The sequence below is a fragment of the Pelmatolapia mariae genome, linkage group LG1 (genome assembly GCF_036321145.2).
Source record: "Pelmatolapia mariae isolate MD_Pm_ZW linkage group LG1, Pm_UMD_F_2, whole genome shotgun sequence".
NCBI classification, from domain to species: Eukaryota; Metazoa; Chordata; class Actinopteri; order Cichliformes; family Cichlidae; genus Pelmatolapia; species Pelmatolapia mariae.
This window is the reverse complement of record NC_086227.1, coordinates 22,855,414-23,131,145: the sequence shown is the minus strand read 5'-3', so window position 1 is coordinate 23,131,145 and position 275,732 is coordinate 22,855,414. Positions and strand designations below refer to the sequence as shown.

Below are 275,732 nucleotides of genomic sequence, written 5' to 3'. Positions count from 1 at the left end.
ATCTGCAGTTGAATTAGAGCAGGGGTGTCAAACATAAGGCCCATGGGCCAGAATTAGCCACCCAAAGACTCAATTTTGATCCTCTGGATGACTGTGCGAAATGAGAGAGGGTGCATAAATTTGAGACTTTTAAATGTATTTTTGTATGTTTTACAGCTTTTCCTACTGATAAAAACCTCCCCCATAGCCATTCATACTACACCAATGTAAATAAATAGTTGATAAACAATTAAATGAAATAAATAAAAGACACTTCCTGTTTTTTCTCTATCTACTATAGAAATTTAACTGTGTAATTTTAAAACTGTGTATATACTGTATATTCTGTGTATTTATTATCTCACTCTTATTGCCTGTTTATGCCCTGTCCTTATCTTCAACGTCATGCTGCTCTGTTGTATCTTAATTGCCCCTTGGGGATAAATAAAGTCTTTCTGATTCTGATTCTGATTCTGATTTGTGATTTTTGCAGTGAGTTCACAGCAAACTGTCTCAGTCTGTCTCCCAAATCCAAACTGGGAGCTGGTTTCACAGGAGAGGGACTGAAAGCTAAAGGCACTGTCTCCCGTTCTACTTTTAGAAAATCTAGAAGCCCCAGTAAAGCCCGCAAACTGAGACCAATGTGCTCTACTGGGATAATATAATTCTGTGAGGTCAAAGTTCAGTTCTTGAAGGAAAAACAAAAAACATGCTTTTGCATGTGGCAGATTTTCAAAAACAAAGCATGATGACAGGTAAAGTTTTCTGCTGTAATGTCCTTATCGTGATGTGTAAATATGTGTATTCAAACAGATGCCTGTTAGAAACAGAGAAATGTTTTAGTGCAGTGATGATGGTAGATAGAAACTTTGCTGACTTTGTGTCTGAAGCTAGGATTATCTGTTTAACGTTTCTATGGCACCGTAATGTAAATGATAAGGTACAACTACTTAAAAAAAAATAAATAAAAAAAGCATTAAATAACTCTTTATTATCTGACCAGCCTCCTCCGTACACACAACATCAACCATTTGCAGCATTATAGTTTAGAGAGAGATCAGTTGGTGACCATAAATAGTGTTTAATGTGTTTTATAGATTATTTAGTAAAACACAGTAACATGATAACTGAGAAGCCTTCATCTGCTGTGGAAAGCTGTCAGTGGAGGTGCAGAAGCTTCAGGACGAATGAGTACACATAACTAAAATACTGATGTCTTTTTTGATAAGTTTTCAAAGTCAGTGATTAATCTTCAAGCTGAATTTGCACATATTGTTGCTCTGCTCTAATAAAAGTTGAATTGTCTTCTTTGGCCCATTAATACTGCACGATTTGTATCAATAACATCATGGTCAGATGATTCACAGTCATTTTCTGTGTTGTATCAGCTCAGCACCCATGATACTGCCCAGCAGAGCAACACCGACATCACTCGCTCCACCCTTATAAATAAACGCCAGTTGTATTGATGGGAACAGATCCCTCAGTATCAGAGGCCAGACTTTTCAGACTGAAAAAATAATGTTAATGGAAATGAGTTTGTCCTTTAAACCTGAGCTCTGCAACTATGACAAAGCACCGATAGGAGCAGGACAGCTGCTGTGTCAATGTCCATATTGATCCGATGTCCATCACTTATTGTGGGGAGAGATCATATCCCCCACCTCCACATGCTCCTTCCCTTCCTCCCTTTGTGAATCTCTATAAAGCAGCAGGGCCGCAGGCCAGCTGTGATCTGAAAACTGAAAAGGAAGAAGGGGAAAAACGAAAACAGAACTCCTCTGTAACTGGTTGGGTTTATCAGTACATCAGGATTTTTTTATTGAGAAGGAGACACTGACTACAGTAAGAGACCAAGAAAGAACCAATCTGTGGGTCTCTCTGCCTTCAGTCTTGTATTTAATAACTTAAAGCATGCTCTCTTGGGTTGAGATCAGGTGACTAATTTGGCCTTTGAAGAATATCCCATATCTTTGCCTCCTTTCTTTGCTCATTTCCTTCTAGGCAGAGAGTATGGCCCTGCACACCTCACAAGTCCTGGTACTTCTGTCACCAGTCACATAATGTATAAACCCCAGTGACCCAGTTCAACTGTCAGCCATGAACATGAGCTGTCCCTTTGCTTCTCCATACTTTTTTCTTCCCTTTATTCTGGTGTAATGTTTAACCTTTAATCATTTATCCTGCTTTCATTTGTCCAAAGAATTTGGAAAAAGGGGAAAGAACCCTTTTTCTAGCAAAGTCTAACCTGGCCTTCTTGTCCTTGGGTTCATCCAGGGGTTTGCACCTTGCTGCAAACCCTCTGTATTCACATTCATACATTTTTATTATTGATTAAAGACTTTTATACATCAAACTCCTTGTTTTGTTCTTCACTCCTTTAGATGTTGTGAATTTAGCATCTTGTCAGCATCTGTTTGCACCTCATATTTAAAACTACAGTAAAAATCTGCTTATTTTTCTTTGAAATATCGAGGAAACACTGTCTTCCCTGAAGAGTTAATGCAATGCTTAAGTTCATCCCCTTTAAATAAAGCTGAAAGTTTGCAATTCAATCACATATTGATTGGTGGATTGATTTGAAATCCACTGTGGTGCACAGAGGCAAAACTACAAAAAAGAACAACAACCCTACTATCATATTTCTGAACAAGATTTGATCCATATTGATCCATATCAGTTGTTCAGTGATATCCACCCAAAACTGCTTAACAAGAGGACCACAGCATTCTCCACAACCACAGCAGCACAATTTTAACGATGCATGATCAAGTTTCTTCAGCGTACAGGGTTTGGCATAGCTCCTGTGTAATATTTATAATTGCAGTATTGTGTATGTGACACAATTAGATGTTTTTGTTCCATAATTTCATAGAAAGGTTATTACCCAACCATAAAATTGATTATCAGCTCTTCAATTAAAGACGGTCAAAAAAAACCCCAAACAAACATCTGTGTGTTACTCTAAGTTTATATACACATACATGACTGGTGAGGTTTCCCCTTGCTGTACTTGTACCATAATCCAAGAACTGGCCACAACCTCAGTTTAAGTGGTGGGCACGTCTCTTACATAACATGGGAAAGTGAGGGTCTGACCTCATTCATGGTCAGTGAGGATCAATAAAGAATTCAGTTTCAGCACCTGCCAATATGCTGCAGTTTGGTGGGTGGAGTGATGTTTAAGCTCTGCGGCCAGATCAATGAAGTAAAAGTCATTACTGGGTTATGAATGTTGGTAAGGGTGTGGGTGAAGGGGAGCCAGCTTTCCCCAAAACCTACCATCATTGGCTGAGGGCTTTATCCTGCTGCTACCACACATGCCCATCCCCACTGACCCCTGAAGTGTCCAAAAGGCCGGCCTGAATCATGTGTAACCTTTCCACTGACCTCCGTGGAGGGTGAGGCCTTTCTTTTTTTTACTGCCCTGATGGGGGGTTGTGGAGAAATTAGGACTTTGGCTCTTCAGCTGAATCACACAAAAGGCTCCAGAAAGAGAGATGTAGATGAGTCCTCTCCACACGCTACTCTTGTTCACCAGAAACAGTTCACATGAAATAAGCCCTCCCCCCAACAATACTAGGGCTGTTATACAGTGAAATGTAGCTTAAAATGAATCACAGCTGGAAATGAAGAAGCAGAACTCAAAGAGAGAGAGAGAGAAAAAACAACAGCCGGTGTGAGCTGAAACAACACCAATTTGTTCATAAATTTAGTTTTTCATATTTTATAACATAACGTCAGATCAGCCAGAAGAAAACTGATGAATTAAACACTTCATATGCACTTAAAAGCTCACTGAGCTCTCTATGCTTAAAGCAGATTTAAGATGTTAAAAGTATCTCTTACAAAAGTCTGGGTTAAAATGAGTCCAGACTTGCAGGTATACCACTGACTAACTACAAGTATGGATGTTACTGCTCTCTTGTTTCCTATTATAGGACACAAATTTAAACAGTACCATGTGATTTTGTCAACATGCTTTGGTTGTATCCACATGTGCAGACATCTGACTGCTTTTTTCAACTGTCAGTGTTTTTCTGCACTTGTCCCTTACAATTAATCTGTTAAATAAAATAATATTAATAAAAACATAGCAGTTTGGTGATGCCCCAACTGCTATGTTCAGGAAATCTGATTGTGTTTCATCTCCCCCAGCTGGAACAAGTCAGTACTACAACCACAGGCATGTAAGAACATGTCAGGATCACAGGGTTAGATCAGATTTAGACAAGCGATTTTTATTTCCACACAATAGTCAAGTTACTTTTATTTACAGAGCACATTTAACCCAGCATGCTCTCCAGTTAAGGACCCAAGTACTAAACAGTAAAACCCACACAAACAAGTGACATGATAAAAATTAAAAAAAAAAAAAAAAAGCAAAGCAAAGCAAAAATTAATCTAATAGTGAAAAACACAATAAATGCCAAAGCTGCTGAAGTTTAATCTGAGGATCAGAATGCGGAAGAAAGGTAATTTAAGTGACTTTAAATGTAGCACGGTTGTCAGGGGAAGACGTGCAGTATAGGGCCCTGGGTGGTTTCAAGCCCAGGCTGTTCCATTTCAGACATGTTACATATGGCCTTAGTTATCATCATAGTTAGATTTTTTTCTTCAGTTTGCCAACCAATCAGCACTGTAAATATGACACACTAATCCCCTGCTGTAAAGAAATGGCAATAAAGAGGCTGGACTGTCATTCTGTTGTAAGGCCTGTAGTTAACATTAATCAGTAACTTCCAATTTAGACATATTTATACTGCTACAAAGAACCACTTGTATGTAATCTCTTCATCTCTGAAATAAATCAATCATGTTATTGATAACAGTGAATGTGAGACAGGAATTTTCCATGACTTATTGAAAGCATTTAATCACTATGTGTTTATACACCACTCTGCATTTAATCATTAGTTACTATTAAGCTCTGGCTCTCTCCCACAGCATGTCTTTGTCCTGTCTTCCTTCCCTCACACCCCAACCAGTTGGGGCAGATAGCTGCCCCTGTCTGAGCCTGGTTCTTCTGGAGGTTTCTTCCTGTTAAAAGGGATTTTTTCCTTCCCACTGTATGACTTTTGGGGGTCTTCTCTGTTTTCTTAGTATTATTATAGGGTCTTTACCTTACAATATAAAGCACCTGTTGTTGTGATATGGCGCTATATAAATTAAATTGAACTGAATTTAAACTCTAGACTTCTTTTAGGCAGCCTAGAACATGGTGTTAGGGGATAGCACTTAGTAGCTGTCAAATGTGGGGCCCCACAGGGATCAATGTTAGGACCACTTACCTTCCTTCTATATGTTAATGACTCAACTTCACTTCTCTAGCATTTTCTTCCATGTGAAGCATCACTTATTTTGTACCAATCACTGTTTGAGCCTCACTTAAATGATTATAATGCTTTACAAAAGGAAATTCCTTTTGTATGAGCCATGCCGAGGTCCAAGTTAGATGCTCCCTCTGATCCCCTTTTTCATGGTTACAAACTTTTGAAGCTAACTGAACTAAGCTGACTTCTTTCAAAATGCTTGTGTTATGCATAATGTAGCATTAGACTTAACAAAAGACTTTGTGAGCCTATTCTAAATATATCAATCCTCTAACATATATAACATGAGGGGAAAACAACTTTCAAAGGGTAATAAACTTGGATACTTAAGTTTGCATTTAGTGTGACCTGGCCACTTTTGTGGACCTGTAGAGGTGAAGGTCCACAAATTTGGTAATCTAAAAAAAAAAAAAAGAAAAAAAAAATTGCTACTAAAACTTGTCTGGTTTTGAACCCTATATAGCAAGATTCTTTCAAAACTTAACAGCTCCCTATCAGGACAGCAAAATAAGGTAATAATAAAAAGGAAGAAGAAGAAGAGACTGGATAAGTGTTTTTACATGTCTTTAATTTTCCAATACATTTATATTCTGTGTTATAGGCCATCACATTGGGATTTAACAGCTACAGTTTGTTCTGCCCTTTAAAATGTTTTACATACGCCATCGATGATTTAATGCACTTACAGGTGTTACAATAACAAAGTTTGATATATCCGAAATGAAGTATGTATTAATTAGTCTTCATTAGGCAACAGGATGTCTATTCATTTCATAGACCAGTGAATTCGATGACACATGACAAATAAAAGGCATTGGTATTTAAATACCATTGAAAGGAGAGAATGTGCTTTTCTCAGCAAAAAAAATGCTCTCAGCAATGCTCACATGTAAACATCTGAAGAGATGTGCGCTTAAAGCATCGGATCATGATTTTAAAGAGAGATTTATGCAGGCGACAGATTGGCAAAGATTTCAGAAGTAAGACTCAATATTAACAAAGTGCTTCACTTTATAAAAGAATAGGTATATAAAACTGTCGTCAGAGACAAAAACCAGCCCACAATTTTCTTTCCTTTCATCACCGACCTGTAAACACGGCAGTTATGTAAACACGTGTCTTACCGTTCAGAAAACGTTCAAAGTACGGCTTAAGCACAGTTACTTTCTCACAAAGTAACTGCGTACAAAAGGTACTACGAGTAATTAATTTGGAAAAGAACAATCTGTACACATTTTAACAACCAACAATATATATATGTTTTTGTAAATTGCACTCTTAAAAATAGAGCACTTTGCTGCAATTAGACACCTTTGATGAGTAGAAGACAATAAAATGTCATTCACTGACAAAAATCAAAGCATAAAATCTAACACACCGTATTAAAACTGTATAAGTCAGTCTGTCTACTAACGTTTATGCAAAGCTAAGGAGCTCTAACGTGAATGTACATTTATTTATTCTTCTGCTTTATAAACAGTGTTGAACTTGAGCGCGAGGAGATATCGAACGAACAAGAACAGATACCGACTGTAGAGATGCATCGAGACCTGTTCGACAACACCGAGCAACTCCCGAGTGGCAGTTTAAACAAATGCAGTCACATTTGCATGTTCAGTTATGTATAGTACATCAGCACAGTCCAACACTGCAGACAGTCACTTCTCCAAATCTGCACACAGACAAGATCACATCACGACCACAATGATTTACCAAACTGACTGACGGCAGTCGCTCACATTCGTATGCAACCTGCACATTTTCTGCAAGAAATGCTTCTGAGGTCTATACATATATATATTTGGGACACTGCATCAGTGCTTCAAAAAAAAAAAAAAAAAAAAAAAAAAAAAACTGGAATGGAAAACAAGTAAAAAAAATAAATAAATAAAAAGAAACTAAATGAAAAAAAAGTTTAATCTTTTTGTTGTTTAAGGACATTTTAAACTGTTGAACAGAAACACCCAATTAGTGTTTAACAGCAATGGAGACAAATTAAGTGGCGAGCATGGCTTTTTTTTTTTTTTTTTTTTTTTAAAAAGCATTAAATTCTTGGCTTTGCTAGAGTGCAATAGTTTTTACACCGAGCATGAAGGACCTGCATGTAATAAAGTGACAATATAAGACCCAAAATGAGCTGAACACGACTGTATAAACAAGCACGCACAAAAGCCGTGAACTTCGGTTTACTACAAAGAAAGAATGCGCAGTGGTATTTGTGTGCACCTCAGGCGTAATTCAGACTATTCATTCACATGTTTTTATAGAGAAAATGGGGCCTGATGAAGTGGAAATGACTTACTAACATTAAACACCTACTACTATTATTAATAACTAAGGCAGTGTGTAATGTACAAACAGATGAGCTTTCTTGTTTCTAGAACTCGGCCAGGATTTTTTTCCCTCTGAACTTGCCCCTGAACTTTCACCTTTCTTCTGATGCAGATTTTCTTGCAGCTTTTGATTCCACAAATGGGTCCATCACATAAAACATTTCCTTATCCCTGCTCTTCCCCTGCCATCTCTGGTCAGTTCCTCAATTTCACATTTGGTACAACTACCTTTTTTTAATGGCCAAATTAAATAACCTGAGGTGCAAACAGTGGTTTCATTAACAAAACAAAAAACAAAAACCCCCAAAACAAAACAAAAGAAAGAGTGGTTACATCCATTCATGTCTAAAGATGAAGTGGAAAGACTTGTTTATGTATTTACAGTTTCAAACACTGATGTTATTAAGAGAGGACAATCTGACTGAAAGGATGTGTGTACACATCTGTCTTTATGCATCTGGCTGGGCAAAAAGTGACTAAAACTAAATCAAACGTCCATTTTTAAAAAGGTAGGTTTTTATCATAAACTGTACAGCTGTTATTCACATTCAGATACTCTTATCGCTTCACAGAATCAAGTTATTTAAATATATGAGCATTTTCGCAGAACAAATAAGAGTGAATACACCTTTGAGCGACTTGCATCAGAGAATTAAATACTAAGATAACCTGATTTGTAAACTTTACAACACGCAGGGTGATGTAAAAACACCTCCATCACTCCAGATTTCATGTCTTTTCTTCAGCTGGGCCCCGACAGAGGACTCATGTGAGTCTTGTTGCTGTCCATCTTCACAGCCGGCAGGTTAAAACCTGAGTCTGATACACAGCTTTGTTGTTTTTGTATTTTTTTCCCCAGGGGCATCACGCAGCTTTGCTTTACTCCAATGACAGCAATGTCAGTTCAGCTCATTTCCCACGTATGCACTAATCCACCCCGTCGAAGCCTTGTGCATTCTCTATAGCGATGTTAAGCTTCTCCCTCAGTTCCTCAAAGGACTCGTACGGAGGAAGGTCCAGCCGATTAAAGCTTTAAGAAGCAAAAGAACAGACAAGAAGAAATTCACAGTTAAAATTTAAGCAGTGGCAAAAAGGGAACACGCAGGAGCATAAACACCGTGATGTGCCAGCGAAACTAAGAATGACAGTAATGCGCCACTAGTGGGCTTCCACAAGTCTGCACTATGAGATACAGTAGGCAGTTTGAAAGCAGCACAAAACATGGATGAAGTTTCTGGTCTGGGAAGTGAAGCCAGTGCTTAAACCTGCATTCTTTCTAAGACTCGTCTGACTGCATGAAGATTTCTGGTTGTGCAGAAGTTTATGAAAAAACTGCCTTCAGCTCTCCTGCTCTGCAACCTCTAGCACTTTCCTGATGACTTTGCAGCCTTAATCAATAGTTTCTGGTCACGCTGAATAGAACATGAAGTTATAAAATGTGGTCATTATTAGAGTAGGAAAGGACGGTTATCCAGGGTACACCGCTCTTCAGAAACCCGAGTACAATCTCACTGCTCACACATGCGCACACACACACACATCTCCGCAGACAGTCATCTACATGTTGTAGCTCTGTAGTGTCACCAGGAGGCGCTGTTCCAAATGTGTGGACAAACAGGTCTATGGGCTACACCTTAGAGTGTCATGTCTGACTTCAACACAAGCTTGCTTATAACAGCACCTCACTAAACAGCCACATTACGGTGGGTACATAGATGATTGATACCAGTCTCTTTTCAACAAGCTGCTCAATTTCAACACAAAACATGGTCAAAGCAAAGTGACGCTAATGCTTTAAACTGGCACTCTTTCTAAAGGCCAGTAGGGCGATGAGACTCTGGCTGCAAAGAGAAGCCAGAAAATAAATCTATGAGAAAGGATTTATTTATTATTATTATTTATAAATAAATAAAATGCCATTTTCTATAAATGTTCTGTACGGCACAGTGTTTATTTAGTAACACTTTGAAAACACATCAGATCTCAGTGGGGGGGAAAAACCCAAATAATGTTGATATCTATACTTATATGGACTAGGTAATGTGTTAGGAACACCAACTATTAGAATATGTGCTGTTACAACTCCGGGCCTTCGTGCAGGATTTGTGTTGAATGAGTTTCCTGGGTAGAGGCTCATGGGAAAATCTGAGTAAATCCAGTCTTTTTGGGTTTGTGGATCCCTGCTGTTTGTGTGATTTTCCATGTGTCTTGCCAATTTTACCGGGGGGATTGATGGGCCAGTGATTGGTGAAGGTGTTTTTCTGGAGTATGATTAATTGTTTTAGGGATTCCCACCTATCACGTAATTCTTGTAAGGTAACAGTAAAAATATAACAAAGCTGAAATGGCTAAACTCAACTGTGCTAATACTACAAGCTTCACTGCTAGATCCACAGCAAGAAGAGCAGAGGAAGAAACAACTGTGCTTTTATCCTTTTTAAAAGTTGGCAAAAACCTTCAATAAAATCTAAAATGATGCTTTGTTAAAAACAACTGTGTCCAATATAAAGGGAGAAAAAAAACAGAAGAGGAAGAAGAAAAAGAAAAGAAAAAAAAAGCAAAGCACAGTGAAATGCTTACCATGTGTGGGCCCTGGGAAGTTTTTCACGTGTTCCCCAAAGCTCGATGGTGAAGAGCTGCGGTCCATTAGAGCCTGGTAAATAAAACCATTAAGCATCAGATGACAACAACAAACATCATGAGTTCAAGTGGAATTAATTTGCAAGAAACAAAGAAATCAACCCAAGGGCAAATAGTAAAAAAAACAAAAAACAAAAAAAACCCCGTTCATTTAGAGAGGGAATAATTCTAATCTCACCATAGAGTTCAGCAAAGCCATTCATCGGGACCCTGGATGTTCCCGTCACAAACTGTAAGAGCCGGATTCGCTTTTCCGCATCCATCAGCAGCACCGCCTGTAATAAAACAAAACAAAAAGCATGAAAAAAAATACATATCACTGAAGCTTTTCTGCACAGACATCCCTGCCCCAGCTGCAGATTATTAGCCCCAGGTATGGAAACTTGTTTCACCTTCCAAAACCACAGGATAACCACGTGGTTGGAACAGTAGCCGTTCTTATACTTTGTGTTCGCTCTCCAGTCGTTCACGTCCACATCTCCAAGACCACACATGAGCAGCTGTGGAGGAAAACAAAGCAGATACACTGAACATTTTCCATCTCTGAGAGACTGAAACGGTTTTGTTTTTTTTTTTGCTAGTTGGATCAGCTAAAAACTCACCTCGAGCTCATTCTCATCAAAGATCTTGATCAGATCTTGCGGTACCAACTCAAAGAATCCCTAAAACACAAAGTATACCAGACTTTTATTCCTTTGTGTGTCTTTAATACCTGTACCGTGTTTAGCAAGTTTAAAAAACAAAACCACCGTTTACCTCCTTGAAGGCAGTCATCTGCTTCTGTATTCTGTTCACAAACCTCCACTGAATCACCAGGCTGTTAATCACAAAACGGCATGTCAGCATCAAACTGCATTTACACACACACTGAGAAAAAAAACAAAGTAAAAGCATTTTTCTTACTGGATGTATTCATCCTTGTTTTCATTGGTGACGACAATCTCTGAGCCATCGGGTTTCAGGTCATGCTGGTGAGTCTGAACAGGTGGTGGTGTAAGAAATGAAGCATCAGTCAGACAGACACAAAGCCGTGTCACAAATTAAATGTTGGGACAAAAAAAAACAAGGACGTTCAGCAGACCTGTCCAAACAGCTCTTCATCAATAGTGAACCTCATGTCCAGGTCTGTTGGGTCGTTCTCCAAAATCCACTTCAGGGAGTTGAAATATTCACCGTCCTGAAAAGAAAAGAAAAAAAGACATTTAATTAATTGAAAATGATCTACATCACATCCAAGATCCCGAATCACACCAATGCAATAATTACTACAGTCATACTCACAACAGACTCCATGTCCTGGAGGATGATTGGCTTCCCCAGCATCATCTTGTAGAAGGGCCGAATGAAGAAAGCTGTGAAGTAAACAAATATGCAAACACTTACAAAGATATTTACTGGTGACGTTTTTAAAAAGGTGCAACAAGAGCAGCTCCCATCAAACCAAACGTGTCCATCGTAATGCCTCCTCCTTCCATTTACATTTACAAACAAACAAACAAACACACGTGGTAGCTATAGTCAGCTGATTGTAAGTGTGTTTTCCTGCTCCTCTTCCTCTTGTTACTTTCACTCTCTCTGTTATGCATACTGTTAGTGAGAGTTAATGTGGGTGAAACAGAGCACAGGAGAGCAGTGAGGACAGACTCTACCACCGAGCTGAAATTAAAATCAAGTAAATATTTATTTATTTTTATTTTTATTTTTTTTAAAACCCAGCTTTTTGGCAAGTCTGGAGTGCACTCTGTCATCCGTTTCGAGTGTCCTCTCTGTTGGTTTTCTCAAATTATAAAAAACTGGTGGCACCAGTGTGACCCCTCAACGTGAAGATGAACCTAGAAGATACCCCATCAGCCTTTTACAGCTGGAGGTAAAAACAACCTGAGAAAGCCAGCAGTCTCAAATGGAGGGACTCCTATCCAGAACCATGTACAAACACCCAGAAAAGTTACCAAAATGCAAACAATAAAGCGCAGACAACAAGACACAAAGAAAGACAGCGAGGTAATTTTTTCACTTTCTTTAAATAAAAATACTTCCTGCTGCTACATGAAGAACTCTTAAAATATCTGACCATTTTCAGCAGCCATGTGACACTCACCATCGAGGAGTTTGCCGTGAAACACAGCCATGCCTGCCACGCGGCCGATGAACTTGAAGTAGGTCAGGTGGTCCTCGTTGCATAAACCTGAGTTGGGGTTAATCTGCAGTGTGTAGTTGTCCCTAAAACATAAGGCAGATCAGGAAAGTGTCTTTAGTAAATGCAGTAGTACTTGCATAGTGTTTTTCTACTCAATTTGAACACTCAGAGCTTTCTGTCTACAAGTGTCATTCACCCATTCATACAATAGCATTTTCTAACCTGATATTCACACTCTCACAACTTTGGGTTCAGTATCTTGCCAAAGTTCAGGGAAAAGGGCATTGAACCACCAATCTTCCCACAGGTCAACAAGCCACAGCACCAAATGTTAGTATGAACAATTACCACTTTTGTGGATCCTAGCTCAGATAGCCCTATAAGCGGACTGAACATTCTCACGTGGTTTGTAGTGGCACATTTTGGGTCACCTGGATTTTTCTGCGTGAAAAGAAGCCAAATCACGGGGAAAAACTTGTGCAAAATCATGAGCTGATTCAAGCCAGGATAAATGATCTACAGCTGTGAAAATGCCCTTAGAGAGCTGATCCAGGCCTTTGCTGTAACATATACCACAGTTATTTGATGTGCTTCGTATCACCAGGGTTGGAGATTTTGATTGAACCTTTTTTCAGCCCACAATTTCACAGCCAAAGAGAGTTTTGATTGCCTTCTGTGTGTGAATGTCTGCAGCACCTCTCCCTCATTCCTCTGTGTGTATGTCAGCTCTATTTTTTCTCTCCCTTGTGTTTCTGTTGTTCCCTGGTGTGAGGGTGCTCTGTGTCATTTTGTGTATCTGGGAGTGGCTGAAGACTCCCATGCCTGCAGCTGCTTTTTGCATAAACCCCCAGGTTTACGCATTGCTCAAAATTCGTAGTACATCTTCCCGCCGCTTTAAAATTAGCCTCTTCCTCTCCTTTTCCAAGGAATGCATCAGCCCCCCCTTTTACACTTATCCCACTGGCTTCCTGTCAGCCTCTTATCTGTCATACTCCCCCTGACTCACTCATACTCCTACAGGACTCAACCAGTTCCTATTTACAGTGAAAATGAAGGTTAATGAAGAATATGACCTGTAAATATGCCCCCTTAAACAAAAACACATCATCCCAAACATCGTTACCTCACAGAGACACAATGAAATTAGCAGTGATTTAATATATTGATCTCAGGAACTGTACAAAAGTCCTGGATTTGAATTAAATACAAGCACTGACATCTTTTTGTCCACATTTTAGCTGTCAGTGTACAGGATGCACATCACTCGTGCTACATATAATTGCTTAAAAATTTCCAAAAGTGGGAAAACTACAAGTAACAACAACTGAAAACAAAAATAAAGACTCACGTGGCGGAATACTCGAATAGCCCGTAGTACGGGTTGAACATCTCTTTGGACATTAGGAAGAACCACTCCCTGGCCACGCCACCGTAGTCCAGTCCTTTTTCTCCATCAAACTCCACCCACAGTCGTGCCTTCAACAGGTCTGGCCTCTTGACCGAGAGGATGCGTCGGTATGAGTCCTCCAGCACTGCATTTCGTTTCAGCTTCATCTCAAAGCGGTTTGGGATGTCCGCCTACATTTAAAAAAAAGAAAAGAAAAAAAGCAAAAAAAAAAAAAAAAGCACAGTGGTGAGTTTTCGGTTACCTTTAAGAAGTTAGGTTAAAAATTAGTGTGGCGGAGGTGTGGTCCCTGGCTCAGCTGCAGGGGAAGAGTGGTCAAGGGGGCAGTGCCAAGGAGGCTGGAGAGACAGGTGGCCTTTTGTAAACAGTGAAGCTGGAGAGCAGAGGGAAGTGTGTGTGCTGACAACCGACTGGAAAGTCGAGGAGCCGGGTGCCGAAACATACATGTGTGTCACTTCAATAAACACTTCCAAGTATAAAATATCACAGTGTGTCAGGTCGATCTCTACAATCAGTAAGAGCTTTTGAGGATGCTCACCGGTTTCTTCAGCTTCTTCTTGAAGTAGTCATACTTCTGTTTGTAGTCTCTAGAGTAAGGCACTGCCTGTAATCACCAAAGGATAGAGGTCAGTAACAGCAACAGCAAACAACAAACAACAACAACAGTTTTCAATTTCAAATCCATACTCACTGGTCCAGTTATAGCAGCGTTCTGCAATCTGGGATCTTCCCATTGTGTGTTCTTTGTGTCTATGAAATAAAATATATCAAAAAGCATATATTAACAAGAAAACAGATTTATTAATGTACTAATCAAAGATGTTTTCGACTTAAACACATCATACGCACTGTGATCTATGTAGAAGACCCTGCCATCACTGTGGACCCTCTCCTCCCAGCCAGGCTAGAAATGAAGAAAATATCAAATCTATATTAATCAGGCAGGTTAAATATTACATCAGCAAACAATACAGTGTTCAGCCACAACAGTAAAACCACCAGAAGTCTCAAGAAGGAAATGCAGTGATGGATAGTTTGAAGCACATAAACAGATTAATGGGACAATTATCTCTAAATTATATCAAGGAAACGGAAACGCAATAATACCAATTACATTAAAACAAAACAGGGAAACGAACTAAACATAGAAACAGCTGAGGAGACATCAACTAGCTCAAGGAAATGACTAAACATCTGATTTTTGTTACACCTTATGTTAAAAGCAAGCAATCCTGGTCACAGCAGCAATCCTGGAGACAGTGTGGTCATAACCACTCCCACATATTTTGGAAATTAAGTAAAATTCAAGTATTTCAGGAGAATATAGGTGTAGCTCTAAGATGCCAGGTTATGAAATCCCAGTAGATGTCATGGTACTGTACCTTGGAGCAATTAAAGAGGGTGTTGTTGTTGTTAAAAAGTCGTTTTTGCACAAATATTCTTTACCTAAAACTATAACAAAGACCTGGTATAAACTTGACCCACCAGGTCTTAAACAATGGATAGAGTACCATCTTTATAAAGAAGAGGACAATTTTCTCGCTAAAGGCCTTAAGGAGATGCTTTTTTACAAAAGTGGAAGAAAAGGATCGCTTTTATGTCAACTGAGATGGTTAAGGACAGTTGGGACAATATATTCTGAGAATGTAGCGATGTTTGCAGCGTCCCACCGGTCTTGTGCTTTTTGTTAAAACTTGAAGAGAAAAAAAACCTTAAACACTGGCAGGTGGAGTAAATAACACTGATAACCTTGATAAATTTGGGAAATGCCAAGGAGTGGCAGCAAGCAAACGGGCAGCCGATGAGCTGGACACAAAATGTTTTCATAGACGGGTAACTGACGGATGCTGACAACAGTGGTCCAAGAGGATAAATGGTGAAGGGTCAAGTGTGCACTAATTTAACTGCTGTGCATAAGAGGAGGAAGGTGGATCCATGCGGTCTGATCCTACAGAAGAGCGAGTGTAATACAAATTGATGAAAACCTCAATTTGGGCTGCGAGAGAAAGAAAGTGCGTCACCGCTTACTGTGTTGTCCACTGATATAAAAAGCCTACAGTGGGATGAAGATGAGCCACGGAACAATGAAAGAAGATGGGCCGTTTGATGAATCACTTATTTTCTCTTGCACCTTTGTATTAACTGGGAGAGGTATGTGAAGCACGCAACTGATGGATGTAGATTGGTGCTCTGGGTAGTTAAAAAGAAATCTGCTCTTTCATTGTTTCAGAAAACAAAAGATTTATTTTAAAAATGAAATGAGAGTCTGATTTTATGCACTGCATGGCTAATGTAACACATTTTGTCACATGCTTTATGTGATTAACACATGTACATTTCTATGGAAGTATTGTGAAATGGTCATGTGTTTAAATTCTTTTACCTTTGATATTATTCATGTCTTTAGGGATTATTTTTTTAATTCAATTTTACTTGTATTAAACATCCCATTCTGAATTTATAATTTTTTCCACAACATACTTTTCCCTATAAATAGCCATATGTTGAAAAAAAGTCAATAAGAATTTCTTTAGACCACACAGCCCACTGTGTATGTGTCCTGCAGTGGCCTGTTTAAGCAGGAAAACTGGAACTGTCACATGACAAAATTCAAAATATGACCTCTTCCTTCAATATTTCCAGAACCAAGTGTTGACTTGACTTCAAATCTGATAAGGAAACTATGGGATATGCTGAGACACTCAGCAACCTTGAAAAACTCTGGACTTTAAAAGTTTCCTTTGCCAATGTCTCAGTCCCCTATTTTGAAGATGCGTTGGTGGCACAAGTGGACTGGACTTTACTACGCATGGTGGTCTTAATGTTTTGGCTAGCAGGCTTTTTCCCCTGATAGCTAATCCTCAAAAGTTGATGCCTGTGTTGCATCTTGTTACTGAACTTACCGGCAGAGGGCCGAGATCGGAAGGATCAAGCGAGGATCTCCTCCTCATTTGTACAGGAATCCTTAGCCTGGGATCTTCCTGTTCAGAGAAAAACAAGCAGGGTGTGTTTCAGTCAGAGAGGAAATCCTCACACAAGAGATGGTGGTGAGTTACAGCTTGGAAACTCACTTGCTTTGTGACACAGATCAGAAAAAAAGTCAACTAAATAGCTGAAACCCAGTCTAGTTTTTCTGAATTGGACACACAGGTGCATTCAAAGCCTTTGGCTGCTATCTTCTCACCCAGGTAGTTGTCTTGGTATTGTGGTCGATGAAAAACGGCCTTCCATTGGGCGCACTGCGAACTTCCCAACCGACCGGCAGGAAGCCAGATTCTCGCGTGGCCTCGGGGCTTGGAGTGTGCTGAGGAGACTCCTCTGTTGGTGCTGATGGTTGGGATGGTGTAGGGCTTTGTGATAAGCCTGCACTACTCTGTGCCGCTGCTGCTGCTGCTGATGGTGCTGCTGCTGATGACGGTGTTGCTGCTGCTGCTGACGGTGCTGCTGCTGACGACGGTGCTGATGGTGCTGGTGCTGCCTCTGAAGTTCTCTGTACAAATAAAAAGACTCCAGTGAGATTCTAAATCGAGAACAGACACACTGAAGGGGAAAACTGACAGAACAGTGCTATTTTAGAGTTTTAATCTAATAAAAACAAAACAAAACAGGGGTTTAACAAAAGTTGCTATGCAGAATGTGAATAAAAAGATGAATGCTGAAGTACCTGCACGAGAGGTCGTGTCCATGTAGTGGTTCGGTTGTTGTGGTTGATATAGTAGCGTCTTCCTTTACTATCTCGCTTTTCCTCCCAGCCTGGAGGTAACCCAGTTGAGGTTGGAAGCAGCTGTCAAATTAAAAATAAGTAAATACATTCTCAAGACGATAATTCAAGGACAATAATTTGGCATAAGATATAATTTCCACCATAATCATACAGACAGTCATTATAAGGCACTCTATGCAAGTGGATTATTATTAATCTATCCTATCCAGTTTGTTGGCCAGGTTCCGTTGTGGTCTGACTACTTCGTGTGGAGCCTTATTACTTCAAGCTCACAGAGGCTGAAGAGCCTATGACCACCCACTGCAGTCCAAGATGCCACGTTGGTGAGGCCTATCACAGGATGAGAGACTCACTGGCTGAATAACAGGACTGTTGTGAGATTGGTCAGGGACTAGCAGTGCTGGGTCAGAAACCCTCTTGTGATTGATTTGGTTGCTAGCAGATTGCTGGAGTAGTCCAAAATTTGTATGGAAGATGCCAAACATATGCAAACACTCACCAACTGCTCACTAGTAATGAAACTAGAAAGTCTGACACAAACAGGAAAAGATAACTCAATAAACATATTTACTAAATCAATCATGACTGGCAGGGATTGCTGACTGCTCTCTAGGCCTGTGTGACACTAAGGGAAGATGATAAGATGGGCTGATTACAAAGGACTGAACTTTCAAAATAAAATATAGAAACTCGCATTCTAAACTTTCTAATGCACATGAACAAATCAAAAGCATGACTGGTAATAATTTCTATAAAAGACAGCACGGTGGACTAAAAACAACAACACCTGGACCAACAGCAACAGACACAAATCAGCAATCAGAGCTTTCAGCAAAAGAGAATGAGAAGGCATTTCAGATTTGATCTGGAGTGACAAGTTTTTTGTATCCAAAAAAAATAGTATAAGTGGTCAAATGACTCTAACCTAATCTGTGGGAATAATTGTGATACAGATTATTAATTGTGAATCTAGCAAACAGACAAACTCTAGCAAACACAATATTCCACATAGAAATCTATAACGCAGTTAACAATGCTGTATTCCTTAAATGTCCCTCCACAGGAACTGTGACAGTCTAAGATGATTGAAAAGTGAACTCATGAAGACTAAAGCATTCAGATGTAAGAACATTTTGGGGACTTCAACAGAGAGGCAAAACACTCACCACAGGATTAGCAGGATGTTCCTCTCCTGTTGAGGTCTGGGCACTTCCTCTGCGACTGGAATGCCTTGAATTACTGCTGTGATCCTGCAGGAGAGCGGAAGGATGACTCTGATGACCACTTGGCCATTAATGTGCATAAATTTTCCACCACTCTCAGCTCACATTTATATGATTACGAGCCTACTCCCCCCCTCTGCTTTCAGTAAGTCAAACCTCAAGCGACACAGAAAATAACTCACGATCTGGGAGGAGCGCTGCTCGCCAGCTGCGGCAGCGATGTTAACATTCCTCATTTCATCGCACAGTGAGTGGAACTCCACTGGGGTGCGGGGTGAAGGTGATCTGAGCTGGTTACTACTGTGGTACTGGGTGGAATCATCCTCTGTAATGATCTCCCAGCTCTACATGATGACAGAGAGGAGACTCCAATGATCCGAGGCAACAACAGTGCAAGGCTGTCAGAGGTAGTATGACAAAGATCTGAACTTCTTTGTTTAAATATACAGCGGATTGAGAAGACGAGCCCGACGCATGACACCTGCTTTGCTTAGGCTGTGTTAACACTGATGAACCTTAAAGCTGGTTTTAAAAACATCCCTGTGTAGTTAACCTTTTTTTACAAGCCTGTAAGCCTGCACATGATAGAATTAACTTAATATATACATAAAAATCAAATGAATTGGGCTCTATAATCATTTTTAAGAGCTACTTAATCAGTACTTCCTGTCTTTGTCCTTTTCTCCGCCGACTCCCTTTGCTCCACCCCCATCAGTTTCACCTGTGTTTAATCACACCTGTGTATTTACAGTCCTCTTGTTTTTCCTGGTACCCACATCCTGCATCCTTCTCAGGTGTCTCATGGTTCTTTCCGGATGCCCTGTGTTTTACTCTTCTTGGACCTTCTACTGATATTGTTTTGGATTAGCCCTGCTCACGTGAGCAATGCCCTTTGTTGCCATTTTCCTCCATAGGTCAAAGTTGAGCTTAATTGTACCATTGCATGTCTTTGCAACACTGCAACAGTTTGTATCACTATTAAAAAGGATTAATTAAGATCATGTCCTGCACTTATTTTGAAAATGCACAGTGTCCATCTGAGTTCAATCTGAGCATCAGAATGGGGAGGAAAGGTGAATTCACTGACTATGAATGCAGCATGCTTGTTGGGGCTAGACGGGCTGGTCTTAATATTTGAGAAACTGCTGATATACTAGGATTTTAAGAGAAGACCATCTCTGAATGCAAAACAACTGCTTCAAACCTTGAAGCAGATGGGCGACAGCAGCAGTAAACCCCACCGGATGCCACTCCTGTCAACTAAGAACAGGAAACTGAGGCTACAGTTCACACAGGCTCACCAGATTGGACAATAGAAAATTGGGAAAATGTTGCCTGCTCCGAAGACTCTTGATTTCTGCTGCGACATTCACATCACAGGGTCACAATCTGACATCAACATGAAAGCATGAATCCATTCTGCCTTATATAATACTGGAGGTGGTGTGGGTGAGGCTTTCTTGCAAACCTTTGGGCACCTTGGGAACTAAATGAGCACCATTTAAACCCCACAGTTTCCCTAACTATTGCTGCTCACCATGTCCATTCCTTTATGACCACGGTGTATCCATCCTCCAAAAACTCAAATCATCTCAGTAAGGGTTTCTTGAACCTGACAGAAAGTTCACTGTCATAACATGGCCTTCAGCACATTGCATCTCAATCCAATTGAGCATCTTTGGGATGTGGTGGAACAAGAGATTCACATCATAGATGCACAGCAACTGTGTGATGCTATCATGTCGACATGGACTAAAATCTCAGAGGAATCCTTCCAGCACCTTGTTAAATCTTTACAATAAAGAAATTAAGGCAGCTCTGAAGGCAAAAGGAGCCTAAGACTACATTTATGTACTAAATATATTTCCAAGCAGAACATCACTGAGAAGGCAGCATCACCAATATTTCTGATTATTCCTAACAGACTGCTATAGACTATATCCTGAGGCAAGCAGCAGACTCCTTTACTACTGTGTTAACCAGGTAGGTGCTAACCACGTTTATGTTGGCTGTTTGGTGCTAAGCAAGTACTGCAGAGTTGGGCGGGTTTCGAGGTTTCTGCAGCAAAAACAGCATTATGAAAGGGTTGGACTCAAGTGTTAAACCATGAAATTTGTTCTCTAATTTTAGCAACATTATCAGAAATCCTGGGACACAACAAGGAAACAAAAAATTAAAGAGTTACCTCTGGAGACTCTTGCGTGCTATCCTCATGTTCTGAGATCTGTCTGCGTGTTATGAAAACATGCGCCGCATCCGTATTACTGTTCTGTCTTCGTTGAACTTCCAAATTGCCGTCTCTGTTCAGGGGGAGACAGACACTTAGACTCTCACTAATGAAATTCATCAAAAGGGTTTTTTAAATTAATTTTTTTATAGGATATGGGAGCCATCTTACTGCGTGGTGGGCCGTTGCCATTGTGTGGTTCTGGTTTCATGATTAACATAGTAGATCCTTCCCAGATTATCTTGCCTCTCCTCCCAGCCAGGAGGAAGAGGAGGCAGGATCTGGTTTTGTCTGGGACCTGACATATCATGTGTCTCCAGAAGCTCCCAACCAGGCTGTTAAACAAGGAGGACATCATTTTGAAATGCTAAAGAACTAAACTAAGCTGTACAGATGGAAAACTGGAGATAAAAAAAGTCTTGCCTTATTGGAAAATAAAATTAAACGGCCATTTTCACAGAGCTTTTTCACATTTACAAACACAGCTACTGATATTAATATGTACAATTTACTATATAAAAAGTTCAGTGCAAATAACTTTGTGTGTACTAAACTTTATCTGGTACCTTACTATTACTGTTATTGGTAACTGTGAGTGGCATGCAAATAGCTGCGGCTATGCATAATGGTTGCTTTGGCCTTGAAGGCCTCCATTACCCTTTTCTTTGAATAGTTTTTTGTATTCGGGATTCTTATTTCCTACATTTCTCAGATGACTGTCTCAGTTTCACACACATTCATGCTTTGTCATTTCCTTTCTATAAATTCCACGCCCAATTTTTGTGGTGCAAACAGTGAATTTATATGCAAACAAAGTAAGGGAGTGTGTACATCCATTCATGGCTAAAGATGAGGGTGGAAATCACATTGGTGCACACACACAATACAGTTCACAATGACTGAGATTTAGAGAAAGTATCATGGAGTATCGTGTGTGTATGTGTAAGAGATTTATACACCTGACACTCTGACTTGTGCTTTGATCCGTCAGTAAGGAGATGAACCACAAGCTATTTTGAACCCAACGCTGAAAAGCAGGTGACAAGGCCAAGGTTATAGCTGGGATCTCAATGTGACCCAGCTTGTCAAAACGAGCCATAACAGTTTAATAACCTCGCAGTGTTAAGATTTAAGTTAATCTAAATCTAAAAGCTCATGTTAATTTACAATACTGTTCAAAAGTCTTAAATCACCCCTCATTTCTTCATCTTTTGCTCAGAAAAATGGGAAACTGGTGCACTGATTTATTGAAATGTACAAATATAAAAGAAACAGAGTTTGTACAATTTTAATGAGCCTGAAAGTCAATAATTGTATAACACTGCCCCTTTATTCTTCAACACAGCATGATTCAGGAGCAGTTCTTGAAAGTCATTCAAAGCTCTTCTTTGGATGTTGCCTGTCTTTTGTTCTGTTGTCTGTCAGCATGATCCCACACTGCCTCTATAGTGTTGAGGGTCTGAGCCCTGGGGAGGCCAATTCATGACAGAAAGTGTCATTGTGTGTCTTCTTGTGTAGGCATGCTTTTTTTTTCTTTTTTTTTTTGCATTGACAGTGCGTTTGGGATTGTCATCATGCTGAAACATACTGACGGGCTGCAGTGCTACCCCTCAGCCTCCTAGCAGATACACCTATAGCATAAATTTGAAATTACTAGGCGATTTTCAGATTCAAGGTACAAGATTTTCAGGGTCAAGGTCAGAGGTCACATCTTAGTCATATCATATGTACATTAATAGTAAAAAAAAAAAACAAAAACAAAAAAAAAACCCCACAGATTCTGGTTCACTCCTTACAATTAAAGATGCAAATTAATGCAAACATTTTCGTGTGATGCTCTAAAAGCGAGTGCAAGGACTTAAATTCAGCACCAACTACTAACTGACCTGACACTCATGTTGAACAAGTGGAAGCACTGTTAACACAAAAGCATTCAATAACACTAAGCATAAACTTACATCGTTGTCCTCAGTCTGATCTGCAGTTTCCTCCTCTGAACCTGGGTTTTTTGGCAGGTAGGTCATTTTTAGACGCAGATGACCTTTAACTCTGGACTTGTGACTGTGTGGGAATGGCAAAAAAGTAAATAAATACTTGTTTTGTTTTCTTTGTTTTCAGTGGAAGAAATAAATATCCAAAATGCTAAAAAAATAATAAATGAGTGAGCCAATATATGGGAAATGGAATGTAAAACAGAGAAAGACAAAAGATTAAATAACCATGAAATCATGCCAACCTTCGTGGGTGAAGCAGAAAATCCTTGAATGTGTATGGCCTTTCATTGTTAGGATTTTCTGTCTGAGAAAACAAAATAAGAAAAGGAAATCTTTCATTTCTTCACAGTGCATGAATAAATCTGCTGTTCAGCTCGGGATCATAACACTTTTAAGATACCAATGAGTGAAATGACAGTGACCGTGCACAGTGAGGGCTAATTTGTGGGTGCTGTATTTATAACAAAACAAAAGCAGCAGCATAACATAAACACAACCGACTGTATTTCCAAAACTGTGGACACTTATGTGGAACAGGCAGTAGAATAAGGATGTCCATGTTTATATTTAAATGGTGCCATAGGTGGGACTGAAGCTAAGAGCTCACACAGTGAAAACCAAATTACATTCAGCCTACTGTGATCTTAGATTAGAGACATCAGTATTACAATGAATTTTCTACAGCCAAGCACTCACCGGTATTTGATTTAAGGGGATATCCACCTGTCCCAGGAAGTCATCACGTGTCTGAAAGGGAGAGAGAGAGGGAAACACATGGACATCAGAGCCGTAACAACATCATCTACAAACACAGAGGACAAGCTGTTAATCTGATGTCTTCAAGTCCCTGTTCCAGAAAGCAGGTTTAGCTAAACCTGAGAAAACTCATCTCAGCTTTTCTGCTCCAAATTTCTGACCCACTGGACCCAAATCAGTTGCCTGACAATCAGTTTCTTTTTCTTATTTATACAGTTGATATCAAAGCACATACATACTGCTTTTACAATTAGTCTGTCATCAATTTCACAGGGTTATTATCAGCTCTGAATATACTGTATATGCTACACATTTCAAACTGTGACAGTAACATTTAACTGCATGTAGTAGGTAAAGAGACTGACATCCAGCCCAGCAAGTATCATCTACCCACAAAAAAAAGGGACTGATTTTTTTCCATTGCAAATGACCAAAATCAGTCTTAATTTGTCTAATGCAAGTGTGTCAAGCATAAGGCCCGGGGGCCAGAATTGGCCCGCTAAAGACTCCAATCTGGCGAAGCAATTTGGGCAGCTTTGAAAAATGTGAAGAAGGGCATAAATTTCAGACTTAACTGTGTCTTCATAGGTTTTACAACTTTTCCTATTGATAAAGACCTCCTCCATGATCATTCATACTACACCAAAGATATATAACAGATAAGACATTAAATGACATACATTTTTGGGGGGGTTTTTTGTATCTACTATAGAAATCTATGATTTTTACAGTGAGTTCACAGTAAACACACAAAAAACATAAAACAAAACAAGGACATTCTGACAATTTTAGTTTTGTTTTATAATCACAGGGCACTGTGCAAAGAGCTAACAGAACTTTTACTGTAAGTTTACATATTTATTTCTTGCATTCTTATTTCTTTACACCCAACGCAGCATTTTTTTTACAATGTAGAAAACCTATGCTGTATTGTTGGACTTGTATATTAAAATACCTCTGAGATTAGATTAGTGATTAAACTTTTTTACAATATGAGAAAGAGGAGTTTCACTGATATACGTCGCCCGTGATGTAAAATGAGTTCTGTCTAACGTCATAGATAAACAATGTGATATCTGTGTTATCCATAATTTTAACTTCAGGTGCGACCACCCAAAAAAAACCCCCAAAAAACTGCAATAAATAAATAAATAAATAGTAAAATGTTTTTTTACATGATTCATGAAATTAAATTAGCAGGACTAATTTCCCCCTTAAAACGTCTGTCAAAAGAAATTTTAGTTCATTCTCTAGTTTCTGTACGCCTAAGTTAAGGTTATACAAGCATTAAACATCAAAGGCCAGATTAACAGTTTAACAGCAGAGTAACTTCTCTGTGTTAAACAAACCACAACTAACCACAAGTGCAGACAAAGCATCACCGAAATAACACAAAAAGTGATCAGAGCAAAAGCTTCCTGGATGAGGAATGTTAACATGCCTCGTCTGTAGGAAGGGGATGATTAACTAGCTAAAAACAAGTTTTGGGAGGTAAAACTTCCTTTCTGAGAGAAACCAGACAAAACACATGTCATGTGAAATAACCTAAATGTGGGAATATTCAGTCAAGTCAGACACACAGGTTTAAGGTTTCACTCTACCACATCATTACCACAGTCAATGGCATTACATAGCACACAATTCATTTTTTTGGACTAGTTAAATCTATAAATTTGTTTCAATACACTTTATGACACTACGCTGCATTCTAACTGACGGGCACAAATAGACTTATGAGATGCAATAATTACTTTTTCAGTTTTGAGTTACCTTCCTGCTGCTTCAGTTTTTCCTGGTTTGTTAAAAGAGGAAACTATGGGTGGAGCCATTGAAATACACATGGCCAACAAGTGGACCAAACTATCAGCTGTGACAGTATGGGGGGGATGGGAGTTCTTTGCACTGAGTTAATCGATTGTCCTTGGGGTTTCCCCCTCCTTTTTCCTCTTCTGCCCTCCTTGCATTTAAAAATGGTCTAATCCTTTAATATATCGCATAAGTTCTTGATTTACACAGGTTAGTTTGTTGAGTTAGGGTCTTGATTTGTTAAGCAGTTAACTCCTTTATGGGTTCACTTCTTGCTTAAAATAGTTTGTTTTCATTATTTTGTATTTTTGGTATAATTTTATGTATTTTGGGGTACAAAAAAACCCTCATTTGTGAACCTTTGTAAACATTACACTTACTTGTGCATGTACATCATTTCCTCAGTCCCTTATATGGCATGAATGGGAAGCCGCAAGTGCCTTCCTCTAACACAACCCCCCCCCAAAAAAACCTGGGTGTGGCTTAAGAGTTAGGCAGGACCTTTAGTGTGCCTTGGGCAGAAAAAGTATTTAAAAACAACTGATTTAGCGTACAGAGAACCACTTTAATATCTCTAAAGAAGTATGTGTGTGTTTCTGCAGTGACTTCAAGGTTGTACATCTCTCTCTTTTATCTCAATCATCAGTAAGGACTAGAAATATTTCCTTTCACCCGATTTTTTCACAAGACACTCCCTTTAACAAACCGTCTTTAATTGTAGATTTAACAGAAAACGTTTCCCACTGCACTATTTTCCTACTTCAAACAATGAGAGTCATTTAACTGGCTCCATTTCCGTGTATATTTAGCATGTTGTGCAGGCAGGAATGTGTTTATCAGCCTACGATGAATGGCTGCTCTGTGTTATTCCAACAGAGACTGGGATCAAAATAATGTAGCATTTGCCAGATGAACCGTCTTTGCTTTGAACTCTTCACACATTCACTGCATGCCTTTATTGGAGCTGTTAAGGTCTCGAAAGCAGAAGGCTGAGGCCAAGCACAGTGGGAGTCAGCATGTGTGACCAAAATTAACACCCATGGCAGGTCAAACTGTCTAACAGGGGTACAAAGTGTTTATGTGAACAAATATAGATGGAGGCCTCCTTCATCGTGCCCTTGCACTTCTAATAGAGCAACTGAGAAAAGCATAAATCCAGATTAAAATAAACTCTGAGCAAGTTTTTCCAAAATTACAATGAACTGTCCTAAAAACAGCAGTCTCTGTTTTATGCAAGCGGTATTAAGACAAGCACACTTGTTATCGTTGCTGTTATACTGGCAAGCTTTGCATTTCCAGTAAGAAACCGCCTGCTTTGCACAGTATTTCCTTCATGAGGTCTTCTAAGAATACTAAGGTTAAACGCACTGTCAGTCCTCTGTGTTTATTTACCCTCCACCATATTACGGAAGTCAGAAATAATTGTATTTATTTTGGGTTTGTTTACAATACTGAATGACTGGAGATTTAACATACAGTAAACAGAGCAGCTGTGGCTGTATATAGAACACTGTCTTTATTTTTATTGTTTTTATTGTTTACAGTAGTTTATATTATAGTATAGTTTATATATTGTCTATCTGATACTATGACTTACTCATAAAAGTGGCTCCCTCCACATTTCTCTCCTTTTTGTATTAGAAATCTGCTAAAGAATCCTATTTAATTAGTAAATCATAGTATAAGACATACAGGGCTTACATAAATAACTCATAGAGCTCTTTTTGATGAATAAAAGTAAGAATAAAAGTTATATAAAGAAATGTTTCATTTCTTTTTAACGGAGACATTGCGCTTATAAAACATTGAGAGATGCTCTTAACTTAAATAGATTACTTCCAAACAGACTCTTGGATTGCAATGTTAAAAGCAGAAGTACTAAAAATCACAGTTCTTGGAGTGAAAATCCAGAAGCAAGTCAATCCACACAGACTCTCATATTAAAATCCCCAATTTTAGCTATAGAAACTGTTTACAGCATGGTTGAAAACAAAGACATTGGTACTTATGGATAGTTTCTCCCTTTATTAATTATTTTTTAATGGAGTACTGTATTGAGAGAAATATTAAAGCTTCCTTTCCAATTAGTTGTACTAACAGCTCATTTAAGAAATCTGTGCTCCAATTTTGGTGATTGAAATATTTTTTTTTATTAGTGTAATGCACTCAAGAGAGGAGGAAGAGAGAAGGAAGTCAGGACAAAGACACGGTGTGGTGTTTGTCTGACTTCAAAAATTGAACATATAGTTAAAATGTGGGCACCAAAACCAAACAGAGGGTACGTCCATCTTTTTTTAATATAGGCTATGGCTCCATCCTGCTATATATATTACAGCTTTACTCAGTTGGTGTTATATCATTTAATAAACTGAGAACTTACAGTATATATTGCTGAACACCTGAATCCATCTTTTCTTAGCATCCTGTGCAAGCGGTTATTACTAAAATCTAGCTAAGGATAAATTGGTTTTACCCAGAAACACAATCTAAAAGAATGTCCAGATCATTTTGGTGTTGTGTTTACATCAGCTGATCAAATCCACTGATCTCTCTGTCAAATAAATATTTAACTCAGCCACAAACCGTAGTGCATAAACAATTAAAGCTAATGGTTTGAAGTTGAGTAGGTCACGTCTATATCAGTAGCGAACAGATGATGGAGTGAAATCAGAGCTTCCTGGGTAAGGTGAAGCTAAAGATAACAAAGGGGAAATGCATGCTACGGACACGTGAAAAAAAACTGCCCAAGATAAAATGATAACGACAGATAAATGTCCATTCAGAGCATCCCTGCAGGCTCGTGTGACACTGAATGCAGCTCAAGTTTAGCATATGGCATTAAGCAGTGCTGACCACAGACTGCATGAGGTTGCGGCAAACAGCTACAGACACATGTTGGTAGCCTCAGCAATATCCATCTTGGCTCTGCAACGAAAAGCTGCTTCTGACAGGTGGGCAGCAGCTTGTGAAAAATAAGCTTCTGAGGAGCTAATGTGGCGGTGGTAGCGTGGTGATGATGGACACTGAACTGAAAGCTGACACAGGTGTCAAAACAGCACTTCATTGCCATGACAAAGTTAAGGCAAGTTAAGACACATTATGTCTGACAGCCTAGATGTCATTTGTTATGCTCTTGGGGAATATGCAAACAAATTATTTAACTACAGGATGAAGAATGATGTCAAATATTTCCCAACTACTGGCTGTAACCCAGTCTGTAAACTTTTTAAAGCACAGAAGTTGGGCTTTGTATAAATCATATGGGGTTAAAGGGCACTTTGCTGGGCTATCTCTCTAAATACACATTAGTTATTTTGCATGTTAACTCAGCAGCTCCACAAACCCACTTGTTTGTGTAGTGAGATACCCCTAAAATGTTTAATGCTCTATGAAACTGTAAATGCTTGTTATTTCGCTATATAAAATCATTGTTAACATTCATTTGATTCATGTCTTCACCTTGTTGTGCAACACATTCATACCTGGTTATTCATTAACTATGTTGATGACTCATCTGGTGACTTTGGGAGTGCGGCTAACCAGAGCAAAGGAAGTTTTCAAACACTACACCACTGATATAAACCGATAAACCGACATGTTCAGCCACACACAGCTTTTCTTTGTTTCTGGAGCAGTATTTAAAGGTTTTAGGTGATTGTCCACGTGCAGCTGAGAAAAACAAATTCTAAAAATATAAAAAAAAGGTCCAGAAATAGACAGATGCTAATTTGTCATATTGCAGTATTATTAAGTCTGCAACAGTTATATGTTTGTATTTTTGGAGTACATATGTTGGTTAGCAGTGCTGGTCTGTTTGTACTCAGGTGACCTATTTTTTTGAAGTGGCTATAAAAGGAAGTACAAAGTACAAATTTATACACGTTTGGGCAATAAAATCTGTAGCTGTTTTTAAACATTTCCACTACAGATGTGGGAGGATTATCCACGACCTGTATGGGTTTTATTATTGTCGCATCTTTTTCCTATAGTTACCTAAGATTATGATGCACAAGATCTTAGATAACCATTTGCACGACTCACAGTGTAGGTGGACATGACAATAAAAACAAAAGCGTGTAATACAAAAGACTTTCAAGAAGAACTTATAGTTACTGTGGTTTTGCATTTTAATTAGTTCAGTTTTTGTTTTCACTTTATTTACAAGGTCTTGAATAACTAGGCCCCATCTTATCTTTAAGACCTCATAGTACCATATCACCCCAACAGCTTCGCTCTCAGACCACGGGCTTTCTTGTGGTCCCAAGAGTATTTAAAAGTAGAAGCCTTCAGCTTTCAGGTCTCTCTTCTTTGGAGCCAGGTCCTCACTGGGTGCTTCCCATGAGTGTTTCTTTTTCTCTGACCCTTTTTTCACTAACTGTGTTTACACACCTCTCTGCATTTAATTATTATTTATTATTTATCTCTGGTTTTCTTCCACATTGTGTCTTTTGTCCTCTCTCCCTCCCCTCACCCCCAACTGGTCATGCAGATGGCTGAGCCTGGTTCTACCAGAGGTTTCTTCCTGTTAAAAGGGAGTTTTTCCTTACCACTGTCGCCAAGTGCTTTCTCATAGATGATCGTTTGATTGTTGGGGTTTTCTCTGTATTACTGTAGGGTCTTTACTCCACAATATAATAAGCACCTCGAGGCAACTGTTGCTGTGATTTGGCGCTATATAAATATTGAAGAAATTGGCCAGATATCTGGTTATCTGTCTTGCCTTTGCAGCCCAGTGATGGATTAGCAATCTGTCCGGTGTGCTACAGCTGGGATAAGCTCCAGAACCCCCACAACCCTGGTTAAATGACACTCCAGTCGCACAGGCCTAGAAACCAGTCTATGTCTTCCTGGCAACCACAACCCCGACTATTTGGCGAATGGGTGCTGGAGGTTTCTAGCAGGTTTCTCGGTGAAACTGCACCGCCAAAAACTTCCTTGGTACTCCTTTGGCCACCTGTTTTTTGCACTGAAGACGCTGACTCATCTGCAAACACCCGCCAACTACTCACTGAGGGGTGGGTATAAATGCATGATGCAAACTAGAAATAGAGATCATTCACCTTCAAAATAAAAGTGCATTTTGAAACATGCTGGTTATACAATAAAGCAGAACTTTTACTTTTTCAAAGAAATCCGCTAGCGACCAAGGAAATCAAAATGAGGTTTTCAGTGCAGCAACCTCTTCGACACCAGTAACCATTTGCCAACTAGTCTGGGACTACACATTTTTCAATAGAAGACTAAGTTTACTAGTGGATCACTGAGCAGTCTCTAGACCTGTGTGACTGAGGCCTAAGTTCTTAAGAAACTGGATTGGGGACAATATTGTTTTAGTTTGCCTTCTTCTGACGCGTAGTTGTTATTTATATGTCAGTTAACTAAATGTTTTTTACAGCTAGTTTCAGTTTAGTTTTAACCACATTCACCTTGTGAGACTAAATGTGTATGACACAGTTCAGTTTTTATTGTATGAAAATGTGTAGTTTTAGTCTAGTTTTTTTTGTGTCAGTGTTAGTGGGCTTTTTTTTAAATTATTATATGGAAAACATATGTCAGAGGGAAGAAGTAAGAAAATCAGTGCAGGTATTACAATTAAAACACAGAACCTTTTGACTCACAGCAGAAAGCAGTTGACTCACAGTCTTGTCTACAGACTCATTAAACACATCCATCAAAGCCTTATTGGCAAGTTTTTCCAAATTAACAACTTTCTCAATTTTTTTTCTTTTATTAGCAATTTTTTTTAAGAGTCTAATTTTTTTTTTTTTTTTTTAAAGATAATTTACAAGTTTTTCCATGTTTATTATTTACAGTTAGGCATGAAGCATGTTTTGGGCCTTCTAGAGTGAAAGTATAACTGAGATTTACCTAAGCAAACATAACTATTTTAAAAATAAATGGACTGACTAATTAGTGGAGGAAGCCGTCCTACTTGACATTCTGCTAAATGGAGGGGGGTAGGGGTGGAGACTGACACTTGATATTTCACAAACACTGGCTGGCAGTAGCACCAAGGAAAGCAACACACCACCAGTTTACTGGGAAAGGCTCACACTTTCATTCCGCCTACATTACATTAGCACCACGCACATGCACGTCCACAGATGGCTGGTATGACTGCGCAGCGCTCTAGTATCATGCAGTTAAATTTGAATCAGTGCTACACACCAGTAGACTATCTGGAGTCAGGCAGAATATTTCAGAGGCACTTTATTTATATCAGCAAGGGGCACCACTTTTCCCACTGCTATAATTAGCCTGGGTAAATACTTAGGTCGATTACTCATAGTGCTAACAGAATAATAAAAAAGGAAACTATTCAAAAGATGAGTTCACACACCGACAGACACACAAACAGGTTGAAAGGGAACCTTTCCCTCTTATTCACTGATTTCTGGGAAACTAATAAGCAGATGGATTTACTGTAATGCAACCGAATACCTTTGAATGTTTGTCCACATTGGGCTTGTTAATTGCATGACTTAGCTGTAGCGATCTTCTCAGTTACTGAACCTCACTCTTTCTTGACCCGCAGTAAACTGAGTTTTAAGAATGTGAATGGCAGAGCTGTATATCTGTATATCTATATAGACATAAAATACACAGAACTATTTGAATGTTGAACTTTATGCAAGGGAAAATTAAGCACAAAGTCAATATAAAATATAGTTGTTATTTGCATTACTTTACACAGTCCAGCTGTTATTTTAGTCCCGTGTACATGGCAGTTAAAGTCAGTGCATGTGGAATCTCCTGGAACCAGTTTAACAACATTTCAATGAATCCACTTTGTTCTTTACCTTAACTTGCTTTCCTGGGCCTTGCTGTGTCACGTAAACTAAAAAAAAATGCTTATTTGACAGCTGTTATCCTCTCTATACACTATGAGGTATAAGGCCTGGGACCTTCCATTTAAGAAACTTACCTCGGCACATTGACCTGAGTTTATGGGTGTATTATTCCATTTGTTGCCTGTGTTTATATCAGGAAGAGAGGTAGGCAACTTAGCCGGGCAGCAAGGAGACAAATGAATGTGCACATGTGGAGAGCAGGGGCTGCCGAGTTTGGGATTCGAAACGTGACATGAAATTCCAGTGTTGGCGTAAGGCACCTCGAGGGAAAAGCTCCTCTGTATGGCGTGATGACAGTGTTTTTCCTGGTGGCCTTTCCCTGATGAACAAGCTTTCAGGTTTTTCTCAGAAGGTTTAGTTGAGGAGAACAAACAAGCAGAGGTACTACGATAAAGTTTCTTGTGGCAGTCGCGATCACCCTCTGGGTGCTCTGCTGGGTAATGAGCCTCGGGATATTCCACATTGACTGTAGCTGTTGTTGTGGCTCCTTTTCCTGATATCATTGGTTTCTGGTGGGCAAAGCGCAGCAACAGGCTGCTGGAGTGACGATTTGATCTGTCTAGAGACGATGACACTTCCTTTATTTTGCTCATGTCCTCTGTTTTAGATTTTGGTTCGTCCTGTAAGGGAATATTAAACTGCACCATGTGTTTGGTGTCCCTAAACTCAGCCGAACAGCTTTCTTTTGGGAAGCGATGGCCGCTTACTGCCGTGTTGGTGGACCCTTTGGAAGTCACTTCCTCATCTGCCAGTGAGTATCCATTAACAGAAGTCTGAAGAGATGACTGATTAGAGCCCTTCCCTATAGGGAGCGCAGGAAAAGCCACTGGACTTACTGGGGAAGCAGGTGGGGTGCTGCAAGGGCTCTTTGGGAATATAACTAAGGAGGAGCACCGCCTCAGGGGGACCTTGGACTTGCAGCAGTGTAGACTCCTCTCTTGGGTGGTCTTATGCTTTTCTGGTGCCTCTGGCTCGAAGATGCTGTTACTGCTACAGTAGCCGCCATCGCTGGCCATGCTGCTGCTGCACGAACCCCCGTCAGAACCTGCACACGCTCCTCCTCCTTCACCAGCTCCCGGTTCTCCATCTTCTACGCTGCCATCCACCTCTCCGCTGAGCTTTCCACAGGGCTGGAGTGAGATCTGTAGAATTCTCTTCTTATTACATCCTCCGGTGTTAACCCTGGGTATGAACACTGAAGAGTATTGATTATAAGCATAATCTGGTGACAGAGGAGTCACCTTCAAGTGGACAGAATTGTGCGCCAGACTCTCCGAGGGGCTTTGAGCTGACACACTGACTCCGCTTTCCTCACCATGGCTGCTGAGGCTTTCTGACAGAGGGTCCGTGTTGCTTCTCCTTGACGCAAAATGCAAGCGGAGCCGACGTGCCATTCGTTTAACTCTCTAATCCCTGCAGCGCCAGCGGGAGCTGCATGATCAAACTTGCTGGCTGGGAAAAGGAGAGCAAAGCAACTGCTCCAAACTCTGCTCTGTGATCACAATCATTAGGGACTGCGCATTGCCAAAATAGCTCTGGTGACAACCTACATTCCTCTCCAGGCGGACCACGGCTTTTAGTCAGGGGAGGTCAGTGGTTCTGTGTGGAGGCATGACCCAAACAGATGACCTTTGAAAACAGATTAATCTCACTGCTGAGCCCCCTTTAAAGACAGGGCCTCGGAGCAGAAAGCAACACTGAGAGTTGAAGGAAAAAGCTGACCTGCTTCATAGCCTTAGCTCAGGGCTAGTTAACTGCACCCTCTGACAAATGTTTAACACCTCACATCTGCTGCTGCCACCTCACTCCTGTTTACTCCCTTGGGGAAAAAAACAAACAAAAAAAACCCACAACGCGGCAGTCGTCCACGCTGCATCTTCGACTAAAGCTCTGGTCAACTGTTACATCTGCTTCAGGCCACTCACCCAAGACTTCACTTCCTGCTGCAGCTATGCTTCTTATGTTTCTGCTGCTCTGTGCCCCCACAAATATTTTTACCCACTGCTATTGAATTACAGGAAATCAAAGGGACTGACTTTCAACATAATTCTGCTTCAGAGTGAGGACTGGGTGACAAAGCTCAGCTAGCACACAATAAAAATGCCAAAGAAAATATGCAAAAGAGCACCTAAACAAATAAAAACACTAATAAAAATGCTTTTTGATCCTCAGTGACTGAACAACCTGCTGCAAATCATCTGCTTTACTGCAGAAAATTCAACACGATAAGTGGGAGAAAGATTTGTGGGACCGCGGTGACGCGACACCAGTCACTCGACACTTCATGTAACAGTCAGTACTCGTCTGATTTCCTCTCCACGCCTGTTGACAGTCCGATTTATTAACGGTTGCCTATTGTGAGCCCAGGCTGGCCTATTTCAGGATATTACTCTGCCTCCAAATCGGTTTTAGCATAGTCTTTAATAGTAAGAAGCCAGGCCAGGATAAAGCAATGATTCACCGGTGGACACTTCCTGCTGCGGTGGAAGTCATCACCTAAATTTTTAAGGAGCATGACAAACTGCCAGAAAAAACCTGTGATTGGCCATTAATCACTCATCCAGGCAAAAGCAGCTTTAACTGACGTTGACGGTATCTAGGCCATAAGACAAGGGTGGTGACGCACACCGCACATTCATGTTAAGTCACAGAGTATGGTGTAATACGGCAATAATGCAAAGCTGCCTGGAAATAGGCACAAGAATTTGGCATGAAAGCGAACATCATGCTTTGTATTGAAGGATAAGTTATATATTTATTTAATAAAGTCTTCAGCAGACGTGTCTGAGGTGAGGTCATCAATAAATTGGGTCAGTGGGGTGTGGCTAGAGTAGTGGCTGGGCATCTATTAAGGTGCAGCCCTAAAGAGTCACGAGTTGATAAAATCTATTTGTTCATCTTTTGATGTTTTACGACCAAACAAATCAGCGGAAGATATGGCTGAACTGATAACGTCGTCCTAGAGGAACAAGGGGCACTGACTGACATCTGACTGGGGTGTCTAAGAGTTGGTGTGTGTAAATGCATTCTATACAACTCATCACACATGAAGTAATCAAACTTTTAGAGAGCTGAGTAGCATTTCTCAGATCTCTGTCCAAGAAAATATTGACAGGCATTTTTAATCCATCCATGCATGCATTCTCTTCTGCTTATCCTTATCAGGGTCACAGGGGGGCTGGAGCCTATCCCAGCTACCCATTTTTTATGGTTAGAGAACTATTATAAAGGTGATCGAACATCTGCTGCCAGTGTCCAAAAGCCAAACAGCCAAACATGACCTCTTTAAAATCTCTCAGTGAGACATGCTTTTACAGGAGACTCTTTCCGGAGTAGTGTAAAGAGCTTGGAAAGAAAGCAACTGGACTTCTTTAAGTTTATTGAAGACTTATTTGGCACCTTTCTAAATTTTAATTTCAAGGACTCACGCATGGATTCATATAGCACTTTATTATATGCCTTTAAGCACTTTCTAACTATCACACACTGTCTTTCTCTAATGGATTCTTCTGAGGAACTTTGGGGATCAAACCACTGACCTTCAGATGTGCTTAAAGGCAGATGACCCGAATGACTGAGCAACATGTCCTGATTTGTTCACTTATACCATTTCTGATTTACTAGAATTTTTCTACTGATAAACTTACTGCAAACCAAGATATCAACAGCTACATGTTTGAAGCTAGCTTCCTGCTAATGTAATAGTGTAAGTAACTGCTACAGGTTCATTTTCCACACATGGAAGTTCACTGCAGGTTCCATTTAGGATTAGGCTTAATCCATATATGAAAAAGCCACTGATGTAGTTTATCTTCACAGAAGAGATATATTTAGTGTACTACATAACAAATATTAGTGATATATTAATACCTCCAGGTCCAGTCTCAGTCTGAGCATGTTTTTCTACCTGCCTGATTGGTTTGGATAAGTTTGGTTGCCTCTCAGCGTTTAGCTTTTTTTCATAGTCTTTGTAAATGTTGTTTTGCTGTAGGCTACAAAGCAGCTACCATTGTATCACTTTCTTTTACCATTTAAATCGTGTCAATTAATTCAAGTGCAGGTAACCATAGCAACGTCTGCATTCATGCTGTCTCTGGAAGTGGGGAAGGGCCTGCTGCAAAGACACACTCATGTATTTTAAGCGAGAACTGTACAGCAGCATCTGATTTACTTTTTTATGGTTTTTGTGGGTGTGTCTAGCTGCCTGTGAGATAACTTGGAACTAGATATGACCACACTGCTGTTAGATTAGATTATGGTAGATTAGACTGGGGGGTCTGCTGGCATAGCCTGGAGAAGTGATTTACTAAAGAGTTTAACCCTGTGGAGTCTCACCTCTTGCTATCAGAATATGTAATTTTACTTTTTTTAATTGTTCTCAAGAGTCTGGGTAATCAAGGAGCAAAGGAAATATCATTTTAACTAAAATGCATCGAACACTAACTATATATATATATATACTATCTGAAAATCTGGCCCAAAAAAATAAAGTGTCCAAATGTATGCATCCATCAAAGTTTCACATTTTGTTAAAGTAAAAACTACTATTGGTGGTGCTAGAGGACATGTCAGAGTCCAAAGGAACAAAGATTTATGCTGTGGGAATAATAAATGTTTATTTATTAAACTCTCAAGAGGCTATAATTGAAAGTCTTAGCCAGAAGAATCTTATCATGCCAAGATGTGAAAGCTCACACTGTGGAAACACCATGTGGAAACAATAATCATCCAATCAACACATCTCGTAGGAGACGACCAACAAAGCACGTTTCCTGCTGAGCTCTCGGTGCGCCAGAGCTGCAGACACACACACACACACACACACACACACACACACACACACACACACACACACACACACACACTTTCACAGCTCTGACACACCCTCCAAAATACTCCAACGTGTACCTGGAGCATGACAAGGCAGAGCTGAGTGACTCACCCCCATCTTTATTTTATCATGTGACTGGAAACCTGTGACGTAGTGACAGGTTCTAGAAACATTCAGCCATTTAGCTGCAAATGAAAGCTCGTGTGTTGACGGTTTTTTAATGACCTAACGACTGACTGTACCTGAAAAGTCTGAGCAAAACCCGCTGAAACATGTTGAATGTTGTGGTAACAAATTTATGATGTAGAAACTCCACGATTACAAAAAGCATCACAAGACTATTAACAGTGACATGATTCAGATTTCACAAGAGTTAGAAATGTGAATGTAATTATCATAAACTGATGGGACTGCTGGATGGCCGCCCAATGCTTGGCTTTTTATTGACTTGTAATTCCAAGAATCCACTTTGCCGCTTCCTGGTATTGTTGGGGACCAAACTTTACCAGTGATAAAAGTCTATGAAGCTGTATACAGCTCCAGTGGGAAAGGGGCAGGTGATTCACTGATTCTACAAACTGCAAGACATGTATCGCAGTTATAAGAAATGTAGCTTAGGGCACTAAGCTACTTCTTTTGTTTACTTTCCATTATAAAAAAAAGTTAGTTATGAATGAAATATTAAATATGGAGCAGCAAAACAATCAAGAAAACAATCCAAAGCTTCCAATAAAAAAATCTGTATGAGCTTTGGAAAACCTGTTTTCCCCGAAGTGATTGCTGGAAATTGCTGGCAGCCAGTAGATGAAATTGGTCCCAAAGAGGTACATACGGTGCTGCACATAGGAACTCCTTGCAGTTGCTTTGCTTACTAGCAGATTGCCACAATTGCCACATGTAGTTTGCATGGACTTGCAAAAAATTGCCAACTGCTCGCAGAGCGGTAGTAAAACTGTGAAAAGTGAGACGCAAACTAAAAAATGGAGACTGTTTGACTTCAAAGTAAAAGCTGGTCGCTCGTCAACCAGTCTCTAGGACTAAGCACTAGTAGATGTTTTTATCATTATCATTTTCTAGCCTGCTTTGTGGACACAAGTGTAGTTGGTGCTTTTTTTAGTGGAGGATCAATGCAAATTGAACAAGAGCAGCTCAAGACAAATATCTACACCAAGTCTCTGAATCCAGATTAGTCTCTGATACAATCTTGAGAACATCAACAATGTCTTCTGATATTTATTATTTCAACTTATAGACATATGATTGCTGTTTCTTGAAATAATGAAAACTCTTCAATCCAGATCTACAAGGAGAGCGACTCCAAAAGTTAATCAATTCCTGCCTCTGGTAACACTTTTATAAATATGTTCATACTTTTTAAAATAATCGTAAAACCAAACCGTAAAATCAAAGCTTACCGTGGCAGATGCATAAAAGGAAACACAGGAGTTTTATTCAACGTGAAGCTAATTTGTAATACGCATGCACATCTCTCTGGTGCATGAATATAAGAGTGATAAAGAGAGTTTTCAGTTCATTTTCTGCTTCTGTGAGTTGAGGTGATATTTAGTACAGTCACATAAGGACTTCTGAGCATCCATGTTGGTTCACTGCTTGACCGTGTTGACTTTGCATACAGTTACAGACTGTTAGCTGCAAAACTCAGACAAAAGTGGTCGTGTCACTAGAGTCCGCCTGTTCGTGCGTACCTGCTTTGTATCAGCCCAGGATGAAACTGGGTCAGCAGCTTATCATATCTCCTCCTACATTTAGGCTACATCCTAAAACCCTTAACATCACTTTGCGCCAATTGTGTAATCAATAAGGAAACACTAGACACGGGCATCGATATTCTCTTCAGTCTCCTATTCAAACTATTCAGCTGCATCCTCTCCATGCCCTTAAGATTTGCCCCTATTTACAGTCATGAATAATAAGGTATCCCAGTTTCCAACAGTACTTCAAGTGTCATGGCAAAATAAGGGCCTCTGTGTATTTGACAGGCAGACAAAGCACAGTTAACCTTGTAATGACTGGGGCATACCCTCCTCCATACAAATATGAAACATACTGTACCATTTTACGACATGCAATGGCTTCTTTGCACAGCAATAAATTTTCTTAGTCAATAAATGGGCAAAACTGAGTTGTGCAGTGTGAAAGCTGATCATTTTTTATATTCAATTTATTTAAGACGACCTTATAAAAAAACCCTGCAAAAGTATTGCTTACTTTAATCAAGTTTGTTACTCTTGTGTTCTTAGAATAAATTACAAATATTTTCCTTATTATAAGATATAATTTAAAAAAAAAAAGTCTACTGAGCTAGTAGATCTGTCAATAATGAGGGTACCATGGACATTTGACAATCACACAATCCATAACTGTAACTGGCATTTCTTTCATGTAGCAAAAATTAATTTCAGTGGAAAATAAGGCTTTATAAGTTGCAATTTAAGACCATAAACATGATCTAAAAGTGACCTTAGGCTCCAGCAACTAGCAATTTAAGCCTATTTTACTTCTGCTGGTCAGACAGGAAATGTATATGTGCCATCTTGGGATTTGTAAATGTGTTGAACCATTACTCGAAGTTATCATTTTCTGCAGACTGGAGCCTGGTCCAAGTGTGCAGAGCATGAAATAAGTAAAGTAAATGCTCATTATAGGCTCAGATCATGGTTGGACTCAGAGCTAGTGGACAATGCCAAATGACAAAAACGCACTGAAGCAGATAAACTGGGAATATTACTGTTATGTTAGCAATTAATGTGATAAAATGCAGAATATATTTCCAGTTTCATTCATTGTCTGTTGTTACACTTCAAATCTCATATCTGCTGACTCTCATTCACATATAACATAAGAATGTAGTATATAATGCCACCATCTCATCTACAACCTCATTTGACTTGACCAAACACACACATATACAGATTACAGTAGGAGGTCTGTATTTGTTAGGCAAATCTGGGGAATTAAAAAAAAAATTAACTAATTAATAATGTGTTAGAGACCCAGTTTACTCTTAAATGTTACCCTGATCGGTCTGTCCCATTCTAACAGGAATTATTGGGGCGTCTGTTTAGCCTACTCCACAGCTCCACATTACACTTTAGCTCCACAGTATTTGACCAGCTTTACATTTAGGCAATCCAACCACAACTAAAGAGCATAATCCCAGTACCTTTAGTAATTAAACCCCCTCCAGATATCACATTTCACGTGGATTTTACATTGTGTGTGAAAATACTAGTGATAAAGATCTGCTGCTACCCTGCTCACTTATTTTCACTTATTCACATTTGCACAGACACACACACACACACATGGAAACCCATGCCCAAAAGCTCCTGGCAGACAATTTTTGTGCTGATGTTAATGCCAGGTTTTACACAGTCAGCGACCGCACTCTATAACTTTACGTGGTATGACACTTTGGTGGTTGACTTGCTGTAGTACCTAAAGTTTGCAGTAGCATTGCTTATAACGTATAGCTTGGTTGTGAATATCTAGGAGGGAGGACACTTCACCAACTGACTTGTTGCAATGGTGGCATCTAATTACAGTTTCACAAATTCAGCGAGCGCTTCGGAACAACCCATTCCTTCACAAATGTTTGTAAAGGCAGACTGCACGGCTAGGTGCTTGATTTTATACACCTGTGGTAATGTGACTAAAAGCACCTGAATTCAAAGAATAAGATTTATAAGATTTATCGCCCAATGCAGTTTAGTGTAGATCATATACAGAAACAAACATAAATAATTAAAACTAACTCACCAGCCGGTTCTCATCAAACACCTCAAACAGTAGACGATGCTTCTTGGGATCAACCTGAAACACGACAGACACTTTAAAGTCAAAGCTGCTTAATCGACCAGTACAATAACCAAGATGCCAGAGTAATTAAAGTGTCACATGTTATGGGTACATTTGAGTTAAATCTGATTTCTGAATCAGGTTTTTCTAAGTAAGCGTGTATTTGACTGATATTGCATCAGAGTATATTCATTTTATGAAAAAAATAAAACATTACATGCATTTTAAAATGTGCTTAATGTGAATCACGTTTCACTTACTCTGAAAAAAAATTCTTCATTCCACTTGGGGTCCAGTGTCTTCGGGTCAAATGAAAAGAGAAAAGAATAAAATAAATCAACGAGATATGAGCACGACTTCAAAAGTAGGTGTTCACGTATTTACCTTTTTGATGGTTTTGGTCTGAAGGCTTGCGATTTCTCCAGTGACAGGATCGTAGAGGGACAGTCTGGTATAGGGATCACTGCAAAGGAAAAACAGAGACTCACTAAGTCATTGGTCTATACAGATTCAAACAGTTATGATCTGCTTCCTGCCCTCAGCGGTTTATTCAAAACACTTAATATCAGCCTCTACCTTCAGAACGTAAGAAACATTAACGAAATTGTTCCAGCTTGACATGCTCATAATTGCAGTTTCTATTTTATAATGATTCTAGGAACTGTGCATAGAAACCACATCCATCAAAGAAACTGTATTATTCATTGCTCTGTCTTAACGAAGCATTAGTAATGCATTAAATGACGAGCGCTCCACTAGAGTGGTACTAATAGAGCAATTTTGGCCATTACGCGAACAATTAAACACGAAATGGACATAAAGACAGAAGAGTCCCAAAACGACCAATAAAATCCACAGAAACTCTCAATTATGCGTCTTTGCTTTGTATGGCATGCTATGTGGAAGTTAGGGGAATTATTTTCAACTTTAAAAAACAAAAGCTAAAAGTGGGGGAAAGGTATGAGTGAAAAATGTTGTAGACACACTGGTTTGTGCTTCTTTGGAGGGAGTCCCAGAGTTACAACAGTACAACAAATCCCCAGAAAAACCCTGAATGAGGGGTGGAAATAAGAAGGGTAGCCAGCTGTATCTAAATATTTGAGGAATGTTAACCATCAGAAAACAGAGTTTAACTAAAGCTTTTCTGCAAATGACACAGAACAAAGTCCTTCTGTTTTTTGGAACAAATGGAGGATTTAATATGAATCAGTGATTCACAAATTCCAGTAAGCTCTGATTGTAATGTAAAGAGGAAACAGACAGGAACAAGGTGCCCCCTGTGCTCTGGAAGTTGATGACTTAAGATTTTTTTCAAATCTGCTGTGAACATTTTTAATAATCATCAATTTATTTACATAAATGATCACAAAGAAATTTATTGGTTGTCAAGTAGCACATGTGAAGATGTGTTGCTTTTCTCTTTAGATGTCCTGCAATGCTGCACATTAAATATGTTTGTATTTTGAATCTGATAAGCTGAAGCTGATAAAACTAAATGAGAAATGCCAAAGAATCACACTGAGGTTTGGGGAAATTTCTTTAGAAGAAAAAAAACATTAGTCATATATTTCTAAAACACTGGATTAGTCTAATCAATCAAACTGGAGAACAACCTGTAACTCTTCTGATTTTAAAGGTTCAGGCTTCTAATTCTGCTACAAGTGTGTGTGATTTTTTTAAGTTTACGACTGTTGATAATCCTATTTCTAATTTCATAAAGGAAGAGCTCTGAAAATCATGTAGTATGTGGTTAGATTGCAAAACACATTAGTGACAATGCCCTGATCCCTGAGTCTCAGACTTCCAACACTTCCTGTGTTGGCTGGATTAAGAATGCCCACTTAAGGCACAGGTGAAATTATATTTAAAGTTGTTGTTTGAGCAAACTGGCATGAAAAACAGACCATGTTCCTTCAGCTTACCTGGCTCCAAGAATATCCTTTTTGGCCAGTCCAATTCCAGCAATGACTTTCACCTTCAGGATTCTGTTATCCTCCTGAATCAACAAAATAAAATAAAACAAGTCTATTTACAGTACAGTACAGTACAGTAAGATACAAATAGGGACAAAGACTGCATACAGCCTATAGCTTTGACTTTTGCTGCACATATGTACACACACAGGCAATATTACTCAGTAATCATAGTTTTCTGACTTTTTATTTATTTTAAACTTGTGTCTTGTTTGCACACTGTGGTTCGACACTCATGTGCGTGTCATGACATGGCAGAACTGACTTTGACTTCAGTCCAGTCCAGGGTTATCCTAAACTGGATAAGCAGAAGAAAACGGATGGATGGATGGATGGATGGATGGATGGATCCATGAGGCGACTTAGGTATATTTGTTTATTAAGACTGAGCTATCTGTGTCACTGAGTCAAGAGTTTGGATTGTAACACTGGATCTAAACTTCTTAAATCTTCCACCTGTCCAGTTTACAATAACTCTAAAACTAATAGACACTAAACTGACACTCACCTTTTCATACAACACAAGCTAAACAGAAAACCCACAAAAAGCACTCTTATTATAGCTTCATAATATAGTAATAATCTGCGCATGGGCAGTCTAGTGTATACCGATGACTTGTATGACAACAGGTGTCCAATAAGTGATAAAAGACAATAATAAGAGTGTAGCAGCGCTGATGCAGTGTGGCTTCAGCCTAATCGTTACCACATGCATGCATGCACACAGCTCGCCGTGCAAACATGCATGCAGTGGTCTCAGGGTGATGTAACATCCTCACAACACTTGGCTCTTGTGCCGCATTTTTACCGTAAAATCAGTGAATCATCGGGAGATTTCGCAACCTGTCACACTGACCCCAGCTCCTTAGTCTGTATTCCCTGTTTTGCTTTGTTGTCCTTCTCTGAATCTTTTCACAGACATCTGCTGCTTCGGTAGAGCTCAGTTTTGTTTGTTTGTTTGTTTGTTTTGTTTATCTTGAGCAAACACAAAGGGGGTTGACAGCCCAGGAGACGGCGGGTTTCCTGCCCGAGAAAAACAAAAGCTCTATTATTTTCAAGGCTCCTCTAACACTGGCTGGCAGTAGTTGGGAGATTTTCAGACTACATCGATTGTCTATTAATAGGTAACACATTTATCTGGCGGAGACGAAACTCCGAAGCGGACAGACGCGGTAAGTTAGGGAGAGTTAGCTCGCTAACTCGACGCTCCGGTTAGTTTCTAGGTTAGCTGCCGTTGGTTAGCTGGCTAACGACAGCGGCCTCGTTTATAAACCCCCCAAGTTTACCTCATCTGTCTGAAGTCCTGAGATCTGTGAAGAAACTGAAGCCATAGTAGTATCCTCGCCCTTCTTCCTCCCACACAGCGACAAGAAGAGGAAGAAGAAGAAGGAGGTGGCGGTGCGACAGTCGGTGCTCCGCAAAGGTGTGCTTTTCCACTCTGCTGTAAGTGAGGTACTCCCTCCGTGTGTTTACCCTGCTGGATGGCGTGAAACTAACCTACTGATAAAGCTGTGACACCGTCGTCACTCTGTATCCATCCTCCTCCTCCTCCTCCGCCTTCTATTCCTCCTCCTCCTCATGCTTCCTCTTCCTCTCTGGGTCCCCCTGTCACAGCCTGAGGAAACCCAGAGGGAGCTTCCTAGAGATCGATGTAATGTCACAGTGCGTGCGTTATCTAAAAGAAACCATGCATGTTTATTACAATGTAAATGAGACAGGCATTAAACAGGTTGGTCGCATTGATAGAGAGTAAAAAGCACATATTTGAGTGAGAGACGTGTAATGAAACAAAGTTAATATATTAAATTAACCCGATTTTTTAAAATTTTAGTTTCGTTTTGAGTTTAGTTTTTTCCCCAAGGGTTTCCACTTCCCCATTTCAGTTTGAAAAGTTTAACTTTAGTTTCGTTTTAAAGACCTACTTTCTCTGACAGTACTATCTGTACACTCTTAGGCAAGCTTTGTTGTAACTTCTTTAAGTAGTCTTCAGGAAGCACCTTGAGCTACTGTTGTGATTTGGCGCAATTTAAATTAAATTAAACTGAATGGACTAGTTCCCCAGACTTCTTAAAGGACATCTAAAGCCTTTCTTTGGATGTTGGCTGCCTTTATTTTCCACTCTCTATTGATATGATTCCACACTTTGTTTGAGTTTTTATGTCTGTTTCTGCTTCTGTAAAGCACTTTGTGATTTTATCTTGAAAGGTGCTATATAAATAAAATTTTACTTACTTACTTACTTTACACACTGCTTCGGTAATCCTAAGGTTCAGGCTCTGCAGGCCTGATATTATGTCAAATATCTTTTCAAACTGTGAATTGTGTCAAATGTTTCCAGATGCTATTGCGTAGTGAATCAAACTCTGATGGTACTTTTCTGTGTTAATAATCCCATCAATTATGAGCAGATCTCTAATATCACTGGCTGAAATACAGCCCCAAACCATGGTAGAGAGTCTGCAGTGTTTCCGAGCTAAAGAGCTGGGATGCCCAACAAGGCCCAGGGGCCAGAATTGGCCCACCAAAGACTCCCACATGGCCCACTGGATGGCTTTGAAAAACGTGAATGTGGGCATAAATTTTAGACTTTTAACTGTATTTTCAAAGATTTTATGACTTTTCTACCTCACTCATGACCATTCATACTACACCAAAGTAAAATGACAGAGTGATTGTATTTTTTTCACTATCTACTATATATATTTATGATTTTTACAGTGTCTTCACCATTAAAATAAAGAGGACCGTCTGTGTAATGAACTTTTTCTGTAAACTTGCATATTTATTTCTCACAATTTAAACCCAAAGCAGCATTTCTCTATCATACAAAAAGACTGAGATGTATTGGTGTAATTGCACTTCTTTTGATTGTGATTAAACTTCTTTACACTGACAGAAAGATGAGTTTCAATGGTCAGTGCTGTAGATAGTCACTGCTGTACCTCTATCCTGACCTCCTCCATACACATTAACAACAGTTTGAACCAAAAACTTTGCATTTATCACTCTGTAAGAAGTGTTGCCACAAGGACAGGGCTTTTACATAATGTCCACCTGCTGTGAGATAACATTTTAAGCCTGACACTTCTTGTTTTGGCCTACATGTGTCCAGTTTTCTCAATTTTTTAAGGACAAAATGCACACCATGCCAAGATATGAAGTTTTCAGCTAATAGATCTTTGGGAATCACCTTGTTGGTAAAAACAAACAAACAATTTTTTATCTGTCAAAGTGTGTGATCTTTCTTTGATTCAACTACAGAAATGGAAACAAATGATGTGTTTTGTGATAAGGTGCTTGTAACAAAGTGCCTAAAGATAGAATTTTAAATTGATTCTTTGCTAAATTGTCTGTTATGTCTAGACACAACACTTTTTTTTAATGTCAGAATGATTCGTAGGTTACTGTTAAGTGGCTTAACAAACAATAACGGCAACAACAAGCATTCCTCTGCAAATTATCAGGTACAAGGACCGCACCGGAAGTGAGTGAAAAAGCAGCCAATTTCCAAAGAAAAGCTCCAAAAGCCTGAAAAACCATTGCTCATTCCAAGAAAGTTGATTGGAAGCAAAATATAAAGAAATGTGGCGCAAGACCGTTTCACAGTATTGTACTGTAGTTCTAGATTTTAGTTTAGGTGTAGTTACCTATAACACTTATACAACACCAATAAAACTCCAATACAAATACAAATGCACGTGGACGCAATTATAAAAGCATAAACTGTAAGACCAGTGACACTGCTTCAGATTATAACATCACAATAAAGGAAATTTACAGATGAAGAGGTGGAAGGAGTAATCTGTTAGACAACCATGGAAAAATACTACAAGAATGGTGACTCAGTGTCACATGGCATGTTGAGCTGCTCTGCATTTTTATCCGATTCTTCCCAAATTATTTTGACAATGTCTCACATGTTTATAGGGCTGTTAAACTAATTTTAGTGCAGGAGTTATATGCCGTCAAATCTGATCAATTGTAAAATACATAATAAAAAAAACCCCACCTTTTCACTTCTTCATTTTTAGTGAAAGTACATTCTGAAAACATTCACATTTAATGAGTCAAATTTATCCAAAATGATGAAAAACCTGAGATGTTTTAAGAAAAAGCTATTTCTTTTTGGGCTTTTTAGTCTTTATTGAAACAAGAAACTTACAGTAAATGGCTTCAGGGTTGACTCTAACGCAGGTTTCTGCAATATTCTTATCGCATTTGGTCACCCGCTCAACCTAGTGGGCTATACCGACGCCCAGGAAAAGCTTTATAACTACATGTCTCAGTTTTTCCACATTCATGTGAACATTTATAGATCCAGAAAGCCACAAAAAACATCACATGTAGAATTTTTATAACTAAGCAATTAATTACTTGCTGTTGTTGTTGTTTTGTTTTTGTTGTTATTTTTAGAAGTAATTAACGATTTCACTTCATGTTTGAGATGAAGTCTAAACATGCTTAAAAGTCAAAACATCCACTACAGTGATACTAATACACAATTAAATATAAAATAAATATAAATTTAAAAAAGCTTAAAAATGTTGTAGACTTGCCTTTATTTAATTTGAATGAGGAGAGAAAATAAAAATGTAGGCAGATGTAAATGTTTTAGGAATGTAAACCATCTATAACACAAAGTTTAACTAAAGTTCCTTCTTTTTTCAACACAGAAAAAAGTCCTTCTGTGTTTTTTGGAGACTGGAGGATGTGGCACAATCTTCCAGCACTGAATGTCCCCAAGGTCAAACCATGCAAAAAACTCAAGGGCTATATCTCAGGCTCTACAGGCCTCACTTAGCGTGTTAAATAAATGGAACAATGTGACAAAAGTGGAGATGTTTGGGCATAATTCACAGTATCACGTTTGGTGAAAACTAAACACAGCATATCAGCACAAATGCCAACACACTGGTGAAGGGCAATGATTTGGGCTTGTTTCACAGTCACAGAGCCTGGGCAGTTTGGAGTCACTGAACTCCCCTGTATGCCAAAGTATTTTAAAGTTAAATGTGAGGCCGTCTGTCCGACAGCTAAACCTTTGTCCACATTGTGTCATGCAACAGGACAATGATTCCAAGCACAGCAGCAAATCTGCATCAGAATGGCTGAAAAACAAAAGAACTAAGGTCTTGCAATGGCCCAGTTAAAGCTTCAACCTGATTGAAATGCTGTGGCGGGACCTTAAGAAAGCTGCGAATGAACAAATTCCTGCAAAAATCAATGAACTGAAGCTTTGTTATAAAGAAGAGTGAGCCAAAATTCCTTCACAATGATGTCAGAGACCGATAAAGTCATACAGGAAACAGTTACTCCAAGTTACTGCTGCTAAAGGTGGCTCTACATGCTGCAGAATCTGAGGCTGTAGCTAGCTTTTCAAAAGACTGCATATGAGTTCCTGTCAAAACGTGTCAAAACTGGAACTGATCAGTGAATCACAAATTCCCGTAAGCTCTGTTCACCTCTTCACAGAAATAATCAAGATTTTGTTTCTCTCTTTTCAAATGTGAGGATTTGTTGTTTTTCCCTTTTTTGTGTGTGTATCATTGTAATGTAATTTATATATATTTGGGTTGTAACATTGCAACAAGCTCTTTGTTGTGTTGTTGTATTTTTTAAAAGTGCTACACAAATTAAGTTCATTGTGATAAAATGCAGTATATTTGTCGATGCCATGCCTTTAACCTGCATAGTTTTTTTATTTATATCAAAATTTCATGTGTCCTGCATTGTCTCACACAAACATGCCCTTTGCCCCACATTTAGTTTGTTGGGGTCCGGTCAGCCCAGCACAAACACAGTATTTGTAAGCACTCCTTATGCAGACGCTGCTTCAGTTTTTGATATGCATTTGTAATTGTACCCTGTTAGATGCGTTTATAAGCTGTTGTAATCACTTCACACAGAGTCCAGCAGACTGTTTAGCTGCTCTATCTAACTTTTTACACCACACCTGGGCCCAGTGTGCTATACAAAAGAACTTATGGCTCAGTTACCATGTGGCTCTCCTTCCTGAGACACAAGTTTCCTCGCACTAAACAATAAAACATTCACTGCCTCATCACTCTTGCAGTCACACAGCTGCTGTACACATGCCTTTGTTTGTTTAAGTTCTTTCTTTATGTTTCTTTCATTGAAAAGAAACCATTTGCATTCATCAAGCCAGTTCTCGTGGCCGTGCAGCCCGATTTGTGACAAGTGGGGACCCATCCAATAAATCTAATTTCCTGGGTGTGTCACATTTCTTTTTATAACTAAAGAACAGCTTACATTCACCTAAAAATCGCCAAGGTTGGAAAAATGTCTTTGTCCCACAGAAGAGTATGTAGAGTCTTTTAAAAATAGATAAGCCTAAACTTGTTTAGTAGATTGAATTCAGCCGTGGTGGACACTGAGCAGAGGGAATGCACATGCTCAGTCTCAACCCCCTGATGTTGATATTATGCTTTATGGTTAGGGTATGTGTCTTTTTACGTAAGCTTTTATTGTTTTGTTGTATGCATGTGTTTTTTATCTGTCTACATGTATTTTGTGCGTGTTTTAACTGACCTATGTGGAGCCTGTTATAGTCAGTAAAGATAATAACCATAATAAGGGTCAACTTTTTCCTTTGAAGCACAAGTTTGTGCACAAAAAGTGCTGCATGCAGGATTTCACCACAGACAGTGTCAGCTACTGCAGGTGTGGAGTGGAAGCTGTGGCTCCAACCTAATTAAAATGAATTAAGGATTCAGCAGTACTAAAATACTGTATGCACAGGGAAACTGAATAATTATGTCATATCGCTCTTCATATTTTTGTGGGTATTTTTTTGACATTTTGTATTAATGTTGAGAATTTAGCCGTATACAAAACAAAACTGAGTATTAAAAGAAATTGCTAATGTGGAATCTGAGTCCTCTGAAATCCATGGAAATCAGTCCGATTATGACTGTGACTGTTGAAAACTCTGCTGCAGACCTCATGCTGGACATTTGAACCCATTGTTTTTGAATATTCTGGTTAAACCTCAACCTTTTAGAGTCAGTATAGATCAGAGTTTTCTTGGCCTGTTTCTGATACAAGCACAAAACCAATGTTTGTATCTGTGAGTGGATTTCAAGAGTTCAGCCTCTGATTAATGGAGATTTTTCTCTGCTTGAGGCTTGGATGAAAAAATGCTGTTTGGAAAACACGTGTCAAAGCCAGATTGCTGAGTTTGAAGAATGTTATTCAGATAAGAGATAAGGCAGAGGAAGATATACTGCCTTACTGGTTTCAAATAACCACACACACACACACACACCTGAGGGTTTCTGCCTAAGCTCTTTATAAGTGTGTGTTCTTTTTATGTAGGCAGGATTTTCCTGGAAATCCTGCTACTATTTCCACTAAAACTAAAAATACTCCAATGAAAATAAAGCCAGATACTCCATGTTGACCTCGTGTGCAGTAACCGACAGTGATTGTTTGACATTTATGAGGTGAAATGTGCAAAACAGAAAACAATAGGAATCACAGTCTGATTGTAAAAATGAGGTTGTGTCGGCCCGACTGTAACTAAATGTGAACAGTTGAAGAGGTCTGCTCAGACAGAGAGGGGCTCTGATATAATCATGGATGTTAAATTACTGCCTGCAGTAATAGGACTGTTCATTTAAGGGGATTTAACCTTATATTTATGTGTTAGCATATGACGCTAACACCATAATACCTCACAATACTTTATTTTCAAAGGCTCTGTTCATTGCTCCATATCCCTCCCTCACACAGACATGTTATTATTTGATTTAAAGACTTTTAAATAGGCTGACTGATATCATTCACAGGCACAGGCTGGTAAGTGCTCATGGTATAAAATCACGTAATTAAAGTGAAAGACATTGTCCCAATCCTCAAAATGTCTCCTTATACTTTTGTTTAGTTGAGTGTACTCAAGGAAAGTGGTGGCCTGAAGGTTAATGTAGTGTTTGTTGTGAAATCCCCTTGACGTTTAGGACATAAATGAACTGGAGTTTAATGGCACTGGCTTCTGAAAGGTCCCAGAAGTGGAAAATAAAGTACAGGATTTCTGTCTTTTTTTGGACACTTCTGATCCTCTTTAAAACATTACCAATAAAAAAACTTATGTACTCACCATTCTGGTAAAATCTGAAGAGTTTTCTAAGACCTTCAGAATAAGGTTTTGTCACGCAGTGGATTTAAAAAGATCTCCAGGACAGTCAGACTGGTCACCACATTAAGCAAGTTTCCATGGCAAACTTTTCACATGAGACCTGAAGAAACTGTACAGTGAGCACGTATGTAAATCACTTTTTGCATGGTACCAGTCATTTCAGCGTCCCATAATATGCAGATTTTCCAAGGTCACGGATCCCTCTGTGTTTGGTCTTGAGAAAATGCAAGTTCAAGATTTGAACACACAGAGGCTCAGCTGAGTACTCTAGTCAAATCTCTGGTTCGGTCCTGGTTCTATCATTTAAGAAACATTTCTAAACTGAGCCCTATAGTATCTCATACTGAACTGGAGATTGTTATTCATGCATTCATTTCATCATGATTGGACTACTGTAATTCACTGTTTACATGTCTAAACAAAAACTCCCTGGAGCGTCTGCAGATTGTCCAAAATGCTGCAGCAAGGCTTCTGACAAGAACATCTAAGTACTCTCATGTGACTCCGTTGCTTATACAGCTGCACTGGCTCCCAGTTGAATTCAGAGTCCATTTGAAGATACTGGTTCTGACATTTAAAGCTCTTCAAGGACGAGCACCAGGCTACATCATTGAACTTTTACAGCCCTATGTCCCTAATAGGTCCCTGAGGTCTTGTGATCAGGGCCTACTTGTTATTCAGCATACTAGGCTGAAAACCAAGGGTGATAGAGCTTTTGCCACTGTGGCCGCCAGACTGTGGAACTCTCTTCCTCAGAACTTAAGATCTGCAGACTCATTGATTACTTTTAAAAAACAGCTAAAACACATCTTTTTAGAATTGCATTTTGTTAACTTTGGACTGTTTTTGTTTTATACATTGTGAAGCACTTTGTGATCTTTTATCTAGAAATGTACTATATAAATAAAATTTTACTTACTTACTTACTTAGTAGTGTAAAATCAGAGACTTATGCCTGCTCTGTATTTCAGTACTGCTGTTCTTATTCTGTGTAATCAGAAATATCTGAAACCTTCAGACTATTTCTCATTTAATTCACATGAAAGAAAACCACATTTACCAACAGATGATTTGGCATTCAGATGATTTGTATTAAAAATATTGACACTTGTTGCTGTGTTTTTTTTGTCTGTGAGCACTGTAGATATATGAATATTTAAATATTTAAAAGTCCTAGGTATACATAATTATATATATATATATATATATATATATATATATATATATTATTAAAAAATGTCAGAAGGTTAAAGAAAAACAAGCACTTTCTGATAATTATTTCATGCTTCAGGCTTAAATATGAAACGGTAACAAAGTCTTTAACTTTTTCTTTAATGTAAGAAAGGATAAAAAAAAATCCCAACTATTTGTTGTTTATAATCATATTAAGTATTATGAACCCACCTGCTTAGTTTTCTGGTATTAAAGTGATGCCAGCATAATTCACTCATATCTTAAGGTTTAAATTAAATTTAATTAGAGTTTAGAGTTTTAGGAGTTAAACAGTTGTGTCCATGTTGCATTTATTGCATTTCATTTATTTTGTTGTATTGTTGTTTTTTCCTTTTCAGGATATGTATATGGATATGTTTTATTTGTTTTCATAATAAATAAATTTTCCTGCTGCTTATTAAACTTCCAAATTTCATCTGAATGCTTCTGGTTAATACCATAAAACATCAGTATGGGTGAAGGTATGCTACTTTATTGGCTTTGTATGTAAAATATCAGAGGTGAAGATCCAGTTGTGTCCTGGGCAGACAACAGCACAGCATCCTTGAAGTAGATGTACTCAAAAATGTTTATTAGTTTTAAAAAGTTTTCAAAAACCGGTATCAACAAGCACTTCCCCTTATAAAAGCACTTGATAAAATGCAAAACAACAACAACAAAAAGAAAATATTTGTATTAAAAACCACAGCAACTTAACACAGTGGAGGGCGGCTCTACAGCTCCTAGCCACTTACAAGAGGAAGGGTAAACTCTTCATAAAGAAACATCAGTGCTAACAAACACACAGACCCACAATGGAGTTAAACATCGAAACTGAAATCAGAGGTCAAAAAAGTACTCAAAATAATTAGATGTTACAATGATACAATCAAATTTTAAAGAAGTTAAAAATACAGTCTTCTGTATAAAATCACCAGATTAAATCCAGACATTAATTTAGTTCATTCAAAATGTTTGGGTTTTTTTGTCACAGAGGGACAACTTTCAAGCTCATGAAGGGAAGTACAATTGCACAATTACGCACCGTATATTAAGGAACAGTGCCGTTTCCACATTTTAAAACAAGTGCAAACATTTTCTGGAGTGAATTCCTGTCAAAATCCAGTTCTGCAAGGTTTTAGTGATTCTTCAATTTCTCATTATTCACTGCCAAATTTCGGAAAAGTCTTGATAATGCACGTGATACGCGGTAACACACTATGACACTTAAAGCGTATGCTACAAAACATCATAACAGTGCAAGTCAGGTTAATGTCAACACACACGCACGCACACACACAAACAAACAATTATATGGTTTCCAAGAGTACATATCCTGTACAAATAGCACAATGTAAAATAATAAATAGTAATAAAACAAACCAAAGAGCACCGGACACCTGGCCACACCCCCAATCTGTACAACAAATAAAGTGAGTGTGACCAACAATACACGGTCAAGAGATCTACTGCTAACACGGAGACACACACGGTTTAGCAAAACAACTGTGATGCGCCGTGAAAACATCACATACCTGTTGGAAGGGTGCGGGTTACAAAAGCATCAACAACAGTAAACAAAGGAACCCTCAGCATTTACAGATTTTCACCTTTCTTCTGAATACATTTGTTACAGGCGTCATCAAGCACTTTATTGTCAGAGTGTCCACCACGTTGGAGGCTATGTTACACCCGTGGCCACGGTGCAGCTTACATCTTTGGCATAAGGACATAAGGCTCAGAAACCCAAAGCCCTCAGACGCAGCTTAGAGTCAGCGGCTGCATGACTTCTTTACCCGATGCTCGACGTCAGTGTAAAGCTCGACTTCCACATTTGATCGGCAGCTGTTTTTCATTTGAACCTCAGGATTCAGAGTAAAATTGTTCCATACAAATCAAACAGTGTTTTCCCCCCTTTATAAAGCACAAGGATTATAGATTGTCAGTGCATTAGAATAAGTGTAATATACATGCTCGTTAGGCTCCTCTCACTTTCCATGTCTTCCTTTTTAGTAATCTGCACGCGATAAATAATACATTTAAATAGTGATAAAAAGCTCTCGGTTCATTTTTCAAGTGCAAAAGAAGACCCCGTCAGAGGGGTTTGGTTTAATTCTTAGGTAAGTGATTTTATCATAAATGTCCTGTAAGGGTTAAGCAGTCGAGCCCTCGTCTTTCACTGCTCAAAGGGCTGCAACACAGATCCCATAAAATGGTCTGTGTGACACACCTACATGTAACCATACAAAGACTGATAGCATAATTAAAGCTGATCAGCAGATCATCTTTCTTGGTTTAATATAGTGATTCTCAACCTATGGGGCATGGCCCCCTGGTGGGACAGACTCTTTGCCGCAGGGTGGTGTGGATGCTGATTTAAATTTTTTTTAATTCAGACTCATTTTTTTTGTTGTTGCTGTTGATAAAGATTGATAAAATTTGAAGGTGACAATTATTTTGGTGGCGGGGCCATGCCGGTTTGAGAACAGCTGGTTTAATATTTGATGTTTTTGTCTCTTTTCTTTTATTGCACGTAAATTTTGCATACGCTTTAAAGAGATTGATTAGGATTTGAACATCTTTATAATCACAATTACAGTCCTGAGAAAAACTAAGCGCACCCTGCTGTGATTCAGTAGCTTGAAGAACAACTTTTAGCAGCAATGACGTAGAAGTAATAGTTTTCTGTATGACTTTCTCAGCTCTCACATTACCGTGGAGAGATTTTGGCCCACTCTTCTTTACAACATTGCATTCATGCACAGCTCTCTTAAGGTCCCCCCACAGCATTTCAAGCAGGCTGAGGTCTGGACTTTGATATTGCAGCACCTTCATTCTTTTTCACTTTCAGCCATTCTGTTGATACATTTCATTTTGTTATGTTATCTCCTACAGTACATAACCTAATTTAGGCCAAGCTTGACTCTTGACCTGTTTGGTTTTGTCTCCACTTTGGTGTTATCTGTGGTTTGTTCAGATGCTGCTTGGCAAACCTAAAGCAAACACTGCTGTCATGTTTGTTTCAGAGGGAAGAGATATTCTCTTGGGATTCCTTCGTGGCAGGCCATATTTGTCTTGTAATTCTATTTTCATGAAATTTAACCTTTAACATACTAGCTCAAGCCTGTAGAGCTGAGGAATTTCTAAAGTCGGGCCTTGTTGGGACGTTAACACTTGGAAAGATTGTGTCATTGTGTTAGCTCACACCTGAACACACCAGACCACCAAACTACCAAAACTGCTGCTTTTTTTTTTTAAAGGCGCTCACCTATGATAACAAGGGTGTACTTAGTTATTCACATGACTGTATACAAGACCTATTTTAAATGCAACTTAAAAGAGGACTAATAATATTTTTATTATTATTTAATCTACATGAAGGGGTTTGAAGAGAGGTTAACGTCGCTCTTCACACTCATCAGCTGATTAACAGAGACTCAAAGTCTATTTAAAATAAACTTTAGAAACTTTAGACAGTATAGACTTATATTGCTGAATTTTACGGTTCAAAGTTTTAACGCATACCTTTTATATATTTCACCAAAATGAGTCAGTAAAGGCCAGTGCTGTGTTTGGGAAGAGATACATATATTTATATTGGTATATTTATACATTAATATTATGAGTACATTATATGGATTTACATGGATGAATTTGATTCTGTGTATTTGTGAATGCATAATAATTTAGTGTATGTGTGTACACGTAACATATCGTAATGTTAAATTCAAAACCTTTTAAGTGCTTTTCTTAAGTAAAGCTACACAACAAACACATATTGTTAGTTTAGGATTAAATATCATTAGTTTTTTTGCACCTAATTTAGCCTGCAGTTTATACACGGTGACAGAAATAAGTAGCGTTGCATAAGATTTATTCACACTGATCCACGGCTCTGTTATTGATCTGACTATTCAATAAAATAAGCTGTTTGAAGATTAGCTTTTTTCTGTGTGTGTTTTCTTGTTGACAATTCTCTTGATCAAACAAAGTGAGGCAATATTCTCTCATTAAAGGGAAATGACCAGCATTTTCAGTGAGTGTTGCAGCATTAGCTCAGTTTTTAGCCTGGCACTTAATCTGGACAGACCTCATTGTATCCAGTGTTGCATTATAAATGCCTGAAAATAAATAAAACAAACATCAACCGCAGATTAACATGTTCAACATGATTATAAAAAGCTCTGCTCTCAGCCCATCAGCCCAACAGTTGGGTGATCTTTGCTCTCCAACCAGTCGAGACCACCTGAATGAGCCGCTTCGCTGGTGATTTGCTGAAACAGCGAATCGTCCACCAGCTCCTCTGGGGCGGCATGCTGATACTGGCCTTGCTGCTGGCTGGGGTCGAACAGCAGGTTTGTGTCCAATGCGTTAAGGTCACTGATGCTACTGGGAAGCTCCGATGTCATTCTGATTTCACCGGGGAAATCGGCCCCGCCTGCTGTTAGCTCTGACACCTGCTCCATGAGCTGATTGCCAGCAGCGAGGAGGTCTTGAGAGCTGCTGAAGTCTAACTGCTGGTGTTGCTGCTGCTGTGAGTTCAAAGCTAACATGATGGACTGCTGCTGATGCTGCTCTCCACCGGCTGCTTGTATTTGGCCTTGACCTGCCGAGAGAATCATTTGTTCACTGATAGAATTTTCCATGAGGTAATTGGGCCTCTGCAGGTTGCAGGTACTGCTGGAGTCGGAGGTCATCAGGTTGTCGGTGCAGGAGAGGCTGGAGTTGGACTCGAGGATGTGGGTCAGGTTCATACGAGCAGTGTAGGTGGGAGGTAAATTATTGATTCCCACACCCCGCACACTATTCTCGTGATCTCCATCTAGCTTGCTCAGGAGGACGCTGGCGATGCTTTTGGTGCTGCACTGCTGGCCCGGTGTGGGCGGGGCCTCGTTTTGCATCATGATGTTGAGCGGCACAGAGCGGCTCCTCTGGGCCATGCTGTTCACGCCGAGGTTTGTCTGGCTGTTTGCGAAGATGTTCAACACCTCAGCCGTCACAGGAGAATTAAAGGGAGACACTACCGATCGGGAGGCATTGGAAAGGTTGGTTCCTGCTCCTGTGCCGCTGAAGTTCCTCTGATGTACAGCAGGACTCACGCTGCGACACCTAAAATTTGCAGCAGACGTGTTGGCAGTTTTATTATCCAGAGGGGCAGGCACTGCAAAACCCTCCTGCTTGGCCATGCTCGCTACCTGCTGCTGCACGGGCGAGATGGGAGTCAAGCGGCCGAAATGGCTGTCGTGGTGCCGCGCGTGAGGAACGGCGAAGGCGTGAGGTTTTTGAAAATGGTCGTCTATCAGGCTGTGATAGCCGGGCAGGATTTCCATTCCGCTGTTGGACCTGCTGGCGGTCCCGCCGCTGCTATTGTAACTGTTATTCATCCACTCCAGCCTGGTCTTGTCTGGATGGGTGGCCATCGGTCTCTGCATCGGTTTCACGGGGCTGCTGGAGATGGTGCTGCCGTCATGGAAACCAGTGATGCTGGAGCTAATGGGTGTGAACGCAAACGGGTTTCTGCACTCCACTGGACTGGGAGGAACATTGCTGCTGCAGTTGGAGTGTGGCGTCCCAACCGGGGTGTGGCGACTGCTTCCGAGCGCGCTGTCCACCGGGGTCGTGGAGGCGATGTGGGAGCAGGGGCTTTCTCCGGTCAGTCCCTGGGCTCCTCCCATCATTTCCGACATGGGTGTAGGTGTCAGCGTTTGTATTGTTTGGATTGGGTTACTGTTGTTGTTCACAGCATGATAGAAAGCCATGTTCTTATTAGCGGACGTCATGTTGTTTGGCATCGCAGCCTGCTGGCCCTGCAGCGTGACAGAATCTCCAAACTGCTGAAGGTTATTAAGTTTCATCTGCTCCTCCATCTGCACCAACTCCTCCACTATGCTGTCCTGAGTCACATCATCATCAAAGCAAAAGTAATCTGTCATGTCTGTCTGCATGGGCAGCTGACCAGATGATGAAGCGTGATTCAAAAACGCTAAGGTTTCAGTAGCAGGACTGGACTGAGAGCAGGGCTGCTGCTGGACTCCTTCCAGGCTTGAGTTTGAACCCACACCTGAATGCTTTGGAAAACTGGAATTATCGGGCACAGCGTGTGCGTCAACTGGTGCGTGCCCCTGATGTTGCTGTATTAATGCGTGACCGACTGAGGTGCCAGTTTCCATAACGGCAGAAATGTTTTTCCTCTGCAATGAACTATGTGTTTTGGCAACAGAGTAAAAGCCACTTGCTCTGAAAGAAGGAGAAGTGCCAAGTGCGTGGACTTGAGTGGTCATTTTCACTTCTACTTCCCTGGTGGCTGGTGCACTTTCAGGTCTAGCTGGAGCGCCTGGCCTGGATACATTACCCGTCATGTTTCTGATACCATACCCTGGACCAGCAGCACCCTCTACTGGCTGCTGGGGTATAAAAACCCTTTTGATTGGTGAAAGGTCTGGACTGAGCCCTGAACGTTTTCTGAGGCTCTTAGTGGACAAGAAGCCTTGCTTTGTTTGGTTGTTTTCCCCACATGAAGATGTTCTGCTGGTGTTCAGTAAAGACACAGTGCTGGTATTCTGAGTGGAGGGATTTAAGTGCAAAGTGCTTGTATTATTAGCGCTATTATTGCCGCTGTCGCCTGTGGCCACAGTATTAGTGCTCGAGGAGGACTCTCTGCTGCATTTATTGCTGGACGTTTCCTCGAGACCCAAGAAGCCTCTAGTTTGCGGTATGGGCACACTGGCGGCCCTCTGTACAGCAACTTTGACTCTACTGGTCATTGCCCCTTGTGGCAAAACTTGACTGCCCAAATTTTGCATTTGGCTGCTTTCATGTATAGCTTCAACTTCCATTTCAACATCGATGCTTGGAGTGTTAGAAGTCTGCCCTTGCCTGGCCACCGGGGCCAAAATGGGGACCGTTGAGGAACTCCTCGTGCTCTGACTGGAGCTGGCGTCTTCTGTAGCTTTAAAGTTGATGTCTGCAGATGCCGGCCGCAGCACATTTGTGAGGGATGTGGCAGTTTCACTGCTGTTGGGTGCGAGCGATATGGCTGCCATTTTGACCAGACTGACTGGGCTGACATGACATGGCGTTACAACAGTCTTAATGGGGCTGTTAGCGATGATCATGGTGGAGGGCGAGCGCAAAGCGATGGCAGTGGTGGCTGAAGGTTTAGGGAGGATTTGAGCGTAGCGCTGCCGAGCTGTGCGCTCCCCGGCTGGATTGGACAGAATATTTTGGGGGTGTTTGGGGCTCTGCTTCACTCCCTGAACTGGCTGGGTCACCATCTGGATGTTAATGGGCAGTACTTTGCTCTCCACTGTTCCCACTGGACTCGGGGACATCAGCGGCCTACTCCTCTGAACCTGCAGGGGAAAAAAAGAGGAATCATGAAACCAAAGTTTATATCCTGTCTTTTACAGAGAGAGAGATAGAGGGGGCTTTATGGTACCATTTTTTTATGTTTCCTTTTCAGCCTCCCTGCACGTCTGTGTGAATATATCCTTCGTCTCTTTTTACTTCATGCTTTATTATTTTTTTTTTTTAATTTGTTCATTTCAGGCACAACAAATACATATATTGAACATAAAGTGCACAAAAACAAAAAAACAAACAAACAAAATGTACCTGAAAAGGGATATTTTCTTTTAGAGGTTTTACTGTGTTTTTACCTCGCATGTTTGTTGTCTTCTAACCTGTCACTGCCTGACGAGTTCACCTTGTGTCTTATTACTTTTCTCCTTGGTGTTACTGTTTTTGACAGTTCATGAACCTTCACCCATTCAGTCTGGGTTTTTGCTGTCTTTTTGATTTTAACTATGTTTTTTTTTTTTTTTTTTTTACATTGCCACTTCAGTCCACTTAAGAAATTCCTATGAACCTAAAACAGCTGGAATTACAGCTATTCATGCAGTTATGTTGTAGATATGCTGTTTATTGGTAAAAACAACTATTTGATTTCTATAATGCATTAAATATATAAAGCAGCCTTGGTGACATTAAAAGGGATAAAAAAATGTGTTGGAATATCTACTCCAACTCCAATGATGAATTCTGTGGACTCTCATTTCTGGCTTATCTCTTCTTCAGACTACACAAAATGATAAGATCAGAAATGTGATGTGACCTCAGATAAATGAAAGTTTGACTATTATATTGATGAAAAGAAAATTCAGTGACCTATAAGAATGTAAATCAACAGTAACTGCAGCAACGTGTTGTAGCTAATTAATAGATTAGAAAAGGATTTATTTTTTATCTAATGTGGGTTCATTGTGATCTAAACATTCATGAAATTACATGCAGTTAATTTTTCCTTCAATGGGGAAAGAAATGACACATGATGGTGTGATCCAGTTATCTCTCTCACCGTAATCGGGCTTGGCACGGCAGCGACCACGATGCCTATAGTTGGTTGAGGCGACGGAGAGGTGGGACTACCACAAGACACACCGTCGTCTGCCTTCCTAATCTGTCCCTCTCCGGGTAGAGGAGATGTCAGCTTTTGTTCCTGTTGCTTCCTCTGGATCTTCCTCTGGAGCTGCTGCTTTGCGTCGACAGACGGAGAGGACAGCATGGTCACATGAGGCTGGAAGGAGTGAGCGTCTGCAGCCGGGGCGAAGGCTGAGACAGTCTGTGAACCTTTCATCTCTGAAGAAAATCAAAAGTAATTTGTACTCAGTATACATCAAATGCTCCTACAAAAAGAATATATAACACTATGCAGGGGAACTTAGTACTGTACATCTTCAGTTATTGCAAAACAAATTACATTTGACGTAGCAGAGTGTTTTGCAGCATGTTCCCTGATATATTCAGATGTAATTCTACTGGTTTCAAAAGTGAATTTCTTATTATTAAAACCTGGTAGCCACCAGTGCTACCCCAGCCTCCTAGTGGATGTACCTATGGTATAATTTTGAAAATCCAAGGTGATTTTCAGAAAAGTTGACCCCTGACCTTGACTTTGAGTTCAAGATCACTGAGATTCAAACTCATCTGAGACTTTTAGTAGATGCACCCATTTCTCTTACTCCTTAGTATTTGTGAGTTTCTGTATTGTGTATCAGGTTGTTAGTCACTCTGTGTTGAGCATTTGGATTCACAGCTTTTAGTTGTTGTATTTTGTATTTAAGTTTCTGTCAGTGCAAGAGAAATTTTCGTATTTTCTTGTTTCCGTTTTTTTCTTATTTTCAAGAAATATAACATCCAATTTCACTGCTGTGCAGATTACACTCAGCTCTACTACAGCTCTCCAAATCCACAGCTACTCTCCCACCCACATCTATTTCTGATTGTTTAAGTGAAATCAAGGTCTGGTTTGCTCACAACTTTCTTAAACTTAATGGCAATAAAACTGAATTTATTTTAATAGGCACCAAATCAAAACTTTAAACCAGATGTCTTTCATTATCCATTGATAACTCTGTTGTCACACCTTCCCCTCAGGTTAAGAGTCTTGATGTCATACTCGACAGCACTCTTTCCTTCACAGCACATATAAATAATATCACTCGGTCTTCCTGTTTTCATCTTTCAATATTAACCGCCTTTGTCCTTCACTCACTCCAAACTATTCAAAACTCTATTCAAAATTGCATACCCTTCATCATGATTTTTACCTTGTTTAGCTTTTATACTTTCATGCTTGTTTTTTCCCCATTTACCTTGTCTTTTTATTTATTTACTTATTTTTGTACTATTGTAAGGTGACCTTGAGGGTCTTTAAAGGCGCCTATAAATAAAATGCAACATTATTATCATTATTATTATCATTATTCCATTCATCCATTCGCTTACGCTTATCCTTTTCAGGGTGCTGGAGCCTATCCCAGCTATCATAGGGCGAGAGGTGGGGTACACCCTGGACAGGTCGCCAGTCTGTCGCAGGGCTAACACACAGGGACAGACAACCATTCGCGCTCACATTCACTCCCGCATTCTATTATTATTATTATCATTATAATCCATCTGACTAACTCTGTTTCTAGTCTTTTGTTCTTTAGTTTCGTATTCTGGTTTTCTTTAGGCTTTAGGTTATTATAAATCGGATTCCTCGGATTTTTACTTTAGTTTGGTCTTTGTAGTGTGTTCTTGCATCTTGTTAAGGCTTTGTCTTTGTTTTGTGATTCCCCTTTTAGTAGCTTCCTGTTTTATTTGTGCTTTCCCGTCACTTTTACTTCCTTTGTCTTAATTAGCTTCAGCTATGTCTTGTTACCCTGGCGTTTCCCAGCCCCCTGATTACTTCACGTGTCTATTTAAAAGCTGAAAAGGTTGCTTTAATTCTTTGTTGAGTCATACTTGCTTATGTGTTTACTGTATTTCTGTTTGGATTTATTCACTTATTTAACTTTTCCGTATGTGTACTTTGTGTTTTGCCTTAATAAAAGGTTGTTTTACGTTTCTCAGGTTTGACTTAGCAGTGTGCACTTGGGTCCCTTTCCTGTGTAACCCTGATATCATTACACAAAAAAGTCAATAGCTCATTAAAATGAAAAACAAGGACTAACAAAAGAAAAGTCACCCTTGAGCTCCCACCTGACATCCAGATTGCTCTGCATCTAGGAATGATTGCCAAGAAACCTATTCTTAAAACCTGGCAGTCTGCCTCTCCACTTGCCTTTGTACATGGGATTAAATCACAGAATCAAAGAACTGTGCAATCTCAGGGTAGATTAACAGGAGATGAAGCGCCTTTATTTCAACAAAAGCATGTTTTCTTTGCATCCCCACTGTACATTTCAGTGTCTGGGAGCCTCTTGTTGGTTCTTTGTTAAACAATTATTTTTACTTAAATCTGAACACTGAACCTTCCAGTTTATGAGGTATAAAAATATATACCACCATTGTGTAGTGGTTTACACATCGGCCTAACAAGTGAAAAGCTGATCTGCCAAAATAAAAATGCAGAACTACCTGCTGAAGAGAGCCCTTGTGAATAAAGGAGCAGCCGAAGGTAGCTGTTCAGTTTTTGTTAAAATGATGTGACAATTCAGTGACATTATTATTTTGTTGTTGAAGTCTTTTTCTTTGCATTGATTCAATCACAAAATACTCTTCATCAAAATTACATGTTTAAGTAATATATTATATATTGAACAGCTTAGATCTTTGCACACATCTGTGGAAAATGCATATTGTGCTACGCTCCATTTGAAGTGGGAAGCCTGAAATCCCGAGTCACCTCTGAATCTGTCTTCTTGAGCTCGTCATTGGTATGCAAACTTCAGGGCAAAAATGATCGACCATGGGTTGACTGCCTGCTTCTGGTTTATAAAGAAAACCTATTTTAAGTAGTTTTACTGTAGATGGAGTATTTAATCAAACACAAACATGTTTTTCTAAAATGATCACACAGTTGAATAAAAAGTACTCTAATTTAATTTGAAGCAAAACTGAAGATTATAATCGCTGTAAAGATTTATTGCAAGGTTGGCAAGTTAGACTGCTTGATGTTCCTGAGCATAAGAGCCCAAGAACAACATTAATCTGGTGTAGAGACAGAACTTCAATAGACGGATAAAGCCATAGGTGCGTTAACAGGGAGCTGCCACCAGAAGTCACTCTTGACCTTTATTTTCTGCACTCTGGGAACATGAAGATGTCAAGCGTCCTACCTGCTGCTGTGCCGGTCATTATGGTGAGAGCTGCCAAAGACTTGTTGCTGATGTAATGGCTGTCGATTAGGAAGCGAGCCAGGTCCTCCACAGCATCAAACTGGCGTTTGAGCACCTTTTGAGCCCACTCACACACAAGATCACAGGCTGCAAACCGCACCTCTTCCTTAATACTGCTCAGCTGGCCCGGGGAGTCGAGTACATCACACTGGGGCTGCAAACAATTGATATTTGGTTTTATATATAGATACATATATATGGAAAAAAGCTATATTCCAAAGACATAATATTAATATTAATATGTAAATAAGTGTAAATAAATGTGCTTACTCCATCTCCTGTTTTATGGAGGTCCAGAGTTGGTAAAGACGGCATGTGAACAAACGGTCTCTTCCTTAGGCCACTATAGCAGTATGTGAGTCAGTGTTAAGATAAAAAATCTCAAAGGATCTCTGAAGAATACATATGACAACTATATAGAGGAAACCCTGAATAAAACACAGCCTGTGTAGTATTAGCAGCTCAATACGCCATGTGATAACAGAAAACTGGCAGCGCCAATTCTCATTCGTAAACTGCATCCAAATTTCCATATTTATCTTTTGTGTTACCTGAGCCTTACATTAGTATTACTGAGTTATCTTATTGGAGTTACCTTTTATCTGTTCTTGTTGAGTCTTGTTGTTATTTTTTTTTTTATTTTGTTCCAAAGTCCCATGCTACAAAGCAGGATTTTGGCTTCTCCAGGTAAATCCAAGGTGGATCTTTTTAATGGGACATATCACCATAGTAACACTTGGCGCAGCACTAACCGGCACTTAATGAGGTTATGTACCCGATTAGAGATCAAAAGGTGTGGAATCACCACGACTGCAGTGTTATGACTCATTATAAGATCATCTGGACCTCTGTGCACGGGGAGTAGGAGGGCCTGAAGTTTTTGTTTTATTAAAAATATAAAACCTTAGCCGCTTCTTTACTCCCAAATTTTTTCCCTGTCAGCTGCAAAATAATTCACTCCACTTTTTTATTGTTCTATAAGAGTTAATACATGATCCTAAAACAGGTACATGATTATAATTTTTCAGATTCTCCTGTGTCTTAATGAAAGAGCTGTGATAATGATAAGCCTTTTACTTTCTACAGTCAGCATTTCTGCCAACTTTCCTTCCAGCCTTTAAACAGGTTCAATGTTATTAATATGGCAGCTCCCCCCCCCCACCACACACACACACACACACACACACACACACACACACACACACACACACACACACACACACACACACATGTCTGGTTTGCTATCCTCGTGGGGACATCCCATTGACATAATGCTTTCCCTAGCCCCTTACCCTAACCCTAACCATTAAAAATGAATGCCTAACCCTAACCCTTACCCTAAACCTAACCATAACCTAATTGTAACCCTGACAGTAAAACCGCATTTTGAGTGTGAAAATTGCTTTCAACCCCAAGGGGACCTGGATTTTGGTCCCCACGGTGCAGAAAGTCCCCACCAGGATAGTAAAAGTCAGATTTTGGTCCCCACCAGGATAGTACGAACCCGTACACACACACACACACACACACACACACACACACACACACAAAAGCACCTGTGTTGCTCTGATTCTGTATCATGTTTTTAACCTTTTCACATTCCTGTGTAAGATTGGTCACTTTGTTCCCAGTTCACTTCATATTTGTTATTGGTTCAATGCTGCCAGTGACACACTTTTATCTTTACAAGCTTTTCTACTCTTACCGAGCACTCTATATAACTTGCCTCGTTCACACAAGCACTTTTTTTGGAGATGCGAACTACCAGCCTTCTGATTAGTGTATGTCCCACTCTACCTCCTTCCAATCTACCTTTATCAAGGTAGACTGACAAAGCCTGGGTTGATCACCAGCTTTGCCCGACCACTCATCCTCATTTTCGATGTTGGGTAAAGCGAATCCAGATAACGGATACTTTGGGGGGGGTGTTGAGCTGGCTTTGCAGTACAGGGACCTGGTGTTTTGGTTTGTCCACAGTTGTTCTGTATCCTGTCTGTGTTTTCAGTTATTTCCTGTTTTACTTTGTTAATTAATCCTAATTACTTTCAGCCTTTTCTTGTCACCTTCCTGTTTTCACTTCCCCTAATTACCCTCTGAGTGTCTTTCTTTTGTTCCTTGTTGCTTTGCAAGTTCTCTTGTTTCTTGATCCCTATGTTTTCTGGATTTTCTCCTTGGATTATGCTTCTTTTGGAACTAAAGAGCTTACTTTTTGTTTGAATCCTTTGCCTGCAGCAACCTGCATTTTGGCTCTGCTACTCTAAACGATGATAATATATGATGAGTAGACCAGTGCAAAACAGCAGAAAAAAGTATTTATAGTATTCACTGGCTGGGACAGAGTGTGTACACACTTCAAAGATGGTTTTTGTTAAAGATTCAGTTCTGATGAAGCTTGATTTATACTTTTAAGTAACACTCTTTGATGACTTTAATCTCTCATGCTACACTCAGGCTTTGTTTAATTGTAGATGAAAGCTTTGCCGACTGTTACTAGAACAAATAACTAGAATTATTGGTACGCCATCGTACGCCTCCAACAGTCAGCGAAGTTACACGTTACATTCATGTTTGTCCAGTCAGGGTAATAATTGTAGTCAAGAAATTAAATACTGTATGTGGGAACCAAACATCAGTGTCACCAATTCAAACAAATATGAACAATAGTTGCAATCTCCCATTCTGTACCTGACTGACAATGCATTTATTTTTTTTAGACATTTGTGTGTAAAAATGCTGTAATAAAAGGAGCCAAGTCCACAAATTATGGTCAAAAATGTACTTAACAGGTCACAGTGACCTTTAATCCCCAAATCATAACCAGTTCATAGTCTGAGGTCAAGTGAAAGTTTGAGCCACATTTAAACAAATCCACTCATGGCGTATTAATAGTGATTGTGCTTACAAGAATAAGGCAGACAACCAGATAACCTTAAAATTTAAAGCCTCTCCTGTGGCTGTCGCTGGAGTGGAGGCATAAAAATAAATAAATAAATAACAGGATGGGCTTTGTAGTGAAAAGTGACACTGACAGCTGGTTCTGTGAATAGCAGCAGCAAATACTTTGCTTCTGAAGCTTACAAAGTCCAACAAATCCAAGTAATTATTTATTTTTTTAAATTCAATTTATTTTTTTTAAATTTGTCAGGTTTAATAAACATTTCAGTTTCAAAAAAATAGAATTTCTGGAAATTATTCAACAGTTCAGGCTTTATGGGGTTAAGACTCATTTATATCATAAAGCTTTTTAAAATCTTTAGTATAGATTTTGTGATTCTGACATTCCTGGTTTAACTTCATCTTATTCTTTTAACTTCTAAATTTTTATGATAATTCCATTGGAATCATATTGTATATTATTCTTGTTCTCAGTCTTTTTTGACCTATTTTAATATGTAAACAGATTTTATAATTTCCTCATATTTTGTTCTTTTATTCTGTTTCTGGAAAGCATGTTGTGACGCTGGTTTTAGATAAGTGTTATTCAAATAAAATGTTTTTGTTTGTTTTTTTATTAATTTTTCTCAGACAATTTGTCTAATATCAAATTAAAATTTTCAAGCCATTAATCAATACCCTTAATTGAAACAATTCTCTACAAGATGTATGAAAAAATACTTTCAAATATTTTATATCATTAAATATCCTGTATTTGGTTCTTAGTTTGTTAATTATTTACATTTTTATCTTAGATTTTTAGCATTTAGTACTTACTTGAATTTGGTGCTGGTATCAGTTTATTAGTTTCCTTTTTGCCTCACTTATGTGTCTTTCCCCCATGTCAAGTTTAAGATTGTCAACTTCCTGTTTTGGTGGTTAACTTTTGATAGTTAATGGTCTTTTGTGTATTGTATTTAGTTTTACTTCATTGTACATTACCTTGATTGTTCTCAGCTGTGTTTAGCTTCCCTCCTGCTCCCACTTCTGTTACCTTCTGCTTATTTAAAGTCTCAGTCACACCTTAGTTTTTGTTTTTTTTTTAACTTCTGGACTTGGAGTCTGCATTTGGATCCTGTCTTTCAACACATTATGACAAAGCTGCTCATTTCACAGGATTCAGTGACAACAGAGTGAGCCACTGCATTTAAAATTAGTCTGTAGGATGATTTTAACGGTTTCAATTTCTAATTTAAAGCAATTTCACATTTTTCAAACATTGGCACAGAATTAGTTTTTGTAGATTATGTAGATAAGGACTGACATGAGGACATGAGTTCTAAGCAGACCATTCTACCTGAAAGTTAATAAGTCTATAACACAGATAAAGGTCATGACAATAAATCAAGATGTTCCATTAGACGTCATGAGCTAAACAGAAAAAAAAAATCACAATGTTACATGAAGGTCAAGATCACAGTGACTCCCCTGAGGGTCTCTGCATTATTATGCTTCTGCTTCGAAGGCAGAGGGGGGCTTTATTTCATTTCACGTCTATATTTAGCGAGCTTATGAACTGCAGCAGCAGATGGTCTGTGACCAGAGACAGAGGCCAGACTGCTACACTCCATTCCAGTAAAGGATATTTTGATTTTCCCCTCATGCCGAGCCGACGCGCCTTCATGTTCGGGAATACATTTTTCATCATCTTCCCAAAGTCTGCAGCACTTAGCGGGTGGTAGTTAAGATTGTCACAGAAGCTCCTGAAACACAGAAACAGAATTAATCAAATTAATTTTATTTAATTAGGAACACAGTGCAGGTCAGCATCATAGCTAAGCTGTTTCTGGCGCAGATGTGAACACACTAACCAGGGTGGGGACCTAAACAACTGTACCGAGACCCTTTGGAGGGGGTGGTCTCGATGTGGTTCCAAAATGAACTCCAGAGCAGTTTGTTTATGGTGTGAACGTGATCGACCTTGACCCGAGCCAACCAACAAGCAGACTTTCAAGTTCTGTTGCCTCCTTCGTTTCTAGACTGTTAGACTTTTCTGGACTTCTGAAAACAGCTTTAATAAAATGTTCACCTTTTGTTTACTTGTAGCTGTGATTCTTGCGGGATTAATTTAAGAGATTTTAATTTATTTTTTTTAGCAAAGAGGAGGTTTAGCACAGTTACACAGATGTTGACATATCAGGACTAAATGCTGCCCAAGGAAGTGTCTGACTATGCTCCTGATCGTGAAAGGCATGTGCTACTTTACTGTGGAGGATGCTGTTTTTCAGGTATAGCAAAGGATTTAAAACACTAATTAAACACAACTTATTTCATGACATAAAGCTGCCTTTCTTTTGTTGACAAGTATAGTAGTGATATATGTAGCATATAGGTAACTGAGCTAGCAACGTCTTCAAAAATCCCTGAAAGCAGCAAGCCTGTCTGAATCTCTGAATCATGTTTAAGGTCTGTTAGACGTGGTTTACTACAGAACAATGTGATGAGTAGAAGTGGAAAATGACAAAAAAAATCATAACCTATGATCCCAAAAAAAACCCATACATATATTTTCAGGATCATAAATGACACAACTTTTGATTACCTTTGCTAGACCGACGTGCCTGTTGTAAAAGCAGACAGATTCATGGTAGTGAGAATTTTGATTATGAAAAATATAACACGTAAATGGCACATATGACCCCACTCGACCCCTTAAAGTTTAACATCATACCGATAAGCAGGTACAGCTGACCTTTATTTCATATAATTTATTCTGAGTAGAAACATCTGCATCTGCTGAAACAGCTAGCCAATAAAGACCCCAGCAGCGGTGGAGCACTAAAGTTACACAGTGCCTGTGTCCAATGTGGCTGTTTGACTGTGAAAAACATGAAGCACGTTAGGTCTGTTTAAAGCCTTTTCACCTGTCTGCACTGAAGGCGCCAATATTTCTGGAGGACGCTGTATTTTTGTTCTAGCTGAGTTAAAAAGACAGTTGCATAACAGCGTCAGAACATTTCAATGGCTGTCTCAGACTTTCCATTCTAATATTACCGACACATGCGGCTCTGTGATTCTCATGCCTGCAGCATCTATTTATACTGATGCTTCTGCCTGCAGTAAACTGGAGGAGAAAGAGGCTCAAACACTGGAAGCAGCTATCTATGCAAAAGGTGAACGTCAACAATGACTTTATTTCTCCAAGAAAATTGGGTTTATGCAGTGAAACTAAACTCCGCCTGTCTGTTTTACACCTACTTGTATTCGTCGTAGACTTCCTGCTTGGGGAGCGAGGTCTCGGGGTACTCCTCTAAATGATTTCGGATCCAGGTGAATGCGTGCATCTGCTGCGTGCGGCTCGATGACAGGGCGCTCTGGTCACTGCATAAAGATGTGGGTCAGTGATGTTTGTGAAGACAAACAATGCAGTGCTTACTGTCACCTCAGGCCTGATAAATGACACCAACGCTAATCGAGGCTCTGTGTGTGGAAATGGGCTCATTTTTGTTGTGATAAGCTTGTAAGCATTATCTTTTTGTCCAGTTTTCTATAAAAACATTTAGAAACAAGTATATCCTCACCTTTTATCGACACTGCTGCTCGGACCAGAAGGCAACTTGAGGTAGAGGTAGAGTTTTTCGATGTCTGAGAACTTCTCGACATCTTGCTGTAGAAACAAAAAGTCAAAGATGGTTAAACAAGCAGGTCGGTCACACCTGCAGCACATGCATAATGAAAGCAGGACTAGGATAGTTCATAAAGGACATTATTTACAAGTTCAACATTTCATCTGTTATTTTTCATTACTAACTACTCTGTCATTATTTTAATTTTAAAATATCTAATAACGTAGTTCTTATTTTGCCGGACTCATCAACAAAACATATAAAATCATTACAACATAAGAAAAAGAAAAATGTGAAATATTAATGTTTGAGATGGCGAGACTAGAAAATATTTATTTGTTCAAAATATTATCATAATATTATTTTATATTTATTTTGAACAAATAAATATTTGTATTATTATTAAAACAATATTATGTCTAATTATTAGTCCATTACCCTTTGCGTGTCACCCCTCTCCTATAACCATACTTGATTTCCTCTTACTTACACTTTTATACAGATAGAAGATAGAAATGTTTGCTTTAAGCATGAATTGAAATACGATTTAGACAACAAACAGAACAAGCAAAGTATCCTTACAACAAGAAAAATCTTCAGTCTTTCCAGTAAACACTGAAACCACGACAGAGCCATGGCTAAGCTGGCTGGCCACCAACTGCATGCATCCAGATGGCACTGATAGCACTCTCTTTTCTGTCTGTTACATATCAGTCTGAGCCAGCAGCTGGTTTCAGGGGAACAGTTAAAGTTTCAGTCTGAAGGCAGCAAAATCAACCTCTCATCTCTGCTGAAGCTCTCTAACCTCCTGAGACTGATACTTACACGCGGACATTGCATGTGGGTTTTTTTCTGCACATTACACTTCAGTCACTCATACTTAGACCTGTTGCATCCCATGAATCCCAAACAAGAGCTTAGGTTAAAGGCTGAAAAGCATAATAAATACATTTTTTGAATTGTTACAGATCATTTGAGGTATTAACTGAATGCAGTGCTATTCTTTAAGCCAGGGAGCAGGTCAAAGGAGAAAAGAGGCTCTTTGACAATTCAGGACTTACAAGTTCAAGAAGACTACATAGTGGAAATAACAAACTAACCCAGGATGCAATCTTAATATAAAGATTTGTATTGTTTATCTTAAAAAAGCACAAGCCTCAGCTGCACAGTTAAAGTTTTAAAGCTGAAACATCACAGCGGGGTCTTCTGTTAAGTTAAAACATCACTCGCTAATAAAGTGTTATGTCATCTCTCAGTAACTGAATATGTTAGCTACAGCTCTATAAGCAGCATTTTAGCCTAAGCAGGACTGATTTTAGCATCACTCTCAGGACGTGCTGTAAATTTTACATCAGTAACTGAAGAACAGCAACAGCGTGCTTTCACTGGGATTGATTTTCACCAAAACCAATGCTTCAAATTAATCATTCTCTCTTCTATTCCAAGTAAACCAAGATATTTATTATAAATAAATTATTTCAGCCCTCATCACTTTATCCTTAAACAGACCATAACAAAACATCAAGCAGTCATGAAAAGCATCTACTTGTTCATGTTCACAGACACAAACTGATGTCTTTTTTCAGTCAACAGGAAACTATGTATTTCAATAGGAAGCACATGTGTCGGCAACACGTGCTGTGTGTCATTAAGACAAAGTGAAGCTACATCACCATGGCAACTGACAAAGCTTTCATAACCAACCCAGTAGTAGAAATCCCGTCTTCCTCCCCTCACCTCCAAGCAGTCATAGGAGACGGCTGTCCCACCCCCAGCCTGCTCTGCCAGAGGTTTTCCTGTTAAAAGGGAGTTTTTCCTTCCCACTGTCCCCAAGTGCTTGCTTATAGGCAGTCACTTGACCGTACCAAATATAAATACATATATTCTATTTATATAATATATATTAGATATATAGATATTTATTTATAAATTAAATTGAATTAAATTGAATAGTAATGCCTGACCCTTACCAAGTATTGAACTTGTTTCCCTCTGCACAGCAGAAGTGTGAGCTTCACCACCAACCCCTCCAACCTCCAAATGTGGATTCCCCGCCCCAACAAAAATAATGGGTGTCGTGGGTTTTGAACTCAGCGTTTTCAGTTTCGGACTCTCAGTTTCTGTTTGATATTTTCTGTTTAAGAGCTTAAGGATTGTGAATGTTTAACAAACTGCTGTCAGACTGCACTGAAAAATAAAAGACTGGCCATCAATCAACAAAGCAAATATTGTGGCATAAATTATATAGTGCCTGTTTTGATGTACGCTAAAGGGGCTCTAGAATAAAAATCGTATTCAGACATTAATCTGACACTTTACTGATTCGCACTGTTTCATACTCCATCCACTGAGCTGATGCTGACTTGTTAAGAGTGCATTTATAGAGTCAGATCACTGTGTCAGTGTAAACAAAGGATTACTAAATTGCTGCATAAAACATATATAAACATGTAGGCCCAGGAGTAGTTGTGCAACTCTTAAACCCTTTTATAGTATAATAGTTTACACATTCACCTAACAAGCACGAGATCCCTAGTTTGATTCCTGGAGGAGACACAAATCCCTTTGTGGTTGTAACAAGAAGGGCATCCAGTGTTTTAAAAAAAATCTGCAAACTAAAACATGTGATGCTACCTGCTCTTGTACCCTCTTGCAAGGGTGCAAGAGCTGAAAGGGAGTAAGGTTTGGAGAATAGGGGTGGAGTAGACTGATGACATAAGTGGGGGCCTCACCTCGTAAGACCATAAAAGCAAGAACGAAGATTTTAAACTCATCTCTAAACCTCACAAAAGGCCAGTGCAGACACTTTAACAACGGGGTAATATAAGAAAACGTGAGTAGGAGTTAGAAGCCTTGCAAAAGCATTTTGGACAAACTGACACAATTAATACAACAGACAAGAAAACAGAGCATTATAATAATCTAAGCAGGACAAGATTAATCCGACTTTTGAGACAACAGTCTTGAGTTTAGCGATATTTCTTAAATAGAAAAAGCAAGAGCAGGTCCAAGACTTGATGTGAGCATCAAAAGTCAAAGACTGAAAGCTAATGAATAGATTATTGGGCTCAATTTTGGTCACAGTGGATCAGAAAGGAACCAGATGTGTCTAATACGGGGGGAAAGTACTCCCCAGAGCAATAATTAGAGACTGTCTTGTCTGTGTTAAGCTGCAAAAACATTATTTGCAGAATATAATATAATGAAAATAAAAAGGGACTTCAACAAGATCCTTGTGGAACACCACATAGCAGCCACATTAGAATAGAAATTTCCCACTTAAGCCAAAAGTGTTCTATCAGCAAGAAATGAAGTGAACCACTCCAAGACATCAAAATGAGCACTTGAGGCTAGCTACAAAGAAATGTGGAAAGATTTAAAGTTTATAGAACGAACAGCTCTGGTTCATTTGTCTTTAACGACTTAAAAAGGTTATGTTATTGGACTGAATTATAAACTGTGTTAATCCATTATGCCTACCCTTCTCACCCTGATGAACAGTGGCGTATGGCGTATGTGAGATGCAGCAACAGTTTGAAAGACTACATTTTGTGGAGGGGGAAAAAAACTCACCAGTTTCTTTCCTTCCAGTTTTGAATTCCTCTCCTCCTATACCCACACTGGTGTGGGGATTTTGTGTGAGTGGAGACACCTATTGTTCAGGAGAATACTGCAGCGGGTACCTGCGCCCTAAACACTGGTGTACATGGAACAAAGCTGTGGTGACGTCACCGCTAGCGTGCAAAGCGACTAATGCGGTGGATGTACTGGGATTCTTAGAGGTGTGGCTGCTAGCTGTCAGCTAGGCCTCACCTCTGCTAATTTTAGACACTGAACTGTATATTCTAACTGTGTTATAAACAGAATATAAAGTCTGTCCAAGATGTCTGTGTTCCGGTTTTTGGTAGTGAAATTATTTTCTTTGTTCGTTAATTCACACTAACTAGCAGGTAGCTGCACATCCCATAGATGCAATGCAGACTATATTATAAGACTGACAAAAAACCCATCTTTGTTATACAGTCTATGTTTCAGCCTTCAGATACACCCTTAATGTTTAACACTGCTACCAACGGATCTTCTATTTTTATTTTTAAACTATACATGGATGGTAGGAATGTTTTTTCTGCTCAACCTATTGGGAACACTAATAATCTTCTGACAATATCTGAACAGAGAGTATGAAAAATGTCCTTAAAGTTGTTATCTGCAGATCACAAATATGTCAGGAATACTCACCAGAATGTTTTCCACTTTTGATTGAACAGATTTGCTGCAAAACAGAGACATAGTACAAATTAGCATGAAGCCGGTGTAACATGAGCACTTGTGTCTGAAGTGTATTTATTTATAAAGCAGAGGAATGTTTGGTATGAGACGACCCTCCCCTCAGGATCTCTCAGGTCATGTATCCCACCACCACAAACACATGTGGTCATATGTAAAAAGAAACAGGAACTGTGCTGACATTGTTTAGGACAGAAGATCTTTTTTATCAACAGTTTTCCCAAATATTTTTCTGTGCTTACAGGTTTTATTCTCATACTCCTATTTTATATTCAACAGAAAAGAGACCAGTACAATACAAAGTTCTGGCAAAATTTAGTGAAAGCCTAACTTAAATTAAAAACTTAATCAAAAATAACATATTAACACATGTAACTGCTTCCCTGTGTCCCACCATGTTCATGTGTCACTTCTATTTTTTGCCTTAGCATCTCACACAGCCTCGGAAGCATGAAATTCTCTTCCTGATTGACTTTTAATGATGTAGGTTTTAACCTGAGGTCAATCCGGAAGAAGTGTAAGATTTGATTGAGGCTCATAAACAGCCACTGCTAAGCTGCAGCTAAAAACTATCGAAGATCACTACAAAAATCAAAGAGTGACTTGAATGATGTTCAGGCTACAGCTAAAATTAACATACAATCAAACAGACTTTGATAGCAGGAAAGATCACAATTAGTCGCTCCTATTTAGGTCCACTCCTGCAGACAGAAAAACCAAACTGAGGACTAAAGTCTCCAGGTTTCATGTGTAATCCACAGACAGGGCAGCATGCTTCCAATGACTGTGGGACAGAAGGTAGGTCACATTTAAAGACTATTACTTGGGCTGGGCAGGTCAGAATCAGGAGACGCTCTAAGCCATGACAAGAACAGTTCACTTTAATTGACTGTTACCAGGGGGCTGAGGATTTCCCGGTGCTGAAAGACCGTCAGTAAGCTGTTTGTGAGGCAGACTTAGCAGATAAACTGAACGACACGTGACGCAACTTTCTGCAAGACCTAAGCCTGGAAAATAAAGAACTGAAACAAGACACAAACAAATGTTCACAGGTGTAAATTCAGTCTCTGATAAACCAGCAAGATGTACACCTAACCCCAGACCAGTGATTCCTAATTAGGGCTAAAAGTACCCCAGTAGGTACTTATACAGAAGTTAGGGGGCTTCATGGAAAAATTAGCTCAACTTATAAAAATTAAAAAACCTCAAACAAACAAGTTGGAGCAGAAGCAGTAACAGTAAACTAAACATAGTGGCTATGGTGCAGAGTGGCTCCATAGTTTGAGGTTGTGCCAGTAAGGGCATCTGTCAACTCAAACATGCAGAGCTACCTGCTGTGATAACCCCATGTGACAAGGGAACAGTGAAAGTGGATCAATTTTAGTGGCTAAGGTGCAGGAAAAAACAAATTACAAAAGTCTTTAAAATAAATAAATAGATAAAGCAGCTAATTAAAGTAGTCCTAACCAAAGAAAAGAAAAGAATATCTGATTATCATTAACAAAAGGTTGTCAGTTGTTTAGCTTATATGCCTTTAGCAGCTACTGTAACTGCTAAAACTATCACTTTAATAAGTAATGAATGCCTAAAACAGGACAAAAGAAACAGCAAAAACATAAGCGATAAATACATAAAATTGGTCATTGAGTTTAATTAAATCAAAAATTAGTGACTCTAATAGTAACTTCTAATTTAGTGGATGAATATTTAAATTAGTAAACCACTATTTGTGGACAGCCAATAATTCTAGCTAATCATTTAGCTACTAGAAGTTACAGGATAAATATTTGAAATTGTCGATTAACAGAAGAAATATAACAATTGGCAAAATATTAGGGATAAATTAATGAAATCTGATTAAATGAATAGCTGTTATATAGAGTAGTAGCTACTACTAACTGAATGGACGAAGGGTTACATAGTGGGCTAACAACTTATGGACAGATGAAACGGCTAACAATTCAGCTGCTACAATTAGCATTTTAAAAGGCAAGATTACAGTGAACAAAAAAGAAATGATGAAATTAGAGATGAAAGATGAAATTTGTTGTTGGATGAAGGGTTAAATAGTATAGTTTTAGAGTAGATTAGAGATGTACCAATTGACCGACTATGGACCAAAACTGGATGATTTCCAGTGTTCTCGGCCTGGACCGGTGAGCGGCTGGTCAGCCTTCGATGTGATTTATTACGAGCCCACTCATTTTTATGAATACACAACATGTGCACAATGACATGTGGCTTCACAGCCACATGCTACGCCGTTACCATGGAAGTGAGTAAGGTAAAAAGTTTGCTAAAGTAAACCACAATGGGGAAACAAAAATGTTCGTAACAACCAACCCAATGACCCATGTAAACATGCACATTTTAAACAAATGAAAAGCAACTAAAGCTAAAGCCGTCCACAATACAAAGCCAGCATCCTCTGTAAGAGCCTCAGTATTAGCAAACGATCAAAGCAGTTAGGAGTGAAAAAGATAAAAGGGTCAATGTCCTGTTGTCTGGTGAAGCTATAAACATGCTATAAAATTAAGAAAGTACATGACATTTGTTTTGTTATATAAAAAGATTTGTGTCTGCTTTTATTTAGTAAGGTAAAATATGTCAGGTAAAGGTGAGTGTAAAGCAACTCATTTCAGCACTTTATTTTCAGTTATTTCAGTAAGAGAAGATCCTGTAACATACTGCAGTTTAGGGGAATTTTTTTATGTTTAATAATTTCTTTATTTAATTAGCAAGTTATCCAGATTAAAATGAGTTCAATTAGGCTAATGTGAACATCAACGGTGGGGTTTTGAAAATCAATGCTTTGATTGACCAGACTTCCTGTGCAGACAGAGTGACGGTATGTTGCAGGTGAACTTGTTGACCCAGACTACGACTGTATCACTTCACCAAGAGCCACCCAGAAGCAGGTCACTGAGGTGAATGCCAATATTTATGCTCTACTCCTCTCAAAGGTTAAACCTGTATGGAGCTGGGCAAATGTTCAGGATCCTAACATGTTATTGATAAATTGTTAGCAGCACAGTGACAAGTTTCTATTGAGGTATTTCCTGCAGACATTTGAACTCTGAACTGCTGCGTTTCCGGTTGTTCAGCTCCTTGACATTTTCTTGCTGTTTGATATTTAAATGATAGAACTTAAGTTCATTCAGAAAAAAAGGTCAGAACAGGACCTTAAGTAGCAGACACAAAAGAACACGTGCCTTACAAGAAATCAAGTCTTTTCCTTTACTCTGTTCACATTAAGCCTCTTATCGAGCCATAACCAATTAAGAATCAACAGTTCTAAAGGAGCAAGCTGGAACCCAAACAGGCACAAGGACAACATGGAAACTCCACACAGAAAGACGCTGGTATTTTCTCAGGATTCACTAGCAGAACCTAGTGGTTAGCAGTGTTGCCTCACTGCAAGAAGGTCCTGGATTCAAATCTATTGGCTGCAGGTGTGAGTGTGACTGGTTGTCTGTGTCTCTGTGTTAGAGCTGTGACAAACTGGCTACCAGTACGACAGCTGAGAGAGGCTCCAGTCTGCCAGAGACCCTCAAACGGAGAACTGGTTAAAAACATACATTTGATTTGCCTCTTGTTGATTTGTTATTATTTTTTCTTTGTTTTTTATTGTTTTGTTTTTTTTGAGCTATTCAGAAGTGAACTTGCTAGTGTGTTTTGGATCGTTGTCCTGATCGTTGTACCATTGAGCTTTAGGGCTCAAACTGATTCTCCTATCTGATTTTCTGGTAGAGAGCAGAATTAATGGTTCCTTCAATTACAGAAAGTCATCCAGGACCAGAAGCAGCAAAGCAGCCAGACCATCACACTACCACCACCACTTGACTCCTGGTATGATGTTCTTTTTATGAAATGCTGTGTTTATGCTGCTTTATGGCAGATGTAACAGGACTTGAACTTTCCAATAAAGTTTAGCTTTTGTCTTGTCAGTCCACAGAATATTTTCCCAAAAGTCTTGGGGATCATCAAGGTTTTTGGGGTTTTTTTTTGCAAATGTGAGCCTTTGTCTTTTTGTTCAGCAGTGTTTTTTCCTTGAACTCTTTTATGGATGCCATTGAATCATGAACTCTGACTTAACTGAGGCAAGTAAGGCCTGCAGTTCTTTATATGTCATTCTGGGTTCTAATATGACCTCTTGGATGAGTCGTTGATATGCTCTTGGAGTAATTTTTTAGACAGGTTCTATTGTACTGATTTCTTGATTCAACAGGTATCAGTGTTGCTGGTGAAATTGAAATCAGCTTCATCATTTTTACAGCACTGTATATTACAGAAAGAGAGAAAGATATTGGGGAAATATGACTCCTTCCTCTCTTGCATTAGGAATCAGTCTTCAAATCCCTGATTAAGTGTATGCTGTTTTCTGTCCCATTTTACATATAAAACTTAAGAACTAAAATATAAGACAGCGCTTCAGATAAATGAACAGCATAAAACAAATGAATAAATACAAAATAAAAATGATAATAAAGTTGCCATACATGTAAGAGTAATAAGAACTCAATAATCACTAGAATACAATGTGCTGCTCTGACAGAGACCATTATGTCAGCCATACAGAGTAATTTTACTTTTGCTATTTCCAGAGCATTTTCCTCGTGATACCTGTGTTAAATATAGCTACTTTTACTGGAGTAAACATGGTGATGGGATGTGAAAAAATACCTTTATTCAAGGAGTCGAGTAATTAGTTACTCAAGCATAAAACAAGTTCCTTAAGCTTTTTTTGAGTTATTTAATTTTTATATTTGCAGTCTCCACTCTACCAGGTTTATCCGGCTGTTTTGTCACAAGCACACGCTGCAGCTCGTGCATGTGTCTAACATTTAACATGCTGGACTTCTACGGTTGTTATTATTTACTTATTATTATATTTAAGCAGTGAAGATGCGACTGCGTCCAAGCATGATAAAAGTAGTTTAAAAATTTTGTGATGAGTTTCCCTTTAAGCATCAAATCGTGCGTATGCACAGCACAACAGTGTGTGAAGTAAACATCTCCTCACCAGATGGAGTTCTTGATCCTGAGCTGCAGAGCGCTGGCCTCAGCGCCCTGCAGCCCGGGGAGTAGGCCGGGCAGGCTCCCCGCCCCGCTCTCCGGCGGCGGCTGCTGCTGCTGGGGGTCCTCATCAGCCATCACTGGAGGTCACTGTGGGACGGGACTGGACCGGTAGGGAGGCGAGGACGGGTGTAGTCGCCCGGCAGGGTTAAACGACATGGACCGGAGGACGTTGCGATGCTAGGGGGACAGCAGCGCGCCCTGTTGTTGTTGTGGCTGCCACCCTGCGCTCCTCCGACATCGCTCGCTTCGAGCCCGGACTGCCGGTCAGTACTGGCGCCTGTGGAGCGGGACTACGAGCCGCTGTCAAACACGGGCCAACATATGAATATAAATAAAGGCAAGAGTAAACAGGCAACCTGACAGCTGCAAAACAACTAGCTAGTCCCTCCGGTGTGCTCCGCCTGCCCCGCACGTTATGATTGCTCTACATGTGCATGGTGAGTAGTAGCTGTCGGGCAGGCGCATGCGCATTGAGAGACTCAGCATTAAAAACAAAATGTAAGCAGAAGACATCACTGACCGTGCCAGACTGCATTTATATAAACACAATCCTGTTTAATATGTGTGCTAGTTTCATTGTTTTTATAGCATTATTGTCTTCATTAACAGTAGCAGTTGTAATAGGGTATATGTAATAGGGTAGTATTATTATTAAAAACAAGAATTATAACAAATCCTCTACAGATTTTATTTTGCTCCAGGAGGGGTAAATGACTTTGAACCTTGATATAAAGAAAGGTAACAAAAAACATAGTTACTTTTCAGCTAAAAGACAGATAAAATACAAAGCCATATTTAATATTCCTTTTTGTTTAATATAACAGTAAAACATGGAAAACTAGAAATAAAATGGACAATAAATAAGAGATTAAAAAGTGAACAAAACAGCTGGCTAAAACTGACTTGAAGCTAACTCTGGTACTTCTCCTAAAGTGCCCTGGAGAAAAGGTGTTGAAAGGTGTTAAAAACCTGAAGTTGTGACAACTAATTTCCGTGTCCCAGTTTTGATGTGGGGACAGCAAGGAGTGACTGTTCAGCTCATCTGAGAGACCTTTGTGGGGTGTGTATTTGTACAAAGTATGCCAAGTCAGTGGGAGCCAGGCCACTTAAAACTTTAAAGCAAACAATAAAATTTTAAAATGGACAGACAACCAGTGTGAAGAAGCACAAACAGGGGTAATGTGCTCATGTTTGCTTGTCCCTGTCAGCAGACGAAGAGCAGCATTCTGGACCATTCGTAAGTGTGATGTTGAGACCTGATTAATACCGACATAAAGTGCATTACAATAATCAAGGCGAGTGCTCACAAACTCATATAAAACTCTGAGTCACAAAAGGTGATAAAAGGTTTAACTGTAGAGAGCTGCTGCTGCAAAAAGCTTGTCAGGTTAATTTGTCATCCCCACACTGTATCCCTGATCTAAAATAAGTCTATGTGATTTACATTTCTATGTTATTATTATAATGAATAGAGATGGCACGATATTACTTTTTTTATGTCCGATACTGATACCGATATCATAAATTTGGATATCTGCCGATGCCGATATAAATCCGATATAGCATATTTTATAATCAATAAAACATTTTTTTTAAATATCTTGCTGCATTTTGTATAAGTTTGTACTCAAGTTTATAAAAAAACAAAACAAAACTAAAGCGATTCAGTTATACCTGTATGCAAAAAATACACTGCACCCAAAATATTTCATAGTTCAGCAATACTGATCAATCTAATCAACTTAAACCTACACCATTCTCCCTATTCTGGTATTTTAAAGCGTACTTAGTGGAAATATTAAGCAACCTAACTACACTGAACAAAAATATAAACGCAACACTTTTGTTTCTGCTCCCATTTTTCATGAGCTGAACTCAAACATCTGAAAAATTTTCTACATACACAAAAGACCCATGACTCTCAAATATTGTTCTCAAATCTGTCTACATCTGTGTTAGTGAGCATTTCTCCTTTGCCGAGATAATCCATCCCACCTCACAGGTGTGGCATATCAAGGGGCTGATTAGACAGCATGAATATTGCACAGGTGTGCCTTAGACTGCCCACAATAAAAGGCCACTCTGAAATGTGCAGTTTGATCAAACAGCACAATGCCACAGATGTCACAACCTTTGAGGGAGCGTGCAATTGGCATGCTGACTGCAGGAATGTCTACCAGAGCTGTTGCCCGTGAAATGAATGTTCATTTCTCTACCATAAGCCGTCTCCAAAGGTGTTTCAGAGGATTTGGCAGTACATCCAACCGGCCTCACAACCGCAGACCACATGAAACCACACCAGCCCAGGACCTTCACATCCAGCATGTTCACCTCCAGGATTGCCTGAGACCAGCCACCCGGACAGCTGCAGCAACAATCGGTTGGCATAACCAAAGAATTTCTGCACAAACTGTCAGAAACCGTCTCAGGGAAGCTCATCTGCATGCTCGTTGCCCTCATCGGGGTCTGGACCTGACTGCAGTTCGTCGTTGTAACCGACTTGAGTGGGCAAACGCTCACATTCAATGGCGTTTGGCGCATTGGAGAGGTGTTCTGTTCACAGTCCCAGTTTTCACTGTTTAGGGCAGATGGCAGACAGTGTGTGTGGCGTCGTGTGGGTGAGCGGTTTGCTGATGCCAACGTTGTGGATTGAGTGGCCCATGGTGGCGGTGGGGTTCTGGTATGGGCAGGCGTATGTTATGGACAACGAACACAGGTGCATGTTATTGATGGCATTTTGAATGCACAGAGGTACCGTGACGAGATCCTGAGGCCCATTGTTGTGCCATTCATTTGTGCTCCTGGGGGGAAAACCAGAGTCAGTTAACCCCGTGGAAGGAGGGCGGCCACGGCGGGGGGGCTGAGCCGGCACTACATGACTGTCCGCAAGAATATGTGCAGGTTTAAGTCTGTCAACACACACAGTTTCCGTACAACCCTCAAAGTCCAAAACAAAATGTTTCTGGCCCGGTTTGATAACCCTAAACGGGCCGTCGTACAGCAGATCCAGTGGCGTCCTATGGGCATCGTGCCTGACAAAAACAAACTTAGCAGCCTCTAAAGTCTTTGGAACAAAAGCGTCAGGCAGGCAATGGTGCAACAGACCAGGAATACGAAGCGAGCACAAAAGCGGGTTAAGGGATAGCACAGATGGATTGAAGCGGGGGGAGGAGGGGCAGGTTCTCGGGCAAGAATTCCCCAGGCACGCGAAGGGGCTGACCAAAAACCAGTTCAGCTGGGGACGCACCAAGATCCTCCTTAACCGCAGAGCGCATCCCAAGCAAAACCCACGGGAGGCGGTCAACCCAATTGCCATCCTTTAAGGAAGCGCGAAAAGCAGCCTTAAGCGACCTGTTGAACCGTTCACGCATCCCATTAGCTTGCAGGTTGTACGCGGTTGTGCGGTGGACCTTGACCCCCAGTCCGTCAGCCATAGCTGACCAAAGCTCTGACACGAACTAGGGGCCTCTGTCTGAGGTAATGTCCGCGGGGGGGCCGAAACGCAAAACCCAAGTTGACAAAAATGCCTTGGCCACCACTGCCACGGTAGTGGACGCCAGGGGGACTGCCTCCAGCCACCAGGTGGTGCGGTCGACAATAGTCAAAAGGTGCATAAAACCTTGTGACTGCGGCAGGGGACCCACCAGATCAACATGCACATGATCGAAACGTTTGCCGGGGATGAGGAACTGCTCCAGTGGTCCCTTGGTGTGTTATGAACCTTCGCACGCTGTCATGGAATGCACGCCGCTGTCCATTCCCACGCCGCTGTCCACTCCCTCACCGATTTGCCAAGGCCTGGCCAAACAAACTTAGAGCTGACCAGTTTAACAGAGGCCCGGACCCCCGGATGAGATAAAGCATGTACCGAGCCGACAACCAGCGCACGGGACAAACAGTCAGCCACATGATCGGACTTAACCAGCCACATGCTGAATGTTTGTGGTAAACTCAGAAATGGCTGCCAACTGGCGCTGCTGGCACTCCATGGGTCAGAAACTTTGGACATTGCAAGTGTCAAGGGTTTGTGGTCCACGTACGCGGTAAAGTGAGGACCCTAGAGGAAAAAACAGAAATGACGGGTCGCCAGGTGGAGAGCTAGTAGCTCCCTGTCAAAAACGCTGTAATTGCACTTGCTGTCTCGTAGCGTACAGCTGAAAAAGGTGAACAGTTGCCAGACACCTGAGATTTGCTTTTCCAGCACAGCACCCACCGCTATGTCCGACGCATCAGTGGTCAACGTAATCTGCGCCGACGGGGATGGGTGGGTCAGCAGGGCAGCATTAGCTAACGCTGACTTAGCATCAGAAAACGCTTGGATGCGTTCCGGAAACCAGTCAACAGAGTCATTAGCCTTCTTACCTTTCAACGCCCAGTAAAGGGGCTGCAGCAGATGCGCTGCTCTGAGGAGAAAATGGTTGTAAAGATTCACCATCCCCAAAAATTCCTGCAGTGCCTTAACAGATGTGGGTACGTTAAGTCTGAAACAGCTCGGACTTTGTCAGGCAACGGAACCGCGCCCTCGGCGGAAATACGGTACCCCAGGAAGTCAAGAATCGGCAACCCAAACTGGCATTTAGACGGATTAATGATCAGTCCATGCTCCGCCAAACGCTGAAAAACCTGACGCAAATGGGACATGTGCTGCTCCTCCGAGCTGCTGGCCACTAGTATATCATCGAGATATACAAAAACAAAGGGCAGCCCGCGCAAGACCGAGTCCATTAACCGCTGGAAGGTTTGGGCAGCACCTTTCAGGCCGAAAGGCATGCACAGAAACTCGAAAAGGCTGAAAGGTGTAATGACGGCAGTTTTAGGGATATCCGCAGCATGCATGGGAACCTGGTGATATCCCCATACCAAATCAATCTTCGAAAAAAAGTCGAGGTCCCCGCAAGATGGGCGGAAAAATCTTGGATGTGGGGAATGGGATAACGATCGTTCTCTGTGACATTACTGAAACGGCGGAAATCCCCACAAGGTTGCCACCGACCATCAGATTTGGGCACCATGTGTAACGGGGAAGCCCAGGCACTATTCGAACGCTGCACGATGCCCAGGCGCTCCATGGTGGCAAACTCCTCCCGAGCGACAGCCAGTTTGGCAGGGTCGAGTCAGCGTGCGCATGCGTGATCACCGGGGGCCCTACTGTAGTTATATAGTGCTCGAGAAAGTGGGGACAGTCAGTGAGGGAAACTCAGAAAGCAAACACTCATTGCTAGTGGTTGCGGCCGCTACAGAGCGCCCGTTTCCCTGGGTCTTAAAACTGCAAGGCGGCAGACAGCACCGTGCCTTTGCTCCAAAACGCTGATGATAAAAACACAGCCCTTTTCCGCTGTGCCGCCGTGCAGCGATCCCAGCCACCATCGATGAGTCGGAGGGCCTCTGGAGTATCGGTGGTGTGGCAAGAGAAGCCACTAGTGAGTCCGGAACAATTGCCTGGACACCGAAGCTCCTGGTAGCCAGGAGGATGCGATCCGCCTCTTCCGGGAGGGAACGGTAATCCTTCGTGGCCAATAACGGGGAGTTGGCAAGGCCAGCGCGCACCGGAGCTGGCAGCTGTCGGAGGAAGAGGTGGATGAAGAGGAATCCTCTGTCATCCATGCCCATTAAGGACAGCGTGCTCTCCATCAGCTTGAGAGCGGTACCATCACCCAGGCACGTGAGAGAGAGAAGTTCGCCACAGGGGTCACCAATGTGGGGGTATGTAAAGACGACAGGAGAGGTCTCAATATGTCTCACTCCAACTTCTTTATTAACGGCTTCACAACAACTCCACATACAAAAAGCGCCAAACCTCCACCCCAACACTTCCCTTAACCCTGGGTGTGAGTGGAGCCACCTGGTGGTTCGCCACAATATATATAATTACATGCAGTGTCTGCATGTTAAAAATGTCTTTGTCCTAAAATGATGTGTTTTTTTTCCATGTACATATTTGCTGTTGAGGAGTTGTTTCTCTTCTATAATGTCTCTGGTTTCATCAGCTGGTCTAAGATCATGTGCATATAATTTATTTTGTACATAGGCTACAGCTGGAGTTAAGTAGCAACAAAAGACACTCTCCCAAGAGCACCTGGCTGCAGACACTGGGGAGCGCCATATTGCGACCTCCACAGTAACCGGAAACACGTGACCTCCACAGTAGCCGGAAACAGATGACTTCAGTTACGTTGCACGAGAAATTTTGTTTTTGTGATATGTCCCGTATTTTCTTAATACTTTTAGCTAAATTTTTTATCCATAAATGTAAGTTTACTATTAAAACACTATATTTCTGTTATTTTCTTAAGGATGTGGAATTGTTTTTATGTGTATTTATATAATTTTTTTTTTTACTCCTGTTTATTTGTATTCATGTTCTATTCTCTTGTATACTTCATCTGTTTGTATGTTTTATACCCATTGTTTGTTCAATAAAGTTCTTGTTTAAAAAAATGTATCCCGTATTGCAATATTTTGGAATAAAAGGTTTTAAAAATATAGGATCTACTTAAAATAGATAAGAACAATCGACTTTGACAGCAAAAACTAAATTGTGTTTTTGTTACTATTGATGCTGCTGAGAAATAAAGTGTTTTCAATCCCGTTTAAAAAAACAATCACTATCCCTTCAGCTTTTTTGTGGCAAAAAGTGTCAGTTTCTGCATAACGGGGGTGCTGGAGCCTATCTCAGCTATCATAGGGCGAGAAGCGGGGTACACCCTGGACAGGTCGCCAGTCTGTCGCAGGGCTAACACACAGAGACGTTTTTTCAATAAATCAACTTTTTACATTTTTAACCCTTAAAACACATTTTTTTGGGTACAATCCACTTGTTGGAAGACAACCTCAAAACTCACTATTTCATATATTAGCAGTGCTACTGGAAATTCTTGTGTTATTAATAGTAGAGTCTGGGACATGTAATTGATTAACATCACATTGATTATTATGCATTGTTATTTTTGTGCAAGGACAGCAAAATAGATAAAACTCCCTCTCAGCTTGTTTGTTGCCAAAAATGGCCACCTTTTGTTTATGTTCACAAAATGCTATAAAATTTATATATATTAAAACATTTTTCTACTTTGACCAACTTGACTCTTTAAATTAGCACCAGTCCTTGTCACCAAAACCAAACGTTTATCTAAATTCATTTTTTATCCTTCAAATGCCAGTGAGATTATATATTACTAGTAACCTTTCAGAAAAAAAGGGGATAAAGGTCTAATTTTTTTCACCGTATAATTGATGAAAGTTTCTATTTTTTTCAGTTGAGCATCAGGGAGAAGGCTGTCTTGCAATTGTTGAGGTCACTAGTGTGCGCCCCATTTCTTCCAGGATCACTCTTCATTTGTAGGTTTTAGAGGACTCCTACTACTGTGAAGTGGTTTTCATGGGACAAAGGCATTGTATTCCAAGACATCTGGGAGATTGTAGAAATGAGCAGTAATGCCCTTCTTGCCATCTTTCCAGAAAAATAAGTGATCTGGAAGCTGTTAGGCTTACTTACAGCAGTAGCACTTTCTGCACCTGCATAAACTCCAGGACACATTTACTAGCAGTGTTAGTTGCTGTATGTGCTGCAGCTGCAGCTTAGAATTTTTTTTTTTTTTTGAGAGTTAATATTTTGGCTATGGTATCTTGTTATGAAATGTACAAGAGTAAAAGTGTTTTTAGCATGTGCTTCAAAGCTAAGTTTGACTGGGAAACTCAAAGCTCAATAACCTGCATCAACAGAAATTCACTGCAGCCTGTGTAATATTTGATGCATCATAATATATTCCAGTCTATCTTGCAAATACATATTTGCGTTGCAATGTCATGCACAAACACAAACTATTAGATCGTTAAGATCAAACCTGTGTCATTCTATTGGTCCATTGCAGTGTAGTAAGCCATCAAACGCCCCTATTTGAAACTAAGAATATTACATGAAATTGGTTGTTTGGCCAAAAATGTCGCGTATTTGTATTAAACTGAATATTAAGTGTCAGTAAATGTTTTTGACATAACAAATAACTCAACAACTACCCGAGTACCCTTTTTTAAACATTATTTTTTAGTATTTTAGCACAACGTCGATAAACAATGACTTGCTGTAATCGTTTAAAAATCTCCGTAATTGTCTTTCATGGGTTGCCGTACTGTGCCCGCGGTGAACCAGCTGTTGCTATGCAACCATTAACGCGTCGTCTCGGTCTGCGACACGATGGCGGCAAGAAGTGTTGATAAAAAGGTCCAGCCCTTCATTTCGCAGGTTTGTAACATTACTTTTTCATGTTAATGTCTCTCAGACCATTAAGCTGAGCTTTTTAGTTGTGCCTAACCAAAATGTGTTACTAACTGACGTAACTATAGCAACCGTTTCTGCTTCCGCCAACAGGAGCACTGACAAAGCTCAAATAATCTCATGGCTTCTGTAGTAGCGACCAGAATTTGATTTCAGGGCTACTCATGCGCAGATATTTTTAATAACAAAATCCACACGCACAAAAAAACAAAACAAAAAACACCAAAACATAACATCACAGCCTCATTCTTACTGTTGCACATCAAAGTTACAAAAAAGAGCCTTATAATATGGAATAGCCATGTTCTAGTGAACTGGATAACCTCTGATAGTGATAATATAAAATAATGCAGCACTAATAAAAAGAAATTAGAACAGCTAGGTACAGAACAAAGCAGGTAAACTAGCAAAAACACGTACAAAAGGAGGAAAATAGTTAAATAGAAAAAAGTAGAATAAAAGAGCTTAACGTGTATAAATCTAACAAATAAATGCTGGTATTGTGGTATCAGGTAGAATGTGAAATTTGTCCTTCAAAGGGTTTTGTATGGATGCTTGTTTGTGCCATTGAAAAAAACAAAACATTATTTCAACTCACTAACTGAAACTTCTGAGAAAATAAGTCAAAACTGAGAAAATAGCGTGAAATTTGACTTATTATGTTAAAATAATAAGTCAAAGGAAAACTTTTTTTCATAGCTGTTGATAACTCTCCTGTTATGTCATTTTTTGTTGATGTTTAGGTCAAGAAACGTCCATCCTCTACCAGTAAGGCTGAAAGGTCCAAAAGAGTTGAAATAAGGGCACAGTCAAAATCTGCTTCTGGTCAGGCAAAGAAGCACACAGATGAACTTTTAGCCAAAGAAGAAGAGTATAAGTAGGAGTTGTTCTCACACCTGCTTGCTTTATTTATGTATATAGTAATTGCACTAACCCTTCTGATAATTTTAACATTGCATTTTAGTCTAAGTTGCTCATTTCTGTCAGAATAAGTTATATTTGGACTATTTCTTGCACTTGTTTAATCAGTAGTTCTTCAGGGCACTGACCAGTACTGGTTATCTATAATAATAAAAAGTAACTTTGTCCAGATAGAGTGACCCACTTTTATCACCAACAATCCTGCAGCACTAAATTTCAGCTTGTTGAAAGTTGTTTATATAAATCTGCTTATTCATTATTTTATTTCCAACAGACTCCTTAATGCAGAGCTGGAAGCCAAAACAGCAGATTTAGTTAGACAGGCTGAGCAACTTATGGTAAGTTATTAGCAGGTTTACATTCAATAATTGGAAAAAAAAACTGTGAGTGCAGTAGCACTAAAAAAGTCAGATGAAAGAAATTAAGAAGGGAGCATGCTTACTTTAAAGTCAAAACCCTGTGTTTATTTTAGAGAGAACAAAGTGAAGTTCTTTCAAAGCCTTTATCCAATGTCCTGCTCACAGACACTGAAGAAGAAGAGACATCCAGGTAAAAGGTTTGATTTCCTTATCTCCGATCATTCGGATATATCATTTTAGCAAAACCACCTTGAAAAGAAAGATTTTTTTTTTTACTTTCATGTGCATTTGCATCTCTCTGTTTAACTTTTCACTTGCAGGATAACAAAGACACAGACATGTGCTTTGCAGCAGCCTGGTGTGAAGGTCTGTATCTCATGTATTTTGCTCAGCAGTTTGTATTATCGTTGTGGACATTTTCAGCTCTGTTCAGTTTTATTTTTCTTAGCAGAAGTTGAAAACAAGGTGTTTTATGTTGGTATTTAAAGGAGAAAAAAGACCCAGTACTATTAAAGAGAAACCCCATCAATCAGATGATCTCATATGAGCAGCACTTGTCTACTGTGGTAAGGAAAAACTCTCTTTTAACAGGAATAGACCTCACGGAGGAGCAGCCAGTGTGGAGTGAAGAAAACTGCTCGGGCATCTTAGAAAACGCCCCTCAACCGAAGCTGTTAACAGCTTAGGATAGGGAGGCTTCAGGGTCACATGAGCCAGCCGAATTAGCTTTATTCAAAAGTAAAGTTTTAAGGCTCATCTCAAAAGTAGAGAGACTGTCAGCTGGACTCAAACTGGGAGCTGGTTCCACAAGAGGGGGGCCTGATAACTAAAAGCTCTGCCTCCCATTCCACTTTTTTTTTCTCTTTTCTTTTTTTTTATACCTTAGAAACAACAAGTAAGCAATCTGTGAGCGAAGTGTACGGTGGCCCTGAGAGGTCAAACACACAGTAACTTCATGGATAAACAAGTAAAGAACAGCAGCAGAAGTGATAAGATAACAGTAAAAAGCTAACAGCAAACATCGATGGACAGCATTATATGAATCTTGTTTAAACCCCACGACACCAAACGTAATCCTCCATTTCTTTGAAGTATGTCTCAGGGTAATCCTCCAGATGTTTTGGTTTCCAGCACTTCTGCAGCTGTTCCATCACTTTATCGTCTCTCCAAAAACACTTCTGTTGTGAATTTGTTTTGTTTTTTTAGCTTTTGTGGCACTTTTTTCTATTTCCGCTGTGTTTTTTTTTTCTATTTCCATTCTGTTTTGTGTGTTTTCCAGCATTTTTCTATTTGCTGGTGTTTTCTTAAGTTGCAGTGTTTTTGACCTCTCAGGGTCACCTTAGAAGTGTCCTGTTGGGGTAACAAGGTGCTGTAAGTTCTTTAAGGTCACTTCACTATTTTTGTGTCATTTTTGTAGGAGGCGACCAAAAAAATTGTTGTACTAAGATCACAAAATATGCTGAGTGGAAAACAAGTGAAAGATCCCCAATTTAAAACTGGGTGAGTTTTATTTGTATATAATTTCTAAATCCATTTCAAGCCTTTCTGCTCATAAATCTTTTGTGAGATTTATTCTCCAGGAGGAATCACAGTTTACAGGTTTTCACGAAATTGTGCTTGATTGTTTCAGGAGCTCAGAGGATGATTTTGAAGCTGTAGAAGATTCTGCTAATTCATTCTTGGCAAAGACAATTCACAGCATGGAGGAGAAAATGAACAATGCTGTCGTTCATGAAAATGCAGTGGATGAAATACCTAACTTTGGAGACAATGTAGGATCAGGTAATGCTTATTTCACTTAAAAAATAATAAACCACATTTTTATTCAGTGGGAACAATGACTAAATAACATGTATAGTTTTCCACGAATAGGCTTTTTTCTGTCAGATGATTTTTGCCCCTTGAGAATCCCAAATGAAGGCCAAACTGGAGCTTTGAGATTAATTAATTCATGTGATAAGTTTCATATGCTTATATAGATTTTTTCACAAGCGTATAAATCTGATTGTTGTCTCTTAAGGAGTTTCAGAAGCTCAAATACGAGTCCTGAAGGCAAAACTCCGGATTACGCAAGAGGAACTGGACCAGATCTCATGTGAATATTACAAGAAGGTAATGTAAATATTTATATATATAACTATAAACAGAAATGTTGCTGCTGATGCCTTACATTAGAGAAAAAAAAGTTACTTTGGTAAAATATATAGGGTTATTTGTCCTGATCCTTAGATCGTTTAACACAGCATGGATGTATTATTGTATCTGGATTGCTTTTTCTACTGCTCAGACTCAGATATCAAAGACATTAAGTGTCTGAAGTGTCTGAATTTATGTCTCTGCAGGACGATGAAAACACAAAGCTTAGCGCAAAGATTAAGGAGCTGGAGGAGGATCAAGCCCGGCTGCAGAAGACCATGAGCATTCAGCAGACACAGATCGAGAAGCACCGAGCTTTAGCCGCAGAGTCCAACAAAAAATGTGATGGACTTCAACTGGAAGTGTCTGGTTTGAGCAAGGTGTGTGTCGCCAACAGCTCAGAGCAAACTACTACTGCAACAATTTCTTTAAAACAAGCAGTAAAACTGGACAGCGTAATTCATCTGAGCTGCTGTTGTGTGTCACCTGTTTTTGTGCTCTGTGTAGGAGATAGAAAATCTTAATAGATCCCACAAACAAGCAGCAGCTGTCCACAGCACGGTGGATGTCCGCCTGAACCGAGCTCTAGAGGAGGTGGAGAGGCTGAAGACTCAATTGAACAAAATGAAACAGGAGAAAAAGGTAACAGCATTAAAACAAAGATTCCTGTATAAACATGTCTGTGTTTTCTATGTTTGTCTTTATATCAGTAATATACACTAGTCAAAGAAATTAAAGGAATACTTTTTAATCAGAGTACAGCATCAAGTCAGTTAAACTTGTGGGATATTGATATGGTCAGTTAAGTAGCAGAGGGGGTTGTTAATCAGTTTCAGCTGCTTTGGTGTTAATAAAATTAACAGCAGATGCACTAGAAAGGGAACAATGAGACAACCGCCCAAGACAGCAATAGTTTTACAGGTGGAGGCTGCTGACATTTTTTACCTCTACATCTTATCTGAGGGCTCTGCGCTGAGTCTACATAATAAAGGGAGGGTTTGTATGAATTCAATTCAATATAAAACAACTCTCTTACCAATTTGCTTTGTGTACAGGTCTATGGAGTGACAGTGGTGATTTTCCAGTGTCTGTACTGAATAACGCTAATTTAACCTTCATCTTGTGATAGCTTCTGTAACTATCTCTTAAGTTAACAGGTCAGTTTTGACCCGTGTCTTAAATCAGCCAAAGAAAATAGCCTCAAAACAGTGTTTAATCATCCAGTTTGTTTGTTGCCTATCGGTTACCTTGTTAGGCTACCTTATGTCTGAAAATATTGGTTTTAATTTTTTTGGCATGGCCTTTCAGGTACTTTCTCTCCTCAGCATACCTTTTGTTTCTATCTAAAAAAAAATTGTAAATTGAACCTCAAGAGAATTTAGAAAAAAAAAAGAGGTTATGTTACCTACTATTACTGAGAAGTGTTATTACCTATAGTAACACTTTTATATGGAAAGGAACAAAACATTCTTTAGCTGTCACCTGTGGCCCTGAGTTGAACCTCAGTGGAAGGAGCTGCACCCATCTCTCCTATTCATCCTTGATGGGAGCAAGTGTATCAGATGTTGCTCTAGTATGTCTGCTGTAAAATCTAAGGACTAAAAAGGTCTGAAGCAACATTGTTGCCTGAAAAATAGTTCTGCCTGTCGATGCTTGGTCTCGCTGCTTCATCTGTACACTGCAGCAAGAAGGACACTATTATAAGCATTCAGGTATTCCTCATCACTGTCATTCCAAATGTCACCGTGGACTTTTTTTCCTTCAAGGGCTGTGATAGCCATGATGACTTTTTTTAGTGACAATGGCATGAACAAATCAAAACACGAGCAGGTTCGCACCTGTGACCTCCTCATCAGATCTATCTTTGTCCTCTGGTTGATAATCTATATTATCCTCCTCCTCAGAAAGAGGGTCATCCATATTGTTGTGCTGTTTTATGTCCTCAAAGAAATTATCCAGAGCTTTGCTTTTTATAACTCTTCTTAATTTTGCATGCCATTTGCATGTTGCAAACTGGTGATGTGTACTCTGCAAGTCACCAACTACACTGAGTTGGTCTTATATGACTGTACATTTCTATCTGGATGACCATTTCACTGAAGCAGTGGGTATAAAAAGGGCTGTTTGTTCAGGGTAAGAGACAAACAGGACAAGAGAGAAGCCCCTAACGTCTCTCTGACAGTGATTGAGATCACAGTGTTTATGATTTTAGTTTTGGGTCTAATTATTGTTTTATAGTCGTATATTATAACTGGGTCAAAACCACACAAAAGTCATAATTTCCACCAGTCCTTTTTATAATTTAGTGAAATTGATTTTTTTTTTTGTTTTGCTTTGTTTAAATAAATTCCCAAACAAGGTCAAACAGCCTTGTTGTGATAAACACATTTAAAAGGCACTTTTATGCATTTAAAATCTAAAAATTGGTCTGTGCTGACCACAACAAAAGAATAAGGTTAAGTGCTTAATGATTCGGTGGACTGCTTCTATGTGGTCAAGAGACTGAAATAATGTTGTGCATGTTTCTCATCTGATCTGCTTTTCGACAAATGGTTCTTTAACTTCTTTAATAACTGAGCCTTTTTCTCGAGTTTGATAAGCAAAGGCTCCACCCTAAAATGGTTGAATTAGATTGAAAACTCTGATTATGCACTCTGTATTATTCTTAGAAAGGTTGCTTTCTTAGGTTGCTTTTGAAGGTAACACTGTAATGTTTATCCAGTTGAATTGAGGTTTGCAAATGTGAAAAGGGTTGATTACATTTGGAAATAGATATTTCATTAATATTAATTACAAGGCACTGCATGCGTGACATTATGATCGGGAGCTGAGCCCCCCTAAAAGTTCAAACCTCTGCTTCAATATCTATAATCAAATAAAATGGAATATATACATAATGTGTATGCAGGATATATAATGATTTTTGGTTTTTTGAGTGGTCATGTTGGGCCGCCTGGATCAAAAATGCCAGGACCGATTTTTTTTTCCCCAATCCAGTCCTATTAAAAAGCAGACTTCCATTGCAGGTATAAACACTACCATCAAAATAAAACATTTGTTTAAAATATGGAGTTTTAAAACCGATAACAAAAACAAAATTCCAATATGTAATCATTAAATCTTGTTATAGAGACACAACAGTCACAAAGTGTCTTATATTTATTTGTATATCAGCTATTCTAATTAAAGAGGCATAGCAGAAAAACTTTTAAAGACATGAACTCATACGTGTAGTTAAAGATGCAGAGAAAAAATATGAGTTAAGGTAATGCTATTATGTCCTTCACACCAACATCTTATTTTGAAGATCTTTCACATGTATATAGAACTGAATTTTAAGCTGCACACTAAAATATCTGCTCTGACGACTTCAGATTGCACAGACAAGGTGAGGTCCTGCTGAGCCTGCACTAATTTCTGCTTTTTGCCTTCTTTTATAAATAAGGACAAAATAACTGAGGAACATCAGAGTAAAGAAAATCTGCTGGCTGAAAACAAAATGCTCAAAAAGCAGAAAGCCGAACTCATCATGGCCTTCAAGAAACAACTGAAGCTAATCGACATTCTTAAAAGGCAAAAGGTACGAGTCTTCATGTTACTCTGTTAGTGGATACTGTGCTTAGTTTTAATCTTAAGGGTCTTTTTGTGTGTGTGCAGATGCATTTTGAAGCTGCTAAGCTGCTGAGCTTCACAGAAGAAGAATTCATGAAGGCTCTAGACTGGGGGAAGTAATAACCACTGAATGTCTCCACTTCTATTTTTTAAAAGCTAAAAAGCTTAACAGTGCCTCACTGTTATTTTAGGATACTTCTTTGTGTTGTAGGCCCCAGTTGTCTCTCAGAACATTGTCAGAAAAAATGTTAAATAGATTTGGTTTGTCTCTTCAGTTAAACATTGGCAGACTGAGTTGCCACGTCTGTTTGGAATGATGTTAACTCAGTGCCTGTCAGCACCTCTTAATAAAAATATGTCCCTGAATCGGTCCCTTGTATCTATACTTCTGTAACTCTACACTGCCCTCTAGTGGCAGATTGGAGGAGAAGCATCTAATCGTTGGCCTCCCAGCCATCATCAGAGAACGCATCAGCCTGACGTGTTTTAAAGTGTTTTCTGAAGTCTTCGTCAAAGTGTTCCAGGTCATCCTCCCGCAGCAAGCCCTGGAAACAAAAACACAAGCGGTCATACATGTGTTTGATCTGAAGCTGCATAAAATTATTTGTGACTCGTGTACCGCCTGACACCTTAGGCAAGTATCCAAGGAGTTGTGTCGCGTGACGCTTCAGAAGCCTCTGCCTCTCTTCTTCAACGATCTGTCTCCGCAACGCCTCTTTCTGCGCCTCAATCGCTCTTTCTTTAGCCTCCAGCTCCTGGAAGAGTTAAGAGAGTTATCAAAATATCACAAAGCACATCATTAAAAGCATACATTAAGATAAAAAATGATCAAAGAGAGTAATTTGTACCATGTCGGCCTCCTGCTGTCGTCTTCTGTCCTCTATTAGTTTCTCCACCTCACGTTTGTGTTCAAGCTGCTTCATGCGTCGTTTCTGGGCGTTCATCTGCTCTATACGGTCGTCCTCTGCGAACTTGGCCATCATCATCTTCCTGAAGGCCTCCTCTTCCTCTTTCTCAGCCTGCCTCCGCATCTCTTTGAAAGCCAGCTGCTCCTGGAAGGTCTGCTGCATCATCAGCCTCTGTCTGATTTTCTTCTCCATCTCTTCCTGTTACACAAAAAAGTAAAAGCGAGTGTCACACAGAGAGTCAGACAAGCATTCACACCATACGGTCAATTCAAAATCGCAACATAACACACTCATTTTCCTGTGGAAGGAAGCTGGGGAGAGTAAAGCTCCTTACGATTTCTCTCTGCCTGTTAGCCTCTTCTTGCTCTTCCAAATAAAGCTCCTGACGGACACGCTCCATCTCTTCACGCTGCTGCTGCTCCTCCTCAATCTTCACACAGAGCTGCAGAGGACAGTGACATTAGTTACAGATGCACACTGGCGTTGTTCACCAAAGAGTTAAGAAGCCGAGAGTCTTCACCAATTTATGAAGATGCTCCTTCGCCTCTTCTCTCTGTTTGAGCTTGGCTATCCTGTCCTTCTCCATGTGCTGCTGCTGCATGGCAAACTCCATGATGCGCCGGTTCTCGGCCTCCATCCTTTCTCGCTCCATGTGCCTCCACTCGGCCTGCTGTCTCTTGAACTCTTCGATATGCTGCTGGGTGGCTCGGACTTTCTCCAGTTTCAGCTGCCGCTCCCTTTCAGAAAAACATTTCAAAAAGTCACTCATCCTGTGCTACCTCAGCATCCCGTTTAGAAGGAAGCTGTTGTCTGAGACACTCGCTATTGTTTTTTGCAGGTATTTTTTTTATCTAATCATGAAGAGATTATGAATTAGTAGCGACTCACATCTGATCCTCCTCGTAAATCTTCCTGACGATCTCGTCCACCATGAGCTTCTCTTTGAGGAACTCCTCATACGCCTCCTGTCTCCTGCGCTCCCTCTCCATGAGCTGCTGCTCCAGCTCTTTTTGATACTGCACCATCTCCTCATGGCGCTTCTGCTGCAGCTTCTGCTGCTCAATGGCTGCCCGCTCCCGCTCGCTCCTCATCTTGCGAGTGTAGTCTGCCTCTTCACGCTAAAAGACACATCATATTTATACAACCTACAGACTTCAGAGCAGCCTTTGTATTCTTTGTACTTACCCAAAAGTAGTAGTTTTGGGTGGGGAGAGTTTTGGGTGTTTTCTGTTAAGATTTCCACACTTCAAGAGTATTTGTTATATTCAAAGAAAGTCTGCCTTCAGGACTCACCATTGTCTCAAACCTCATGGCCTCCTGCTCAGCAATCTGTGCGGCTCTGTCCTTGTTCAGGTACGCAGACTTCAGCTTCAACTCCAGCTCTCGAAGCTCCATGCTGAAAAATACACAAAGAAAACATTTAACAGGCAGAAAGTGACAAATGTCGAATGTAAGTGTTTGTTTACTGACCCAGAGCCTCAGTAAGTCAGGGTAACGTGGTCAGTGTGTGTGTGTGTACCTGTTCTCTTTGATATACTGCCTCATTTTCTCCTCTTTCTGCTTCTCGTGGTTGATGCGGGCCAGCTCCCTGGCCATTCTCTCCTCCTGTTCAAGCTGCCTTTCCCGGTTAACTCGATCCTCCTCTGCCTGCGAATCACATTTATTTATCACATTTAAAGCTCAGATAAGAGAAAAGTGTCAGAGGGATATTTTTCAAAGTTTGGATCTAAAACCTGTAATCAGTTATTGATTATGAAACAAAAGCACTCCTGGCCACAAACATGTAAAACGTCCGAAAGACACACTAAATAACCACAATACATGCAGGTAAGACTTATGGTGGTTCTGAGACTCCAGCTGTCTATCTCACAGATATTCATCACTTTGTGGTCATTTATTTTTATCACTACAGCTTCTTAAAGGTTCTTTTGCATCTCATTTCGATTGTTCTACACCTCAGCGCTGCTGTCTCTCTGTGATCTTTTGTTCTGTATTTCTTTCTAGGGGTAAATATCATATAATTATAACTCAAGGATAAAACAAAGTGGCCCCTGACTCCTTAGGGGCTTGAGTCTGTGCCCAGTAGGCACTGTTCCTGTCAGGACTGCCAGTATTGGCTTTTTAAGGATTAACTATACTAAAAACACCCTCAAAGAACATTTTCTTCCAGCAATCAAACAGAAATCTGGGAACAACCTTTGAATTTTCCAGTATGGTGAAGTATAAAGTCACAAGGCATTAAAATTAACATTTTTTTAGTTGAATTAACATTTTGGATCCATGGACAGTAAAACTCCTCACATCTTAATCCGATCAAAACTTGGTCAATACTTTAAAAGGCATGTCTTATTTTGGACTGTAAAGAGTTTAGCTAACCCAAAATCTCTTATTCTATGCCTTTATACTAGATGTATGCCATTACTTTATTTATGCTGCAAGGAAAAACATCTATTGCTTTATTTAGTTTCATTAGGATACTTTACATGCATTTTAATTAATCCTAGAAGAATTTTATTTAGTTTTTCATTTGAAGTATTTGCTATTATGCTGAAGGGATTTTTCTGATTAAAAAGGTTTGTGCATTTCTTTTTATTTCACCAGATTTCAGAATGGATCTATCTCTCACCTGTTAAAGTGAAAACCAATATATTCAGAAAAAATAAAACCGAATAGAGCGTGCTTAAATGTCAAACGTCACCCCCGAAACAGACACACAAACCTTGAGCAGGGCGCTCTCTATCTGCTTCTCCCTGAGCTCCTGCTGCACCTGTCGCAGATACCTCCTCCTCTCGAAGCCCTCCTCCTCCCTCAGGCTGGCCTGGACCTGCCGCTCTCTGTCCACCCGCTGGGCCTCCTGCTGCCGGTGCTGCTCCTGGACCCGCCGCTGAGCCATTAACCTCTGCTGGTGGCTGTGCATCCTGTACCACTCTGTGTCCACAACAATGACACGGGAGGAGAAAACACGTGACCAGAAACCGGCGTTATGTTAACTTTGAGGTAGAGAACTAGCAGCCAAGCTAACGTTAAATTCGCTTCTAGGATTTACCGTGTTTGAGGTTCTTCTCCTGGATTCCCGCTTTCTCAACTCAAGCCTTTAACTTTCTTTAACGCAGAAAACCTCGAATGGACTGAAGCGAATGTTAATCCTCGGTGTTTCTGAGCGGGTCAGTAGCTGCCGCGAGTTACCTCAGTCAGTTGTTTGGCGTTTCGTTGTCCTGGGAACGCTTGGTCTTCCTAAGCTGGGCCAATAATAATTAGCGTTGGCAGTGACGTCAGGCCCGGGAAACTCAAGCCGGTTTCAGGATGGAGGATTGTTTCCAGGATACACGCCATGAATAACTGATGCACTTCTGAAGGCAAATGAATGTTTATCACAGTACTAGCAAGATGTGTCTAATAAATTGTCAGAAGAAAAGCACAATAGATTCCACGTTAATATTTAATGTTGCTATTAGTTTAGAGTTTTAGTTGTTTTCAGCTGAGGTTAGCTTTAGGAGATGCATTGCTTTTTCCATTTTAGCTTCTAATATTTTTATTTAGTTTCATTAATTTTTGATCAGGTCTCGGAACATTGTAAACAGTAGTACCAACAACTAGTAGCGAGGCCTTATTGCCACAGGAGGCTGCTGCTGCGAGCACTAGCTGTAGAGAAGTAAGAGACGAGAACCAAAAATGCCAGGGCCAATTTTTTGTCTCAGTCCAGCCCTGCTCATCGTAACAAGTCTGACCAAAGTGACTACAAATGTTTTTCCAAGTATGTCTTCTTAGTTTCCCTCCTAAAGAAATCTCACGACTAGCTTCCTTCTTTGCTCAAGAGCAAAGAAAAAAGATCAAAATACACCTATTTTAATTAAGGAAATACGTGGCCAACAAACAAATCACACTCAAACTGGCTTGTATTAAAGATTTATTTACATAACAAAGAAGAGGAACACTTGGATCTAAGCCCAGAATGTTGATCAGAGGAAAATGTGTTCTAAGGGGAACCACAGTTTTATAGGAATGTATTAAAAACAGGTTGGATGGGGGTACATATATATAGCGCCTTAATAGACATAGATGCATTTACAAACTTGCTGTACTGTACAAGTGAAAGATCTTTTTTTTGTTTTTTGTTTTTTAAACAAACCTTCTGACATTTCAAGCCAAGTAAAACAAACACACAGTATTGTAAAAAATCTTTCCAGATTTTTCTCCCCCCCCCCCCAGTAATTGTAAATCAAAATCCATCTAGTACCTGATCCAAAGGTATTTATTTTATAAGCTGGAACTGTCAACTCAGTTAACATAATAAAATCTACCTAATCTTTCACTCAATGCTAAAATATTCAGGTTATGTTCACCTTTAAAACGCAAACCTTTCACAGAGCTGAGATCACTTTCCATGTGGGGAGGGAAAAAAACCAAAAAAAAAAAAAACATTCCACGTATTTTCCTAATGGTTTAAATCAGATGTCTTAGTGTTGATAAACTTACTTAAAACCAGCAGGTGATCAAGGTAAATACGTGCTACATCACTTTAACATTTTTACACTTGCTGCACAGCAACCTGACTCTATATAAAGGGAGCAGCTTTGAGGTTCATTACAAATAAAAATGAAAGGAAATAAAAAGCACATACACAATAGTAGCAACCACACATTAAACCCAAAACACTTTGACTGCTTCTCACTTCCTTGATCCTCTTCCTCCTATCCTAATTAATAAAAACACCAGGAAAAACTATGGATGGGCCCAAGCTGCTTAAACATTCAGTAATTACAATATTTCTGCAGGCAAACTTTTAGGAAGACTACATGCAGAATTTAGGTATAAGTAATTTGAGCATTCTGTGCCGTGAAGTGGGATTTCTTTTTAAGGAAATCTGGTGGTCTTGACAAATTTATGTGTCAAGATTTTTTGACAATCACTGCCCTCTTTAGGCCGGCAGGGCGTCAGACACTTTGTGTGTTGGGAGGATCTTACAAAAGAATCAAAACTATTTAGTGGGAATCTTCTTGATCAATTTTGCAGGGTAAATAAAACTTTACTGGATCTACTTTTTTTTTTTTTTGTAATTCACAAATATAAAGAAGTTTTACATCTAGTTTCCATTTAACCGTCAGGAATCTGCAAAACAGCCAAAGCAACATCATAAATTTGATGTCTGTAAGAGAAACACTGGTGAGGTGTTTTCTGAATAACGGGAAGTCATTGTTTAGTTAGTTTGTACAGGTTTAATCTGACTGAGGCTGCTGGTCCACAGTCGCACTCTCTGCCGCAGACACAGAGTCGGGACGCTGATCTTCCTCATCTCTGCTCTCTGAGATCTCGTCACAGAGGTCAGATGTGCAGGAAGACGGTAAAGCGGGCAGCACCGACGTCTTTGAGTCACCTTCAGATGAAGCCTGGATAACACTTGTTCCTGTGGAAATCTCCTTCTGATCTCCTGCTGGTAACGGCGACTCTAATTCTGGTTTGTCAACAGTGCCGATGGCTGCACCTCCAGATGAGACGCATTCAGCTTGTTTCGGGTCCGTTTCCTTTGGTTTTTGAGCAGGTGAGGATGTCAAGACGTACACTTGGACTTTGGCTGGCTGCCCCACGATGAGCTGCCTGTGTGAAGGGAAGAGGGCGGCATTATAACGACGTACTTCAGATTAACGTTCAGCCAGCATGCATTGTCTACCAACAATTTTAAAAAATAGGAACCTACTCATGAACCATTATCTATAGATATGACACACTTATTAATAATAAATTTGCCTCTTAATGTTTTACTAAGTCATCTTAAAGGGGCACTCCTACGTCCACATGTTTATTAGTCACAAATCACAAGACAGAGCATGTTGGTTTGGTTTTAGGCCTTAATTTCCTACATTGTCCTCATCAGTGACCTCGACCTACTGTAAGACCTCAGTAACGCCTGTAAATAAAGCTGCAATGTTTGCAGCTTTGTGCATTAGTGGAAGAAGTGTAAATTGCAGGATTTTTTTTTTTTTTTAAATTGCTGCATCCACCAAGTTTTTTCAGGTTTGGGAAAAAAAAAGACTAATGCTGTGAAAAGAGTCAGAGTCATGTATACAGTCCTCACAAACAGTAGTTTTTGGTTTTAACGAGTATCAAGTGTCAAGTTTTGATTATTTGAAAATCACTTACACACTCTTCCAAATAAGTAATTTATTAATTTTAAACTTCACATAGTCAAAGGAGTTAGCAAAGAAAAGCGTCTGGACTTCTTAAAGTTGCTTGAAGACGTTTCACCTCTCATCCGAGAAGCTTCTTCAGTTCTAAGGTCAAATGGCCGAGAGTCCCAGATTTAAACCCAGTGGGAGTATCCCCCCAAAGAGGGACAAAGGACCCCCTGGTGATCCTCTAATCACATGAGCCAAGGTGTGAAAGTGGGTGTGGGACCTAATCAGCCAGGGTTTCGGGTGTGCTCATTGTGAAACCTGGCCCCACCTTGTCGTGTGAATTCCTGAGGTCAGATGGCCCAGGATGTGAGTGGGCGTTAAGGCGTCTGGGGAGGGAACTCAAAACTGGATTATAGATGGCAGACAGTTGGTGTCGTAAACCACCGCCTCTGTTCAAAGATGGTCGCTCACAGTGGACATAGATGGCCTCTTTCACTCCTATTTCAAACCATCTGTCCTCTCTGTCCAAAATGTGAACATTGGCATCCTCGAAAGAGTGACCTTTATCCTTAAGATGCAGATGGACTGCTGAGTCTTGTCCTGTGGAGGTGGCTCTTCTATGTTGTGCCATGCGCTTGTGAAGTGGCTGTTTGGTCTCTCCAATGTAGAGGTCTGGGCATTTCTCGCTGCACTGTACAGCATACACCACGTTGTTAAGTCTGTGTTTTGGAGTTTTGTCTTTCGGGTGAACCAGTTTCTGTCTGAGTGTGTTGCTGGGTCTGAAGTACACTGGGATGTCGTGCTTGGAGAAAACTCTCCTGAGTTTCTCTGATACACCGGCTACATAGGGGATGACAACGTTGTTGCGTCTGTCTTTCTTATCCTCCCTCGCTGGTGTCTGATCTTCTTTTCTGTGCATCTTTGCTGACTTTATGAACGCCCAGTTAGGATAACCGCATGTTTTGAGTGCTTCCTTTACGTGTGTGTGTTACTTCTTTTTTCCCCTCAGGCTTAAAGGGAACATGTTCTGCCCGGTGGTGTAGGGTCCTGATTACTCCAAGTTTGTGTTCCAGAGGGTGATGGGAGTCAAAGAGGAGGTACTGGTCCGTGTGTGTGGGCTTCCGGTAAACTTCGATGTTGAGGTTGCCATTTTCTTCAATGTGCACGGCGCAGTCCAGGAAAGGCAAACAGTTATCCTTTGTGTCTTCCCTGGTGAACTTGATGTTTTTATCCACAGCGTTAATGTGCGCAGTGAAGGATTCCACTTCTTGTGTCTTGATTTTGACCCAGGTGTCGTCTACATATCTGTACCAGTGGCTGGGTACTCTTCCTTTGAAAGAGCCAAGAGCCTTCCTTTCCACTTCCTTCATGTAAAGGTTGGCTACAATAGGTGACACGGGGGAGCCCATGGCACAGCCATGTTTTTGTCTGTAGAAACCCTCGTTGTATTTGAAGTATGTTGTGGTAAGGCAGAGGTCTAACAGTGTGCAGATCTGATCGGGTGTGAAGTTGGTCCTGTCTTCCAAGGAGCTGTCTTCTTGTAGTCGTTTTCTGACAGTCTCCACTGCCTCCGTGACTACATCAAAGGACACCATGGTTTCATGGTGAAGTCCAGACGCTTTTCTTTGCTAACTCTTTTGACTACGATGACCTGGATGACTGAGAACCTTCACAGACATAAACTTCACATATTTTTTCTCATTTTTTCTATCTCACAAAAATCAGAAAAAAAAAAGAAAATCCAACACATTTGTATCGTTTATCTTTCTTCTAATTCCATCCTCAAAGATGCACCTGCAAACATTCACTATAGAGAGCGTGGATTGTGTGTGTAGACTCCATTTCACACGCAATGTAACTTCGACACAAAACAGAAGCAAAAGACCGTAAATACAAAATGTATCAAATTAAGGTAGAGTGTAAATATTAAAATGTTAACTATAAAATCTAGCAGTCAAAAGACCTATTTTGAGGAAGTACTTGGTGACAGTGGGAAAGAAGAACTTTTTTAACAGGAAGAAACCTCTGAAAGAACCAAGCTCAACCATCTGCTGCAACTAGTTGAGAGTGATATTACATAAGCTGCAATGTAACCAGTTATAACACTGTAAGGTTACTGAAGACCTCATTGTCTCAAAGAAAATGACCACATTCAGGCCAAATACTGCAGACACAATAAAACATGCTGATGGTGGCCAGTGGTACCCCTCTGCCTCCTAGCAGATTATAACATCGTATCGCATTTGCAAGATTTTCAGAAAACTTGACCTCTGACCCTAACATTGAGTTTAAAGAGACTCAAACTTGTCTGAGAGTTTTAGTAACTACACCTATGGTATCAATTTGAAGGTCCTACATCACTTTGTTCTGAAGTTATCACATTCACAAATCTGGATGAATTGATGTCGTTTATGACGGTAAAAAGTTCTAACGAACCTCTTTTTCACTAACCTCTTTGATAACATCTACACAGACAGATATTCAGCCCTGAATTATTCTCCACAGCATGTCAGTTACTATTGTCCATGATTCATGTAATTGTGAGGTTATTTCAGTTTCGTATAAAGTATAACAGGAGTGAATAACAGAATATGAGAGAAAAAATGTAGATTCTACCTTTGCAGACGCTGGAGTTAATCGAGGTGTATGATATACAGGTATCTCAGTCTCTATTTTGACTATATTTCAATCTGTTAAAGTCTGTTGCAAGTTGTTCAACTTCATGGAAGCAAACTATAAATTGAAAAGAGTGCCCCTTTAAGAATTTAGTGCATTTTCTTTAGGTCTTCAGTGTGTTTCAGAGATTCACTACAAATCACAACATTTAAATGTTGGGAGCGGTTTCTACTCACACGCGATCTTTGGCTTTCATATCTGCTGGGTTAAAAACAAGAAACAACCTTTTCAAGCAACGTGTGACACTAAACACTGGCCATGACTCCAGCGGTAGTGAAAGACAAACACAAACCTTTCTCCGCTATGACTTTGCATACGTGATTCGGTCGATCGTTTAAATGTTTGGTCATCAGGTCGCCACGTGATGCATCGACGAGAAGGTCACAGTTGAGACAAACCAACGTGAACCTGGAAACAGAAGAAGAAATTTTATTACTATTTTAACTCAGATTTACTGCCAAGTGAAAGTATAACTTGAGAAGTACTCTTACTTTGAGGCCAATGAATTTTTCTTGTGATCCATTTTCAAAAATCTGTTCTTGGTGATGGTGCTGTGAAATCTGATTTTAAAAAAAAGAAAGAAAGCTTTGTCATAAAAAAGTCAGCAGATGCTAAAAGTCACTCAAATATCGATGGAAATCAGGGTCTTACTGACCTTATCATATGATTCCCGATGGAAACTTTGCAACTTGTGCGATATTTGCATGCGCCGCAACTGGAAACCATTGGGAAATGAGAGAAAAAGTCGTCCACGTGTGCGTTGCATTCGATGCATGTGTAAATCCCTCCGCTAGCACTGAAAACACAAAATGTAACACTTTAAGATACTGTTAATGATGATTTGAATTTCTCATTAGTATGATGCGTTAATTGTCTGCTGAGAGGTCTGTAGGTTTCTAATTGTACAGTCCGCCTTGTTGTACCACTAAATCATCTTATGTCTGATCTGCTTAAAAGCCCAAATAATGTGACTGAAGCCAGCGAATCGCTGTTGATTACTGAGCCCAATTAGCCAAATATCACACACACATTAATTTTTTAAAGACAGAAATCCTGCTATACTCCATGTTATTTTTACTCAGCCTAATGAAGAGTGTCCAGAAAATTAATTAGAAATACAGTCATTTATTTTGTGTACTGCGGGGCTTTAATAACCTCCATTAATTTCCTCCCACCCTGCTGTGGATACCCAAGAGGTGGGGCTCCATGTTAGTGGTTGTGGTGCAATTTTAACCACATGCAAAAGACCCATTGTGTCATTAAGATAAATGATCTGCACTTTAGTGAAGATTGCATTGTAAACATTTAATTTATTTAAAGAGTACAGTCATTTTAAAGGGTCTTGATATTTAACTTCTTAATAAACTTGCATCAGCTCAAATTGTATTAAGGGTTCAACGTTTGCGACTTCACAATAGTTTAAAAGAGTCCAAATTTATTTATTTACACCACCTACAGTGGAACGCAGGAACAAGTAATCCAACAAGAGACAACTACAACTAGAGCGACTGATGCAATGATGCCATGAAAATGTCAAAAACTGATTGGTTGGAAAAAGCTGTCTTTAACAAGAAAACGAATAGCAGTCCACAAGCAGAGGAGGAACAACAGCCAACATTAGCAGATGTTTTTTTTACACATCTGACACCGCCCCCTGGTGACAACACACAGCTACAACAGGTAGACATGGGTCACATTATATCCTGAAATGAGAAAGACCGTGATGGCTTTGTCTGTGAAAAGTTTGATAATCAGGACTCCTGAGATATTGATCAGGCTGTTGGCTGTGCGAAGCAGCGTAGCTGAAGCTGAAATGAGCCAAGAGTCCAGAGTGTGAACTAATCCAAGCAAATAAAGAGCGAAATCCAGAGGAGAGCACCTGAATGGCTCGAGTTTCAGATCTGAAGAAATGGCTGAACCCTCGTGGCAGTTCTAATGTTATCATACCAAGTGAGGTTTAAAAAAACGAACACTCACTGATGTTTACATGCTGCACATCTTTAGAGTCTGCTCCTGAGTGCTGTGTGAAAAAGTTGCCAACCTGAGATTCCTGAGTGCCAGGTTGTGCTTGGACTGAGGGTTTTGCTTCTTGCTCTGAGGCATCTTTGCCTTTCCTGTTTCTGAGGTGGTTGGTTTAGACTTAGATACAGTAACATGAGGTTTTATTGGATGATTCACACTCAGACTTTCTGTACTGACGACAAAGCCAGGTTGCTTAGGGGACACCGGCAGTGCAGGTGACTTTCCTGTGAGGGAAGCTCTAATGGTCACCTGCAGTGAGAACACAACACTGGATCAAATTTATATTACTTTAATATTTAACATAATAGCACAGATCTTATTATGACTGCCTCAGACCTTTGTACCAGGAGGAAGGCCCTCCAGGGCTTTAGGCTTCCTAAAAGTCTTGTGGACATGAGTCCTGTGCTCCACTTTCTCCTTGTAGGTGAGAAAATTCAGTCTACATTTTCCACAGCGATGGATCTTTTTTTTCTGAAATGGGGGGGCAGAAACACAAAAGAATGTGATTAATAAGTGGTGCTATGGGAAGCTAATAGCTGAGATGTTTCATTTGGATTCGCTGAAAGAGTGTAACAAGTACGAAATAGACTAATTTCACTTCTATTAATAGAGTGGCAATTAATTTTTTTTGGTTCTAATTCGACCAAATCTATTGCTTTGTAGGGCAAGAGAAGCAGGTTTTATTGTGGAAGCTTTTATGTATTACACTTGTGTGCTCGGCAGACACCTAAACTTGGAGGTAATGGCAGGAACCAAAAACAAGTTCTAGCCTGTAAATGTTTAAAATTTCCAAGAGAAAATCTGAATTCACTAAACTGTATTTTGCATTGCGGCAGTTAAAACTGACATCTGTTTCTGAAAGGCTTTCAAACAGAGCGTGAACTTAGCTTCATACCTGATGTTTCATGTAGTGCTGCATGTATATATGACTAGTTCTAAGAACTTTGAGACAGAAGGGACACAGCAGGTCTTTTGTGTTTTCGTGGACGCTCCTGAAATGTGTCTCCACATCAGAGAAGAAGGAAGACCTGTAATTGCAAACCTGTGGAAGCAGTAAAACCACAAATTCAGTACTAGCCACCGATTCTCTGCACACATTAAAAGAAACTGTAACCCTAAGACGAGTGCAGACCTGGCACACATAAGGCATTTCCCCAGGTTTGTGGTTTCCCTTCATGTGCTCCAGAAGCACCTGCTCTGATTCAAACGCCAGCTCACATATCTTGCAATTGGCTAAAAGGGAAAAAAATAGAATAAAATCAGATATGGAAAATAAATTTTTAACCAAAAAGCCAGAATGAGCTTCATGAATCATCGTGTTATACTTGAGGATTCAATCGGGCTGTGAGCACTCTCGATGTGGCACTGCAGCTGGAACGGGGTCATGTACTGTCGGTAGCAGTGGTGGCAGGTTGTGTGGCTTTCCCAGCTCTCGCTGTTCTGCTTTTCCAGCTCCAAGTGGTGTTTCATATGGTTCATGAACCTGCAGCGAAGAGTGGAAACACACAGAGCACGGAAATGTCAACCAACTCATTAGCATGTGGCAGCCTTTGAACAATTAGCCAGCTTTTAACTGTTATCAAGAAAAGACTGCTGTCGTTTATTTGAACTGACGACTCAGGCCTCAGTAAAGACCTAAAGACCACTCAAAGTTTTGAAACCTTTTGGTTTTAGCGTCGAGGCACAACTCTGAAGGCAAACGGACGTTTCTGATTTTCATCACGTTTTCATCTTTGTTACAGATCAGTGAGTAGTTGCTGAGTGTTTGCAGACATGACTTTTGTGCAAAGCACAGGTGACTGTGTCAATCTGCTCATTACCAAAGAAATCACAATGAGGCTTTCGGTGTAGCATCATATCGTTACAACTGATATCCCCTAGCAACAGCCAGCAACCTCAAGCAACCACTCATCATCCAGTTGTTACCAAGTTACTGGAGGTTGCCAACTGGTCTCTAGCCCTGTGTGATTGAAACCTTAGAAAGATTGAAATGGATGCATTTACCCATATTTATTCATTCTAGCCCAGACCACCTGCTGCTGGAACGCAAAATGAATCTTAATAATTGCTTTTCATACTTTGACTAATGTTTTCATATAATTTAAACTTTTTTTCCCCATTCATGTCTTATTATATTTGTTGCACCTGTAATATTGAATCCTGAATCCTAAGAAACAAAAAGTGGAGTGAGTAAACTAATAGTTACACTTTGTTTTTAATTAATTAAAAAAAAAAGTTCATTTCAGGTTATAAACGAAAGGAAGTGTTTCTATAATTGTTCACAAATATACTTTATATGACGAACAGGTGTTCTGACTTTACAGTTCAGTTTTTGCTCATTATTTACCCTGTTTTAAATGTATTTAAATTGGTTAAATTTAACCCATAAGAAAATATATTTTCAAGATATTAGTGTTGGTAATCAGTACTGCTGAATGTAAAATTTTGGCAGGCCACTTATATATTTGTTGAATAGTTAAAGATCAGCTTAAACCTGTTGAGATCAGCTACCGTGCATGATAACTGAACTTACTGCACATCTGTATACTGTTGGTTGTCTACGCCCTACATTTTCAAAGCTGCTACATTAAAGAATTAATTTATAAGCCAGAAACTATTAGGTGAGCTATTACTTATATTTACATTTAAGTGTATTTTCCACACAGCCCTTCCATTCATTCATCATAACAATGTTTGCATTTGGTCAGCACAAACAGCTCAAGGTTGAATAAATAAATACACAAGTGCGGACTTGGACAAATTTGATCACGATTTATCTTTAAAGAGAAAATAGGTGCACTAAAACAACATCAACTTTAGCTTTGTGGGGGGAAAAAATTAAATATTCATGGCCTGTGTACATGCAGCGGATCCAGGTCCCAAAGGTTTTTAAGATAAATGAAGCGCTCTGCTCGCGCTTCACTTTCTAAGCATGTATAATGGCTGCTATAATATCAGCAATTACACAAAGATTTTTGTTTTGCTTAATGATACAGTGCCCCACGGCTGCACTGAGCACCTCCTCAGCTACCTGCCACTGCTGCCCTGACGAGGCATGGCCCATTTTTCAGCCTGCACATTCTGCTACCTCAGCTCCCCTAATAGAAATTTTTATGTGGCTGAACTCTGACCTCCGCTGTGAGAGTGTGGTTGCAGTACAAATGTGTTCTCCCATTAAAAGCAGCTTACAGAAGCTTTTTTTGCCCCACTGTTCTGAAGCAAAGTTATTTAATCAAAGGAGCACTTCTTACGCCACCTAAACTAGCAGTCATTTTTCATCTCTACGCCCATGAGGGAAAATGGTCAGATACTGTCATCCATCTGAGACAAAAGCTGCAGTTAGGGCAGAGGGAGATAACCTCCCTCCCCATCCTCTCTTTCGTTTTATTGGCACTGGACACAAAGTCCTTGAAAACTCAGTTTGGTTTTTGAACATTATATGTGTAGACAAAACAAACCAAACACTACAGCACTGTCTATAAACACCATAAATATTCACTAATACTTTATTCAAATCCATGTTAGAGTTGCAAAAGGCAGATGGTTTTGCCTTTACTCCCCTTCATGAAGGGAATGTTGATTTCAAAATATAATTCCCACAAATTAACAATACCATTGGAGTTTAGATCAGTATCCGTACGCCTTCCTATTACTGAGCAAAACAGAATACTAAAGTTGAATAATTACTACTAGACCAACCTGCCTATTTATTACTGTAATACAATCAGATGTTCCCCAGCAGAAAGTGATTAGCCTGGTTATGAGGTGAGCAGCCACCTGTAAGCCGAGCTGCTCAGACTTCCTTAAAGCAGGAAGCCCAATTACTACTATAAAACAACGATCTAATGGATATTTGGAGCAAATATATGTTGGTTAATTTCTATTTAGTGACAAGGAAACATACACAAAAACAAACTAATATTTGTAAATATATTGTACATTATATCCTCCTGAGACCCAGCCTATTCATTTTTTCCTCTATTTTGGACATTTGTTTTCTTTCTATATCTTTTGACTTGTTTGAGCTACCCTTACTAAGTGCCGACGTGCTCACAGAGGACATGCTGGCCTTTCCAAAGATATCTCATGTGTTTGGGTGGCTTCTTTTAGCTTCTTTTAGGCAGGAAATCATAAAATCAATTTCCTCAGTTCTCAGGAGGATATTATGCATATTAATATAGTGGCATATGTACCAATCAAGGAGTAAGGTCTGATTTAGACTTTTGGGGAATCTTTGTAGAGCTTTTGATGTAACTTGCGCAAGTGGCCGAAGTCGTTGCTGACATTTATGGATGTGCACCGTTTATTATGCTTTAATTACTGTGTATTTGCATCCTGTTGTTTTACATGTGGTGCCAGCCAATAGAAACCAATAAAATAATTTAAATAATTCAAACTTACAATGGCAAAATGCTGAAATCAGCAAGAAGTCTGCACTCTTTGTGAGAATAAATGACAATTCATAAAGAAAAATTATGGCTATCTACTTAAGAATGAAAGCAAATTTTCCTACCTGATATTATTCTTGAGAACTTTTAAGCAGCTCTGGCACTTAAAGGTGGTGTTGGTCTTCTGTGCCTCCTTCTTTTGCACGTCTCCCTCAAAGTTACCGTAATAGAAATCTGCGACCAGCATGATGCGCTTGTTTGTGTTCGTGTTCAGGGCCGCTGGAGCTGTGCTTCCTCCGTTGGCACGGCAGTTCTGACATAAACGGATTAAACATATTAATGTTTCATGGAAACCAACACATGAATGATCGTTTGCTAAAACTGACGGGCTTTTAAAAACATTATTTTATATAATTATTTAATATAATCCCATTTGACAATAACATATTCTTAACCAGAGGTTTACTCACCATCATGTGATATTTTAGAGCTTCCTCTGTGAGAATTTCTTCTTGACAATTGGGACACTTTCTCTTTACCATGCCATTTTCCACTCTGATGACTACTTTTTGTGGTGCTACAGAAAAGGAACTGAAGGTTAAACTTAATAAAATACAGCAGGAACTTGAATTAGAATCTTTTTGAAATTAAAAAAAATTTTGGTCAATAAAACTTACACAAGTCAGGCTTTGATTTTTTTGCTACGTTGTCCATTTCCTGTGGTGTCAGTCCTCGTTTCAGTAAGCTCTGATCTGTACCAAATTGTAAAACAATTGATAACTGAGTCACTGCCAGCTGCCTGAGGCTAAAAACACAGAGTTTTTTTGTCACAGTTCCACATTTTTATCCCTAGACTCTACAATAAACATACACAAGAGGTATACACAGCAAGAGGTTGTGAAGAGGTATATTGTTTTCTTTACTTTTGCATCTTTGTGGTCTTGCTACTTAATTTCACTGTGCAAGCAACTGTATACTGACAATAAAAGTTATATGTTCTAAGTTCTACAAGAGTAGCTTCACGTGATTCATAGATCAAAATAATCCAACAATTCCTGCGCTTTCTGAAACAATACATTTTAACCCCCTTCCCCACTTAAAGTTGACTTTTTTCTATTTCACTGCTCTTCATTAAGGTGTGTGGGGCTTCAAAGCTAGAGCTTTTGACTAATAAAGACTATCTGCACAAATACAGACCTCATTATCTGAAACTTCGGCTGCGTTTAACCCTGGAGAACCCATGGGGTCAGAGCCGACCCCATTGGTTTTCTAGGGAACCCATGGGGTCAAATTTAACCCCATGGGTTCTCCAGGATTAATATGAGGAACCACCACTACAAAACATGTACATGTGGCAGAAAAATCAGGAAAAGCAAAATAGCTAACTTTTAGAGCATTACCTCTGCTATTGGTGTCCTTTGCAGACATAGAAAAGGTCTGAAGAGGTTGTGAGGTGGATCTGTTTGGTTGAAGCTGACTAGGCTGTGTTGAGTATACAGCAGGACTCTGGACATTTGACAGTGTCACAACATTGTTGCTAATTTGCTGCACCTGTGGCCTGTGGACAGCGCCAGGTATGACTGTGGCTGGAGAGACCTGCTGAAAAATCTGCTGCTGACCAGCTGTAAGCAACAGGATACGCACTTGGCATTGCAAGACTCAAACTAAAGAAAATAAACAAATAAAATATAGTGCAATGAAGATTTACTCACAAAAGGATTACTATATTAAACTGAGATTTACCTGGAATGATTGTAATTGATGGTCTTGGGGGATACGGGGCCCCAAAAGAGGCAATAAAGTCACTGTTATTTGTTAACTGTGGAGAAGTGACAATAAAGCCCTGAAAAAACAAACAAAAATCACCCTTATCAGCTTCTGTTCCTTCTGCCTGCTCTTATCATTTAGTTTTTGGTATTTAGAAACACTTAAATGCAAAAATACCTGATTATTGACAATAACAGGCTGTGGAGTTACTGTTGTCAGACTGGTTGGTACAGTACTCTTTGTTTTCCCAGGTATATTCAATGGCAGCACTATTGGTGAGGGGACCACAGCAGGCTGAGGAGGGGGGCACTTTACTTCTTGTTTCGCTGCACTTTTCCTTTGAGGAGGTGGAGGGTTAGAAGGCTTTCCATCCTTCTGGTTATTCGCTGTGAGAACATTAAGGGGGGCAAAAATAGGTAATTCAACAACAACAACCAGAAACAAAGTCAAAGCATGTGAAAACTTAAAATTTTAGCAGGCAATATGTGCAACTTGATGGACAACAAGTAAAAACCCTAGAAAAAAAAAGTGCCGAAAATTAAATGTACACTATTTCTCCTCTGGATGCTGGGACAATATAGGGACATTTATCCATCCAAACTGTGTTTGGTACAACTTGCAGTTTGTGGGTTTCATTGCCTACATTTTATAATGCACGATCCAGTCGGTTCTGCAGTATGTGGGTGAATCTGAGCAGAGTATAACCCTGTACACAGTTCAACAATTTATTCTGCTACTTCAATCTGCAGTAACATCATCAACAAATTCCATCGACTCAGTTCCACTGGCAGTCATACGTGGCAGCCATAACATTACCACCATCATGTTTGACAGATGATGTGATATGCTTCAGATCACAAGTCAAAGAACTGCATCTATTCGTGACAGCTTTTTTTTCATTGTAGACTTTGTCAATGACACATTTACTTCCTCATAACTTCACTAGATGGTGTACAAGGTGGCGTACTGAGGCAAAAATTACAGACATTGTCACCGTCTCCTTCCAGAAAACATGACCCAATTATTTAAAAAACTATGAATCTTGTATACCTGATGGCATAAATGAGTACTATAGAGTAAACTAAAACAATCTAGCAGGACAAACAGCTCTACATGCCAGAGAAGATATTTGATCTGGTGCCAGGAATTTCTTTGAAAGGACTTTTAACCATTTGGAGACAGGGTAAAAGTGGACATTTAGTTATCCTATATTTACAAGTGCATATTAAGAACTGAGCGATACTGTCTGGATGTTCCCGAATATTTAACAAACTAATCTGGATCTGGGCACAGGGAAGCTCTCCAGGGAAATTTCAGCTTTGGTGGAGGAATCCATTCTGTATTTGTATTATTATACATTCATTTGTGCCATTAAAGTTTTAACAATAAAATAAGACGTTTTTATATTTCTAAAAATATGGTGTAACATACAGAGCACTCCAACAAAGATGGGCTCATCGTCATCATCTTCTATCAAGTGAACTTCAGGAACTTGTTTCTGCCACGGCTCCAGCTCCTCCTCTACACACTCCATAAAAAGTTCAGACATTGTGGACCTACAACAGAAAAACATTAAAGTTACTGCTTCAGCAAACAACACACGTATCTCCCATCAGCCACTTTGAGATGAAATAAGAAACACAGATATCACTGATGGTGGCCCACTTAGGTACAGATCCTTGGATGATCTAATTATTGAAAAAACAAAATAAAAACAGTGTTCCCAAAGTATTTCACGATAAACTGTCGAAACAGGCATTTGATCTTTACCCGTGATTACTTTTTCTGATTATGCCTATTAAAAAAGTAATGATAAGAACCGCTGCAGCAAATGCATGGAAAACGGGTTACTGGGAGAAATTCGATTCAGGTGTGCAATCTGAGCATCCGCTGCCTGAGTCTGCACCAAAATAACTGCAAAATCTGCATTTGGCATACAGCCGGTCAGCACTCGGTTCTACAAGATTAAACAAGCTGAGCATGAAATAAATGACCCCTGATGAGGGCTTTACTAGCTGGAGTGGGGCTGCTTTTAGTAGAACTCATAATCGATTACTCAACATGTTAAGTAGCTAAATTTCTTAAACTTAATAAGAAGAGACTTTGTGTATTCAAGCTGATTTCCTTGAATTTAGATTATAAATTGATTATAAACTGGTTGCATACTCAGATGCTACCATTTGACATGGCATTTTGGGGTTATGCCACAGCGTTTTAAGGGTGATGCCACGACCTATCCCGGCTTTTTGAGACGTGCCATGACATACCTCGTCCAAACAGCTGAGCTGCCACAGCTGTGTGTGTGTGGTTTTTTTTAATAATGTCGTTACTGTGGCTTTTTTGAAATATTGGAGTTTCACAATGTATAGTGGTTGTCTGGAAGTGTTTTTAGGTTGGCCATGGTTTTGAATGAGAGGCAGTGTCAGAACTAAATATACAAGGTAAGCTTTAATGTTTAAATGACTATTATTATCATCAATTTTATTTATATAGCACCAAATCACAACAACAGTTACCTCAAGGCTTTTTATATTGTTTGGTTAAGACTCTACAATAGCCCTAACTATAAGCTTTACTCTAAGACACTGAATGTGACAGACTGTGCTTCAGAGATTTTCCTGGTTCAAACTTGGATGTTTGGGAGGTGTCTATGCATGTAAGCATAAATGGTCTGCCATCAATGTAATGAGGTGATGTTGACGTCTCTTAATATAACACACAAAATCCCTGTCTGACAATCTCTGACTCCTTAATGATCAGAAGTTGACCAACCAAACTTGGCACATAGGTCTCGTAAAGGTTTTTATCTATATCAGCTAATGTGACTCATTGTGTTGCCTAGCAACCATCTAGCAACTGGCTCAAATCACAGTTTTTAAGTCTTTCCTGACTTATAAAACCTTACAATAGCATGGCATCTAGGGCTGCAACAATTCATGGAGTAAGTCAATTATAAAAATTTCTGGACACAAATTCTTCGCTTCGAGCAAAAAGGCAGAGCCATTGCTGAGACACTGAGCTCAGGTACAGTGTTTCCAGAGTCCATAACAGCAGCCCTGTTCCTGTGTTCACCATTAAAACCTCTACTGGGTAAAAAACTACCAGGAGTCCTTCATCAAGGACCTGATCAACAAACTAGCTCAATAGTTACTTCAATTTAACAGCAATCAAACAAAAAGCTAAGAAAACACCCAAATCACAAATCAAAGAAAATAACATACTTCAGATAAATGACTTCATCTGGTTTGGTTTGAAACAATGCTGACTTATCATCTCCAAATGCCTTGGCAGTGTGCGGCACCACCCCAAAATGCCACGGCATCATCTCCATATGCTACAGCATCACCCCAAACGCCGCGACAGATTGAGGTATTAGTCTAAGCAGCCATGGCATCACCCCTAAATGACATGGTAAGCCTCCACCATGGGTGCCACAGTTAGAGGCTGATGCCACAATTTGATCCAGGCCTCAAACTGCATGGCATTTCATTGCATCTGAGGATGCCACAATAAGGTGCCGATGCCGTAATTTGAACCAGCCACTGGCGCATAAACACAGGTACCTAAATATTATACAGTATTTAATTAGTCATTTGACACCGGACGTGAAGAAAAGCAAACTTTGTAGCTTATCCATCCACTGCCGTTTATTTCTACAATAAATCTCCAGAAGTATTAAAATATGCAGATAAACTGTTAACTTAGTGAGTTAGTTAGTCTGATACAAGACTGGTTAAATTATACAGCTTTTTTTTTTTTTTTTTTTTTTTTTTTTTACATGGAAGCAATACCTGCAGCAAACAGGGGTGAGTCTAAAGGGGGGCATGGGGTGTACGAGACCATACTTATTCCAAGGCTTTTATAACATTTTTCAGACTAAAAGTGAAATAATAGAAAATATTTTATTAATTAAATTGCATTAATGTTTAAAAATAAAAGCTTTTTTCACAAGCCAATTAAAATGTAAAAGGGCCATTAAACTCTGAGCCACTGACCTGAGGGTTGAGAGTTAAAACTTGCCCCCTATTAATGTCAGAAAGCCTTCTAAGAAGACAGAGTAAAGGTAAGACGTGTATTTTTTCTCTTTTTGATATTTATTATTTCTCATTAAAAATACAAAAGTATTTCTTATTCGATTACTTGATTAATTGATGGAATAATCGATATACTACTCCATTATGAAAACAATCAACACCTGAAGCCCTAATGGCATCACTTTCACTTCATGGCGCACAATTTTTGGCCAGTTTGTTTAGATTTTTATTTATTTATTTTTGCTTTGAATACATTACTTTAAAAAAACAACAAAATTTTTTTTTTTTTTTTTAAACATGCTTCAGGTTATTTAGGTTATTTTCTATCTGGCAAAATCTCATTAGTGGGTACCATTATTGTTTTTTTACCCTACAGGACAAACTCCTGATTATTTACAGTGATTATTGGTGAACAGGATTTAAACTGGGTCTCAATGCTTTGGTTTTTTGTGTTGTGGAAAAACTAAAAGGAGCTTTTATAAACTGAAGGTTTTACAAAGCTGTGTAATTGTCGTTAAGGCGGTGACAACACTGCCTGGCTGGTGTAGCTGTGCTCAGTTTCTATTGTATAATAGTCATACTAATGCCTCGCGTTTTAATGCATTACTTATTTGGGCCTGAACGCTTTTATAGCGACAAACAACTAACTGAAATTGCATGCACAAATGCACAAAGGTCTTTCATTTTAAGCTAGCTCACCTCAGTGCACATTTCATAAACACATGAAAACAGGTGGAGTAAATGAAGACATTATTGTGTGCTACATTCAACAACAGAACAGCTAACGTTATGTTAGCCTAGCTCCCTCATAGCAAGCAGCGCTGTTTGACGTTAATGTCTCTTTTCACTAGCGGCAAAGCTAATGCTAAGGTCCAGTTTTCCAGTGCTGCTCTTGCTCTTCGGCCGCTGCAGTCTGCCACAATATTAGAGCATTAAATGCGAAATCAGATTTTAGAGCTGCGGCACAGTGTACTGTCAGATCATTGTATCATTACTTTGCAAGAGTGACCGGTCATCGAGCAAAGCCTCATAACATTAGCCAGAATCGGTTAGCATGCACACATTTTCTGGGACAAAGCCTGCACCGGTAAGACGTGTGCTTAAACACAACTCTTTCACTGCCAGCTCGCAGTTTTAGGGGAAAAGCTGTGTCTACATACCAGTTTCGGCACAGTCCTTGAGCTGAGGACGGCAGATTTCAGACAGAGCGGGTGCACATCACACACATCAGGGGATGTATCGCTGCCCAAAGGCGGCGGAAAAGCTCGGCGTGTGCGGACCAATACCTGGTGCTTCTCGCTGGGAACTTCCTTTGAATGTTGTACTGCTTCCTGGTCTCGCCATCAGTTCTCTGCACCTGCAAAGAACTAACCAGCTCAGCAAGACACATTTGCACACATTAAATAAACATTTGTTTAGGTCTGCATTTTTATTCAGTCATTACTTTTAGATATATTTCTAAGTAATCAAGGGATGTGTAGATAATTAAAATAAAACAACATATACTTTGTCTCAAAGTTAGGAAATTCCTATGCAACATGACAAGACAAATATCTTAATGAGGTATAAACTAAAGTAAAAAATATACACAGTAAATGATATCAGATAACATTAAAAGACCCTTAATTCTTCGTGCCATGAGGTCAACAAGGTGCAGGAAACATTCCTCAGTGACTGTGGTCCATATTGGCGTGTTATCCACCTGGAAGCAGCCGTCAAAAGATGGGTACATGTACATGGTCAGCAACTACTCAGGTAGGCTGTGGGGTTAAGCAATGCTCAGCTGTAGCTAAGTTTCCCAAAGTGTCGCAAGAAAATATCCCTCACATGATTACACCACCATCAACAGCCTGAACCACTGATCAAGGCAATATGGATTCATACCATTTACACTATCTGAATATCACAGTGGAAATGGAGTCTCATTGGACCAGGCACCATTTTTCTAATCTTCTAATGTGCAGTTTTGGTGAGCCCATGTGAACTCTCAGTTAACTGTTCTTACCTGGCAGGAGTGGCACTCGGTGTGGTCTTCTGCTGCCGTGGCCCATCTGCTTCAAGGTTTGACATGCTGTGCATTTAAAAATGCTCTTCTACGTACTTTAGTTGTCAGTTTATCGACTTTGCAGCTCATGGTGCAGCTGCTGTGATGGGTCGATAGAGAGGAACAGTCACACTCGTATTTTCTCTAATTCATATGTTCAAAAGTTTACATACAAGCTTAAATATATACACAAACTCCATTAAATCTGTTAATAAGTGGTGCTGAAGGTTCTACAATGTCTTTTATCTTGGCAAGGCTGAGACCTATTCACTTCTTGTTAGTGGCATTAGAAATAAGTGCATACAAACTTCTGATGACATCTGTAAGTGTATTTAACTGCAGGTTAATAACAAGCTGTCTTTAAAGCTGTTTTGTAATGGAAAAGTAGTTATTCATCAAAAGAATTCAGAGAAACAAACAAGATTACCCGTTATTACCTGAAGAAACATTTTTTGACAAACTCTGAATTACCTCTGAGTAATTAATGGTACATAGACTGCACCACACCTGCCATCTGCTCCTGCAGCTCTCACTGCAGTTGTTTCAGATCTGTTAGATTAAAAATAGATCTGCTGACAGAATCAAGTGATGCATGATGCACACAGCATAATAAAGCATAAAATAACGCTCTGTTTATCAAGTCAAGTCAAGAAAGCTGTTTAATATATTCTTATCCACTGTGATCTCCATCTGCTCAAAATGATAAAATACAGTGATGACACAAAATGACACATGTCAGGTCTTGAATGCACCAACTCTTTGAGATATTACAGATCTTGTAGGTGCAGCAGGGAAAGCAAATGATCAATAAAGCACCGCATTTTCCAATTTATAGCCAGTTACATCATTCTGAAACAGCTGCGCCGATCAGAGCTTAGCCAACAGGCAGAGGCTGTCCAGACAGTTAGGTACTGAATACGGATACTTTGCATGACTCGCAGTTTATAATGTTACTTATTTATCTCACGCTGGGTCTAGATGCAGACCTTCTGTTCATGTACCGTCGGAAATAAGGCCTTTTAATGCTTTTCCCTTAAAGAAACTTTCTTCTGATTGGCTATCTCTTTCATCAGCAACTGGGAGGGGCTTCCATGATCCTGACCATATTATGGTTATGCCTTCTGTGACGTTTTACAGAGCCAAGATTTTGGGAAACAACAACAAGAACAAAAAACCATCAGGATCTGAGTGTTTGGAACAGACTGAAGTGTTTGGCTCATAAGGATTACTCATATATGTACTGACCTCGTTATCTGAAACTACAGCCGTGTTTAATATTCATATCCACCTTTGTGAGAATCCATAAATGAGAGAAATGACAGAAAACACAACTGTTCCCATTTACATTTCTATTCCTCTTATTTTTTAGCATTTTGTTTTTTAATTTAATGTAGATAATATCCACTGGGGATCATCAGTGCTAATCTCTTGTGTGTCACTTTTCAAATCAGAGGATGCAGATTTATCATCATGCGCATCAATTAAAATGGCAGCAGATTCTACTCTCAGATCAAGGTCCTCATTTCAGTCTTTGCTCTCCCCTCACCACAGTCAGCTCAAGGGACTTCTTCAGTTTCTCTCTGTAGCACTGTAAGCTGTCCTCTGATGACTTATATTGTAATTTGGCAGAGTATAAATAAAACTGAATTCAGCTGAAGACTATCTACGTACAATTAAATTTGCTCTTGCTCAGTTAAATCCATCTCCCACCTGTCCAGAAGTACAGAGCCCAGAGAATGAAAGTGTCTCTGATAATAATGAATAGAGTACTAAGTAAAACTACTGCAGCAGGGAAAATGTCTGTGTTCATCTGTGATTAGTATATTAGTAGGGGCAAGGAAAAGGTTAATGATATCTATAACTGATCCATGTTGGTCTTCATTACAAACTTTATAAAAATTTTAAAGGTACGCTGTGGAAAATCTTACTGCCAAATGTAAGGAGATTGCAAACAACTGAATTCTATTTTCTTACCCCTCCCGCAGAATCCTAGCGTCACGGGATGAAAGATGTTTAAAAAACTGTTACGTGTCTGCAGACTGCCTGTTTTCTCCCTCTCCTTTTGCTAGCCATTTCCCAAGGTAGACTGCAGGCTGGTGTCATTTTGGGAATCTCCACCTAATTAGAGGGAGGAGGCTTTGAATGGACCAACCAGGAGTGAGGACACCCTTATAAAAGGAAACTCACCTGTGGCTAGAGGGGGCTCTTTTCTCCTTGGTTAGGGTTGCTTGGCACATGTGTTGAGCTGCTCTGGTGCATCTCATTTGTTTGTCTAAAGTCTGTGGTGGGAGTAAGGACTAGGTAAGTCTGGGGGACCCTGTACATTTCCTCATGTAGGCTGTTTTCTATTAAACACACCAGGTAAGAAGGTTGTTGCCAACCATGTAATGTTTGAGCTTATTTTGTAAGCTGAGGACTAAGACTTTTTTTCTTCTTTGTTTTCTTGATGTTTTTCTTTGGCATAACCTGATGGTCCCTTTCTCCCCCACATTGTTGTATGGCTTTGAGACTTTTTTTTTGGAGAAATTACCCATTAAACCTCGTATCTGCTACAACACTTGCGCTGACTTGTTAACTTAGCTTTCAAGCAGAAAGCAGGCAACTTCAGCATCACTCTTAAAACTCTTTTCTCTGCAACCCTTCTATCTGGGAAGAGCTACTGTGCCGGTGTTTACTCTTATTTTATCCCAACATTGGTGGCGTTGTTGTTCCTTCTCATTTTTACTCTTTTGGTGAAGGGAAACCCTCTCTGATTATTAAACGTACATATCAGTCTTCATATCTTGCCTCTGAAAACGCAGACACAAAATAAAATTTGCTTCTACATCACACAGAATCCTCCAGCTTTGGTGTACTCCATGTATTTTTCTAGCCACATAGGCTATGGGGAAGAGGCAACAAGAGAGAAAGAAGGAAAGACAGGTATACGGAGGTGAGAATAGGGTGTTTAAAATTAGCTAGCTGATATGATGGAGAGGAGGAAGGCAGATATATTGTTTCTGCAGCCGACCAGGTGGAAGGGAAGCAAGGTGAAGAGCGTTGGGATGTGGACTTGACTGTTCTACCGTGCTGTAAGGAAAAGTCAGTCCTTGGGTTTTCTGTTATAAACTTTGAATTCTTGCTATTATTTCATGTTCTGTTTGCTCGTTATTGTTTTTCTTGTTCGCCACATTTTAAAAGTTTAGCTGAAACTAAAGCTTATTTTCATGATTATTCTGCCTTAATGTTGTATTTTTTTTAGTCTATCGTTGCTTTCTTAACCTTCCCCCTCCTGCATTCTCCATTTGGATCTGCAAACAACTAATCATTCTCTGGTGTAGAGGCTGGGTGGATGAGTATGTCGAAGGTGTTCTGGAGGTGAAGAGTGTCAGACAGGATTGTACAGAGTTAAAGATTTTAAGAGTTTCATTGTGAGTAACCAAGATAGACAGCATTAGAAATGAGTGTAGCAGAGGGACAGAGGTTTGAACATGTGCAGAGGAGGGATAGTGAAAATGTTGGACGTTGAAGATGGAGCTGCCAGGCAGGAGGAAAAGAGGAAGACCACAGAACCTTCATGGATGAAGGAGGACATGTAGAGGGTTGGTGTTGCAGAGGAGAAGGCAAAGGATCGGGTTAGATGGAGGCAGATAATTTACACTGGTGATGACCCGGCAGAAAAGACAAACAAGAACTAGAACTACTAACCCTCCAGAAGCAAATTACTAGAAAAGGAAAAAGTAGCCAAACTTCTCCATCGTTGCTGGATATTAGGGCAGCTGACTTTAAACTGTTAGACTGAGCCTAATACCATTATCAGAGGATTTCTATTGCATCTGTATGTATTATCAATTTAGAGTGGAGGCAGTCAGAGTTTAAAGTACAGTTGGTTTTTTTTGTTTTTGTATAAAACAATTAAAAACAGTTATTTTCTTTGTTTCAGATTAAGATGTTTATTTGAAAATAGCCAAACAAAACAGGTTTCTGAGCCTCGGTGCGCATGTTTCATGTCTGGGTTAAGGCATGCGTCTTGAACTTCAAGACAAGTTTTATCTTCCATGAAATGCAGGTCCAGATGTTCAGCCTATTTTAAGAAGTGTGTAAAGGTGCCTCCAAAAACGGGAACAGAAAGAGTTGTAAGATAGATGATTCCAGGAAATGTCTCCCAGAGGTGGCATTCATGGGCCTGTGGGTCACTCTATCCTAAATCAATGTGGGTCCCCAGTTTGCCTCAAAATTGAATGGTACGTAGTGCTTTCTGAGGTTTTAGCTTCACTTTTCAAGATATATTCCTTTGAAAAAGGTTTTGTTGACCTACCTTCTTTCAATATTTTTCATTTTTGAGACCTACTGCCCAGGAGAACTCTGGTCTAAGAAGTCTAATTTAGGTTAAGTTTAAATGTAGCAGTTACAAACACACAAATATATATACAGCAGCATTCATTGCAACTCAGCATGCCAATCACGTGATCCCTGCTTGCATGTGGCATTAAGGTTAGGATTAGCATAGCACCATATAGAACCGACAACTTGGTCTTGCAAGACTACTCACGTGAAAAAAGCTTTTAAACCCTTTTTCATTACTTAATTGTTTTGTTATATTTATTTTTGTGTATGAAAAATGTTACCTGAGTACTTAAGCTTTTAATGACTCTTGGTATATTTAAAGCTTAACCTGAATTATCAGGCTCATTCAGGGCAGTAGGTTAGAAAATAGGTAGAAGAGGCCTTAAAATGACAAACAAGTATGTTTAATACAATTATTTTCTGAATGATAAATAGTGTAGCAACTGAAAAAACTGCTGGGGTTCTTGCTCTAATGTCATAGGGCTTACCTTACAGTGTGATGTGCCTTAAGGACTGATTCAATAAAAACTATTAAAACAAATATTCTTTTATCCCCTCCAATACCCGTCTGGCTCTTTGGCTATAATGTCAGCTATGATGTCATCATGTTAAACATCTTCCACAGCAGTTCACAAAGCCTACAAGATCGTTTAACAGGACTAGTCACTGGAGGTATGTGGAGAATGCTTGCTGGTATTGAACTCTCTCTGAACTTTTACACTATTAAACTTGACAAGGTAGAAATTCAAAAGTTGCTTAAATTAATATAAACTAGATCTTTTCTGAAAGTGAATGAGTAGAATACGGGTGACAATCCTTAACTTCTTGATATATAGTCATAAAAATTTTCTTTGAAAACTGACTTTTTCAGGGTCTGAAGTATTGATAACTGGTTTGCACCAGTCATAGCACACAACAACACTTCTATTTTTATTTATTTTACAATTTCTGAAGCCTCCAAATGCATTTATTTACCTTAGCATCCCACATGCACGTGCCACCTTCTGACTCAGATGTGTTCGGGTGTTCTTGCTCTCCCAAATAAGGAAGATGATATCAAAACAGACTTCAGAATTTTTAAAGGGAATAGTTCAAGTGGGGAAATTATGAAATACGACCTTTCATCAAATTTGAAGTCGTGAATGAGCTTTAACCACTTTCTGCATCTCTTCAGGTCTGTTGTACAGAGTAGAAGAAGACTTGCGTAGACCTCACTGCGCTGACCACTCTCTGTAGACCACAGACTGGGACAAGGAATAGAAATGCTGTGCAGGTTCAAATAAAGACGGAAAGATTCAACCTCATTAAACATGAAGCAATCAATGTGATCAAAATGCAACCAAAAAATGTTTGGTATTAAGTGATTGTTTATTAATCAAGCAAATTTAATTGAATTTTACAGGATTCTATGAAATGTAACATTTTACGTTGTACTTGTAACAGGATTAAATAGAAAATCTGCACATAACTAAAATTTGTTCAAGTCGGAATTTTGGGCAGATGTTTTGTTTATTTACACTTTCCCACACGTTTACATTTCCTTTAGCTCACTTCCTGTCATATTTTCCTTATTTTCCCAGTCTCTTCCTGTGTTCCTGTCACACATTAGTGGCACAGGGGCACAAGAGGTGAACTTAAAACTCAGCTTTTATTGGTGGAAACTAACAGAGCAAAGCAAAAACTAAGAGGGGAACACAAGGAGAGAGAGCACAAGGCATGAGGGAAGAAGCAACAAAGGACAGAGGGACACTCAGACAGTACATACACACCAACCAGGTTATTGGAGAGATGGGAACACAGCTGAAACTAATTGGGGTAAAACAAGACAAAGGAAGAAAGACTAAACACAGTGCACAAGAGAAGAGGGACAATCAAAATAAAACAGGAACTAATCAAAACATGAGAACACCAAACATCAAGATGGAGACTCTTGGATGAAACCATGGAGACTGTACAGAGAGACTAGACAGAAACAGTGACATGAATGGGGAAACAGAAAGGGATCGCAAAAGATGATAAATAAATATTACATAACCAAGGCACATGGACTCGACTACAATATAACCTAGGAACATGAACTAGTGGATATGCAGAGGATGTAATAAATGCTAAAGGAAAAGAACAATCCTGAAAAACAAAAAATAAACTAAAACACAGAAATCCATAACCCCTCATACTCAACACTCAAGTCAAAGACAATAATACTGTTAAACACACATCCTTTTCCATTATTTAAGGACTCGGCTCTCTTCGACTCTTTTCACTTCTGCAGATTAAGTTGGTTTAACTAATAACTTTATTTATCCTTACCTAAGTTGGAAGTTAAAGACTTGAAGCCTAATAGTGTTTTTGTTTGCCTTTTAGTGTTGATAGCTGTATTCTCTTTCATTCTGATCAGATACCCACGATGATAACAAATAGCAAAAACAGTGACATCAGCCTCTAACATGCTTCTACGATGTGTTCAGATAAACAGGCATGCATTTGCCTCAGCTAGGATAAATCATGTAGGAAGGAATTGGAGGGATTTCTCCTTCCTTTGAGTTTTATTGTTACACTGACCTAACACTAGCAAGAGCCCTGTGATGTATCGTACCCTCATGTACATGCACTATGTGTTTAAGATGGTACAAAAATGCCATATGAGCACGTTTGCTCACAATGCCTGAAATATCTCTATAATGATAATGGTAAATTCTTTTAACTTATTTGATGTTTGCTTTAAATGGATGCAACATATTTGAAATTAAAAACAAAACAATATTTTATCACCTTATCTTGTGAGCCTTTCTCCTGTTGAGTGAGGTACTTGGGTTATAGGTGGCGACATCATAGCCTGGATGCCCTTAAATTATTTTAAGCTTTAACGAAGAGCAGGACTGACCTAGTAGTGCTCAAAAATAACCTCGGTGTGAAAATAAACTTAATTAATTCTATATTAAGGTTTTTAGCAACTGAGGCATCTTTCTAAGGTCAAGTCCTTCTAATCTTATAGTAATTTCGAGAATGTTATACATGGTTTTATTGCAATTCCCCTTGACTACTGTAATGCCCTTTATGTTTGTGTGAGTCATGCTAACTTTCACTCCTCGAATTGGGTCAAAATGCTGCTGCTTGCCTGCTTACTAGAACCTGATATTTGGAGCGTATCGCCCCTTTCCTGGCCTGCCTTCACTCTTGCCTTCAGGATTTTATTGCATGTTTTTAAAGCCTTTAATGGGTTGGCACCACCATACCTTGCTGACCTCTCAACACCTTACGTTCATTAGAGGTCACTGACATCTGCTAACCAGTAACTCCCCTCTGTCCTGAAGACTAGACTGAAGAATAGAAGGGACTGAACTTTCTCAGGACGAGCCCCGTAAACTGTGGATTGAGTTCCACTTCCCCCTTCTTGCAGATTTGTAAAGTACGCCTCAGTTTCATTGCTTGGCTTGAACCCTGAGCGAGAGTTGTAGATATTTAGGCTTTTAGCTATGTTTATTATTGTGTGGCTGCTCTCAAAACTGTGATTCTTTGCCTTCAATAAACAAAGAATAGTAATTTGTTTATTTATGTAAATAATTCATCATTAAGAAAAATATCCTTGGTATAAACTGAATGTGCACCAATCAAGTACATTTTACTTGACCAGATAAAATGTAACACTTTACATTTTAACAAAATGACAGCATTTCAGACATTTTACTTTTTGATTGTTATTGTATCTGTGCATGCGTCTGTGGTGTCTGTGTTAAAGTACAGCACTTTGTTAAATGTTGTTTTAAATGTGCTTTATAAATAAAATTGCATCTGAAGTTCAGGGTGATCTGTGTTTGTCCAACAGGTGGCAGCCTGCAATTAATAATGTAAGGTAGGAGCTTTCTGTGGATCCTCAATGAGAAAACATGTTTTTAACTCATGTTAAAAACATGTTTTACATGCTGTAAAACCTTGGTTTTACTTCAATATACATTTATGTCCAAATTTTTTCAGAGTATTTTTTTCAACAAGTTGATAATTTAGCCCTGCAGTTTCCATCATCAAGTAGGTTCAGCGGTGTTTCAGGTGGTAATAAATCATATGAGGCACTATGTTCAGTTACACAATGTGGAAATCATCTCTCATCTACAATCTTCTGAGTTCATTGTGCTCTGTTTGCTTGGATCCTTTATGTCCAATTGCTTATCCATAAATCTACTTAGTTTAATGGGGTAACTGAGTAGAAAATGAATGGCAGTGAAGCAGGTGACTGATACAGTGTGGATGTTCTCAAATTAATTCAGGGGGGCTTCATTAAAAAAAACTCAGCCCTGTACCCGTGTAATGATCAGCAGCCTGTGCCAGATGTAACAAATGGTTCACTTGGTCTAAACATGTAATGACTTGACATATTTTTGTTAATTAGCGTGTAATACGTGTGTTTAATAAGAATAATAACTGCCCTGCTGTCACATCAGTGACTGTGTTTTATCATTTTAAGATCGTTGTGTCGCAGGCTTTACATTCATATTGCGGTTTGTCAAAATCTGTCTCAGAGTGAGAGACGAGGGAATCCACGGTACAGGTTTAGTGCTGATTAGAAATGAGCAAAAATAAGGGTCTTTCTCTTTATCAAAGCGATCCAGTGATCACGGGGGTCAGCTTGTTGTCGGCCACTTGTCAGCGAGTGATGAAGAATGTGAAGCCTCTAATATTTATCATTACACTGCACCCCATAAGTCACCCTGTCTAAGCTGGTGCCAGATGTGACTTCAGAATAAATGTGCTGCAGCCTACACCAGTGTTCACATGCAGCAGTATTGAGATGTTTTTGTTTGCTGGGATGCACACTTAAACAGTTTGGTGCAAATGTTTTAGGCACCATGACTAAAATTAGGCTGATTTGACAGAAAAACATGAAGACCTCAAGCATGCACCTGCAAACACTCTTTCCAAAGAACTTCATTGACATTTTCTTTGAGTTTAGGACTAGGCTTAATCTATATCTGGGAAACTGGCTGTCAGCATCTTAATCTTAGCTTAACTTTATGATGTTGGGATCAGGGCTCTACAGGAGCCATGACATCTGTTCCATTGCTCTTCTTTTCCCTGATGGTAGCTCTCTACGCTCTACAATCTAAAAACTTGTGCATGCTATTGCAGCTGCAATATTATGACCTAATCTAAAGCAGTACTGCTCAGATGATGCACTAAAACGTACATATTTACATTGTATGCGCTACGGTGCATCACATGTGCTATATAGAAAAAACACAATATGCCCAGCTATGTGTGTGGCTTTTAAATGAGCTTGCTTTGGGGATCGACTGCTTCTCTCCTTCCCACACATTTAAAACCTCTTATAAGAATGAGTAGAAATTAGAAACCCACAGCACCAACACTGAGCTTTTATGTGTCACAGCAAGTCATGCCGCACACGACCACTCACATCTCTCAAAGAAAAGAAGCAGCCAGATTACTGTCTAAAGAGAAGTTTGTATCTCTGTTTTTATTTCCCTAGAACAAATAAACAGTCTTAAAACTTAAATTATAAACACTGATATAAAGACTAGATATTAATTTTAATTTGCAACACAAGATATCAGTACGAAACGTAGCCAAAGGGAGTCTGCGCAATCACAGCAACAAAGGAATAAACATTTGTCCTCCCATATCCTGGTGGGCCTCCTTTCCCAGCCTCTCATGTCTATTTAGTTTTTTACATGAATCAGTGAGAACAGTGCCAGAAGTGTGTGGGTGGTTCTGGGACAAAGTTTACTGAAGCTGAAGTTTAGGTGGAACAGGCCCCATTCAATAAAACATCTGGATAAGATGGGAGGGGAAAGCCCTGGTGATGCACACCCCTCTTTGCTCCTCATGAGGTTCACACATGGCTTTTATGACACCTCGTTCCATTGGTGATTTGTAGCTGTTTACATACTGCTTTTAAGTTTACGGTTTGCGAAATGAAGTGCTTAAATTTTAAAAACTAATGTTGAGTTGGGAGATTTTGTTCTCGTTTAGGCAACTAGGAGCATGTCTCTTGTAGAGCTTTGATTCTGGCTGAATGAGACAGATTTAGGTACACCACACGCAGGGGCGAGTGTGGGATCTCACCCTTGCACGGCCTTGCACTCTATGAAAATTCTGTTGCAAACTTGTTCCCTTTTCAGTCATAACAGTTTCAATCAACCGTGAACACCCACACCTAACTGCCTTCTCACTCAAACTCAACCTGTCAAACAGAAACAATGCTAACTCTTGATTTAAACATCTGCTCTTTGACGTCAGGTTAAAAGAAGTGCTAATTTTGTATTAAAGGACCAGTGTGTAGGATTCAGTGGCCTCAGTCAATCAGCTAAGGACCCACCGTTTTCCCAAGTGTGACGGAGAATCGGTGCCCATCAGGTCCCACTTACAAAATTCTCTCAGAGTTTAAGCTCAATTGCCCATCCAACTGGAAACGTCTAGAAGACCAGACCTGTGTTTTGTACTTGTTTTCTCTTGTAGCCTGCCCCAGTTTTGTTTCACTCCTTTATTTTATTTTGAGGGTTGCTGCTCTTTCTTGTTCTAAATAATATGTATGATCATTTGTTTGTCAAGATTTGCTGCAAATTCAACATGAAAACACAAACAGCCCTGATTGGAGTGTGCTACCATCAAGTGATTGGAGAAGTAATCAGCAAGCCCAAGCATGAAGATGAACAATGCCCCCACCTCATATGTGGACATAGCCACCAAGATGGTTGGTAAAGTCCAACCACGAAGCCTTGTGTTGAGTATACCCTACATACCCTGGATAATTCTCCTTTCTAATTGTTAGAATGACCACCATTTACAAAACTGACTTCATGTTTTGTTCACTGTGATCTGAAACTGTGACTAAGCCCGTAAACTCATTAGGAAAAGGCTTTCAGAGGTCATAGAGCAAGAAACCCTGGGGCCGTTTAAGCCCTGACTTCTACACAAACTGAAGTCTTGTTGCAATGACAGGAGTCGCCCCCTGCTGTCCATTAAAAGGAAAGGTCTAAGGAACTGTCACAAAGTCCCAGACTGTTGTTCAGAACAGGGCTGCTAGATTTTTACATCATGATGATCATTGGAAAAGAATTCACAGGAACACGGCTAATATTACTGTTATTGGTCATGTGTCATTAGTCTGGAATTATTTCCTTTAATGTAGCAGCCACATTTGTTTTAAAAGTAGTGTATGTTTTCCAAACTTCTACTAAAAGTTATTCCAGTGAAATATTTTTTTTAATCATTTCAGACATATAGAATATATACAGATTTTAAGGAGTAATACTTTTATGAAAATGTTCTGCTTTGGCATAATTAGGTTACATAAAGAACATTTTACACAACAATTGTAACAGTTTTCAGAAATCAAACAAAAGTCAACATCTACTCTCTCTCTTGGAAAGAACCGTATCAGACACACACACACACACACACACACACACACACACACACACACACACACCCCTTTTGATCTGCTTATCAAATCTGTGAAAGAAAAGCAGACCCAAGAGTAACCCGCGAAATGCAAATACCTTTATCTAATTGCATTAACAAAACATAAATCTGCAGCGTAACTGAGAAATAATGGAGTGAAGTCCCCTAAAACATCTATAAATGAGAACTTGATTAAAGCTAAATTTTGAGGTGAAACCTCTGCAGTGCTGCTCTTTGAATACAGTGACTTTAAAACAGGGGCATACTTCACTTAGAAACTAAAAATTGGGGTAAACAGATTTTAAATAAAGGTATCATTTACCACACAATGCAGATAATACAGGATCCACTCTGCTGCTGATTTACTTTAATCACTGGTTTAGACTGTCTTACAAATTTATTACAAATAAAATGACCATATCTTACATGCAGTGAACATGAAGGGCTTTTTTAGAATCTGGAAGTGTGGGATGCTGTAGTTTGTATTACGTTTATGCAGGAAAGATAAAGATAAAAGGTTCAGGTTCAGGTTATTTGTACCCAGTAGGTACAGTTGATTTGCAGTAGGTAAGCCATCCATCCTTAAATGTAAATTTTCAAACAAGCAGAGACAACAGACAGTGATTAAACTGGATACAACATAACGAGGGAGTATATTGCAATTATGGCGAATCTTTAATAAAAACCTATTTAAACTGGGAAACAGACTCCCATCATTTCATTGCCCTTATTTCTGAATTTTGAGGAACAGTGTTACTCCACAGTCTGCTAAAACTCGCATTAGCAGTCAGTGATAATAACGCACAGATAAACCTGTCGTGCATCAGCGTGACCCAGGACAGCAGCTCGCGCTGACTCCCGCAGCATCTCCCCCTGTGTGGGACCATCATGTCACTGAGCTCGGCGGAGGGATACAGTAACCAATGTCATCGTGGTGCTGAGGCTTTTGCAAAGCAAAAATGTCTGCCTAAGGGAAACTCGTAACTGATATATATAGAGGATATTCCCCCAGTTATTGCTGTTTAAACCCACATTTCGCTGTTTTGGGGCGTCTTTTCAGAAAACGACTCTTCACCAGATCACCCTAGTCGGGATTTTAATCGGAAAACAGGTAAAATATCAGAAGGAGTTTGCCAAAAAGCTTTCGGACCCGTGAAAGAAGTTGGGAGTTGAGAAAGACCATCACTGCGTTTTGTATTCCGGAGCTGGAAATTGAGATTATCATTTACAATATTTGTTTATCTGTGTTGCCTGTCTTGAAGCGGTCTGTAATTTACGTTTCGGTCTATCGGAGGGCATTGTCTTCTCCGTACTGCTGTCTACACGGACTAAAAACGCTGCAGCTGCCTGCAGCTCGCTAGCTATTTCCAACCCATATGAACTAGGGACTGCAGCTAGCGTTAGCCGCTTAGCTAAGCGACGTTAGGTGCCTCCGCTAACAGCAGGCGATAACCATCGTTATACGTGGAAAATAAGCCGCACAGACCACTGACATTAACACGGTTAGTGACAGCCCGGGCAGAGGGTCGTTTAAACGTCTCGGAGCGATAACAGAGGCACGTTGTCGGCGCTCTAACGCGATGCTGCAGGTCCTGGCTTTAACAAGCAGAGACATCCATTCAGAGCGCTCCTACTAACGGTCTCATCTCTCTTAATCAGCGCAGTGAGAGAAAACAAGTAAAGAGAAACATTTCTGCACACTTTCATCAGTGATTATACACCCGTTCTGTCCGTGTTTGCCACATGAAGGTTAAAGCCGTAGTCAACTTTACTTCACAGTGATGGTCTTTATTCTTCATCCATAACAAATACCTCCCGCGGCAGTCATTTCATGTGGTACTAGTCCCCTCTGCTCAATAAACCAGCAAAGATGTAATCTGATGGACTTTGTCTTCTCCAGCTTTCTAGATCGCCAGGATGAACCCCCAGCAGCGGATTGCCGCTCTCGGAACTGACAAGGAACTAAGTGACCTGCTGGATTTTAGTGCGGTAGGTTGGTTTTTTTTTTTTTTTTTAATGCTTTGCCATGCAGTTCCAAGAGGTGTGATGATTAAATAGGCTTAATAATGACTAATTGATCAATTCCTGTTAGTATGTTGAGTAGTATGATTTCACAGGCTAACCTTGATTTAGTATCATGGCACTGGATTATGTGAATGGTTGCTTTTGCACATCTGACTTGCTCTAATTGTAAGTATGCATTTCTGTGTTTCTCCTTTCAGATGTTCTCTCCACCTGTAAGCGGAGGGAAAAATAGGCCTACCACACTTGGAAGCAGTCAGTTCAGTGCATCAGGTAGGACCTGGTCCCTCAGACCTGTCTCTGTAAACCCTCTGATACGTAGTCTCTCTTTATCCCTGCTCGCATGACTCATAATTCTGCACTTGAAGATCGGTTGTTTACCCGATTCTGATTTGTTTGAGTTCTGTTTGGACTTATTTATATAAATGGAGACTGGAGGAAAACTGTCTTAGTTTTCAGCATTGCATGTGATTCTTCTCTCTCCTCTGTGTGTGTGTGTGCTTTTCACATCTGGTGCTTGAAACATGAGCCCTCGACCTGGAATTGTAGTGCAGTGCTGTAGTAAAGATGTAGAACAAAGCTTGGTTTAGGACACAGACGGGTGTAAATGTTTTATTGATCTAATGTGAGTGTTATTCATTTTTTCATCGCATTGTCAGATGCAGAAATTAGGCAGTTCTTTTGTCAGCTTGTGGTTAAGGATTTGCTGCAAGGTTTCCTTCAGGAAAATGCTGTTAATATCCCTAATGGGATTGTGTGACATTTTCTTATTGAGCAAGATTACAGGAGCATATTGATGATTGCCCCTCAAATATACGCATACATTTAAGTGTGTTTTCCATGAATTTCTGGTCTCTTTGGGTTAGGGTTAGTAGGTGGTTTGGTCGTAATAACTAGAGTTAAGCTTTTCTGCTTCTGGATCGCTTCCTATATCTATAAACGCTACAGGACACGAATCCGAAGCACATCTATTGTCTGATGTGCCACTAGAGAAAGTCAACAATCGAGCTTTATGTGTTGTGAAAGCATGTCTTGTGTGCATCCACAAAGCCTCGTTGTCGTCGGTTATCTGCGAAACGAAAGACACACACTGAGGAGAAATGACAAAGAAACAAGAACAGAGCTGTCACACATGAACTGCGGGGCTGACTTTTATAATACCTAATCATTCAAGTAACGATGATGCTGTGTGTGTGTGTGTGTGTGTGTGTGTGTGTATGTGTGGTCTCTTCAGTAAAACAAATGGCAAGAAATTCTAGTGAAATTGCTCTGAGGATTTTCAAATAGTCGCACCTTTCTGGTAAGCTTCCCACGCATATGTTCATTTAATGTAATAATAACACAAAGTTTCACATTGACAACAGCGTTGTCGATATTTTTGAAGGTTTTCATGTGACAGTGTTTTAGGTATACCTTTATAAAAATAGTAAATCTGAGCATGCCGCCACCACTACTATCTGCGCCCTGAAAAGTCAGAGCCGATTTGAAACAAGTTACAGGAGTGCCAGACAGGAAATGTATTGCAGAGCTTTTTCACTTGATTGTGTCAGATTACACAGGTGGAAACCTCAGTGAACGTTTCTCTAATTGTGGATGTTTTCAGCAGCCGAGTTGTTTTGTCATTGCTGCAGCAAGCTGATGACAAAAAATGAAACAGGTTTCTTTAATGTTGATTTATCTGCAAAACAGGCATTTTTACTAGGATGACTAAACATTGGTGTTGTCCATGCAGTGCACTGTAAGGCATAACTATGTGCTGTTGTGGTTTATTGTAGGAAGGTGCTCTTAAATACACTGTGGTCAGCCTGGTGCTTTTTCTGTGGAGAATTGTAAGTTACAGCTCAAAGCTCATTGGCACCGATGTGTGTCTTCTGGTAACCAAGTTTTTCCTTCAAAACTGAACTAAGTATACACCTGGGCTGTTGGTTAAAAACAAAAATGATAAAATTTATGTGGGCGTGACTGTGTAATTACAAGATTTTGTGTAGATTTTATTTGCAATCTGCAAATGTAATATTTTGTGAGAAACATACTATCTGCAGATTTTTTTTATTATTATGACATGAACTATGTTTAGAGCAGATTTAAAGAGCTCAGATGAGGTATTACATTTTGACATCATCCTAAACATGCATTAATGGCTCCTTTTGCTTATTTCTATCTAGGTACAGATTTATAAATAGGCAGCTTTGTTTCAGTTCTTTTTTTCAGTCTACAGTCTAGGTTTTACTTTTTGTGTTAGATAATTAAATAGTTTTTCCACACATAGTTTTAAATTGGAACTATAATAACTCTAATTATTGTTTTATGGTAACACTTCAGATGTTTTTGTTCTTTAATTTGCAATACATCTTTGTTTGCTGTCAAATAACCGTGTTTGTTTCTAAAAATAAAATATCAGTTTGTAATGGGGGTAATTCCATGTCAGTTCTTCACCTCCGTTACACCTGACCGCATCTCAGATTCGCCTGAAAAAGAAATAAAAATCCAGGGGACAGATAAACTTCTTAAAAGGAATTATGCAAAACAAATCAGGTCCCTACTATCATTAGGTTTCTCAATATAAAGGTAGGGCTGGTGCTGTGGCTCTGTGAATGTGGACCCGCTGGAGTGTGGCTCAGGTTATCTTAGATCAGTGGATGCTTGAAGTCCTTAATATATTTGTTTGTCTGATCTCTGATAGCAGAATTGGAGAAACCATAACTTTGCAGGTAGGAGACTAATATTTCTCATATACAAGCCATATAAAGTTCTTTAAAACAGTCCAAATGAGATGAATGGTTTCACAGAAATTAAAGCTAGAATATGCAGAAAAAAAAACACATTTTCATCAACACCATATACTAAATCTAAATTAATTATTTTAGAAAGAGCATCTTTCTGTTAATATTATACTTAAAATATGTCATGGTGGTTTTTTTTAAATGGATGAATTGAGATGGAATGATCCACTGTGTTTTTAAAAAATTATATATCTATATAGATATATAACTTGATTGATAAATAATTAATGTGGGACGGAGAGATTACACTCAAGTGTTTTTGAGTTACATGATATTTCTACATGCATTTATGGGTTGGTGTCACAGGATATATTTTGCTATAAGAGACACACTCTGGAAAGATTTTCATAGCTTTTTAGCTTTTCTGTTTTTTAGTTTCAAATTTTTGAATGTTTGGTATTTTGTTTAGTCACATCTTAAATATTTCCTGTGGAACTTCAGCAGAATTCACTACTGAAACTATATCACGGTGCAGTATCATGGAGAAGATGAGCCACTAAAAGTGTCTTACATCTAAATAGCGAGAGGGAATTTATTGTCTGCTTTAGTATTTTGTGTTTTTGTAGCAAAAACTGCTCGTATGAGCTATACCACTTTTTTCCAACAAACAAGCATCTGCACAACTTTGACTCTGCAGTGGATTGTAATTTCAGGAGGCTAAATTTAGTTTGCATATGTATGCATGTATACGTTCTAATTTAAATATTCCAGCACTGACACCTATAGCGGGTAAATCCCTCCTTCCTTTAGCCTACAGCCAGAGCTCATGTCTCTCTGATCCTCAAGGTAGGGGAAGAAGCACCTACATAAGTGATTGTGAACTTAAGGCAAGTGAGTGTGCAGTCATGAGTGTGGAAATTGCAGGGAATGAGGGTTTGGATTATTGCATCTCAGCTGGGCATAGCCAGATAATTGAGGCAGAGTGGGACATGCAGGACCCTTCAAAAGTGTGTCAGAGAAAGATGGATTGGAAAAAATAGCCAAAGTGGCTCTAACGGAGATTCATCATTTCTCTCCTCCAGCTGTGTTGATGATGCAAATCTGATGAGGCCATTGACTCTTCAGTGGAGTGGGGCTGCTGTGAAATGGGTAATTTTCATTTAGTGGGTATGTAGTGGTACATTTGTTGACTGTGACCAGCAGCTGTTGTAGGTTGGTTTGTCAGTCAGACGGATCCCAAAATTAAATGTCTTATTGCCGGTCGTAGCTACAAAGAGAGCGTCACTGCTGCTGCCTCACTTTGAGGTCAGTTTTGTGTGCAAAGCATCAGATTTGGTTATTAATTATCAGATTGATGTCACCTAACAAAAATAAATACTCTTGCCTGTAAAGTCAAGATGGTTTTCAACAATTTAGAAATGCATTACAGAGAAGATACATGCAGGATGTAAGCATATGCCAGTTAAAATTGTTCAACCGTGTATGAAGGAACAATACCCTGCAGGGTAGTGTCACCTCGCAGGAAGGCTCCTAGGTTTGAATACACTGGCCGGCTCAAGTCTCCCTGTCCTCTCTGTGCCCGTGTGAGTTCATTTCATGTACCCTGGCTTTCTCCCGCAGCCCAAAGACATGTGTGTTGGGTGAAGTGGTGATTCTGAATTGGCTGTTTGTGTGAATATGAGTGTGAAAGCTTGTCTGTCTTTTTGTGTTGGCCCTGTGATAGACAGACTTGCACCTTATGAATAGGCTCCAGCTCCTCTCATATCTAATATAGATGCCAAATAAGACATTTGCAGTGGTTAATATTTTTCTGGCCAAATGAATCAGGACAGTGTGATGTAGAGCAGAAGTTCTAGAGAAAAGTAATCTTTCCCTGCAAGAAAGGGAGGAGTAAAGGCAGAATGTTATGAGGTGTAATCAAAATGTTCTGGAAGCCAGATCATGAAAATCAAAAACCGTATCTGATTTGAGTTTACCCAATCTCTCCCTTTAAGATTATCTTCACGTGCATCTCTTGACCATATTCAGCCCCACTTTTATTTTTCCTTCCTGCATGTCCCGCTATGACCACTTGCACTGTGTGCTCTGTGATTTCTGCACACACCCTTGAACTTGTGCAGAGAACAATCCTAAACTTCTCTTTCAAACTGTGGAGGATCGTCACTGGTGATGAAACCTGTGTGTCCATCTACAAATGAGCATGTTTCAGTTAAAGAATTGTCAGTGTCAATGAACAAAAGTGGCAAGTGAGGTCAGGAGCACATCCAAGAGTGTGCCGTTTGTTTTTCTTGATAGTCACACGGTCGTGCATAAGAATTTCTTTTCCTCTGGGTTCAGTCTGAAGTTTCTGAGGGAGAACATTCAGAGCAAACAGCCAGAACTGTGCTTCATGCCTTTGTGCTGTCTTGCGCCGGCACACAGGTGACACTTTGTGATCACACCTCATATTATCAACATTTCTGTCCCAATTAGATGCATCCCTAAAATTTTGGGCTAACAGGTCTTAATTTAAATTTGTTGAAATATAGTGTTTGAGATTGTCGATTATGTCAGGAAACAGCGTGTTTGTAGGGTGTTTAAACTGCTTGACTCAATATTAATAAACCCATTTTTTTTAAACATGTCTGGCCTTCATTTGTGTTAAAGCCGTTTAAAGCTATAGAAAACAGTGGCTGTGGATGTAGTGGTGATTGTGGATTTTTTTTTTTTTAGTGAATGGGTTTTTTTTTCTTTGTACTTTGTTATTATGCAACAAAGGTTCTCTGTGAAATTCACTGTTTCTAGCTGTAATCATGGATATGTTTGTTTTGTAGCCAGTGTTTGTAGCTAGTGCAAAATATTGTGGTAAATAAAAAGGTGTGGTGTAAGTGTAGCTAGGGCTGTGCGATATGACCAAAATCTCATATCCAGCGTCATATCCAGTGTTTCCAGCTGCGCGTCATGTAGCTGGAGTCGAGTGTTTTAACCGATGCATGAAACTATACATTTTTAGACATAAGTTGTAACGGCCGCCGTTTTCTTTGTGAGTATTTATTACACGGCGTGCTGCGGGGAAAAGCCTGTTCTAACGTTTGAGTCTAAGGTTTATTTTTTAGCACCTGGCGGCTCTTTTTCACTTCTCATCCGTAAATAATCTGCTCTTTCACGTGATTCAGTTTATTTTGAAAAGTCATAACAGGATCTTGAGCTGTATTGTGAAAGATTTATGTGGAACATAAACAAGCGAACACGCGATGCTGTTACCGTCGTTGTTGCTAACCACAACGCATAAAAACAGGCGCTTGTCCGTCCGTAGTGTGGTTATATAAAATATAAGAGAAAGAGAGAACTTTAAGAAATTAATATAGCCACTACAGTGACCATCAAAACGATGAAAAAACTTTGCCGTAAACAGTTTATTTTGCGACACCACGAAACAAACGATAGCGTAAAATGAAACGATAGACGTTTTTATATCGTCATCCGATATATATCGTTATATCGAACAGCCCTAAGTGTAGCTTATATGGAGTAATGGAGGGTTGATGTTAACCCTGTGTGTCCCTGTTGGAATCAGTTGGATTTGTCTGATTCCAGTTGCTATTTCACATTATTGTCATTTGCGTGAAAACATTTGGCACAGCCATAGTTTTGACTGTGCTGCTCTAAGATCATTTATACAAGAAACCTTTACTTGGACACCAAGCCCAAAAACCTTGTCCCTGAGGGGCCCATGTGTACTTGTGTATTGTGAACCTGTGTGAACCCTAGCATTACTCTAACAGACATGGAAACTATATTATGCTGCACCATTTGCCAGAAGTGAATACATCCGTTTGGAAAATAGATCTGATTATCAAATGATCCACAGCCCTCATTTACTGCATTAAAGGCTCCATGGTAGAAGCGTAATGAGTGTTTGTCGACCTTTTTATTACTGGGATAGTGGGATAATAGTGTTGCACCAATATCTGAAGATATGCTCGAGATATGTTTGCGTTGCTCTGCTTTTTTGATTGTACCTGGCCAGATCTTCATCAGAATCCTGTCTGTCTCCTTTCGGCAGTTATGGGAGAGTCCTCTAGTCTCTAGTACCCGGTGTCTGGAGACAGGAAGTACTGTTTCTAGCTAGTGCTTTGTTATATAGAAGATTTTATTACACACAAGTTCAATGTCCTTAACCCCCCCCCCCCCCCCCCCCCACGCACACACAAACACACACACTATAAAAAAAAGCAAAACTGTACAAAAAAATAAAATGTAACTCAACAAATACACAAGCCACAAGTCATCACAGCCCTTTTTGTGTGTTACTGTACACACAACTGTATAGTAGCTGCAACTCATTATTAGTTGGCCATCAGTTTTACTGCAGCGTTTTTCCATCTTTATTTACATTTTTTTCTGTTCCTCTGCCAACGCTTTTCATGTAGCGCCATGATGCACACATGGAGATAGATATAGCCCAAAGGTCCAAAACTGAGAACCCGATATGAGAATGTATGAGAAAGTACATACATAACTGTTTCAAACTTACTCTACAGCTCTTGAGGTTTCTCAAATGACTGGTAACACACACACACACACACACACACATATATATATATATATATATATATATATATATATATATATATATACATACATACATACATACATACAAATACATATACATATACATATACATATATATATATATATATATATATATATATATATAAACCTGCGATATGTGAAACCCACAAAGTAGCCAACTTTATTTTTTGACAGTTATTATAGATTTTAAGGCTTAAGGCTATTATAGATTTTTTTAAGGCTGTAAACCCCTCACTACACACTTTATACACTTTTCTCAGACAGGCAGGAACATTTTCACACGTTTCTCTCTTATTTAAACACTCTCAAAGTTCAAACCTTTGTAGAAAAAGAAGTCCAGTATTATAGAATGAAACCAAAGGCACCCACAGGCGAAACAGCGAGGCCACGAAAGGTGAACCGCGTTATAGCGAGGGACCACTGTATACAAAACGTGTCCCTGTCTTTGCCGATAGGAGCAATTTATGTATTCTGGGCCTCATGTGTTATGTTATCAAGTCAGATAGTGTATTTCAGATACTGCCAGGACCAAATGCTCTTTTTTGTAAAATAAATGCATAACATTTGGCGTGTGGTTGTGCTGCCAACTGTTTTCGAGTGATGGAAAGTATTCATTCTCCAAGTGAGTAAGATGATATAGATTCCTATCTCAGCAAGTGTCACTAGTAGTGAAATTCTAAATACAAACTGTAATGCTTGGCTATTTTTTTCCTGCAGTTTGCTGAGCAGACACTTTCACAGCCTTGTTGGATTTTCTTGCATCAGTAATATTGAACTTAATGCTCAAATCTTTTCATTTGTACAAAAAGTGCACAAGTAATTTTGTTGGATGGCTTTTAACTGAATCTAGGTTTGGTGCAAGCTGTTCATGAATGATGCCGTAGAGATGGTAAGAAAGGAGGAGTCAGCATGTTATTACAACCACAACCACTACAACCACACTGCTTGCTTTTTCACCCAGAGCCTTCTACTGAAAACATGTTGTTGATAATGGTTTGATGCACTACATACTGAATATTAGGGATGTTCCTACAAATTTGCTGGTCAGTTAAGCTGGAGAACAAAAATCGGATGAGGTGGACAGGTCTTAAAGTCATAGAACAGCAAAAAATTGAGCTCAGTCTAATGCAGGGATGTCAAAGTCATTGGACACTGCGGGCCACATAAAGCCCACTTTGATCTCAAGTCGGGTGGACCAGTTAAACTCCCCTTTCTATCAGTGTAAAGAACTTCTAGTCTAACATAGTGGAAAACATCCTGAGACGCACTCAGAGACCAAACATTTCTTAAAAAAATGATGAATGTGAACCTGAGGCAGGAAGGTAAATCGCCAGACTGTGTGGAAGTGTCCGGTGAGCTTAAGGGGCTAAAAAGGCCCAGAGGTGGCTGATAGTTTTTGGTGGTTCTTTAGTACACTGCACTTGGTTTTATGAATTTGGAGTATTTTATAATGATCCTTGGCACTGAGTACTACTGGTGGGATAGCACCGATTCTCCATGTTCCATTATGCTTACATTGCAGCCAGCCAGTGTATTTGTGTGTTTTCTTTATCCTCTTGTATCAGTGAGTAATCTCATTGTGGTGGCTGTCTGTGCACCGAGAAGAGAGGGAACCCTAGAGCCCTTTTGGAGATGGTAATCAGACAAGATGACAACCAGTGGCCCAGACTGCAAACACTGACCATTGTTACATTCACAGTGTAAAAGGCCTCAGCTGGGCGACAGCATGTCACCATCGTGCCATCACACTACCAACACTAGTAGTTCAATTAGTAACACGAGTGTCACGGCCTCAAATGTGGATGACAAAACCGACAAATCACAAAAGCGAGACAAATTAACTTTATAGTTTGCCCACTGAAGAAGAGGAAATGAATCTACTGCGTGCAAGCAGCAAAGCACCATATCTGTCAGGATGAAACTTATCTGTTGCGCTGCTCACTGGTGCGTGATTTCTGGTTACAGAAATGTCACTGACTTTCTGGTAAAATGTATAATTAGACAAACAGGTTTCTGACTAAGAAGTTCTTGGCAGAATGGAGGCTGAAATTGGAGTAATGACACTAAAAATTAAAAAAAAAAAATCTAACTGCAGTATCATTTCAGATTGGGTATTTTTTTCCGTATCTTGTAATCATCGTTCCACATCCTCATCAATTTTCAGTAACACCAAAGAGCTTTGTTTGTGATTATTAGCTTTAGTGACGCATAAAAAGTTCCTGGTAAGCTGCACTGAACCTCATTAGGTGAAACTGAACATTATATGTAGGGCTGCAGAGCTGTATTTAGATGTTGGTGAATCAGAGGACCACCACCAAACACGTTTTGATCAGTGATTATAGGTTTGTTTTTAGCTGTGCATAATTAACTTTTGCTTTTTACTTTTGATTGAAGTTGTTAGTTTCACTTGGAAAAATTCTGCTTTTTTGATTATTAGACCAACTTTGCTGCATATCATCTGTTAAATTTGTTAAACCTATTAAAGTGTAAAAAAAAAAAAGTTTTTTTTGTTTGTTGTATTATTATTTTTTCTGAGCATACCCAATATTTATAAAATCTGATATTCTTTATTTGAAGTTGGAAATGAACAAATGGGATTGCATTTTACTGGGACAGATATTATTACAACAGGGACAATCAATAACTTCGAGAATATTGATGCTTTACCCGCGTTGCAGTTATGTTTTCTTTGTGGTGACTTTGGCTATTATAGGAGCACAATAATGTTCAATCGAGGCATCAAATATTTGTTACTGACTATATCACATAAATTAGATTGTAAAAATCAGATATTGTGTTTTTCAAGCTGTGCCAGATGCTCTAGCTTTGCAGATTGGTTGGCATTATTGATTTTATTTGTTTATCAGCTTGAGTTTTGAAACATTCAGGTTTTCTTTAATTTAGAAAACGAGTTTTATCACGTTTCAGTGCTCAGCTGTTTAGCCTGCCATACATCGGATTACCAAGTTTCTGGTTGCTTTGTGGTACATGAGGAGAATTTGAAGGAAAAATATATTTATGTGTCACATTTAAAGATATCAGTTAGTCACTTTTCTTTTGGTTTGGTTGTAAAAATCACACTGCTGTCATGGCAGTCTGGGTGTTAATCAGACCAAAGGCTTGCACCTGTAATTAAATAGCATTTCCAACTTGTAAGCAAGACAAGAGTCTGTTTATGTGACCCACCCAGGTTATTAAGTTTTTCTTTTTCTTTTTCTTTTTTTCTTTTTTGCTCATTTGTGGTCATTGTTATATGCAAAGCTGCTGGCTGAAGATGTTTTTTGGCGGCCATTAAGTGTTGCAGCTCAGAACTAATTTCAGTAATTACTGTCATCAGTAAATATGTGAATTATTTTCCTCCAGATTTTTTTCCTGAATAAAATATTAGAAAATGAACAGCATATGCAAATATCTTGTTTTGTTCAGCCAACCACCCGAAACTCAGATATATTTCTTAATAATGAAAATTGAAAAAGGAAAAAAGGAAAAAAAAACCCCACAGAAAACATTTCAAGCTGGAAAAGCCAGAATAAAAGAGAAGTGCAATTTTTTTCATCATTATTATTATTATTATTATTATTATTATTATTATTATTATTATTATTATTATTTTTACCTTTAGGGGGCACAAGCTAATTTATCAATTAAAATCAATCACATACTGGGGACATTTATATGTCCATGCTACAGTATTGTTGTTCTGCTTGTGCTGTTGTCAAACTGGTAAACTTAATCACGTTGAGAAAATAAAAAAAAATATGGGTGGTAGATTTGCTTAGACAAAGAAATAGGTAGATATAGGAGTCATACTATATTATATATTTTATATATAGCATAATGTATTTAATTGTCAGATGTTATACTGTAATGTTAATGATTTAAACATTGCAATTCAAAAATGTGAAAAACAGTTATATTCAATATTTGCTGAACAGGATATTATTGTTGTGAAATGAAAATTATACAATGCTTTTATAAGGTGTTGTAAGTACATGAACGCTGCACATGGGTCATTTTAGTCCTGGTAGGTGGTTGCCAGGCAACATGATAGCATCATGTCACATGGATAAAAGTTATATCTGTGTGATGTACCTATGTGCCAAATTTGGTTCATTAGGTGTCAATCTTGTAGAAGGAATTCACAGGCAAACAGAGACACAGAAATTTAATTTGTTATAGTACGATTAGTTGGATATATTATTAGTTCACACGTGAACTCTTTCCTTTATCTGTAAAAATTCCAATTCATTATGGATTCTAATAACTTTTATACCAAAAAAAAGTTAAAAACACAAATTGGACAAACACAGATTTATATAGATTGTTCTCGTGCTTGTCTTTTACTACTTACAAAATAAATTTTGTTAAAACTAAAACATTTATAAAATTTAAGTTATGCTTGAGTAAATTATGTGTTTTGCCAATTTAATATCAAACTGGCGTAACAAATTAATAACAACTTTAAATGAAGTTATCATAGTCTGACTCCTTTTTTAAATCTTTGTGTTGTCCATGCTGTTGTTTAAAAGTATATCCAAACAAACATCTGGTTTATAGATGTGTAATATTTGAATTAAAATACTGAAATATTCCGTGCGGAAACACACAAACTCTTTAAATAATTGAAATGTCTGGATATTCTCAAAAACAGATTCGCAATTATGAAAAAAAAAATTGCCAGCAAATCTAAAAGAAATCAAAGCCTTTAATGTTAAAAAAAGGTTAATATATTTTCCACATGTTTCCACTGTTCTAGCCATGCCAGAACAGATGTGTAGGAAACATTTTTTATGGTTAAAAATATTACAAAAGCAAATATAAATGTACGGGTCATTATATACAGGGAGTTATAAACAGAAGATGTCGTGTTAAACACAACCACAGGGACACTAAATAAACCGGTGTTGTTTGAGTGAAGACACAGGTACATGTGGTATGGGGACACTGAACTGTGAGGGTAATCGTGACTTTCTGACTGAGTTGTGCTCTCTGTTTCTGACAGGTATGGATGAGCGGACCACCCAAGCATCTTGGACCCCAGGTGGCGAGTCCAGTCCTGCCTATGAGTCCAGTCCTTCTTATGAGTCCTCACGGGTAAGATGACCCACACGATAATGCTCCTGAGTGACCTTTCTGCTCCGCAGCACATCGTTTAACACTTACTATAACAAAGACCTTATCCCAGCACCATTGTTGCTGTTGGACCTATGATAGACATGTATTTGTGTGACAGACGGGACCAGCAAAGGTTAGAAAACACTGGAATCTGGTGTTATTCTTGAGCTTCTGTTTAGTTTTAAAAATATTTCAGTTCAGGCTATATTTAAATGGTGCTCGTTATTCATTTCCACAATGAGGCAAGGTCTTTTTCAATAACATAATAAGACCTTGATAAAGGGATTGATAAAATAATTCAATCCCTGTCAGATAATAGATGACTAAATTAAAGATATAAATGAAAGATTAAAAAAAATACCACATCACTGTTTTGCAAAACTAAATCGGCAGTTTGAGTGTCTAATACTGAGAGTAGTGAAAATATCCGCATGTTAAATTAAATATGGGTTTGTTTCTCCATTTGTTGGTTAATTGAGCAAAATATATTTACTTTTAAATCATATAAAACAGAGAAATGCAGGCAAAATAATCTAATTTGAGAATGTAAAACGCCAAGGATTAATCTGTTACCAAATTAGTTGCAAGGTTTTTATCTGTTGATCCACTGATTCAGTCAGAAAACTGAGCTTCAGAATAAGCAGGTGCTTTTTGCCGCACATTTAAAAACTTTATTCTCCATGAAAACAAGACAATATTATGTTTATTATGTTATAAGCTGCATTGCAGGGAAATATGGTTTGTGGTCATCTCCGCAGGCCAATCAGCCTGTCTGTAAATGTTTAATGTTAGTCCTTTTTTAAACCATGGCAAATGGTGGACTTTAAACTTAAAGGATCAACTTATTCATGGCTGCATATCCGAAGATATTTACAGAAAACAATATTTTTGGTTATTTTCTTCATTCTGTCCATAACTAATATCTGCTGATATCCAGCACTCTGCTACCCTGCACTATGCACAGTTAGTTCAGTACTTATATTATTTTATCATACAATTTAGCCTATGATCTCAGGCCTGTGTGAAGTAGAAATGAGAAATTTGTTTAAATTTGTCACTTTAAGGAGTGTAAATTAACATGATATGTCATGGAATTAAAAATTTGATAGTCATGTAGCTTTATTTGTGCTTACCTAATCCACTGTAAAGCGTATCTTCAAAATATTCTCAAGTGCAGTTCATTTGTAAAATAATGAACAAGATGTGTGCATGTTCATTTCCATGTGAAACTGTATCTCTTTGTTTAAGTGAGAACATCTCACTGTTTGTGTGAGCAAGTGTGAACAGCTCTCCCCGTTTGTTTGTCCCTCACACATTGGTTGTTCTAGATGCCCTGTATGAATTTCATTTAATGTCAATCTCCTGTCACTTTCTATTAGAATTCAGTTAAATGTCAGAGCCACTCGAGCTGCGTTACCTTGTTTATTTCTCTGTGCCCTTCCCGAATGAACATCTACAGGCTATGGTAACATAGGCAGCTTGATTTGAATTATAAGACTGAGACGCTTGAGATATCTTTGCTCCAGGTGCATATAAATGAGTGATTCTGACATTACAAGGCACACCATCAGCCAGCAGACAGCTGTTTGCACCTCCATAAGGCGTGCATGTCAACACTCACACACAGCTGCGTACGTACCTTACAGATTTGATTTATATACCCTATAGAATATTATATCCCGCATATGCTGGTTTAGGAAAGAAGCGGCATTTCTTGTAAAGCTCAATAGACTATAGTAATCTGTCCAGACGGTTTCAGGTTTTTCAATGAATAATGTATTTTGAGATTTTTTTTTTTTGTACAGTTCACATAGTTTTGATGTCTGCTCGCAAACATTGTTGACCATCTGAAAGGTGACCTAATTAGATTCAAAGAAAAGCTGCATATTTAAAAAAAAATGTTTTTTTTATTATTATTATTTACCGCCAGAAAAATACTCATGAAATAACTAAATAAAAGGAAAGAACTGAATTGAACACAAAGAACAAAAAATTTCACAAAACCAAAGACTAAAGAAAATAATAAATACATCATCAGTGCAGAGAAATTGTAAGGCTTGTAAATATTCCATTGGTTTCCTGGTAGCTTTCTTCTGTGTTATATAAATCATATGTCATAGGTTTGGAGAAAAAGTTAGAGAGTCAAGGTTGAGCTGTTTCAGGCATGTGCAGAGGAGGGATAGTGGATATATTGGACAAAGGGTCCTGAGTATGGAGCTGCCAGGGAGGAAGAAAAGATGAAGACCGCAAAGGATGTTCATGAATTTAGTGAAGGAGGACATGCAGAGGGTTGGTGTGACAGATGAGGATGCTAGGAATAGGATGATGTGGAGGATCTGCTGTGGCGACCCCTAAAGGCATCAGCTGAGAGAATAAGTATCTCATATTAAACATAGCTGAAGTTCCATATAGTGAAGTCAGCATACAGTATGTACAGTTAATCTCTCACGGATGATACTGCTTACATTGCATACATTGATCAAAATTATTTTGAACATGTGCAATGGACTTCAATCTCGTTACTTTTGAAATGATTGCATTGAGACGAGGACCTGGTCTGTGACCGTTTCAATTAAGTTTTATATAGCACTAAATTACAACAGCATTTGCCTCAAAGTACGTTAAATTGTAAGTTAATGGCCCTACAGTGATACAGAGAAAACCCCAAACATCAGACGACCCCCTCAGACCAAGCACTTGGCGACAGTAGGAAGGAAAAACTCCCTTTTAACAGGAAGAAACCTTCGGAAGAACCAGGCTCAGGGAGGGGCAGTCATCTGCTCCAACCGTTTGGGGGTGAGGGCAGGGAAATAGAACAAAAGACACACTGTGGAAGAGAGCCAGAGTTTAAGAATAACTAATGATTAAATGCAGAGTGGTGTATAAACAAATGGTGAGTAAAGAGAGGTGTCTGTTGCTGTCTTTCATTGATTTTGGTACATCAAGACACGACAAGACTGATGCCTGCTGTTGCAAATCTTTGCCGTCTATATTCCCAGAAATTCACATTAAAAAGAGATTCAATTATTAACCACTTCTGGTCCTGTTAGAACCTCATATAGAATAGAGAATATAACCTTTCAACCAGTTGCCAACCAGTTGAGTTGGGTCCCCATTGCAAAGAGATTCATTGCAGATGACTTAAGCTCACTGGCACAGACTGACTAAGATTGATTACAGTGTGCTGGCAGTCCATCTATGTTTATAAATTAGACAGTGGTTACTTATAAAGCTTCACTCATTTGTGAGTGATTGCGGGCAGTCCACGTCAGACCATGACTTTTTGGAGACACTTTGCTACGAATTGTGCAATCACTTTGTGATCAAAAGTGGTCACCCTGAGGTTAAGGGTGTTGCATGTGCAATAAGCATTCAGTGCGGTCACAGGGCAACCAACTGATTTGTCCTGTCACAAGGAGGTTGCTGTAGGTTTTTACTGTTGAGAGACTGAACCATATCATTGTCATCTCAGGCACCAAAGGCTGCTATTGAAACTTAATGTTAACAAGTTGCAGCACAACATTGGCTTAAAGAGTGTTGAACTACAAAAGCTTGTTTCAGACATTGGATGAACTAAACAGGTGCAGCAAAGAAAAATTATAAGGTAAAATGGGGAATATTTTAAATTTGAAATCATGCAAAGCTACTGTAGTAGAATGAAAGAATAAAAATATAGGGGCAGACGTGAGCATAACGGTCCACTTTAAGGCATAACTGCACAAAATATTAATATCACAGCAAAATCTCCTCATGTCATGATATATGTGCTTGTTGCACGGCATAGCTACGAGAACACTGCTTTAATTTACATTTTAAACAGCAACCCCGACCACAAGCGCTGACCAGAAGTCACTACAGGAGTCTCAGTAATGGTGGGCTGTTAGTAGGTAAACCTTAACACTGTTCTTGGCCAGGCAGGCAAAGGAAACCACAGCAACCAAAGTCTAAACACAGCACGGCTGAAGTAATAACCCCAGCACTACTAAATAAATGAATGTGTTTGGCAGTACTGAACTGACTGAAGAAGCCATAGTGTTCATGTGCTTTGTAATCGATAACAGCTAAATAATGATTGATTAGCATAGTGTTTTGCTTAAATTTACCTAAATGAAAGCTTTAAAATAATGAGGCACCTGCAGTGGAAATGGATATGATGTATGATGCAAATTTGTAGACAGGCTAAATATTAACATTGTTATTTTCATAAATGGAACATTTAATTTGTTTGTTTCAGATCCATTTTTCCATTTAGAACTAATCTGTCTTATGTTTCCTGTAACCAATTTTCTAGCCTTGTTTTTTAACTTAATATAAATTTGCACACAAGAGAGAGACAAAGTGAATAATCTTGGCTAATTTAACCTAATTGTAATCATTAATTATAAGCATTAGTAAGGGAGTATTGTTGTGATGATGTGAATTACTAACTTGTCAATGTCTTTTCTTGAACCTGAGCACTCAGGACAGACCATAACCAAAATAGGCCAATATTAAAATCAGGTGGTGCCAGTAAAAGTTAGAGTAACTCGGATTTTTGTGATTGCCAACTTTGCATTTACAAACCATCTAGTGAAAGATATTGTGTAAAGACTGAGATTTCTGGATAATATAATTCAAATACATCTGTTTACTGAGTTCCATTTACTGAATCACCTATCCCAGCAAGAGCCTGACATTTGCATAGGCAATTTATAGAAGCTGTTCCACTAAGATAAACTTTTAAAAACCTATTTGCAATTAAACCATCATTTATTTGTTTCTGCATCTTTACAGAAGACGAGATTTTTAAATTGAGCTGCAGAAATCTTGCTGTTTTCCCCTTTTTCCTGATTTTTTTTTAGGTAGAGACAGAACAGTAGAACAGACTCTTGGATTGTTCTTATCTCAGGTGAAACTTTGGAGATTTGATTCAGTGTAATTTATAGAACTTATTAAATTAGTATCAAATAACTAAATTAAAAACAAGACTTACTTTCTAAGATTTCCCAGTTTTTCTCTATTCATTGTATCTGTCCAAGGCTCGTGGAAAAAATTCTGAGTGCTTCATCTTTCAGTGTGTTACAAAGGGAATTCAGTGTTGTCCCTGAGCTTGTTTGAGCTGCTGCTACGAGTGTGTGACCAGTCAACTGTGAACAGTCCCGAGCCCTGGCGTGCTGACCTTGGCTCCCAGCCATTCGATGTATCCTGGGCAGCTGTGGCTGTAGGCTGGCGGTCTGACAGGCAGGGCTGTGCCCACCGCCACTACACAACAACCCCCACTTCCCTAGTGCCCTGCCCCAACTTGATACTCGACCCCACACGCATCCATCATGACCATATCATTACTTCCCAAGCTGCCACATGCAGCCACATGTTCACCTGGGATGCAACACAGAGTGTGGAAGAGATGACTCTTTAAACGCTGTGGCGAGCGACTGGGGAATGAGGCATGGGCTCCGGCCTGTACGCTGCCACAGTGATCTGACAGTTATTTAGCCACCAGTGCTAACGTGGCCCTGTGGCACAATGACAGCGTGTGTTAGTGTCTTGGATGGATGTAGGCCACCAGTGTTTGGGAATGATGAGGGACCTTTGATTGATGATCTAACAGTCCCAGTGTGAACACGCAGACGAATGTAGAAACATGCACTAAGCTTGGATTGACCGTTACCCTCCTACTTCTTTTTCCTGCACTGCTGACTGACCCTGATGGTCTCTTCCTGCTTTGCAGTTATAAAAGTGAAAGGAAGTGCTTTTCAGTTTGATATTTTGCTTAACTTTCCTGTGTAGAGTCAAATATATATAAATATATATACATATATAAATGTATATACATATATACACTGTATGGAGTTGAATGCAAAGGTTTGTACAACACTGTATGTTAAAGATATCTTTTCACCTTTAAGGGTGAAAACAGGGGGACATTGCTCTAAAGTTTAGTAAAATGTGTATTTTAACAACAAAAAAATTGCAATTTTACATTAAATTTCGTGTCAGGTTTGGCTTGGCTGCAGACCTTTAAATCCATCCGCTCCATGAGATGACTCATTCCTTAGGTGGTTGGACATAAAACTGCAAGTTTTCAGTGGAAGAGTAAGCAACAAATTCCCAGTCAGCATCATGGGCAGGATTAACACTGCTGTCAGTCATAGAATGTATATAAAAGATGGATGTAGTCCTGTCATCATCCACTGGCCCCTCCTGGAGTTGTTTATGGGTGCACCTTGCATTCATGTAATTTGCAAACAAAAACAAACTAGAATTTCATTCAGCAAAACTCGAGCATAAACTTCTTGGTTATGCTGTACCTCACAGCTGGCCTTATTGTTTGCCTTTTTAATTCGATTAAAAAGGCGCCAACAAGGCAGGCGTTAGTGAGAGGTCCAGCTCAGTGATTCCAAATATTGGACATCATAATGTCTTCATTAACTTCACTTCTTCATAAAATCCAAATGGATTTGTTGCAGTTGTTAGGAAGGGGGGAAACTATCCTTAAAACCTTAAAACTTATTTGTTTGTATCAGGCTCTAAACGTGTTTGTTTCATAGCTGAAGTTTGGCATTTTAGCCAGAGAGTCTGTGGGGATTGGCTCGCTTTTGAAGCCAGCCTCAAATGGCCATTAGTGGAAGTACAATTTGCTACTTGTTGCCAAGCTAAGTGCTCGTAAAGTGAAATTTTAAATTGCCAGTGCTCACTTATTATCTTCACCCATGAGGCATGGCTACTGAACTGTTTTTTTCTTTGCCACACTTTTAAAGTCCTGGCTAAACTAGTATGTTGGCATAGTGACTTAACCTCATGTTAGATTCAGGCAGATATATTGGTCTCTAGTGATCGACGAGGGAAAACCAAATCCCCTCTCCCCTGGAAACTGTTTGGAGTAGATGCAGTAAGACTGAGGATGAAAACAGTTTTAACGAGCTGACAATTTGGTCTGATATCAGCTTTTGTCAGATTGTTTTCTGGCCATGAGCAGTTTTTGCCAGGCAACAAGCAGAGACTGTTGAAAGTTGGTGTGTTCCCAGCCAAGAAATAGTTCAACCTATAAGTGTCTGTGAAACCACACATTTTTTCTTCTCCTTGATATTTGCACAAATTTTAAAAAGGAAGAAAAAACTAGAGCTTTTCATATGCTTTTATGTTTATGTTTATGATTAGAATCTACTTTTATTGTTTAACCATTGTTTTCACTTTCTGCTGATCATAGCTCAGTATTTCACAGTTTGGTCAGCAAGCTTGGAGAGAGTGGTCAGGTTGATGCTTTTTACTTGTATATGAGAAGAAATGCTTTCCGTATGTGTAAGTCTGTGTATGTGTGCTAGAGCTTCTCATGGGGCTGTTGTTGTTATTGAGTCGGTTCATGGTGTGATTAACAGTGAGCGCGGCCTGGCAGGAGCACAATAGGGAATCTCTGAGGATTCCCTCGACACAGCACAACACTCCCCTGCCTTTGAAATTACTCCATCACCATCCACTCACAAGAAAAGATGGATAATAAGATTTACTTTTTTTTTTAAAACTGTATGTTGAATGCAATGGGTATGAGTTGGTGAAAATAGCTCCATACAAATGCAAGCCCACTGCTGCTCGGTCCCTCTGGTGGGAGTTAATGTAGTTTGGGAAGATGTATTTTACTGGAGCACAGGAGGATTTTCACAGGACTTGGGATTAGCACTGTAACGAAGCATCTTTTATTACATGGGACCCCAAGTTTTCAAAAACCATACTGTGACCGATATTTAGACCTGAGCTCCTGAAGCTGATAACTGTCATGAAAAGGCACTGTTAAGCTGCAGGAGAAAAAAAGGCAATTTTTTTAAGCTGCAGGTACCTGGAAATGGTGGAGGATTGCATCTGTGTTTCTTCCTCTTCTGTTAAACAACACCATCTGCAAGCATGAAATGGTATACAGACCCTTTATGACTTGCACAAAATGACTGAATAAGACAGAATACTTTAAGAAACTGGATTTATACGTTTTGATTTTATAGAACTATAGATAAATTTAAGGTAAAGAGTTGTTGGGTTTAAGATGGCAGCACAGAGTCTTATACTGAGAAAGTCGGTGGCCTGTTTGTGGAATTTGGAGACCTGTTTTAACCATGTAAAGCCTGAACTAAGAAATAATTGCCAAAAAAAAAAATCCAACAACAACACTGGAGCATTTATTGAAACTTGAATCAAATAAAAAGACAAGAAAAGAAATATGAAGTTCCATGTTTTAATTTTCATTTGTATCATTTTTGCTACATCTGACATTTATGTGCAATTTATTGCTTAAAAAATGAATTGTGCAAATTCTTATGTTTTCTTATTTTTTGGCGAGGAAAAAAAAGTATGCATCATATATGACACACTTGGTGTTAGAGGGTTAAAGAGTTTGGTTTTGAATTACGTTTGCATGATATACTTTATTGTACATAAAATAATGGTAATACATGATAAAATCTCTTGGGTTAATATAACAGCCTGATGGCCCAGGACCAGTAAGGCCTCAGTCTTACAGGGGCCTTTTGGTAGTCACTGGTCGCTAGTGGAAAAATGTGTGCCAGACTTGTCGTTAAGTGAGACTGATCGTAAAGAAGTACGCGATGCTGGACCAAAGGCCTTGTTGTGATTGCTTTGGTCAGTAGCATTTGAATGGTGCATGTAGTTTACATGGAGGATGCCAACTGCTTGTTGAGAGGTAATACAATTTTTACTTCAGAAGTTCTACTTTTCCAATTTACTTGATACTTTTTACAGTTTCACTACCACTTAGCTAGTAGTTTTATGCTAGCTACTAAAACATCCTCTTCTTGACTGATTTCGTGTAGCCTTCCTTACGATGGTAATTTCCAGTGGATCACAAAAGCAATGGACATAGCGGCTTGTTATGAGAGGTTACTAAAACATCTATAGAGTTCTTGTATTTTTTATGGCAGATACTGGGGGTTTAAATGTGAACCATCTTTCTCTTCAAATTTTTGGGCTTCTCTTGCAGATTTTATTGGCATCAATTGTGTTCTCGCCTTGCTAATTAGGAGTACGCTATAGCACACAATTATCAAAGTTGCCTACTAATGTGCTTAATATTCTGATCTCTTCCCCCAGGGCTTCGCAGACAGCCCTCATTACAGCGATCATTTGAGTGACAGTCGATTAGTGTCCCATGAAGGATTGTCCCCAACACCTTTTATGAACTCAAACATAATGGGTAAGTAAGTGACTCCTTTCAACTCACCCTCATATGCCCTTTGGTTGTGGAAAGACATCCTAAAAAACTGATTGAGATTAAGGCACATCATTTACTGGAGGCAGCAGGACTGAAAGGCTTGCAGGCTACAGGACATTTTTCTTCTCTCCCCTCATGTCTTTATTTCCTCTCTTTAATCCCCCTCCCCTTTCCACATCTCCCTCTTCCTCCTCCTGAGATGACCCTCCCCCAGGCTAGGAGTCACACCATCAGTATAGGTTTCCGTCATAAGAAGCTGTGTCCTAGACATCAAAACTGCCCTCAGCAGCTTCCAGCAGCAGCACAGTTATGTATTGTTTGGGTGTAGGGTTAAACAGACTGTTGTATCAAAGACCCCACCGTGAAACAGAAACAAACTTTTAAACTGAAAGTAGATCATACAGTTGTGTTCATTTGGGATTGTTGCTGTGTTTGCCTTTGGATTTTTCAGGTGCTGCGTTTCCTTTGGCTCAATCTGGTTTGCTCATACAAAAGATATATATTTATTTATTTGCATTTGTTTGGCTTTCATTTTACTAGTTTGTTAGATTTCTGAACCTTTACTGTAGTGTTTCTTGGCTTTTATTCTCCAAGTTTTTTTTGTTGTGATTTACTCTGCATTCCTATTATTAGCATCAAGCAAGCAGGTGGACGCACTTTCCCCAAACACATTGTACTTTGAGTTTTAATACTCTGTCATCACTTTTTAAAAGACATAGTGTTACTGGCTTACAATATGCTCTGCTATTGTAGCGGTTAAAAGCTGTGTGCAGCTCTTTGGCCTGGCATCGTTGTGATGTGTAACCACTCGACAGTTTTATGGCTAACTACAGCTTAGCCCATTATGTAATGGCCCTGGAGACTGGTTTCCAAGCACAGCGGTTAGTTCACAAATGGGCGCTACTGAATGAAACAAATTGTTATCTTTCCTGCAATTGATCACATGACTGCTTCTCCACCCATTGCCACTGTGTGTGTGTAATTGCGCTCACCAGCTTCAGAATATGGATGTGATCTGTCGCAGTGATATGTCAGAGTTGGGCAACATGATTGTAAACTTGGAATTGCCTGCGCTTATCTCAGGATGGGAATTCAGGATGACTGTGGTCTTATTAAATTGTTTTTCCAGAAGTAATATCTGCACGGATTTATAGTTTTCAGCACCCTCATTAAGCCATGTCTGAAAGGTTATTCCTCATAAATGCACAGGATAGAACAACTATGTAGTAGTGAAATATATGGTTGGGACTGTAAATATTTGTGCAGTGACATCATTTTCATGAAGTTTGGCTTTTTACGCCACTATAATAGATTGGAGATTAAATGGTTGAGATGCAGTTAAAATGGAGACTTGAGGGGGATTGAAGAAAAGTAAAAGTACCACAACACCAGTGAACAGACAAAATTACTGCTGAGGCTTATGTGCGGGTTTATATTTAATGTATTTTTGGCTATTAGGAGTGCTATGGAGTCTATTTGGATGAAATCTCTATTATAATGTGTGCCCTTCTTACTCATGTTCTAATCATATGATGCAAAAAAATAACATAGTTAAAAACCCACAACTAACCATCTTAAAAATGGCAAACATCATAGCACAATAATAAACATAATTTGAGAAACTATTTTTAACTGTATGCCACAGAACAGAATGTTGGGTAATGCTAGCTAACCAAGTTTCATAAATGTCTGTTAACTGCTGGGAGTCTTTTGCTACATGCAGCAACACTACAGACAGTTGGAGAAAAAGATAACCTGTCACTTAAAGCTAAAATAACAGGTGTCATTCCTCACAGCAGACTCATTTGTGCACCAAATATTTTATTCTTTTATTAACAGAGCTTAGAAGTTGAATATTAATTGTTTTTTTATTGTTTGTTTTATTTTATTTGTATTTATGTTTTGTAATGATATGTGCGTTTTGTGTGTGTGTAAAATGTTTATATTCATATATATTATATTTATACACTGTATTCTGTATATCAAATAAATAAAACAGTAAAGCTGAGGACAAGATTAATTGTACTGTTCTACTGATATTCATGACATTCCCTTACTTTTCTTTTTTATTCCTCCTGTATAACTCCTGGGTTGTTTTTGCATGAGGGCTTCAGACAGGGCCTCCAGTGTTGCTGGAGTTTCATGTGTGGTTAGACTATAGGCATATACTCAGATCCTCAAGATATGCTGTTGGGTTAAGATCACATTGTCTGTAATCTGGATACCAATCATTGCCAATAGTGGTAAAATTATAGTTTGTTGGTCAAAGAGAGAAAAAGACAGAATGTGAAACGTGGAGAATAAACTTGGAAACTAATTTGCTAGAGGATCTGAAGAGGTAATCAGAGGGCTTTGTCTCAAGTCCTCTACCATTAATTTGTCATTTTGAGTTTGAGTCGGCGAAACTGTTGCTGTACCGTCAGACAAACTGTGCCCAGTGAATGGCTGCAGACATCTGAAAACGACCCAGAGGTGGTCAGCAGTCACTATGGTGTGTTAGGGCCCTGAGGACCACTTCATATTTCCTGCCTCTCAGTCAGTGTATTGTTCCTAATCGGAAGCTCCCAGTCCATAACTCTTAATGACATTTCCATGTTTACATGGATTTGTTTAGTCTAGTTTATCAACACAGTAGATCTAAACCAGGCTTGTATGAGAAAAGCTGCTTGGAAATTTCCCTTGGCAAAAATACCAACTAAAATATCTTTCATGTCCTATGCCCCCATCTGCTTTCCTGTTGCCCATTAATTGGGAAGTCATACTGCTACTTGGATAAAAGCTAAAGATTTAATTTGTATTTATTTAAAGATCACTACAATTTACCTTATGCACTCATATAGTGCTTTTTAGCTCTAATAGAGCACTTTCTTTTTTACTGTAAGCAAGAGTACACACTGCTCACATTTCTGTAAAATCCACAGCCTGTGTGAAATAAGCTGCTACTGCCAACCAAACTCGAGAATAAAAGTAATTGTGTGCATCAGAAGATAAGCGAGACAGACAATGACTATACAGTGTTTGAAATTTTTATATTAGAAGTTGCATGTGGTTAAGATTAAATCTAGAGAAAGTGCTTGAATGTGTAGTTTATCTAGAGCATGATAATATTGGGATTCAGAAACTAAAAGTATTTTATTAACCAAATTCTCTTTTCAGTTTTGCAACATTTATACTTCCTGCATTAGGAAGAAAAAATCTGCACAAGAAAACTGCACACTGCATATGCACAGTAGACCTCTGCACTTGTAAACTACTCCTACAAGCCACAACACATACATAACTGTTCCTGTTATTACTGTTCATTATTACTGCAGGGTTGTAAAACATAATCTATCAGTGTTTTCAGTGTTTCAGAATCATGTAACTCTCAGTAATCTATATATTTTTTTCCGTTAAGTTTCATTTCGAGAAGGCATAGGTTCCAAGTTATTATGGGTAACATATAGATGCAGGAAGTGGTTTGTTCTGTTATTTTTATCATTCATTTTAAAACAGAAATTTAGCAAACTTTTTTTCCAAATCACAGGGGTTTTTTCCCGCCTAATCAGGAATGATTGAAGTTGAAGAACAGGTGTTTTGGTTTAGTGCTGGGGAGCCTTTGAGTGCCTAATGATCATGTGATGCTGCTGTCCTAAAGGGGGGGCTGGGTTCGAGTTAGGGCAGGCTACGGGCTTCACTCGTGCTAAAATCCTCTTACTCGCCGTCACGCCATCCACGTCGTACTGCCCGACAGGTGGCAGCCACATTGTTCATGTGTAGAGAACATAACAGACAAACTTTCAGCCTCAGCCATGTGAGTCTGTGTGACTCAGCCACTCATAACATGTATTAAGTACACAGGCTACACTTGGACAGACTTGTTAGTCAGGGCATTCATAGCACATTGTGTGATCTGGTAGGAATTATTGGCAGTCACGTAGATGCATGGACTATTTACTTAATGATTAATTGCTGTGATTGGAAAACTGATTCCGTGAAAGCTCTGTAAGCATGGGTTAGATTTTCGTACTTTGTTGCATAAGTAATAGTATCAGAGCTAGCAACATTTGGCAATCCTAGGATTTAAATCGATTTCTTAGTGCCACGATTAATTTCAGAATCGTCTCTGGATTGAAAACAATTCTCAGTTTGTAAACAGTAAAGAGACGCTGCATTTTAGCTTTTTGTCAGAGGAAAAGCAGCTTAGAAGAGTGTGTGTGAGTGAGTCTTCACCTTTATTCATTTATGTTTCTTTCATCGTGGCGCTTCACTTCAGGTCTTCTGCTCGCCCTGCAGTGGATGGCCGGTTCTCATTTGCTCTTTCTAAATGTTTAGCCACATGGATTGCCAACAGTTCACAGCCCTGACAAGGAATGGTTTCGTTTAATTACCAGCAGAGTTTTTTTTTTTTCCTTGTGATGTAAGCTCGATATGGGAAAGTCTGTAGGGGAGGCTGATTTCAAGCAATTACCAGAGGCGATGAGCTAAAACTGAAAGAGCTGCACTCTGCCCCTTTATTTTTCTTTGTGTTTCGAGTCTGCACTGCTTAGCGTTTGCCTTTTTGCTGTTATTTACTCAATGGACTGATGCTGTTTTTCATTAAGTGTGGCAACTTTAGATAAAGCTTTAAAGTCACAAAATTAGTAGGACAGAACTGAAGCTATTCACAGCTGCCATTTGTCAGTTTAAAAATAACGTAGGGGAAATTTATTATAGGGACTTCAAAGGAATAATAAAAATACTCCAGGCCTCCCTATTGTTCTTTTATTTATTTAATGCTTTTCAGGCTAAAATTACAAGCTATGTTAATTCACAACAGTCTTTCTCTTTCTTGTGCTTTAAGGTCTTTTTTCCATTCAGGGTGGCCTTGGCTTGGATTTAAAGGCACGGCCTGTGATTGGAGAGTGGGAAACATAAAAGAATCACAGTTGTAGTTGCAAGTTTGTCAATACGAACAAGGTCAAATAAAAATCGTCTGGATTTCTATGTGTTTATTTTGATTTTACTCTCCACACAACAACACCCACATATACTGAAGCATTCATTTCAAAACGAAGAGCCAAAGGCATGCCCGTGTTTATTGTGAGCTGGGCTTTATGTGGGATCTCGCTGTGAATCTGTGGACCGCTTTAGCATCAGTTCTCTCCGGCCATGTGTCCGAGGCGTGATATCACAACTGCTGAGTTGTAGTTTCTCCACTCACGTTTCTCTGGTGTGCTTCATGTATATTACTCATACGGCTTTAGCCCTGCATGACAATTAATCAGCTTAATACTGTCATCGACGCATGCATAAAGCCGCATGCATAAAGCCGCATGCATAAGGCCGCGTGCTCCGTCCTCCCAGTCTGTCAGCACACACGTGACTTTCACTTGATGACCTGGCAGTTATTGCTCTCCTCTTTTGTTTCATCCTGCTGTAAACTTATAGGACTTCACATATTTGTATTTAATATTTGTAAAGATGGATAGTTGTTTGTTGTGCTTTCTATCTAACATTCACACGCTGATGGATGCAACAAAGATACTTTAGCATGCAGACTGAAGCAGCCAGGAATCGAACCATCTTCCACCTTCCAATCAGTAGATGACCTCTGCCACTTCAAAGAGAAGGGAGCTACCTGCTGTGGTAACAGTTGTGAACAAGGCAGCAGCCGAAAGTAGCTTTCTTTTAGTGTGATGGATTTAAGTGCTAGCTAACATTTTTTTTTTGAAGACTATAACTTCTAAAATGATTGTTTAACAGTTTCTTGTTGCTTTCATGGTAGCTCTTTATTTTTGTTCTATTCAGTGGAAGCTCATTGTTAGATGCAGTTCAGTACAGGATCATCCCATGAAAAGTGAGTGCTGATACAAGCTCTACATGGTAACAATGAAGATTTCTGCCCAGGCTTCGTAAAGTTGGTAGGTCCTTCATGATAGAAATATACACTGATCCAGGATAAATTATGACCACGTGCATAATATTGTGTTGGTCCCCCCTTCTGCTGCCAAAACAGCCCCAACCTGTCGAGGCACGGAGTCCACTAGACCCCTACAGGCTGGCTGTGGTATCTGCACCAAGATGTTAGCCACAGATCCTTTAAGTCCTGTAAGGTTTGTGGTGGGTCCTCCATGGATTGGACTTTCTTGTCCAGCACATCCCACAGATGCTCGATTGCTGGTTCAGCACCGTTTCTTCCTTGGATCACTTTTAGATAGTGACCACTGCAGACTGGGAACACCACACAAGAGCTGCAGTTTTGTAGAGGACCCAGTCGTCTAGTCATCATAATTTGGCCCTTGCCAAAGTCACTTAAATCCTTATGCTTGGACATATTTCATCCTTCTAGCTCATCAACTCTGAGGAGAAAATGTTGAAAATGTCCCACCTACTAACAGGTGCCATGATGAAGAGATAGTCTGTGTTATTCTCATCACCTGTCAGTGGTCATAATGTTATGCCTGATCGGTGTAAATGGAAAAGACAAGCATTCGATTCCAAGATTACACATCGCCTCCAATAGAAGCAGGATGACAGTATAAACCCACAGAGCAAGAGCTCGTAACACTATCAGAAAAAAACTTCAATTTTCAGTCAAGCACTGAAGGCTTCTATCAAAATATGAGGATATTAGAAAACTGTTTTAACACAGAGAAAATCAGAGCTGAAGGATGAGCCTGATGATAAATATAGATAAAAAAGGAGATTTTATATGATATGACTTGATTTCAGCAGCCACTTTTCCCACGTGATATTATAAACCTTTAAAGTTTTCCACTTTTCAATGTGACACAGCAGATTCAGTTCAGTTCAGTTTTATTTATATAGCGCCAAATCTTGATAGCAGTCACCTCAAGGCGCTTTATATTGAAAGGTAAGGACCCTACAATAATGAATAAATAATAATAGATCAAATATCCAGTTTACCGGTGCTCGGTTCTGTTACCCCAGATCTTAGATATTAAATTGGTGCAGTTTTGCTGTCGAAACTGTGATCTGCCTCATGATAGATGCTTGAAGTCGGTTGGGAAAAAAAAGGAAGAAAAAAAGATGCTGGATGAAAATGAAATTTTGGCTCTAGATTGTGACACTTCGAGTGGGTGGAATTGGTTTGCTTGCAGTTTGTAATGGAGCTTAAATGTGTTTTTCAGCCCTGGAAATTTCATGTGGATATATCCTGTGTATAAGAAGTTAAAGATTGAAAAAATGGGTTCAAAAAAGGTTCAAACATGTTGGAAGAAAAAAATGGAAAAGCTCAAAATTTTAAAACTAACACAACATATTATTGTAGATTGATAACTTGAAAAATTTTACAAAATTAGCATGTCTGTGATAATTTAAAAAAAAAAGGTGATTCTGCAGGTGTCAGCTTATTATATTTTTCATGATTGTATATGAAATGACCCTTTAGAGATTTTACATGGGAACAGCATGCTGCTGGTAAAACAGAAGTAATGTTAGCTAGTACCAAAATTTGTGATATTGTTTCTTTGTAACCAGTCGAACTTAACATTTTGATTGTATTTTTAAAGTACAAAGAAGACACAACAGTTTTTTCTTTTTTGCACTGATTAGTGTTTCGCACTGAGAAAGAATTCATCCCTTCCAGACTTTTGCCTTTTCATGTCTAATTGTTCCTCAAGGCTTTCCCTGAAGTGTCAAATCCCACTTCACACTGGCATCCCCAGTGTGTTTTTACTGGGGCAGGTGTCATGTGCTAATGCGCCGTCCCACAGGAGACCCTCCTCATACCCAGGCTGTGATTGTGGCCAGGTGCTGTTCAGGTGTGCAGTGCAGTTTGGGTCACAGGTGCTGCCAATGCTGCTCCCTTTTCCCTCTTCATACCCAGACTCTCTCACATACACACAGACACTGTTTACTACAAGCTTTCACAATAAGAGCAGAAAATATGGACTCAAATATTTTTTTACACTTATTGCTTTATCAAAAGTGATGTGGCATAGATAGACTGTGTGTGTGTGTGTGTGTGTGTGTGTGTGTGTGTGTGTGTGTGTGTGTGTGTGTGTGTGTCTGTGTGTGTTTGATGAAGCAGAGACGAGAGAAGGGAAAACGAGGGGATGTGTGTAGTATAGTTTAGTGGCTGTAGCCGGTCATTATGCAGAGCTGCAGGGTGTGCTTATCTATTACTGCGGTCAGTGGAGCATGAAAGCTGAAGACGAGCTGAAAGGGTCCAAATCCTGTTCCTCCTTACCCGTGCCGCCCACATCTCCCCACGCATCCCAGCCCACCCCGCCTCCTCGCTTCTCTCGGCCCTACCCCGCGCCGTCCTGCCTTGCTTCCTTAGGCCCCGGCCCCCAGCATGTGACTGGTGAGGCTGACCAGCTGCAGAGGATCAGCTGTAGTCTGAGTAGGCCTCGAGGGCCGTCTCTCCATAGAGGATAGAAGAGTTGTGGTATAGCTAAGGTATGATGACATAATAAGTCTCTGAGAGACAGCTGCAGGGGTTAGAGTGCCAAAGTTATATTTATCAGCAGTGCAAAGGTGTCTTAATGTTGCTGCTTTCAGTCACTTTAGTTCATTTTCGTAATACTTAATCTTGTTGAAATTGCAAGGTCGAGGCTATAAGATACTTAATTGCATACATGTGTTTGCAGATGTTTGCACAACAAAAGAGTCAAATTCTGTGTTAAAACTTTCCCATAAAAGAAGTTTTTATTAATCCAAATCCTTCCTCATTGTACTTGTTTCCACGTATATCCCACATCGCTCTCCCCTCCCCCCGTTCTCTCGTTGCTTTCGTCTCTTTCTGCCTGCAGCTGATGCCAAGAGGAATGTTGGGGGATTATTTAATACAAGCACAACACTAAAAGGGAAATGATTCATTCAGAAGAAATGATGTTAGAGGAACACTTTAAGTCTGCTGACTTTATTGCTTCACATTGCGTTGTTGATAGCACTGTTATATGTCTGTAGCTTTGATGTACAACGAGTTAAATGAGATTGTTAGGCAAACTTTTCACATGATCCTTATATGTGTTATTTAGTTTTGAAATGTTATACAGCGTCACCTTTGACTTTAGTACCGGTGATATTTACAGATGTTGTCTTTCGATCATTCGGGCTAAGCTCCTGTTGTTGTCAGTGGAGGCCATTTGAAATTAATATCCCCATGCTCATAATCTAACCTGTCAGCATTTTCTGCTGTACACACCTGTCGCACACTGTAGCCATCACAAATAAAGAACACATGAAAAAAACAAAAACAAAAAAACGTTGTCTTGAGAGCTTTGGTAGGTAACTCTGGACTAACGTTTTCTCAAGCTCTAAAGATTAGAGCTTGAAAACATTAGAGCTGTGCTTGCATTCATCACGTAAACGTCTGGACCAGTTTTGATAAAATCCCCTTTGGTAGCAGTATTTGAACTCAGGTTGGGCACAGATGGGTGACAAATTCATCCTTAGATCTTCTTTTTTGCTAACTCTACCAGCTAAACTGGAGAATGCATGAAATTGACCCCTGGTTCCCGCACATCAATTTCTTCAACACGGACAGGTCAGGTTTTGAGTGAACTTTGTAGTTTCCCTCCAATAACTGATTGGAGGGAAACCGATTGGCCACCACCTCAGAAGTTGGGTCCTTGTTGAGACGAGGCACAGAAAGCCTGGCCGGCAGTGCTCGTTAATTCTCTTGCCCACCCCTCCTCTAACTCCCGCCTCCATTTTTTTCCACGGTCACAACTGCTTGCCCAGGCGTCCTGCGTCCATGCTGGGAGTGCTGGCAAACAAAACACTAGATAATGTTACACTCCCGTCTTGTTGGACTGCAGTGGACTGTAATTGGATAATAAAATGCAAACATTTGTTTCGCCTTTACTCCCACTTGACAATGCCTGACATTTTCTCCTGCGCTGGCACAGCCCCGAGAGTGTGAAGTGTGGGAAGTGTAGAGCGAAGCATGGCTCTGTGAGACTTTTTTTTTCTTTACTGCCATGAAAACGGGGGTGGGAAGGTAAAAAAAAAACAACAAACCAACAAAATTCCAACTTGAAAATCAACAAACCTCTCTTAAATGGTGACTACAATTTATGCCCTCATGCAGTGCCATCCACACAGAGAGTACTCATCAAAAGATTTATCCCCTTCAGGCTTTTTTTTTTGTGTGTTTTATTTAGTGCAGGCTTTTGTTCTCAAGACTTTTCGGGGGGTTTAGGGGTTTATCTGCGTAAGGAAATATGCCCACAGTGCTTGGAGCTGGATCAGCATTCCTAACCCATGTGTGTATCCTTCCTTGTCCTTCACCTCTCTCCGGCTCTCTCTGTTGTTTCGCTGTTCAACAGTTGTTTGGCTTGTACTTTGATGCAACACACTGACTTGATTCTAATAGCCGGCTGGGGGACATTTCTTCAGCTTGTTAAATGTGCTCTTGTTTCCCCAGACAGCGCTCTGTCTCATCCTCGCAGAGATGATGGCGCTGAGCTCACACGTGAATGCGAGATGCAGGGGAGCATGTTAGTGTCCCCGCTACAGCAGCATCCATTACAGTGTTGGTGTTCACATGGTGGGAGACGTTATTAGGGAGCTCATCGCCTTTCTCCACTGAGAGAATGGATGTGTGATTATGAAGTCATCAGCTATGAACCAGTGAGGCTGCGGAGAAGCACCCCTCCTCATGGGTCCTCAGGGTGCCATTGATTGGTGACCATGTGTTTGTGCCTGATAGACTGTGAAATGGTGTGTTGCTGCACGGCTGTGTCACACCTGCGTCCCACCAAGGTGATTGATTGGTTTGGTCATGTGGAATGTTCCCATCTGGTCCGCAGTAATGCATTTTTTTCCTCATTTGTGAATAACAAGCACTGGCAGGAGAATAGTTGGGCTTGGAAAAAGGCAAAGGCCAAGCGAAAACATTTTCCCCTGTCCACCTCCACACCCCCCTTTTTTTCCCTTTTACCGAGTTAGAAGAAATTCAAATAGACCGAGCCACGGCACCTGATTATCCTGGGAGAGGGGATAAATACAATCAGGAAATCCCCATCTCTCCTCTCATACAGAGAGATGGATTTTAGGGGGAAAATAAACTGGTTAGCTGGAGCGAAGGGCAGCAGCTAGCTGCTCCTGATTTTCAAAGTCATACTTCAGGGGTAAAAAAAATGCGCAATAAAACGAGGAATATGTTTGATCTCGCTGATTTAGACACCTTCTCTTGATTAGTAACCCCTTCTGGTTTTTTTGACTCATCTAAAAGCAGTATAGTTTTCTCCCCCCCCCTGAGCCAAGTGTGTTATTTTGTTCCTCCTTCTTGCATTCTTCCCAGTTTGATTTCCCTTAATCCTGGTCCCTTGCCTTTAATTGATCTATTCATTCCACCTAATGGCTAATTACACATCAGGCTGCGTGAGCAGATGCATTTATCATCATAGTACATAATAATCAGTGACATTTCAACAAAGAAAAAAATAAATATGCAAATAAGAACTCATTAACATTTGCTCTTGCTGTTTTGAATAATGTTGGCGCTGACAAGGCTGTGCGCAGAATTGATGTTGAGCTCAGGGCGAGGGAGTCATGTTTCCTCGGTGCTTTGTGGCTCTATTATTTTCCTCTATCCTACTGTTGTTTCTAATGCTGGGCTGTAGAAATCTTCCACCAGTGTACACACACACACACACACACACACACACACACACACACACACACACACACACACACACACACACACACACACACACACACACACACACACATTCACTGCCCTAACCTCTAACCCAGTCAGCTTTTATTTACAGTCTAAAAAAATCTGCTGGGAAGCATCAAACAGACTTGGATGGATGGATGTACACAAACTCATAAGTGAAGGAAACAAAAGGAGGCGTGTTAAAAGGTATGGGGGAAAAGCGAGTGAGTGTACGCCTGGCATGTCCTTGTACCATCTCTGGTTGCCAGAGGAATGTATTAGTAACCATGGAGCCTGTCTAATTTTACTTCCAAGGCACCTAGACAGCCTAAAACATTAGCGTCGCATAGCTGAGAGTACCTTACTGACAGTTTATCATTTAGTCACGTCGGAGTCTGACTCCTGTAGTGCACATCTTTCTTTAGGGATTCAGCATTAAGCTGTATTAAAATATTTACATTTAAATGCTAAAGTAACATAAAAATGTTGAATCTTGGCTGCAACTAAACCTTTTTTAAAAACCGTTTTGAGTTTAGGAGTTAAGGATTCAGTTTTATTCATTATGTTTTGATGTATTCGACCGTAATACACATCGGGTTTACTCAAATAGTCAAAAATGCACAGATTCCAGCGAAATAATGTTACTTTTGCTGTATGTTGACCAGTTGTTCTTACATCTGTAGTAACCCCCCAAAGGCCCATTGGGAGCCAGAAAAATCATGGGGAGTCATCACATAATGACGCGTATAAGCAAAGATCCACAGACACAGCAAAAACAAACTAACTGAGTCGGCGTGTGATAAGTTCACTTGCTTTAAGCATAATTCCTCATACTGTATAATGTGTTTGTTTTCATGGTCTTGACTTTCCTTGGAGCGAAGGAAACTGACTCATTTTCTGGATGGAAAAAAGAGACCCTTGGAATGCATCTGAGAGGCAGTGAAGCACGCTCGCTAATTGGCTGTTTTTGTGGCAAGGGTTTTGAATTGATCCCTGGGGATGCTTAGGTCACTACCTCTCACAGTATCAAAATAAGGGGCTCAGCACAGTGCAGTGCTATACTGTGGTGCAGTCTTGTGATCAATAAGGAGGCATGCTGTGAATGACTGGCCAGCTTGCCTTTTTTTTTCTGCAAAATTCCTGCACCTACTGTTGTTTACACTCTGCTCCACTAGCTCTAGGCAGATGACGCTGAACTGGTTTAAAACTGGCAGGTAAAATTTAAAGTCTTTTAAGCATGAGTTACATTTTTATTGGTTTAATGTGCAGATTGTATTTAGCATTTACCTACAAATTGTTTGCTTTTATTTAAATTAATTTTGTTTATTAACACCCTATGAGGGGTGCTTTGTAGACGCCCGTTAGACAGTCTGGGCTTCTCTGCTCAGACTGATGCCCCCATGACCTGAACCCAGATAAATAGTAAAAAATGGATGGTTGGATGGATGAAAGTCTTATGTTAAATGTGTTTATTCTTTTGAGTTTATTCAATTGTATGACTTGATAATCACTATTTTTAACACCACAGTGGTTGTATAAGGCCTCAGTCACGCAGGCCTTAGGGTTGATTGGCAACCACTGCTTGCTGGGAAAAATTTGTATTCCATAATCGATTGGCAAGTTATTGCTGGAGGTTGCTGACTGTCGCTGGGTAAATCACTTGCAAAGAGGGTGCTTGTTGCGATCACCTGTTGTTTGCATAGAAAACACTGACTTTTCTGCAAACACGCACTAACTGCTTGCTGAGCAGTAGTGAAGCTTGGACAGTGTGACACGAACTGGAAATGGAGAACATTCGCCTTTAGAGTAAAAGTTGTGCCTTTTGAAACATGATTGAAAGGATAATGAAGCCCTAATGATGTTGAGAAGACAATCATGGTTCTCAGTCACATGATCTGTCATCTTTTGTGTTTTATACTCTGGCTGTTGCAGGAAACACCATGTGGAATTCATTTTTAAGCAGTTTAAGAAGTATGTGCCCTCTGAGGTTGGTGGGTTAAAGTTATGAAATGATAGAAAACATCTACAGAAGTCTTATTGAGCAAAAATACCAAATTCCCACCTTTTGTAGTGTAGCTGTGTAACAGCTAGTAGTGGAAACAGGTGTCTTGGACAGTTGTGAATATCTTGCTTGGTGAGTACCAGCAGTCCAGGTTGGGAAATTAAAAACAGAGATGTGCTCAGCCCCAAAACAAGAAGGGAAATAAGCAGACAAGGAGACCAAGACCCTAAAGAGAAAACTGACAGAAATATGTTCCCTCTTGAGATGCAGTGAGAGAACGTGCCAGAAGTTAATGTACCAGGGTAACACTTGCGAAATGTAGTCTGTGTGGAAGAAACAGTAGAAAGCAGCCACTCTTGATAAAAGGCACATGGCAGTAGCCCGGAGAATGGAAAAACAGCAAAAGACTGAAAAGCATGAGGAAAGCAACTGTTGGATCTGGCTCAACAATAGGTGAACTAAAAAAAAGTCATAAAAGTGCTATATTTAGCAGAAACTGGGCACAGAGGAAATCATATGTGTCATCTGAAGCACGGTGGTAGTACAATAGGACCATGAAGAGCCAAATTATTTGTTAGATATGAAAGTTTTTCTGCTTCACTGTGCCAAAAACTTTGGAGTGGCATGATGATTCAAAAAACTCTTAAACTCTGAGTAGAGTAGCTTCACTACAAGTGTGTGAAAAGCCTTGCGTGGCACTACTCGAGCGATGCTTTAAAATCTGTGGAATGACTTCATGATGGCTGTTCACAGCCTGTGCAAAGGTGCCAGTGACAAACTGCAGTGCTGTATTTGAAAGTGAGATATCCACACAGAGAAGAAGACCCGAAGCTGTTAAAGCTTCCAAAAGTGTCTCTGCAGTGTGTTAACACCGAGAGCTGGATGTTTTCAGTTTGGTATTTGATTCATCCGTCCATCCATCCATTTCCTGTCACTAACGGGGGTTTAAGGAGACTTTGGCATTTCCTAGGCCGTCTCACAGGTCTAATCTCTCCAGTCCTGGATGTGCACAGGCCTCCTCTGAGATGGGACATGCCCAAAAATTAGGAGGACCCTGGGTCCCCTCAGTTGGCTCAGTCGAAAAATATTTATGTCTAAAATGCTGGCTTTAATTTTATTTCAAGTAACTTTTCCATTTAATTTTGTTACATAAAAACAGCATAAAATGTTACATTTACTGGAATGACTGGTATACATTCAGTTTATAACAGACACATTTTCCTTAATAATGAATTATTTGAATTAGCAAACCTTTGTTTTCATATATTTCAGTTGCAGTCTTTAATCAAAATTATCATTATATTATTATCATGTCTATTGAGGGTGAAGAATCATTTCTTTGAGTGCTCCTTCTGATGTGGAGGAGTAGCGGCTGAGCTCCTCTGAATGACCAAGCTCCTCTAAGGCTGATCCCAGACACACCAGAGTGTTTGCCATTTGTTCTCCTTTATTAATATAATACTATTTGTTTGGGGAAGTCCTTTTTCTAGTTTGTTGCATGGCTGCAGGATTTTAGGTTTTTAGGTTTTAACCGAACTGCCGATGAGGTGTGTGGCCTGGGAGATAAAGAGACTTACCTCAGTGAATCAGCTGCGTTGTGCTGAAGATGGATCCTCCTCTGCAGTGAAATTGTAGTTACACCTTCTCATCTCTGAGTGATATGCTAATGAGCAGCTTTGCCGAATATTTAAATCAGAATTGATGGGATTTTTTTTTCCCACTCTTGAGATTGATTTTTCATTGCATTGGGGATATACTGAGTGATGTCTGCATATATACATTCGTATTATTGATGGTGATTGCGGTAATTAAGCCACTTTACTCGCGTTGCTTTCTTACATTTTCTATCTCTCACTGATGTTTTAAGGCACATAATGAATTGTGCTGTCTATCAATCACTGCACTTCGGTGACTCATTAGTGGGCCTGTGACGGCACAAAAAGAAAACACATGCTTTAGTCCCATGTAGAGCCGCACAGAAAAAATGGGCGTACTCAGGAAGTAATAATAACAATATTTGTGTTGCTCTTGTTGTGAGGCTGTGATCACACAGGCTTCCACAGAGGAGGCAAAACAAAATGCGGCCGATAACAAGCCTCAAGTACATGAAACGGTTAAATCCTGCTTTTATTTTAATTCTCTTTCCTCACAGTAGGGATGTGCTTTAATGTATAAGCTTCAAACGTAACTAATTCAATCATGAATGTGCAGTTTAAAAAGTTACTTTGAGTCGTGTTCATTAATGGGAAATTCACTTTTGTACTGTGACCTATTTTCCTCCCGGTAAGTTGCAGTATTTGTGCGTCAGACAGAAGACAGTGTCACTACATGATATTTTATTCAGCTAATTTAGGCTCCTGGCTTTAGAACCGGCCAGCCCAGCAATATGTTCCATTTGATGTATCACTTTGTTCTACTTTACCTCAGCGTCATAAATATGAATTCTCCTGAAATTTGTGAGCAAATTCCTGTAAATCTACATCACACCACAGAGAGATTTAAGCTGTGTTTTTGCACCACACATCGCAGAAGGCACTGAAGTGTTTGCTGAGGCCAGCAGGGAGAAACATGATCAGATAAAGAGGTTAGAGCTGCTGCATTTGCTGAAGAATAGTTTAAATAAGCTAAGAGACCTGCTCATCCATGATCCCTGTGCATACTCCTGAAGTTAAACCAGCGCTGCCATTGGATTGGTCCTTCGAGTGCTGCTGCATCCATCTCTTCTTGCTGACAGATTCATGAGAGATAGAGTGCGGTCTGAATGGGGGTTGACATGTCTTGTGGTCTCACAGGTGCTTAGTCTAGCTTCAGTTTCTCCAAATTTGTGGCTCTGACACCTTATTTCTCACTGATAGTTGTAAACCTATATTTTGTACATTACACTTGCTGTTCCATGATGTTTTATTCTTAAAGTCAATTCAATTTGCTAAATAATGATGTTTTTACTCTCAAGAACAGGGTAATCAAAGCAAAAAAACAAGACAGCTATGCCCTATATTTGCAAATTGGCACCATTTAAGGAAAAATGCAACCTGTCTATTATGATTAAGTAACATTACATACAAAGCAGCAGTTTTCTGACTTCTGTAGCTGTTCATGCGAACCGTGTAATTTTGCAGGACATATTTGTGGCATTCATTTTTTCAGATTAAGCTAAATTTTTCGGATTATTTTTTTTTGTTGAATAAACATGTTTTGACTAATCAGACCACTGCATTTGGCAACAAGTGCACTTGTAGAACAAAACGCAACCCGGTACTGAATTTTACAAAGATATGGAAATAGTAAAGCCATGCTGTTTTACCTCAGACACACACTTAGACGCTGCTGTGGGTCAATCGGCTCTCTGAAATGATTTATCTGCCTCCTCTGATGTGGTCCCAACTCTGCCGACGACAGCTGAAACTGCCCCCGCTCACATCCTGAAATATGTACGAAAGCAGTCGTGAATCAACTTCTACTGCTGGATCAAACCTTCTTGTGAGAATTGGATGAATTCAGAATCTCAGTTTCTTCTTTCTTCTTTAGAAAAATCCAGAGCAGCTCATCATCGCTTCTTGTGGATGAATTTGTTGACCCCCCCCCCTGCAGATCTTTCGGTGTGTACAAGTTTCCATTTGAGAAATTGGGAATTTTATGTAGTTTTTTAGCAACACGCTCGATGTAAAGGGCTAAACACAGTAGGCAGCACTTGTTAGACTTCGTTCTGTTAGGCTTTGTTCTCATGGCCCTGAGGGACTGCTTCTCTGTGTCATAGTGTAAAGTGCGACTGTTTTTGCAAACACATCTGCTGTTTGAGTCTGGGCCTACGACACTAACGATTTATTATTCACGTCAGACGCGGTGTGTGTGTGTGACAGAACACGTGCTTGCAGTGAATATTCAACTCTTGCACTTGACCAGACCTTTCTCTCTGATTACATCTGATGAGTGAAAATGAATTTCACTAAACCGTCTTCGAACATGAAAATTGAAGAAAATAAAGAAAATAAAGAAATTAATATTCTGATTCAGAGGAGACATTTCATCATCCTGCCATGATGGAAAACGTTGGTGGTAACTGACAACTTAATCCTATTTCTTTTTTGCAAGCGCAATGGCTCAGAACTGTTTCACATCATTGTTAGAAAAGAAGCAGCTTTGCCAGTTAAACGATCCTCTCTGAGTCCCTCAGCTTCCCTCATCTCTAAAGGCAGTATGCACAGATGCAGAACAACTGTCTCCTGCAGGACTGCTCAGATAAGCACAAGTGAATTCTCTTAGATGTGCCTCGGTTCACCTGCGCATGTGAAAGTGCTGTTCAGATCAGTCATTGTGTAACAAAAGATCTGAACTATGCAGGTTTTTAACGCACAAAAAATATTTACCTTGTCCCCAGAGTAAACAGAATTTAGTTCCAACACTTTTGTCTGTGCTTGTAATATTTGGAAGTCTGACAAAAATAATGTACGATGCCGTTAAAGTTATTCATCATTCTCCCAGAGGAGCTCTCATTTGTTTGTTTGTTTTTTCCAGGGGACTAAAAGTGCTGAGTGTGGATATTGTGATGTGTGTGATTCATGGGTGTTGTGTGCTTTAAGGTCTATTTCCCCCCCTGACGGATCCTTGGGAGCCTTCCTCTGAGGATTTGACACTGAGAGACGGACTCTGACAGTTGGATCAGTAATTATTCACCAAAACATACTTTGCATACTGAAAACTTTGAGAGTCATAACGCAGTTTTACAGAAGTATTGCAGGTGTTGCTATTGGTCTGCTGAATAGTGCTTGTAACAGAACCTGCTTTTACTGGATTCCAGATAAGGAAACTTTTCGTGACTGAACCATTTACTGCAGGACAGTTGAGTACATTTGATCTCTTGAATGTAAATGATTTTCTGTACATAAAATATTGGTTTCAGAACTTCCCATTTTGCCACTGCTGTGTTGATGTTTTTGGAGCCATACTTAGATGTCAGTCGACTGCAATAGTTTTGCTTTTGTGGACTTTGTGTGTGTGTCAAGCAGACACACATACCTACTAGTTGGTGCTAAGTAACAGACTAGTGCCTCATTTATGCTTGCTGTTGTTTCGCTAACAAACAGAGTGTTGGCCTGCTGCACACGTTTTTTGTAACTTGGCATTTCGTGGCTGGACTGAAGACAGGCGTGTATGAGCAAGAGGTCAGAGATTACAGAGAGGGATCATCTTGCAACATCTTGAAACCGATGTGAGACTTTCTTGAGTAAACTCTGAGAAAGACTCAGCAATTGCTTTCCTTGAGTGCAGCGAGTCCGTTCTGCCTCAAGCACCAGTATGAAAGTTGAGAGGGCACATGACGTCATAGTGGGCTTATTAAAGTTCTAAAATTCTTGGTCCTCAGCGCAATTAATGCAAAGTAAGCCATATTTTTTCTACATAGCTCCATTAAAAGTGCTCTACAGTTCACCAACAGGGTTAGGGTTATGTCCAGTTCAGCTTCTCAGATTCAGATTTGAGACCCTGAAGGCTTCTGCCTGTCAAAAGGGATATACCCCTACCTTCAAACTGGAAAAAAAAAATCTAAATAGCTGACTTGCTGGAGATGGGCTACACCCTGTACAGGTCATCAGTATATTGCAGTGCCAATCATTTACACACACATTCACACCAATTTAGAATCACCAATTAAGCTAACATGTTTGGTTTTAGACTGTGGGGAGACCATGACTAGGGGATTCAAACCTGTGGCCTTCTTGCTCACAACAGAGAAGCAACAATGCTAGTTACTGCACCACCACACCGCCCAATTATCCAACTATCAATAGAGACCAAAACCATTTTCTGTACTGGGCTGTAAACATGTTTATTACTGCTGTAAAATTGTTGAGTTTAACATGCAAGTCTATAGTGATTGCCTCACTTTTGGAGACAGCTTCAAGTGGCCATTAGAGGAACTGCCAGGACTTGGCTTCAGTTTTCAGCCCCGGAGATTTCCACTTGATGTACATCCATGAGTCCGTCAGCTAATCCGTCTACTGATTCAATCCCTCGTTCTTTGTGTCCTTCCTTTTCCTGCCAGCATCAGATGATATTACAGTAGACAGCAGATGAAAGTGGGACAAACTGGGCTGTTCGCTTCAGTGAAAGGAACAGCAGTTCCAAGATTGCCCAAAGATATTTTATTATTGCTCTAAACAGAAAAAGAATCCTCCTCGAATAAAAGCTCCCAAATTTGTTAAATGATATGTCAGTATACTACAGTAGACTCTTTGTGGGCTTCTGTGTTGTTTACATGTTGTTACCCAGAAAGAAAAATATGAATATTTCCTTTACAATAACATTTTTACCACATTTAAGCATGCTTGTGAGTTTTTTCTTTTTCATTTAAAGCCCTCAGTTTTTCTTAGTAGACAACATCTGACAGCAGCAGAATAGGTGTTCATCAGGTATAGCGATAATGTTTTAAATCATTACAAGGGCAACGCACAGGGAAACCAAACTCCTCATTTGTGTGACTGCTCGGCACAGGAGCTGCATCACAGCCTTCACCGCTCCAGTGTGGCTGCTTTTAACTAGCACTGTTTGATTGACTGTGTACTAGACAGCCTCCAGAAGCAAATGTGTGACCTTAAATTGAATAATGTGAAAATCCTGTTTTAAGCAAACAGGTGCAACAATGTACAAATCACTGTGAGTAAAGTTAAGAACACATTACAGCAAATTAAGTGTTCATCTTGCGCTAAATGCTTGACTGCAGGCTAAATACCGCAGCCTGTTATTACTTATAAAACCATCTGCATTCCATAAAAGTTCCATAAAATACTGAAATAGTAATTATTCTTTTTTTGTGTGTTTTACAGGTAAATCAGAGAGGGCTTCATTTCATGGATATGGCAGGGATCCTGCGGCATCTGGCTGCCAGGTGAGTCTCTCATTGTTGCTTCTATATAGACCTTTACATCATTTCCATCCCGCTTTTAAAATGTTTTACATCAGGACAAATAGCTGAACAAGATGACTGATCTCATGAGCTACTTGGCACATGACGTGTAGCCATGTGGTCATTTTACAGTAAATCAAGACTTACACAGTTCCCAACTTGGCTCAGAAGACAGCATGGTAACAGTTTGCATATGAATGATCATGAAACTGACCTCACGGCCAATTGTTCGTCAGTGGTGCTAGTTTCAGTCCTTATGCAAATATAACCTGCAGTCAGCTGAGACTGAAGAAGTCACTTAGATGAGTGAGGAAACGTTTCTCCCACTGAAAACGCTACATCCAGATGAACAGAATCAGCTTTTTGGGAGAGCATGGTACCATTTGTACCTTTGTGCATATTGGTGCTGAGGTGTGCCTCACATGAGCTGCAGCTTCTTAACATTTAATATCAGAATTTCAGGATTTTTTCACCACAAAATCTGACATGGAATAGGGAAGCTTGTACAATCTTGAGATCTATTCAAGCTGGAAGAGCTGAGCTGATGATTGTTGAGTGATGTTTGCATGTTGTTCCTCCCAGACTGACTACAGTAGCACAAAGGAGGTCAGACCCAGTGCTGCTGCAGGTATTCAATGTCACTGAACAAAGGCAACAGCAGAAGTGGGTCTGTTGTGCCATGTGAAAGCTCCGGCATCAGTGACAGATTGTTTTTTTTGTTTTTTTGCAAACTATTTTCCTGACCTACATTTCATATCAGCGAAATTATCTTCATTTCTTTTGTGCTGCTTCTCATGTACACATTAGGTTTTTTTAGTCCCAACTAAATTTGGAACTTTAAAGCATCAGATAGAAACATCTCAGTGGTAAACTGTGTCAATCCTCAGCTTGCAAAGAGGAATCCAAGAGGGCACGTGAGGCAGGTTTTCAAGCCAACTACTACTACTCTTCATCGGGCTGAGTTGACCTCACTCACACACTCTACGCTCTCCTGATCTCCAGCCGATTACTCTAATTAGACCAAGCTCTTAATTGGGCGTCTTAACCCAGTTTGTCAGGGTTGTAGAGGTCAAACAGATATTGGTGACAGGGTAACATGGTAAGCTTTCAAGGCTGGCGGAGTCTGTCCTCTCATGTTAAAAAAAAAAAAGATATGTGAAATCTTTTTTTAAAACAAAATAGAATTTTTTGTTTTCTGCTTTTTTTCTTATTATTCATTTCTTTTAAAATCAACCAGATCTGACAGAAAGTTCCCAGTCAGCTGATTTTTATTTAATAAGACATGCAGAATTTCACCAAAATGTCCACGCACATTGAGCAAGGCTCAATTTTACACTTTTTAATTCTTTTAAATATTTTTTTTCCAAATTCTGAGCCCTCGCAACTTATAGACACATTCAATTTTCAGAGCTTAAGAACGTATTCCATCTCAGTTACATTTTATAGCCTTTAAATTTTAAAGGCATTAGAAGTTAATGCTCAAAGCTGGTCATAGAAAGTGCTGAAAATACTGAGCAAAAAGAAGATTTTGGTTTTTGATTGTGGCATTTGCTGTGGGTGTAAAACTGATTTGGTTTTAGATTTTAACAGAGCCTAAATATGCTTTTCAGCACTGAAGGCTTCATGTGGATACTTAAGTTATATGGGCTCATAAAAGCTGGAATAATTATGTGAATTAAAAGTGCAAAATTTAAATCAACTGCTTTCTACTTTGAAACCACATAACTCAGAATATTCATAGCATGAAGTAAACTTTTTGCATGTTTTTTTTAAATATACTGAAGTTAGTGTATTAAAGAAGGATCTTATTCACAAGCGGTCAAGTGAGAGACACTGAGTGCTTCTCTGTATTAAAATATGTGTTATTTTGAACAAAGCTCTGTTTAAATGCAGAGAGCTTAAAAAAATGACTGGTTGAAGGTCAGTTTGGACAATAAAAGTTGATCTTTTCCTTTAGTTTTTAAACATTTCTGCGTTTTCTCTTTCAGCCTTCTTTAAGGACAGACATTGGGTTGGCGAGTCCGAGTTCAGTGACTACGTCAGGGAAGTCTGCTACTCCTTTCTTCTCCTTCACTGCAGCCAATCCAAGAAGACGTTCTCTGCCAGACCCTCCAGCCATCGGTCAGTGCCGTCTTCATGACTGAAAGAAAAGTGCTCTTAAATGACCAGCAAAGCAGGTTTTACAATATTTGAATTTCACACTGTGCTCCAAAAGTAGATCAAGTTTCGATAAAGACAGCCTTAATTATGCGATGCAGGATTCGAGCCTTTCTGATAAAATTGTTTTTTGGACCACTTTAGCTCATGCTTGAGAAATCCCAATTACATACGAACTATTGCTCAGTCAGTTCTTCATATGCCTCTCATCTCAGATTTGCCTGTATAAATTCCAGGGGAAAGAAGGAAAATATTGTATTTTAATCAGAAATGTGCAACATTTTAGGTCCCTACTGTCATTACTTTGATTAAAAAAAACCAAAAAAAAAAACAGGATGAGGATCTGGGCATTTTTTTCAAGCTCCTGTTTTGAGGTGCAATATTTAAATTCAATTATGTAGAAAACTACTTGAGCTAGGTCCTGCAAAGGAGTAGAGTAATTATTAGGCGCTGGGGCTCTATGATCACACACTATCAGGAGTGTAGCTCAAGTTAAGGTAAAGTTAACTGAAGTACTGTATTTTCCGCACTATAAGGCGCACTTAAAATCCTTTAATTTTCTCAAAAATCGTCAGTGCGCCTTAAAATCCTGTGCGCCTTATGTATGAATTCTGGTTGTGCTTACTGTCCTCGATACGATTTTGTGTGGTGTTTGGCGCTGAATAATCTGTCAAAAAATGTTTTAGTACGACTTTGGTAAGCTACGAAGCCGCACCGCTTGATGGATTGTCTTAGCATTAGGGCTACCGTAGTCAGGACAGAAGCCTCGTGGACTCCAGTAATCTGGGTCCAAAACTCCATCCCTTCAGGTCCCAAAGTCAAACGAACACTCCGGCATTACTGAGAGTTAAAAACTGTCTAAATTCTTTCATCTTTAATAAAATGATCAGCGTTGCTGCTTTACCAGGTGTAACAATTACGTTTAACACCCAGGCATTCATGAAAACAGAATTTATTAACTTTAACGGAGTTGGAAGTTAGCAGGACGTTAGCTCGCTAGCTTCGCTAGTTACCTAAACGTGATATAGCATGTTCTGACTGAGAGATTTCTGGAAAAAATAAAACGTACAGCTCTGCTATCACTTCCAACATAAATGAAGACAGAAAACTAAACAGCAGTTTGGTTTTAAGTTAAGTTAAGTTAAGTTAACGTGAGGGTTCCCGATGGTTTTTGACAAATGCAATCGCATGGCAGTATGCTGTAAATGGACCAAACTTCAGTCAGGAGAACAACTGAGATAATCCATCCACAATTCGAGGTTAGTTATTAATATACTGCAACAACATGGGAATGGAGCAGCTGCGAGAGAATTCAACATTAATGAATCACTGGTACAGAAGTGGAGGAAGCAAGAAGAGTGAGTTGAGTAAAGTTTGACTTATCTGTTTTGTTTCACTTAATGCGCCTTATAATCCAGTGCGCCTTATGTATGAAAACAGACCCCTTCATCGACAGTGCGTCTCATAATCCAGTGCGCCTTATGATCCGAAAAATATGGTATTTTGTATGTTTGATCTCTGATGAGTAGAAATCACAGTAGGTTGTTTTATTTACAGCTTCACATTTTCAGGGCACATGTTCTTTAAAATTGCCCAAATCATGTGTGTGGTTTCACAGATATTATAGCTTCAATATGGAAAAAAACCAAACATTTTCATCCAACTTTAGTGTGATGTTCCTCAGGTGTGAAACCATTTCCAAGATCTAAATGAGCTCTTTTAGAAAAAGAAACTTTCTGTTAATATTATATCAAAAAAATTGTGATTCTCTCATTTTCGCTATGTAAATATTTTTTTTAAATACTTATTTATATTTATGTACAGCCATGGTGAGGCTTTGTTTCTAATGTTTATCGAGCCTTGGGGCGTCTGCGTGACAGTGTTAATTGTTTGACAGTCTTAACATCCACTGCACAATAAAGGAAAACTAAAAGTAACGGCAAAACTAATAAAAGCTAAACTGAAACAAGCAGGTAAATAATGGTAAATAATTCAGTTAGTTTTCCTTTTTTTCAAAAGTCTAGTTTTTATATTTATTTTAGTTACTGATTTTTACATCTCTTTTTAGCTTTTAGGTTAGTTTTATATAATCACTTGATAAGATTAAATAAAAAATTACAGCTGTAATAACTCCACATTTGATATAAAACTTGGCCAGCCCTAATATGAACACACCCTGCTTTGGTGTCTGGCTTCAGTCGTCATCAGGCTGCGTTGAAAGAGCGATGACAAAAACACACAAAAAAACAAGTATCGACATATTTCTCTGATATGTCATGTAGGATTGTGTGTAGTTTTCTTTTATTCTTTATGTGAAAATCACAAACAATGCTTCTTAGGATTTTGTTGGTGAGTTATGGCTTCTGTACAGTTGCCTCTTTATTATTTTGTTTTCTGCCTTTGAATGAATACACCCTGCTTTCATCTTTCCACAGATCCTCTCCAAACAAAAAAGGTTCGCAAGGTCCCTCCTGGCCTGCCTTCATCTGTGAGTGGAAGATCATCTACCTCTCATATAAATAGATTTCACAGTGAGCTCACCTAAACAAACACACTCACTCAAACACACACACACATACACACACACACACACACACATCTTTACCACTTACACACCCTCCCTTTTCACAGTTGTACACACAGAGCGCTCTTGACAACCCCGGCACACTTCTCGGATTGAAATTGTGTTGTCTCTGTGCGGCTTGTTCAACAGCGACTGCGGTGGTGCCTGTTTGATTTTGACTTTTAGTGTTTGTTGTTTACATGCTTGTTGTTTTAATCCGAGCACGTAAAGGTCTCGGCGGGCGACAACTTCCTGCAGATTTTTTGGTGTGTCGTGCAAAAGCGCATGCATGCGTGCGTGCGAGTGTGTGAATACACATGTGGACCTTGAGGTGATTGATTTTCAGTGCTGCCCTGTCACAGTCTAGCCTCCTCACAGCCTCTCCTGGGAGAAAGAGAGGCTGTCAGAGCGGATCCACAGCTCTGCTCTTTTGATGTTTAATTAGTCATTACGTAGCCGAACAGGAGGACAGACAGAGATTAATAGCACAGAATATCTGAAATTTCTATTGGTAATGATCCCGGTGGAGCAGAAACCATTAGGATGCAGAGAAGTGTGGAGCTCAGCTTGTATTCGCTTAGACAGGGGGTGTTGGAGTTCATTAATATGCATAAATCACTAAGTCAGATGTTCATTGTTAAAAACCCCGGTGGATCGGCAGAGGTTTTTATTAGGCTTTGCCTTGAATTCTCAGAACTAGTAGAAGACAAGGATTTTTAAAAAATGTTTTTTCCTTTTTAATCAGAAGCCACTGGTTTACCAAAAATCCTACATTTTCTTTCCTTAAACAATGACGGGGTTTCTTTTCTTCTTTTGGCGAGGGAGTCTGAGACTGGATTTGCCTTGCAGAGCTTTGATAATCATCACCTCTACTGCTGTTACTCTGAAATTAAATATGGAACAGGCCACCGAACATAAAAGGGTGGCATGTGTTTTGTTTCTGGATTTGTATTTGAAAAGAAGTTTGTCAGAGCATGAGGGAGAGAGAGCAGTCCCTGGCAGGAGCAGGAACGTGCGCTGCCTTCCTCTTAAGTAAGTGATATATTTGAGGTCTTGTCAGACGGAGGGAGGGAGGCAAAGAATGGTTGCCTCGCGGGTTACATCTCTTTGTTGTGTAAATGGACGCTGGGCTTTTATTTGTCAGTACTTAACACATGGGCGCAGGTGCGGTTCTGTGACTCATAAGAGTACAATCAAGCAGTACAATGCTAGATGGGGAAAAACAGTGACAGAGCATGGGATAAAATACAGCTTCTTCTTGTCACTCAGTACCGCTCAGAAGATAAAGCCTGGAGCTTGGAGGAATTATCCCAGTTAGTCTTTGATCCCATTTGAAAGAATAAAGATGGCAGTGTTGAATAAAGGGCTATAGGTCTCTTCTTACCTGCTGACAGAGAAAGGAAAACATAAAGAGTTTTTCTCCTCTTTATTCTTTTAGTTGGCATATGTGGAAAATGTTAGAGTGGGAGGTTGTGTGGCAGCTTTTAGGAGCTGTTACTTTATTGCTTAGTGAGCTAATAGGAAGCAAAGGTGAGGCATGGGTGTAGCAGCTATCGGATGGGGAAAAGTGCTACCTGCGGCCTTCAAAGGTGTGTCTGGTGACTGTTGGAGGGAGTGTAAGCTGCATTTCTGAGGATGGTTATCAGCTGAGAGCCGTGTTTGTATTGCTGGCTGTGGAAGTAGCGAGGTTTGCCGTTGAAGAAGTGTCGAGGGGAAGGCGCACCTGGAGTCAGATTTACTTTGCCACAGGCAGCTGTGTGAAGAGCCTGCAGCGTACCTGTAAAGCATGAATGCAGCTGCATATGCCACCGAAAGCTTTTGCTTGTGTAAGCAAACGCGGGAGCCTCACCAGAGACCTGAATAGCTGCTTGATTTAAAAAAAAAAAAAAAAAAAAATCAACACAGTGCTTCCCATCATTATGTCTACTGCTGGGAATTTTCTTATTTATTTATTTCATTCTCAAATCCCCTCTTTATTCCCCAGCTTGTATTCTTTGCTCCCTCAGTCTAAAAATAAATTTCAGAGTTTTAAATCAGATGGGCAATGGAAGATGCAAGTCCAGGCGTGATGTGTGTGTACACTACATGATGGAGCTGAATCAAAATATTTACGGGAGCACATCCTCTGTGCAGTTAGGTTTTGACACTGCAGTGCACCGGGATGTGAACACTATCTAGACGGGCCAGCTGGTGATTGCAAATATTTAAATGTTTATAGGGCTTTTTCATCTTATATACAGACAAACCCCCCACCCCCACATCAACCACACTCATACTTTCCTCTGTGGTCTGCTGGCTGTGTGCTTGCAGACGTGGGATTCTGCAGTGGCTGCAATCGTATAATCGTGTGATGTATATGCCTAGCAATATGTTGTTTAAAGGATTCTTCAAAGCTGTTTGTTTATCTATAAATTTATAGCTTAGCACTTTGTGCGGGAGATACTGATAGAAGCATTAGTTCTGTTACAGTAGACACCTCGGATCTCATTGGCCGCCTGCTTTTATTTGACTGTATAATCTGAACAGTGGATATGAAGGACAGAGCTTGTTGTCATTGGACAGACAGGCTGCTGCGCCGAGGGATGCTGATGGGCAGCTGCGTGGGCACCTGTCTGACAAGAAGGACTGAAGAAGGAGGGAGAGAAAGCTGGTAGCTCGTGGGGGAAAGTTGCCTCTTGTAGGATATTTCTGGGAATCTGCAAGGGCATGGTGTGTATCTCTGTGTGCGTGTCGAGTTTGTTTGTGTAAATAGCGTTTGTGCCATCCTCCCCCACCGCCTCATCCCCCCATCCCCGCCTTGTCAGAGGCACAGCGGCTCGATGTGACACTTCCTCCCTGGCTTTGGTGACGGTATGGCTGCAGGATGAGAGAAAGAAAGTGGTGGGCTGAGATTCGGCTCCCCTCGGGGCCTTTTGCAAGCGAGAACCCTGAGTGTGGATGACAAAAAAGATTGACATTTGCTTTTGACAGATCACTCAGACACCCTTGTTTCTGAGAGATTTGTACTGTGCGAGCTGTAAGAAAGGAAGTCTGCTCTAGGCTGTGAATCTTAAGACCTAGAAATGTTCCTCGCAGTGTTGTCTGGTGCATGACTTTCAAATGGTATATTTTCTCTCTCTCTCTCTCTCTCTCTCTCTCTCTCGCTCTCTCTCTCTCTCTCTCTCTCTCCCTCCCTCTCCATCTGCCATTAACGGCTCAAAGACAAGAATAATACTGTACTGCAGCAGTAAGCTAGGGTTCCTGTTGTAGAGAGAGCAGCTTCTTTTTGTTTCTTCCTTTGAACCGTGGCAGGATGGGACAGTAACGGGGCTCAGGGAAGAGATCTTAGATGAAATGCATCAGTAAAGCCCTTTGTAAACCTCCGGGCCTTTTTAAGTCTCAGGCAAAATTAGATACTGGGGCCACCCAGCAGAAAAGCATAAAGTTGCATGTTTTGTGTTTTTGCCTTTTGATATTCTGATGTAAATCCACAAAAACATGAATTAAACAATGACACCCGCAGGGATGAACATTATAAACAAACGTGCATGCATACACTTTCAATTACATCCTGAAGTAGCCTGCTGATTTTTATTTATTTATTTGTAGGAAGTCACTAAACAGAGATCTGTTTCCCAGTCTCGTTGTACAATTTAATGGTTTCTAATGTGAAACAAGGAAAATATTGGATTTATAACAATAATAATGACGCTGATACAGTTTTTAGGCCTTTGAAATTTATCTATCTAGAAAACATAAGTGCGCCGTTGTCAGAGAAAAGCTAATTACACTTTCTTTTTTCTCACTTTTTTCCCTGTGGTATTGAAAGTGGTATCGCGTATGGAGTATTTTCCTGATTTTTGGTATCAAGTTTTTAAATTCTAGTATCATGACAAGCCCACTAGCTAATATTAAATACTTGCATAGCTCAAAAAGACTTGATTGCTGACAGTTGGTTGCTGTTATCGGGCAGCAGGCCCTACTTCAGTGGGTTTCATATTAACAACAGGGGCAGATAAAAGACCGAGCTGCAAATGTTAAGTCGTCTTTTAATTTTATTTCTTAAAGAGTAACGCCTGTAAAGCTGGAAATTATTCATGATTGTTCCAAAGTTCACTGTAAAAATTTGAATTTGGTGTATGTTCTGTATGTCATTGTTTTGAATGTGTTATTATAGGTGATTAAACTGACAGGGGCCAATATTGTAGGCTTTGACTTGACCCCAGTTAGTGAGCTCCCCAGAGATGACCTCATCAGATGGCTGATTAGATAGACATCCTTGGTTTGACGGGATGATGCTGAACAGTCGCAGCCACCTCTGGGACCCTGGGCTTTGTGTTTATCTTTGTTTGGGTGGCTGAAATTTACCACTGACATTAGAGGCTGCAGATAATGGAACAGGCAAACAATCCAGAGGCCTGACCTCTTTCATCTGTGAGGAGAACAAGGAGTTAAAAGGACTAAGAGCACAAAAATAATGCACAGATTAAAGTCATTACTCACATTCTGGCCTGTTGTAAATTATTCATGTAAGCCTTGCGTGAGTGTACGGCATTAATGCAAACCTTGATTTGAGATCGCTGGCAGACTCAAGAACACAGCCTGTCAACAATCACTAAGTTTGTTATTTAGAGACCATCTAAGGGTGGCTGCTGTGACCTGGAAAAGACATCACTGAACCACAGGATTCTGCTGTAGGTCGGAGGTAATGTGTGATGTGTGTGTTACTGAGGGATAAATGAGACCAGTGTAATGACCATAGATGGCGACTATTCAGGTTTCTGAAGGTGTGTCGGTCAGCTTGCTTCTAAGGCAAAGGAAGTTTATTCAGCTCGGAAGTACTGGAGCATTAGAATTTTACTATTGTTTATTCTTGAAGCGTTTAAGGACCCAGAGAAATAAATCATCTTCATAATGTTGGTGTTGGTGTTTAAAATTGAACATGTGCAGACACAATATGTGCAGGTGTAAATGTTTGCTCACATCTGCCCATCAGCTGCAGCAGACTGCCAAAGAATGAACACTAGGTTTGCATTTTTGTACGTCTGGTTCTCTTGTGTCAAAGCTTCTTGTTCAATGCCCTAAAAATAAGGTCTGCTGTAATAACAAGCTTTAGTCATTCTCACATTTTGTTTTACAACAAATATGCAAGCAAATACCCACGTTTTACTATTCAGGTTATAACTGTGCTGCTAATTTGTGGAGATTATCATGCAGAATTAAATGTTTAAGAATCAAACACTTATATGTCACACTAAAAGCCTATAGAAAAAAAAATCCCATTGCTTTTTTGGCGAGGGAACCAGGGTGATGCTAACATTCAGGTTGGCCTACAACAAAAGTCATCCCTGCAGCACTCCAGAGGGATGAATGAGCTTTTCGTCATGCAGTCTAAAATACAGAAGAGCCATTTAAGGGATGGTTTTGCAGCGTAGAAAGACACCCTGTAAGTCTTCTTTTCCTGCAAAATTCTGGCTGGCCGGAGGATCATATAAAGATCTTTTGGGGTAGCTCTGTGATCCTCCATCTGAATCACAAATTTTCTCACTGATTGTGTTGAAGCCATGTCATTACATAATTAGTTAGTGAATAGAAAGTCAGTCTCCAACTCTCTGGACCACTGCGTCATTCTGTTTATTCCTTTTTTTGATAGTCTTTATTAGATAGGAGCAGTAGAGGAAGGCAGGAAATGAGGGGAAATGGAGCAAGGAAATTACATGCAGTAAAGGTGCAGCTTCATCTGTTCGAATTTCACCAAATCTCAGTCGATATTCTCCTGTGGGAGACGATAATCTTATCTTATTTTAAACTGAAAGATCTGACCAGAAGTGGTGATTTCTGTCTCTGCTGCGTTGATGCTTCCAGCATGTTAATTGATTAGCTTTCTTGTGGTCTTCACCGGCTCTGCTGTCTGCCGTCGACGAGATAAGTTACACCTTTAAGATGCCCAGCACTTCCAGTGAACACTGTCCTACTTGTGTCAAAGCCAATCAGGGTTTGGTTTGTTCATGTTAGGCAGAAAAGTTTGAACAGTGCTGTTATTTATTTGTTTGTTGACATCATCTGTAACTAGAATCAAAATCATGTGAAAATTTAAGTTGGTAGATTCAAAATAGTGATTCTGGGCTGCCACTGGGTCATATCTGTACCCCGGATGGAGTGACCTTCTAGATCCTTCCAGAACAAAAGAATGAGTCCCCGTGAAGGTAATGAAACTAATCCTTTGAAGGATTACATCCTCACCATTTAACCACAGAAGCCTTCATTCTCTATGCCCCAATCTCACTGTCTTATTCAGTTCTTTCAATCTCTTCTATTCTCTCCCGGTTTACACATTTTTCACATTTATTCTACAGTGTGAAGTAAAAGTGTAAGCAGCAGGAGAAAAAGTAAAAAAAGAAGGAAGCTTCTTTTCAGGAGAATAATGTTATTAGGTTGTTTTTAGTTTCCCTGCCATATGGTTTTGGACAGATGTCCAAACACAGCACAAATGTGTTATGTAAATTTTTAAAATTCCTTTTATTTCTGTTAGCTCGGAGAATAAAATAAATATGGTTAGAAGCTTTGTGTTATCATTTCCTGCCATCAGGTTTTTAGTCCAAGTGCCTAATTATTGAAATGTGTGTACTCTTCTTGTAAGTATGATTGAAAACATAAGGGTGCTTTTTTTTTCTGTTACACAAACGCTGAATCATTCTTGCTGATGAGTCCATGAGTCGTGTCACTTGCATTAAATTGCAGTCTCTAATGTGGACATTTAGTATTTGTAAAACAGCTTTTGAGACCAGCAGTCACATGCAACAAGCACAAAATCCACAAAAAATAAAATAAATAAAACCTTCTGTTTTATTTTTGTTCTTCTTTTGAAGTCTATTATTAGACTTAACTTGAAATTTCAAACATGTGCCATCCGTCCCAGAACATACTTTTCCCCCTCCTTAATGTCTGTTATGAAGAGTTCAAATAGATTTGCAGCAAAAGAGCAAACAGGTGTCCCATCCCAGCACTTTTTTACATTTCATGCAAAAAGGAGGTGTCTGCTTTCACTTCCCTGAACTCTTCAAGCGGAAAACACAAAGAAGTCAGGATTAACGATGTGGCATCTCATGGGAAAAAGAAATTTAACCCTTCTTAAAAATTAGTTTGTAGTTTAAGATCGGATGTATTTACTATATTATAAATGGATCCAAAGAAACTTGGCAGTCTCTCTTACTTATAACTGTAGGTGAGGGTTTTTTTCCTCAAATGTTTTTATAGGCTTTTGTTTATCATAATCTTACAAAAAACATCTTACGTGAACAATTGGGACACGTGAACATATAGCTCCTAAATCAACCAAAAATTGCCGCTGTGCTGTGTTCTTGTATAGCATCTGTCTTGTCCTCTTCTTTTTGTCAGAACATCTAAATTTCCATCAAAAGCATCTCTGCTTCTGCTCTCATACCGAAGAATTCAGGATCAGGCCTCACATGACAAAACTGTGATTGAATGGATCTGCATGAGTAGTGTTCACAGTCTTAACAGCTTTTCCTCGTGTGTGTTTCTTCTCCGGGTATGGAGATAAATAATGCAGACAGGCCTCAGTGCTGTCAACCCCAAGTTTCATTTTTGTCCCTCCTCTTCATGCACCCCTACAAAAATCAGTGCCACTCATCTTATTGACATACACGTTCGTGTTTAATCTGTCCCCTTCATCCACTTACACTCTGATGCCTTTAACAGTATCAAATAAAGCCTGCAGCTGGCTTTGAAGCATCAATTTCCTAAACAGGTTCAGTAACTCACTTCTTTGCTCTGACTTTTTATATTTTCCTTATATGCAATTCATTGATGCAGCATAATGTATATTGTTAGTTTTATCTTCATATTTTAATGAGATTTCTGCTGCAGTGCAGTGTGCTTGTATTGCAGGGAAATTTAATTTTTATAACTGGACTCAATTATACAAGCTCACTGCTCTGTAGCGTACGCAGAGATTATAGTTAAATATAAACATGCAAGCTGTCATACAGTAACTGAGACTTTACAGAAATCATTATTTAATCCTTTTTTAGACATCAAGTGTGCAGTGAACAGGTTTTTGCATTTTCTTTTATAGTTTGTGGTAAAATGAACACAGAAACTTGGATGATTTTGTTGATGATCAGTTAGTAGCTGATTCGTTGCATACTTTAATAGACTTTAATATGTAAAGAAAACAAAGCTCTCAAGAGCACTATGTAAGCAAAAAAATTTTAGTAAGTAAGTTTAAATTAATTTATTTTAAAAAAACATAAAATACATAAAAAATAGGGCTAATGAGCCTGTTTTGGGTAATCCCCCATCTGCTGTTTGTTTGGGTCCAGGTCAGCTAACTTTAGAAATTGGCATCACGCTGCCAGAGTCTATAAAAATATTAACCATCACTATCATTGCCAGTGTTACTACTGTCTGGGTAATGCGGGTTTCATGGTGCATGGTAATAAAAATGGTCTTTTTGATTTAATGCACAGAAACACTGAATTTTGAGTCTCCATTCATGATAAAGCCAGGAGTTTGGGAGGGAGAGGGTTTGAATCCCCCCATGCGCCCCGCACTCAGCCCTCCCTAATTAGAACCAGAGCTTCTTACAGGAAGCAATCTTCCTGCCCGATGACATCACCGCTAAATCCATGCGTGAGTTGGGGGGTGACCTCAGCCTGTGGATTTGCTCGGGGTTTTTCAACACCCAAACAAATCCCAAGAAAAGCACCTTGTGATGACTTGAGTGTCTTTAGAGAGGATCGCGTGAACAGGTGGGCGGAGCTGAACCTTCACCTCCCAGCTCAACAGTGACGATTTCCAGCAATATCAAGGCTGTGAACTGTGAGTCACGGTCATTCATAAGTTATAAATTAATGAACTCATTAGGCATTTTCTCTCCTTCAGAGTCAGTAGTGAGAGAAATTAGTTTGATGTATCCTGAATCAGCCAGAACTGGTGTGTGTGTCTGTGCCTATTTGTCCCTGCTTTCATGTGTTTTCCTCGCAACACTGCGATGTGTGTCTGGACTTGTTTTAAGATCTCTTCAAACACTTCTATCATGACCATTTTCCTTAAAGCATCAACTTGAAACAGTGCCAGATTTAAAGGGGTAACAACATGCAAAGCCAGTGTTTTGGATGAGTTTAAAAGGACCTCTGAGAAGAAAGGGGGATAAATAATAACAGTACTAAAAGCAAAAGCATAATAAAGGCCTAGTTTTCTTAAGGAAGTGGAAGCTTTCATCTTTCTATAACAGTAATGTTCTCAATGAGTCTACAGGCCTGTGTTTAGTCGAGCAAGCTTCGAGTGGCACACATGAAAGGCTCCAGTCAGGCTGTCCAGACCGGTCTCTTGCTAGAATATGGTATCTATTCTCGCCTCCTCCCCTCCTTTCTTCTTCTTCTTTCCTTTACCCCCCAACCCCACCCCCACCCCTCCTTCTCCTCCCCCGTGATAAAGGTAATGGGGAGCTGTGTGGCTTGCAGTGACAGTAAACCACGGTAAAATGGCTGTCAATGTTTTGCTCCCACCCACCCCCTTAGTTCTCCCCCGTCTGAGGCCCCCAGGGTTTAGGAAATGGAGCATTATTTTCCTGTTTCGACGTCACAAGCCAACCCCTCTGCAGCTGTTGCATGCTTTGCAACTCTGTGTTTACAGGGGCTCCAGCTAAAGGTCCCCCTGCGCTAACACCCAAACTCTCACATTTCACATTTCATAAATCAGCCGTTGTATTGCTGGCTGGATTTTGGATTCATGGATTTAAAAAAAATTTCTTGCAATGTTGAGCCGTCACTCTCTCCACTCTAATGACTCCTTGTTGGGGTGCAAACCATGTGTGGGAACAGGTAAAATGAGCTTCCAGATGGCTTTGCTCTTCCAAAAGCCACCTCACTGCCTGTAGACTCATTTAATCATCACAAAAACAAAAAGATTAGACGCCCGGGATTAAAACGTGTGGAAGAGAACAGGCTCGCCGCACTTATTTAAAGCCCTCATTTGATCGCTTTTGAATTACACACAATAAAACCCTGCTTAGAACAAAATTATTTTAGTTCCAGTTTGTCGGGGTTCCCCTGCAGAAAATCTGCATTTTTCTATGCCTGGAATTAAAACATTTTTTTTCTCCTCTCTTTCTAAATCCGCTCACACATTTGTTTTCCGTCCCACCCACTTCCCTTTATCTTTTCTATACCCACCTCCCCGTCGACTCCCTTCCCCCCTCCTCGTCCTCTTCGCCTCAGCACTTAGAGGCTTAAGGGAGGGATGTACCACACGAGCCACTCCCTTCTTACAGCCACCCCTTCCCACAGTGTGGAATGGTACAATCCTGCTTTGCATAAGTTTCCTCTGAGTGGGTCTGTGTGTGTGTGAAGGCCAGTACTGAAAGAATTATTAGTCCCTTTTGAACGGTTTGGATGTATGTCTAGAGAGAAAGCTAGCGTGCCGCTGTACTATACCTTTATCACTTAAATTGTTAAAGCTATAATGTATTGCGCCTACCCTGTCCCTGGAATGGGCAGTAACTCTTTAATGTATTACTACAACGGGAAATCGGTGAGTAGTCTCTCTGGGAATGTGTGTGTGTCTGAGACAGAGGGGAGCTGTATAAAGTGTGGTTGCCTGTGTGTGTATGTATACGAGTGTATCCCTTTGACTGTCAGTCTGATTTTATGTGAAGTTTTTGCACTTAGTTGGTTTGAACTTTTAAAGCACTTTGTTCGTCTCCTTGCATGCAAGTGCAAGCGTCCGATGCTCCTCTGCCTCATTTTCCACTGCATCAGTTAAAGCTGTCACACAGTGCAATTAAAACAAGTGACTCAAACCTGCTTTGTACCACGTACAAGTAAATATTCCAGGTTAGACATATTTTAAAAAAGCAGGTTTTGCCCTTTTTTTTCCAAAGCATTTTCCTCTCATGCAGAGAATGAAGCAGAGAAGCAGAAAGTTTTTTGCAGTCTTGAATTATTTTTACTGGCTGCTTGCTTCAACTCCGAGACTGGGTTGAAATAATAACAAGTGGGAGTCTGGGAATGATTAAGGGAAAGAGGCTGCCTGTTGAGGTTAGACTTTCCTGTTTGCAGATTGAGCTCCAAGCACCAGTGTTGCTGTTATTCCATCTGTTTTTAATCACTTTGGCATTCTTGACGCCACAGGGAGCCTAATGTGATTTCTGAACTTTTCTGTAATGACCTCTTTGATTTTTGTTACTCTGAAAAGCTTTACTCTGTGACTGCTTTTGTGTCAATACATGCGTTAATTAAAGTGTGCTGCCCTCGGAACTTTTGAGTTTCCATAGTTTTTGTGTTTGTGTGTGTGTGTGTGTGTGTGTGTGTGTGTGTTTGTGAGTGTGTGTGTGTGTGGACTTGTAGGTGTAAAGACGAGCTATGCTTGAGGTGTTTTACTGTAAAAATCTAGTGGACTGATGAGTCTGATCAAGGGCAGTCTAACAACGGGTGAAGTAGCTCTGCAGTGCATTTCAGTAATCCTTAAGTAATGATCCTGTCATAAGCAAATTACGCAGACAGATTTCCACCTGTCACTGCACGTGTTGTTTTTGCTGTTAGATAAAAAGGGCATTTGAAAGAGAAATGAAGAGGTTAGCTTTTTTATGGCATTGTATTGAAAAGGTCATGTTACTCATGCTTGTGTTTCAGCTTTCCTCATAACCCATTACGGCATTTCCCTTTTTGTTCTCGCTGCACAAAAGATGACTTTGATCTTTTTCATATTAAGTATTAACAGGCTTGTGTTACATTTGGTGATGGGGAGAAAATTGATAGCATGTGGACGGAACGGGCAAACTTTTATGATCAAAAGCACTTGTTAAATAACCACCAACAACTTTTTTTCTTTCTTTTTTTCCTGTTTTGCTTGCAAGGAAAAAGAAGGATGGTGCTCATTCTTTGCACCAACTTCATCCACATTAATTTGTTATAATGCAGAGTTGCATAGCAGGCTCACCATCTGGAGCACTGGGAGAATTCACAGTGGGCCATTGGCTTGTGAGTTGGTGGCACGGTACCAATACAGATGGAGCAGCTCACTGAGCTTTCTTCCGTTGCCTATTAGTGAAAAAGAAAAAATTGAAGTGAAAGCCCTGCAGCGATTTTTTTAGACCCCTTTTTGTTGTTGTTGTTGTTGTTGTTGCTGTTCTGGTGGTGGTTGTTGTTTTGCTTCACAGAAAGCTGTCCTTCACAAGTGGAAGGACATAAAATTAGACCAGAAAATAGCAAAAACGTTAATGTCACAACATGTTTTCTTTAAAGTGCCACATGCCTGTTGTTGTTGTTGTTGTTGTTTTTGTGGTGCAACAGGTTGGATCCTGCTTTCTAGAAGCCTACATGGCACATGTGTTTGCTGCACTGCAGTATGCATGCTTGACTAAATATCCAGGACAAAGTCAGAGTATAGGCATAAATGGTACGGCATACTGTGATTAGTCAGCAAAGTTGTGTTGATGCCAAAACCAAATTTTTGTGACATTACTGACTGGAAGGTATTTTTGTGCTTCTTGACGGTACATTTGGATGTAAGATTTAGCTGTTTTAGCAGTTTATATGTTTTTATTAGATATGATATAATAGAATAAACATTATTATTCTCTTCAGATCTATTCATCTCCTTCAGTTGCTTTCTTTGCTTTCTTCTAGTCAAGAATTCAATTCTTTGTGGGCATTTAATGTTTATATTTTCACTTAAATGTGAATTCACTGAACATTGAAATTTTTATTTCTTCACATGCTCATGTAAGCGTTTGGCTTCCACTGCCAACTCTTACAACATCAAAACATCGTGCCACTAAAAGTTGGTCTTTGTGTTGGCTCAGTGTCACGGTTTTATGCATAAAAATACTGAAGCTTTTATTTTCCAAAAAACATTGGCAGATATCGCACACAAATGTCGAACAACGCCCCTCTAAGAGAGCAGACTGAGCTCAGCTTTAGTTTGAAGAGGCATCGATTCTTTCTAAGCCCTGTAAGTGTTTAAGATTTGGACTTGAAACAAAATGCCCCAGAGAGTTGGTTCGATTCCAAGTAAAGACATACCATATAAAACAGGACAAGCCATTAAGAGTGCGTTTGAACTCTTCTCTTTGAGGTTTTTGGCAATTAGACGGACTGATTTTTTCCTTACTTTTATTTATTTTTACATTTCCCTTCCCTTCCTGTTATTCTGTGATGTCCTTTGTGGTCGTCGACAGATTTTCTTTCAGCCTTTGATATTTTGATCGGTAAGGCGTGAACTTCAAACGCAGGTACCGCAAGGCTGGGAGGCACATGGGAAGGTGTGGAGGATATATTCACCAAAATCAAGCTTCATAGATTATCATTAACTAAAAGTCATTGTTTGCTTTCATTATTTATGATTCATATTATTATAATTAGTTGTAAATAAAAAAGGTGCCACTGTAAGATTTATCTTTTGTGTTGATTTTATTTAAGAAATAACGGCTGGTGCTCAAATAGCCAGTATAGGTGTGTGCTGGTGTGCTGATCCGTGTGAGTGACGGCTTTTAATTAATGGCCTTGTAAAAGGAAACCCAGGCGGGCCCTCTTCTCCATAGGCCTGGCGGAATGAGGCACCCGGTGTTTGGGATGGTTTATTAATGCTTTGACTGGTTAGCCCAGGGTAAAAAGGACAATTAGCATTATCCGCTGCCATATGCTGCCCATTGAGCGTCTGACAGAGGCGAAAGACAAAGCCCGGGTTCCCGTGTGAGGCTAACCTGAGATCTCTCTGGAACTTACTATCAACCCTGGTCACATGTGTAAGCCAGAAGACCCATGAGGGTTGCACCCCTCCCAGAGCACTTTAATTACACACCCAGACAACAGCGTGCGGGAGACCTGCTCACTCAGCAGAGTCTCGCTTAAGCTGCATTTTGATGTGATGTTCACGTGTATGTGCGAGCGTTTCAGCGCGAACACTTTGTTTGCTGTGCATATTTTCCATCAGCACCCCGTCATAAAAGAACTTAAGTAAGTAAACAACCTTTGTGGTCGTCATCACGTCCACGTGCATTAGGAACCAATTTGGAGGAGTGAGCTGTCAACATCTGAGTGTGAAATGAGGCCATTAAACGGCAGGTTTATCTTGCTGAGTGGGGACACAAGCTGGAAATGTGCAGGTGGAATCGAGCTGGCAGGTCTGGCTCTGATTAGTGTTACACGACAGTGGGGTCATCCAGTCCTGTCTGTGGGAGGGAGAATTTGTCCAAAACTTTTTCTCCCTGTTTCCCTCCTTTATGCTCTGCCTCGCTCCCTCGACCTCCATCTGGAGTGGATGAAGTCAGAGACCACATCACTGGTGTTTGGACTCCAGTCTTTTTGATCTTACCGCCCAGATTGGCACACACTCACAGCTGTACAACAGCGTGCTCATTGTGTCTTTCCCCCGCTAGCTTGCAGGTAGAAGTATAAAGAAAGCAAAGCAGGCTCTTTTTGTAGCGCTTATTTGATTTCTGCCTCTCTGGGAATGCTGCAATTTGCCAGGCATTTAGTCTATGCATGTAAGCGGGTGTCATTATACTTCCATTAGAGGTTGAGTTGATCTGAAATGCAAATACTTCTGATAATCCACTCCCCCCGTCATGAGCTTGATTGCTTGCTAGTCATTAGAATGTGTGTATTTATAGTTGTAGGACTGTTTCTGCAGTGGATGTGTGCGTGTGAGATCACATACTTGTATATACCCTAATACGATTGTGCTTTGCATTTTTAGGGAGCGTGTTTACTTCAGAGAAACTGATATAAGAGAGCTGAATGAGTTTGAACACCCTCATACCGTGTGTGACAGTCGAGCCTTGGTGTTTCGGTTGCTTCTAATGACAATCATGTTCTCCTGGCAGGTGTACGCACCATCTCCAAACTCAGAAGACTTCAACAGAGATTCACCTTCGTACTCTTCTCCAAAACCCTCCAGCAGTATGTTTGCAAGCACTTTCTTCGGTAGGTTCAAAGCAAAGTCTCCATGTTTTGGATAGAATGACCATCCACTGCTTATTTTTTTTAATGCCCTTTTATTACACTGGCGTGTGTTGAGTTTGTGCATGATTAACCAGCAAGTATGAGAAGGATTAAACGCACTACTGTATATTCCATTCATGCTCATTTCTCATTATTTAGAAGGGCAGGATAAGACCAAGTGAGCATTTCTGGGTTTTGGGGGTTTTTTGCGATCCCAGCCATTGACCTCTGAGAAACACAGCTAATGTCAAGAAATCTAGCAGCCACCTCAGCTCACCAACTTATAAACAAGGACAAACATCATATTTAACAGCATAAACCAGATGAGTGCATTCTTTCTGCATGGGTCTCAAGCTTTTGCTGACTGTTTAAACTCCCATTAAGTCACAAAAACTTTGAGAACCTCTGGCCTAAATTAAAGTCAGTGTGGTATGTTTTCATCAAGTTCGAATCTCGATTTGTTCCATTAGTTTGCATTTTTATTTTATTTTTTGTTTTCAGTTCATTTTAGTTTCCTAAGTGGGTTTGCTTGTTTCAGTTTTGTTTTTATTTGTTTCAGTAGTATTTTGAATTTATTGTTATTATAATGTGGGTGGCTTGTGTCAGAGATCAGATGTTCAATAGAAATTTAGCACTTTATGTCATGCGTCACGAAAAAACATGTGCATCAAAGCCTCCTGGTGTTTGTTAGGTTAACGCATTTGGCCAGACTGACAAAAAATAAAGTGAAAGAAAATTGCCTGATTTTGTTTATTTCAGTCAATTTTCTAAGCTCACAATGTATTTCAGATGACTGAAGTATTTTGTTTACACCTAGTTTTAGTTTTTAGTTTAGTTTTGTTAACAGTTATAACCTTGGCGGTTATCGCGAGCTCCAAATCCACTGAACCAAACATCTGTTTATATTTAATTTTGTAGTTTATATGTTGCCAGACAGATTGAGTTGTTAGATGTGTGCTCAGTTTTTTTTCAGTGGGACTGACTCCCGCACACACACACACACACACACACACACACACACACACACACACACACACACACACACACACACACACACACACACACAAAAACGTCTTCTTGTTGCTCTTTAGCGTTTGTGTTATCTCAGCTGTCAAGACAAGGATCGTGTTTCAGTCCCGAGAGGGAAAAAAACCTAAAAAGTGCTCTTTGGATGACCCCCAAGTTTTAAGGGTAAAGTTAGGGGGTTAGCCGTCTGTCTAACATGTTGTTTCCTTCAGTTCTAATCCATTGTGTGCTAAAGTGATATGTTTATTGGTTTTAGATGGTACCCACAGTTCGTCTGACCCGTGGAATTCGTCCAATGGCATCAGTCAGCCCGGCTACGGGGGAATACTCGCAGGATCTTCATCTCACATGCCACAGTCAGGAAACTACAGCAGCCTGCACTCACACGACCGTTTGGTAAGCTTCACAGCTCGGCCGGCGGTACTTAGGCTTTATGAATAAGTGATAGATGATTGCTAGTAAGTTTCTGTTTTGCCCTCACGTTTACATGAACGATCCAGTGTATATTGTTGAACACGCAGGGCAAATAAATTCTGTTGAAGCCCTGGTTTTTGCTCTGCTCTCCCATAGCGCATCTCCCTCAGTCGGAGGGATCTGTGTGTGTCTTAAGTTGTTGTCTGGTTATTATCAGTGAAGACACCGCTGACCCTCTTTGTGTCAGCGTTTGATCTTTTTTCGTCCGCCTGCCTGCTTCATTTGGCAGGGCATCACAGGGAGGCTGCAGATGCTGCCTGCCCTCTCTTTATCTCTGTCCCTCCCCCGCTACACTAACTTTTACTGCGTGACAGCCTGGAAGACGTCAAAGGGCATTTTTAATTTCGAGAATAAATAAATAAGCTCTTTCTTTCTTTCTGTCTCACACAAACACATTTATGATTGAAAATAACGCCTTTCTTTTTTCCCAATTTTCCAGAATTACCCCGCACACTCAGTCTCTCCAGACATCAATGCCAGTCTTCCTCCCATGTCCAGCTTCCACAGAAGCAACACCAGCACTTCACCATTCGTCACTGCAGCACACACCCCGTCCGTCACCTCGGCCGATGGGGTCATGGGTACGTTCTTGTGTTAACAGTTCAGCTACCTGCTCAGATTGGCTAATTACTGACACCGCAATGTAATCATAGCTGAATGTTCATTCTGTGAAGGCACTGAGTCATGCAGGGGGACAGCTGCTTTGTGCACTCTAACCGCTCCACATTTGTCTGAGTTTACGATTACAAAGCTTCGCTCTGTGTTTTCGTAGCTGCTGCAAATCGGGGGACTGCCACTGGAAGCTCACAGACTGGAGACGCACTGGGCAAGGCTTTAGCCTCGGTGAGTTACGCTGTTATGTCTACGATGGAAAACATTGCCTATCAATACTGAGTATTTTCCGGGTAGCGTCAGTGTTGCTTAAGGCATTTTGGTCAAGTTCAAAGAAGTTTTTGCAATTCTAGTCAAGTGTGAAACTCATGTCTGACTTCTTTAAGCCCTCGAGCTCAAATGGTTGTCATTTTTCTGCAAATCAAAGTAAAAATAAAGTCAAAATAGTAAAAATCCCCCCCCCCCCCCCTTAGTTTTTGTCTCCAAAGAAGGTGACCTCAGTAATCATGCAGGGAATTAAATGCTATACTGACCGCTGATTAAAACAGCCCCGAGGACAAGTTTATAGTTGTTTTTTTGTTTTTTGTTTTTTTGGCCTAAGCCTGGATAATTGTGGGCTTAAACTAAGAGTATTCAAGAAAGGCAACTGTACATTAAAAAAATACTCCTAAAGCCAATGGATTACACTTCAGGGACATCCTGTAATGGTTCAGTCCTTTAGGTTGTTTATAGTGTTGTGTGTCCGAAGTGGACTCACAGATAAACGTCACCATTTGAATTGCATGACGAAAATGATGACGTACATGTGCATTTCTGTAGAAGTTTTTGTGACATAACAGACACTTTTTATCCGAAACTCTTCCCTTGTTTTCTCAGCAACAATATTTGCTGTTTCCATTTACACACTGGATGTAGTTTTGCTTTGGATTTCAAACCTATGATCCTCAATATTTCAACTAAATCTTCAAATGGTGTTTAACATGTTGCATAAACATGAAAGCAGCGTTTTAATTTTACACACAGCACGAGCTGTTCATTTAAGAGGAATATTTCTTAGGAGTGTGAATCCAAAATATGAGAATTTGGGCATGGTAATAACAAATTAAGTCCTTTATATTTGCAGACTCAATTCTATTAGCATGACAAAGCTGGAGTGAAATGGACACGGTTGGACTAGGGTGGGGGTGGGCGCATGGATCAGGGGTGCACAGGGGAGTTTATAACTGCTGTGGCTCAACTCCATGGGCCCCCCTTTGTAGAGCTTTTGTTCTCGGCCCTTTTAAATTGGCCGTGCTTATTGGCCCAATGCCGCCTGCGGGAGCGTAACTGATGATGAGGCGGAGCTTCATTTATTCCAGTAAAATGAGCCATGTTTCACTTTGAATGCAGCGTTATTAGCCGGTGAGTGAAAAGAATAGAAAGTCATATATCGTCGGGTCAGAAGTCACGGTTATAAACAGCTGTCGAGAAACTAAGAAAAATTTGGAGATTTGTCTTGAGTTTTATTGGTTTCCAACGCAGAGATAACCGCGCTATTAATCCTCCTTAGTTTTTCACTGAATTGCATGTCTGGGAGTGAAAATGCTGAGCAGAGAGAAGCTCTCTGCTCTCTGAGTGTCGCGGGGCATAAATACTCATTCTTCCCTTCAGACAACGGCCGATCCTCCTCCACATTCAGCGCCACACACTTCAGTGAAACCTCTATCCTGATACTCCAAGCTGATTGAAAAACTAAAGCCCCGAGATCAAGATTGAATAAGGAGATTATTAATAATGAGTGCATTCTATCATCCCCACAGAAGTTGAACGCTTTCCTTCAAGCTCAATTTGATCTTAACTTGGAGGAGAAATCTCTGTGGATCTGTTGTTTTTTCTCTGCTAATTAGTCAGGATCCACCGTAATACCCTGACTTCTCCGAGGCATGTTCCATTATGGCACAAATATCCTCTTATTAAAGAGGAAAAGGGAAAAAAAAATCAGGGACGTGTTTGTGTTTTAATCCAGCATTTGTTTAAACAAATGAAATCCCTGTGAAAGTTCTGAAGACATAATCTCCTCGTTCCCTTGTGATTGACATGTCATACTAAAACTCAGTGACCTCAGCGTGACCTATCAGAGGATGGCACGACGAAAACTGCCAGTATTGCAGCAATGAAACCAAAGTAACTCAAATGTAACTATTTGTCCTCTTTAAATAGACTATGAGGTTTAAAAAGAAGCAAGAATAAACAACATTTGAATATGATGGGGTTTTGATATATGGCTCAGAGTATAATCTCTGGCTACAGGCTGAATTGTGCCCCTTGAGATTTTCTGTTGTTGGCTTAACGGGGTTTCCAGGTTGGGCGTCTGCACACTGGAAAAACTGGACACCTACAAGCAGAGAGTCTGTATACGAGTGAAAATAAAGTGTGCTCCTTTAAAACAGCCTCGTTTCCTAAAAAAGTTAAAAAACAAATGAAATTTGAGAGTGCATTTAAAGGATTAATTTAATTGAAAATAATGCAAAGACCTCATTGAAACATTTGAAACGGACTTTGGCTAATTTTCCATTTGATGTTAGGAACTTGATTCGGAAAGCTGGAAAAGCATGTTTACTTTACTGTTTTTATAGAAGGGTGGTGTACATTGGTAAACACGCCCCTGCTTCAAATTCATCTTATTATTCTTTTTTATTTTTTTAATCTGTCCTGTCTCTCCTGATGTCTTCCTCTCTGCCTCCGCAGATTTACTCACCTGACCACACTAGCAGTAGTTTTCCATCCAATCCGTCGACACCTGTGGGTTCTCCTTCACCTCTAACAGCCACAGCAGGTGCAGCCTCAGCAGGTACCGTGGTGACTGCTGCTGGCACCCCGTCTGGAAGGCCAGGTAGGTCACCAGTCTGTGGATTTTAATCTCATAAACACTGTCTGCACACATATACTAGATACCAGCAGAAACTGCTTCATAAAGGCTTTTTTTCCAGGTAAAGTGCCGGTGACACACTCAGTGGCTATTTCTTTTCCTAGAATAGCCAAGCTAATTATCAGGCTTTCATGAATATGTGCCCTATTTTAACTGTGCAAATGCAATAACCCACACAAAAAGGCAGGTCTTTAGGCTGTCTCCAGCTGTGCTTTCTGATTCATGTAGTATAAAAAGGCTGACTGAAACTGAAGTGGGAGGCAAATGAAAGAGTTTGATTAATAAACTGAGTCTTGTTCACTCAGTGTTGTCATCCCTCCTGAACAGCTGTGCTAACGACAGGTAGGCTTCTCCAGGAAAGTGTGTTATTGTGTGGACGCTGGAGTTATTGTCACAGCTAATTTTTTCTGCTTTATCTCACATCATTAGCCAAAACATCATACAGTAACTGTGAGCGTGTCTGCACCGTCATGCATCTCAGGAATAAAAGAGGAAATAATGAATTTGAAGGTCTGTATTTTATGTAATAGTCACAGCTCTGCTTGTACTGGTCATTGAATATAGGGCCCTGTGACTTCAATTAATTCAATTAATTACTTTTACTCTGTGCTGCATTAGTCGGATTAATTAAAGCCTAAGTAGAGTGAATTGTGAAGAGTTTCCCTAAAACTTAATTTAATACCCCCTTTTAGCTTTAGAGCATCTCTAATCATTTGGTCGTCATTCTCCGTGCTTTATCTGAGTCGGGGCGGTTAATGCCATTTCTACATGAATCCATCCTAAAAGAAAGCTTAGTTTAGTCTGGGATAAGGCTGAACATCCACTGAATTGACAGCCACGATGAGTATTTAAAACTGAAGAAACGCGAAAATTAATTTTCAAGCGAAAATGTTCCAAGGAAGTTTAATCTCAAGCAAATAGAAGAGATGCCTCATGCCAGATTTATCTGCTGGCTGTGCTCTTTCTGCGGTCCACGAGCACAAAAGTGACACCATTTATACTGAAAGCATGAAATCTGTGTTGCAAGTTTATTCTTCACCTGCATCTTAAAACAGACCCTCGCCTGCTCGCCCGGCATCTGCGTCAGGAGCTTTATTTTTGTGGCTGAGGCAGCCGCTCCGCATTGACTCCCGGTGACATCACAGAGAAGTTTTGGCTCTCAGCTTTTTAGGAGGCACTTTGCTCGAGCTCGGGAGTTTAAATGCAGCCAAGAAGTACCTTCAGAATTACGTGTAGTTTATTTTTTCTGCTGTCATTTCCTGTAAGTGATAGAAATTTATGGAAAAACTGTGGAATGACTGCGGCTCTTGGGGCGGCAAAGGGTTTAAAAATCTTGTAATGAAAGTATTTGAAGTGGGTTTTAAGTTATTGAAAAGCTTTTCATGTTTGCAGAACTGCGTTTATGGCTTATAATAGCAGCTCATACTATTCATTCTACTTTGTAGTAAAACAGTTTCAGGAGTAGATTTATTGTTATATAATCCTGATTTCCCAGACAAGTGTTTTTGTAGTTAGATTTTTTTTGGGGGGGGGATGGGACGACCAGTTTCCCTCTGATTTGTAATTATTTTCTGCAACAAATTCAGAGAACAAAAGCAGGAAAGTAGTAAGGAAATCAGGGCGGCCCCATCAAAGGGGATCCTGTTTGTAGTACACAGTACTTTTAAGTACCGAAAAAGAGATGTAGACGAAGAAAATGGTCTGTCAGATATGTTGACAGAGGCGGGAGACCAATGGAAAGAGAATGAGAGGGGGGGACAGTAAGGGAAAGCCCAGTGTGTTGTTTTAACGGGCAGTTGTGTCATGTGTGGTAATGGAGTGGCGACAGCTGTCTCTACGTATGCCCCCCTCTTCCTCAGCTGTTGCCCTGCCCCATGGACAGCTGTTCCCCCAGCACACACACACGCATACACACACAGACCAGGCGGCAAAATGCCCCATTTATTCACCAGTGAGTGAAGGAAGGTGGCTGTGACTCAGCTGATCAGAGTGACGGTGATGTGTCTGTTGACCTATTTCCAGTACAGCACGCTGCACCTGAAAACTGCAACAATATGACAAAAACAGTTCAGTGTTTTATTGAATGAAGAAAATCCATATTATATAGATATATATCTATATAATATATAAAGCACTGCTGCCAAATATGTCATGTGGAATTATGGGGAAAGGATATAGTTTTACTAATTATTCGTCCTTAATGTGCCTCCAGGCTGAGAAAAAGAACGATACTCTGAAATTGGCCCAAAATTTGGCTAGTTGTTGATGTAAGTTTCCAAATCCATTCATCATTGGGACTGCACCAATATACAGCACATTACTCAAGGCTGGTTTGTTCAATTAGCCTTCTCTGGTGCACTTGGGGACCAGAGCTTCAGGCTAATTTTTCATAGCCGCCAGCCAGCAGAGGCTTATGTGAAGTTCCTGTCTCACTCACCTGGGAGAAAGCTGAGGCAGAACAGAGACTTATTCATTTCCTCCTCCAAAGTCACTTTTAATAGTCTGTTAATTAAAGTCGGCTTTTCCAAGGCTGTGTGTGAGTGTGTGTGCAGAAACATGAAAACTCATAAGACCACAGAAGTGTAGTTAGACATTTCATTGGGATGATTTAATGGAAGTTCCCTGAGCGTGAAAGGTGTGATTTTTCTAGTGTTTGTCAAAAATATACATCAGCTGCTTGTTGCCACTACATTTTTACCACTTTTAACCCCTTAAAGCCAAGTGTGTCATATCTACTGCAAGAGGTTTTGAGGCTTCTGCATCATCAGTGTGATTGTTTTTTTTTCCCCTGAAAAATCAGAAAAAATACATTTTTAAGAAATAATTGCAAAAAAATGTCAAATGTAGCAAATATGATACAAATTAAAACTCACACATGCAAATTAATATACATAAACACAATGTTCTAGAAGTTATTTCATGGTTTAGGCTTTAAAGGATTTAAAAGTTATTTGTGTACTTGCTCTGACAACATTGGTCTGATTTTGTAAAACTGAGAACTAAAAACGGTGCTTCAGTCTGCTCACAGTTGGGACAACTGCACCCCGCTCAGCACGCTATAGCTTTGAAATGATGTAAATTAAGCTTTAAATTAAGAATAAAAAATCATCAGCGTTCCTCAGGCTCCTCTGCCTTTAGCATGGGTTTTTCATTGCTGGTTATTTTAGCAAAATGAATTTCTAGAATCATGCGAAATGACTGATAGCAGAAACAAAGTCTCCTTGTGTGGATCACGCAGCAGTGCACACCATTTACAAGGATGTGGGCTGGGTTTGGCATCCTAACACTATAATAGACACCAGAAGAGCTTGGAAAGACTACGGACACCCTATCCTACTCTGTAAATAACCTGGAAAGGTTCATTACTGTCAAAGTCCATTAAGGTTATTTGATTGCAGTATAATGCATTGCCTCTTGTAGCACATGGCTGGCACTACTTGGATAATTGCGACTCAGAAAAGGAAAGAAAGAAATGTTGTACTGTAGCTGGAAATGTGATGAGCAGATGTGGATTCCTCTTCTTTAATTTACACCAGATCAAATCAGCTTGATTTGCTTTCCTGTACTGGCCGGTAGATTAAATTTTTGGCTCAGATAAACATTCAAAAACTCGCTGTGCCAAAGGTAAATTATAATCTCTCTCCCAGTGCAGAGTGTCTTAGATATATCTGTATTTAGATCATATGATTAAAATGCACTGGTCTTTATTTAGAGCAGAATTAGATTTGACTTTATGGGACACATTAGTGGAATATTCAGGCTCATATATTTACAGATGTAAATTATATAAAGAGGACTGACTTTAGTGCTACCACATCACCAGTCAAAGATGCTTTAAACTGACTAAAAGTTAAGAAAAAGAAAGCCCATGTAATTATTTCTTTCACCAAAAGCCTGCATGAAGATCAGGTGCTAAAACAGTCAGCAGCGGTGCACTTTTGATTACTCGTTCCTGATGTTTTTGCACATTTCTGGAATAAAATTAAAACATGCATGAAAACTAGTCCTGAGCGTGATATTTTTCACTGCTCACATTGTTCTCATAGCCATGGTTATTAATGTGCAGATGCAGCGTTCATTTCAGGGTGGAAGTGGGTGTTAGTCAAACCCTGCGCTGGCTCATGTGTCAGGATGCAGTCCAGCCATCAGGAAGTGATGCAGTTGAGCTCTGAAAGATAAAAATACCTCTCATAGAACAACAAGAGACCAGAAAATCAGGATGTCAGTGTGTTATGACTGCATGTTATTGTGTTTGTCAGTGAGCGGTTTTTTTGTGTCAGCGTACCAGGATGCGGCTTTTGGCCAAAACTGAATCAGAAAAGTGTTAACACTGACCTTCACTTTGTCTCTCTTCAGGTACCAACCAGTGGCCCCGCGCTGGTGGGCAGACCCCCTCCTCCCCAAATTATGAGAACTCCCTTCACTCACTGGTAAGCTCTCTGTCCGCCTCCATCATTCAGTGAGAGGAGGATATGATGGATGCTCGCTTTAGATAAGCTGCCCATGAAGGACTGAGCTAGCATTACAGTGAGATTCCTGTCTGACAAATGTTTTGCTGAGGAAGGTGGGGGTAGAGGGATAACCAAACTGAACAATACCTGTCCCTTGGGGCATGCCATCTGTCCTCCACTCTGTGGGCCGGGTCTGGGATGACAGTTGGGGGATGGGTTTAGTTATGGGGGCTGGTGTGGGGGTGGCAGCTGTTTGCTGAACCTCTTCTCCAGAATTCCTTCGCTGCCGTACGACCAGAGCTGAAGATCGGATTTCATTCAGCCCTGCTACCTGATGCACATGTCATGTGTTTACATACTCTACTGGGAGTTTATTCCAGGGATAAACGGACTTAAATAAACTTACTATACAGATCCACAGACATATTTATATGATAAATAAAGATAGTATAATATTAGGTAATAACCCATCCAAGCAATGGGTGAACTAGTGAATTCATAAAAAATATGGATTATAAGTGTTAACAAAATGCATTTATGTTTCATGTGTATGAAAGAAAGAAAATATTGACCGATATTGGATTTTTAAATCACCAGTTTCGGTTTTAAAACTCCTATATCGGTCAGGCTCTACAAACAATTCATATTGTATTGGTGTCGAAGTTTAACATGATTATATGTTTCTATGACCTCAAACAGAAGACCTGCAGAAGTAAAGGATGGAGCTTTTAACCATGCTGTGATCTTAGAGGGACATAGATTCATCCTGATATAGTCTGCAAAGCTCCTTCATAATCCGTATTCACACGTAACAATGAAAAGACATCCAGGTTTAATATAAAGGATCCAATATCTACCTGGTAGAGATGTTCCTTAAGAATGTCTTGAATCCATACCCGGTTGTTTCTGAGTCATGTAGGCTTCTAAGAGGTTTAAAAAAAATCAATTGCAGTTTTTTATTGAATGAAAAATCCAGCTGGCAGCCAGTGAAGGAAATTCTCATTTATTCTCAGCAACGTTCAAGAGTGTGTTGAAATGAAATCGTAGATCACGGTCCTCTGGTAGTTACGACAAAACTACTTGGAACATTGGAAAGTCCCAGAGAGCTCTCGGAAATGGTGATGAAGCTCTTTGAGGATTAGATTACAGTCAAAATGACTAATTTTGTTACTGGACTGGGCTGTGAACAGTAGTTATATTCATTTAAGACGAATTTTTTAAAAAACTGCAGACTTTGGTAATCAACAAAACACGCACAGCTGGATGAAATGAACATAAGAAGGCAAACAACAACATTATTTATCCCAGCACATAAAGTCAGTGTAAAGTTTTAAACTTGTGGCGATGCAGAAAACGTGACAAGTGCTGTAGTAGGGGTCTGTAAATATGCAAACAGCGAACCATTTTTATCTTTACAAAGTGAGTCGTCAGCAGCTGTGTGCTTCTTTCTAAATCCTGCCTCTTTCTCTCTATGTGCTTTCACAAAATAAAAAACCAGTCTCTACCCACAGCGTGTTTGTAGTATTTATAGATTCTGATCTTTTTTTCTTAATTCTCTCTTATTCTTATTTGACTTTGCCAGAAAAACAGAGTTCATCAGCAGTTACATGAGCATCTCCAGGATGCCATGTCTTTCTTAAAGGATGTCTGCGAGGTACTCTTCAGATAGACTCTTTTTTTTTACCCATTGCGTGTTCCATACATCGTTTTGTTTTCTTGCACAAGTTCAACTACATTCTTCACAGTGAAATGCACTTTCATTTATTACTACTTCTGTCACCTTATTGTCATGTTATGTTGTCGTTTTTTTTGTTTTTGTTTTTTTCTGCAGCCATGCCAGCTTGTAGTAATCAGCTTAGGTTCAGATGACAATGAAATTAAGTGGCTGCAGTGCCTCTGTTCATTTGAAAAACAAATGAGAACATATCCTGACTTCTACAACTCAAGCTGAAATGGCTCATTTGATCTTGCATTTGAATTGCCTTCTTTATCTTGTGTTTTTTTTTTTCCTCACCATACAATCAGCATTTTCAATTTTTGCCCTAATGTGCTTATACTAAGCTGCTCTGTCCTTCTTTTCCTCCCTTCTTTCTCTCCCTAACCCTTCATTTCTCAATCCCTTTGGTCCTCCCAGTCTCGAATGGAGGATCGCCTGGACAGATTGGATGATGCAATCCTTGTTCTGAGGAACCACGCAGTGGGCTCCACCGCCAGTCTGCCCAGCGACATACACAGTCTGCTGGGACAGGCACAAAATGGGCCAATAACAGCCATTGGACCAAATTTTCCTGCCTCTGCATTGGTTCCAAGTCGGACTGCAGCGATGGTACGATAACTTCATATAAGTATTTATTTATTACTGTACAGTATTTTTCAAACTACACCACATAAAACACCTTGGCCACCTGGTCAAAAAAAGGAGAGCTTTGAGACATTTTCCGCAGACGAACAGTTGAATTTATACCGGCATATTTTCCATAAGTGTAATGGCTGGCCGTAGGCTCACCCTCCTCTTGAGAGCGGCTGTATACACAAGTTTGAGAGAGAAATGAGGAAAACAGGCACAAAGAAGTAAAGTTGCGCTATGGTGTAGGACGTGTTTGTACGTTGCAATCCTTCTAGAGTTAAACTCGAAGCCCCTTGAGAACTGGGGGAATGCCGGTCTCGGTGTAAATCATGACGTGTTCGCCCATCCTCCTTCCGAGGTATTTGATTGTACAGAGCCAGGAGATTTGAACACATCTGCAGTGGAAATTAAAATGGGATGACTCGTCCAACTGTTATCTGGAGGTGTTTGGAAAAAGTTTGACACACACACAAACTTAAAAAGAAAAAGATCGAATTAATTTGAATGTGGGAAGAAGTTTAGATTACTTTTTTCTCTGAGATAAATGATGGAAGGAAAAGTTAGACAGTGATGACATTTTGTATCTAATAAGCCAGTGATTAGCTGTAAATGTGGTGTTGCCTTTAAATTCAGACCTAAAATTAATATTCTTGTTTAGATTACTGTTATACAGAAAGGCCAAAAGGCTCCTTTTGTGTGTAAATTGATTATTAATTAATTAGTTTAACTTTTTCTATAAAACAAGCACGTATTGTGAGTAAAGTGTTTTGGTAAGGTTGTACTTTGATGCAGCATGAAGAAAGAATGAAAAGATGCATTTCTGAGTGCAGACTGACATTTTAGTGCTCAGTCTGCACTTTTTGTTTTCTTGTCTTGATCATTGCAGTGGAGCTGTCGTGCAGAAATTCATTTATTTTCAAAGCAGTTTAGTTTTTTCTTTGTTTTAAGGCGGTATTTTTCCTGTCGATGGTTGTTTTCACTCGTACGCGGAGGCTGCTGGGTAGCTCGCTTTGTCCCTTAACAAGAATTTTACTGTGGTTGTCAGAAGAGCTCAGTTTGATGTATTTGTTACAGAGAGCTGGGTTGTGGCAGTGATGTTGACCGACTGCGACTGTGAGATAGAACATACTGTGTCTGCACTAACACAGCACTTCCTGTGTGGGAAGAGGTCCCTTCAGACAGGGCTCAACAGCCTCGACACGGCACAGCCACAGGCTTTTTACTCTGGCTGTCACCCCACCCTCTACCCCCTTCCACCCCTTTTCATCACTTCTTTTTAACAACCCAGGAAATCTGAATCGTTGGAAACGTGTGTCTGAACCCACAGCCTCCACCCAAATAGAGGTCCTCAGCTGTATGGTAATCAGGCCCAGCCATGAAAATGGCAGCGTTCTTTTCTTGCCAGAGCCCCAGCCTCACTCCTCCTCCTCCAGACAAAGAGTTGTTTGGACACCTGTTGAGAGCACAGCAAAGATTAGCGTAGCGCTGGGGAAGGGGAGGATCTCGGAGCGGTGGGGTTAACAGAGGCCAACAGTGACTGGGGATCACATTCCAGAGGAAAAGAGGGAGATGCTCTCCACCCTTAGTGATGATTTCTCCGCCTTTCCTTAGTCCTTGAAAAAGGAAATCAAATGGCTCTAGAGCATGTGGTAAAGGAGGGGCTTTGTGGCACGACGTGGTGGGAGTTGACCATTTCTATGTTATGAATGTGAACAAAATAACAAGGAGATAGTCAGACATTGGAGTGGGTTTAGCTTGAATTCTTTTGAAACTGAACACAGAAGGATTATTCTTCTCGTAGACATGAGGAACAGACGGGTCCTCAGTTGTGGTTACAGAGCGGGCAGTCTGAGAATGTCGCAGCAGCGAGCAGTAACACAAAATGTAACAGTGACAGATACAAATGAGGAGGCTATATATGGACCTTTAAGTATGGCTAAATATTGTGGCACAGGTGTTTTTTAAATTTGTGTTTATTTTCTATTTTCTACCCTTGATTATGCATTATAACGCTGCTGTGGAGCAAATCTCCAAAGTACCCACAGGTGTTGGTAATGACTGACTTGAATGGTGATTAAACCCAGAACTTGTCCCATGCTGTGACTACAGGTTTTAATAAACACTGCTACAGACAGCATCTAATCTAATGTATATATACATATATAAAAGCATCTTTTTTATGATCAACCAGTGTAGAGTGCTCAGCAAAATGTGCAAATCAGTATAACTAAGGTTGCTCTTTTTTCTTTAAAACTGTGGGATTTTCCATTTTAGGCTTTTCTCCTGCTCAAAAGTGCTGTTTTATTTTTATGAACAGTCTCCAGTGAGTATGTGGCTGTTTCCTTTCTTCACGTGTCCTTCCTGTCTGTGTTGCAGCAGGGTGGTGACGATGCTGCCAGCCTGAACAACAGCCACGGAGGCCTGCCCAGCGCCGGCTCGACATCCAGCACAGAACTAAATCACCAAGTGGAAACGTTCAGAGGTCAGCTCCACCACGGCGCCCCGCTCTACGATATCCACACGATTCGGTTTACGTATGATGTCTTACCTCCACATTTCTGTTACTAATAACAGGTCTTACTTCAGGCCTGCCTGGGCAGGTTCCAGCAACCCTGGAGCTGAAGGTGGAGAAACAGGACAAGGATGAGATGCTCGACAGCATCTCCACCGATAACAAGTCAGATGACGAGAGTGACAGAAGAGATATGAAGACACCCAGAGCAGGCCCACGCACAAGGTAAGAGGACCTTTCGATACGAAAACGTGTGAAACATTCTTCAGAAGTGAAAATAAGCTCTATGGCGTGCTTTGAGATGGTAGAAACATGGGATAAGGCTGGAAAGGTTGTCTTTCATATGTGACAGGTAGTGGAAAATCTGCTACATATCGTATTAACCTTTACTGTCATTATTTGATTTAAAATAGGCATGTCAACAAATGGGAACAAGAGCTGGGTAAAGAAATTCCAGAGGAGATGTGGAGAATACTGGATTCGGTGCTTTTTAACACCCCAAATTACAAGCAAACAGATAAATGTGAAACAGCCCTGCTGGAGATTATGGAACCAAACCATACTCACATGTTTTGGACATTCGGGAAAATAAAACCCCTTTTGGATAGTATTCATTCAGCGCTTGCTGAAATGTTTGGCTATATAATCCCATGATCATTTCAGATCCTATACTAAGTATAGGATCTGAAATGATCTGAAGTATAGTATAGGATCTGAAGTATAGTATACTTGATCACCTTAAAGGAAACATGCATCCAAAGACCAATACCTGTTTAACATTGACCTAGCACTGGCTAACGATCAAAACACTAAGCTACAGACAATGGGTGATTGTTGTTGTTGTGATGGTAAACTCAAATACAGACTGAAAATGAAAGAATATTTCTAAAAATCTGGGACAAACGGTTGTTATACAAAGTGAAGAAAAGTCAAAAGTAACAGAAATTATTAAAAGAGGCAGATTTGCATCGACACACTAACACTGGCACTGTTCAGATGTTCATGTGCTTGTTTTATGTTTCCATGTGGCTATTTTTCAGATTTATTTTGCGTTAGCTTAGCCACCATGTGTAGTCATTTTATATGTATAAACGAAGCAAATAAAATTCCGTTTTTTATCAGTTTGGTTCTTATGAATGGCACATTCACTTTCACATTAGACAAGTGAATACACTTCATTCATTTCCTCAGAAAACCTGCAACCAAGTTAAAGCCGGGTGTCTGATAACGGCCGGGACACAAACAAACAGAGACCTCCCCCAAGTCGAGGGTGGGAGGGATAACCAGTCCTGTCAGGCAAATCTTTTGTGTCATTAACACATGCTTAAGAAACAACAGATTTCACTTGACGCTGAGAAGGCGGAGCTTCTCAGCGTCAAGTGAAATCGTTGTGGTAAAAACTCATGGATGGTAAATGAATTAAAATTTCCTCCTTTATGTTTACAGTTCATGGTTTAATCACTGTCATGTCAGATTAATGGTTTGAAGACCATCCTATCATTGGTGCAGATGACTGAATGTTGGCTGCGGGTTGATTTCTTCTCTCTGCTGCAGCATCACCGAAGACGAGGATCTGAATCCCGAGCAGAAGGCTGAACGGGAGCGCGAGAGGAGGATGGCTAACAACGCTCGCGAACGCCTGAGGGTGCGAGACATCAACGAGGCTTTCAAAGAGCTGGGTCGCATGTGCCAGCTGCACCTGAAAAGCGAGAAGCCCCAGACTAAACTGCTCATCCTCCATCAGGCTGTGGCTGTCATACTTAGCTTGGAGCAGCAAGTCAGAGGTCAGTGTTGCAGCGCTGCTGCGGCAATTAACTGAAATGCTACATCACATCAAATCACTGCTGACTCTTAAAAACAACGTGTGTTTTCATGCAGCGTTTCTGCAGGTGGTAATTTAATTTCACTGTCACATCCAGAGCAGATACATGTGGAGTTAGAAAGGAAAAAATAGGGAATGTTTCTCCTCATGGAGCTGCCAGAGTATCACAGACAGTAAAGAAAATGCAGGGCGTTTATTCAGCTCAGATGTTTCCCTGCAGTGCTGCATTTAGAGGTACTAAAATGAATAATGATGAAAGATTTGAGGCGAAAAACAAACAAAGTAACACCCTTTTATAACACCCTTAAAACTTCGGTCTCTCTCTAAAATTTTATCTTCATTTTATTTAAAAAAAAAGCTTTGACATGTGTTTAATTAAAGTGTAATCTTTGTTTCTGTGAACTCACAGAGAGAAATCTGAACCCCAAAGCAGCCTGCCTTAAGAGAAGGGAGGAAGAAAAAGTGTCTGGAGGCTCCAGTGACGCCCAACCAGCCCACACAGGAGTCCATCCAGGCCTGACCGACACATCCAACCCCATGGGCCACCTCTGAGTACGAGACAGGTACTCTCACCTCTAATTGAGCGACACACACGGCTATGATGGTTTTCTCTAATAACTGAATCTCATGACAGCATATTTTCTTTTTCTTTCTGCACTTTGATAACATGATAATTGCGGTCATCCTGTGTGCTTTCCTGGTTTAACTGATGTTTAATTGATTACACAGGTCAGCATGATTGAATCATATTGTGACGCAGCATGTTTAAACCCAGCGAAAGTCCACAATCTTCATTTTTTACTTATGTTTCCTAAAATCAAATTTTTAACTTGAAGATGTCAAACTGTGAAATTCTTTCAATCGTTGTTATTTAAAAAGATGCAGATAGATGGAATATTCACTAAATGATTAAAATTTTAATAAAATCTCTGCTAAGGTTACCAGAAACCATCAATCAGTCACATTTCATGAGAGTTAAAGTTGCCAGCCATCACTAAGAGGACAAATTTTGCTGGCTGACTGGTTGCACTTCCAGCCACGTGCGTGGCTGTGCTGAGCGGGGTTTCCCCCTCATGGCTGAGAGCTTTGTTAAACAAGGATTTGGGGTGAAATAGTGCACGGCTTATTTGCCGTTTATGCATCAGAATCTGTTCAATAAACTGCATTTTCCAGACATACTTTTAGAGACAGTGAAGATAACAAACACTGGAAATATTGGAAAGTCTGGTTGTTCTTGGCCGGCAATCTGCATCTTTGGCTGGTTTTTCCTGTGCTGCGTCACTTTTTAGTAAGGCTCTAAATCTATGTTACCTCATTTAAAGTAAGCCAGTGCATTTTCTTCTCATTTTTGGCTATTCGATCAACAAAACTGTATTTTGTATTTGAATAAATTAAACCCCTTTTTTATCCCTTATTTTTATTTGGAGGAAAAATCCTTTAATTTAAATGTTTTAATTGTCCTTTATTGATGTATGTCTGATTTATGTCAGACTTTTTAAAAAATAAATATGTAAAACAGCAGGACTTTAATCACCAGCTCTAGTGCTGAAGCTAAAATTCGGACGGCCTACGCTCAGCTCCTTTGATGCGCACCTCTGATCAGTGCTCCTTCTTTGCTTCCTCTCCTCCAGATCAGAGCGATGCAGATCATTTCTGTCCCGTCTGAGTCGGTGACCTTGCTTTCCAGTGACAGACAGGACTCACAGTTTGTGACACCAATTGGAGGAGACAGACCACTTGAAGCAAAACGACGAGTCTAACACAGTCCACTCCTAAGATTGAAGTAGAGCCAAGCGTCCAGCTCCCTGCGACCAGATTCCATTTGCAAATTTCTCCCCCACAAGAAAAAAATCTTCAACACATATCACTGTCTGCAAGAAGTGTGTTGCTTCTGAACAATCAGAGACTTCGCAATCTCCTCCAACCCTATGTGGAAATTGCCTTGTGCCTAAACTAAATTGACGAATGCATTGTAACAGCAATTGTTTTTATTTGTCTGTTTCTTTGTTTTTTTCCTATTTATTATGTTATTGAGCTATAAAGTGTATGTCTAAAGGGAAAGTTAGGTCAATACAAAGAGAAGCATGCGGCTTTTCAGTCGATCTATAGTTTGCCAGTGTCGCCATCAACCCTGAGCACTCCACTCCGGGAAAATCTTTGAGTGTGAGATTGGGGGAAAAATGTTAGAGATTAATTTATTGGCCAGTTTAGACTGATATTTATACCCAACTGAAAATCATCACGAGCTGAAAAACAAAAGCACCCGTTTTTTAAATATAAATTTAAAAAAAAATTATATATTATTTATATTTTTGTTTTCCTCGTTCTGCCACTGGCCACACGTGAAACCAAAACTACCTATGTTTGTTTCTGAGCAGTTTAGATCCGTCTCTGTGCTACTGACCGGCAGGTAACAGGTCCAGCTACGATAGCGTCAACAGCACGGGAGGTGACGCACAAACGGCAAACTGTAGCTTCACTGAAGGCTCAGATTTAATTGTTTTTTTTGTTTGTTTTTTTCCCAGTAGTGAGCAGTGAAAATACAGAGGGCAAACTTTTTGCAAACCTTAGCATTCCCTGCGTATTTTAGTGTCTTAACTAAAGGAAGAGGCGACTCCAGCGCCCTCTCTTCCCTTTGCCATATAGTGTTAAACGTAAGCAGTGGCGTATGTTTGCAGATTCTTCCTCCGGGCGTCAGCACAGAAGTGGCTTTTTTTTTCTTTTGAAAATGTGTTATTATTTTCTTGTTTCTGCCACCAGATAATCAGAGATCTCCTAATGAAGACGTTCAAAAAAAACAAAAGTAGAAAAGCACGCAAAACAAAAAAAAACAACACAAAACGACGACCACAGTTTCTCCTGGCCTGATCAAACATATCGATTTTCTTTCTGTTAATATCTCAAGACATTAAATTCTAATAAGCGCAGTTACTCCTGAGTAAAATTTAGTTATGCTTATTTGTTGTAACAATTCCTTTCTGTCCAGCATTATAATTTCCGGTTTTTAGCCAGCAGAGAAAATCTGTAAGTTATTTTCAGTGATGTTTTGATGGAAGCCGTGCTATTCTCAGTATGGCAAAGCAGACTGAACATTTCATGGATTATTCTGAGTATCATTGAACTGTAGCATGATCATGATAATGAGGATGATGATGATGATGAACAAAAGCAGGATTTTTCTTTTTTATGTTCCAAGACATCGGTCATGGCTTTATTTCTTTTTCCCTATCCGTGTGCATGAGTTACGTTTCTCCTTTTTTTGAGTCTTTTCGGTCTTAAGACTTGCTTTATATTCCATTTATTTCTTTGTATATTGCGTTCTATCATTATTTACACCTTAAACAAGGCTGCCGCATTCAGAACGAGTATTCTGTACAATAAAGGGACTTTGATTAGAATAAAGGATGATGAGTTTACAATTTAACAACCTCATTTTAGTGAAGAAGAATCCAAAAAAAGAGAGACCTGGTCGGTTGTGGTGTGTTCTCTGACTGAATGAGGCCTTGTTCATCATTTCAGTATTCATGATCTTGTATTCATGTCGGCAGACTTTGAGGGTATAATGTGTGTCACTTCCGGCTCGCTTCCCTTCATTTGTTTTCTTTCCTTTTTTTTAAACTTCCCGTTCTTCCTGTATTTCTTTGCTCCTCTGTTTGCCAAGTTAGACTTTGCTGTATCCCCAGATGCTTTCCCTTGTATAATATATGAAAAAAAAAGAAAATCAAAAGAAAAAAAAACATTTGGCTTATTTTTCACTGTAGTTAGTCTTTTATACAATAATACTGTAAGAATATTTCTTGAATTCTAAATATTACTCTTTCTAGATTTTTGAAAGCAAAAGTTTTGAGTAAAAAGTTTCTTACTTTATTTTACTATATTAGATAGTAAAATGTACGGTTATTTACCATAACCTGTCCATTATCACAAAAAAGTTACAAATGGCATCTCAAGAACACGGCTGAACTGCTGTTCGTAGTTTAGTACTTCAAAAAGGCTCCGTATGAGCTCCAGATTCCTAAAAGCGCGACCTCCATCGTACTCCTCAGTCTTCGTTGTTGATTGATTGAAAAAAAGAAAAGGAAAAAAAAAAGATTTGTTCTTGTGTCAAATAAAAGGTGTTGTTGATGCACATTGAAAAACTGCGGCAACGAGAATTTGAATTTTCTGTCATTTTCAAACAGAAAAACACGATGTATATAACATTTATGTTGCAATAAATGTGCCATCTTTTTTTAAACTCGATCGTATGTGCATTTATTTCGCTCATCTTCCTCTCCATATTTACATTTTTCCACCTTTCCATAACCTTTGTTGTGTTTTAACGCACAGGAAGGAAGAGCTCTGAAACAATGGGATTAATTTAGACTTCCTTATTGTTTTTGTTATTTTGTTTTTGAGACATTTCTACAGTGGATTTAGGCCAAATGAGTGTTTTATAGTATGTAACTCTTTTTTGAAAGTAATACCAGTGGACCATTGTAGTCTGTATGAAAAGTACTATGAATATATGTTTCTATTTTTAATAAAGTGTGATAGCAGCGTACTGTATATGTGCTGTGCTCCTACTTTTTCTTTTTTGCAAGTTCATTTATGCAGTATAGAGACAGATCCTCGTGCCTTAACCTCCTAAGACCCGAACTCTTCCATGGCATGCATTTTTAATTTCTCTTTGATATTTGGGCTTATTGGGACCTCATGAATGTAAAAACAAAGAATTGCCAGATTTTTGTTTTTACCTGATTTTTGTTTCTGACAAAAATGAGATCCACATATGAGGACATTTGTTTTAAATTTTGATAGAACAGTGGCAGGATAATGTCCTCGTAAGTGGATATCAGGCTCTTGTAGAGAAAAATTTGTGTTTTTAGGTCTAGACAACCCGAAATGTGATGTCCACATATGTGGACGCCAGGTCCTAGGAGGTTAAATAATGTTTGAATAAATTGTCTTATATTTTGACACAAAACAAAATGACCCACCCAGCACTGAAATTGAACTTCCACAGTCATATTGAAAAGCACAAACCTAAACAGTTTTTTAATAAATGGCTTTGGTGGAAGTGTCTCTCTCTGTAACCTGCCGTACTCAATCTGCTACTTGTGCTGTGACTGAAGTTAATGAATCCCAAAAGCGTTGTGAAAATGCTGCTCTGAACCTGGAAGATTGTTGCTGTGCTGTAAATCTCAGAGCCTGTACATCTGCGCAGAATTATCTCCGTGCAGATGTAAGCATGGAGAGCGCTCATTGCGTCCTGAGAGGTCTGATCTCGAGTCATTCGTCAGACTGAGGTGACAAAAGTGCTGACTGCCGTTCTGTCTGCGGTGAGCTCAGTGATGCGCGGTGGCCTTCCAGCGTTCCTCGCAGGGATAAACGGAGCGTGTGACTGTGCTGAGCTCTGGTGGTGGTGGTCGTGGGTGTGCATGTTTTCTGTAGGAGTGGGACCACCATGTCTGAAGGCTGACTTCCTGTCATGGCTGCTGGCTGAGCCAGCTGACAGAAAGTCCTTGGCTCACATCCTTGAATCTCAACCAAAGAGCCTGCTGCTCCTCCTGCTCTAACAGTAAGATCATCCGCCTCTCTGCTACTTTCAGGATGCACGCTGCACTGAACAGGCCTCTTGTCTTCTGTTTCACTTTCTAATCTCAGCTCTTTAAGATTCAAGGCTTTTTGACCATTTCAACATAGTGAGGAGAACAGGATATGATATTCAGACATTTCACAGAGACACAAAGTAAGTGCTTATCTGTCAGTAATGGAAGTTTTAGGCATGAAGTGTGGAAAAAATACGACAGCACAATAGTAATTTCAAAGATTACTTTTACATGTACTCAAAACAACAATGGACTGCTCCTCCTGCCCACACCAGCTGCACAGAGATCCATTTTTGAAGCAGTTTCGAGTGATGGATAAAATACCTAGTCCTTGTTTTATATTAAGAAGGCCACAAAAAAGCGCCAGGGTTCTGAATTAGACACAAGAAGTCTGGTAACTTCCACAGTTTGTCTTTTTAGTATCAGATTCCCTCAGTAAGGAATCCAGGGACAACATCTTTATGAGGAGCAGTAAGACAAGGTGAAGCTTGATGAGGTTCACCTGTGTGTCTGTGTGTTAATGACCTACCTGACATTTGTGCACCAACTGTAACCTGCCAGATGTGCACTGATGGTGTAGTTAGTCTACACACCAAAGCTGGGAAGCAAGAGTGTCAGTAATACAGTGAAATCAGATCCAGAAAGTAGCATGGGCAAGGCACTTTATTAGGTACACCTTGCCAGTACCCAGTTGGTTGCCTTCTGTCTTAATTTTTCATGGCATAGATTCAACAAGCTGCTGGAAACCTCAGAGTTTTTGGTCCATGTTGACTTGACAGCATCACACAGTTTCTGCTTATCATGATGAGAATCTCCTGTTGCACAACATACCAAAGGTGCTCTGTTGGATTGAGATCTGGTGATCATGGAGGCCATTTGAGTACAGTAAACTCCTTGTCATATTTAAAAAAAAACTGTTTCTGATGATCATAGCTTTGTGACATGGTGTCTTATCCTGCTGGGAACAACCATCAGAAGATGGCTACAGTGCGGTCACAAAGGGATGGAGATGGTCAGCAACAATACTCAGGTAGGCTATGGCATTTAAAGATGCTCAGCTGGGACTGAGGTACCCAAAAGAAAACATCACCCACACCATTACACTGCCAGTGATTGGCTCATTAGATATTTGTGTGTACATTTTTAAACGGAGATCCAAGTCCAGATAGCAGCAAGGAAAAGATTAGCTGATGAATATAAATATGTGGGAACGCTAATGGATCCAAAACTGGCATTTGAAACAGAAGTTTTTTTAAAAAACTGTGAATAGAGTTGTATTTAATGTGGATATTTTAGGAATAATTTAACAATTAAATATTTAAAATAAAATTCCCACAATGGCTCGGTGACTGTGAAAAGATGAAATCAAAAAAATAAAATGCATCTCCACAATTGCTGCTACAGGTCAGTTGGGCTGACCTGCCCCTGGAAAGCCTGCAGACCCCCTTATTGTATAATTGGGATAAGACTGAGGTGTGCACTGAGCATGCCCAGAGGTCCCAGCTGTGGCACCTCAGCAGAGAACAGAGCTCCCATTGTGTGTGGCTGTAACCCAACACAGTGATTCAGATTAAAGGCTGCGGTGCCGCGTGGTCTCTGCGGACAAAAATATAAACAGTGGGCCACTACAAAGGCGAAGGGGAAGCTAGGCCCCCGGTTTAATGAAGTTTACACTGCAGTGGCAAGATCTATAAAAAGACAAGTGAACGCACCGTTTCTTTCTCCTGCCATTCAGGAGCAGCATGGATGCACTGAAAAGAGAGGCTGGGGGTGCTTTAAGCAGCACTCACTTTAATGCCACTCTGATTTGTATGACAGCTGTTATTTGAAGTTCATGGCATTGATTAGGCCCAAAGAAAATATTACCAGGGTACTGGTCACATCTAACTGATCGACAGACGTTATTAATATTTAAACTAAACATAGTTCCTGTGTATTTATTTTATATTAAATTTACATAATATGGTTTCAAGTACCTTTCAAAGTTGCAATGTTTATTTCTTTCATAAATATATTAAACATGTGTTTTTCTAAAATTAGACTGCTCTCAATCTAATCTTCATTATCTTAAGTGACAATGAAGATTATATCCATAAAACATTTCATTACAATGACATTTAAGCCTCAAATACACCGGAGATCTTCAGCTTTACATTATCTCTTGACTGTTTTAAAGGTCATTTGGTCCATAAATTTTAAAACAGCCTGAGAAATAAGAAGCAAACTTGATGATTATTATTCGCAGCTTCTTCTGTGGCTTGTTTAATAATATTTGTCTAGCATGGGGCTACACTTGCTTGCTACAGGTGACTGTTTATGATGGAAACTGAACATCAAGCACAGCACCTCAGGATCACTGACACTGACTGTAATCCTGCTGTCGTTTATAGTTGCACAGTGCCATTGGCTCCCCCCACTAAGAGCATGCTCACCATCACAGAGGCTGCACACAAACAGTATACACTCCCCACAATCATCAGCATTTTTCTAGCATATCTGCTCAGCATAATAACCAGCTCATGCCTTTTAAATCACTCTCTGAGATACTCATTGTTGATTTTCTGGTGATGCGTTTAGGTGCAGTCAGGTGAGCTTACTATCCACTAGATGACGCTCTCGGTTTTTAAAGACATTTACTTACAAATTGGATTTATGCGTAAATTATGTAACGTGGAAAATTTTCCCAGGAGTCTATGTCACAAAACTTTTAGTTTGTTTTAGAAATTAATAGAAATGTACGAACTTTTATTGTGTTCAACTACATGTCAAACACATTTTTGAACTACAAGGAGTTAATAAGAAGGAAAAATTAATGAATTAATTATTTGTCAGGTGTCACCTCTGGCTACAATACTCCCCGCTAGTGCAGGAGCTTCTAAAAACCGAGCTGAACCGAGCCGAGTCGGGGCCTGGGAGTTCGGGGGGTAGTCTGTGTGAGATCTGCTCCAGGACCAGCGGACTGCTTTTGAGTGGGTGGGCGGGTAAAGTGCGCTTGTTTGAGGAGGCGGAGCGGCCCGGAGGGTCGGAACGTCCTTCTGAAACGGTTCTCACTCACTCTCAGAAAACAACTCAGGACCAAATAAGTTAGCAAAGTGCGGCGCGGGCACTTTGCAAAAGAGTTTAGCTTTTAAAACCGCTCGAAGAAAACTTTTTTTCCAAACCTGGGATAAGTGAGCAAGCGAGAGCAACGACGCCGGTGAGTAACTAACTAGCTATCAGTAACTGTTCTGTGCGCGAGACTCTTTAACAGCCGTTAAACTCAGCCGGAGGAGAAAAAAATTAAAGGGATAGAAGGGCCGCTTATTTTCCTACACAGCTCGCTTACTTCAGGTGAGTGGTGCAGGTGAGAAAGAGGTGAAGTAAAATTTGAAGATGGTGGTGTGTTTCTGCCACCTGTTGCACTCAGCAGCCAAATAACGAGAAACTGCGTCAAATCAAAGCGCTACCTCTTCACTTTGGCTGACGAGCTACTGTATGATTTCAGTTCTCAGATCTGCATCCAATTAACTGTTTTTTAAAATCTTATCTAACTTATGTTTACAATTGCTCCTGTAAGGTCACGTTGCTTGTACTGTACCTGCCGCTAGAGATTAGTGAACTCCCATTCATGTTACGTAACCTAACAATAGTTTCCCACCGTTTAAACCCTCACTGGCAGGTTTGTTTCCAACTTTTTCCAAAGTTTGGTCCCATCTGGATTTAGGTGTTTTGATATGTGAGTGGCTACAGGTGTTGACACAGAAAAAGACAATTTTTTGCACTTCACCCTCGCTTGCATCCTAACTTGCACTCTGGATGGGCATCACAGGCAGCACAGGGGTCATTGAAGGAAGCACCGACCCTGTGTAGGACAGTGAGGCAGCTCACTGAGAGTTTCCTCCTTTTTGCAGTGAAAAACACAATGGGAGGAAAAAGTAACACACTTGTTGGAGCCCTTGTGTGCCAGATACATACACTGAGCATAAAAGGGTCTATTGTGTCGTCTCAGGCTTTAATCTGTCTCATCCTCCCTGACAGGACACCTTACCTCAGCCTTTCACACGCAAACGGGAGGAGAGAAACTGACTAATTCTGGCTAATTGGAACATCATGTCAGTAGTCTAGTGGAAACAAAGTGGAGTTGAATCATCTTCGTGGTTTGCTAGGAGTGGCCCACAAAAGTTTCTTGCAGTATTTCATGGTAGAAACTTGGGCTGTTTATAAGGCAAGATTTTATATAGTTTCATTAAGTTAAATGCTTCCCAGGTAGCTGTTGTTTCATGCCTTATATGGCAGGTGTGTGTGTGTGTGTGTGGGGGGGGGGGGGGGGGGGGGGGGGCATGTACACATTTGATCAGTGAAGAGATACGTGGGGATCAGGGTGGTTTTTCAAGCTCAGCTAAATGCCTTAGTTTAAAATCTCCTGCCAGATCAAATAACCAGAGATGAATGTCTCTTTTGGCTTATCTATCTATCCATCCATCCATCCATCACCTTCTGCTTATCTGAAGGTGGTTGCAGTGGCAGTGGGCTGAGCAGGGTATTACTGACTTCCTCTTCCTTAGCAGTGTTATCCATTTCCTCCTGGGGGATCCCGAGATGCTCCTAGGCTGCGTGACATATACTAGGAATGTCAAACATACCAGTACTGGCCCATTGGAGGCTCCAGTTGGGCCCACTGGCTTCAGTGGATGTGTAAACTGTAAAGACAGAGGGCATACATTTAGGACTTAACTTTCTTTTAATTAAGTTTTAAATTATTCTTAATGAAAGACATTGACAAAATTAGTAAGAGGCAGATTAACCAGCAAATGTTTTTTTTAATTAGTATTCCATCAAATAAAGGTTCCTGTTTTTCACTTTTTTTTTAAATTACAGGACAAAGTCGGTTACTGGTTTCTTTGAGTTACTGCAGTAGAATAGTACAATATTGGAAGATCTCAAAGGAAGTGTGTTATTTCATATATTATTAAAGAGTAGTTACACTGATCCGACCCACTTAAGAGCAATTTAAAAGGACATGTAAAATCTCCCCAAGGAGTTCTTCGTTTTACCCAGGGTCTCCCCCTAGCTAGGCATGCCTGGAAAACCTCCAAAGTACGGCATCCAGGAGGCAGATGGTTGAACTACCTCAGCTAGCTCTGTTCATCTGACGTTAAGGTAAACCAGGGAGGAATCCACCATTTTGCTGCAATATCCACTTTCTAGCAAATTAGAAAAACCTGAAAAATAGACATGTAAAACAGCCAAATTTGCAGGTGCATTGCCATGAAACCCCTCATAGTACTATGTTTTCTAAATGATTATCTGTGTCCATAAGTCTGTCTTGACCCATTTCACACTTATGTGATACATCCTGCTTTTGCCCTTTCTTGTCAGTCTTATCAGTGTCCTCCTTCCAGGCCCACCTCTGTCCATCTTTGTATTGTAACATCAGAAAAGGATGCTATCAGCAAGACAAACAGGAACACGTTGAAAGGCCATTGTCCAGTGAAAAGCACATGGTGGCTGCTGATGGCTTTGTCTCCACTGGCTTCCCTGAAAAACACCGGGTGGCTCACTTTTAATATTTGTACACAGTTTGATATTTATTGCCAGCTGCGCTCTCACGGTCTAGCTGCAAATCTGTCAGCTTTGACAGACCTGCAGTTATTATGCATGTGACAGAAAAGGGCTCGATAACATTTTGTTGCCCTCTTTTCATGACTTTTCCCAGGGCTGCAATTAACAGTGTCATTTACAAGGCTCACCTGTGCCGTCTGTGCACACAGACGGAGAACTGAACCCAACACCTGCTGAAGTTATTTAGACATGACAGCTTTGAGATGTTTCCCTGGTTTAACTCATTCTTATTCATGATGATACCTTTTAGCAGGTGAAGAGAAAGGCATAGTCTTTGTCAAGCACGGTAAACAGTCATTTCGTTATATCATACCTGTTAGTCACACACTTGTGAGGCCTTGCTAAACAGTACCTGGCCGTTTCTGTTGTTAAAGAATGTGGCAGGAGTTGACTCATCTCTTGAGGGATATTATGGTTTCTGAGATGTTACAGGCAACACAAGGGGAGGGTAGTGTCTTCATTTGGTTAGAGCACATTACTTGAGTAGTTTGACACAAAGGTCTCTCCTGGGAAACAAGTAGAATAGAAGGAATGCAAGACAAGAAAGGAAAATGAAAGCTAGAACAATAAAGTTTCATTATTGGCTGAATGTACATCTAAGGAATGTTTGTTGATGTCGTTGAATTATGTAGCATCTCATCTCTGACTAATCCAGTGCTTCTAAATCTTCTCCTTGCAGAGGTGGGCCAGTTGATCCAGGGAGAGGGATTTATTTTCCTTCTGCATTCCTGATGGAGTCGTACAGAGTATCTGGCATTCCTAGCAGTGGACCACAGCGGGGCTACGCTCAGCCATCCCGCCCTTCCAAGCCACAAAGTAATGGAGCTGGAACATATGGTCTCAGCATCCGAGTCCAAGGTATAGATGGACACCCCTTTGTGGTTCTCAACAACCAGGATGGGGGTCCCCAGACTTATATGGACCCCAGAGGTAATGGCTACATCGACACAGAAGACTCTTTTATCAACAGCTACGATGAGTATGACTTTAGACGTGGCAAAGAGGCTGAATCTAACAGCCCCTTTGTGGAGTACAGGACTCAGAAGATGTTGCATTATACTGGTCCCCAAAATGGTGTCACAGAATCCCAAGGAAAGAAACCATCCTCCCTTCTGAACTTCCAGAAGCACCCTGAGATACTACAGCCGTATGATCCAGAGACCAACTCCCTGAACCTGGAGGGTTTCAACAGCCTTCCTTCAAGGCCTGACACTGGGAGCCAGCCCCAGAGTTGGTCCCCAAGATCTGCAGCATCTCACCGTAGGGCATCAAGCCTTGACCGGAAAAAAGATGCCACGCCGCTTGAGAACAGACAACCTACATCCCAGAGTGTGAATGAGGCAGGCTTTCCTAAGCTGAAGCCACAGCTCACACAGCCTCAGAGCAGGCCACAGTCACAACTGTCTCAGCCACAGATCAAAGCTCCTCTTACCACCCTGAATCCAGCTCATTCCAAGCTGACCTCTAAAACTCCACATCAACCAGTTCCTCCAGCCCAGCCTCAGCCCTCCACTGTGTCAAGCCCTAGGAGCAGCGCCACCTCCAGCCTTGAGCGCACCCCTCGTGAGCCTGATGTCCTTCCCCTGCGCAGGACTGATTCCAGCGAGCCAATTCTTCAGCCTTCTTCCCGCTCCCGCCACTCCTCCTCATCTTCCACCTCTAAGACGCCAATGGATGAACAAATGGAGGCCCTTTATGCAGACACCATAAACCGTCACGAGAATCGTCGCTACATCCCTTTTATGCCTGGTTCAGGCAGAGATATCGACACAGGCTCTATACCCGGTGTTGATGAGCTCATTGAGAAGTTTGACGGCAAAGATGGCACTCAACGCAGAGGCAGGGCGGGGCGCAGAAACAGGATCAATCCAGAGGACAGGAAGCGCTCACGGAGTGTTGATAGCGCCCTCGGCCTGCGAAATAGCTCTAGCTACACGGAGCTACATCGAGGCACATCCAAGGAGCATGTCCTGCTTCCCTCACAGCTGAGGATGCAGAAATCAGCTGGCAATCAGGACTCCTGGCTCTTAGATCACGTTGACTCCAGATCTCATGCCACCAGTGCACCTGGCTCCCCACAGAACACCATTTCTAAAGGTGTTGGTTCTATACAGGGTTACAAAAACCCTCAGACTCGGTCCTCTTCTCTACCATTTAAGAGTAAAGCGAGTGAGGAAAGTGAAAAGGTTTTGACATCTTCACTGTCATCGTCATTATCCAGGCCATCTTCTTTAGCAAACAAAAAGCCCGGGACAGAAGCGGATGTACAGGTAAAATGTTAGACCATTATCACTGCATCCTACATTTGTTTGTTTTAAGTTGCGTTTCGTTTTAATTTAAAGTAAAGTAGCATTGTTCAAAATATGATCTATGAGAGAAGTGTTCCTCTCTTTTATTTTGTTAAGATCTCACTCTCTCTTCCTGACATATCCAGGCGACACCTGATCTCCTGAAAGGTCAGCAGGAGCTGTCACAACAAACAAATGAAGAGACAGCAAAACAGATTTTGTTCAATTACCTTAAAGATGGGTAAGTCTGAACTTTTTCCCATACAAAATGTGACCAGATATTGTGAAAACATCTTGACTCAAGAACTGAGTGTTGTTCACACAAAGGAAGAAACCGTTCTGTGGAAGTAAATTAATGTGCCTTTTTTATCTGAGCTGGAAGGAATGTGCTCTTCGTACCCTCCCATCCAGGCTGTGAGCGATCCAGTTGTCTGGAATTTGTTTTCTTGCAAAATCCCACTTTTAGTCAGCTTTGTTCTTGGTGTAGTGTGAAATGATGATTAAAATCCTGTTTTTCTGTAGAGGAGATGATCTGTCTCGAAAAAAATTACATCGAGTTTGCATTTAGGCTATGGATACCAGCGAGTCTTTCAGTAGTTAAACAGTTAATACTGTCATCAGTAACAATTTCATGGAGAGAGTTTTCTAATACAATCACTACAGTTTCTGGATGTGTTATTGAATCGGGGTATTGTAGAAGTCGAACAGGAAGCTGTTTGGGTGTGTCGGGCCACAGGTCAGGAGCCACAGGACAAATGAAAGGAAGCACAGATGGAAGTGCAGGGGCTGAAACTGAACTACATTCCCAAGGCCCAGAAGAAAAACATGCAGCAACAGGGGTTATAACGGTTTAATGAAAATCATGTGTATGAGGAGAGGGGAGGTTTAAGGGGTTTGGCTTTCAGTGTCAGTCTCACCATTTATTGAAATAATCTATCGCTGCTGTCAAGTCAAAATGGCGCAACTTCAGTTTTGTTGATTTTATGTTTTCACCCGAACGAAAGGATTAAATGTTCTTCTGTGACTTTAGAAAATCCCCTGATCTTCGGGCTTTCAGACATCTGTTGATGATCTCAGAAATGGGCATTGTTCAATGCCGAGGACCAAGCTGCTTTTTAAACTTAGGAAAAGTTGAAGTTGGAGGAAATTGATGGGGTTTTTTTTACTGTTTAGAACAATGGGTTAGTCTGTTAGTTTTTAAAGACATTTGAAAAGGATAGGGCTGGTGTAGAAACGTTGTGGGTGTGGTTGTCCTTTTACCCAATACTGTAAATCCTAGCTTCTTCCTCATCACCATCTTTTGTTTCAGTAATTATTATATTATTTGGGCGGGTGGCTGTAGCTCAGGAGGCAGAGCCAGGCCATCTACTAATCCTTGGGCAAGATGCTAACCCCAAGTTTCTCTGTGATGGATCCATCGGAGTGTGAATGTGTGTGAATGTTAGAAAAAAAAGCAATTAAGCATAGAAAAAAAGTGCTTGTGTGAATGGGTGACTGAGGCATGTTATATAAAGCGCTTTGAGTTCTCAGGTAGGGTAGAAAAGTGCTGTGTAAGCGCCGGTCCATTTACTATCTAAAATAAACGAAACTTAGACCTGACTACAGAAATTTACTCGCGTTTTTTATTGGAATAGGAATGGTGAGATCTCTTAGCCCTTGTAGCCATTTTTAAATATATAATAGAAAAACCTGAACTGTATATATTTATATAGCTGCATTTTATATACCAATGTAGTTCCAAAAATAAAATACACTGCCTATATGGATTGTGTTTATGTGTCTGACAGTATATTGGATGGCTATAATGGCGCTGTTTGTGATGTGAGGTGTTACTTCCAGGCAGCATGATCCTTTCTCTCCCCTTCTAAGGAGGGGAATAAGCTACTGTTTTCCCAGAACAATCTGGGATTAACTCCTGGCCGCCACAACATTGAAATAAAGTTTTTGAAACCTTTGATAAGCAGAGTGTTTTAACGTAGCTGTCTGTGTGCACGTCTGCAGGAGCAATGATAATGATGAGATGACGAAGAAAAAGGTCAACCTTGTGTTTGAGAAGATACAGACATTGAAGTCTCGGGCCACAGCAAGTGCGCAAGGCGACAACAAAGTAAGGCCATTTTATGTCATTCTGCTTGTGCACAGTGGTAGTCTACAGTTACAGTGTTAAATGCCAACGAGATGTCAAACAAGATGTCATCTTTATACATCTTTATATCAAAATTGGTGGTGATTGGGGTGGAGTAACAGAGCAGCACCAGATTAATTCTTTAGTCTGCCTACCATTAAATGGGTGGGAGATTAGCCATACTGGTTTCATTATTAAAATTCATTTTTATTTAAGGCGATTGATAATTAAATATTGTGTGCTTTCATGAGATGTTAACACCAAAGCTGTTTACTGTTACCCGAAGATTATTTAATTTATCAGGGTACTACTGTCCAAAGACCTAGTCTCCATTTGTATTTGTAATGGATTAATAAGAAATAAGCACCTCTAAATTGTTTGTTTTCTCCAGGCCCAGGATCTTGCTGCTCAGACCAAAGCTCTGCAGGAGCAAAATGCTGAACTGGAGAAAGAAATGTCTGAACTGAAAAGACAACTAGAGGAACTAAGCATGGTAAGAACGGTGCAACTGTCTCTATGACCAGCTTGTTTATGTTGGTTTTATTGCTTAACTTGTTGTTCTTTGAGAATATCCTTTAATCAAGGGTTTGGCTGAAAAGGAGCTTTACAGGATTACTGTTCAACTAGCTGAATTTAAAGACTAGTGTTTGGGTGTAGCATTGACTAAGCGTAGTACAAAGGCTAACAGAATAATGCAACAAATAGGCTACTCCCTTGAAAACTCATTATTCTGTTGATCTGTTAGGTAAGGAATTAAATAAGAAGTGAAATAATCAAATATGGATAGTGTTGGCAAGGCGTTGACTTTGGGGTAAAATATGTGCAATTGATATGCTGATGGCATATCATGGCACTGCTTGCTATACTTAAAACACGTCCGGTAATCAAAAAATGCTGAATCCTTAAACTTACTTTCAGCAAACAATAAATAAAAATTTTCAGTTCAAATGCTAAAGCTTAGTTTAAGAAATGTAAAAGACTACATGCGTGTCTCTACTTAAACACACAAGCTGTAATAACCTTGTCATTTTTACTTACAGAAAAATCAGGCTGACAAAAGGATGGCTGCAGATTTGAAGGAGCTGCAGGAGAAGCTACAGCAGAGCATGGAAGAGTGCAAGCACCTGAAGGAAAAACATGCCAAAACAGAAGCTGACCTACAGACCACAGTGGAAGAGTAAGTGTAAAGGAGTTGCAAATTGCCTCCTTAAGATGCGTATTAAATAAAATATTTTATAAGCAGTTAATTTCAAATAGATAAATGGGTATTTTTTTGTCAGCTGCCTCTCCAGTGAGTCTCTCATCCTGCAGCTTGTGATGGTAGTCTATTGATTCTCCACCTGCTGCTGGTTCTGGTAAGAGTGATCCCACAGCTTTCAGTGGATCACCAAATCAAAGTCTACCATCATCAGCTGCAGTCCAACACGGTGATGAAAAAAATGACAAAATGTTTCACCTTAAGAAATTAAAAAAAGGTAATTTTTAATAAATGGCAGCAACACATCTTTAAAAAGTTGGGACAGGGCCATGTTTACAGCTGTGTAGCTTCTTTTAACATCAGTCTGTAAAAACATCTGTGAACTGAGGAGACAAGTTTCAGAACTTTAGCTCAGCAGTCCATTTTCCATTTCATGATACACCAAATGTTTCAGTTGATGATCTGGACTTTCGACCTGCAGGGCAGCGGGTTCAGCACCTGGACTCTTCTACTATGAAGCCATGCCGTTGTAATAGATGCAATATGTGGTTTAGTATTGTCTTGCTGAAATATGCAAGGACTTGACTAAAAAAATAAACAAACCCAAAAGTGATCTGGATTTGAGCATATATTGCTCAAACACCTCTATATACCTTTCAGTATTGATGGTGTCTTTCCCAAAGTGTAAGCTGCCAATGCCATAGGGACGAATGCACCCCTGTAACCCACACATACTGGATTTTTGTTGTTTTTTGTCCTTAAGGGATTAAAACTGGAAGTGCATGTTTTGGCAAGCATTTTTGTTTGTATTGCTGCAGTACTGGTTTCTAATGACTAGCTATGAAGCCCCCACATGGGTAGTTGGGAACATACTCAAAGCCAGTGGGTGAAGCACCTCCTTTTTTCGGGTGTATCAAAAGTGTGATTTAAGTAACAGTAATGGAGATCTGTTGTTGAAACGGCCCAGACTGTTGATAGTTACTGTGGTTACCATATCAGTACCTCTGTGTTATAGTACAACTCTGTGTCCCCATGAGTTTGGTAGGTTTATCTTTTACCTTCTATATTCCTGTGTGCTTGGTGACTCATTTACCATTCAATCACAGCACTAACTGTCCCGTTCCAAACTGCTTTACGTGTAATTGTTTTCACAGTCATTCAAGTACAGAGTGTCGCCACTATTCATAGCTTCCTTGTTTTGTTTTGAGCTCTGCACGGTTGAAAAGGAAATTGTAGCAAAGTTGCCAATCTTTGAGCCAATGGTTTTGTGTTTTTAATTTGTGTAACACTTCATGAGAATTTCATGCTGTTGAAAACTGAGCTTTTTTCTTTAATTTCTCCCTGTGTCTGTGTTGGTCCTTTTATCATAATGTTTTGTTCTGTGAATCCAGGATCTTTAATTATCATTTCCTTGTTCTTCAGTTTATTATCTGAAGCTTCAGCTTAGCTGTGCTTTTCAGCTTGAAGAGTACCAAAGAAGTCTTTACTCCTCTGACTCTTTTCTTTAAAATTAATTTAGCCTTATTTCCAGCTGCAAATCAATCAGGGACATTTCTGTTTATGCCGTCTACTCTTGAATCAGTATGTTACCTTTAAAAAATAAATAAATAAATGAATAAATAATTTGTAAAAATTATAGCATGTTACATTTGAGGCCAGTCTTTATCAATTTATTACTGTGTGGTTTTTGTTTAAGGTGTCTCACATCACTTATCATCCTCTGCCTCAGAGATGAAGAAGCAGATTAGAAATTATTGGTTTTCAATCATACAGTTATTCATTTTAACGAGTGTGCTCTAGAGGCGTTACATTCAGCTCAACCACATTTGATGCCATTTGTACATGAATTAAGGCGCAGGTGCATGGGTATGTTTGTACATGTGTGCAGTGTATGAAAAGGACCTGTACCATGCTGTGACATGTTGAATGGTTTGTTAGGCTTTTCCAGGTGAAAATGGAAAGGGAGCAACACCAGACAGAGATCAGAGACCTGCAGGACCAGCTGTCAGAGATGCATGATGAACTCGACTCAGCCAAGAAGTCTGCTGCTGATGGAGAGAAAGACATGCTTATGGTGGTGAGCCACAGTGCCCTTTGTTATAGAAAGCAAAATAAATGTTTATTGTTCTTGCGTTTTTTTGGGGGTGTTTTGCATTAGGGTTAATTAACTTTATTCATAAAACAATATAGAAGATTTAAGCCTTTAAGTTCCTGTTTCACGTAATATTCAAAAGACCTAAACGCAGCCTGTATAGCAATTAACCTATCACTGATTTCCTAAATTCTTTACATTGTAGCTAAAATGATCACATTGACATTATAGTTGCTGAAAGCTTTGATGTTTTTTTTTTCTGCAAATTCTGGACTAAAGTTGTCAAAATGTCTGCATTTTCCATAGGAGATGATGCAGCTCAAGGTAGAAATGCAGGAAGCTATCCTAGCCAAAGAGGAACAGGAGGAGGTGCTGAGGAGGCGAGAAAGGGAGCTAACGGCTCTGAAAGGAGCTCTGAAGGAAGAGGTGGCTGCTCATGATCAGGAGCTGGATAAAATGAAGGAGCAGTACGAGAAGGAAATAAGCAAGCTGCAGACATCTTTGGAGGAGGCCAAGCAGGTAGTCAGCTTCCCATGTAGTTTCCCTCAGTTCCCTTCCTCCACTCTCCTCTACTTTGATTCCCTCTCTGTTTTCGCATATTTGCCATCTCACCCACAGCACAGTGTTACAGAGTGTTACAGAGAGGTGTGGGTATAAGCACAGTCAGGGGTACTGTAACCCTGTTTGCTGTGGATTTTAAGTTCATCTTAGGCAACGTCCTCACTTAATGCGTTTTCGTTTGAAAACGCATAGTTTTCTCTCCGTTTTGGTCTCCCGTCCACACTGAGACGGCGTTTTCCCCGAAGGAAAACGCAGCATTTTGAAAACGCTCTGGAAAATGAATACATTTGAAGACAGTGCTTTCGCGTCACAGTGTGGACAGCGAAAACGGAGACTTTCAAAAACGATGACGCATTTTTGTCATGTGATGCAGTCATGTGACCAATTAAACAAAGAATAGTGGAGGGCATTATACAGCAGTTGTTTTGTTTGCTCTCAATTTTGACAGCCCTATTAAAGATTAATATCAGTTTGTACATGCTTCAGATAGTTTTTCTTCAAATTCTTTAATCCTCACTCACTAGTGTGGACGCGGAATGTTTTCAGACGAAAATGCTGTTTTCAGATCTATCCAGGCTAGGGTGGACATAGCCTTAGAGTTTGGTCCTCTGCTTTGAAGTGCCATTATTTACACTTTCAGTAGTTACACAGCTGTGACACTGAGTATGCAGATTCCGAGGCAGTTGGTTTTAAAATAGGCAGAAAGATAAGCTTGGTCGTTTTAATCAGAGTAACTACATTTCTATAAAAAAGAAATGCACGATAAGCATGAAAGGGAAGCAAAAAGGCCTTGTTGTTTTTTCTAATCCGCTGACCCTCAAAACTAATGCTCTTTAATTTATGTTGGTGAATAGTGGTTTCTCAAAACTACTTTACGCCTTAATAGAAATGTAGAAAACTGCTGCTAACTCGTCTTTTAGCATGTGTTGTACTAAACCTTGAAATATTCATCAATTCATTCTAGAGTTGTGCGATGTGAGTTGTTTGTTCTTTTCAGTGAAGTGGAAATTGACCTCCACTTGATTTCACTGTGGATGAGCTGAGTCAACAAAGCTAACTGATAAAATGAAAATGAAACACTATGTAACATTTAAATGTTGCTCATCATCATTTTTCATGCAAAGTCTTTCTTAATGGCTTAGTCTTCTTACAAGGAGAACTTTTTAAAATTACAATTTAGAAACATTTGTCTGTATTTGTAAGTATTGCCTTATAGTCAAGGTCATTATTGTAGCGCAGAGGCAAGTTTTATCATCATTATGACAATTTCTGGCAAGCTTCACAACTGTCTTAAGAAATCTGAACCATTCCGTATTATTGTGCGCCACTAGTATATATAATTTTTACCAGAAGTTGGAGTGCATCAGTAGTTTTCTGTGTTACACTTGCACCACATAATATTTCCAGATTAGTGTTAGTGATGGGCCATTCATTACTAGTAAATGAAAAAAGTGCATTTTCTAGTTAGAGGGGTCGTCATCTGTTGTTTCAGAAATAGGAGAAGATGAGAAGAATAGCTTTGAATGGCACTGAAGATGCATTGTTGTCAGTAGGTTGCTTTTTGTGACCCACGTGTGTCCTGTTTATCTTCACGAGTGGAACTTGTCCTTGTTCTCAACTTCCTGGAGGCCTGGTGGGGGTCCACAGCATTGCTGTGTAACAAGGCTCTATGAGAACATTTCCTTTTGTCAAACAGAGGTACTGCTCCCCTGAGGTCATCAGGGATTTACCCTCAGTGCATTGTAAACATTTGGCACGATAAGGTCATTGTTTTTTCTCTTGTGAGGTATAAAAGCTGCCTCTTGTTGAATTGTTTCCTTTATTTTCCTTGAATTAATGTTTTCTCCAGTCTGGTGTATCGATTACTATGCAGAATATGAAATTGTATCCATCTAAAGGAGTGGCGTCCCTTTACCAGTTTAATATATGTTGTTTATGCTGGGCAACATGCAAGTAGGGAGAAAAAAAATCTAAACAAATCAGCATGCAAGGCTGCCCGATTAAAGAAAAAAATCATACTCATGATTGCTCAGTATTATGTTTAACACAGTAGCTCTTGTTTCAAGGAGCCTCACAATGGACAAAAGTTTTTCTGAATTGGTTTTACCTTTCTTGTTTATCAAAAGTCAACAAAGCAACAATGTAATTCTTTTATCTCAGTAATCTTGTTTTTTTTTTTGGTTTTTTTTGTAATTCAATTGTAATGGCATAGAAATTTTGATTAAATAGACAGTCCTGCCAGCATGTAAATGACACATTAAGTAAATCATTTTGCAGTCATAGCTAAAATACATATTGTGAAATCATCTGAATATTTCACCCTGCCCTCTAACTGAAGTGCTACCTTTGTTTAGGTGCCTTCCTCTTTGTTGGCCCTGATATTTGCGGTGACCAGACCTGCTCTTGTGGACAGGAATGGTGGAAAGTGGAACGCGAAATCCCTCTGTATACTAGTTAATTGCAGTGACGAGCCATCACTAATCTAATGAGCTGCCGTTCCTGATCGGGTCACGTCCCCTCTTCTCTCTGCACTCTGAAAGAGTGGGGGTAATTGTGGACCTCAGTTGCTGATGAATGATGAGTTTGTTTCACACAATAAAAGCAGCGGGGGTTGGGACATGCAGAATAAGTGGGTCAGTATGCTGCAAGAGAGGGGATGCAAGGCTGACCCCCGTGAAAGAAGGGTGGGGGGCTGCTTTGTGTCTCAACTTAAAAGCTACATTGTGTTTTTGATGAGATGAAATGTATGGAATTTTATCTAGGCTGAAAAATGTTGGTCTTATTGTTTTAGCAAAATTAGCCACCGCTTATTTAACCAGCATTAGCACCATTCTTAATGTTCTGTAACTAAAGATATGTACTCATTGGGAACTAGACATGTGCTAGTATGTGAAAAATGTGGAAAGATGAGGTGCGGTGAGTAGAGATTAGGGTTTGTTTCCAGGAATGTCAGGGTTAGAGTGGGGAATGTGCACCCTGTAGACCTCCTCCTTTACTCAGCTCCAGCTTTGTTATAGTGTACCCGCTCCGATCTGCGGGAGAGGCTCAGATATTTTCATTTATTCCTCTTCAGGGTGCTGCAGTTGCTTCTCCGTCGCTACAGTGCTCCATATTCTCAGTGTTAGAGGCTTTAAAAGGTCTCAGCCCTTCCTAACTGTAAAGACAGAGCCTTGTGCTTATCGCATCATTTCCAGCTCTTGTTATGTTTCACCTACAGATCCAAACCACAGTGTGTAACACAGCCACATTGTTATCACGCTCTCATCTCTAACCTCAATCCCAAATGCTGTATTCTTCATTTCCTAACTCCACAGTTTCCACACAACACTCCACAGTGATCTCATGTGGACCTAAATGCAGTTCATTTTCTGGCCTGCATTCTATCTCAGCCTGCCTCTTCAGTAATCTCTGCCAGGGTGTGAACTGAAGTCTCTCTGTCTGATCATCAAACTTGTGTAGCTCAGAGAAGAGTTCCCCCTCAGGCTTGTTTTGAAAGTAAAGACTTCAGCATGAGTCTGTGTGTTTGATGATAGCTCTGTATTTCCCAGCGTAGCTTTGGGAGCTGATTTACCAGGCGACTGGGAAGAAGAGGCATGAGATGCAGGACAGCAAGCAAGGAAGAAAATGATTATCTTGACAGAGATGGCAAGGAATTAGCAGTTTATCCTTGTTGAAATATTAGGCGATTTACTTCTTGGTCTTCAAAGAACTGTGGTGATAACTTTATAGATTGATGACTTTAAACGCTATGAAAACCAGGAACTAAATACCCTGCAGCTCAGTCAGTAGGTGTTCAGTTCAGAAAATGTTGCAGCACAGCTATACATGGGTCAGGTTTGTGTGAAACTAGGCAGTGGCCTGGATTTTTGTATTTATTGTTTTTGCAGGAGCCCAATCTGCCAAAACATCTCACAGAAGTCAAGTAAAACACTCATCTCCTGTTGAGATGTGCAGAGATGTTTGTTGTTCTGCTTTCTGTTTGGTTTGGCCACAAAGAGAGGAATCTGAACCTGTTTCATACTTTTGCATCTTGTATTTGGATTAATGCCAGCAGGCTGCTTCGCCACATGAAATTAAATGTGATGGTAAATTGATGTGTGGGCTGAGGTCTCTGCGTTTGTTGTAAATTCTCTGGATTGACTTGTTGTGTGGGATGTGTATTATGGGTGTTTCTTTTCTCACTCATAGCTCTATTTCATTTCTGTCACCTTTGGCCTGAAAAAACTGGAATATGCAGTTTTCTGGTCTCTTTCTGTTTCTGCTCAGCATTTGATTGAACTTTATTCTGGACTGTGATACCTGATTTTACTGACACTCTGTGGTCTGTGAGTGAACAAACAGTGTTACCACTGTTTGTTAAAGGCTTTGTAATTTATTTATTTATTAAAAAGTGGTTCAGAATGCTTTACTTCGGCTGTACTTTGTCTTGCTTTGAATTTTCCTTAAATAAGAAACATCGGTGCCTCTTATAGAACTTATTTGGTGCCATTTCTTCTGGTTGTTACGTCCCTGCAAAGGGGCTTTGCACAGAGACTGTTTTAAAAGCTGGTTTCCACTCACATTTCTCTGAGGACAAGACTATATTTGATTACGCTTTTACCCAAGGAGATTTCAGTACTTCTCAGGTTTCACATTTTAATTTGTACTTCAATCCTTTCTTTCATTAGTACATGACAGGTCTCCTGTTGGAGTTAACCTTAGTTTCGGGTGTCTGTCAGGTATCTGTTTTTTAAATTAAAGATAGCTGTTGTGTTTGTAATACATACTTTGAGTAGTTGAACCAAATCACAGCTTCTGCACTCCCCGAATAAGTTTTTCAAGTTTAATTTCCTGATATCAGGGTTAAGTTCAGATAATTTGATATCATGCAGAAAAGGCTGTGAGCTCTACGTGACCTTGGGCAGTTTTTATTTTCTTAAGTCATGTGTGTGTAGTAGTTCCTTTCCAACAAGGACAGCAAAGAACTCCATCTATCTAGCTGTCAAAAACTTAAAATCCACAGTGACAAGTACAGGATTAGTTAGAATAAGCAAGTGACATGCCGATAAATGCAAATAACACATCAAACACTCCCTCTGGTGTTTTGTGCACTGACAATGTATAAAAGACTGCCTGTAGCCTTTAGTGCTTATTTTAGCAGATTTGCATACCTTTAACCTCTGTTTTGACTAAAGTTGGGAAGGTAGGAAATGTTAATATATTCTATTGCAAATTCATCTAAAGGGAAAGCCAAAAATGTTTTGGTGACTGCTCCATCTGACTTAGCTTCCTGTCTTGAATCAGTTGTTGTACCTGCACAGATGGCGATGGAGGAGGTGATAAATTTTGAATGGTGAATTCTTAGCTGAGTCTCAAGCTGTTTTTACATATTATATATGTAATGCATTTCTTTTAAAACATGTTAATATTATTTTAAATAGCACTATGTGGCTCAAATGGCTGCTCTAACAGGTGCTTTTCACTAGGGCTGGTGGTTATGCAAAGAGTAAAACCAAGAAAAGCATGCTAAATATCATGCAGTACAAGTGTATCTGTAGAACACTACTGAGACGGTCTGTCTTCTTGTAAAATTATTTTTAGGGTGTTCTTTGGAAGAAAAAAAAAAAAGTCTTTATCAAAGTCTCACCTTGATGAAAACAGAGTCTTTCAGTAGTGTTCTTTGTATATACTTGTACTACCTGAATAGGTTTTCTTGGATTTTGTTCTTTGTACATCTATTAATTATTATAATTATAATCTTGAAGTTGCAGAAAAGAAACCCCCGAATGAAAACAAAACACACAAAGAACAACACCAGGAATCAGGAGGGGGGGAGAAAGGATGACATTTTAGCAGCTCCCTGTGTGGAAAATGTCTTAATTTGGAGAAGCTTCCTTTCTATCTGTTTACTGTAAATCTAATATTTAAAAATAACATGTACCTTGAATGTATTAGAGTTGCATTTTGGATTTGTTTACTTGTTGCTCAAGCATTTTAGGTGAAAGTTAATGTACTTAATAATCCGTTATATCCAATGAAATAATCTTAAATTCATCTGTGATGTATAGAAGTTACTCTGACATGATCAGCACTTTAGCTGTTTGAGGATTTCACTCTTTACTCTTTTCTGAAGTTTGTTGCAAGGTCGGTAGGAAAAGCTAAGAAAGGTCATTTGCTACAGTGAAATCTTGGCTAAGTATTCGCTTCACTTGAGCATTCGAGTCGCTTCAAAGACTGCACAAAGTTAGTTAATGTGCAACTCTAGGTAAACAGTTAGAGTACACATGAGGTCCCAAGTCAATCTTTGAGTTTAGGGTAGAAGGACAAGTGTAACAGCAGTATAATCTTACTACATATTCTTCTTTGATATTTCACTAATACACTGAAGTCAGCTTGTGTTGTTGGTCACAAGTTGAAGTGGTGATAAATGAATATAATAAATAGACAAAATAAACAAATAATAGCTGATAAAGTGAGGTTTCTTTAGTACTAATCATTCAGTGATTGCTGGGTAAACTTTAATACTGCTTTAACAAATGATTAACTTTTTGTACTAGTGAAAAGCAAGAGAATTAAGGCAGTAAAACCCTGAAGAAATTTAAAATTCAGTATTTCTCTAAGAGCCAAATAAAAAAAGATTTTTCTATTAGCAGTATCAACGCTTAAGTTCACAGGTGTTCCTGAAAAGACTGGCACAGAGGCGCTGATATTGTGAGATAAATGTGTTATAGTGCAGGTCTATTAAAGTCACTCAAAATAAATTAACGATGCAGATGGGAAACTTTTCATTAAAAACTGACTAATCATGTCACTGCATCCCCTCCCACTTCTTCCCACAGACAGCAGAAGGGTCTCTCTCCTTCTGGCTGGGTGGCTTTGCTCATGTTTTTAACACATGTGACCCAACGTGGGAAATGGGACATGCAGAAATGGAGCACAGACACTATCATGCCACACGTTATTCCTTTATTACTGTAGTTACAGCTTTGTTTATTGCCCTCAACACAATCACACTTTAATCAGTAATTTAATCGGTAAATCCACATTTATTATAGAGTTTAATCTTCCTAGAAAGTGGTCATAAAGATGGTTACCAGCATTTGTTGTCTATAAAACTGATTTGTCAGCTTTTTAATTAGTTTTCAGCATTTGGAGGGCTGCTGTAACACAATTTGACACAGAACATCTGATCATCTCAAACATTTTAGCCTAAACTTACACAAAAAACTGAGTATTTATTTATTCAACCAGATGCCAGTTTATGGGAGCACATCAAGCTAAAAATGTAATGGAATTTGATAAAGATACATCCATCCTGCAAAGAATGGGAACTATTATCATTTACATTATGTGGATAGGTGGGTAGGGAGGCAGGTAGATGAAAGGATGAATGTATAAAGAATCCTTGCGAGCCAAAAGCTCAGTTGCTCTTAAATGTTCAGTTTCAGATAGTTTATTTTTTCTAATATTAGTTCTATGTGATTTCATAGAGTTGGTACATGCAACCAAAAATTTAACTAAAACCAGTAGACGAAGTCTCAGTACAATATAAATAACAAAGCCATGACAGTAGAGTCCAAGCCAGAAGCTGGAAATAGCACTATATGTCATATTTCCTGAGATAGGTGTTGATTCAACTTGGCCACTTTTGAGGCTGCAGTTTGTGCTGGTGAGAAATTATATTATGTTATAAAAAGGAAATTCCTTTCTTTTTTATAAAATCTGCAGATGTTTTTTGTGGTTCATCCATCTATCCAGGCATCCATTCATGTTCTTGTTGTTTATCCAGTTGAGGATCATAGGGTTGCTGGAGCTTATCCCGACTGTCACACGGTGAAAGGCGGGATACACCCTGGACAGGCTTGCAAAGCCAATGCATAGTCATAGTGGCCAATTTAAACTTGCCAGTTAATCTAACAGACATGTCTGGACTGTGGGAGGCAGCTAGGGTACCTGCCAGGAACCTTTGCAGGTATGTGGAGAACATACAAACTCCCCACCCAAAGGCTCAGGCAGCTGGTTGATTCAAATCCAGAACCTTCTTGCTCTGAGCCCGCCTCTTGCTCGTCTGACCAAACTAAATGATCCAGTGAGTGGGTGATGAGGGCGGTTATGTTGTGACAGCGGAAAACAGGTCTGACTGGCCTGAAACTGGGAGGCACCCATCGCGTATTTAATACAGGACGTGCCTCTTTGTACACACGGTGACGACAGATGTGCTAACCAACAAGCACCTTTTATATCAGTCATGAAAGGGCATTCAGGGGGTGACGAGACATTTAAAACCATTTTTTTTAAAAAATTGTAAATAAATTGTCTGACAATTTACAAAAGGAAACTTTTCCGTGTTGCAGTTAAAATCTACTAACAGTTTGTTTCTTTATCTTTTTCAAAGATTAGATTTTTACATGACACTCTTTCTGTGATTATGCTGTTTCTGTGAAAGGTGTTTGTAGCTCTTCAGTAAGAAAGTGCCAGAGAATGAATAACCAGTTTTTGGTTTCATTGTTTGCTTTCTTACATTTTTACCTTTCATCTATGTCTCACCGGCTAGATCACATTTTCAATCAGTTGGTTCTTAAACACAGGAGGCCTTGTGTGCTTTTGTGCATTAGTACACTCACACATACAAACACACCTGAAGTGTCATACTTGGATATCAGCAGAGTGTGTGATGCATAACAAAGACCCGCACAGAAAGACCCGTATGATTGTACTATCGCAGTCCTTTCACATATTTTCCCACCTTGAGCATTTCTTTTATGTATTTAATGTTTCACCACTTTCACCTCTGTCATATATTAAAATGGTGACAAATAGAGTTTACAGATTTTGTTCTGTAATTTTGTGTTCACGGACATACATGCGTGCATGTAGTGTAGTACAGCCTCGCTGTACTGAGGCTGTAAACTATCAAACCAGTTTCCTTACATTCCACCTCCATGCCAAAAAACATTTTTGTTTCCAAACAAACCTTTACAAGCCTGTTGCCTGCTGACGTTATTCAGTAGAAGGGTGTAAGCGCAACTGAAACCTGTTGTTATCTGTTGTGTGGTTCTACTGTAGTCAGTTTTCTTTGTTTCTGTCTCCTCGCGCACTGACATATATATCTGGGTGTCTCCCATTTCTTCTCTTCTGCGCAGCACTCCACCCTGTGGATGGATATTAATAACAATTTCTTTACTACTACATTATTGATTTTGCTTTCATCCTCTTGGACAAAACACTGGCATACATGTGTTTTCCCATCTGTACAACAGTTTTATCTTTGAGTCTGAACACAGTTTACCAACACAATACAAAAAGACTTGCACATGAGTTGATGTGCGAGATGTGCTCTAGCTCCACTTCCAGGAGTTTGACATCTTTGTTTTTCAGCTGTCAGAAAAACATGCTGGCATTGATTAAAGAAATTTACAATCTTGAAGGCATATGATTCCAGGGAATTGAAAAATTTGGAATACATTTTCAGCTAGAGCTTGTTTTTGACTAGTGTCATTACTCCACCCTGAAATGTAGGAGTTAAAGGATTTGCATTAGTAGATTTGGGCATAAGGCAAATTCAAAGGACTGGTGCACCTGAAACTTCATCTGTGTTACAACTGCAGACATATACCACACAACAGTCTGTATTAATCCCTGGTAGTAGTGTAGTGCTAATCCAGCAGGCTAGCATAACAGGTCTGCAATGCTAGCCTGCTGACCCTCAATCAGCAGAAGCTAATAAAAGCTCAGATTTAGTTACCTCCAATTGTGGTTTATTATAAGGTGTAAGAGAATTACAGGAAGGGCATTGGGGGACTGAGTATTACAAATGGCTTCTGTTATGAGGTATTTGAGTTGGTCTCAAATGTTCCATCATGCCTCATTATTCCACTTTCTGTTGAGTGTCACAGACTGCTGCTTCCTTTGTACTGAAGCCTTGTGTCTTGTTCTGATCTGCAGAGCAGTGCCACAGTGGTGCAAGAGAAGGCAGAAGTGGAGGCAGCCAAGGGTGTAGCAGAGGGCCAAGCAGGACGTCTGACTCAAGAAGTCGAGAGACTCCGCAGACGGGCGCAGGAGCTGGAAAATGAGGTGGCCAAACTAAACCGAATTATTGACGAAGCCAAGCTGCAGGAGAGCAGGCTGGGGGATAAAGTTGGTCGACTGGAGGTAAGGGGTGGAGTTCCAGAGTTGCAACTATTATTAGTTTTGTTCTACACAGTTCTTGTAGCATCATTATATTTATACTAAATGACAGTCTCATATGCAACATTGTCCATTTAACAGAGAGAGAAAAAGCAACTTGAAGAATCTCTATCTGAAATTAAGGAGCAAGAAGAGGAGATGTCACGTGCAAACAGAGCTTTGACCATCCGACTTGAGGATGTGCAAGTAAGATTAGTAACACTTCACTGTGTTAGATAATACAGTTGCAAATACACAACTTGACACATTTGTTATTGTGTCATTCTGCAGAGAAACTTCACCAAACTCAGCAATGAACACAAGGATTTGGAGGAGAGGTTTCAAGAAGAGAGAAATCAGAAGGAGCAGTTAAAGAGCATGAAGAATGACATAGAGGATGAAAGGAGGCTGCTGGATCGTACAGTGGAAAAACTTCAGAAGGAGGTGAGTCTCTGAGTGTTTGTTTATTCACTAATTCACTTATTCACACTGATCTGAATGAATTTCACACCGAATGTCTGCTTTTGTTATGCAGAGAATAGAATTTTAGATTATGCAAACAAGATGGAGGCCGTGTGCTTACTCAGTTTGACCTTTGTTACAAAAATTATTTTCCAGACTCATTCCTAAAGCAGAGTAACCAAGAAAACTTTGATAAAAAAACCCTTTTATTTAGAAGAGCGATGTTGACTCATTTTTAACATGCAGTCCTCATCAAATTACTTAATCTTAGCGATGGATATCCCTAGTATAGTCATCTCAGGCACATGATTCATAGCTAAAAACCATAGTTTTGAAGAGTGAATGAAGTGATGGGCTGCATCAGGGCCCAGTATTAGATTAAGATGGATTATTATGAACTGTGAGTCATCTAAAGCTACCTTGAGGGTTCAATAATAAAAGGTGTATAAAGGGTCCTGTTTAAAGGAGGCTTTCCAGAAGAATGTATTATTTTTTTGAGATGGTTCATGTTATATAATAACTCTATAAAAGGAGTCCAGTCCAGTGTGCGAACAAATGATAAAATACTATCAAACTTGCATCTGAACCACATCATTATCTTTAAAATTCCCTACTTTTTCATAACATCTTGCTTTCTTTTGCCTCTTCCGTCCCTGTCACCGCGCCTTCAGATGAATGACATCGTGGAGGCATCCCAGTCGTCCACTCGCGAGCTTCAGGAGCAGATTGATATTTATAAGGAGAAGAACCGCCGGGAGCTGGCAGAGCTGCAGAAGCTTCTCAAAGAGCGAGGACAGGAGTTGGAGAAGTACCTGGTGACTACCAAAACCCTACAAAATGAGGTAAACACAATAAGAAGAAACGACACAGTGGCCAGATCAAGGCTGTTATCAGTCAGCCTATCTGAGCAATTTCATGCAGACCAGCACATTAATGAGCTATTGTTCTGAATCAGCCAGTTTGAGCACTCCTACCAACATCAATCTTTACTTTCAGAGAGTGATGTCAGCACTTAGGTATTTCTGCTCCCCGCTGCCCTTTCAAACCCAAAGCATAATATTAAAGTGAAAGAATTTAGCCAATTCAAGTAATAGAAAAGCTCTGTTTGTGTGTGACCCCTTGGCATTGTCTTTAGTCGTGCAGTTTATCATTGTCAGCTCTTTGGAATGTGAAGAATGTTTTTGATGAAAAAGAATCATTTATGTTGAAATGAGCTTGCCTTAAGTTGTTTTATTTATACATAAAATATTTATTTAGGGAGGTAGGGCAGTTAAGATTTTCTTTTTGGTGACCTCTGAAACAGTTTGGTCCTGGAGAAATGTCACAATGTGTGACGCAAAACCTGTGTATAACATCAGTGAGTAATGCAGATAATGGTACATAGATCACTGGGCTAAGATTTTGTGTTTTATCTGCAATTCTGGTAGATCATTTGTGCGAGACATTGTGTGTAAAGTTATGATTATATACCTGATTAGCAGTGAGTTTAAACCTTTTGAGAGAATAAAAATTTGACACTTTCCTGTATTAGTGAATGTGTGAAAAAGTGTAAACACAGCAAAAAGAATACTCAGTGGTACCATGTAGAGGTAATGAAATCTAGTTCTGGAAAGTGAATATTGTTTTTGTTGTTTGCTTTAGTAACATTCACACAGGGGAGGGTTCTGTACACATTTCTCCTGACTGCACAGTGAGGTAGAACTTGTTGGAACTAATGTGCCAGTACAGGAAGAAAAGATGATGACTGTAAACAATGCTGATTTCAAAAATGGCTGTTTGCTAATAGGTCTTGAGGTAGGAAATGTATTAAACATGCTTGCTAGTCCTTAAGGATACACTCAGTGTCCCAGAGCTCTAACGCTGTAAACAAAGCAGTGCCTGTTTATAATGAAAACTCCACGGGTACCTTTAAAAAGAGGTATTGGCAGACTCTGCCTTAATTTTTTTCTTGAAACCACAAGAGGCTGCCTTTCAAAAAAAGAAAGAAAAAAAGACAGGCCTTTTTTATGTGAACTGTTCTCTGAAACCTGTAGTCATTAGTTGCAGGCTTTTTTTCACATGTATAACAGGCCAGCCTTTAGTTTTACTGATTTGCTGATCTGGGCGAACATGCAGCTCTACATTGCATGTCTGTCTGTATGTGCAATGTGGTTGTGAGCAGAGTTCATTTGTCAAGATAAGGTCAGTGTCCAGGCTTTTCCTTTTTTTTCTGTCAGCATCCATGCTATGATATCTTTATCCTGCTGGTGCACAGGAAGAGGAGGATGTTAGCGCTGTGAAATCATTGTTGTGAAAGCTGTGCTGGCTGATTCACATCCTCCTCCTCCACTTACCTTTCCCAAGAAATTCAGTGCTATGGCCTGCTTCATTTAGTCCACATTTTCCAGCTGTTCTCAAATGTTCCAATAGTCTCTACCATATGAAGTGTAGGCTACATACATCCACCTTCTTTACTTGAATTATCGAGTGAGCATCTTGTACGTATAAATCTCTTTTTAGAAGCCGACTATGAAGACAGCCTGAAGTTAGAAGTTTTACTCCACAGATTTTGTAATTGCATAAATTTCAAAATAAGATCCAATAAAAGATGCACAACTATCCAGTTATACTTCTAACAATGCAGTGCCTTACTTAAAGTATTGCTCAGATCATTACATGAATAACCACATAACAATTTTACACTAATGGACAAATATCTGTTGTGGGAGTAAAAACAGGGCAGATGATGAATTTCCATTGTCTTAGCATTAAGCAGTGAGGGCAGTTTTCCAGCTGTGAGGGGCACTGCAGCTGAGGGAAACACTTACTGTGCTGGATGCATTAGTCACCCAGGGGAGTGTATATTATATCATATTAATACTATCGCTAAACAGCAACTAACTGTTGCTCATCACTTCAGCAGTAAAACTTGATAAGATTAAAGTTGATGCTGAAAAAGATAATGTCACTATTTTAAAAGTGCTCAAATGTTCAAGGACCAGAAATAAAATGTATGTCATAAGATCATAGTGAAATATATAAATGCTTTTGGTTTTAGTTGTTGCGCCGGGAGGAGGAAGTGCGACAGTCTCAGAGGGAGCGAGATGAGGCCTTGGTCAAGGAGAATACGCTAGAGAAAAGAGTTCGTGATCTTGAAGCTGAGGCTGAGAAAAACACCTTGTCTAAAGAGGAAAAATCCAGACACGTCAAACTCATGGAGGTACACAAGCTACTAATGACTGCTTTGTTACATTATTGCAAAAGACCAGAAGTATCATTTCAACATTTTTTACTTTAAAAGTTTTTTTTTAAAGGCAAATCTTAATTTCGCACAATCTTGTGTGAAGATTTACAGAGAGCAGTGATGGCAAAACACACTCTTCATAAAGATGTAACTGCTTCACTTTGCAGGAGAGGATTGCTCAGCTGGAAATGAACCTTGAAGAGGAGCGTCAAAGTGGAGACAATCTGATGGACAGGATAGACCGAGGAAGAGAGCAGGTGAAACACACTAACACTCAACACGTTTTCATCATCAGTGTTCACCTGTCCGTACACACACAGACGTGTCTCTGTTTTATGTCAGCCTGTAAATGAGTTCTAGATCTCCTGTCGCTTTGTCTTCCATTTCTAACATCATGATTGCAACCACTAATCTCTAAATGAAAAGGGACATTTGACCTCCATATAACAGCTTCAGGTCTCAGATGTGTCCTTAAAGAGTTGATGTGTGTGATTCTTGTGCAGGTTCATGGGTTTTTTCAAGTGTCTGTGTCTTTACATGTAATATCAGTACTCAAAAATTCTCTCTTTCTTTCTGGTCTGGATAAAGTGGATGGGTTATTGCTTTGTAAGATGATCTTGCATAATCATTCAGGTTGGCAGCTCGCCAGCATGGTCTAGGAGTGTCTATCCAATTTTCATGCATCAGCCACAAAAGACCCTTCTTAATGCACCGCCTGAGCCAAAATATGCAAGTTGCCAAATGTCTCAAGTTTTCAGGTTGCGGAGTGCACTTGGAAATTATGCTTCAGTAACTTTGGCTTGAGAACAAATCTCATTCTTGTGCTAGAAGTCAGATTTTTTTTTTCCCGTCCTTGCAAGCAAATGCTCCAGTTTTCCTTCCACTGTGATAAAACTGCTGACAGAGACACTGTGAAGTAAGATTTAGATAAAGTGCATGTACTTTTAACACTTGTTTGTCCATAGGGGAGATCTTAATAATCAGAGGGAGGAAGCTGGCTCTGGAGTTTAAAAAAATACCACAAAACTATGGAGCCACAGATAGTTCTTTTTTTTTTCTTTCTTTTTTTAACAACTATTGGGGCCGAAGGGGGGCTTTTAAGATTTGGCTTTGGGAAAAATTCCCTTCACGTACTTTGAAGTTGTAACCAAAATTTTAAATAAAGTGAGTAGCGACATCAAGAGAGCCCCAGTGCAATTCATGAGAGTATTTAAACCTGCATAAATGGTCCCCCCTTTTAAAAAATCTTTGCAGAGAGGAAAGAGTGGCATTGTGACAAAGTGGCATTGGTTCAGCATGAGGCTGAGGTCGGTTGTCAAGGCAACACTCGAGCTTTGTGGCAAGAGTGGAATAGGTTGAGTGCCAGCAGTGTGTGTGTGTGTGTGTGTGTGTGTGTGTGTGCGTGCGGGTATGTGCTGGTGCATGTGCTCAAATGTCTGTGGGGAGGAGAGAGAGGTGGGTGCAGGGCTATGGGGTGGAGGGCTGGTGCGGTTGCAGCGGAGGCAGCAGGAAGAACACCTGCGTCTCTCCTGGCACCAGGTGCTCCTCTCCTGTCTAAATGAGAGTAATCTCCCCTCTACTCTCCTGCCGTCTCTCACAAAGCAGATTAGTTTCGCTGTATGTTCCAGTCTGCTGATTCAGCTCCCTCAAGCACTGTGCTGGGTGCACCAGTTATAGAGGCCATCGTTCATCAGAGCAGCCCACTGTCACCCACTAATTGGCATAAAATATCACCAATTCTCAGCTCCTCTCACAAAGAGCCATCACTGCTGTATTGATTAGTTTTCATTCGCCCCTTTTCTTTTGAACTAGGTTATCACTGAACAGTCAGGCCTCTCTGAGTCGATCCAATATCCACTGAGGTGATGTGTGATGACAGCAGTACTGAAGGAATAGTTTTAGAAATTGTGCTAATCACTGTTTTCTTTAGTGTCAGATGATATTATCTGTACAGGTCTTATATCTGTGTTTGTAAGATATAATAATATCAGCATTAAACACAGAAACAATACAAGTTGAATTTATTCATCGTATTGATTCATTTACAACAACTCTCTTTCTTTAAAAAAAAAAAAACATATATATGTGTTCATTCAAAACATAATACACCAGTCACAGACTGAGATTCATTAAAGTTTGTTCATTGTGGCGAGATTTTTTTTTTAAATAAATATATTTCTGCATACAAACAATTTAGAAGAGTTTTTAGCACTCAAGCTGCTGTCAGACAGTGCTGCTGAACCGGGAGTAAGGATGTGCTCATGGACTCATCACAGCCACCAGACTACTGTCAAAAAACAGTCATCTTACTTTAATTCTCAGTCAGATGTGCTAAAGTCTCACACCCAGTACTGTGTTCTCTGAGGTACCATTAGTGCTTTTGTCGATTGAGTTTGATGGATTTACACAGGATTCATAACTTATGACATATTTAAAAAAAAAAAAAAGGCCTTTCCACATAAAGGGTGCATGACTTGCAGACCTGTCTTTGCTAACCTCTTAACAACCTTCTGCAAGTCAGACATTTATGTTAATGTTTGTTAAAGGTTTATTCACACATAGTTACAACAATGACGAAAGTGCCACAGTAATAGTGATATTTGCCATACATGCATTTACCTGCATTTTTAGCAACAACGGTTGGCATCATACACCCTGCTGAATTAAGTGAAAACGACACATTTATGTTTAAATCTCTTACTCCTTGTGATCCCATCATCACAACAGTGTGTGAGTGTGTGTGTGTGAGTGTGTGTGCTGCAGCTGCCCCCGCCACTGAGGCTCAGAAAGTGAGATCTCTCTCCTCGATTGGGAACACGAAAAATGCATCATAGACAAATGTTTTAATCTTATTGCAAATTAGGAACAGCTGATGAGATAAAACATCATTATGTGTGTGTTATTGCTGTTTAGGGCATTCTCTGGTGAGCTGAGCAACTCACAAAGATACATAAGAGGTGTGAACAGTCCTAATTTTGTGTGCAGCTATCTGTCATTTTTGTCTGCCTGCAGTTAAAATGTTTCTAGGTCCACCCAAATAAGGTTCAGGTAACAACTTCTACCAAAAAGTTACCATAATGTTGATTTAAAACTGGCAGGTTTGAAAGGGGCTTTAGCTTAGCATAAAAACTGAACATGGTTGAGATGGTGGATCTGTGTCCAGCATCTCAACCCTTGGCTATATTACTAAAATTCTCGATACAAACAAAACTACTTTGTTTGAATGGTTAAAATAAGTGTTGGAGGGGGATTTTGTCTCCAGGGGACAAATCCAGGCTCAATGTTTCCTTTTGCTGTTGTTTTCCGTAAGTTGCTTACTGTTGGCTGTTGCTGTTGGCTTTATATTTAAGTTAATCCTCGCTTATCAACTTGTTAAACACTAATACCTTCTGTACTATCTGAAAGCCCACACAGACATATTCTTTACAGTAGTATGTCTCAGATGACGTGGGTTTGGCTCAAGGGGAGCCCAGGTGTGCCATGGGATTTGTGTCAGCCAAATATTAGTTGAGCTGCACTAAAAATGAGTGACGTATAAATTTACCATAATGGCACACATCAATTTTTGATGATGTGAAACTGATCACCAAGTTGTAGAGTAACCCACACAAAACTTCTTAAAGGAAAACAAACTGACAGAAGAAACTAATGCTTGATGTCAGGTTAGAGCGACAAGTTGCCAAGCAAGCTGAAGAGGCACCTGGAAACCAGACAATCCTTTAAACAGAAACTCTGCTTTATTCAAAGATCACCAGATCACAATGAAGAGTAGCAGGTCTGTTGGATTGAGTGAAAGTGTCTGATAACGAGAAGGTGTGAATGCAGTGGAGCTTATTGCAAAGCGAAAAATATGCCTTTATCGGTCAGTAATATCAGGGGATTTGATGATATTTCAGATGAAACAGAGGCCATTCTGTGTTTCTATGAATACAGGTATTGACGTTTTGACTCTTGCGTCATAGAAACTACTGTCAGCTATCTGTTAGGTTTTTGGGTTTTTTTTTGTTTTGTCTTTTTTTTTGTACTACAACCTTGTGTCTCTGACAGTTTGGCATCACAATCACAATAAAAGGGTGGAATGCAGTCAAGCAAGAAAATCCTGCTCACCAATTAAGCAGAGCTCACACAGCATTAACTTTTCTATTGTTTAGCATTTTGGCTCAGTAGGTGTTACGTGGGTTTCTGCTGTGAGTCAGTGTCTGATCATAACTATTGTCAGACTGTGTGGGACTGTAGCGATGACAGTGTCTGGACTCGGCTTGACAGGTGGAGCAGATGAGGAATGAACTCCTGCAGGAGAGGGCTAGCAGACAGGACCTGGAGTGTGACAAGATTGCTCTGGAGAGACAGGTACACACTCCTGTCTGGAGGATAACAGCTACAGACTCAGTCCAAAACACACACTCATTTCATTTGTCTTTTCATCACATTCATTTGATTGTGTCCATTTCCATCATTTTATTATCTGTACACAGACATGATTATGGTTTATACCATAATCACAGACATGATTATGGTATAAACATACATTTGTCAAACACATCAATGGTTTTCTCTCCCCACCCTCTCTAGAATAAGGATCTGAAGGCCAGAGTGAGTCATCTAGAAGGCTCCCAGAAGTCCAACAGAGAGGGCCAGGTACCTCAGCTGGAGGAGCGCATACATGAGCTGGAGGAGAGGCTGGAGGCGGAGGAGAGGTGAGATGGGAACTCCAACTGGGAATAGAGCTGAGGGGTGCTGTGGTTGAGGTGATGGAAGAGGAAACGGTGAGAGTTTAGTTTAAAGCTTCAGATGAAAGTGTATACCTGAACACGTGGATTTAGGACACAGAGTCAGAAAGTTGGAGCTTATCTAAATGTTTAGTTTAGTTTGCACTGGGAGATCGTCTGACTCTGGGTGATCAAACATATTAAAGAATTTGATCAGCTCGTAGGTCTTTGCATCATAAAATGTACGCTGGTCTGAATTATTAGCTCATGTTTATGTTTAGTGATGCATCGCCTGTGTTTCAGGGAGCGCGCTAACATGCAGCTGGTGAACCGCAGGCTGGAGAGGAAGGTAAAAGAGATGATGATGCAAGTTGAGGAAGAACATCAATCAATGCAAGATCAAAAGGACCAAGTATGTAACCCTTACCTTCATGCCCACTCTAACAGTCATTAAACTCTCTTTGCTTTGACTTAGACAAATGTCAAGACTAATAATTTATTAGGCACGTAAGAAAAATAAAATAAAATTTGATCTTAGTAGAACTCTTTTAACTCTAGACATGTTTTTTTTTTTTTTTCCCCCTTCGTGAAGTTAAATCTGCGTCTGAAGGCGCTGAAGAGACAGATGGACGAGGCCGAGGAGGAGATTGACCGACTTGAGCACAGCAAGAAGAAGCTGCAGAGAGACTTCGATGAGCAGCAGGAGGCCAATGAGCAGCTCCAGAGTCAGCTCAAAGCTCTGCGAAGCGAGTTGAGGTAAAAGCACAAACCAACATCTGTCATCATCAGCACACAGAGCAGTGCTTTAAAAGTGGTAAATATAAAATGCAGGCATTCTCAGTACTGAGGCTCAGTGTTGGTAGTAATCAGTTACAAAGTATTACTCGTTACAGGCAGCTGAGGCTCAGGAGGCTGAGCTGGGGGTCTTTTTGGGCTCCTTCCTGCATGTTGACGTGCCTTTGGGCAAGAGTAGAGTGCTTAAAATACTCATTTAGACTTCACACGCTCTACATAAATACCAGACCATTTACCATTATTGTACCTGAAATGAATTAGATTACAGTTACTAATTAAATAATTATGCCACTTGAGTTAAGTTGGTGGGCTCCTGCAGGTCATTGAAGGGTCTTAAAAAGTCTGAAATTAAAATTTGATGTAGGAATTTAATTTGTAGATGGTCAGGTTACGTTTGCTTATTTTTTTAAAGACCTACAGTAACAATGGTGAACACTCCTGTTAAATATGAAGTTGGTGTTTGTACAAGTCAGAGGTGTGTTTCAGGCAGTTTTTTCTGCTCTCAGATCTTTATGATGTCACACAGAGATGCATAATGTAATAATCTCACAGAAGCTCCACCTTGCCCCTGTTCAAACCTTTAGTTTATGAGGTGCAAGGAGGAGGAGCTCACACTCAGACAGAGGATGGATTTAGGGCCTGCAAATAATGCAGAGCTGCTCTGTTCACACACATTATAACAAGAACACTCTTAATAGTTTTGTTTGTTTTTGTTTGTTCAGACGCAAGAACTCGCCTGCTTCGCTGCTCAGCAATCTGGATGACGACGAAGACGATGACATCAGCACCGACGGGGAGACGTACTTCAGCTCTTCCTCGGGGTACAAGCGCTCTTCGAGTCAGGACAACCTCTTATCGACCTTCTCTTTATAAACAAACTCTGAGGCTGGAAATAAAGCTGCTTTATGTGCAACACTGTCACACCAAACGGCTGGAGAGCTGTGCCATGTGCTCCTGTAAACACTGAGCTATCTGTGTGAATATTAAGACTTTCCAGCTAGGTGAGATGAATAAAATCCTCACTTCAGCAGCTTCAACGTCCATGAATTCACTCAGTATTATTAGAGCAGCTCTTTGATTAATTGGTGAAATCACAAAGGCAATGATGTTTTGTCCTGTCCAGTGAAAATTTTTGTAAATACGGTTTTAAAATGTTCATTTTATATTCCTGCGTTAAGCCCCATCTTCCAACATTGTTCTTTCTACTCTGAGTGGATCTTCCTTTAATGGGTTAAACATGCTTGTCAATGATTATTCCAGCATTGAATGAATGCACTGTAAACAAATGAAACCTGTACTGCCTTTGTAACCGATATCCAGTTTTGACCCCTTCCTTTTTAATCTAATAGGTCACATTTACACACAGTATCTGAATATACATTTTATTTTTATCATTGAGTTAAATGCAAAATATTTCCTTTTTTTTTTTTTTTTTTATAATTGATTGGAAATCAAGGGTATATGAAGTGAAATGTGCCAGGATGTTTTTTTGTTTTGTTTTTTTAAGTTATTTGTAGCTATAAATACAAAATCTCCTCTCAGTAAGAGTTTTTTTAGGGAACAGTAAATGAGGGACTTTGTACACATTCATTTTTATACAGTTTTATATAATCTAATGAGCAGTAAAATGATAAGTTTGTAATCAACATTCATCATGCAGGTTTCTTTTGATATTAGTGACATCACAGTGTTACTCACACATCTTCTGGTAGATGCTTTTCTGTCTTAACATGATTCTTCTAGCATCTCCAAACAAAGCTGCACACATTAAAGCTGTTTTATACTGGAAACGCTTTGATTTAAAACATGTTTAAACTCGTACCTGTCTGTGATGAGCTGTGCCCGCTGTGTACATCAGCAGTGCCTGTAAGGACCACATGAGGACCTTATGTGTCCTCCTTGGACCGAATCAGGGAATTTCTTCAGATAAACTGACAATCAATGTTTTGCTGCACTGTGATGATTTGCACTCTGTGAGAGGGAGAGTGGATGAGCGAGACAAATTCCTGCCACTACCTCTCTCTGTACACAACATAAATCCTGCTGAGGCTAAAATAAACTTCATTTCAGTTACTCTCACCTGTTTTTTGCTTGGTGCAGACTTCCTGACAACTAATCCTCTCAAGACACATTTTCTTTTAGACATTTTTTTAAAGAATATTTTGTGCATCACGTTCTTTTTAAGTTTAAGTTTCTAGTTAAAACTTCTCCCCCTCCTCTCAGTCTAAGTCCACTTGAGGGTTCAGATATGAAAATTAGGCTGGTCTTTACTGTGCCATAGCTGTGGTGATGAATGTTTCTAGGTTTCATATTTCACACAGAAACTTGCCCTCTTTGTTTAAGAAGTATGCTGTCATCTTGCACAATGAAGCTAAAAAAAACCCAAAACATTTTAGATACTAGCAGAAGGAAACGAATAAAAAACAGTGCAGTTTACAATAAAGCGCCACATGCGCTGATACTGTGAGGTGAAAAAATTTACATGTACAACAGTGATAACACTATGCAAGCAAGTAGTGCAAATTGCATCCATAAATGATATATACACTGTAAAATGCATGTTTGAGAAGAGGAGCATTTAATACTCCAGAATAAATGTGTTTCTAAGAATAGGAAGGTTTTGGCAGCACCTTCATTCTGTTTTAACCATTCTCTTGCAGATTTTCTGCCGTTCTTAGGATCATTGTCCTGTTGCATGACCTGATTTCAGTCAGACTTTGCCTGCTGGACAGATGGTCTCACATGGAGCTCACGGTCCGCTCTGACTGTGCGGTGTCCAGGTCCCATGACTACAAAACGAGCCCAAATCATCACCCTTCCACCACCGTGCTTGACGGCTGTTATTGAGGTGTTTGTGCTGATATACTGTGTTTAGTTTCTCTTTGGTCTCATCTGTCCAGAGGTTTTGTGGTTTGTTCAAATTTAACTTTGCAAACCTAAGCTGTGCTGCTATGTTCTTTTTAAGAGAAGAGGCTTTCTCCAAGCAACCGTTCCAAACAAGCCATCTTTTTCTAATTCTACAGTCGTAAACTTTAACATTTAATATGCTAACTGAGACGCATAGAGTCTGATATGCAACTCTTTTTTTTGTAGTTTTGGCAAATGTCTTGAATGTTTTCCACTTGTGCATAATCCTTGTCTGTGTAGGATGATAGACTTCAAATTCTTTAGAAATGCCCTCATAACGTTTCCCAGATTTATGGTCAGCAACATTTGCTTCTTTAAGATCATTGCCAACATCTTTTCTCCAGGGCATTGTATTAACACACTTCTGAAAGCTCCAGGCCAACAAGCTGCCAAAACATCTGCTTTTATAGAGGTGCTCACACTGGAAGATGATAAGTTAATCACTGCATTTGATGATCAGCACCTGGCTGCTACTTACCCTCTTAATTCCCCCTGGACTGCACAGAGCACTGATCTATGAGAAATACTCTCTGACCTGAATTTTTACCAACTATGCCCCGGCATAAATCACCTTGTATCAAAAACTCTAGACATGAATGACAGCTGTAAAACAACAAAAGAAAAATAATCATGAACCTTGTGGAAAAAGAAAACTACCTGAGGGAGTTTTGCATGATGCAAGATGCAAGCAACCTGAGCAATCAGATAGATAAAGTCATCTGTTTGTCTGTCATTTTAAAATATATAATTAAAAAAGGAAAATGTGAACAGTTGAGTAAATCAAACCACCGACTGCATGTCCTGCAGTATTTGAGTAAATGCGCTAAAACCCCTGGATGTGGCTGAGACGATTTGATCAGTCTGCTGTGTAATGATCGCCGCTGACTTCCCTTGTGCTCGGGTAAAATCTGTGCAGGGTCAAAGCAGCTGTGTCAACAGCAGCTCTATCTTTAATTTCGTGCTCAGTGGGTCAATATTTTTCCTGCTGGAATGTATGAAGCAAATGCAGCCCATGTTTTGGCCCAGATCAAGTTTCAGAGCACAGGTTTGACCTCTTTCAGTCTCTGGGGTAATAAAAAAGAGTCCTGGCATGGAGCAGGAGCACAGAGCTAAAAGTCCTATTTATTTTATTTCATTTTTATTGTATTTTATTTTATTCGAACATAATGCAGAGAACTGTTCTTATTTTGACATTTAAATGTGTTTTTTTTCTTGTTTAAAACTCACATTAAACCTTCTTTAATTTCTTTTTTAGTGCTTTTATTTTGTAGAGGACTCAGATTGAAAACTTTCTTGCCACTTGAGGCTGACCACAGCACTAAAAGGAGTTGAATAGATGGAGCTTTCTTATCCTCGTTGGCTGACTGGCTATTGTTGGCAGGGCACGACCTTAGTTTGCTGCTTTTCTTTGTGGGACAAACAAATCAACCTCCTCAAGTGCCACAGTATTATCTCTCTCTCCTGTGTTAAGCCAAGCAGCAAACTAATAGGGGCCGCAGGCTGCAAGACTTAGGGGGGAAAGTTGTGTATGCCTAACAAGGTGATCATTCCTGGGATTCCTTCATGTGCTTCGCTGGTTTCAGCAGGAGCGGCTGCAGAGCAGGCACAGAGGGATGTCCTGGAGGTGAACTGTGGCTGTTTTGTGACACGAAGCTATAAATTTTGAGAAGGCAATCTATTTCACACGGAGCTCACCGTTTCACGGCTTCACTTTCAAGTTTTACAAGTCTGACAGAAAGCTGGACCCGGAACTGTCACAGTGCCATGCTGCCCCCTAGAGGTGGAAAATATAGCAGAGTTCATATTTCACTTTTTCCCGATAAGGTTTTGGTTAGGAGCAAAACCAATGCAGTTACCTAAAATTTAACCAGATTAACTAAATATGAGAAAAATTTAGTGGTGAATATGAATAAAATGGGATGCCTGCTTCTCTGCTCCATCACTTTTTCCGCTTGTATGCTCGCTTATGCTGATTTATTTCTTTATTTCTAATTTATTGCTTTCAACTTGATTATTAATATCCAGGGTTTATGAGGAATTATACTTATTTGCTGTATATAGATATTCTGTATGAATGATTGTAAATTTACCAAATTTTTGTCCGACTTAAAGGAAGCTTTGTCTTTATGTGTGCACTCTACTGGAGTAGATTTCTTATTTATTTTATGCTGGGCCCTCGTACAACGCTGTCTGAAACCCAGCGGTAAAGTGCGAAAAACTGCAGTTACTCTAGCTGCCGCTAGAGGTGCCGCTAGAGCTGCAATGTAGAGAAACCCAAACATCAAAAGCATGTGAGTGATTTTCTTTGTAGCTCATCCACCTGCATAATAGGGCTATATTGATTAACACGTGACCTCTCGGCGCCATTAAACTGCACCTCTCCAGTGTGGAGCGTTTTTAATGGGTTGCCTGGCTAATGTTATGACTTCTATGTTGCACACTCAGTCCAAGAAACGTGTGTTTCAGATTTGGTGAGTATTTTTGGTCATGTCTAATATGCCAGCCACTTTATTGGGTACACCTCACTAATTCCCTTTTGCCTTCAGGACTGCTTTAATTCTCCTTGGCATAGATTTGCTGGTCCAGGCCATTTAAGTACAGTGAACTCTTTGTCATGTTCAAGAACTCAGTTTGAGGTGATTTGAACTTTGTGACATGGTGCGTTATCGTGCTGGGTGTTGCCACCAGAAGAAGAGTACACTGTGGTCATAAAGGGATGGAGATGGTCAGCAACCATTCTCAGGCAGGCTGTGGTGTTTACATGATGCTCCATTAAAGTGAGCCAAGACAATATCCCGCACTCTTACACCAGAACTGTTGATACAAGGCAGGTTGTCATGTTGTTTACTCAAAATTCTGACCATACCATCTTAATGTTGTAGCATATGAAACTCATCTCTCAAAATCGAAACTCATCAGATCAGGAAACATTTTTTCAGTCTTCTATTGCCCAATGCTGATGAACACGTGTCAATTGAAGCCTCAGTTTATTGTTCCTAGTTGACAGGTACCTGGTGTGCTCTTCTGCTTGAAGATTTGGTGTATTGTGGATGCAGAGGTGCTCTTCTGCATACCTTTGTTGTATTTGAGTTACTGCTGAATTCCTATCAGCTCAGAGCAGTCTGGCCGCTCTGACCTCTGACATCAACAAGCCAGAGAACTGCTACTCATTGGATATGTTCTGTTTTCATCAAGATTCTCTGGAAACTGTTGAGATGGCTGTGTGGGAGAATCCCAGTAGATCAGCAGTTTGTGAAATATTCATACCAGCCTATCTGGCACAAACGACTACAGCACGTTCAAAGTCACTTAAATCACCTTTTTATCCCCATTCTGATACGATATGACCAAATGCACTGAATTGCTGCCATGTAATTGGCTGATTAGATATGTGTTAGCAACAAGGAAGCAAGAAGGAAGAGAATAATACGTCACTTTAAATTATTGTGACTAATTCAATGTGTATTTTTAAACCGACACCCACAGAGTTGTATTGTGTTTTTTCTGTGTTGATCAGCAGCAGTAACATCACTCAGAGACACTAAACAAACATCCGGTGGATGCCTCAGGCCCTGAATGTTACAGTGCAGCAGGACAAACCTGCTCTCAGGGTTCCTGTGTTTCCAGCACTGCCTACAGTGAAGGAACTATTCACACTCTTTACCTGCAGCCTCAGAATAATATAATCTAATACCCTCAAAGCTCCTGCTGACAGGAGCTTTGAGGTTATTAGATTATTATTAACTGTACATAATTTGATAATACATATTGCGTTATTACCTGTTATTACTGAACATTGTGTCACACCAGTGTAGAGCAATTTTGTACACGGATGTGAATGTCATCATTTGTTTCACATAGAAACCCCTAATCTAAAATGCACCCATAAAGGTAGTGGATGTTAAAAGTATCAGAGAGAAATACCTCAAAACTACCCCAGTAAGTGCACAGAGTTACTTCTCACTGTGAGAAATGGTGTAATATTTCATTAACAGTAGTCTGAGATATATATGAGATCACCAGATTGGTGCCAGATTAGTTTTCTCTGTTTTCTATCTAATTATTAAACGATCACATCATTATCAATCATCATTATCAAGTGGAGTCAGTCACAGGTCTGAACTATAAAAGAGATAATTGATTCCTGACATTAGATCAGTGAATAGGTGGGTTATCAAAAGTTGTTGGCCAGCTATAAAGGCTAAAGCCTTAAAGGACAGTTGTAAATGTCTTGTCCTTTATTTACGGCACAGAGGCTGGGAAAACGTCTATCGCTGTGTCACAACAGGAGTGTTTTGTTTGTTTTCCATCTGAAAGAGTAAACATGGCTAAGAACATAAGTTTGCCCAACAGGTTAGATGGCCGCCTCAGGAACAATATTCAAGGCTCAACATTGTACTAATCTCTCAGTATACATATATATTACTTTGTAAAACAAAAACAGCAAGATTAAACTCCATTCCAGGTCACGCGAAATCAGGTGACATCAAATGAGCACACCAGCAGTATCAGTGAATGTGAGTTTTTATTAATAAAACCTGTGCATTACTTTGCAAATTTCAGTGTTCGAAGTTTAGCAAATGTGAAGTATTTGTCAGAAAATGTTCGTGCACTGGCTGTCTGATTACTCTCCTGGAGTTAAAAGTACATTTTTTGCTATGAAGTGACGTGAAATGGAAATATGATTACCTCAAAAGCAGTGCCCTAAAGTTCATTAATGCTGGGTGACTGAACTCCAACAGCAACACCTGCTTGCTTCACATTTCTAAAAACAGCATGGCATTGTGAAACCATGTCATTTCATCACAGATGCAGCATTTGTCTGTCAACAGTTGTAAAGTTGCTGCTGCAGCTGTCAGGGAATGATGAAGTGTGGGACTGAGGACTCAATACAGGACACTGCAAAAACTGCAGCCAACTGAAATCCACAAAACGAGAGCCATGGTCAAACTGACACAAAATGGAAGACAGGGCTATTTATACACAGAGGACTGATCAGACATCATGACTATTTATACACAGAAAGTTATTTATTTGACATCAGGACTATTTATACATAAAGGGTTGATCATACAGCAGGACCATTTATACACAGAGAGGTAGGGAACAAAGCTCAGAACAACATAAAACAAATGGCAACAATCGGGGAAGCAAGGAAAACATGGCCAGGAAAGGAAAGCTAGGTAAGAACATATACTAAACATAGAGACTAGAAGACTTACATTAAACATGAAAAAAGAGATGTCGGATCAAAATCAAGACATGAACCAAATCTCGAATACAAAACTGAAACTCATCGCTGGAATAATCATGAAGCAGGAACTAAAGACAGAATATTACACTAAATGCACAAAACTCTATGGGATCAAACTTTTGGGGCCAAAACCAGGGATCATGACAGTAGCAGCAACTACAAGCTGAAATTCACTGCTGCAGGGATGCTGAGAAGTCACCAACTACTGTTGTCGGTTTCAACAGCTAAATCCCACACAAACAGCCAGTCCCACACACCAAAAAGATCAAACACCTGTAACCTGCAAGCAACAGCAAACAATAGTCTCCTTATTACTGTGTTTAATGTGAGCCTCTAATTATCATTGTCTTCTAGTGGTGGCGAATGTGCTCAGATACTTTAATTAAGTCACAACAGCAATACACATTCCTCTACGTAAAACTACTGCAATGGAAATATTAGTTAAATGCAAGTATGCATTTTGTTTTTAAATGTACTTAAAGTGTCCAAGAAAATACATTCTAATAACTTGGATTGTAGTAGTATTATACATGACATTAGCATTTTGTTAATGTTGAGTCATTACTGTGTGATCAGGAGTTTACAGAAGTAGTCATTACTGATCAAATCTGACAATTACTGCCATCATCACTCATTCATTTCCTCGTGTTTATTACAGGGGGGCTGGAGCCTGTAGCTGTAAACGATAGGAGGAAGCCAGAGTATTTGGAGTACTCAGAGAGAACAAGCAAAGTCTGCACAGAAACAGGCCCCACCTGGCTGGTGTATTCAAAACCACGATCTTCTCACTATGAAGTTAACCACTGCACCAGTGTGCCACCCTGCCTTCGTCAATTAAAAAGAAAGACCGGAAAAAGTAAAGGTTTCCTGAGCAAAAACTTGCTTTTCCAGCCACAAATTTTGTGTGACAGTATAAACCAGATACAGCTTGAGCTGATTTCATTTTGGTGAAAATTGGCTCAAAGTCACAGCAAATTTGAAATCAGTAAAAACTGTATATTACCCACAGTTTTTTATGTGTCATCTCCAAACTTCACTACAATATATGGGACAGTGACTAAACTACAAAGTTGTAGTATAGCTGTTGCCCTCTGCAGGGAGTTGTGCTCTCTGTGTGCTCTTGCTAAGGTAGTATCAGTTGATTAATCTTAATCTGTAACCTGTACATACCAGTTTAACCATATTTCCTTTGGGTAAAACTCCAGCTAATATTTTTTACATTCCTAAAACATCCTTATGCACTTATTACTAATCATTAAAAACTCAATCATACTTATTATAAAGTTAAAATTGCCATTTACATTTGCTTTAAAGAGCGTGAAATGGGAAGATCGGGTGGTGGCGACATAAATAAAAGACTGTGTAGCTGCAGGCTGTGGCCTGCTTCACTCACTGTTTATTTTTCTTTTCACTTGTCAGTACTCCCACCTTCAGTTGAGAACGTGAGAGTTTTTTCCAAAACCTGTTTGAGCAGGACAAGGATCATGATTAGTGATTAAAGTATGAGTTAGTTCTCATTAATGCAGCGTGTGGTGTTTTATAGGACCACTGCTGAAACACACCTTCTCCATATCGCTGGCTTGTCAGTTGGTTTGACTAAAAGGCAGTATTTGATGCTCTGGGTAGGAGGACAGACTCACACTTACGTAACATTTGTGAATGATTAATAAATGAATAAATACACACTAACGGATGGTATAGTGGTGTACTGGTCAGCACTGTTGCTTCACAGATGTAGAGTCTCTTTAAATCTACCCACAGCATGGGTCCGTTGTGTGGAGCAGGTGGATCTAAGTTGGCGGCAGGTATGAATATGAGGTTGTGTCTCTCTCTCTTTGTGTTTACTCTTTGATAGACTGGTGACCTGTCCAGGGTGCAGGGTGTACCCCACCTCTTGCCCTATGACACCTGCGACAGACTCCAACCTGTCTGTGACCTTGAATTAGGTAAGAAGAAGAATGTTATTATTTATGTCACAATATTATGACATAAATAATAGCATCGCTAAAGATTAATTAAAATCGCTATTTAGTGTTCTTTGTTTACTAACAGTGTTTACAACACTGTTTACTCTATTTTGCTATTTGTCATGTATGAATTATTGCTCTGTTTTCTGCTTATAAATGTACTCATGTTGCTTCTTTATTTAGAAAGTATTTTTAGAAACTTTTTCGTCCTGTAAATCTGGTTGATCTTGTGACACCAGTACTGTGGATTTAATCCAGAGAGTGACAGTGTGATTGTGACGGGAGGTGAATATCCCAAATTTATGAGAGAGAACTTCCATATGACATTGGACTTGGACAGAGTGGCTGCCTTACTGATTGCAGAAACACCATTTGTTTGATGTCTGGTTAACAATTAACCACAGAGTCCAGCAGAAATGCATCTCGTATTATTCTGCGAGGTTTTCTCATCGTATTTATTGACGTGAGCTAACAGCAAAGCTTTGATGAAGCACCACGTGCAGCTGAACGAGCTCTCGCCAGGCAACTTGAGTCTTTAAACTTGATTCCTCATTCTTCAGAGACTTTGTCTCTAGTTTCTATTGAAAGGGAGTGACTGCAGCCATTCAAAAGAGGAATGTGATCTGGCTGTGCAGAAGACTGTGCTTCTGGTCCTCAAAGATAATTGTCAGCATGAATAATCATAAGCAGAGCGCATATTTTGTAAGTGTAAAACCAAGTGAAACATGGAGTGGTAAGGAAGAACATTAAAAAATTATGTTTGCAGTGCGGTCTTCCTTTTCATCCCTCTCACGATATCAATAATTTATCTAGTGTAGCACCTCCTCTGTTGGCTGGTTGGTATTCACAGTCATGTGGAAAAGCAACACCCTCGCTGTTTTCATTTGGAGGATAAGTAGCAGCCAGGTGCTGCTAATGAAAAGCACTTGATTAAGTGACAATCAGCACCTCTATAAAAGCACAAGTTCTGTCGGTTTACTGGTTTGTATCATTCAGCTGTGTGTTAACACAATGCCACAATCTTCCCAGTAAATTCAACCCCAGGTCAGATCATGTAATGAAAAAAAGGAAAAAAACTACATCTCAGACTCTACAGGCCTCAGTCAGCACGTTAAATGTTAAAGCTTATGACTGTACGATTAAAAACAGAACAAGTATGGTTTGTTTAGAAGACTGAGGTGACGCAGGTGAAACAAACAAAAAGCGCCCCTTTATTGGTGCATAAAATTCAAACAACAAAGTGCATAAACAAATTCATCTAAATCCAGCAGGGTGACAGAAGGAAGCGTGCTAAGAGTAAACAAACACTGTAACAGAGGACAAAGGTAAGACAGCGTTATTTATACTCACACACTGATCAAGAGACACAGCTGGGAGGAAACAAGACACAGGTGGACACAATCAGCACAATCACAGAGGAGGAAGTAAGACTGAACACAAGACAGAAGACAACTAAGTAGCAAAGTAAAACAGGAAGAAAGTAACAATAACTAAAGCGGGAAACTCGATAGAGGAAACAGACACAGAAGGAAAGTAGCAGAAAGAACTGAGGAAACTAATAAACTCTGATATAAACAGACCTTTGAAATCACAGGGCATGACATACTGTCCATTCAGACATGGACGTCTATGAGCTTTTGTTTTTTTGTCTTTTTATTCTATGGCCTGTCTTCCCAAATATAACCTCCAATTTAAATGATATTATGGACTTTTATTAGCAAATTTAAAAAAGAATAACTCTCTTGGTTTATGCAAAGGTTTCAATCAGATGAAGACCCTTAATTTTTAAAGGTTATTATATAAGAGCCCCCATAATGCACTTGGCAGTCCTACCTGCGAGAGCAAATAATGAGAGGAAGTGAATAAGAGGGAGAAATCAGATTCCATCTCAATGAAAATTCTTTATTTTAAGTCTTTAAAAAAACCCTACCTCTGCCACTCCATGTGTTTTTTTCTCTTCTCACAAAGCAAAACTTAATCTAAATGTGTTTTAAGTCTAATAACTCTTGTATGTATAACAGGCCTGGCAGCCAGTTATTGTCTCACTGCTTCATGTGAACAGTGGGCTCCTCTTATTAGCCACTCCCTCTGATAAGGCGCGCTCCACCTGTCCCAGCCCGAGTAAAAGGACCCGCCCTGCCTGTGAAAGCCCTGCTCTCAGGGGCAGGAGGCGCAGAAGAGCGAAGCAGGTGAAATGTGGCCCGACAGGTCTGATGGGAGTGCAGAGAGATGTAGTCAGTGCAGAGAGGATTGCTGAGTGACTGACAAGCCTGTCAGTCAGGTGGCTTTAGGAGCAGTCTGGCTGGAATTAGGACAATGACATTGTTGTGTTTGTGCTGCTGAGAGCAGAGCTGGTTTGCACCTGTTCATTTCACTGACTGAGGGGGAACCTCGCAGCCCTGAGGATACCCACTGCAGACGCAGCAGCAGAAGCAGACTTAGAGTGGAATTTCCCTCCTGTTCCCAGGCTGGGGCCGGGGGCGAATGGTCGCTCTGAGAATCTGAGCAGAACTCAGGAAGGAGAGTGAGAGGAAGGGTGGGAGGACAGCCAGAGAGGGAGAGGAAGAGAAGCCAGGAGTGGACATTAGAGGAGACATGCTTCGCTACGGTTCAAGACCAACTGTTTCCACCACCACAACAGAGGACTCTCCAGAGGCTTTAAGAGAGGTAAGAAGCTCGAGAGAAGCGAGAACACTGAAGATCTCTCTGTCTTTCCCCCCATTTCTCTCTGCTCTCCTCTTCTCTCTGTGTTTTGTCTAGTCCAGTGTTTTTTCCTCCCCTCTTCTGTTTGTCGGCTGTTGCTTTTAACTCTGCTGACACTTGTTTTCCTGTCTGTAAGCAAAGAGATCCATTTTCTCTCTCTCTAACGTTTTCTGACTCTGTTGTAGGATGTGTGGCTCTGTTCACTTACACGAGTGTGTAATGGGAGCTGAGCGTGCAGGAGGCAGAGCTGTCATGTTTATTTGAACAGCTCTCTGATAAAACAGGCCTTTGTACTTGCCCCACGTTTTATTTTATTCCCATGGTCGCCTCATGCAGGTCAACACGTACCGTAATATTTAGTGAAGCACGCTTGTAGGGTCTGCTGAAGAGTTCAGTTTTTTTTTGGTACTAAATTTCTTATGAAAAACCTCAAAATAGTAAAAAATCAAACAGAGTTCCCACTTTCCATGTATCTGTTTTACATTTTTACATTTTACTCTGTTTACTCTGTTTTGCATTTACATAAACTTTGTTTGGTGCCCTGTTGCTGCTGTATGTGAATAAGCTTACAGAATTTTTGGTTGACAGTTCAAGCCAAAGCTTGAACTGCCACAATGTCAGAGATATTTAAATCTGAATTTTATCTTTCCTCATGATGACCATCTGTAAATTCCCCTAAATTCAAACATTTGCCTTTTTTGTCCGTGTGTGTTTGTTTTTTTTTCCAGAGGAGAATCAGACGCCTGAGACTGACTCTGTATCCCGGAGAAAATGGAAACAAGGAGCCAAAAACTGAAAAGTCAGACACTGTAAGTTTTGCGTCTCCCTCAGTGTTACCTCCACCCAGTTACTCCGGCCAGAACCGGCTTCAAATCCTTACGGTACAATACGTAAAGTTACATTAAAGAGGAAACGTCATCACACTCAACTCAGTTTGACACTGCTGATCAGAAATAGTGACGTGTGGGAGTAAAAGCACCAATAAAAACCAAACAGAAACCCCCCCCCCCCCCCCCCCCCCCCCACACACACACACACACACACACCTTAATTCATCTTATAAACCATTAAAAGAAAGATGGTGGAAAAGCTGAGATTTATGTGCTTTTTATCATCTGGTCCAGTTATGCAATCATGACAGGAGGGCGTGTGTGTGTGTGTGTGTGTGTGTGTGTGTGTGTGTGTGTGTGTGTGTGTGTGTGTGTGTGTGTGTGTGTGAGAGAGAGAGATAATGCACACACAGCTGTTTTACATTTACTTCAAAGCTCTGCTCCATCTGTGCTCTAACACTCTTCCACAGAACAGAAAATGCTAATAAGTATTAACAGTATTAACTCCAAAGGACGGTAACTAAAACAAACAGAGCTCATGAGAAATTAATATTTGCCTACCGAGGTGTAGAATTACTCTTAGTCACGTTTAATATTTGTTGGTATGCTCTGTGATCCTGTGAATTATGGCTGAGTCGACGCCGCAGGCTGCGTGGGTGTTTGCTGTTGGTGGCTCTGCCCCGGTCTTTGTTTGTGATCGGAGGCTGATGCCAAAGTTTCAGAGTGAAAGTGTGAGAACTGAGTGCAATGCTTGGGTTAGGTTTAATCTCTGAGGAGAGGTTTTTGCTTGTATAACTGTGCGGTGTGCAGGATCCTGAAGACAGAAACATAATGGCTAGTTTTGAATGAACCTTGTACAACATGTCCACTCTTTCCACTGATAGCACACTGAAGTAATCTCTGAATGTGGCTGCCTTTGGGAGGGTGTGACTGCGACTATTGGAACTGATGACAAAGGACAGTCTGATGAAGTGTGAACACAGAGTGGAGGGAAGCGCACGTGTTTAGAGCTGATGTGCACTTTAGTGTTTGGGAAGGATGCAGATTTGTGCCCTCTGCGAGTGTCAGCCGGTTTGTCCCAGAACAGACATCGGTGACTCCAGCAGCACCGTCAGCATCTGTCTGTGAGATGAAAATGGCAACAAGCGATGTAACGAGTGAACAGAAGGGTGTTTTTAAAAATAAAAACAGCTGAGTAACAGAGTAACATCACCGCTGCTGGGGGGGATTCATGGCAACACAAACTGAATTTCTGAGACCAATCCAGATGCAGATTTTCTTTACAGTGAGGTATTTCACAATCATCATAAAGCTATCATAAAGATACCACTTTACTCCACACTACCACTCCTGTTTTCTTGTATCATGTGAAAAAAGTTTTCCAATCAGAAAGTATTAGACAACATGTCGCCAGTGACTGCTGGTTGTACCTTTTACAGCGCTGATGCAAGTCTGAAAGCAGTCTTATCATTCCTGAACCCTAATCACCATGAAGTCATCAGCCTCAGCCGTTTCACTGAAGTCCAACAGCAAACTGAAGCTTAAAGTATACGTGGAACTGCAGCACAGAGTAGAAAACATCAGGCTGGAGCCAGTTAGAGGTTCAAAAGGTTAAAACTTGTGCCTAGTTCATCTGTTCATCATGTTTTCAGTGTGGCGCTTTAAGGTCTCTGCAGGCGCTGCTGTAATTACTGTGTTGTTGCAAAATACCTGCACATGTGTTTACACTGAGTACTGATGCTTGTTTTTCAGATAACTTTTCGCTCTAGTTACACTATCTTAGATCTTAGGTGTCATCACCATGGAAGGTCAAATGAAGGTCAGCTGGAATGTGGTAATGGGGACTGCATCCAGTTAATCAACGAGGAAGGAAATGACCAAAATATCTTTTCTCAGAGATATCCAGCGATACCGTGTTTCAAGAGGAATGCTGGTTCTTCGCTGTGAAGTTAGAAAGGGCGTGTCCTGCAACTCGAGACATCGTGGATTAAATCCAACCAGCGACTGCGGCCTAGATGATATGTAGCACATGTGAATCATGACACACGCAGAGGAAGTAAACAGAGAACTGCTACCAGACGATGTTTCTATACCGGCAGCATTGGATTTCATCTCCGTAACAGCCGTAAAGTGAACACGGTTCAGCCCAGTGAGCTACAGTGAGCATCCTCCGTGCTTGTGTGACAAATAAGGAGCTAATCAGGTCAGACGGTGCAGTCATATGATAGAGGAGTGAGTTCATACAAACAAATGACAGTGTTAGATGACAATGCACTGATGCAAGATTATTTTACCGAGCTGTCTCCGAGCATTTTATTTATTTTTTTTAACATTTGTGAACAGCTCAAGCTCCTCAAGCAACAGAGGAAAAGTAAGCCAGAGTGCTTCTCCCACAAAACTTACAAAGGGCAGGTAAACACGGACCAGCATGTGGTCAAACACTGTAAAGTTCAAAGCTGAATGGGCAGCACGCAGGGCTTCGTGAAGCGAACTGATAAAGATGGCTGTGCTTCCCACCCATCTGCTGGAATCCACATCCTCCCGCCTATTAGCGGGCCTTTTCCATTTCTCAACAGCAGGTCCTCTGTAGATTGAGTGGTGCAGAAATGTGAGACTGGGCTCTGTCCACGAGACTACACTGGCGTCTTTGTTCCTCCTCGCTCTTATCTCTGTGAGATGTGGACACTGATGCCTCTTTCTCTGAGTGGTAGTCTTCACTGAATGACTTCTTTGTGTAGAGGCATCTTAAAAGATATCAGAATCTGTCTATCTATAGATCTATCTATAGATCTATCGAAACTATATAATATTCACATACAGTTAAATAAATACTTCAAGAGAGTGTTTACTTGCATTTTTGTTTAGAATCCTGCACTTCAGGCTCACATGAGGTGTGCTGTGGAATATATACACAAATGATAAAACTTAATTGAAAATGTTTCGTTTTACACGAATCATGGATGGCATGGTGGTTCAGTGGTCAGCACTATAGCCTCACAACATGAAGTTATGGGGTTGAACCTGCAGTGTAGTGTTTGAATGTTGAACCTGTGCCTGCGTGGAGTTTGACTGAGTGCTTTGTTTGTACTAAATACGTGGATGTTAGAATTAGCGATGGACTTAAGAGCAGGCTCCCTGCTTGGATATGCTGTCAAGAGAATGGAAGAATGAATGGTTGAATGGAAGCCATCCACATCAGTGTTCTTGACCTGTTTTTGTTTTATTTTGCAGACTGAAAATGAAAAAGATGTCAATGGGATGTGGAAGAGGAAGAACGGGCTCATCCAAAGAGAGAGTCCACCTGGCCAGGAGTCACCTCAGCAGGTAGACAAAGCAGCCACTGCATCACTGAGTGTGCCCTGTGCATGCACCGTGAGGCTGTCATTAATATTGTATTCACACATTCAGCATGAACAGAGGCTCACAGGTGACCGTGGCAAATGCTGTGACCATCACAGTTTAAAGACAGCAGGCGTGTTCAAAGTGTTTCTATTTGTTTCAAGTGATAAACTATGGCAAAGCTAATAAAATGAGCTGGATCATGCAAAATTTAAACTTGACTTACTTAGATATTCAATCCAATTAGAATAACTGACTGCTTAAGTTACATTTTAAGCAGAAGAAAAATCCCTGCAGTGTCTGTTTACAGCTCTTTATGATGCCGATCATCATCATTTTACACCAAATGTGTGCATATAAGGATATATGACTGCATGCTCGACAGTGTGTTTCTATTTTGGCGCATGTACACTGTGAAGCACTTTATAAATAAAAGTTATCAAGGAAGACCAATTGATAATGAACAAAAGTGCTAGCTGCATTTCTCTTTATCAAGTAAAGCACCTTGCTCTTGAATTACAGCTGTAATACTGATTGAAATGTAGTCTCTGAGCTAAAGTTGTTTTTATTTGTGCCCAGGACTTTTGCTGTGTATTATTTAGTCATTGCATTGTGCCACACTGCTCTTGTGCTGGTGTGCATCTGTTTTCATTGGCTGTTAGAGGCACAATAGGCAGAAATGGGCAGCAGCTCATGTCCTGGGTTGCAGAAACACGACACCTTCGATGCACTCTGCACCATTTTTTAGCTGCACATTGCCAACTTCCTATTTCCACTGCTCAGCAGCGTGGGCGCTGAAATACTTGATCACTTGCACATATGTATGCATGTGCATGTACATGCAGACTCATGCAGTGCATATGTTAGTGTGCACACAAACACAGAGACACCATGCCAGCATAAGCCTGCCTCAGCGGTAGGTAGCTACAGAAACCTGACCGTCACGATCCTGTCTCCCTCAGCACCTCGGAGACATGACCAATGGGGTGCCAGAGACCTCGCTGCGGCATCATGGGCCCAAAGTGTATGGTGTAGTGCAGAGGACAGGCTCGGATAGACAGGAGGTGATGGCACGCGAGTGGACAACCAGTCACCTACAGGATGAGATGAGATACATCAGGGAGGTGAGGAAAGACTGAGCCTTCAGGCCAATCATTCTTTTACCATCACATCATCCATACAAGGCCGAGTGGGTTTCTGTTTAGATGATATCTGTGTTTTCCTGGTTTCTGTTTGCAGGTGAGAGATTCTCTTGAAAAGGTTAGAGAGCGGATGTATGGACAGTTTGGAGGAATGCAGCAATCAATGCAGAAGCTTTCGCAGGAACTCAGGGTAAAGATTATGACAACACCATGTGACCGGATGCACTGACATTCCTCATCAAACTCCGACCTGTAAAGCTGTGCATAAATCTGAAAAAAAGCTGTGTGCCACGTGTTTCTGCAGGCTGCCAATGCACACAAGAGGAGTCTAGAGTCAGAGGTTAAGATCCGCACGGCAGCCATGGAGAGCTTTGATCAGATGAACAGTTCCCTCATATCTGCTAACCTCACCTTGCAGGTAACAAATCAAAGTCACCAAACACTCTGAAGACATTTTCTTTTCCTTATTTACTCCGACAGCTGGATGCTGTTACAAAAAGTCTTCACTGGCTAAAATAAGTTCCCTTTGCAGAAATCCCTTCTGGATGACTGTCAGAAGAGAGTGAGCTCGAGAGACGATGTGAAAAGTTTGCGGAGCACCTATGAGAAAACACAACAACAGCTCAGAGACAAGGAGCGCGAGCTGGCTGCAGTACAGGCTGAAAACCAAACTCTCAGGCTTCAGGTAGTCCCGCAAACACAAACTCTTACTGTGTGAACGAACATGAATCCACGTGTGTCCACAGATTAAAAACCCCCCCAAAACTTTACAGTGGAAGTGGCTGCTTCTAATGCCACAAGGCCACGAGACCGAGATGTCAGCATGGCCAAAATAAATGGGTGGAATTCAAAATTTTCCCTCAAGTTTTGTGCAAGCGCTACTTTGGGTACATTTAAAGGGACAGTGAAGTGCTCAGCTGTCCTGTAACAAAGTGGTCTGATGAGTCAGTAAGAGTGATGGAAGGACAGGACGTTAAGGACTTCATGACCCCTACCAACAGTGAATAAATCAATAAATGAAAGAAGATTTTTCTATCTCTGCAGCAGGTAACATTAAAATCCAGCTTTACCGATCATCATCACAGTTCCTGAAGTTTTGAGAAACCATCTCCTGTCCTAGTTTTTTTAAAAAAATTTTTTAATTTACATTAGAAAGCAGAGAGTCCAGCTTTCAAATCACTGTGTGATCTGAGACACAGCAAACCTTTATCGGAACATATCATATTGCTGCGGAACAGAAACACATCAGCTGCATCTGCATCTTCTACCCTGAGCAGAATGTGGCCTAATCAGCTGAGCAAAGTGCTAATTTTTGCTATGCTGTGGACTGTCCAGGTGGAGTCTTCACGGGAGGCCAACGATAAGGCGCTAAAGGAGCTCTCGGAAAAGCTAGAGAAGGAGTATGAGGAAAAGCTGCTGGAAGAACAACGCAGGCACAGGGAGGAGATTGAAAACCTACAGGTCTGCATTCTTTGGTCCTTATTCATACATACATCACACTTTGTTTTTGTTTGTTTTTTTGACAGCAGAAACCAAACCTATTGACGTAGATTACCTAAGGAAATTAAAATGCTTTTGCTTTAACTGTACACAATTTACAAATAAAAAAGTTACAAAATTCTTGACAATGAGGCAAGCCTAAGCTGAGAGAAGAGTGGCAGACATATTTCTGTTTGCACAGGCCCAACTCGATGAGTACATCAGACGACTGGAGGAAGCGGAGAGAAACATCAAAATCGCAGAAGCCAAGATTGCAGAGAGGGACCAGAGGATCATGGAAGTGGAGCGTCTCCTGGACTGCATGGGAAAGGTAAGTCAAAAATGTAATGTTTGTATCTGTGTCTTCCTGTTCCCTTGACCCTTGAACAAAATTGTGTAAAACAAAAATTACACAATACTTTGAGGGATCTGTCATATATCAGTCAAATGTTTAGGAAACGATGAAGATGATACTTCTTAAATGTACAAAAGCAACCTTCTGTAAAAGGTTATGACCGTATACATGTGCACGTAGTGGAGTTCAGTCCATGTTTACTGCATACAACATAACACTTGGCCAGCTGCAAAAACACCTAGGACCCACTACTTTAAAACCACATGCCTGATACCGAGGTTTCCCTACAGCTCAAACCGGTTGGGAACGGGACCACTGGGGGTGCCAGCAGTCAATCCTGCGGACTCCTGTGGACTGTGGGGTGGGGCCTCCATGGATTGGGATTGTTGCCTTGCTTATGTTGATGCTCAAACTGATAGGGATTGTTGGAGTTTGGAGTGTTTTCCTGCCAGGAGAATCTTGGTGTGATTTCAGGTGGATGTTACGTGCCAAAGTTACATTGTTATGAATAGTAAAGAATTCCCATCAGGACCCTGTAATCTAAGGAGACGACCGATGTCAGTGATTTTACTTCCCAAAAAGACTCAAACTTTTAAGTATTGGGATTTTCATTCAGCCATGGTGTCATAGGAAAACAGATAAAATGTTGTGATTTCCACAGGAGAAGAGCCAACTGGAAAAGCAGCTGAAGGACTGCGAACAGCGCCTACGCCTGATGGAGCTGACGGACAGAACTGACCAAACTGTAGCCAAAAGGTACAAATTAAAGTCCAGATAGAAAATTTAAGCTGCGCGTGAATCTAAAGGCTCTGTTACAGGCTTTTGGTTGTGTGACCCTTTCTCTAAAAGTGGATAAAACTTGGCCAACACTGCATTAGATCTGAGGAAGTTCTTTGTCTTTGGTTTGTTTTCTCAAACTGTTTCCAACATCAGGGATAAACTTTTATTCTTGGCGCAGAGGTCTTAAACAAGGAGCTGCTAACACACAGGATGCACGATAAACCCCACCTCAGACAGCACATCCAACAATAATACTGAGAAATAATTGAATAGGATGGGATATTAATTAAAAAAATAAACATGTTGGTTTTTGTGTAAAAGTTCAGCTTAAAATTCTTTCGTACGTTTACCTAAAGTGCAGACCTGAAAGGTTTTTTCAAGTCAGCTAAGAACCTTCATAAACACTTTTTCTTGAAGCCTGAAGCAGAGTGGCTTACGCTTGGCCCTTTAAACCAGTTGAGCAAGATGCACTTTGGAGCAATTAAAAGGAGTTTTTCAGGATGTTTATAGCATTGTGCAGGCAGATTAATTACCTAGAAGGGAAAAAAGCACATAACTCTTTTCATCGATGTTTGCAAATGAATCAGGGTGCTAGAGTCCTATTTCCTTCATATGTGGGACTACATTGTGGTTGTTTTTTAGGTCCAAAGAGCTGGAAGGTGAAGCAGGTGATCTCCGCGAGAGGATCAAACACTTGAACGACATGGTGTTCTGTCAACAGAGGAAGGTCAAAGGAATGATTGAGGAGGTGAGTAGGATTTATTTATCTGTATGTAGACCGTGGATTCAACTCCTCTGTTCCACCTGTTTTGATAGTGGGAGTGTCTCATACATTTACATAAGTAGTCTGTTTGCCATTAAAACCATGGATAATGTCAATGCACACAAGGAACGGAGAACTTCACTGCACACAGAGTCAATAAAGGGTGGGACATCATGCTAACGGGGTGAATTCATGTTCATAATTTTGATGGGAAGGGGTTGGAGATAAAGGGGCATTATTTGCCTTCACTGAAGTATTTATAGCTCAGTTATTCATTGCCTTCATTTCTATGTATGGAAAAACAGAGATTAGATAACGATTCTAGTTAAGTTTGCTGTGAACTGGATTTTCCATTTCTGTTTTCCCTGTAAATTATATAAATAATGTTTTTAAAATGTATATCTTTTTGAATTTGTGAAGGTCGAATCTCTGCGAGCTCAAGTTGCTCAGAAGGACATGTTCATCTCTGAGCTTCTGGACAGGATTGCAATAGTGGAGTGTGAGGTAGGATGAGACTGGTGTGTTTTCTGTGTGTTTTAATTACTGGTGGTGTGGTGTGATATTCTGCTTCATGGCTTCAGATGATCACATGGGCTTCTGACCACTGAATAACTGAATAACTCTCAGCAAAGTCTGTGTTAATCCCCCTCTACTGTTTGTTGCTGCAAGCGTCAGGTCATTTTTTTCATGCAAAGTGACGACAGTCTTTTGCATGTAACTGACCTGATATTTCTTGTTTCCTGTTTTCCTTTTCCTAGAATAATGAATTAGAAGACAAGCTCAAGTATTTTATGTCCACACAGAATAAGACACGAGAGGTTTTGGAAACCAGAGAGATAGGAGTAGGCTGTGATCTGCTCCCCAGGTAGGATTGTGATACTAAGTAGCATTGGGTTGTGTTTTCTTGATTAGGAGGTGTTTTCTCACTCTGGTTTCTGACTGTGCTTCTGCAGACATGAAGCACAGAGGTATGATGTTGAGCCTGTTCAGTGTGAACCAACTCATCTCTTTTCCATCCAACCCCCATCACCTGATCATCCTCTATCACCTGTGAAACTCCCATCACCCACCGAACCACTGTCACCCACACAGCCTTTATCACCCACTCATCCTCTATCACTTAGACCAAACCCTTCCTCCATAGCGCCCTCATCCCTGGCACAACCCTCATCATCACCTCCCATTCAACATCCATCGATCTCCCTAACACTGCCCACTCAGCCAAGGACGTTTAAGCTTAATAACCCTCCCCCCAGCAGGCTACATTCAAGTTTACTAAGGTACACTCCTGTCCAGTACAGCCGCTTCCTGGATTCCAGCCCCTCACAGGAGCGTGGGACATTCTCCTACATCCACCCATCTGAGTCTGAAGCTGGTGTCAGTCCGGTCCAGCCTGGAGAAGACGAATTGGACGCACAAACAAGCAGAGGCACACACTCCATACCAGAAGAGTCCACTTCATCCCCGCCCTCTTCTCAACCACGATCAGGAGTGCGAGTTTATACGCCGTTCATGAAACTCATGGAAATGACAGCAAAGATAAACATAGATTAAAGTTAAGTAGCAGTCCTGGGAAATACATGAGCCAAGACTTAAATAAGGAGAGTCAATGAAGCTATGAAGCCATTTAGCTTAGTATAATTACTGAAAACAGGGTTAACAAGTAACGCACAAACTTCTTTTCATAAGCAACAAAATCAGCCTGAAAACAGGAAATTAGAGTAAAAACAACATTTTATCAAACTGGGAGTGAAAAAAACCTGGAAATTAAAAGAAACTCACGGAAGTCATTGTCCCCAGTTACAAACTCGTTTGATCCAGATTTCCTGTCAGATGATAGCTTAGTTTCCATGTGGATGACAACATGAGTGAACAGTTTAATTACTTTTCTTTAAACTTGTTGATGGTTGGATTTTATTTTGTTTCCTCTCTTTTTTGTATCAGTGCTAAGTACAGAGCTAATCTGTATGTCAACAGTAAATATGTAGCTAAAGCTAAATAATAGTATTCTCTAACTCAGTCTGCGTATGCTGGGAAAGAGACAAGCGTATTAAAAAACTGGTTGGAGTAATGCAGTAGTAACATCCTTTATTATTCTCTTACTTGAGCTTAACATTTACGTACTATACATACCATAAAATTGTCAAATTTTTCACAGCAAATTGTAAAAAATAACAGTCTTAAAAACAAATTTTGATAATGTAATATGATAACATTACTCTGTGTTGGTATATAACATAGAGTAACGTTAACTTTAGGATTGAAAGTGAAAAAGTGGTGATGTAAAGTCAGGTTAGCCATTAAAACATCAGCTAGTGTGCTTCAAGAATACCGCTGACTCAGAATACATATGCGGGAAATAATAATATGTAAATAAACTGTGTGGACAGAACTACCGACCTAGCTGCACATTACTCACAGTCTGATATCCCCGTGTTGATGTTGTTATCATCATAATAATGTTGATCTAGCATCAACATTACACCTGACCAATGACGTTGGAGCATTGAGTGAGCCAAACATTAGCTTAGAATTTAGCCAAATTCTAAGCTAATGCTAACCGGTATTAGCCAACTTAACTTGATAATGCCAGTTGGCTAACAACCAACCTAACTTGATAATACATTTATTACATTGCATAACTTTATAAAGAATATACTTAATAAAACACAATAACATTTTATATAAACAAAAGAATCCCCCCCCCCCCCTTTTTATCAACAAAGTGAATGGTCAGTTGCAATGTTGATCCTGGACCAACATTATTATGATAATGCAGGGACAACACCAACACTGGGATATCAGACACAACACAACACACAGCACACCTGCAGGAGCTGCTCTGCCATGTAAACCCATGCAACGGGAGCATTAAAGTGTGCTCTTTGGAACAACCAGTTCTTTGTAAATACAGACTGCCTGGCCAGGCATTTGACTTTATACAACTGAATTCTAGTATTAATAAGAATTGTCCAATATTTTTGTCCCTATAGTGAATATAGGAGGGTTACTTATGCAATCAGAGCCGTTAATATTAACTAGACCAAAGTGTGGAATATTTCCCTTAAACCTCGATTGTTTTTGGTCTGTTTTTTTTTTTTTTTTTTTTTTACAAATATTCTTTTAAAAATGTACTAACACAAGAATCTGTTTTAAATCATTTTAAAGCTGGCACATCCATGTCAGTAATATCTCACTCATTTATGTCGCAGATAATGATTTTTGGTCAGTGAAGCAAAAAAAGTCTTATGTGGGTTTCTGTCCCATGTTTGCACATAGCTCTAATAATGATAAAAGTAGCTTGATGTAGGATGTAAATGATGTGATGCTATGTAAAAAAATATTTTTCTAACTGATATAATATGGAATATATTTCTTTTGTTTACAGTGAATCTATTCTATTCATGTTGCTCACTGAGCTATGAGCGTTCAGTCCTATATGAAGGTCGATATGGTTATTGCGTGTATTTTCCTATCATTTTATATGTGGTCTGTACAAATTAAACATATGATATTTTGTTACTGTCAATAATATAATATTTATTACCATGCTTTGTGCCTTTGTGACAGCCTACTCTGTGATCCTGGTGGTGAAAGGAAAGCTATTTTAATTGGAAGCAGGGTAATATGGTAAAATAGGACGTGGTAAATTCTTGAGAAATCTGTTATTAACGATATTAACTTTAATGAGGTGACTGCCGTTCCTGAGCCACTGGCACAAGTGTTATCCAGGTGTTGTCTGTACTGCCACAGCTGTGTTTGAAATAGTTTTATGATGTGCCTTTTCCTCGTTGGTACATATAATACTACGATTAACGATGAGAGGCCAGCATCTGTTTGGATAATAAAGACTGTGCAAATGATCCTGAATGTGTCACAAGATGGCTGCGCTTACAAGAAAGAGTCTTTAAAAATGGGTTTGTATTTCTTTTATTTAGTAACACACTTTTATATAAACATGCATGAATGTGTGTCTACAGTGAATTCTAGGGCTTTTTATGATTGCATGTGCAGACTTCACAATATCAATTTGTAGGTGTCTGCTGCTGCTTCAAGTTATTCACTGCATAATGAGCTGTGCATTGAGTAATCAAAATGAGCCAAGATATTTGCACACACCAGTCATGATTAGGAATGTGGAGCCGATATAACAAAAGCTACAACAAAAGAATAATTTACAGGTTAGTGCGATGAAGGGCTGAAAGAAGTAAAAACACAATCTTTGATTTTCAGCTGATATGTCCGTGCATTCATATGTGTCAAAGTGTATGAGGACAGCAAGCCAGTGGTGACTGAGAGAAGCTGAAAGATGAAGAAGAAATTAAACATTTTGGAGGATTAGGTTCAGGACTAAAAAAATAAAACTTAATGTTTACTTTGATTACAATTGATTAACAAAGATAAGCGTGAAAAAAGAAGCATTTCTCTTTTTGACAGTATCTGGGATACTTGAGAAATAGGTCTTGGAATAATACATTCTGGAAAAAATGGAAAACTTTAAACTTTGACTTAGAGTCTGAACTCTAAAGGTAAAGTCTGCAGAGACTT

At 39.9% G+C, this 275,732-nt stretch overlaps 8 protein-coding genes across 23 annotated transcripts; 4 read left to right on the top strand and 4 right to left on the bottom strand.

Moving 5' to 3' along the window:
• Positions 1-7,172: 7,172 nt before the first annotated feature.
• On the bottom strand, positions 7,173-44,664 carry nedd4a (NEDD4 E3 ubiquitin protein ligase a). Its single transcript, XM_063476170.1, has 29 exons — positions 44,318-44,664; positions 42,981-43,054; positions 41,443-41,521; positions 41,319-41,357; positions 41,020-41,073; positions 23,692-23,742; positions 23,238-23,299; positions 22,960-23,062; positions 21,173-21,336; positions 20,960-21,074; positions 18,957-19,118; positions 18,718-18,801; positions 17,492-17,611; positions 17,012-17,317; positions 16,731-16,808; positions 14,677-14,731; positions 14,519-14,577; positions 14,366-14,431; positions 13,771-14,000; positions 12,384-12,505; positions 11,567-11,637; positions 11,367-11,462; positions 11,189-11,262; positions 11,042-11,102; positions 10,888-10,947; positions 10,678-10,785; positions 10,464-10,560; positions 10,226-10,298; positions 7,173-8,675 (listed from the first exon to the last, which is right to left on the bottom strand). Exons 1-29 carry the CDS (start codon positions 44,360-44,362, stop codon positions 8,573-8,575), a joined length of 2,811 nt encoding a protein of 936 aa, XP_063332240.1. The 5' UTR covers positions 44,363-44,664; the 3' UTR covers positions 7,173-8,572.
• Positions 44,665-52,983: 8,319 nt separating this feature from the next.
• LOC134629104 (DNA-binding protein RFX7-like) lies at positions 52,984-80,356 on the bottom strand. Of its 3 annotated transcripts, none has more exons than XM_063476111.1 (9): positions 79,872-80,356; positions 74,801-74,834; positions 70,517-70,602; positions 70,194-70,316; positions 68,582-68,698; positions 64,332-64,416; positions 64,002-64,215; positions 60,755-61,035; positions 52,984-59,750 (listed from the first exon to the last, which is right to left on the bottom strand). In XM_063476111.1, the coding sequence occupies exons 1-9, from the start codon at positions 80,000-80,002 to the stop codon at positions 56,589-56,591; spliced, it is 4,233 nt and encodes a 1,410-aa protein (XP_063332181.1). In that variant the 5' UTR covers positions 80,003-80,356; the 3' UTR covers positions 52,984-56,588. The 3 variants fall into 3 exon arrangements, with proteins under 3 accessions (XP_063332181.1, XP_063332191.1, XP_063332200.1); XM_063476121.1 differs by lacking the exon at positions 79,872-80,356 and adding an exon at positions 75,489-75,601; XM_063476130.1 differs by lacking the exon at positions 79,872-80,356 and adding an exon at positions 75,501-75,568.
• A 7,720-nt stretch (positions 80,357-88,076) lies between these two features.
• tex9 (testis expressed 9) lies at positions 88,077-95,604 on the top strand. Its single transcript, XM_063476157.1, has 12 exons — positions 88,077-88,169; positions 88,946-89,079; positions 89,398-89,461; positions 89,596-89,672; positions 89,803-89,848; positions 90,900-90,982; positions 91,113-91,264; positions 91,503-91,594; positions 91,825-91,998; positions 92,126-92,260; positions 95,064-95,198; positions 95,276-95,604. Exons 1-12 carry the CDS (start codon positions 88,122-88,124, stop codon positions 95,348-95,350), a joined length of 1,215 nt encoding a protein of 404 aa, XP_063332227.1. The 5' UTR covers positions 88,077-88,121; the 3' UTR covers positions 95,351-95,604.
• Positions 95,605-95,661: 57 nt separating this feature from the next.
• Positions 95,662-99,474, bottom strand: mns1 (meiosis-specific nuclear structural 1). The gene is made up of 10 exons (XM_063476144.1): positions 99,185-99,474; positions 98,858-99,066; positions 97,658-97,785; positions 97,432-97,534; positions 97,027-97,256; positions 96,659-96,875; positions 96,473-96,580; positions 96,079-96,336; positions 95,860-95,985; positions 95,662-95,775 (listed from the first exon to the last, which is right to left on the bottom strand). Exons 2-10 carry the CDS (start codon positions 99,053-99,055, stop codon positions 95,665-95,667), a joined length of 1,479 nt encoding a protein of 492 aa, XP_063332214.1. The 5' UTR covers positions 99,056-99,066; positions 99,185-99,474; the 3' UTR covers positions 95,662-95,664.
• A 563-nt stretch (positions 99,475-100,037) lies between these two features.
• On the bottom strand, positions 100,038-118,422 carry znf280d (zinc finger protein 280D). Of its 3 annotated transcripts, none has more exons than XM_063476081.1 (18): positions 118,299-118,422; positions 114,536-114,660; positions 113,282-113,490; positions 113,081-113,180; positions 112,738-112,959; positions 112,015-112,089; positions 111,808-111,914; positions 111,463-111,650; positions 108,275-108,432; positions 108,082-108,182; positions 107,845-107,991; positions 107,286-107,420; positions 106,969-107,198; positions 105,583-105,723; positions 105,419-105,487; positions 105,220-105,335; positions 105,104-105,128; positions 100,038-101,733 (listed from the first exon to the last, which is right to left on the bottom strand). In XM_063476081.1, exons 2-18 carry the CDS (start codon positions 114,651-114,653, stop codon positions 101,355-101,357), a joined length of 2,520 nt encoding a protein of 839 aa, XP_063332151.1. In that variant the 5' UTR covers positions 114,654-114,660; positions 118,299-118,422; the 3' UTR covers positions 100,038-101,354. The 3 variants fall into 3 exon arrangements, with proteins under 3 accessions (XP_063332151.1, XP_063332159.1, XP_063332167.1); XM_063476089.1 differs by having other exon boundaries at positions 105,104-105,125; XM_063476097.1 differs by lacking the exon at positions 105,104-105,128 and having other exon boundaries at positions 101,580-101,733.
• Positions 118,423-131,879: 13,457 nt separating this feature from the next.
• On the top strand, positions 131,880-215,111 carry tcf12 (transcription factor 12). Of its 7 annotated transcripts, none has more exons than XM_063476023.1 (21): positions 131,880-132,035; positions 132,825-132,913; positions 133,147-133,219; positions 145,247-145,338; positions 154,435-154,537; positions 174,975-175,036; positions 177,043-177,175; positions 179,647-179,699; positions 194,605-194,704; positions 196,005-196,144; positions 196,662-196,803; positions 196,995-197,065; positions 199,562-199,706; positions 204,099-204,172; positions 205,776-205,847; positions 206,328-206,519; positions 208,920-209,022; positions 209,115-209,277; positions 210,607-210,836; positions 211,284-211,437; positions 212,506-215,111. In XM_063476023.1, exons 2-20 carry the CDS (start codon positions 132,842-132,844, stop codon positions 211,424-211,426), a joined length of 2,163 nt encoding a protein of 720 aa, XP_063332093.1. In that variant the 5' UTR covers positions 131,880-132,035; positions 132,825-132,841; the 3' UTR covers positions 211,427-211,437; positions 212,506-215,111. The 7 variants fall into 7 exon arrangements, with proteins under 7 accessions (XP_063332093.1, XP_063332082.1, XP_063332111.1 ...); XM_063476012.1 differs by having other exon boundaries at positions 131,881-132,035; positions 208,917-209,022; XM_063476041.1 differs by lacking the exon at positions 205,776-205,847 and having other exon boundaries at positions 131,881-132,035.
• Positions 215,112-219,514: 4,403 nt separating this feature from the next.
• Positions 219,515-251,744, top strand: cgnl1 (cingulin-like 1). 2 transcript variants are annotated; one of them, XM_063475991.1, is made up of 19 exons: positions 219,515-219,661; positions 222,746-224,336; positions 224,501-224,595; positions 226,356-226,461; positions 226,871-226,972; positions 227,520-227,656; positions 229,616-229,754; positions 230,076-230,288; positions 240,255-240,461; positions 240,579-240,683; positions 240,768-240,920; positions 241,610-241,780; positions 243,976-244,137; positions 244,329-244,418; positions 248,428-248,511; positions 248,734-248,858; positions 249,174-249,282; positions 249,463-249,626; positions 250,388-251,744. In XM_063475991.1, the coding sequence occupies exons 2-19, from the start codon at positions 222,798-222,800 to the stop codon at positions 250,536-250,538; spliced, it is 3,852 nt and encodes a 1,283-aa protein (XP_063332061.1). In that variant the 5' UTR covers positions 219,515-219,661; positions 222,746-222,797; the 3' UTR covers positions 250,539-251,744. The 2 variants fall into 2 exon arrangements, with proteins under 2 accessions (XP_063332061.1, XP_063332071.1); XM_063476001.1 differs by lacking the exon at positions 248,428-248,511.
• A 10,420-nt stretch (positions 251,745-262,164) lies between these two features.
• Positions 262,165-275,063, top strand: myzap (myocardial zonula adherens protein). 5 transcript variants are annotated; one of them, XM_063475935.1, is made up of 15 exons: positions 262,165-262,460; positions 263,225-263,305; positions 266,558-266,650; positions 267,628-267,789; positions 267,905-267,997; positions 268,112-268,225; positions 268,340-268,492; positions 269,143-269,268; positions 269,489-269,617; positions 270,303-270,397; positions 271,064-271,169; positions 271,605-271,688; positions 271,943-272,049; positions 272,138-272,152; positions 272,486-275,063. In XM_063475935.1, exons 1-15 carry the CDS (start codon positions 262,389-262,391, stop codon positions 272,736-272,738), a joined length of 1,683 nt encoding a protein of 560 aa, XP_063332005.1. In that variant the 5' UTR covers positions 262,165-262,388; the 3' UTR covers positions 272,739-275,063. The 5 variants fall into 5 exon arrangements, with proteins under 5 accessions (XP_063332005.1, XP_063332014.1, XP_063332023.1 ...); XM_063475944.1 differs by lacking the exon at positions 272,138-272,152; XM_063475953.1 differs by lacking the exon at positions 272,138-272,152 and having other exon boundaries at positions 272,481-275,063.
• Positions 275,064-275,732: the final 669 nt, after the last annotated feature.

Excerpts from the sequence above, each read along its gene's own strand:
- nedd4a (XM_063476170.1), bottom strand. The coding sequence starts at position 44,362 with ATGGCTTCAGTTTCTTCACAGATCTCAGGACTTCAGACAGATGAG. Across the intron at positions 41,074-41,318 it reads ATGAAGAATTTTTTTTCAGA|GTTGATCCCAAGAAGCATCG; the intron begins GTAAGTGAAACG and ends GTCGTGTTTCAG. Across the intron at positions 10,786-10,887 it reads TTGATGAGAATGAGCTCGAG|CTGCTCATGTGTGGTCTTGG; the intron begins GTGAGTTTTTAG and ends TTTCCTCCACAG.
- LOC134629104 (XM_063476111.1), bottom strand. The coding sequence starts at position 80,002 with ATGGCTGATGAGGACCCCCAGCAGCAGCAGCCGCCGCCGGAGAGCGGG. Across the intron at positions 70,603-74,800 it reads CAAAAGTGGAAAACATTCTG|CAAGATGTCGAGAAGTTCTC; the intron begins GTGAGTATTCCT and ends TTGTTTCTACAG. Across the intron at positions 64,417-68,581 it reads GGCATGAGGGGAAAATCAAA|ATACTGCTATAGTGGCCTAA; the intron begins ATATCCTTTACT and ends ACACTGACTCAC.
- tex9 (XM_063476157.1), top strand. The coding sequence starts at position 88,122 with ATGGCGGCAAGAAGTGTTGATAAAAAGGTCCAGCCCTTCATTTCGCAG. Across the intron at positions 89,080-89,397 it reads GCCAAAGAAGAAGAGTATAA|ACTCCTTAATGCAGAGCTGG; the intron begins GTAGGAGTTGTT and ends TATTTCCAACAG. Across the intron at positions 91,265-91,502 it reads TGGAGACAATGTAGGATCAG|GAGTTTCAGAAGCTCAAATA; the intron begins GTAATGCTTATT and ends TTGTCTCTTAAG.
- mns1 (XM_063476144.1), bottom strand. The coding sequence starts at position 99,055 with ATGCACAGCCACCAGCAGAGGTTAATGGCTCAGCGGCGGGTCCAGGAG. Across the intron at positions 97,257-97,431 it reads CCATGAGGTTTGAGACAATG|CGTGAAGAGGCAGACTACAC; the intron begins GTGAGTCCTGAA and ends TGTGTCTTTTAG. Across the intron at positions 96,337-96,472 it reads CTAACAGGCAGAGAGAAATC|GAAGAGATGGAGAAGAAAAT; the intron begins GTAAGGAGCTTT and ends TTTGTGTAACAG.
- znf280d (XM_063476081.1), bottom strand. The coding sequence starts at position 114,653 with ATGTCTGAACTTTTTATGGAGTGTGTAGAGGAGGAGCTGGAGCCGTGG. Across the intron at positions 108,433-111,462 it reads GTTCTCAAGAATAATATCAG|GTTCATGAACCATATGAAAC; the intron begins GTAGGAAAATTT and ends TCTTCGCTGCAG. Across the intron at positions 107,992-108,081 it reads AAATGCCTTATGTGTGCCAG|GTTTGCAATTACAGGTCTTC; the intron begins GTCTGCACTCGT and ends CTGCTTCCACAG.
- tcf12 (XM_063476012.1), top strand. The coding sequence starts at position 132,842 with ATGAACCCCCAGCAGCGGATTGCCGCTCTCGGAACTGACAAGGAACTA. Across the intron at positions 209,023-209,114 it reads CCAAGTGGAAACGTTCAGAG|GTCTTACTTCAGGCCTGCCT; the intron begins GTCAGCTCCACC and ends TACTAATAACAG. Across the intron at positions 210,837-211,283 it reads CTTGGAGCAGCAAGTCAGAG|AGAGAAATCTGAACCCCAAA; the intron begins GTCAGTGTTGCA and ends GTGAACTCACAG.
- cgnl1 (XM_063475991.1), top strand. The coding sequence starts at position 222,798 with ATGGAGTCGTACAGAGTATCTGGCATTCCTAGCAGTGGACCACAGCGG. Across the intron at positions 244,419-248,427 it reads TAGACCGAGGAAGAGAGCAG|GTGGAGCAGATGAGGAATGA; the intron begins GTGAAACACACT and ends TCGGCTTGACAG. Across the intron at positions 248,512-248,733 it reads AGATTGCTCTGGAGAGACAG|AATAAGGATCTGAAGGCCAG; the intron begins GTACACACTCCT and ends CACCCTCTCTAG.
- myzap (XM_063475926.1), top strand. The coding sequence starts at position 262,389 with ATGCTTCGCTACGGTTCAAGACCAACTGTTTCCACCACCACAACAGAG. Across the intron at positions 267,998-268,111 it reads AGCTTTCGCAGGAACTCAGG|GCTGCCAATGCACACAAGAG; the intron begins GTAAAGATTATG and ends GTGTTTCTGCAG. Across the intron at positions 269,618-270,302 it reads TCCTGGACTGCATGGGAAAG|GAGAAGAGCCAACTGGAAAA; the intron begins GTAAGTCAAAAA and ends TGATTTCCACAG.